Here is a 282105-nt window from a genome sequence, read left to right on the forward strand (position 1 = left end):
TGCGGAAATTTGGGCCAAAACGTGATCAAGTATTTGGGTTGATTGTGGGTGATTTGTTGTTTTGCCTCTACTTCACGCATTCATGCTAATCGTCATCATTTTGAGCCACAATTTCTGTGATGGAACAACCAAAAGCTCCCCCACAAATCATCGCTAGATGGCGCGCTGGTGTGATCGCGGAAAAGCAAACGCTTTGATCTCCATGTTTGTTTATTTTCATTGATCAAAATACGATTTTATGTGCGGATATGTAGGTGCAAAAACACCAAAAGAGTAAAAATAGACTGAGCTTGATTGATGGTAGATTTATGTCTTCTATGGGTGTCTTTTTCAGGTTTTTGGCTTACTGTTATTCCGCGATCAGTCATATGATCATCTGTGTCTTGTCAGGCTCCTCTTTTTTGCCCCTGGACCACTCTTGCTCGCCCTTGATGGCGCTCAGAGACGAGCTTTGTCAGAGACTGAGGAAGTTCTAGCCTCGCGATAGCAAACAATCCAAAGTTGATGACAATTTATTGGAGGGAAAATTTTTTGATCGCCAGATTGCGTGATGAATCGGTACAAAAAGCGGAAAAGCGCTGAATATCATAGGTACATAAAATTTATTGTATGAATACAAGATTCCACTTTGTTGAAGGTACAATATTATATATCATATACAACTATTTATTCACTTAAGTTGTGTAATTTCCTCCAAAACAATTTTCTTTAATAACAATCTTACATGATATTAGCTTGAAATTTGAGTTATTTTCAGTGTATTATTTGGTCTCGATCCCCTCCGTGATCCGCATACATTTCACCTCTTCGCTTGAGCTACAACACCAAAAGGTCAATTCAACATTATACATCTACGGTACATAAGTTTGCTATACTTTTTTTTTTACTAACAACGTGCAGCAGTCTAACAAGAATATCAGGAAACATTACCCATGCAATTATTATGATAACAGCGTTAACAGAGGGTTCTCTCTCTCTCTTTCACCTCGTCCTTGCGAGTCGTCAGCCCCACTGTTAAGACTATCACATCAATAATACAAATTCAATTACATTAAAAATTTCATCTACGATGCAACTCAGAGATGATCGCTCGCGCTACGCTCATTGCGAACTCCTCACAGATGGTAACCTAGGCCATGATGGCCTTGTTGCGGGTCTTGAGGGAGTTCTCCTGGAAGTCACTGAAGCCGGATTCATCGCTGAATTCCGAATCAGAGTCGATCGCATCTAGGGACTTCATGTCCGGTGGGAATGAGACACTGCGCCGATACGCGGAGGAGTTCTTCTCACCCACAGGCTCGAGGATCACCACGTCCTCCTCCTGAGACGCATTCTTCGAACTTTCATCCGTGTTGGCCGTGACTGTGCTCGCAGTCTCGCAGCCACTCGAGATGCTGCCCTCATCGCTGTCCAGCTGCATCAGTCCCACGGGCAGTCGCAGCATCGCTGGCGGAGATTCCAGTGATCTCTGCGGAGATGCCTTGTCGCCGCGATGCGGCTCATCGGGCTCCCCAGCGGCCACAGGCGTGAGCTTGTGACTCTGACTGGAGCATCTCGTGCTCACTGACTCCTTCCTCAACATTGCCAGAATGTCGTTTTGACTGAAGAAGCTCGTCTCATCCTCCGAGTCTGAATACTTGTCCAGCGCATCCAGACTCCTGTTCATCGGCACTGGCGAAATGGACGCCTTCACTTCCTCCGCGTCCAGGAGATCCGACAGGCTGAGTGTCTTTGGCGGTGGGCGCAATTTCATCTCAAACAGTGACATCAGTTCTCCAATCAATGGCTCACTGCCCAGCAGATTGTCAAAGTCCTCGTCGCTGCCCACATTGGGTGACTTAAAGCTATTTTTGGTATCTAATCCCACCTTCGCCTCATCCACCATCTTCCCATTCAGCTCCTCCTCCGTGCAGTCGTTGTTGTTCTCCTCCAGAATGGGCGCCTTGATGCTCATGCCGCGGCGCCCAGTGCGTCGGATTGAGTGTCCGCGGCGACACCGCCTCCTGCCCAGCGTCATCGCCGGATACAGCGAGTCCTCGCGACAGCACGGTCTCGCCTCCACCGCGGCAGTCTGATTGTCGTTCTCCTCCTCGTCAATGTCCTCCTCGATGGCCATCAACTTCGGCGCAGACTTGGATCTCTCCAGCGGCGGCCGGTAGTTATTTCCGCCCACACTCAGCATCATCTTCCGCCGCGGAATCGTGGGATTGTCGTACACAGAATTGGCCAAACTGAGACGGGCATTTTGGCGTGCAATCTTGTCCTGCCGAAACTCCTTCAGGGCCTTGAATAGGTTATTCTGCAATTGGACAAAAGAGAGGCGCGGCATTAGCTAGGGTGACCTCAATTGCGGGAAATGGAGTGAAATCCCGGGCGGCTTGCTTGATATTCGCAGAATTGCACTAAAATGCGAAGCACGAAAGGAAATAATGAAGCTCTGGGGGAAGGGAAGTGATACTTCTTTGCTCAACACTATGGAAATATTTTTTGATTTACCAATTGTGCAATATTCGCGTATTTCCCTTTATGTTTAATTTTAATTGGTTCACTCTTCTCTCTTTCGCACAGAAAGAGAGACCTTTAAGTGTGTAATTACAATATGAATTATGTATGAAGATTGAGCGATCAAAAATTATAAGATAGCATTTCGTAGTGAGTAATTAAAAGATTCTAAAATTGATAATTCATTCAAAAAAAAAGTTGATCAATTTTTGTCACTGATTCGCATAGAGACAATTGAAAAACATAATGTTGTGTTTGTTGATCTTGAATTCAAACGGATCTTAGATTTCTCTGGGGTCATCAGAATTCATGTTTATTCCAAACTATTTGAAAATTCCAAATACTCGCTGAAATCAATGAGGCATTTAGCAATAAACATGCTTACATTAGCAAAATAATTGCGCTTACGATTAGTAACAGTGACAACGCGCAATTCCTTTCGAGACAAACATTGTAGACCTTTCTGACACTCATTATGAAATTTCCTGATAAAAACTGTCTACTTTGGATTAATATTTCATAACAAATCCTGTACACACGTTCAATTATGTTGTGTCTTTTGCTAAATATGTTAAATTCGCCAATCAATCTTCAGGCGCCGTGTGAACTCTCGCCAGAGACTCTATTAATGAGTAAAAAGGAGACGAAAGATCCATTCATTGTATTCAACTGTGATGCGAAAGCCGAGGTGTTAATCGCATTAGAATTGCGAATTCTCACGCTTATCATCATTTCGTGAGTTGAGAATCAAATGTCGGCCAATTAGGCTGAAGCTCACCTGTAGTGTGACAGAAATATCTCTGGCGATGGATTCTTTGGAGCACAGCACGGCATGGCAGCGGAGTTCGTGCTTCAGCTTCCTGCCCTCGTGACGATAGATCCAGCAGAAGACTTTCGGGAAGTTCTCAGGTGCGCAGCAGTGCGTGATCCTGTGACTCCAGTACTCCGTCAGTCCGTGCTGCTTCGTGGTGGCCTTCAGGCCCGAGGAGGACACCTTGATCCTCATCACCACCTCCGGCTTGTAGTGCTGCACGTAGTTTCGCCACAGCGTCGACATGGGCTTCTCCACGCAACCTTCTCCTGCAAGAGACACAAGGAAAGGCGGAGCGCGCATAAGTAAAATGCCCTCAGACAATTGAGACTTGAGAGAGAAGTATGCGCGGGCCAAAAAAATAAATAAACATCAGAATGGAAGAAATGCTAACAATGAGCATTTTTTACTTGGCGCGTAGAAAAATTCCCACATTGTTTACAATTTGCAAGAGTCCATTGAGTTTGGAGTATTTGTCGAAATAATTTGCATTTTCCACAATTAATATCCCCCATTTTTTGTCACAAATTCACTTTGTCTTGACTAATTGCATCCTATTAGTGAGTGTGCTTTTTTGTGTGACCCACGCTCATGATGATCATGTCCATATGTGCTCGACTTGCCACTTTTCATTTCAATGTGACACCGCAGAAGTTATGCAATTGCTTCACAATTTGCTCACACTCTCCTCCACATCATTCTTGCTACGATATTTGCTCTCAGAATGACACCATAACTATAAATACCGAAAAATGTAATCAGCAAGACTTCAATTGTTCTTATCTCACGGGAACCTTTTCCTGCGGCAAAAAAAAATCATTCTCATCTTCTCATCTTGTTGATATTGGGTGTTAAATCACCCTGATTAGCACACAGCATCACTCGATATGTTTACCTTTGCTTAATTGCATTTGCCAACATGAGAAATTCCTTTTTTGTTTATACACAAATTTACTACTTTTTAAGCACACTTCGTTCTGTAACACAAATCTCCCCTTTTATCACTCATACATGCTTTTGACACGTTTGCGGGAGAATAATTAAAATTTTCAAGAAAATTGAAATGCCTTTACGAGCACATTTTACGATAATTTCGCGATATAAATTATATATCAACAAGGTTGACTTAACCGATCTTATTAGTAAGCTTTAATTAAAAGCGTGATTGCAGAGTAAAATCAGGTAAATGATTAACTTTATTTGTGTCTTAAACATCCGCTGCATGAAATAAACATCAAGACATTCCAAGCTTTTATTCGCCGAGAAATTTGCAGATGTATTTAAGCATGTTTGTGAAGTGACGACAATGTTTATCATAGGAGTAATAATGTTCCATCTTAAAGTCTCGGTGAAAAGAAGCTTTTAAAGCTGAAGCTATTGAGAAAACCTGATTGCGGAAACATTGTGCGATGTTTGATGATATTTTACGACTGGAAAACGACTCAAAATTTGATTAACTTCAAATAGGAAACAACTAAACACCACACATTTATGATCAAGTTCAACAAACCCGTACTCAATGTGTTGTAAAAAACTTGTCGCAATTCTTCATTATCTGTTCAAATTGTAACCGCGCACAAGGTTTACAGTTTTTACAAAAATTTTCAGCGAAATATTACTTATTTACAGCATTTTCGTGCTCCTCCGCTAACTGATATTAACAAAGACAAATTGCCTTTAATATCACCATGTCTGAACTTCACAAGCATATAACTGTACGGAGAGTGTGAAACATTACAGGACAAATCCGGTGAAATTCAGATTATTCCACCCCTATTGTTATAATATCACTATAAATTGCTTATATCAATTTTGCATATGACTGAGAGGAAATTGCGATGCGCGTATTTACTAATTTGAACTCGCTTTTTTGCGCCCCTCCAAATCCTCAAGTTCAAAAAGTATTTACACTCATGATTCCAAGTCAAACATCCCGCTAAGGCAAGAACATATTTTATCACTTTCCCATTGTTTTATCGCTCACGATAAGACAATGTGATTTATTAATTCAGTGTTTGCAATTTTTCTGAATTCACCATTTGAAGTGATTACATTTCGTGTGGTACGATACTTTTTTTTTCTTCATACGACATGCGCCTATTCACGAGCGCTTTATATACCCACACGGCCCAAAGGTGTATCATGACCGAGGCATGTGACAAAGACTGTAATGGTTAAACATTTGCCCAGAAAATTCAATGATCTTGAGAGGCAATGCGAGAGTGAATTCATGTGTTTGAATAATAGAATTTCATACACGACGTTCAAGGTAATCATTATGCGGAATTCACACAATTTCAGCAATGATCACAAAAAGCTTCCTCGCACATTGTATAATACTATTTATGGATCAAATTGGATTTAAGTGGATTTTCGGGACATCATATTGTGTGGCCAATATATACTACAAAATGTAGTGCATCTCATGTGAAAATGTGTATTGCGCAAAGGCGCGAATGACGATCGTGCGAAGGAAAATATTGATTCGACTTTGGTCATTTTGCGATTATGTGCTGAAATGTTTCATCTTCCAAAATCATGCCCCAAGGCATGAAAGGCACGAGGGTGTGAAGAAGCCACGAAAATGCCAAAGATCGCTGTGAAGAAAGTCGAACGCAATTCCACACACCACGCGCTTGTAGGAAGAAGCGATATACCACCAGAGATCTAATGAATCGGCCAATAAATATTATTGATTGATTGGGAGGCATTTGAGTATGATTGGCGCTAAACGCACCGCATGAATTGTATAACGCTCAGGCATCAAATATACTTTAATGCCTTATTAAATTGCATAACTCCTCTTTAAACCACCGAGACGATTGTTACCTGCCTTTTTTCTCGCTCGCGATTATGATCATCCGCGCAGTGTTCAAGTGTCATCATCAGATTTCACGTAACACTCGCTCTCCCGTCAATGCGCCAAGCGAAAAGTCTGATGTGCGCTTACATAAAAAAGAGATGGTGGACTTTTTATGCTCCCCTATGCATGTGTGTAATTATTGGTGGACGTCAATATGCAGTTTCTGCATGATTAATTGGCACATTAAGATTCACTCCTTCTGCCATTAATGTGTGTGCTTAAGTATGGAGAAAAGTCTCCGTTTCGCCTCATTCACCTCCTCATTACACACTCGGCGCACGTCCCAATCGTGGCGGGAAACATTACAATGGGATATAGCATTACGTAGCGGAGAGTTAGCAATTGTGGCAATAAGCAATCTCGCATTGCCAATTGACAAACCCTCAAAATATGTGGAGTAAAAATAATATACACTCCAGCAACACATAAAACATAAGGTTGATGGCGAGGAAAAATGCATGTGAAGCAGCATTTGAAGCATTACAATGGACTCTTTCTCTCTATACTTCACATTAAATATTATTTATTAATCCATAATTGCAAGTTTCACGATGTCTTGTGACCCAAAACAATCACAGTATAAAATTGGACGGAAAAATTGCAAATTCTGATGCATTTCAATTGGCACACACACGTGAATGGGATTTTCATAATGTTTATGCCGTGGCACTGCAATTTGTTGGTAGAATTCTACTTCATGGAACTCACTTCAGTGCACAACCATGGGAGGAATATATAGTAATTTGCTGCAAGCTTGAATTTAATTGCTGCATTAAATGCACGAAAAACGAAAGCATAGATTTTGACATTATGTCCACATAGTTAAAGATCATCATCATCATTTTTCTCCTCCCCCTGGGAAATCGAGCACTTTGCCGTGCTCCAGAGCCTTCCTCCCGTTTTGCATTCTTTTCCATTCCACAACTGCCACGGACGCTGGAGAAGTTTGCAAGAAGTCAATCAAGGTGCCAAGATGTGAATTGCACTGACCTCGATTCTGGTGCTATGTCTCGACACTGACTGATGGAGGTGACAAAAGAAGAAAACCTCTTGCACAATTGCCGATTCTCGAGCTCCAGCGCGCTCAGAAATCGTGAATGAATATTCTGTGCGATCGCTTCTAAGAACTTCGCAATCGTGATCTATTCTAGCGATGATGTCACCCAATAAAAATGACAATTTATGCATTTAACATGCACAACCATTAAGAAAAAAAACCCAGAAGAGTTCAGACATTAATTAAGAAAAGGTGTCTTATTTTTTTTTCAACTCGCCAGTGTGAAATTTGTTGCTAATTGTTTAATCAATTTAGCGTATTATAAACATTTGCGTACAATGACTTTTTTCTTCAAATTACATGCCATTAGAAAATTCTTAGGAAAATGTGAAGTCAGTTGACGAATGTCACACGAATGCACGCAATTAAATATCAGACGCTTCGAGATGACAACAAACAGCATTTCCATGCGAAAACATGAGACTTCTGTAAAAATCTAATGTACAAAAAAATGGTTAAGAGATTGCTCTTAAAAGCAGAACCGCACACTTCATGGATGAGGAGGTGGAATAGTGCGAAACAGAAGGAAAACAACAAGTCTCCTCTTCATTTTGTCGCAAACACACCATCATCATATAACGATCGCGATCTCTGACGCACACAAAAGAGGCTAATAAGTGATGTTTGCCTCACAATTTAGAGCTAATTTAATTACGAGAGTTAATTCCATGCCATTTTCCATGATATTTGCATTCGCGAGACACACAAATTCACAGTGGACGAGGTATTTCACATGGAAAATTAACGCAATTTTGCATATTCAGAGCTCGTCTCACCGCTCTAACCTGATGGACGATTTGGTGAGGCTTTCCGTGACACCATAAGGAATTGGCTAATTAGTAGGAGGAGACACGTGAAGTGAAAATTTATCGACTGCGACTGATTGGAAAGGAGAAAATCTCCCGTGAAGCTCTACTGTGGCTTCCGAAGCATCAATATTTTTTTATATATGTTGCCGCCCACATTGAAAATGAGACAATTTGCTCACAGACGAGATCATTTGCAATGCAAGCATTGCGCAAAAATTCCAACAATTGACACCTGTTGCACTCAGAGGGGAGGCAATCGATTGTTGTGAAATATTTTCTTATATCTCTCTTAAGTAGACACTCGAGAGACCTTAGCAAGTGAGCTATTTTCTCTAATCGTCTCACAAGAGTGCATTGTGGAGGATTGCATGGAAACTGTGCAGCAATTAGCGGCGAACAAATGATTCCTCCAAACACGTATCATATTGTCATCGATCCAAATATGGTTGCACTTCGCGAGTGCGCAAAATAGATCAATTTTCAGTCATTTAACAAATTTATGCAAAGCATAAAAACACACCGCGTCTTCTGTCTCTCGCATTGATCGTCTCTGGGAAATTTTTTCACAACATATTCATACACATTTATGGCACAGAATTGCAAGTGAAAGTTTCACAGTACATACAGTGATATTGGGAGGGAAACATACCATGTTTTACTACGAGTTGTACACAGTAGTGCTGTCGGTTCATTCAACTCTTGCCTCTTTCTCTCGCGTCATTCCGGCAAGAAACTGAGAGAGAGACAGGGACAGAATGCACCGAACAGCATTAGTAAATTTATCATCGCAATATTTGCCAACGGCTCACCTCTCATTTTACGCACACTGACACATTCAATATGCGTAAACAGTGCTGCATATTTCCAAATGGTAGATCGCGTAAAAATGCACACTTTGTATCAGCGATGCGGTATAAATGGAAGTTATGTATGCAACGACTTCTGTGCAATAAAAGGCAAAGAAAAAGGTAAACCCCACACATTGAGAATAGGGGAGAGTGAGACTATTTTAAGCAGCATTAATAAAATCCCACCATTTTTACTCCATTAAGACAGTAAAACTCATCCACATCAAAATTAATGGCAATCAATTAAATCGCTCTCTCACAGATCATTCACAGGTAGAGTTGATAACGACTTGACTTGAGCACTGGCTTCGCTATTAATCTCCAACTCTTCGCTGTTTAATTGAAACGAGAAAGAAACGCACTGGAGTTGAAGAATTTACAAATATAATTTGAGAAATTTCTAAGTATCGCCGCAGAGCTACCGAACGTCAAGTACAACATTGAATTTTATGAGATATTAAAAAATCCCTCTCGTGAAGAATTTCAAACATCACTGCCTTGATTTATGGCATGTTGAAAAGCAAATGATTTTCACTTTATTAACCCTCCAACATTACCATAAGCGACTCCATGTGAGTGAATAATATCGGAGCTCGAATCGGTAAAAAGTTCAAAGAACTTCGCAAGAAGTCCATTCAGAAAAACACAAGCACTGTAATTCGGAAATGGAGTAAATAATTCAGGAATAGAGGTGAAAATGAGAAACAGTTGGGATTTTAGTAAACTCTCGAGGTGTGTCGATAAATGTGAATGTATGAATTAGGTAAATCAGTTTTTTTTTGTTATCATTCTTGCTTAAGCAGCAACATCAATTCAATAGTTTTATTCGATTTCAAATGCTTTCCCACGTGCAGTGCATTATAAAATACCCAAAAACGGCCTCATAAGAGCATCGCGCGTTTCTCAATCAAAAATGCTTTCACATTGTGTATAAGCAACTTTGGGTCATTAAATATATCGAGCCGTTTAGTAATCGCCAAGTCACACTAAAGTGTCACTTTTTGTACCTAATATCCTGCACAGTGACCAGTTTTGTCCAACTTTGGCATTCACCTGCAACACGTAAAGCATTCGCCCAACTATTGCGCGAATATTCCTATTTACTAGGCGCGTATGTAAGCAATATTTCGCATATGCAGCGCGTGCGGTTCTCCGTGGCCGACTTGGCAATTGCGGCAATAAAATAAATTAATATAAAGTTTTATTGAGTGCGCATAATGAAGTGAAAGAAAGGGAGGATGTATTGCATATAAATTGAAGATTGTCGCGAAATCACTTGACATATATATTTGTGAAATATCAATTTTGTGTCCTCAACTGTGGCAATTGCCGATGTTTTATTAAACTGCTCCTCTTACTTAACGTCTCGTCGCAGTACTGGACACTTTTCTGGGCAGTTTGAAGTATACGATGTAAAATTATGCAAAGAAAAAAACACAGAAGTTATTTACTTAAACGTGAAGGTTGACCAGTTGCAGGTTGCAGCAATGCACTTTTTTCACCTCCACCGCATATATCATTCCACGGATGGAGACCAAATAGTTCGTGAGCAAAAGTGGGCCTTCTCATGGGAGATTGCTTGCCACGTGATGATGCCTGAATGTTATCTCTCTCTCTCTCTCACATAGTCTCCGAAACACTCAAAGTAAGATCACGAACTCTAATGACCCGAAACATTCATTTCTTTGCCATTATTGATCTCAATCTCACATGCTAGAGGTTCAATTACCGAATTAATTAGATTCTCCTGTGTCTATTTTGCTTTCAAAATACACATGGCTGGGTGGAAATTCTTTCACCCACACGAGAGTTGGCGCGGAATCATCTCTAAATGGTAAAAGAGAGATCAATCGATAGAGATTCTTTCATCCAAATGTTTGCTTGTTTGCGTTTTTTGCCGCATCAAAACATGGATGGAAGCAAATTCCGAAAGCTGCTGCCTCTTTTGATCTACCAACTTAAATTAGCAAGATATCAATCATTTTTTTTGTATTTCGACATTTCTCGGCGCCCAATGGTGAAGGCAAGAGTTCTTCGCGAGATGCTACAGAGGCATTTAAACGCCGCAATTCCATCACCAAAGCAATGAATGGAAATTGGTAGAACGAAGGAACGACAAAACTTGTAGAATCTCTCACTCTTGCCACCCATCATACAGTTGATACTGGTCCAAAACAACGAGAGAACATTTCGCGTGGGATTTATGACGATTATATAAGACAGTGAGAAAGGAAGATGTTTGTTTTATCCGCTCTTTCAGTCTTTAAGCAAAACAATCCTCCACTCTTTATCTCCAGTTCAAAGTCATTAAAAAGAATTTACAGCATCTCACACATCATAATTGTGACTTTTACTTCCCATCGCGAGAAAGACAAAAAGATTACCTCAATGATGAGGAAACTGGCTGATTAGCCAGAGAAAAAAGCAAACAAAACCAAGAGCATTTATCCAATTTTAAACTCCAGTGAAAACTATACTGAAGACATGTGTTATGCAATAATAGTTTCAGAAGAAAAAGGTTCCGTTGTCAATGGAATTTCCCCTTTTGGGGAATGACCAAGAAGTCTTAGAAAAATTACAAATTGCAATCACGCAGTGTGGAGACTGCTGGATTTTCCAATTTACTGAACACGGGCACAGCAAAAGTCCGCAGCGGAGAAAATGAGAGAAAACCCACCGTTGAAATGGTGGTGCAATTGCAAATATTAGCTATTCGCATTTATACAAATCAATTTGATTGGAGTCACCCAACCAGAGGTCACACACATTGAATCCCACTTTACAACTCCATTTCTTCGCATATTTATTACATGCAGCGCTTTATCTCAACTCCTCCATGTGGGCGACACCACCTTAGAGAGAAAGAGAATTTGCATCAATTCACTTCCCTCCTCGCCATCGATTCGATTAATCTCGCTCTTTGAGCAGGTCTCGCCTCAGGTGCGATAGAAATGAGGAAGGTGCCAATGATTGCAAATAGGAGATCCACCCAGAAAGGCACAAAGAGAGGAACGCTCTTTCCGGAATTGATTGGCACTGAGGAAGTACAAGCTCATGGAGAGACGCCACTTCTTTCCCATCATCGCACCAGCACGAGTGACGAAGAGAGAAAACAATTTTCATATCGATAATTGACATTAATCGACAGTCGCCGAAGAATGTGTGTTCGTCTGATTGGCAGGCAGACAATGGAACAATAGGGGCCATACACTTTGCACTAATCCGCGCACATTAATTGAGATTCAGTGGTGATATTGAGAAATGTGTGCACATTCCAAACGTCAAATGAAATGATTGGCTTTCTCGTTCAGATTGAAATTTATTTCTCTCATTTAAATAATTTTCAATTAAGAAAAACTCTCAAGTGTTTCCCATATTCCATTGTTAGAGACAAAAGCAAGGACTGCACGTGAGTGCCAAGGATTTGATTTACGACACGCAAAAGATAGTGCGACTTTTCGTGAAATTTCAACAAATTTCATCTCGCAAGCCCAACCTTCATAGTCAACATAGCACCGATTAAGAGACTCTCCATCTTCATCATAGCATGTTAATGCATTGTGTTATCAAAAGACAAGAGACTGAGCAACACATTCACCGCCCAAAAGAGGCGAATGAACGACAATTCCCTCCATTCTCTGTGCATTCACTAAAACGCGTGTGTGTGATGAAAGACATAAAAATAAAAATTCCTTCACCGCGAGCATGAAGTGACAAAAAAAACGGATCACACGCGAATTGTGCAAAGCGAGAGGTGGACGCTGTGACCGGAAAACCCCAAGCATGCGGGATGCAAAGAAAGTATAAACTGAGAGGAAGAGGTGAGAAAAAAAGTCTCATACGAGAGATCTCGTTATATTCGCACGTTTGCGAATGAAAGTGAAATGGCAGATCAATTCATGGATGCATAATTGCTGCGAGATGTGAATTATCGCCGCTAATTCACGGACTGCACTTCTGGTGACGTCTGTCTTACGCCATGTGAGCTAATCGCGATCGCGAGATGAAGAATAGAAAGTGCAGTTTGACATTCACCGATCGGCAGACTCTATATAAGTGTTGCAAAGCCCGTTAATTGCGAGATGAGAATTCCCATCGCGATCGCGGTGATTGTTCATCGCGGTGCGTGCGCAAGGGAGCGCAAAAAGTCGATCATATACGCAAAGTGATTGGGAAATGTGCCGTGTGCTTACCTTTCGCCCAGCCGGTGAGCACGTTGCCGAGGTAGGAGACTTTGTACTCGGGATCTGGCGTGCTGATGTTCACGCTGTCCGTGCGCCGCCGCAGCAACTTGCCCAGACCCTTCGTGAGCGATCGCAGCGCCCTGGCGCTGATGTCACGGTCCGCATGACCCGCGATGCTGCTGTACGTGTCCTCCTCGAAGCCCCCAACGTCGACACACTTGTGGAAGCGCTCGGTGTTGGTGGTCCTGGACACGGGCTGTGATCGCTTCAGCGACGATCGCTTCTTCGTCGTCGCCGTGGCTGTGTTGTATGTGTTGCCCAGGAGGCGAGCGGCAATCGAAGTGCCGTTCTTTTGCTTTGGTCTATCCTTGACGCAGGATTGTGTGCCCTTCTTCGCGTGACTCTTGAAGATGGGCAGTCTCTCTAGTGGAGACTTGATTTTCCTCTTCTCCCCATCATCCTTGGCTGTGATCTCTTTCAGCAATTGTGGGAGGCTTCTGTGATGTATCACATCAGTTGTCGTCTTCTTCTCACCACTGCCATATGTCCGCACAAAGTCCACCTCGTCGCGATCTTCGTGATTTGCATTCGACGTCATCGTACCACTTCCGATAGTCTGTGCTTGATTCTCCTCAAAGAGCAACATCGGAATGCTTGAGTGCTTTCAAAACTCTCTCCACAATGCGCCCAATTGTCTCCGTCAATTGTTCCGATCCTACTATTCAGATAGCCCAATTTTCTCCTTGGTCATCTACCAACAGTGCCAAGTGAATATGTTGTGAAATATTTGTGATACTTGCAGATGCCTTCACGTCCGTGGCCTAACTGCTGCCACTGCTTTGTATGCCGTCTCTCTGGTGGATCGAAGCGGGAATTTGCCCGTTCAGGTCTTCAGCTATGAGCATCTGATGAATAAATGTGTGCTGCCGAGCTAACTGTGTAACACGCCCCGTGTTGATTAGCACTCCGCATAGGACGGAAAACGCGTACTCTTCTCTCGAGGCACACCGGCAAATTGGGTCACTGTCGCGTAATTGTGTTTTATCGGTGAGACGACAAATGCATATACTATCCACGCTGGATTGTCGATTATGATGGTATTTTAATGGGTGGTACCGTTTTTTGGCGCGCGACTTGTACACTCTGCGATGAAAATTAATACACTATTCTCTCCCCTCCGCTCACTTGGCTGTTCTAGTAAGTCACAGAAGAGAAAATCTACTTGTTTTTTCGGCCTCTTTTCCCCAGCAGAGATTCACTTTTTCCCCATCACACAATCCAACAAGTCTCTTTATATTGCCGTACGAACCAATTCACCACACTTCAGATAATCAGTCTACTTCGTGTCGCTAATTGACACTGTAAAAAATCAAAACCACACTCTCAATTTGCCGCTGAGGTGTAATGTTATTCTGTGAAAAGGGCACTTAGACTGGCTGAAGGTGCCTATTTTAATTTTATAGTCCAGAGGAGAAGACAACATCCCACTTAACGGTGAGTTGGTGAGATGGAAAACTCGATGGCGAGCTGCCTTTTATTGTACCAGGAAGCTCCACGCCTTGCTCAACACTCTTAATTGCGCGATCCCGCGGGATTCTTCACTCAGCTTGACTGCACTTGATTCAACATCCACAGGTGAATTCCTCACCGCACTTCAGCATGTTCACCTATTTAACACTTTTCTTCGATGGATCTTTTGGTGCCACTTTGTGATTTCTCGATCCCAATTCTGCGCAGATTTTTATCGATCTGAAAGTTGGAAAAGAGAAAAGAAGTTTTAGTGTCAGAGATCATTTTGGAAAATTGCTGAATTGCTGGGCTACTTGTGCAAATAAATCACGTTTCTTGACAGTATGGCTAAAGGAGTTCATGAAATTCCATTGCAGATCTTTTTTTTTTACTCTCTGTGTGTGTATTTGATGATGTCTGGCTGAGGTTTTTTTCTCAATTACACAGTCTCAACACGTTGGATACTCGTGATTTCAATTGTTTCAATAAATTGCCATCACTCCTATAGAATAATTATACTTTATTGTTCCTCCTCTCTTGATTAATACCCGCGCGCGCGCTTCAACACACTGGATAATCCCAGGTTGCCTTCTAAGATTCTCCACGAGATTCTCAAACTGAAAACTCGAATCAAAACACCCGGATTGGCCCGCAGTGTATTGTGCTTTTTACGTTACACGCTGGTGTGAGGGTTTCTTCAGGTGATTCACCATTCAAGGGAGTGTTGACAAACCTTTCTAATCACGTTCGAACACTCAACACAGAGCGCACTGGCTATATTGTATCAGGAAGTTAACATTTGGCCACGAGAGGATGAGTGGAAAACAAGAAAACGTTAACCTTGTTTCCCTTCGTATTTCTTATATGTACATTATCGCAAGCCTCTCGAGGCAGAGACACTTTCACGACTGCTCGGCCGGACTCAACTTTAGCAACTCCATAAGCTTCGCAGACAAAAAAAAGCTGCACGATGGGAGGGAAAGAGTGTTTAAAATGCAAAGTGAAGAATGTGAATCAATTTCCGGTGGTGGTGAGAAGGCAAAGTCGCTCATTTCCCTCGCCATGTCTCGAGGCAGTCGCCAATTTAGCACTTTGTTTGAATTTATCTAAGAAGACCCGCGCGTGTGGCAGCAGCGCGAGAGTGAAGAATGGCTCCATAAATTGGCGTAGAAGACTCACTGAATGAATATATATTTTCGCTCTCTTCAACTACAGCTTGCGCACCAGCAACCTTTCCTTCCTGCATTCCATTCGTGCGCAACTTTGAGTCGATGGTGTGTGATTTTTTACTGAGCTTCTTTTCTAAACACCGTGTGTGTGTAGCCAACAATGGGCCAGTGCTTTTTACATGTCTTGTAACTCCCCAGAGAGAGAGAAAGATAAACAACATTGGAGAATGTCTTACAATTTTTGCCTGCGCTCAGAGACAAGCTACAATTGCAAAATATTGCTCGCGAACAACACATTTGAATGGCTCTCAAATTCCATCTCCACCCCATTAGAAGAACACTAATCCGGAATGCCATTATCTCCTACGCGCGCGCTCCTTCTAAAATCCAGTGCGTGTTCTGCGTCTGTCCAGCAACATATTTTCTAAATACACCCAAGCGACGCCCCTTCGTGCCCGTCTAATGGCATCCACAGTGCGCGAGATTAGCGGCCCTGACCCCACTCTGACCCTGTGCAAATTGAAAGCAAAATTGAGTCCAATTGACGAGTCACTGTTGCAGCGCAAAGTCACCGAAAAAAATCACACAACAAATGGCATTCTCGGGCCGAGGAAGTGGAATAAAAAGCACCCAGATAAGCACCTCCATGTGGTGATTAGCAGGAAAAGGTGAGAAAGAGAGGCGCGCACAGAAAGAACACCTTTTTTAGCACCTATCGCGATGACACCGATGTCAAAGTCACATTATTTACCGCTCAATTTGCATGCTCCTTTGCATTTCATTCCGCTAACACTGTACTACGAGCCAAGGGGAGATAATTGCACCAATCTCGGGCTCGTGTGTACAGTTCAATTAGAAATTCATCAAGAGTCCACCAGCACAAGGAGGCGAGTCTCTGATCTCGCACAATAGAATTGACATCTTCTTGATAATTTCCCCTCGACAATGGGATATATCGCCAGTATTTCATTACCGCATACACCGGATATTTAAATTAATTGAACATTTTGCACACAGCATACAAAGCGGGCGTTTTGATACCATGTTCGCGGGATCTTGAAGCAATTTCATTTACAAGATTTTCGGGATTCACCCTTGATAGGCCGAATTTTTAATAACCCTCAAGCAAGCATGAAGGTCAGGTTCGAACAGTAAAGACAATTGATCCGGATTACAGTGACTAATTCAGTGAAGAGGTTAGATAATCATTGAACACAAGCTTCAAAGTAATTTGGCGTGAAACGAATATCATAGAGGGACTAATAAATCGCACAAAGTCATAACATATCAACACGTCAGAAGTGAGGAATTTTTTCAAACTCTTCTTTTCCACGCAAAAATCCAAAAATCTTTTCATACTTCTTCTCACTTTTCTTCCTATAATTGCAGCAAATTGCCCAATTACAGATATCATTATGCTGTATAATGATTGAAACTGAATTTAGGGAAAAAATAGTCTGGCTTTCAACACTCAAAATTGCAGAATCATTTTTCTTTCTAATTTTTTTTTATTTCATTCCTCTTCGTTTGCATTCCTAATTAGCTTAACCCTCCGCGTTGACCCCCCATAGTTGTAGCACTGAACCCGGAGTCTCTGCCAAATGTCAGTGATTTGTTGCGCAAAAGAAAACAAACTGCCATTGCTGAAGATGTTCTCTCACGTGCCGGACAAGAAGACGCCCAAAGTGGACAAAAGAGGCTTTTGAGTCAGTGTCCGCGAATGTTAATTTGACTTTGAGGATCATTTGCTAAAGAGAATGAGCATTTCATACCTGCTAAAAGGCCCATTCTCCATGGGATAGCAATTTGTCAGCAAATTGGAGTAATAAATAGATATTCAAGGTTGGGAAATCAAGTGAAATTGAAACTAATATCTTAACGAAGACAAAAAAAAACAGAAAAACCGTCAATATTTTGCGAATGGCCTTCATCTGGGCATGAAATTGTTTGCCTCACACGCCCGTCTTCACTAGCACTCAAAACACCGCGAAAATTTTCTTGGTGAGCAATTCAACCAGAGTGGTTAATGGACCCTTTTTTGCTACACATTCCTCCCCTGTCGCCATGATAATTGAATCATGTTCACACTGTTCACACCACAATGTTGGACTATAATTTCTACTGATGCTATACGTAGACATTTGGTGCCGTAAACACTTTTATCGCCACAGAAGTTCTCGAGACATTAGTGTACAGCAGTGGAAGTGATAAATTGCTGTTTGCACATTTTTATGACAGACAGATTAAAATTTGCACAATTAAATTGTACACAAACACACCTGCGAAAGATCGTCTCCCTCATGCCGAATGCAATTGCATGGAAATTGCAAGACACTTTGTGTTTGGGGCGCAAGATCTCGCAAGAACAAGAGACCACGCGAGAAGCTTCTCTTTGACCTTTTTCCAAAGCACACACACGCCAATCTCAATTGCAGTTTTTCCTACCCAACAACCATTTGACGGTGTATTTTTGCAATAAAATAAATGCTCTGGCAATTCAAGCAAATGGAATGCGATTCAGCTGCCTCTTGAGGTGGTTCTGCCGCCTCTGGCCCCGCGACCAGACCATATAGTCAGACCGATCGTGAGAAATTGTATCGCGCGCGGCGAATATTGAAACTTATGGCCAAAGAATGAACCATCGTGTGAGAGAATTTTCTGCAGGAGTGCTCAAATTCCACACGAGATCGATCAAATTTTCACACAAATCTCCCTTGGGTGCATGTTTTCAGGTATTGGATCATGTACAGAGCCAAGATTGCGCTATATTTAATGCGCTAACACAGCACTCTATCGCTGATTCACCCGCGACTTCGCGGTGAATTTTGACCGGAACTACACTCATATTCACACATCCTTTGCACAATATAATTAATTTCGTGTCGCTATCGAGGCAGTATGAATCTCATTTTACCATCATATTTCGGATATTATGTTTTTCACCCAGTAATTGTGCTCTTCTGCCGGCAAAAGCCATGTAAAAAGAGGTAAATAATGTATATGATGAGCGCGTATACAAAAAAATCCTTGAAGACAGACTCTTTGGAAGTTTTTCGCGGTGGGAAATTGTATTTGCTTTTTGTGCAATTGACTTATGGAATAATAATCAGAAAATAGACTGGGTAGAAAGAAGGTGCGGGACTCTCTATTGTAATCATCATCCCACTAGCCATTGTTTGACTACAATATTCTTTGCGCTCAAGAACTTCTTAAGACTCTCTGGAGGAAAAAAAAGCCCATCGTCGCGAGACTGGCAAAAATCGATGACTCGCTTTTACGTTTCTCCCAGCAAAACACTCAATTTCGCCACAATCGAGCAAAGAAGCCAAGACATGATGGTTATTCAGTGGTCATGTGACAGCCAGCGAATTAAGCATTCTTTTGCCTCTCACTCATTAGACAAACACCCAACAGAAATTGAGATGATGTCAAAGGAAAGAAACTTCTTCTAAAACAGCCAGTCTGACCGGTCACAGCCGAATCATTATGGATTCTCGTGTACACTTTTTTCTGCGCGTTTCAGCTGGAGGAAAAAAGTCACATGAGAAAAAGTAAAGTGTATAATTTTGAATAAAGTATAAAAGATGGTGCAAAAAAAAAACATTTTTCTCCCTCTCGACAGAAGATGCGCAAGCAAGAAAAATCCTCCCGTGAATATTGAGATCTTCTTGTGAGTTTGTCGTTGAATTGCGCACAATTGTGAGCTCGCATTCCACCCGCACATAGTCTCATTTCATCGCCAATATTTGCAGTAAATATCAAGTCGTGCAGAAAGCCACTCGGCAGGAACACGCGCTCAATTAATAAAATTTTCAACTTCATGGAATAAAATCTTCAAATAAATATCAAGACACATGGCAAAGACACTGCGAAGCGACTGCATCGCATAAGATTCGCTCCATGAGGATTCAAATTTGCATGAAATTTTCCCGGTCAGTGTGATCAAAGCATCGCTCCGATCGATTGCATCGAAGAGAGAGTGAAGTTGCAACAATCTTATCGTCAAAAGAACCCAAAAAGAAAGCTAGAAGCAAATAGTGGCTGTCTGAAATCTATTCAAGGATTAAGAAGTGTCAATTTATGTGTGTTTTCAGTGATAAACTTCTCAGAAAAGGTCTCGATAACATCTGTCTTTCGCCTAATCACCACATTTGTACCAGCATTTTGACATAAAAAAGCAAATTTGGCGCCAAATTTGCATTGAATATATGAGGATAATATGCAAATTTCATGAAAAATTTCACATTTCTCGCTCCTACGCGCTCTTTACAGATTCATAGTATGATTTTCAAGGGTGTGTCTAATAATAAAATTGTGTGTTCTCCATGTGGCCTTCTCGCACTCATTTTCCAACCATCTCAGCATGTACTCGGGCCGCGATGTGAGGTGGAGTTGTACTCCTAAGGAGCCTATGCATATGCATTTGAGAGCCGTGCGGCAGGAGTGAGAAAAATTCCCCACTTATAATCTAATATCATTCTTCACAGTCAAGACAGACAATTATTCCAATGGCCATCGGTGAGTTCAAGTGTGAATAAATCGAGAGTGGTGGCTTTCCACTCGGCGCAGAGTGTAGAATTTATCACATCGCGAACCACCCAGTGCGCCAAGAGGCCTCGCGGGGGAAATTGAATTTCACCTGATGCACCAAGCACACTCTGGGGATGACGGAGAGTCAATGAAAAATGATTATTTGTATGTGATTAACTTTTATAACTCTATTGATTCCACTTTGGGTGGTGGAGACATAAATTTTGCTGCAGCATTTCTGCACAATCTCTTTTCTTGTGCAGGCGGCAAATCAACAAAATGCCCATAAAAAACACGCGAATGATGGCTCACGGGATAAATTCACCACGCACTGCGCTATTCCTTCTCTCTTCACTGGAGTTTTTACGTCACTGGTGTGGATATCTTAAATGCTAACCAGTGGGGACAAAGAAGAAAAACACTAAATCCGCTATGTCGCCAGTTCCACGCGCGATAAGCAACATTTTTTTCGCAGCATGACAAGAAAGATGGATCAATCGCCACAACATTGGCCAGTTTGTACTACAATTTCTTCACGGAGGCAAAACGTACACAGGAAGACATAGCGAGGCACGTTTTAACTCTCGATAATATTTTCTGTTATGAGATTCCCAAGAATCTCATTTTCTATATTGTGATCTTTCCAAACTAACCCATTCACCGTTATCGATCGCATTTGACACTGAATCCCTATAGCGCTAAACAGTGTAATTTCCTATAGTAATTACTACTTAATGCGATGTAGTGACTTGCTAGCCTCATGGGGTCATACGGAAAAGTCCATTTCACTCTCGGTCGCAGTAATCAATCTTTAGAGATTATTTATAGAAAGAAAAGTTTCCTTTTGCGCATCATTTTCCACAATTGATCGCCAAATTACGCAACACATTGCGCAAAAGCACGAAGATGCGCTCAAGGGAAATTCGCAAAATGATAAGAAATGTTTTTTTTTCCACTGTCCAACTGCTCATCAAACATCAAACATCAGTATTAGTCGTCAATTACAATGAAAACTAGCCGGTCGACATGTGAGGCACATGAGAAACATTCCGTAACTTCCCCAAAGTAGTCAATTATTTATCTATTTATTGATTACATTTGATGAATGCTCATTTTTTTTCTATGCCTCAAGTTCACTCGTGGTGGATATTTTTATTTACTTTCCCACCGTACAGGTATAATTAGCAGATCGCGATTTGACTAATGTTGATCACATGTAATTAATAAAGCCTTTTGTGTGCCTCATGGTTGCTGTGCACAGAGACGGAGATTTTAATTGTCTCCCATTAGTTTTCCTTTGATTTTTTTGCGGTCGCCTTCCACCCGTGAAGATCAAAAGAAAGTTCGTGATACCTATTTTTGGAGTGTGTATTTGAATATTTTCGAGTGAGACTGATTATGGAGAAAATACCCACCAAATGACTCTTTGCCAGAGAGCCTTTAAAACCCTGCCGTGGAGCACTTTAAAATTCGCTTTCTATGGTATTTTTCTTTTTCACTGATCCAATTAACAATATCTCTGTGCAAAGAGACTATTAAAATACCATTTTCTCTGCACGCCCGATGGAAGAATACATATAAAATGAAATATCAGAGCGAGAGTCGGAAAACACGTCAGCGTCAGAGAAGCCCAATAATTCGAGATCGTACTAAACATTTTTGGTATTTGCCGGCTATTCAATTAGTAGAAATTTGAGAAATGACGAGAAGATACCGAAAACATACTGCATAAATTAGCGATGACTTGAAAATTTATTTTCCACCGAAATATTATATTAATATTCAATAGCTCATATCTTTCTGCCACACACAGTATTTTATAAATTTAATTAAACCTGATAAAGTGCGGGAGAAAAACATGCGAAGCTTTTTTCTTCCATCACACATCTGACATTGTATTTAAAGCGCATGGATATTGTTAAAAAAGACTGTGATTTATGTAAGAATGGGGAAAAAGTGTGAAAAATCGGCATTTTTTTTATGTCTTCAGAGCAAAAAGTCTCGAATAGGAGTTTTTGTTTGGTACTTCTCTCTGCAGCTGCTTTGAGATTGTTATCTAACAAATTTTTGCAAAATATTTCGGAAAAAAAATTTACAGAGATTTCAATTGAAACTTCCGGGAGAACATGGCTCAAAAAGTTGACGATAAAATCTTAATTTTGTCATGAGGAAGAGATTCTCGCTGGGTGAAATGCATTGAGTAAGAAATTATCATATTTATCAGCTTCTTTCACAGCATTTTTCACCACAACCATCGTCATGTTTTCTCAAGAAATACAATAGAACATCTAAAACGATGTTCTGTTTACAAATAAATTTATGAAAATCTTATTGCCAATATCAATAGAAGAGTTTCTGGAATTGAGAAATTCATGGAAAGATCATTTTTATTTACTTGATGCTTATCTTAAGCTTTACTTTACAGTTTCACATATACTGAAAAATGATGGATGTGAATAAAATTTCATGCAGATGATTTTAGTATATTGTTGAAAGCTCATTAAATTTTAAAGAACTTAAACTGTTACCTTAAGAAATGGTTTGTTTATGCAATATTCTGGATTTTCTTTAATTACACACAATCTGTAGAATACATTTATATCATTCTTTTGAACTCTGCAGTGAGTTTACTTTATCCAGATAAAGAGAAGATACACAAAAAAGTCTTGCTATTGTGAAAATCTTTATAATCTTTGTGCAAATTAATAAATATTTTACATCAATAGACTAGTTCTCGTGAGATTCTGTGTAAAACCAAATTGAGGTCCCGCTCGCGACAAGGTGACTTTAAGTCTGTAAAGGAATCGTGACTGTTTGAGTATGAAAAACGAGCATTGATCTTAGGAAAATTATCTCTTCATTAGCCACAAGACTTTCATAAATTCTCAGGCAAACAATTTGTGGACAGAAAATTTTTCGCATATTTCAACAAAACAAATTTATAGTGCAAAAAATTTGGCTATCGCAGCGGGAAAATCTCTTTCCCAGAATTCAAATTTTCAATCAGATTATTTAGAATAAATATTCGCAACAATGGAGAGCCTCTTTTGCAATATGATTTAGAGTGAGCGGTTATAAATTCGCGAGATGTATGATTTCCTCTATTGTGCAAACGATATCATTACCATATGAGTGAATTGACTTTAAGTATAAGACGGAGAGTGAAAAAATAAGTCACCACGAGAGATACAAAGTTGAGATGAACTTTGAGAAGAGAGAGAGAGAGAAAGAGCTCCAAATTGCCTTTTCTCTCTCGCTGCACTCGCAGAAATTCAGCATAGAAAAGTCTGCGAAAACATTGAATGAAATTGAAATTTTTCCCACGCATACTTGAGGTGTGTTCGCGTATTATCTATGACTGTGCAATTATCTGCACCGTCACAGGTGATCTTGTCGTATCACGAGGACATTTGCATAGGCATTATTCACCCCAGACATGATGCGGATACAATGTGTCTCAAGAGCTCTTATCACGGTCACAGTCAAGACAGGAAGTCAAGTGCGGGTTTCACTGTCAGGGAATTTTCCTTTAATTAACTCTCTCTTGTGTTATACCCTTCAGAATGTGCACTTCAACTGGGACACACCGCCGAACTCGCCGCGGGAGCCGAAAGGAGAAGATCAAGAGAACAAGAAACTTTCATCGCGAGCCACCAGTCATGTTTGCATAATAATAATCCCCAACTTTTGTGTGTATCTTTTGAGAGATATTCGCGAGAGTCAAGTGTGTCGTCGACAAATGTAAACCTTGGCACCGAATTAACTGGTAGAGTCGCAAAAAGTGAATAAATTGTCTTCAATGCACCTTCTTTCGTAGCCACCGCCACAATTTGTCACACTTTCTCACCGCTGAAGCATTATTTCAATAGTTTCTTCTTCTTCTTCTACTCCACCATCAACTTTACCACCAATTTTCGTTAGGCCATGAAGAAGGAATTAGTGTCTCCTCGCTATCGCTCAAATCATCATTAAATTCTAATGCACCTTCTTCACTGGGCGATGCTTTGGAGAATGCCATTGCGGTTGAAAATGGGAAAAAAGAGGTGTTGGTGCATAGCTCAAGGAATTCCTCATCATAGCAACAGACCGACAACAAAAAAATGCACTTCAACAGACGCTCATTCGTGCATTGAGAAGTCACAGAGGTAAGAAAGAATTATTTAATCGATGGAATCCTTTCTTCCCAACACTTCTCTCTCTCTCTCTCTCTGAAATACTTACACACAATAAAAATGGAGAATACTGTTGTAGACTTTCCTCGATGGTAGTAATCCCTTATTCTTCATTCCCATTCACTTCTTATGGAAAGAGTTCAAATTTTGTGGCTTCACAAGCAAGTGGAATTGATTTTCTTGCTCCCCTCGATTTCTGTAAGTCTTTTTCTTCCCTCCTAATGTCTAATTAACACTGTAATTTTCCAGCATGAAAAGCCAGAAATGTTTCAGCACACCTGACAGAACACTCAAATATTGTCCAAGAGTATGCACAACACACAATAATTTCAACAAGGGAAATTCGAGTCGAATTCCGAGCTGCGAAACGAACCGCTCAACGCGACTGAATCAACTTGACTGACTCTCTTGGAGTGGCGGCCGAGCTCTACACACCGCAAAAGTATCGCTGGTTGGAAAGGTAGCTGGTTGGAACCGATTCTCGCCATATGTGAGTGTTTGTGCCTTGTGACGCGGCACGAACGCAGCAGTGCACATCGACATCCGTCTGGAAGATACGTCCAAATTCTTGGGTGGTTCTCTCGCCTCATCCATTCTCACACACTCTCTATGCCCAGTAAATCATCTCAGAAATGCATTCACTGACAATCGCGCCCTACCTCTGCGCCAATCGATCAATATTCCCGAGAATTTAACAAGTGACTCAAAAGCTCTGATTCACATTCTTCTAAAAGAGATCTCCAGCGGAGATTTTTTCGGCTCTCATGGCGAATGCAAGAGTTTTCATCTTGAGTGGGGTTTTTATCCGGAAATTGGAGGAATTCCAAGAAGACACACGGTTAATTGCTACTCCATTAGACGTGCTTGGAGATATATACTATTTATAAGCCCTCCATAACAGAGACTCTACGAAAATCTCTTTGAAACATGCTCGAGTGCGCGGTTCTGTAAAACCCAGGGATATTCCTTGTGGGAAATACAAGCAATTCGATGAAATAGATTCACGCTCAAAGATTATATCATTATAAAACTACTAAAAAAAATTACACAACTCTTATGGTGGTGATAAAAAATAATAGAACTGTGAAGGAGTTTTGTCATGACAAAGAACAAGTCTATTTATACTATACAGATGATACAAATATAGCGAATATTTACGTTAAACTCTATATAGGAACACATAAAGTTTAACTTCAACTGTGCTGGAAATTATCAAATTTACTGATTAAGGCCAAATATCGTGGATTGTAAACTAACTATGTTGTATAACCTTTCCAGTCAGAAACAGAAGAATAAACAACAATAGCTTTTTTTTCTTTTTCCTAGAATATTAGGGCCAATATTACGAGAACCAGACAATTCTAGCTACACAACTCCTGCCCGGTTCTACCAGTCGTGATAGGTGGAGAGTAATAAAAAATAACCATTCGTATACAATTAGAGGGAGTCAAATTGAATTACTCATCTCTTTATTCATCTCCAGCATCACATCATTTGATTACGAGATACACCAACACAGAGCATCGCTCGCGAATCATATGACAGAGGAGAGGTGATAGGAAAGGTCACACCATTCGAATGACCCAACACACACAATTCCCATTAGAATCGTTAAGTCTATTTGTGCAGTGATGAGAAATTGATTGAATATCTGTCGTCGGATAAGAGTCACGTGGATGTCTCTGGGCGCGACTGCATGTCTTAATTTACTATCGGCAGATAGAACATGAAATCACTCTCTCACATGCAATTGATTAATTGTCTCCAAAGGTGTCTCCAGAGTCATTTCGCCTATGCCTTCGGTGCGACCATTTATCATCACCTGTCGCGAGTGCATGTGGGAGGGGCGAGAGATGCATTGGAATCCTTGGGCATAACCAACAGAGACGCAGAGAGCAATTTCACACTGATCGTAAATTGGCCGTAGCGGAAAAAAATTTCAATAAGCAATTAAAATAAATTGAGTAATGAGCAACGGCAGAGAGACACAATTTTTCGTCCTCCTCTTAATTGTATCTTCATCATCTCCATGCGACTGCAATTTTACTGCCATAATTCAGGCATTGCCACACCAAAGAGAGTGAAGATGAGGAAAAGTCACATGGTCAATTATACTGAGGAAACTTTTACCATATAAATTGCCTATACAATTCTGTCTCTCTGTTTTTTTTTGCTGCTCAATCTCTCTATGCGTTGGGTGGAGATGAATATTAATTATTTGTCACCTATGGCGAGTGGAAGGAAGGACGAGTTCTCGCGAAGAGACATAATACCACACATTTCCCAGAGAGTCACAATAGACGTAAAACCAACTGGGGAGAAATAACCCATAAAATTCCAATTACTATTGATTTCTCTCCACCCAATTTACCTGTATTTCATTGTAGGTGGAGAAGGCTAAGCGTGTTGTGTTGTGATAGAGAAAATGTCGCTACGAGAAAATTATATTCTGAAACAACAAGAACAACAAACTATAGCGAATGCAATCAACCTTTCTTCTCCCACAATTTTCTTCTCACTCTCGCGGGATTCTAGCACAAGGACAAATATTAATTTTCACACGATGATAGACAGTTCAAATTACAGAAAATAAACCACTTGACATGGGAAAGGAGTGTCGGCAGAAGGAGCTTCCTACACGCTGTCTTGTTGTATTCGACTTGGTAGAAAAGTGAGGCAAAAAGTGTCTGTGAAATTCCTACGCAACGAACTTCTTTCTTCAACAAAATTCCTCCGGAGCCGAGAGGGTCTTTTTTGCTTCCTCTCTCATCCATGTGACGCGGACGCCCCCTCGAAAAACATCAACTTCCTGTCTCTTCGTCACTTTGTTTACAAGACTCCCTGAAATCCAGAGACAAAGAACTCTCACACACACAGCTGAAGATTGGTCTTGTCCATTTCATAGGGGCCAACAATCTCTGATTGGGTTGAAGAACATCACCTGCGATTTCCTGGGCACTTATTTTGAGACTCTCTCGTTGAATATTTGATGGCAAGACGATATTGAACTACAATTCCAATTTATTTGAAGGTGAAATCCTTTTCTAACACAATCCTTCAAGGGTGTTCTTTTTCTTGGTAAAACGAGAGGCAGGAAGTGAAATTTAATATGAATTGTTTCAATTGTTTTTAGCTCTCTTCGCTATTCTTCGATGGATTTCATAAGATGGAGATAAATGAGTAGAAATTCTTGTGCTCAAGAGATCTTGACTTCATTTTATAGAGTCTTTTCTAATGCTTTAACTAATTCTCTGGCAAAAGACAATTTAAATGTCTCTCTAAAATGGTCAAGAATTCACCGAATGCAGGCCGCATAAGAATTTCTGTGCACTCGCTTTCTCGATCAATTTGATCGAATGGTGTGATATTTGAAAATGGGTTTTCAATGCACCGCGCAGCAACTCTATTGCATTGATGTCAAAGAGGTTAAATTCCTCCGTGACTGTATTTGCATATGGATTTGTTTAGGCCATTAGTACTGCCTTGATAAGATTAATTAGTGATCAAGTTGAGGAAATATTTTCCCAACTCGCGCGAACGTGCACCGCAAAACCTCCAATTCCATTTCATATGAAGCGAAATTCACCCAATCTCAAATGGAGTCAAGTGGAAGTGTGCAATGAAGCATGTGAAATATTATTGAGAGATAGAGGAGATTTTTTGCTGCAACTAAACCCCAGTCATTTACACAGATTTGTGGTACGATTGTGCAGTTCTTGCAGTGTTGAGCGCGATGAAATGGTCAAATCTAATCTCGCGGGACTTTTTCCCATTTAATAAGGTGAATTCTTGCGATTTCCTAATCTCTCTACGGTGGCTATTTTATTGCTCAATCTGCAGATTAATTGCCTAGCACTTTTCGTCCTTTTTCCCTCTCAATATTCACTCTTTCTCTCTCTCTCTCTTTCTTCGGGGCAATTTATCTCAGTTGCGATGTGTCTGCGCCCCAATCGAGTTTATTTGTTGTGATCACAACTCCTTGTCACACGAATGGCTCAATCTATTTTTGCCTCATTTCTCAGAATAAAACGTGCGATAATATCTCTGTCCCATTATTTGCTACAGGTGCTCTCTTCCCATTGTGTCTCCTGTAAATATTTTAATGGTGAAGTAATCACATAAAAACTGATATTTCAATATCAATTCTCAGGAGAGTGCGTGCGTAGAAATTGATCTCTCTTGTGTGTCTTCCCATTAAAAATTTTCCCCAAACTCAGTATTTCCCGGAACAGTGAAAAAGTTCCAATCAATTGCGTTATCACACGTGCCCTGACTTTACGACACAACATTCAACAATACCGCAGGGAAAATGAGTAAACGTATTCTTGCCATACAACTTCCAGAAATAATGTTGAGAAAGAAACAAATAAGTAACTATTTCCAGATGTTTTCTTCCGAACAAAACACGGAAAGATTTCACCGGTTCATGCTGAGGGAAAAAAAATCCCCATTCAAGAGAAAATGAAATTGCCAAAAATTTCCATAACATTGTGATCAAGTTACTGGATTTATATTTATTGCTCAAAAACAAATAATTCACTATTTTTTCCCATATGCACGATTCACTTGCGATAAACCCTGCCTTAAGGCAAATTCAACTTTCAGCGACGCACTGTGTTTCAGGTTTCACTAATAATTTAGCAACTTATTAAAGTCTAATTGATGTGGAGAAGGAAAATAGTTGAATCATTAGAGGAACATTTTTTTCTATACACACAAATACCAACACAACTTCTGAGCAATTAATCGCGCCGTACTTTATTTTTGTTGCAATTAAACTGAGCTTCAGTGCTGAAATTTTCATGTGACTCTCTGACCTCTCATTGAGCTCATTAAGCGAACTCTTTCCTGTCTCATTCTGCGCCTCTGCACTTTGTCCCATAAATTTACGTGAAGGTCTTGAGATAATCCTCTCGTGGTGTGATTTGATTTGAGAAATTCAAACGCAAATTGTGGGTAATTTGCATCATTTCCCTGAGAATCAATAATCAAAATCGTGAAGAAGAAGAAAGTCATATTTTCCCGATATACAGAGAAAATTCCACGAGAGTAGCAAATCAGATTCACACTTCTGCTAATGCATAATCTTGATTATTTGCATAATTAAGTGCAAGTTTGGGAAAAAAGCACAATTGTTTGATACTTTTCCATGGGAAAATTGAAGGTGAATTTCGCAAATTTCCCTCTTCGCATTTGCATCAATGCAATATGAAAGATTGACATCTTTATCACATATCAATAGAATTTATATTCTATCTAACATTGTGCCTTTTCCAGTGAAGTCTTCCTCCCTTGACTGCAATCTTCCGCTTTGCATTTGCAGTTGAACACTCTTCTTCCGTGCTAAAGTAATAATTTAATGAACTTATTGATGTTTTTAGTTCGCACCAACAAGTCCATATTTGCTCTAATCTCCGTCTTTCTTTCCTCCGTTGCACAATTCTACTGCGATTTTGGTGAATTTACCTTCCACGTAATGCTGTTTTTATGCACCATAACAAGCCACAGCAACACAGCCGTTGCCCACTTATTCGGTGTGTATTTAAGGAAAAAAACATACCTATGAATTAAGTTGCGTATTAAAGCGTTATGTATAGTCTTTAAGACTGCAGTGCAGTGTCTTATCTCACAGAAATTCCCTGTGGAAAGTTTTCCTTAATTATATATGTCTCGAAACAATGGATCTTCACCAGAATGTTCTAACAAAACAAGTGCTAAAGGTGACTTACAAGCGACCTAATTGATAGGCATGTAAAAAAAATCACAGTGAGAATGATTTCTTAATGGATTTCTCAAAATATCAACAATTTTATGATACGTGAGAATAATATTGAAATTATTCAAAATCAATGTGGAATAATTTGAATAAATGAATACGATTTTCTAATCTATAAAACCTAGAATTGCTAGAAATAATGAAATACACACATAAAATTTTAACTTTCTATTTTTGCATACAATTTCTGCACGTTTATCTAATTAAAAGACGAAAAATGAAGAAAAAATTAATCTCCATATTTTGCACGGAGTTTTGATAAGTCGAAAGCTTTTTCATTCAATTTATTCTAATCTATTTTTCTGAGTGTTCCACGCGCCGTTTTGGATACAAATAATACTGGTAAACGTATTCATTTGCGCATTTTAATGGTCACTATTTTCTTTGGCGCGTAAGGAAGCTTATGAGCAATTATAAGTTGTTTATTTTGCATTATATCTCTTCTCTGGAAATATAGATAAACCAAATTAGACTATTAAAGCCGAAAATATTAGTATTTGGCTACAACCAGATGAATGTGGACTTTTCGGGTTCTGATTTCTTTCTTTTATATCTCTTTGCGTCTTCGAGACTTATTGATATCTCCGCGCTAGAGTCGTAAAGTGTCCCGCACTCGATTATATTACGCAAAAATCCACCTCGTGCTGATGGAAGAATGCAGAAAATGTCCCGTAAATCACGCGTTTCATCACCTGAAAGTGCTCCGTGGCACTTTAATATACCTCATTCTATTGGCTCACCGTTTGCAATTAAAGTGATTTACTATCGGGGATCAATTGACCGCTTATCTTGAGTGTTTTCGATCGCGTCCTCAAGATTTCACCTTTCGCGTGTCTTCAGCGAACGGTTTGTGATCTCATGCGGAGAAATGTGTGTGTGCGCGCATATTTATGGGCATTTTCGCAGATGGGGGCGCTTCTTTTGGGCTCGAGGCTTCGCGAAATGCCTCACAGAGAGATTTTTCGCCTGCAAAATGTCAATGAAGGGGAATCATTGAAGCGCCTTCGCGTGGACTTTGATCGACTTTTGTGTGCGAATAACGCGCTAATTTCAGCCATAGAGTGAGAGTAGAATTCCTTCAAAAATTCTTGTTTGATCAATTGATCAAATAAAGTTGAGTGATAAAAGTACAATTAACTGTTTGATCTTGAGTCTCGACTTTGTGATGCTCTTCTGCAGCCGCCTTTCTGCACTCGCGCGCAGTGACGCGCTTTTGGGGCCAATCCGGAGCGCCTTTATCAGACGCCAAGTGATCGCGAGGGGAATTTCGCGCTGAGGAATTTCACCTGAGAGAGAAATTGAGCAATGCGCCACCTTCAAATCTGCTGCTACTCTCTTTCTTACCGTGCTCGGTTGGGTCCGCCGAAGCCATATCGCGTGAGATGAAAAGACCCCAAGAAATGCCACTGAAACACTCACAATCGCACAGGAGACACTGTCAAAGTACGGTCAGTCACACAAGGAGTCACTGTGCACGGGAATTGCTCGATTTTCCACACATTTCCATGGGTTTTCCTGGCAATTAAGACAACAGATAATGGGCACAACTGGACTCTTGAAACAAACGAAAAACACCGTAGCAGCGCCACTCTGCGATGGTAAATGCAGTGATTCAAGTGACGACACAAATTCCTTTGCTGCCACATCGCGTCATCTCGCTCTCGCCACCGCACAGGCCGCTTGCCCTCTCAGCTCCATGCCTCGATCGAGGTGTGATGATTCCAGTTTCACCTGCTCGCCTCCTCTCCAACTGCCTCAACAGACAATGCATCCGAGACACTTTTGCGCTCAGTTTGCGCCTCCGCTAGAAAACTCAGCGACTTTTGCAAATGCTCGAAATTTAACTCGTATTTTGCTTAATGAAAATACCGAAAATACTCCTTAATATGCACCTAGCAACCCTTCAGCGACTACAATATCACCAAATAAGACTACCAAGAAATACTCTTCCAGGTTTCATTCATGAAAATTTATTCTGTAAGTTTTAGCAACTTAAATTGTGGATGGGTACAGCATCTGGAAGACAAAGAGATTGCAGTGAGTAAAGGATCTTGCGCTGCTAAGCATTCAGCAGGACTTACAATGCGGATGCGGTGTCCCATCGCGTGTCCGGGAAGGTTTCGGCGGAACTTGGCACGCACGCATCCCGTGTTGCCGTGCAATCGTGTCACTTTGCCCCAAACGGCGCGCATCTTGGTCTTCTCCTTGGGCCTTTGCGGCAGACTCTTGCGCGTCTTGGCCTTGTACACATACACGCAGCGCTTCCCGATGTAGAAGCGACCGTCCTCCTTCCGCCGGCAGCCTTCAATCTGCAAAGAAGCGAAATTTGCACTCAATCTGGAGTCAAGTGGAAGTCAAATGAGGATTCTCACCTTCAGGATGACCTGATTCTCGTGCTGATTCCTGAGACCACGCTTGTAGCCGGTGAAGACAGCCTTGGCGTAGAGGCGAGCCGGGCGACGAGGCCGGGCAGTGTGTGCCTTCTCCTTCTTCTCAGGCTTCGCGGCGGCCGGAGCCTTGGCGGCTTTGGGCTTCGCTGTCTTCTCAACGTCTGCCATAGTCACTCACAATCTACACAGGCAAGAGACACGGTTAATCAGTTATTCATACAATAAACACGCTTTCCGGGCGTCTTCTGGCGATTCAAGTCATCTGTCAGAAACTATTTTGGAGGTTATGGAGAAACAACCCGAATTCACAGGCACTTTCTGGCCAATAATCCTCATAACTCAATGAAATCACTCTCTTAGAATCATTCTGAGCTTTATCGCGGATAATCCTTAGCGCACATTGGCCGGGAATTGTAAATATTCAACAATCCGTGGAGGTTTGTTTGACCACCAAGGAAACTCCGACTCCACATCAATCCCCATTCATCCGCTATTTCCATACATATTCTCACTATCCTCAATCATCCATCGACGCATCGTTAATTACACTTTCTGATAGACGACATATTTTCACCAGAAGACGCCCAGATTGGGAGATTATTAAATATTTTTGTGAGAAACCACGGAAGCAAAACATACCGAAAGTTAACACGATTGGAAAGGGTCGACACTAGCGCCAGTGGCGATACTTTGCAAAACAGATAATTCAATGCCTCGTAAAATTTTGTCGGTCTCCTGAAAAGCGTACGACAAATCCGCAGAATTTGAGAAATTCTTCACAATCATTCCTCATATTTATGCTTCCAAGTGCAGGAATAATATTCTAGGAACGAAATGTAATGTTTTTGAGTGATTTTGAGAAGATTTAATGAATAAGAATTTGTGACCGACACAAAGAAAATTTTGTGTAATATTCCGAAGTCGGTTGTTCAATCGGAACATTCTGGCGAATTTCCACGACGAGTTGTTCATAGGGTTCTCCATAGCTCTTTAATTTTATAATTCCTTAGTGTTAGCAATAAAATGGCTAAAACTTACGACTATTTATTTAAATTATTGTTAATCGGTGACTCAGGTGTTGGCAAAACGTGCATCCTGTTCCGTTTCTCAGAGGATGCCTTCAATACAACGTTTATATCGACAATTGGTGAGTCGTCATCGCCTCGCCATTGCCCACTTTTTTCTCGGGTCAATTTCCGCGTTTGGGGCCTCTCGTGTGGACTGTGAGTGGGGCTGGCGCCCTCGGGGGGTGTCAGTCTGGCGATTGGCTGCGGTTGGGAGCACCACGGGTGGACGGAGGGTGGAAAAAGTCGGGCTGTAAATCGCTTGAATGGCCGCAATGGCGAGACGGAGACATACTCTGGAGCACACACGGCAATTTGGGCTGTTTCTCTTGCAGGAATCGACTTCAAGATCCGCACCATTGAGCTCGATGGCAAGAAGATAAAACTACAGATATGGTGAGTGGGGTGGGGAGTCCGTGGGCGAATTCCGGGTGACGCAGAGTGGCGGGTCTCTAATGAGTCATCATATCATCATCGCCTTGCAGGGACACGGCCGGCCAGGAGCGCTTCCGGACGATAACAACCGCCTACTATCGCGGCGCTATGGGCATAATGCTGGTGTACGACATCACACAGGAGAAGTCGTTCGAGAACATCAAGAACTGGATCAGAAACATCGAGGAGAACGCCTCGGCGGACGTGGAGAAGATGCTCCTGGGCAACAAGTGCGAACTGAACGAGAAGCGCCAGGTGACGAAGGATCGAGGGGAGCAATTGGCTGTTGAGTACGGGATTAAGTTCATGGAGACGTCGGCGAAGGCGAAGATCAACGTGGAGGAGGCGTTTTTCACACTTGCCAGGGACATTAAGGCAAAGACGGAGAAGCGACTGGTGAGCGAAGATTCACAGATATGATTTTGGATGGCTTCTAATCACGCGCGCGTGTGTTTTTTTTTCCTGGGGGGCTTTCAGGAGGCGAACAATCCCGTCAAGGGGGGCCATAAACTCAAGGAGGCGGAAACTGTGAGAAAACCCCACAACTGGCTCTCGAGATGTAGTCTCCTCTGACCTGGATACACTCCCCCGCAGTCCTCATCTCTCTCTCCGACTCCCTGCTCTCTCCTCCTCACCCGGTGCGTCCAGTGATGCCTCTCTTTCACAAGTTCTCAGTTTCTAAATTGCAAGATCACGCACACAGGCAGACCTCAGTGGCCAAAGGCGGGCGGAATCCGCGCGGAAGTGACTGGAGCGCGGCGGTCAGGCATCCGCCTTGATGGCCACTCCGACTTCGGCTCCGCGCCGAGCATCTTAGTCCCATGCGAGAGAGGGAGAGAGAGCGCTCGGGAGAGGGAGATTAAGTTGATATACCATGAATTTACAAGGGAATAGCGAGAGAAATGATAAAAGACGATCACATTTATAATTTATTTTTAGAGAAGAGAAACATGAGAAATAGCTACTTATCGAATCTTTTTCCTGGACTCAGCTTCTTTGCCACTATATTTTGTTATTCCCCTCCACCCATCCAAACAATGGGCTTTTGCCGGACTCTTTTGAGGGACTCACAAGAAACAAAAAAAAACCAACATCAGCAGATAAAGCGAATCTTGAACTCTCGCGCGGAGCGACGCTCCACAGCGCGAGTTTTACCCGGAAAACATACACAAAGATTGAAACTACGATAATTTTTTATTTGTATATTTCTAATTGATAATTATTTTTACTATTTGTGTAATTTGTAGAGGCATAAATTTAACATTATTCACAGAAAAAAACATGAGTGTGGCTGCTTTTCTCTGTCGATTGCTTCTGCGTTGGCACTGTTGCGTAATCACTCCACGCTCCTGGCCTTCTGCACAGTCAGGACTCTGCCCTCGAGGAAGTGCACTTGGTTGTTTGTGGCCGCGATCAGGCCGTCCTGCGTGCTGAAGTCCACGAAGCCGTAGCCCTTGGACAGGCCGGTGTTCTTGTCGAACACCACAGAGGCCGAGGCCACGTGTCCGAACTTGGAGAAGTACATCTTCACGTCCCTCCCGGACGCCGTCCACGAGAGATTCCCCACGAACACCCTGTACAGGCTCCGGATCAGCGAGATGTTCGACATGTCTCAGGCGAGCGTGATCTCTAGCAGATGAACACTGTGACCGCCCATGAACTTCTTCAGATTCTTGTCGAATCCCGCCGTGATTCCGCTCAAGCTCACGTTGGCGCACTTGAGCTTCCACTTCTTGAGCGTCGCCTCGATGCTCCAATCTGCGCTTCTCTCCTGGTATGTGAAGAGGAATTTGGCACCTGGATTCTGCTCCAGCAAGAAAGCAACGGTCACGAGGATGTCCTCGAACACAGACGGATCGTAGAAGATATCCGAGCCGATGATCAAATCGATGGGCCCCAAATCGAAGATGCTATTCAGCAGCAGCCCCCACGAGAGTCCCTTCACCGCGATATCCTTTCCCGGAGTGAGATTGTTCAGCTGGCAGCAACGCTGTATGTGAGCCAGAGTCTTGGGCAGTGTTGTGCGATCGGACAGCGTGACTTGAGCCCCACACTTGGCCGCCAAGATGCCCGGAAGCGAGGTGCCTGATCCCAACTCGAGGATCCTCTTCTTGGTCAGAGATGCCCTTCGTTTCCACAGGAACAGACTCAGAATGGGAGCGGAAGGCCAGGTGTATGAAGAGTACGAGGCCTGAAGGAGCTGAAAAGGGGGGAAAATTAGCGGAGAAAGTGTGACGAAATGCCGGGAAAACTCACCTCTGGAATGAGGATTTCAACGCTGTCGCAGACTTCGTCGGTGTCACTGTCGTCTGGATCCTGGCCAAAGATGAATTTTCTGAAGCTTTCCGCAGACGTTGAGCCGCTTTCCACCATTGACAGCGTCATTTTTCCGCCACACGCCAGACACGTCCGAGGAAACTTCCGCAGGGAAAGAACTTGCGCATGGCAACCCCATTCTGGTACCACAAAAAATGGCTGGGATTGTCAATATTTTTCTGTAAAACGGGGGTGATTTGGAAAATCAGGAAATTTGCCCAGAACAAGCCCTAAAATGCCGGTAAGTGTGACTAGATAAGATCTCTGACATCTCCGCCTTGAGATTCAGTGCAAAACGGCGATGTTTGATGAGTATTTTGGGATATGCGAGATGTTTTCACCGAAGGTGTAGGTGGAACGTCAAGCTTCCCCGAAAAGCATGAATAATTCATGAAATTTCACCTTTTCATGGAAATTGATCAGTAAAACAGGTGAAGAAAGTGCCACAGAGGCTTTTCTGACACGTCTGGTTGAAATGTTGCAGGAGGAGCAGCAGCCGGGTGAGATTGAGAATGTGAGGGTGGTGATCCGAGTGCGCCCCATGGACAAGCTGGAAATGGACGCGGGGGCCAACAATATTGTGAAGGTGGACAAACTCAATCGATCCATCACGGTGACGAAGCCCAGCAGCAATTCCGGGGAGCCTCCGAAGGTTTACTACTTCGACAATGTCTACGGAGAAGAGTCAACACAGGTGAGTTTTCATCAATTACACCCTCTGATGGCAATCTGGAACGACTTCCGCATTACTCACTTTTTTCCCTCCTGTGCCTGTCCCAGAGACTCCACAGTAATCCAATTACATCCTCCGCTAATAGTCGCGGCATTAGGCAAATGAATCTGTCGCTGACACGCACTTTCTGGGATGATTTCACTGGGAATCGCAATGCCGAGATTGCTGGTCACATTACGCTAATTATGCTTTGCCATGTAGACTCACAATTTAGCGTATTTACCGGGAGTCCGGAGGAGAGGGGCTGAATTGTGACCAAGTATGCGTTTGTAGGACACGATCTCGCCAATTTAATTACAGCTGCAAAGCCCATTTGAGCTGCTGTTTTCCTAGAAATCACAGCTTTCGTATTCATTACAGAATTGGAATAACTCTTTTTTTTAAATTGGATATTCTCGGGATAATTTAGATGGTAAATTCTAGGCGTTTAAATCACCTATTAAAGCATTAAATTATCGCGTGAATTTTCTCCACAAGAAGCCTCAATCTTTAGAATACATTTACACAGTTTTGCTTTCGCTGCTTTTCTGCTGAATTTCTGGCCATTCCAGAGTTTACCTTGGGGTTTTAGCAGTAGAAAATCCCAATTACAATAAGCCTGAGATTGCCATCAGGTTGATAAGGCGGTTTTTCACGAACCTTCCACGAGAGACCATATAATTAATGTTGTAACACGTTTGTGTGCTTTCATTTTATTCAATTCTCATTTATTACACGGGATTCATACTACAAAATAATTACTTTAAAGAGTTCTAACATGAAAATTACATTTACTCTGGTCGGACACGTAGTTATTTCGTTAGATTTTCATCTTCATCACTTAAGCTGCTAACATGGTAATTTGATAAGTAGTAAATTCTTCATTACAATCTACGATTGATTCTTCTCTGCAGAGTAAAAAATACATAATAATAATTAAAATGGGGTCGATTCGATGGATAGAACAAAAAAAAGAGTTTATAAAATAATGATATAATTGAGATTTCTTCTTCTCCACCTTGAAAGATTAAATTCTTTCACCTTTTCGTATTCTTCTGATCAAAATTGATTGATTTGTACATTTAATCGTCTCGAAAGAATGCAAAATATTCAACTTACAATCTACTATTTGGTATTTTTTCTTGCGAAAAAAGTGTCTTATTTATGAAATAATCCTTGATTTATTTTCACAACAGGAGCCAAAATTGAAGGTGTCTTTATTTGGGCAAATTCCAGAAATAACTCTTCATTAAATTCAACTTTTGGAACACATTTTTATTCACACCTTCATTAAGAAAAAAAAATTGCCTCCTATCGCGGAATCAAGGGAAATTTGTGTGATAAATGGACGGAATTCCTGGACGTTTTTATCTTTGTTAATTCGATATAACAATTTTGCCTTACAATTTAACTTGTGCTCTCTACTTATATTGCTCATCTATATAAGATAAAATGCTTTAAAATCGTCAAAAGAATGTCTGTGATAGAAGATAAAAGGGAATGATATTCGCATATTTTGTCAAGATTCCGCAAGAAATATTCTCAGGAATGCTTCTACGGGGAAGATTCGAGGATGGGCGGTGATTATCGGGTGGATTTCTACTCCAAATACCCGCGAACGCCTTGTCGCATCGTTGCCAGGAGGTCCACGAGGAAGACCACTGCTGCAACCACGGCGACTGATCCAGCGGCGCAGAGTAGATCCATTCGCTGGGTGTTGGGGTGCCAATAGTTGCGATTCTTCGTCTCTGACCAGTCGCGCAGGAGGGCAGCGCCGCAGGCCACGAAGAGGATGGCTCCGATGAAGTTCAGGAGAGCCGCTGTCTTCCAGGTCATCCTGAGCGGGGGACAGCGGAAAAAGACACATGAATTCATGCAAATTTGCAAATTGTAGCCAAAATTGTGGGGTTTCCTTCACCACGGCGGCGATAAGTTGAAAATTATTCTCATTTCCTCTTATTACCGCAATTTTTTTTCACCATCAAATTATTATTCATGCTATAGTGATATTTTGAAGGTGTTTCCGCGAATTCACAAGACACAGTATTTCGCGGAAAATTCCAAGTAATGCAGATGATGTCTTATGAATTGGACTTCTGTTGAATTGTAGTCTTTGGATTTCATTTCAATGTTCTGCGCAGTACAGAGTATACTCTAAACAGAAACTATAATCCCATACTTTGTTGAGAGATAAGCAACTATATTGAAAACTATCATTTTCACGTCAGAGCGGATAAATAGTGGAATTTGTATCGTGAGAAAATTGAGTTGGAAAACCACATGAGACGATTGTAATTAAGTTGGAGATGGAAATAGACAACTTACGTGTCCTGGAAGACCTTCCCAAGCAGATAAGCTCCGCTGATGATGATGTACGCCCCGAAGGTGGCATAGCAGAGGGCGATGGTGCGCTGGGTGACGAATGTCCGGTAGTGGGTGTTGTTGGCGGGATCATCGAGCAATCCGATGCAGACGATTGCAAGTGCCTGAGATGGAGAGACAAGGCTCAATTGCGCGACCCCGTCAATTAGTCAGACATGATGTGGTTGAAACTGAGTGATTATAAACTGGGTGGAAGCCCATAAAGTGCCTGAGAAAATGACTTGGAATGTGTTTTTCTTTTTCCACTCTTAATTCTTGTAAGTTTGAGGATTTTCGTCTATTGACCTTCGTGCGTAACATGGCATGATTGTTGTGTTGTCTTGCTTGTTTGTGCTCTTGCAAAAGAACATGAACTTGTCCCTCGTGCTTGTGATACAACGCTAGAGGTCTCCATTCTTATCTGAACCACACTTATTCTTTGTTTTCCCACTCATTCACTCAACTTCTGACCAGTGTTAATTGAATTAACAGCAATTTCCACCCCACTGTATAAGTGTTATTACCTCTTCGAAAACCACAAGCTTTCGTAGTCTTTTTGTGCGGATATTTTAGCACTCTCCGTGTATAACTCCATTGAAGAAAATAAGTCACTTGAGCTGAGGTAATTTTTCATCTCGTCTCAGCCAAACAATTTTCTCAATTCAAGGCCAAAAATGCTGCTTATTTTATCTATGTTTTTTTTTCTCTCTTCCATTGTGATGAAACATTGACGGTTGTGAATCTTATAGAATTACATAAAATGTTTAACATTTTTTTCCCTCTATCGTGATTTTTTATTATTGCTATTTGCGCAATTAAATGCATCGCGGGATAGTTTTATATCTTGTAGGTGAAGAATAAGTGTTGTTATCAACTCATGTCACGGAGAGATCGTTTGTCTTTAGCCAAAAATTCTTCAATTGAGTCATAACAGCTAAAGTGCTTATTCAAATTGTTGCTAAATGTTTTTTGGGTGGTTCCATGTGAATTTAAGTGGAAATTAAGGTGAATTTCTCAGAAGTTGTTTTGCCATTTTTATTGCCTATTTTGGAGTATTTATCTTGCATCTTGTTAATGGATTGTATACACTTAGAATTACGCAGAGTGAAGGTTTTTTTCGGGAGGTTATTTTGCTCTCTTTCTTGATATCAAAAATCCTCGTGATTGTTCAGTTTTTTCCGTGAACAATCCTTATTGTGGAACACATCCAGGCTAAATGTTGGGAACTGTTGTGTTTGCTGAGAGAAGAAAGGTGTGTCCGTAACTAATATTTCATAATTTTTCCCGTGAATTTTCTTCGCTGTGTGAGTTCGAGACACACTTGATTATTTATTGAACTCTTGATTGATTCATTATGGCTTTCTTCATATCCTTCGCTTCTTCCTCTCTCCAACGATAGACGGGAAATTGATTGAAGGCTTCCCACAGTTTATGTATCTCATGCTGACCATTAGTCTTTGTTTCAAGTGAAAATTGGCGGGTTGGCGATGAGTGAGGGGGTGGAATGAATGTAAATGGTGGCACGCAATTCCATATTGTATTCCCTAATGAGCATTGACACTGAGGGTGAGCGAAGACAGACCATCGTTTTTGGGAATGAATTTTTATTTGTTCTGATGGGGTGGTGAGAAAATTCGGCAGGCATTTTGTGCTAAATGGCTAATTGATTGGTTCGCGACACACCCAGTCGGTTAATTCCAGTCGATCTGCTTGCTCTGTTCCACTTCACTTGTGGCCCAATTCGTGTGTTTGTGTTTGGGTCACTCGCGCGGACGGTGGTTGAGAGTGCAAGTTATGGTGGCGTGGCGTGCCAACGACAATGGAGTTGTGATTAATCCCTTGAGGGAGAAGGAGGTCTTTGTATGAGAAAATGCCTCCCATGTTGCGACTTGTGAAGAGTATGGACACAAGGAAAATCGATGAAAATTGATTTTTTCACCTGGGTTCGATGGTTATGGGCGGGAAAAGTGGGTTAAATGCTATAAAATTCCCTCCCCTTTTCATCCGTGAACTTTCCGTCTCTGTTTATGTTTTCATTCAATGCTAGAAGTGTGCAATCAAATGCACTTTATAATGTGCAATTCACACAATGCAGAAATGATAAAGAGGTGGGTGATATTTAGAATGTCAGTGAAAGTTTTACACTCATTGTAGCTTTTTTGCTCTGCTTTTTTTCCTTTGCACAGCATAAAAGACAAACGTGACTCATTTATCTGCAATTTGTTGATGCAAGAAGTGCATTAGTTTTTCTTGTCTTTCATCTTGATATGAAAGAGTTTTTAGGAAAGAGATTTGTAGGGAATTTCTTTTTTCCTCACCCATTGTTTTCGGTCATTGCGAAGAGTGAATAAAGCTATCGTGAATTCTTTGGGAAATTGTGAGTTAAGAGAATTGATGCTTCACACCATAATATATTATTTGTAGCGCTGAAAAGTGTGTGTGGCGATGGAGTGTTTAAAGAGCCTTAAATGAAAACACCGCCAAGTCAGTACAGTCAATAGGGAAGATGCACATTTTTATTGCATAAATTAGCATTAAACAGTAGTTAATGTATTCTCATATTCGAATGAGTGGAAGTTTTCGCAATTGTTTATGAATGATTCACATGATAAGATGTATTGAGAGCAATTTGTTACAATTTTACATGGACAGAGTATGACTTACCAATTCGACGAGCTTGAAGAGTGTCGGCCAGTATTTGTTGGCACCGCTCACGTAATTATTCTTGTAGGCTGAATCAACTCCTGTTCCTGTTTCGCCGGAATTTGCCATTTTCAGATGTGAAATTTCTGTATTTTTCGGGCGGGACAAAGAGATTTTCATGTAGAATAAGTGCAGAATAGGTAAAAAAAATGGGGAAGAGAAAAACACACGTCAATTAGTATATAGAGAAACAGATACAAACATAGTGGTTTTAATTGTATAATAAAATAAAATGCAAATATAAGGAATTATTGAGTTATTGAGAGAGTCTCATGAGAGAGCAGAAAATCATTGTCATGGGAATGTTACAAATAGAGTTTCTATTTTTTCCATCAATTTTTTCAAGTGTGTGAGGAATCTTGTTATCTTTTTCTTCACCAATATTTCAAACAACACCATTCATTAGTTATTTTGTTTGGTATATTATACGAAAAATGGGAAAAAATTACGTGAAGAATGAGATAAAAGTCTTATGTTAGACACGTGAAGAAGTAGGATGAATGTTTTTCTTCTGTGCTTCTGTGTGGCAAATTTCAATCGTCATTTAATCCTATTGAGAGAGGATTTTTCAAGCACTACTAAATGCTGTCCTTTCATTCTCTTTTTGCCATTCGATGTGGTTAGTCGGAGGAGGAGGAGAAGAATAAGACCATCATGCCAATTTGATTAATCAATTGAAGCACACTCAATTTAAATTGACTTTGAAATTTGGTTATATACCTATATTCATTGTTGGACTTGAGAAATTATTGTTTTGCAAGAGATTCAGAGTGTTCTCAACTATTATATGCCTTGGTGGAGGGCAAGTGTTTGATTTGAATTTGCGTTTTTCGCTACGCTAGAAGATTTTCTTCAGTGCTTGTGCGACTGATTTTCTCACTGGGCGGAGAGAGGGAAGAAAAAAAAACATGGAAAAATAAGAAAAAAAAATCATCAGAAAGAATTGTAGTATCGTCTTGTCATGGGAGTATTGGAATATGTGCAAATGTGGTGATGTTTTATTTTTTTTTCGAGAAATATTGTGTCTCAAAGCTAAAAATATGCACAAACAATTCTCTATTTCATCCAGATACATGACGTGTATTTTACCGAATATGTCTCTATCTTATGTTTATTTCTGCAATTACAGTGAGGAGCGTAATTTATGTGGCTACATAAGATTGGCCGTGAACTGAGTCAAAATTAGAGAATTCAATTGTACTTTGAAGGTTATTGTAAGAAAAAGCGTAGGTCACTTTTAATCTGGAGCTTCTTTTGACAGCTTTAAAGTTATTTTAGTTACTTGAATAACCTAAAGTATTGTGAGCAAATTTCAGTTTACAAAACTTGTGTGGTTTTTGTGGGAAAAGTGTTTTCAAAGTTTCTGATCAATTGATGAAATATGTTTCCTTAGCAATCAAAGAATTGAATGTGCAGCATTCAGATTGCAACACACTTTAGCTTCTCACTGTAACGAGTTTCTCTGCACTTTATGTTAGAGCTGCATATTTTCTTATGTGTAGTTTTGCCACTGTTGATTCACTTGAAAATATGCCAGCATAATTTCATGTGTTTGTGCTCGTTTGCTTCGATATATATATATTGGTCACATCACGAGCTGAGAGTGTTTTAAATAACCGCAAGTACGAATGATATTGCAAAAGGGAGAGACGAAGAAGAAGAAGACGATTTTTATTCACTCAATCTCTCTCACTTCTGTTTACTGCAAGTCCACTGGTGAACGCATGAATGTAACAAGTGGCGAATTGGGTGGAGAAGGTGGTGTAAAAATGGCTTGTTTATTGTTTAGTAAGATGGGCTGTTTAAAGAGTTTTTAGTGTACAAAATGCTTAACACTTTGTTTTGCTCTCGCGTGGTCTCATCTGAATACATAACGTTTGTGCATGTTTTGTGAGGCCGTGAAGGAGAAAATGACAATTGAAGAGAGAATCACACCCGTTTACCCAAGCAACGCCCATCCAATGTGTCACAGAGGAGAGGCAAAAGTGTGTGCGCTCACGAAGTCATCGACTGTTGGAATTCTGGTGGGATGGATTGAATGGGAGACCCTCAGAGACTGAGAGATTGGGAATCAATGGGGATTATAATGCATTTTGCAAGAGATGAGAATCCATTTAGGGTTTCGACACACAAAAACATAATATTCGCTTCTTTCGTGGCAGAAAAGAGGCGCGCGCACACACTTATCAATATATAAAAAACTTGCTTTCTGTCGCTGAGAAAGTTCACGATGTGGCGAAGAATCTTTGGAGTCTTTTGAGAATGAACCGAACAGTGCGAAAGAGCGAAGAATCCAATGTGAGAATGGATGGAGAAGAGGAGAACGTGGCGGGAAAAGAGAAGTTGAAACACGCCTGAGATTTTTTGGGACTGAGATTATCACGGACTTCACAATAAAACTACCTGCTTTGGACCTGACTTGCTAACTCTCTTGTGTATTCCACTTAATGATTTTTGGCGTTCCAATGCTTTTTTTAAATGTTCTCAAATGTGATGCGTTGTTTTGGTTTTTCTTCTTATAGGTTCGCAACCCAAGTGGAAAGTTTTGGACTTTTGTCCACCCTCACTGGACAACAAGGCGCACTCTTCGTCTTTGTCCCTGCCTTTTGCGCGGTGTTTTGCATGAAATAGTGACGAATGGGTGGTGAAAAATGTGTGGTGAATGTTTGATATTAGGGCGGGAAAGGGTTTTGCATAGAATATTCACTGATGGAAACACACCGAAAAGTCACAAAAGAGAGCTTGGGCGACTCCTCCTCGTGTTAAAGAGACAAACAACTGTGTGGCAACTGTTGGACACGGTATCCAAGAGGGAACTGGCGGGTTTCGCTGTTTGGCGCTATTTAATGTTTCGATGGCTCAACTTCTCGTATATGGCTTTATGTGTTTGTTGGGCTTGTAGTTTGTGAGAATGAACACACTGAGAGAGGTAATCGCTATGCTGTGTGTTGAGCGCGGTGTTCGCGTTGAGCGTGAGTGCGAGGGAGATGGGTTGGCGCTCAACATAAAATATGTGTAGAATTGAGGTGTAGGAAAAAAGAGTGCTTCACTTTACACGTAGTGTAGAGAATATGATCGGAAGAGAGTGTGGACAAGAAGGTGAGAGGGAATGAGTGAGAAAATGCCCAACCAGAGTCCAACATGCAAGAGGTTTTGGGTGTTTTATGCTCCGCAACCGGGCGTGTTTGTGTGTGTGAGTGAGTTTGTTTTGCTGGTGTTTTAAATGGGTATGATTTCATGTGGCAAACTTATGCTGCATCGAAAAGACAGGTTTTTCACAATTCTGCTTGTGATCCCAAGTTGGGCTTTGGCTTCGTTCGTTGGTCTTGGCAATTTCACCTCTATCAAGTCACACATCTCTTTCTCACTATATATAAGAAACTTTCCTCGGAGATTATTATTATTCCTCTTTTTTATACCAGAGAGTCAACCGAGCCCACGAGAATCCAATGTGAATGTGTGGTTGATTTTGGCGTGTCTCACTGTAGTTGGCCATCTACTGCAACGGGAGATGCCATCGTATAAATCGTGACGTAGTTGTTTAGCTTTAGTTGCTTGGCGACTTGGACTTTCTTCTGGTTGACCTCTTCAAGTGACATGCAATGCGTGGTGCGCGCAGAATTCCATGTGGTCACAGAGAGAGAGAAGAGGAGAAATTGCGCGGGAAACCGTTTGCTGCAACTGCACTTTTAATCATCTTTTTACTATCGTTTTTTTAGGCGTGTAATTATTTGTCGCAATCGTAGAATTATGGTGACAGAGAATAGCCATTGAGGAGGATTGTCTCACGTGGGTGATTTATAGAAAGGAAGTTCTATGTAGATAAATTTACCGTTTACAGTGACTTTTATGTGGACGTGTTACACTATGTCCAATTGGTGAGAAAAGCATTTGGACAGAAACGTGAGGGTGGAGTTAGTGGAAGTATTAAAAAGCATCAGAGCTGAATGTTATGTTGCACGGTCAATTTTCTAGATATTCTTTAGCTGAAATGTATTTAAAATCTTTTTGGTCATCATAAGAAGGTGTTTTAGAAACAAATTCTTGGAAGATCTGTTCGATGACGAATTAAATCTTCCAACTAATTGGATATCAACTCTGGCAATGGTCGTTTTGAATGAATGAATTCGTCAACATTGAACAACAGAATACACATTAAACTGTGAAATATATAAATGATTATTGTATTCAATATTTTATGATTTCACACTTTTTGAGCGAAAAAATCCTCTAAAGAATTTATAAACAGTCTTGAATATGACATGAAGAAGAAGAAAAAAAAACACAACAAGACTTGGATTGATTTGAGTTGGTGTCGCGCTATAAAATGGTTTTTATTTACACACAAGAAACAACTGAAGTTACAGAATTAGGGGGAGAAATATTATAAATTCACAATGAAAGGCACTCAGAGCGTGGTAATCATGAAATTGTCCTAACGTCATCAATGAGCATGTGTTTATTTTCCTTTTTGCGCGCTGGGAAATGTAGTGCGTTGATGTGTAGTGTAAAGATAAGAATTCAAGCGCTTCACGGTTGGATGGGAAATTTTTAGTCTTTTCTAGGGTGTGTTTTTTTTTCTCTTGTCACGCTCTTGTGAGAACCGAAAAAGTTTGTTTCTCTGCAGTGTGTGTGTGTGCTATGGAGGCTAGAAAATTATAATCTATTTGGTGGATGACAATTCTGCGCTGAGCTCCCCAAAATATGGGTCAATTTTGTTTTGGTTTTGCAGGCAATGCCTCGGTGTTTTTTCGCTTTGAACGAGGGGGGAAACTACAAACGCACACGGCACAAAGAGGTGGAGAAAAGAAAGAAAACTACCGACTAAATTACCCATTGTATGTACATAATTTTGCTCACGTGAAGCGTGATTTGCTGCCATGGGTGGAGTTTTTGTTACAATAATATATGGGTGGAGGGCATATTTTTGGGGCTCCTTAGAGGGAACTTGGTGGGACTGAAGACAGCCGGAGAGAGACAAAATTGATGGGATGTTGTATGGAATTGTGGGAGGAAATTGTTAATTAAATGTTCTGTCATTCCATCACTTCATCTTGCTGTACAAGATAATGGATTATGGAGCCTATGATGGTGTCATCTTGGAAATCATCTCAATAGAGACGGTCAAGAAAATTCTTGTGGAGAAATTTATATGGCTCTCAGAGTTCACAATGTCAGGTCATTTGGAGTCTCTCGCGCGATCACCAGTGTGGGATCTTGCGTGATTCACAGCAATTTGCTGAAGAAGTGTATAAAATGCATGATATGATTGGAGTTGAGAATTCCGTAAACTTGCCAGAGTGCTTTTAAAGACTTCCTCTGTGGAAGTTTTTTACTTGGGGAAATTTGTCAAGGATGAGGACAAGTTGTGTAAATGAGAATTTTTTGATATTGTAATAATTTGATGGAAAATCCGCCACTGATCGCCGGATGGATTTTGTGGCGCGATCATGGCAATAAAATGTGGGCATCAAATTGTGCGTGGAGAAGTGTCTAATTCAATAATTTACTCCAATTGATTGTATCAATTAAAAAAGACAAATGTCTCACCAAACACAACAATTAGTTATCTTCGAGTTTGTGCGTCAGGAAAATCCCCAAAAAATGCCTAGTTGTTTCAGTTTCTTCTACAAACGTGGCTTGCTGATCAGCATTGTAATGTTTCGCATATTCTTCTTGCAGATTGATCTGTATGTGGACACAGCTCGGCCCATTGTGGACAAGGTTCTTGAGGGCTACAATGGTACGATCCTGGCCTATGGACAGACGGGAACGGGCAAGACCTACACGATGTCTGGCAATCCGTCTTCGCCACAGACAAAGGGCATCATCCCCAATACCTTTGCCCACATCTTTGGGCACATTGCGAAGGCGAGGGAGAATCAGAAGTTCCTCGTGCGCGTGAGCTATATGGAGATCTACAACGAGGAGGTGCGTGATTTGCTGGGCAAGCAGCTGAATAAGAGTCTGGAGGTGAAGGAACGCTCGGACATTGGGGTCTTTGTGAAAGATCTGAGTGGCTATGTTGTCCACAATGCGGACGATTTGGAGAATATAATGAAATTGGGCAACAAGAATCGCGCTGTTGGTGCCACGAAGATGAACACGGAATCGTCACGATCGCACGCAATTTTCTCCATCACAGTGGAATCCAGTGAGACTGATGACAATGGCGAGCAACACGTGAAAATGGGCAAATTACAGTTGGTTGATTTAGCTGTGAGTACGACAAATATAATAAGAAATATATTGTCAACTTATTTACACAAGTCTGGGGCGGCGGCGGCAAAGGGGGGAGGAATGCCTTTTTGTCTGCATGAGTGTTACCGAGTGTTAAAGAGTGCCTCTTTGAGCGCGGTTCAGAGGAGATGAGCATGGGAGGGAGAAAATACAAGTGAAATAGTCATCAAACAGAAGGAGGAAGACAGAGAATTTATTGTTGTCGTTTTTGCGCTATATTACATGGTAGCCTTGTGCATGAAAATGATTTTTGCGCAATTTGTGATGGAATGCTAATCATATGGCTTTTTTGTTTTTTTCCCACACCGTCTTTTGCAGGGCTCAGAGCGTCAAAACAAGACGCAAGCCACTGGGGTGCGTCTCAAGGAGGCTACCAAGATCAACCTGTCCCTGTCGGTTCTGGGAAATGTGATAAGTGCCCTGGTGGATGGCAAGAGTACACACATTCCGTACAGAAATTCCAAGTTGACACGACTACTGCAAGACTCCCTGGGAGGCAATTCCAAGACGGTGATGTGCGCCAGCATCAGTCCGGCGGACAGTAACTATGTAGAGACAATATCAACCTTGAGATATGCCGGACGGGCGAAGAACATACAGAATCGCACGCATGTCAATGACGAGCCCAAAGATGCCCTCCTCAGGCACTTTCAGGAGGAGATTGCGGAGCTCAAGAGGCAACTGGAGGAGGGTGTGTTTGAGATTAACTCATCGGAGGATGGCGATGAGGAGGGTGAGGAGAATGATGTGCCCGAGGATGATGATGAGGAGAATCTCAAGAGGAAGAAGAAGTCCAAGGGAAGTCGAAAGTTGCAGGATGACGAGAAGGAGAAGGAGAAGAGTGACGCTGAGAAGGAATTGCTGGAGAAGAAGGCGCTGGAGAGTGAGCAGGAATTGAACAAGGCCAAGTCTGAGCAGGATCAGTTGAGGGCGAAGCTGCAATCGCTGGAGAACAAGATTCTGGTCGGTGGGGAGAATCTGCTGGAGAAGGCGAACGAGCAGGAGAAGCTGCTGGAGCAGTATCTCGATGAGCTGGAGATGCGCACGAAGAGCGAGCAGGAGCTGAAGGAGTCGCTGCAGAAGAAGGAGGCTGAGAGGATTGACATTGAGGAGAGGTACTCGTCGCTACAGGAGGAGTGTGTGGGCAAGACAAAGAAGCTGCAGCGTGTTATGCAGATGCTGATGAGTGTGAAGTCTGAGCTGGCGGATCAGCAGCAGGAGCAGCAGCGCGAAAAGGAGGGCATCTACGAGAGCATCAGGAGTTTGTCCAGGGAGTTGGCTCTGTGCGAACTCGTGCTGAATTCCTACATCCCCAAGGAGTATCAGACGATGATTGAGCGCTTCACGCACTGGAATGAAGACATTGGGGAGTGGCAGCTGAAGTGCGTGGCCTACACGGGGAACAACATGCGGAAGAATCTGCCCGAGCCCAGAAACTCCAACAAAGAGGTGAGTCGAATTACATTTTTTTTGTGTTTTGTTAGAACAAGGTCTACTTATGACAAATTGTATCAATCTCTTTTTCTCTCTTCTCCGCAACTTGCACAGCCGGACTTTGTGGACCTCTCGCATGTGTACCTCAGCTACAATACCGACAATGTGTCAGATCCCATACGCAGCAAGACGAGTCGACCTCGCACTTCCGGCGTGCCCAGACCAACGACCACCAGACGCTACGTGTAGATGCTCACGCAACGCCTTCAGTCACTTTGGGAGAATCCCTGATTAGAGTTCTCTGTTTACTTGCTGCTCTCATTCAATGTTTCACACTGCTTCTACGTGCATTTTGGTATCACCCAACACTGTTGTGTGTTAATTCTCTCAGTCTCTTTGTGGTCTGAATGATGCATTTTCTGTCGAGCTTCTCAGTAGCTAAAAGCACCTCACATTAATGTTTCTATTGACTGTTCCTGTTTTGCCACACGAACGATCCCTTTTTTTGTTTACGGAGTTACAGTGAAGATATTTCTATTTGTGAGTGATTTAGGAGAAATTTATCCATCAAAATGATACGATTGACATGTTTCTCTGTAGTATTTTCGGTTGTGATTGTCACTTTTCCATTTAGAAATTTATTATTATGATGATTGAAGAGCAATTTGACTTTGCAAAGTAATCATTCTACAAAGAAATTGTACTTAAAATAATGTGTATTTCCTAGAGATCACTCTGTGTGAATTGATAGATTTTATTAGGAAGTAGAAAAAAGAAAGAAAGAAGAACTGCTTGAGTTTATATCACTCACTCTTGGTAGACGTTTATAAGTGAATTATGAATATTGTCCTTATTGATATGATTAATGCTAGTCCTCAATATTTCTAATAACTATATTATATTTAATATTTATTAATACCCTCCCCTTCTCAATGACCTGTGCAAAAAAAGTAAACCAAATCTTACAATTACTAGTTACGAATTTAATACCTTATCCAAATACTAGAATTTTTTTTTAGAAACAAGAGTCAGAAAAAGAGTATTGAACAAAGTAATGTGAATTTGTAGTCAAAAAGAATGAAATGTGCAATTGAAAAAAAAAATACCCCGCTTGTATAGCTAAAATATGTATAATAATCAAATATCCACAGCTTAACTAAAAGAAAACAAGAAGAAACACAAAGATAAAATGTCGACAAAGTATGAGAAAAGTGCAGAAATTTCTGTAGTCAGTGAAGGAAAGACATTAAAATTAAATTTACTATAAAATATATATTTTAAAAATGCATTACATCACTACAAAATATTGACATCTCTCTCTCTCTCGCTTTTATACAGGATTGTTTTTTAAATGCTCTTGTTGCTTGAGTATGAAATATGATATTGCGGGGTGTACAGCACAGAATTTTAACGTCTATCGCAGAAACGAATATTGACAGGAGTCTTTGGTGCAAGAAGAAACTCAAATGTGGCGTCAAATTCACTGCAATATTCCACTTGAAAGGATCGAATGATCTGCACGGGCGAGAAGAATACATTAGTTATACATAGAGAGGGCTATAAACAGGGGTAAATGGTACCTTTGCAATGAGTAGCGTGAGCTCCATGTCGACAAATCGTTTTCCCGGACACGATCGCCGTCCGATGCCGAACGGCAGCACGAGATTGGGTGAATGGCGGAGATTGAAGCGCGAGCTGTCCTTGCCCGCCGTGATCCATCGCTCGGGCAGGAAGTGGTTGGCGTACTTGAAGTTGTCCTCGGAGTGGCAGGCGATCATGGTGTGGCAGAGGACGAAGGTGCCGGCGGGCAGATTGTAGCCGGACAGGCTCACGCTCGTGTCCTCGATGACGCGCGCGATGGCGAAGGTGGTGGGCGACAGTCGGTAGGACTCCTGGATGCAGGCCTTGGTGTACATCGCCTCGGCGAGGTGGTCCATGGAGAGCGTGGACGGGCAGTTGCGGAACTCGTCGGCAATCTGGAGTTGACTGGTGGAGTTCTGCGAGAGGTGCTGGAGCAGGAAGGCAAGCGTGTGCGCCAGAGTCTCCACTCCGGCCGTCATGAGGTCAATGATTCCGGACTTCTTGTCCTTCACATCGAGCTCTGGCGTGGACAGGATGCTGTAGAAGATGTTCCTCACATCGAGATCGTTGTATTCGCGCTTCTCATCGTCCAGCGCCTTGTCCACGATTGAGGAAATTGTTCTGCAAATATTTTACACAACAAATTGAGAGACAATTCTCTGACTCATCTTCTTTTGCTTCTACTCACTCGTAAATGGTGTCTTCGCTCTTGATGAAGTCTCTCCAGGTCTTCGTGGGCAGATATTTCCACAAGCCCGTGCCGAAGAAGGAGTCTCGCTGGGTGATGAAGAGTGTCTTGACGGCACTGGCGAGACTCCTCATCTGGTCAGAGGGATTCTCAGCCAGGAAGCCCATGCGGCGGCCCAGAAGGAGCGCGCAGAGCGCCTCCAGGCCCAAAGCGTTCACCAATTCCTGGAAGTTCACCACAACGTTGTCGCTGTTGCGCTTGATCTTGATCAGCTCGATAAAGTCGTCGCAAATCTCATTGAGAATCGGCAGGAAGCCGATAAGGATTCGCGGTGAGGTGAGATTTGGCGTGAGACCAGAACGCAATTTGTGCCACGTTTCTCCTTGTCTGGAAAAAAGAGGAAAGAACGAATCTTCCTCATTAAATTGCACGCACGAAGTGTCCTCAATTAAAGTTACTCATTGACGATTCCGCAGGAGGAGTAGCGATCCTTCCGCGCTCTTCGGTGGTAGACAAAGATCTCCGAAGGTGGCCGGAAGGGATATTTGCTGGGGTATTTGAGGACCTTCTCGATGTCTTGCTTGGAGAAGAGATGAACTACTGGGATCCCGTCTCCCACTTCCAGCACTATTCTGCCATATCGGCGATTGAGGTCCTTGTAGACGCTGTGCAGCTGATTGAGTTTGTAGTGCCAGAAATAGATCCATTTTGTCCCGACAATGGGAAATCTCGTGGGTCCTGGAAAATTGAGTGCATTTGAGAGCGTTGAGTCGGTGATTAATTCTCCCAATTTTTACTCACCTGGAATGTTGTAAATATCCTTATCGCTCGTCACGTGAGACGTTTCGAATTGCTTGCATTTGATGATAGCATGCAGAAGGTGGTTGCGGAAGAACAAACAGAGTACAAAAGCTGCTACAATGTAGATGAGGATCAGGGTTACAGACATATCTGTGACTGGGAGCTGCAAGAGACAAAGATTTCCATCATTTTCCATCCTTCTGTGCACGGCACTTTATCATTTATCTAATCAACTGTGTGACTTTCAACTCTGCAATGTGTCTCGGCTAAAGTGCTTTTGCTGCGGAATTCAAATGATCACTGAATGATTACCGGATGGTTGTAACAAATTTATCAGTGACGGAATGCCGGACTTCAGTTATGGTGTTTGTCTTGTGAGAAAGTGTACAAACGCTGAGAGGCTCTCTCAACGTGTTGGAGAATTAATATTGAATAAGAAGAGAGAGAAAAAAAACGTAAATTAATCAGCAGAGCCACACGATCGCGCGGTGATTGATGATTATCGAAGGTCATGGTTTCCTCGTCACTCTTCCTCTCCGGCTGAGACACTCTGGAATTGCCGGACTGCACTTGAGACAATTTCTGTACACGCTTTGATTCATGTCAGGAGATCACTTTGTCGTGATTTTTTGCTTTCTGGTGCAAAAGATTGTCGCATATGAGAATTAATTGGTGACTTAGCACGTGTTTTTGCAGCAGTGACTTGGCTGGAAAAGTGGGCGAATTTCACTGGTGTGTTTGAAGAAAGCCGATTGTGTAATTAGTCTTGTGGCTGATAGTGGCTATCAGGGCGAGAGATGACCGGGCAAAATGTAGGCGGACGATGAAGAAAGTCGAGAAAGTGGAGGCGATAAGTGGTGATAAAAGTGCTGAGAAGCCTCTCGAGAGGCGCTCCAAGAATTTTTCATGTTATTTGCTTACTGGGATTCGGTGTTTGGAGAAAAATTCAGAAAGACCAGCAGAAGACATAAAAAGTTGATTCACCTCGTAAGGCAGCCAAAAGAGAGTGTTGCTTGTACGCTTCTTTTGCCAATCGGCCGATCGGGTGATTCTTTTTCTAAGCAAATAATCGCCACTCTCCTCACGCCCGGAACTCTTTGCCAACACGTACACACAATTCACGCTGGGCGGCGACGAAGGGACTCACTTTTCACGATGATTGCGCACTTTTTCGCGGCACACGAGGGAAGGATGCTGCCAGAGACCTCTCTGGCCACTGTGGGAGAGCGAGATGCGGCGCAGTCCGTTATGGGAGGCACAAGTTTCCGGGATCGGTGGACGCGCGCGTGGTTGGGTGGCCAGAGGGAGGGAGTCGCGGGAGTGCGGAGGAGCGAGAGAAGTTCTGGACGAGCAGACACTCCGGCTCTAAATGACACTCTTCCCGGTGTGCTGGAAGACTTGTAGTCCACAGCGATAGAGGCACAAGACAGGCATGAGAGTGAGATTTGTATTCTCACATGGAGCGGCATCATCGGTTGGAAAAATAACGTTAAAATGTACACGACCAATCGGACAAGTTGACCAAATACACGACGAGAGGCGCACACCGAAAAAAGCAAAGGGGGAAAAACGGACAAGCCGTGTGCGGATGATTTTTCGAAGAGTTCCAAACTAGTTCTATTGGGCATGCTTTGGTCCAAAGACACGCAGAGCGGTCGTAAGTGCGATTTTTAATTGCTGATTATGCCGATTGGCTCTCGCAATAAACCACATTCTATTCGCACACATGATGATCTTGAATACCTCTCTTTATGCTAATGCCATCGCATCGGAGCCAAAAGTAAAGGTGTTTCGCGAAAATTCGGCATTCATTCAGCCAAATGGTCATGCTGGGAGGTTTTTTCTGCGTGCCCGCGCCTCACCATCCTCAAGACAAACTGGAAGATGCGCGAGCAAACAGGCCAGGAGAGCCATTGTGGGCAGCGAGTGGCTAAAAATAGGAGTAACGGAAAGTGAGGTGATTAATCACATCATCCAATAGATCCTAGAGAGACAAATTTCGCCAGGTTTCACACATCGGCCAAGTTGAAAAATTACCTTGCGATTTCTACCGCGAAACCGCAAGAGATCACAGGTGAATTCGCGAGCCTCATTAAATATTAATTTGTTTTCGCTCAAGGTATTTACATTTAGGAATCTTGTTTGTGTTTTTATCGTCACCCTGACGATGGGGGAATCTCGATCGCGATTGATCCAAGGCGCTGATCTGGAGGATCACTCTGATTGCGCCCGCCCAAAAGCGATCATCACCAGAGATTATGGTGATTGCAGGAGGAATGCGATCGCCCACCGGAGAGATAATCAAGTTTTATAGAACCTGATCACAAATGGTCAGTGTTAGAATGTTTTTTTCAGTGTGAAATGTTTTGGAGATTTTTCTTAATTGGAATTGAAGACAAAGGCGAGAGTTGTGTAAAAATTGGTGGAAACAGTCCAAAAGGGGAACGATCACACGTATCATGGTCAGGCGTTTAATTAAATTCAGAGGGGACCGGAATATACAATGTTGCCAATGAGGATTCCCCTATATAATCCTTTTGTTGTCTTTTTTATTATATCATCGCGAAGGTCAAATGGGACTTTATTATCTCCCTTATGTTTTGCATAATTTTTTTTCTTCTTCCTCTCTCGAGTAGAAATCATATGTATCTGCCACGGGCAAACCAGAATGCAGACGTGGAATTTCAGTTTGAACTTAAGACATCGCCTCAATCGTAGCCTGATGGTATTATTATGGCAATCTGTTCCTGTTAATGGGCTGAAATTTATTGTTTTTAAAGACCTTTTTTAATGGGGAAACAAGTTATTGTAATTTTCCAATTACATAAATGAAGAATTTGGTCAAATGACCAAAGGAATCCATTCCGAGAAAAAAGGAAATTTAATCAAGATTCGATAGATTAATAAATATATTGGCGCAGTGAAAAGTTGACTAGTTCTTGTGATGTCATTCATTCTTTAAAAGCTGTAAACAAAACGTAGAAAATCTGGTTATCATTGTGACTCTTTATTAACTCTGAATGTTTTGTTCTTGAATTGATAAGAAATTATTTATGTCCCTTGGACAATTGTGTGCATTACGCATTGTTGGCAAAGATCACAGTGAAAACAAACCATAACAACTGATTTCCACAACTTTCCATTGCCAAATATTTAACGAATCAACTTTGTCACATACTCCAATTGAGCATGGAATTGATTCAACTATGTTTTTGGGTGGCAAAGATGCACAGTGAGTCATTGAGATCTTTTATTACACCCTCACTGCGCGTCATATTGAAAGAGCTTGACATTGAAAGTCTCGCTGTAATCAGTGTGATAATGCCCAAGGAAAAGTGTGGAAATATCTCATTGCGATAAGTCAGCACTATCGCGTTCTGCACTGGGTTCACTTCTGTTTTGATGCACAGCTCAGATGTGTGCGAGGGTGTACAATGCCCGAGTATATAGAGTGATTCAAGTGTCTGAGAATTTATTCTAGTTTCTGCAGCCTTTATCGCTCTGTCCGCCACTCTGGGTGTCTTTCATATGGGCTCAGATGACATCATGAGGATGCGCGCGGGCTTCATCGTCCATACCTGTCCCATGGAGTGTGCGCAGCGCCGAAAAAAGGCGTTATTTATCGAGTCAATGGACCAATATATCACGCAGAATTGAGGCACACACACACACAGACACTGTGTTTTGACGTGGGACTAGTGTGTGTGCGCGCGATGAGGAAGAAATGAGAGGAAAAAGAAATGTATATTATTGCAACCGTGAACTTGATTGAGAGCTTTCGTGCGCGCAGATTTTCTTCGTCTCTCCGCGCGTCCGCGTGTTTTTCAATTCATTGTCGAGCGAGATTAGTCGGTTGAACTTGAACTAGAAAATTCTTATCACAGAGACCACAAGTGGTGCGAAGAGACGTATAAATAAGTACATGGCTGTGCGGCGTATATTATATTCACTTTTTGCCGCTCACCCTCGGCGCTCTTCCCAGATTTAGTCGCGCAATATTGGGGTATTTTTAGAGGACTTTCGGTGACAGCCACTATCGGAAGGCCTCGACCATGTCTCTCTGATAGAAGACCCTCCTCACGAGGGTCGAGGAAAAAACGGTGCTGAATTTTTCCATTATCTCTATGTGTAACGAAATTTTGTCGAATGTGCGCCTCTGGGTGACGAGAAAAGTGGGATAATCGCAGTGCTGTGGTCACTCTGGAGAGAAGGAGAGAGAGAGAGAGAGAGAGCTGATAAGGCAGTTGCAGTGGTGCAGCGAAAGTGTCAACAGATGGAAACTTTATCATCAATATTATGTGCGGCTTTGGCGAGCGAGCGGACAAAAGACACACACTGGCCACAAGAGACTTGTATACGCAATTATTGCTGAATTTTTCACACTGATCTCATGCACTTTTTCCATGTGCGCAGACACACAAAAAAAGCCTCCAACGCACACGAGTCAGTGAAAAGGAAGATCACAAGTCTCGTTATCACAAGACGCGGTTTTTTTTAATGATGTCTGCACATTTTTTTTATTACATCCTCTTGTGATCACGTTCACAGTTGAGATGGCACAAAATCGTTGAGTAATTAATTTTTATATGCGAAATATTTCACGTATTATGAAGCACACACAAATTACAAGCCGATGAGTTATTACTTTACATGATCGCGCACGCGCGTTTCTGCGCAGATCGCAGCGCGAGGATCTACGTACATTGGAGGAAGTCGCTGGAGTCATGGATGGCGGCGCTGCGGCCGGACGCGCTGGCGGGGGATGACTGCACCGGCAGGATCAGTCGCGAGCACTTGTGGTCCCGGCGGAGCGCAGTGCGAATGGTGCGATCGCCGGCAGCATCGCGTTCACACTGAGCTGGCGAGATTGCACGATCGCCACTCTTGGGCTGCACTGGATGACACGCGGGAGTGCGTCGGGATTGGCAATCACTGCAGCGAGACGGGCGCGATCGCGAGTGCAAAAAGGCACACACATACGGTCTAGTTATCGGGCGAGGAGTGCTGATAAACACGGTGTGGCTGCGGTGCAAAACAGTGCAGAGTGGATAACTGTTGGATGCACTAGCGACGCGTCGCATGAGACATGCCACTGATCGCGCGGAAAAGCAAAACAACCACCGCGAACGCCGGATAAACAACAAATAAAGCTGTTGTATGTTTCTGGAGCACAGCTCGCGATTCTTTTTCTTCTCGTCAAAATATATATCTCGGCTGATTCTCTGCGCCTCTCCTTCCCATCGTTCTCTCTCCATACGCCCGAGACGCACACACAGCAGATGCAATTGCACGCCACGGTGCCATGAGTGTAATTGTTTGGCCTCCACTGGGGCACTCGCCATCTCCATCGGTCGCTTCCCATTGCTGGCGCGGCCCACCCCGCCGATCGGGGCGGTGTGCGGCGGGAGGCGGAGGAGCGTGCTTGCTGGTGTTTTGCTGAATTTGCGCTGGTGGGACGAAAAAGTGTGCTCTTATTGGGTCAAGGTCGGGAAGATTGATCATCTGACTGCCACAGTGACTGATTCCGCCGAGAGATCACTGCACACACTGAGCGAAAGGGAGAAAAACTGCCGCGAATCCCGAGAGTGAAAACGCGCCTCTCTCGCAATTTTCCACGCTCAACTTTCTCCCCCCGCAGCATGCAAGATCGCCACGATCACTCCACCACGGCGAACCACATAGAATTCTTGCCAGTATTGTTAGAATAAGCACAAGTGCTCTGAATTGCTATCATCACAAGGTCTGGACAATGCGCCCGCCGAGAGTGCGTAAATGAAACAATTTTACAAGAGATAATTTCTAATGGAATCTCTTTCACCACACTTCCTGTTACATTAAAACGAACGACACAGTGTCGTGCGGGTAATGAAATGCACAAGAAATTGTGCGTTTGTCCACATGAGGAAGTTCACATAAAGTCACATCAGTGACTCGTTAGATTGGCAAAATGTGCTCCACGCTTGATGATCTCCTCTTCCCGTGTGCTCTCTAACGAGCAACAATCTCGGCTAATGAAGAGCTCTTGTTCTACCTGCTGATGAATTTGATGTAGCTTAAGAAGCATTAGTTATCTGAGGCACTTTCAGAATGATCTCTAATTAGTTTTTCTTGTTTTGAGGCTTGTCAAAAGATATTCGCCGTCATTCTTTACTGAATTCTATTTATTATTTATTTAAAAATCATTTGCATTCGGTAATTTCTTATCAAATATATAGAGTTATTATAAAGTTATCGAATTGCGTCATTATACCAGGAAAATCTTCTCTCATCTCCGTTAAAGTAAAGTCTGTCAAATTAGCTCATTAGAAAATTTGCATGATGTCGGATATTGACCGAACGGGTGTCATCATCTGTGCCGTCGACGGGAAAATTATCCTGAAGAATTGTTAAAATTCCATGTTTATGTAATTACCTCGAGAACCCCACTCGGCGGACGGCAGTGTGGGTGGGAGTGAGCCACCCACATTGTTTTCCTTGGTAAACAGAGAAACTCGACGTGGTCGGATTGATGGGATTAGGCGGTGGCACAGAAGAGGGATTATCGGATGGACCGTGGTGGAATGCCACAATAATATTTACATCTCAAATACAGTGGATAAGTTGTTTTTGAAGAATTGCTGGAACTGCAAACTTCAAAGATTCACCTGGCTGAGGCTCTTCTTCATCCCACATCGGTTGTGGGGCATTTTCTCTATTTCCCACCAAATCACCCTAATGGTAAATGTGAGGGGGAGGGGAGGCTGTTTTTCATCCAGTATTTGGAGAAGAATGTTTGCAGAAAAGAATTATATGAATATTTATGCTGGAAAGTTGCGGAGATGTTTCTCACCTTGCGCAATAGTCCTGGCCACTCTGTCCAGGACTATATAAAAGGACTCCGATTTCCTCTCAAGTGCAGTTCAGATTCTCAGTTGTGCTCAACGGTATCGCGAGGATAACAGTCCTTGAAATTCAAATAAATCAGTGAAATTCTGAAATATATTTTGTGAGTGTTTTTGCACATTTTCGACGCATTTCCATTCAATCAAGATGTCACAGAAGAGGTAATTGAGTCTAGTGCTTTCTGGTGATCATTTCATCGTTGAAATTGGTCATTAAATTTCATTACAAGCAATAGAATTAATTAAAATTGTGGTATTTCTTGGTCGATTAGCTCACTTTTGCCGCCAAATCTCTGCTTCATGCTCGCCATGGTGGTTGTCCTGGGAAGTGTGTCTTCAGTTTTCGCTCAAGTGACTTTTAGTCGCGACTGGAATGCTGGAAAGCGGGCTTTCGAACCAGTTCCCAGCGACTGTGGTGCTGTTATGCGGACAATAGTGTCACTCTGTGGCGCTATTTCGGTTTGTAACTGTTCCCAAAATGCTCTGTGTGATGATTTCTTATGTCGCTCTCCTTACAGAAGAATGCCCATCAATTGTCCCTGTGCGAGATGAAGTCCATCTTCCACAGCCTCCACGATGACGACACTTCGGGAAATCTGATGTTGCACAAGTAAATTCACGGTAGATTCATGGTGAGAGGCGAGGAGTTTAGACAAAGAGACACACACGCACTGGAGGAAGGCGGTAAATTTATTTAATGGCTAGGAGGCAGCAAGATTTCGGCAAGAACCCAATGCAAACGTCAATGGACTATGAGAAAAAATCCCCTTAGATGTTGTCCTCAGTCTGTAAATTTAATAAAATAACTTGAGTAGATGAATGAGGGCAGGTTTGAGAAAGTGTGGGAGAAATTTTGTGCAACGATTGATTTCCGTGACACAATGATATTGATGACTTGTTGATTTTCGGGTGACTTCATTCATTCTCATCAATGCGTGACACGCACAAAGAACAAGGTGAATTCTCTCGTCTTCATTCACAAACCTTCACAACTGTGAATAATCCCATGCGAGAGTCTCGAGCACTGCATTAAGGGACTGAAAATGACGGCAGACGAGCTGGAAGATGTTTATTTGTTCAACTAACGAATTCCTGAATTTGTAATTATGACTCCAGCAGACTCGCAAGGCCACAAAGATCGATGGTTTTTCGCTCGAGGGTGATTCACTGAGCATCCGAGAGACTGGGGCGTGGTGGAAGACGCACGATCCCTGAGAAAGATAGGCAAGAAGGAGAGAAAAAGTGGTGCCAGGATGTCTAGCGTGGCCCTTTGAAATGCATCCTCTCTTTTCACACACACAATTGGGAGTTATTTTGGCTCATTCAGAACTCTGTGGTCACTTTTTAGACGTCCGTCGAAGGTGTGAAACGAATCTCTTCTTCTTTTTTTCTCTCAAGCCTTGACCGCACACACTCCTTGTTGCCTGGACGACCAATTTAAAGCCAATTCACAGAGTCCTCTAAATTACCATCCAATGAGCCGTTTCCTCGGTGGAAGTTGAAGATTAGATCGTCCGTCTTGGACCAGCAGGTGCCGTCTTTTTGATAAATGAAAAATGTCTTCATATTGTTGGATCCTTATAAATGGATATAAATATTTTACTTTGAAAAATTCCAGTAATTTATTTTGTATTGAACTGTGCAAAGCCGATCTGAACATTTCTGGGGTATTTGGAATAATGTCAAGTTTGTGATTTTTTTTGGTAATGACTTATAACTTGAAAATTGACTTCGAGTCTTTTAAAAGCACTTTTCAACTCAACACAGCAATTTTCGCCAATATGACCTTGCGCTAAATGCTAAAAGTTTAAAGCAGTTGCAATAAATTTTGATGATCTATTTTGACTGTTTCCAAGTCAATATCATAACTCATTGATTTGGCATTCAAACAAATTTCCATAAATAATCGCTTCATATTCTCATGGTTTCGGTAAAGTTTTAAATGCATTAAGTAAAGAGGATCTTTCTTGAGCAAACAATCTTTCAGAGACTGTTGCAATTCACGGCCTCGTGTGATTTTATGCGTCTTCCTCAACTGGTTCTGGAGCCCTTGTTAGATGATGAATCTCCGTTTAGTCGGATTATTTCAATAAATTTGGCTTAATTTTGATTCCTTAAGTTCTTCTGGCGATGCTCAGTGGGCAAATCCGTGGCGCGCAGCTGAATCAGTGAGAAAATTTATGAGGCGAAGCCCGCAGATTGACAAAAGAAGTCTATTTATTTTATTGAATTGTCAATGGGAGGAAAATGGGCATGGGAAGTAAATTGAGTGGAAATCAATTGATGAAATGTTCTCACCTCACTTCGTGGGAGACTTTTGGGTTGATGCGGCTCGGAAGAAGGGCATGAGAAATGCGAGAATAATATATTAATTTTTAATTAGAGTTTCACAATCCATTGGTTCACATTTCTCAGCATTTTATTGGTTCTCCGATCATCATTTCCCATTGTTAATGTCCATTCAGTCGCGGATGCTCCAGCGCGAGGTGGTGATGCTGAAAAGGAGGAGCATCGATGGGAGCACCTTAAAAAGCGATCAATTATGCATCGCTCGTGAGTAATTCCTTCCTATTGAAGCCGGCAATAAGCTCAATCTTTCTTTTCTTCCTCATCCACTGCCATCTCAGCCTCTCTTCTTCTGTTTTTTTTTCAGGCGGCAGATGAGCAGGGAAAATTTATCTGGCGCGGGATTTTCTCATGAAGAGAATCCAGTGTCAGTCATTTCTCACCCACGAGTGAGAAATTGCAGGAAATAATTAAATAATTAGAGAATTTGATGTGCAGCTATAAAATGTGAATTTATCACAATTCCTCTTCTGTACTTTGTTTTTTTGCATTAAAAAATCATCATGTAAGCCCGCTAATTTAGCCCATTGAGACACACTCGCGTCAGAAGAAAAGGCGGGAAATGCCTGGCAATTGAGGCTATGTTATTGTTTCGCGGAAAGGGAGGAGAATTTGCATTTAAATCGAAAAAAAGTCTCAATTTTATATCCTCCGGCGGAGGTGAGAGGGAAATTCGTTGGCAATTGGAGATGCGAGTGAGTCGACAAAAGTGTCGAGTTGCGGGCGGACCAAGAAAAGTTGTCCAATACCTCAGTAACATTGGTGTGTCCCTAATGGCAAAGAGATTTGATTTTTTAATCCCCAACAAGCGGATTTGGTCGCATCTCCGGCTCAGTTACCGTCGAGGAAGTTGACGGATCATCACAAAGGGATCTTCCTGTGTGTCATACCTGAGCTGTAAGGCTTCTAAACAACTCTCAGAGAAAGGAGTCAAAAGGAGGAATGTTTCTCTTTCGGGTGTCTCCTTTCTCACCTCTTCAATAGGCGCAAAAGTTGACAATTATCCTAAAGAGAGGAAATAAATATGCTTAGGCAAGAGACACCGTGCAACAGGTGGTCCTTGGCACATGAGACAAACCCTATAGGAAAATCTCATTATCCCTCCTCGCCTTTCTCTCTCTCACACTTGAACATTCCGTGAAAAATTGTGCATTCCGTGTGCTCACCAGGGAAAAATGTCTCATTTTCTTTTTGGGGACACACATTATTGCCTCGCCTCGCGTGTGTGTATAAATTAGCTTCAATTTATAAAGATTTCTAGCTTGACTACAAAAATGTGCAAATCCCAAAATTTTTTACCCCCACCCGCACGTGTACTTTCCATGTGGTTTTCCCACATGAGACCCCACACGAGGCGTGGCGGGGTGTGAGATGAGAAAATATGAGATGCTGACACATTCATATTAATTTTTCTCCACCACTTTAAATGGTAATTTCCCGCCGTGGCGACAAAAGATGCGATACAAATGAATTGAAGCGGCTCAAGAGATTATCACAGCATCAATTTATTTATCTCACCAGCTTCCCAATGGCACCCAATCGCGCCTCCTTTGAGGCATGCGAAGTTGCTGCAGTCAAAGACTTCACCTGATGCTCAGGAAGTTCCGTTGAATTTGCTAGCAGATTAACTCATTCCCAATGCGAATAAGTCAATTTTATTTCCTAAGAAAAGCATTTTCAGCCATTTCTATTGAAGGAGTATTTAACTGTCCGACTTCGATGAGGCCCTAAACTTTCCTAAAGACAACAAAACTGGACGATCGTGTAAATTTTCTAAACAAGTTTGTTGGTGCTATATAATTGAATAGGGAGAAAGATTGAGCAATAAAGTGAGTCTGAAATGATGACAATCGCCCAAATGGATTTCTCTGTATCTTTCCAGGCAACATTTTATTGATTAATAGTCAATCTTTCTCACCACGATCCACCATAAATACCATGCTCATTTTTAACAATGTTCTAAGAGCAGCTTAATTACCTGAGATGATCACTTGACGGGGAATTTCACTGTCACGCAATTGACATGGCACTGTATTTGGAAGATGGAGCGAAAGACTTCATTATAATCAAGAACTCGAGCTTATAATGTGGTTGATTTCTTGATGGAATGTTTCTCATTTAAGGGATTGGTTTTTATTCTTCGGCACGGAAACCGTCATAAATGTTTGAGGCTGAGAGAAGACTCGCCAGGAGGAAGGATTCAAAGCGAGCGTCATAAAGTGGTTTGAGAATATGAGGTTCATCTTGGATTCTGTGCCTTTTATTCGATACAAACGAGACTCGATGTGTGGCTTCAGTTGAAATTGCTTGCATAAAAATTATATGGAGGTTTAATTTTATTAGTCACATTCCTCATTTTCTCACTCAATAGTTTCAAATATTTGAATATTGTTTGACCATCGCGAGGCGATATTATTTAATATTGCTCTCTTACTATAAAATTCTCAGGCGGACAAACAAGATTCATCTTTTATTTCACTCCTTTTTTAATATTCTATTTTGTAAAATTTTATTCACATTAGCCAGCAGAGAGGGAAATAGTCTGAAAGAGGCGCATATAAAAATTACAACTGCTATTCTCGTCAAGTTTTATTCCTTTATGACACACTATCATCGATGATAAACTATAAATTCGAATGTATTTTTCTTAACATCGTCAAGATCGAAAACATGGCGAGGTGGTTGTTCCCTTTGGCGTCTTTGGGAGCCTTTTTGTGGTTGAAATAGAATCACTGTTCTTACTGAAAATCCTTGATTTTATCATTACTATAAAGAATATTAAAAAAGCGAGGAGTTTGAATCTAAGATTGATATTTGAAGATATAAATCTTGAATCAGTTTACCTAAATCACTAAGCTGGTATACGAAACAAGGCGTGAGTTTAAGCATCTCGAGATGCTATATAGTGAGAAATTAATATTATTTGAGTCATCAGACGTAATTCCGCGTCGTCCAATCGAAGAAGAGGGGCAAGACAAAGAGGCCAAATAGAAGGTTTTTCAATTATAATTTTACAATAGAGTAGGAAGATTGAGTGTTTTATTGCATCATTCAAAATAATAATCACAGACTTATATTGGCCTGTCTGCTCTCCCTCACGATTTAGGCTGAGCGGGAGAAAAGTGTCAAAAATCTTCGAGAGTCCGTCCCGGAGGAAATCTTTCATTCTGCGCCCCGATGGCACAATCAAATTTGTCCTTTTGTGTATCTAAACAGCTGCAATTTGTCTGAAAAATCTCTTCTCACCATTGTGGACTTGTGTGTAAAATCACTGCGCGCCGGGGAGATTCGTGAAAGGAGGGCAATTTAATTTTTTTTGCTGTCTTCATCCCTCACAATTGTCCAGGGATATTATTGAAAAATTCACTGCCTCCCAATTGAGCAGTCAATTGCAATTGATATTGTCCCCTGTCGTCTTTTCCCGTGACTGTTGATTTTCACAGGGACGGTCTTTGCCAAAAGAGACACTCATTTGGCATCAATTTTGCAAGCAATTAACTTTTTTATCCTCGACAATGCAATATGAGAGTCTTTTTGTGCTTTTGCGCGCGTAACGTGTTCCCATATCATATTGGGATCATTCATCTTCCGATCAATTGTGCGGAAAATTTTATGGACCATTCATAAATGTATAACACATTGGAAAATATTGGCCAATTTCCTCCTGCGTCATTTGCCGATGATGTTTTTGCCAGAAATGGAATCGAAATAGGAGTCGTCAGGCAAATATATCCCTGAGTATAGTATGTGAAATTTCTCAATGAACCAATTTCAGAGACGTTTTCCAATTAATGTGAATGAATCATGTTAATTCTGAGAGTGTGAGCAGGGAAATAAATTAGCTAATTTGATGCCCTAAATGGAGAGTCAGCGATCAATCATCCTGGCATCCAGTGTAGCACTACTTTGTGTCCTCACTGCTGCGGCAGCAAAAGGATCTCCTCTTTATCCTCACCACATCATATCTCCTTACGACTGTAGCAAATGCTGAGCCCATTATTGGGTCTCTGTGAAAATGTGATGAGCAGAAAAAATGTTGAATATACACAAACAGCCGACAAAACTAAATAATCAAATTATACTATTTGAAGAGTGACTTCGAAAGGGAATTTACCGATTTTTGGCGTGAATGAAATGAGGATAGTGTGGGTATAAAAAAGTTGAATTTCACATCCGGTTTCCCTCTACAAAAACAGCTCCTCTCGCCCGAAACACCGAGAAAGGTTGAGCGTCAGCAGCCGAAGAAAGATCATCAGGAGCACAAAAGGACAGCATTATTTGAGGTGAATTGAAAATGCTGTTGGCAATTCATGGCCAAATATCCCAAAGTCACTCATAGGCCAAAATCGAGACGGGGAGGATTTAAATCTTCATTCACTGACTCATACAGAGGATCCATTTCATCATTTCAGGGGACAACGCAATGGGACACCCATTGACTCACATTTATGAAGGATTGTGGAATCATGAACTAATGTCAATAGGCATGAATTCGTGTTTCCTCTTACAAATTTCTCTCCTAATCTGTCGAATTTATCACTAATTCTTCGCATGAATGAAGGTTTTTTTTCAGCTATGCCTTTTTTAGCCCTCAATAGCATTAGCTGACTTCCACAGAGGGAAAACTTTTTGAATTCTTTTTGATATAACGCCGATTTTTAGATGAGGAATTAAACTGATAAGGCATCAAAACAATTGCTGACTTTTTTACAAAATAACAACCCCTCTTAAGATCCTCCAGATACAGATCTAGGAACAAAGAGAGTGATCCTAATTCCCTCTTTCTTCAGCCCTGTCTCTCTAAATGCTACTTTCGTCATTGATCTCGGCACAAAAGGTGAAAGAGAAAATGTGTCACAATCTTCAATGTGAGACTTCTGCTGAGATTTTTGAAGACCACATCGGAAGGGATTTCGCAAATGTGCTCAATGGAGCAGAAAATATAAGCTGGCAAAAGGGAGAGGAAGAGATCACCTCGAAGTCCGCACAGACTTTCTCCTTGACTCCAATTTAATTTCCTCCGCTTATTTTAATTGGAGTGTTAATTGAATTACTCGACCCAGAAAGGAGCTTTTATGTGGCAAATTTCGGTGGAAAAAATAAATAACTATATACACGTGAATGCTTGATGGAATTGCATGGCAAACAACAATAAAATTGATGGATTAATTTGCCAGATGCTCAGGGTGTGAAAAAAGTGAGGATAAAAGGTGTGAATTTGCAGTTACAACTTGCCAAATAATAATAATAAGCCATAATGGCAATGATGGGGAGAGGAGAAGGCAAAATCGACCATTTCACGGATAGATGATCAGGCACAATGTCGGCAAGACTGAATGATCTCACATGAGGAGCACTCTTGATGCGTGGAATCTCTGATGCGCTGCCCAGAAAGTCAACTGCTAAAGGGAATCTCTTGCGAACACGCACCGCCACTCGAGTCTGTGCATATGAAAGTGTGAGAAATTACCTGCGATATATTCTCCTCAACATTACATCTCGTGGAAAATATCATAATGTTAATCCGATTAAATCTTCCGAGTCTCTGCCAGGCTTCCCTCTCTCGTCTGCCGTTGACTCCATTGTTGCTATTAAAAAGCTGTTTTGATACCGCCACCGAGCCAATCAATTTGATCTGCTTCACATAAAGTTGCCCGTGAAGAAAAACACACCGTCAAATGATCACTTTACATCTCTATAAGGTGATCTCGCGGAGATTCCCGCGAACTCCGCCTAAGTATGCAATTCAGCATCGCCCGAAGGAGGATTCCGCATACAAATTAGCTAATCCCTTCTTCTCGATTTCAGTGGCAAAATTCCACCCCACAATACAATTTCACTAATCCGCATTTTATCAGAAATTGGGATCATTGACTCTGCGGCTTCCCTCTCTGACTCATCTTTCATCCCATCCCGAAATCACTACTATTGTGACTCCTTTTTTTCCGTCCGCGACACACGAGATTTTTAATAACGATCTGTCACTGAAGTTAATACGGTTTGAGATTTGGATCAACCGCATGTCGCAGTCAATTATACCCGAAATGGAATTTAACATTTAATATTTTCATAATAGTCACTCATCTTGTTATGCTTCTTTCTCAAGGTGCTACTCTTGCTGGTCAGCTCTTCACCAGCGGTAGAAATATCTCGTGATAAGTTTGAAAAGATCATTTAATTCTGATGGATTATCTTAGCAAAATGTCTTGTATAAATAGTGAGGAAGATTATCGAGCACAGTCAGTCTTTGGCTCTACCTTAAATCGTTTCATAAACTCTTGATTTTTCAACACTAAAAGAGATTCAATCTATACAAACTATACATATGTACTTGCTTGTGTGTCTCGTTCAGAGAGAATTAAAGTCAAGAAGCTTGAACCAGGAATAACTGATTAGTTTCATTTGATTGTTTGAGTTTTTTTTCAAGTTTCTGTGCCTTCGTTTCCTGGATTTTACGTTTATCTGTATGAAATTACTTAATATGTTCTCGCATTGGATTTTTCTGCAATATTTTCCACTCAAAATGTTCTCACGGACATATTTTACCCGTAATTTGGCAAGAGTTGACGAAACACGCTCGGGTTTGAGTGCTGTGATGAGGTCGTTCATGGCTCTACCATTTCATTCGCTTGCTGGCGGTGCAAATAGAATTGCGCTGTGCCCAATGGAGTAGCGGACAATGATGAGGGTTGTTGGCATGACGAAAGAGAGGCGAAAACCTCTCCATGTAATCCCACCCTTATCTATTACATAAGGATTTGTTATAATTAAAATGGGGTTAAGTTAGGATTTTGTTATGGTAATGACATCATTATACAATTTCCCTTTTCGCAACACTTCATGAGCGTTAAGGATGTTGCCGAGTGTGGGGCCTACATATGGAGCTCCGGCGCCAGTACATAGATGAAATTACTTGAAAATTACATGCGATATTAAAACATGTGTCTCCTCACCTTAAATACTCACCCGGAATTTCCTTCCTGTGTCACATGGAATTCTCCTGGATGACTCGCTCCTTCTGCCAACGGATGAGGCAGAAACACTCCTCGGGTGGGTTTTTTGGGGGATGAGATAAAAGCTCTCTCTCACTCACTCTTGCTCTCGGAACATCCTTCGCCCATTTATTATTGTGACATGCGGCTGTGGAGGAAGGGATGGAAAAAATGTGGAAAATAATTTTAGTGGTTCATTGTAAAAGCTTCTCCTCGTCTTCAAAGCTCTCTCGCTCTCGCTGAGTGTGTGTGAGAATGGCACCCTTTAGCCATATTTTGGAGTGATATCATATATCATTTGTCGGTATACCCGCTGGGTTGTGTATTTCAACTAAATGGAGACACCACTCAATAGGAAATGTTCTGAAAGGGATAAAAAGTCATAAAAATGCTCATCTCGGAAATGGGTTGACATTTTCCACTTCCCATTGTGCGGCATCGATTGCATGGCGACTTGAATGCATCGCATCCTTTTTTATTCAATTCCTGGCCCAACAATTAGAGTATTCAACCCTATTTTATGCAAATTTAATAATTGCAACATCGATCAACTTCTCATCTTCCTTTGACACATCATTCGAATGCTCTATATTGAGCCACACGGTGAGGACATTGCGAGGGACGGACAAAAAGAGGAGAGTCATTATGTTGTATGAAATTAATTCATATTGCAACACCTTTTGCGCCAAAATCTGTGTCTGTGTGCGAGTGCTCGAATGATGACAATAAATGGCTCTTTCAGGACTTTCTCACTCACACTCACTGCCAACCCGAGAAGTTTGTCCTGAGGGGAGGACAAATTGAGGCTGATTTACATTGGGAGACGACGTACAGCATTAATCGAATTTTAATTGCCATTTAGTCAATTTTGGTCGTGGCCGGGGAAATGCAAAACCACATGAAATGGTGTGTTTAAAAGGGATCTCCGCAGTTCCTCCTCGCCCAACTGCCTCATGGTCAGAATTCACGGCGTTTCCCATCACCTCGCCACACTCAAAACTTCCCGCGCGCACAAGGGAGGATTTTAGTAAATAGAGACAATATATCCATCCATCCTCGGCCATGACACATTTTTCCCACCCACTCAGACCATATTAAATGTACATAATGGCGAAGTGAGGCATTTGCATAGAGAGAAATTTCATTTTGCCAAAGCAAAAATCAACCCTCTATCATTCATGAGAGCGGCATTTTGTGTTGGGTACAAAAAAAAGGCAAAACAAATTCATGTTTTTCGCAATCCTGACACTTTGACACAATCTGCATGAAAAATTGCCAATACTCTGGCTTCCCGGAAATGTTTCCCTTCGCCATCGCAACACCAGAATCTCTATCCAGTTTGCGGAGGCGACTGAGAGGTGAATATCAAATGAGAAACTTGCCTCAAAGTCACACCACTTTCCCATGATCTTGCGCCAGATAGGAAGATGTTGATGATGGCACTCGATAGAGTCCTGCCGGGATAGTGAATTGCATTCGAGTTGAGATATGCAAAACTGAATAAGGATAGTCTGTCTGCAAAGCAGTAGTGAAGAGATTAAAATACTGGGCATGCCTTATCTGTCTCGATTTCATATCATTTATGCTCTTTGTAAGTCAATAATTCAGAGTATTAGAAGTTATTTACTGTCTAGAAGTTGGAAAGTTCTATTTTTCTCTAGAACCACTTCAAAATCTCACGTAAGTTTGCACTTCCTTACTAAGTGTCATTAAAAGTTTGAGTAAGTGGATAAATTAGACCCCGCCCATTTGCATGCCCCGCCTTCTTATACTTCTCTTCTCTTCAAAAAGAGTAGGAATGAAAAATAATACAAAATGTTGGAGTTCTTACAAGCTTTGTTTGCATATTTCACAAAATACCATTCTATCTGCGAGAGATTAACCATGTGGACCATATCATTAATCAATTTGGAGAGTGCTTTTAATTTTCTTCCTCATCTCAGTGGGGTGTGTGCGAATGATCACATTTTGCTTGTTAACAAGTCTCGCCGTGAACGACGAGTCTATTTATCTCAATTTCCACGAAGAAAATCAAATTATAGTGCCATCAAATCAGCAAATAGCAATTCTCTTCCATTTATCGATGGCTGCTGCAAGATCAGGCGGAGGGTCGCTTCGCACTCGTGCATCGCAAGGCCCAGAATTCGATTCATCATTGTGTGTAACATTTCTGTGCATTTTGAGGAAATGCGCACACAAAAAGCATTATTTGTTCAACAGGAGAGAAGCGATTTGGGGTGAGAAGCAGCGCATAATCGAATTTATGCCAATGCCGTTTGATATTAATAAATGCCAAAATGTCCGAGTCATGCTGAAGCGAGGGTGCCGGAGAATCAACTAAATGGTCTCACTCACTGGAAATTGATCCAATTAGTCGGACCATCGACGATCGCGCGAGTGCGCGTGAGAAAGAAGTCAGCAGCATCAGAGAGTTTTTGGTGAGTCGCAATTTGAGGGTATCTTTTCAAATAATATTTTTATTAATTGATTTTCATTTATCTCATTTCAATTATAATAATTCTCGCCGTTTTATTGTTAGTTTAGAGATCATTACATTACAACATATATATACATATACAATTTAATTTATTAATCATTCCTCATTTTATGCCTTCAATCATTTCTCTCTCTCACACATCTGTCCGTTTTCTTCGGGATTGCGTAGCCATAAATTTGCCATTAAACAATTTATTGGGTACTTTTTTCTCTTTTCCTTCTTTTTTTTATGCTTTTATCGAGATTTTTCTGAGACATTTTTACGCTCTGACATGATCACAATTTCCATTTTTTTCACTTCATTTTCTTTAAATATAAATAACTGCTGGGCTTGTCTTTGCAATATATCTTGTGAATTAGGGTATTTTTCACTCTCACTGTTTGCATGAATATATAAAGGAAGAAAATACTTATCGTGGAATGATAAATCAGAGTGGGAATGTTTCTTATGCATTACTGGATTTTTTTTCTTTTGTTAAATAAATTCGATTAAATTTTCCATTATCGCCTAAACACTAACGTACTTTAATATTTTTTTTTGTTCTTTTCTCTTCTTCACCTCCTCAAAATGCTGCATTCTATTGAAAGCATTCCTCATCCTCGATAAATCCAATTTATTTACACTACATTGTATATAGTAAATGTCTTTTATTCACCTAAGGTCTGTCTTTAATTAATCCTCATTTAATTTAGTGTTAAGTAAAATCTCAATATTTTCTTTTTTTTTTACAAATTTCCAAGTTGCCTCTAATCTATGAAGAATCTTCCTTTTTTTGCACAAAATATTACAATTCACCACGAAAGTCGAAGAGCAGGATGGGCTAAAGAGTTCAGTGGGATGTGAGCGAAGCCTCCTATTGCCTCATGTCGTCGTCCATGCGACACCTCTTGCGGCCGCTCTCGCCCAAGTCCAGACTCTCGGAATCACTATCGATGGGTTCACTGCAGTCGCCGTCACCGTCGCCCAGTTCCTCCTGTTTTCGCTTGGCCGTGGCCATTTCGGCTGCATGCTTCTTGCGCCACTTTGTCCGTCTGTTCTGAAACCACACCTGAAAGGCAAGAGGAGGAAGGACTGCGTGAGATGGGCATAAAAAGTTGTGTGTTAATTGAATCACATTTTATGGCGTTCAACGAGATGGCAAAAGTGGAATTTTGTGAAATTAAAATACACCAACAGGGAGAGAATCAGCAAAATATGACTGTTTCCCACTCTGATACAGAGTTGAATGGCAATTATCACGAAGCTATCTAGAAGAGATGCTGATTACTCTTTGTAATTGCCCAGAATTTTACACTCTCCCAAGTATTTTACATTGAATTTATACATGAATCGCTATTAAATGCGCAATTATCGTAGAGAAACGATGAGCGAAGATGATGTAGAGTTGAATTTAATTCCCTCAATCTTCAATTTACGCTGTTATCAACTCTGCGACGGGGTGGCAATTTAGAGAAAACCACCGGGGAGCAACTTTTTGGTCCCCACTGGGTGAGAGATGTGGTGTAAAATGAGAATCACACACGAGTTTGCCTTAAAAGTCACCCAAAATATTGCCCAGGGAGCGGAATGAGGGCCGGAGAGGAGGTTACTGTGGCAGATTTCAGTCGCAGCTGCGGCCCAAGATAATGTTCAGAAAACCACCCTTAATGATGTACGTACAGTCTGTTGAAAATTTACGAATTTCATATTTTGCAGTTATGAAATTGACATTCAGCTCTCAGTGAGAGAAGCACCCATCACTTCTGAAGGAGACGCAGAAGAGCAACAACCCCCGCTAGATGGAATAATTGATTGTATGTACACAATCTGAGACATTTGAGAGCATTTGGACGATTTGTTGCCCTCTCAGTCTTTGTGCGAGGGCATTTTTCAACCCCTTTCGAATGTCCTGTTTATACATTATTAATGAAGAACATTAATAACGTTTATTTGAGATTAAATAAGGCAAAACAGCCACAGAGTTTTATCGAGGATTTCCTGCTCGCGCCGCCCCACGACTATTCCAGGGCGAGAGAGGTTATTAAAATGAGGGAAAAAGGATTTATAAATGCTCATTTAATCATATTTCATTGATGTGTCTCTTGTAAAGTATTTTCAATTTATCTAGACTCTTTGCCGAATGGATTATCTCTTGAATGTACATTTTTTTCCTTCGAGTCCTTGGAGAAAGTTTCGGTTTGATGCTATCATCGTAAAAATCATCAACTTTCAACGAAATAAACCACCCCCGAAGGGGTAAAACATAAACTTTAAAGGGTTTGTGCTGTTTTTATTTACTCCTCTTTTCTTTCTTGAATTTTTTTCCACCCGTTTTATGTCCTCCTTCGTGCGAGATGAGCTGGATTTTAATTAAAAAAGTACCATTGTGCATGTTTTACCGGTATCTCATCTCAATGGTGGACACACGACCCACGGATTCATGCCCAGAAAGGGGTTCATGATGTCTCTGTGCGGTTGAATGGGGCTCAAGTCGAGCGCTGGAACAGTGATATTTAATTTTTTTACGCCACTTTTATGCCTCACCTCCGTCCAAATTATTATTCTTTCTCCTCCAAAGCCACCCCCGAATCACCCCTTCTTGTGCAATTTGCAGCAAGAAGCACCGCTTTTTTAATCTCTTTATGCTAATGCAGCCCACACCTTTTCTCCCCATACAGCCGCAATCCGAGAGGGTGAGGAGAAAAATCATAGAGAAAAATTCTGTTATAATTGTTGAAAATTAAAATAAATTGCAGATGGTGGAATTACATCTTTCCGTGCTGTATCAGTTGACAATCTCGGGTATAACATTGTACAATTTCATTTGGAAAATCACACTTCGGAAGTTCGTCTTCACCCTCCAATTAATTTTCATTTGTGCCCCCGCGAGGGAGGGATGGCGAGGAGATTAAAATTAATATTGTACTCACGCAAGAGGATTTTAATTATGCGACACACAATTATCCCTCAAATGGCACGAAAAAGGACAATCTTTTGCTAGCAGTTGAATTATTTTCACTGCCTCCGGCATCGTTTTCTACAACATAATTATGTTTCTTCGCTCCTGATTGCCAGTCTTGGTGAGATTTTCATGTTTTTGCTGGTGTAATTGAATTAGAATTTAATACAAAGGAATCATTAATCCTTTGGAAAGCGATGCTCTACGCACAGGGATGAGTTGGGCCACTGATGTAGACGACATTCTAATCGTGATGTTTAAACTTAAACATGCATATTCGTTTTCATTTCATTATCAAATATATGGCAACACGCTCGTTAACTCCCTATCTTTGATCTCAATTTGAGAGTCACTCCCGAGTGTGACAGCATTTGATTCGGTCAATTTAATCTTCTGGGTTAATTTGATTCTGGCGAAGGCAAGTGGTGACGATTTAAAATTCTCTCCCTGATGAACCAAATCCCAGTAGCCACCCCAGCAACACACACATTAGACGAATGACTTTGCCGCCACAGCGCAAGAGCCCCTCGAAACTGATGACTCTCGATGGGGTGTCGTGCGCACACCCCTCAATCAGATAGTGATTTAAAATTCCTCACTTTGGCAAATGTGTTTTGCCAGATCGACCAGCGTTATCGCGCTCTTTGAAAGTCATGTTGGCGCTCTTCAGCCGGATGCAATTGTCTCAACATGCCGAGGAAGGATTTACAAATTACGCAGCACTTTGCACACTCCCGAAAATCTTCTTACCACACACAGATATGTGTGGCTCTTCTTCTGGTCCTGTGTGGGGTTCGGATGTGGCCTGAGATAATTTGAGTTTGTATGCTGGAGGGCGAATGGAGCATTGGCAGTTGGAAAATGTGAATGATTTGTATTTCTTCGCGCGATTTTTGCGGTTTCGTGTGGGAAAAAGGCATGAATCAAGTCCTGAATACTGAAACAATTCATTCGATATTTTGGGAAATCCATCTCTCATCCCACCCTCTGCCACCCGCTCGTGCCTACATCCCAATGGCCATGGTGGTAAACAACCATTCGTGCAGGAGAAATATTTCATTGGACATCGCAGCGCTACACCAGCGAACGATGCGGGATAAATCATTTGGCAGCAAATCATCGTTTGGGCGAGCCGAGGAAGCAAAAAAGGGGCCACCAGGAAGATAATACATAATTTCCACGATATCAGCTATCAATATTCCGATCGCATATCAAATTTGATTTAAAATCGCCATGAAACCATAAAACACATCGAAAAAATGTGCAAAACTATACACACAAGGCACGTCGTAAAATAAAATGAAGCGCTCTGGGAGGGTGAGATCATGGCATTTCTATCTCCCCCTTTTCGGCTCCTATGCTGAGGTCCCCAATTGAATGGATTACGAAGCAAAGATTGAAACATTTTTGCTGACGGGGCCTCTGATGAGCAAGACAACAGTGTGGCAAAAATATCATTGCGGATGTGACGTGCTCGGGGTTGATTGAAAGGAATGCACAAATTAAATTCCTGCACAATAGGAAGAAAGTGCTCACATTGATTGATCATCACTTTGCTACTTTTACTGCTTCACCGCTATTTGTGTTGCATATAAGTGGACTTATAAACCAAAGCCAAACAAATAATCGTTTATACAGAAAGATTGCTTTTAACTTGAACTAGGAAAAATTCTAATGAAATTTCATGGTATAGGTACTAAAATCATTCGGAGGTTTTTGAGAATTGCAAAATGAAGCTCTAAATATTTATCAAATTGTAAATTAACAATGAAACCAATAATTTTTTTACCGAGATAAAATGCACATTAATTTAATAGGCAATAAAACAATTTTTAATTGCAAAAGTTATGCGACAATTCCCATAAATAACTGTTATATGAGACAGAATAAAAATAATAATTTCCGCTTCATTGCTCCAATAGCATTCAAGCGTTGTTAATAAAAATAAAGAATTGATTTCACATGAAGGTTTACGCGGAAAAATGAATGGAACTCTATTTGATGTTCAACCCCTTTTTTCCCATATTACATTGCAACATTTTTCCACCCTCGAATCACTCTTAATGCAATTAAGTGCGCGATTCTCTCCGAAGATGATCGCGTTTTCCGCATCTTGTCTGAGTGTTTTTATAGAAAATAATTTCATTATGGATGATTTCAGTGAGCTGAGAGATGGGATGACCATCATTAATCTATATTATATTTCACCATATCAGACGCTTAATGGCGTATAATTGTGAGTGTGAGGGAATTATGAGATTTAAGTTGAAGTGTTGGGTAAAAACGTTCAGTGATTTTGTACATTTCAGCACAAAAGTGACCCAACAAAGACGCTGGAATGCCAGCGAAGACGCTGAGGGAGACACAAGTCTGAGACTCTTTCCATTCTTCTGCCTCTCTCGCGGTGTGTATTAACAATAAATGATGACTTTTATTTACCAGGGGTTCCGCGCCCGAGCATTCAAGTGATATATGATGGAAGCACGCATGTCCCAACACAAAAGCTCACCGAATTTCACACAGATTTGATGTGAGAGTAAATCACCTTTAATGAATTGGGGTTTAATTGAAATTTTATGATGAAGAGCCATGGCGGAGAAGAAAAGCTCTGCGGTTGGTTTTCAACCCGAAAAAAAGTCAACAATAAATGTCACTCTGCCTGGCGGAGCGAAAGAGACCAAAATAATGGAGTTGAATGGCGTCAGGGAGAATCATCGTGGTGCCCCTCATATATCCCCCAGCAGAGCGCAAAAGGGGGTGTTAACGCGCATTGTGCAGCTTTTCTCTCCCCCGGGAAGAGCCTTTTTCCCGCCACTCTCGCGAGCCATCCCTGCACACGGCTTCCCGATGGGGGGATTCTCTGTCGAAGGACTGTGCAAAGGGGGAGAGAATGAAAGACGATTCGGTGGCAAGGCAACCCTGGAAGAGTGCCCGAGAAAAAGGGGTGGCGAAAGATTTACCGACACTGTTACGTCCGACCACAATGTGGTTGTGTCATTTTTCAATTGCAACGCATTTTCCATGGGCACGAGGAAAGCTATTGTGTATGTGTGTGAGCAAAGGGAAAATTGCACTTGGCATGGAAATGGGCAAAAAGCAAGGGTCGAAGGATTTTTTAATAAACATGTTTGGTTGAGGAAAAAGCACCATTATATGTATGTGAAAAGGGAATCTCTGTATCGAGATAAATAACGCATCTCAATTTGCATTTTGTGGCATTTTTCCACACATTTCATCCCCGCACAAAAGCCATTTTTTCCCCCGTGGGGTGGAAATAAAACTCTGGGTCGTATTGCGAAAAACTGCAAGATTTATGTAAATTAAATCACAGATATCCACGTAAATGCTGCATTTTTGCGTCAAATTCGATATTCAATTTTTTACTACCCTTATCGAGATAACGTCGCGAATTTTAATTGGAAGCCAGATACTGGACAATGAAACATTTCCATTGCACAGCGCTATTTGCCTGGGAAATATTTTTCCAACAGTCCGTAAGGGGCAAAGCTCTATTAGAACGAAACTTTTTTCATCATAATATTTTACTCGGAATTTTTCGGCCATTATGCAATCCTTGAAGTGCAATATTGCACGACATAAGAGGCTTAAGAGGAAATGTTGCATGTCCATTAATTGTGTAGAGTGCGAAAATCAATTAAACGAGTGCAATCGTCTCAATTGGCTCTAAGAGCCCATCAATAAACACATAATAAGCCTCTGGAAGTCATGATTTCCGCTCACACCACGCATTTAACTCAATTGATGCTCACCCCTTGGGTGCTGGTGAATCTAAATCCTATAAATTAACTTCTCCACCATGCATTTCCGCCTTCGGAGACACACGGAGCGGAACAATGGCACCAAGAGGGTTTTACAGGCGTCGAAATACGTCTTTTGTGCAAAACTCCTCACCCACAACCCCCGTGGCTTTTCATCCGAATCACCCTCAATGGATTTCCCGGTGCACTGCTAAACGCTGCTAAATTAAGCGTTTCACTTACATGAGTAAACTAAGAGTCAACAGACCACCCTCTCTATTTTCCACCCTATCGCAAAAACGCCGAAAGGGGAGGCGATAAATCGCCTTCAAATAAGATCAAGTCCAGAGTCTTAATTTACAAAACACAGCCACCCAATTGGATATGTTTTACACTCAGTGTCAAACCCCCAAAAACGACACTCTCTGGCCGGGGAGGAAATTAATTATCAGATGCAATAATCATAAAAGGATTTTGGTCAATGAAGAGATGTGTTTGTCGATGAACCTAAAAGATTAGTGTGTGGAAGCCACTAATGAAATGCTTGAGAAACCCTAATCCCGAAAGCAAATACCAATGTGTTTTGCTGAATAATTCCTCCAAGTTATGCCAATGACCATCTCGAATTACCGCACATTCTTGAGATTATTGGATTGTGTTTTTATCCCAATTCCAAAGTAAAGTGTTCAAGACATTGAATTTGGACTTAATGGAATTTTCATCTTTTGAGGAAATTGGAGATGATTCAGCAAATCGCTTGTTCAAGGATATGTTTTTTGGAAATGAAATTCATGCGGAAGGACATACAATTGAGGAAGTATTTCAATTCTTTAGTGTTTGTTTAATTTCAATTTCAATTATTGATCGCATTGGATATAATTAAATGAAATGCAACAAATGTACCAACAATTTACTCATTCGGTCACAACACCAATCGATGGTCCCAAAATGTCCAGAAACAAAGTGAGAAATTAGAGTGTGTACTGTGTTTTCCCGGGGCTGAACGCCTCAGGGATGTGAGTGTGGGGTGGAAATAATTGCGTGCAAACATTTAGAGATTAATAAATCAGAGGCCAAATCATTTCATTACATTGATTAAATGGCGCGAAGTGGAAAACATGGGGATTTCGCTATTGTGCTGATCGCAAATCCTTACCAATTGCGCCAACCATTGACACTCACGAGGGGCCCTCGGTGTCCCAGTAAATTTTCCTCCTGCTGAAGCGCGCCTCCTCGTCAGGAATATTGCCTCAATGGCGTGGATTTTGGGTGGCGCTCGACGCCTGTTTATTGCGACATATGCGTCTATAATCTTTCGTAATACCGTAATTGATACCCTTCGAGGCGCTCAGAGCCCAACGCCACGGAAATTTATATACAACAGTGGCTCATTGCATTTAATCATTTAGTCCCGTACAAGCAATCCGGGGCGGGCGGGGCGCTGCGCCGGGATGCTTTGCATGTGCAGCCAAGGGTGCCGACTCTCCTGGGGATGGTGTGAGGATATGGATGGATGTCGGAATGGGCTGTCAATAGCACGTGGTCAATGCCGACAGCATTTGATGGCAGTCAATCATTTTGATTGTATTTATGACGACACCGGACGACCAAGGCGTCACAGCGGGCGGACTGCTGGGTGGGCTTTTTGCGCCTCGCATTTAATCGATTTTGGAAACTATTTCTGGCACTTTGGTTGAATTTACTGCCAGAGACATCAATGACTTCTCCTGCACTTTCTGCCCCATGATTAACAATAAATTTTGATTGATTTATTGAGCACCGTTTGATGGAATAGCGCGCTCCTTTTTTTGCTCTCATCCCTGAGATGGTCATCGCATAAATCATCACCACAACTCCTCAACCACTCCTCATGGATCAATTTTTGCTGTGTCTGTATGTGTGTGTGTGTTTGTGTGAAATCCATTAAAAATCGCACCGTTTAGTCATTTACATATCAAAATACTCATATTTCTCCGCGATATAAAGAGCGACTAATTAACTGCGCGCCTCTCAAACGCAATCACACACGACGTGGGGTTTTATTGCTACATTCACCCCTTCGAGAGATAATTGAAAGTGCGCCTTGCTCTCAGTTTATCATATCATTTGTTACGCATTTTAGCCAATAAAAGGGGTGAATTATCTATTTTAGCCTCATTCTGAGCTGAAAATCCCATAGAAAGGCAACTTTTTGGAATAGATTTCTGTCGACAGGGTTGAAATGGACAAAGGGATTCTGCAAATTGTTCCATATGTGACTTCCAGATTTAAGGGATCAAACATTGCGGAATATTTCTAGGTGATTCACTTGAATCAACTGTATTTTATCCACGAAAGAATTTAGCAGTGCAACAATCCATCGCCCAAAGGGAAAAGAATACACCGACTGAACATGTGTGACCTGGGAAGGGATTTTCCGCAGTATTCCCCGAAAAATTGGGGTGGATTTTTTGTTTCTGTGTACCCTTGGAGCATTTCACCACTTCATTTTATATTCCCTGCCCTTCAGACTCGCCATGACCCATTATTTGTGGCATTTTCTGTGTCTTATTTATTGCACAGAATGATAAATTGGCGGACAAAAAAATTTCACGAACTTTCTTGCCACTTATTGCCTGGGAATCTAGCTTACCTTCACTTGAGATTCTGTCATTCCCAGGGCGTAGGCCAATTTGGCTCTCTCCGGACCAGCCAAATATTTGGTCTGCTCGAAGGTCTTCTCCAGGGCGAATATTTGTTGACCACTAAATGTAGGCCTCGTGTGTTTCTTCTTGCCATCTTTGTCGTGCTGCTGGTGTGACTGGGAGAGACTTCCTGCCACTGCAAAGAGAGAGAGTGAAGGGAGAAGGAGATTTAGCACAGCGCGAGCAAATAAACAATTTCGCCTGGTAACATTGTCGTTGGGTGAAACATTATGAAATTGCAGGAAAACACAGAATACAATAGCAATAGTCATAAAATATCCGGATATGCCCAAGTACAGAGAGGGGAGAGATTGCTGTAATTCCATCGATGAAGTAAACACGAGGTGGAAAACCCAAAACATCATCTCCACTCAATCCACATGGTATTTGTGCGTCAACCCCACATCTGCGCTCGCACGCTTTTTTCCGCCCTCAATGCCGCACTGTTGGTGGGCGGAAGAGGCACCCTCTGATGCTGATGCTTGGCATTTTTCCACTCCTCCCACGACAAGAGCTTTTCCCTCCATTTCCTCTGGGGGCGAGAGGGTGTATAACACGAAGAAAATTGCACAAGAGCCCCTCCGACGACCAAGAGGGAGGCTGAAGAGAGTGCGTGAACAAAAAAGACACCATGTATCTCTCCACCCCATGGCTTTTTGCTTCCCTCACGCCAAGTATGCTCAACTCACAATCCCCGACCATTTCCCCAGATGTGTAAGTCTCGGGGAAGGATAAAAAAATAATAAGGATTTTTTATCCTCAATTGAAACATAGGATTTAGAGATTTGAATTTAGCCTCTTTATGTATAAAATATTCTGACTCTCTGGATGGAATTTTTATATCGACCATGTGGAGTGGGGCGTTTTGTGTTTGCACAAAATTAATTTGAAAAAATGAGCACAACTTTTCGTCAAGTGTAAGCACAGCGGCGAGAGCTGAAAGACACATAGATTTAAGAACTTTCTATTCATTCCAATCCTCGCAAGATGTTTGCTTTTTGATTAAAGCAAATAATGCCGCTCCATTTGGCAACAACTAATTTACACTAGTTTATATTCTTTATCTAGAAATCGCTGCGAATCACTCAACTCTGATTGCGAGACAAAGAAATTCACATGAAAAAGACTAATAAAAAGCTCTATTTTAAATGCTGGCGATGAAGACCAAAAGGTGATGACTAACATCATCAACACAGTGTTTTTTTTTGCCTCCACCTCCAACCATCATCTCTCCTTTTAGAGCTTCTGACAGCAAACCCCTGAATATGCTGTGAATGATTTCTCCTCAGGAGATTGTTGACATTTTCATTTGAAGACTGGTGAAGCATGACTGGCTGTTTGTGCTCGCACCAATTGATCAATTGACTCCACAGATATTCTCACGGACTTGCAAAGTGCTCAAGAAGCCTCCTGGCCACAGACCACAAGGCGTTGTTGAACAAATAACACTCGCCTGATGGCATCATTAGGGCCAGACAAGTGAATATCGCGCGTTTTGGCTGCCCATTTGGCATCCACACGAGGGAGCCGTGAAAGACAACAAATACGCGCTCAGCAGCCATTTTGGTCATCATCTTTTGTGTCTTTTCTCACTCTCATCTACAAATACCCGCGAAGATCTTCATACTATCCGACTCAGTCTCACGATCAGGAGTGGGAGAAGAAAGAGCGATGGGAGCTTGAGTGATGATTGGAAATGAATTCCTCTGCCATTCATCACTTTTTCAGCTATTCCTACTTTTGACTGATGAATATTAATTGTGTGCTTCTGCCGAAATTTACAATTAGAGATGATTTTAATGAGTTCCCCAATTGTGGGAACATTCTTCCATGAAGATGCGCTGGTTGGAGCAAAACACACTCGATAAGGAGCGTCAATTGCACGGGATTTCTCCATATATTTGGAGCATCATAAGTCCACCAATCGACAAAATGGGTGAACAGTGCGCGGGAAGAGAGAGCGATGAGTGGTGAGATGTCGGAAAGCGGAAGTGGGTGGTGCGACGCCGGCGTGGAAAAAGCCCCATAAGACATCCACATACAGACAGAGAGAAGATAAGTGAGTGTCGAGATGCCTCGAGAATGAGGTGCTTCTGCAACTGCAAAATTCCTTTGATATTGATTTGCGGGAAAACTTCCGCAAAAGCTTCCCTTTTGCCGCATTTTTCATTGCGCGCGGGGGCGGTGAAAAAGCTCCCCCCAACAGATCGATGAATTTTGCTGCGAAGAGGGAAAATCACGCGAGATAAATCACAACGCGAGGGGGTGTTTGGGGAAAAATTCGCTTGTCGGAATGAGAGATTACATAAAATGAATATAAATTAGACATAGAAGATAATTGTGTATATGGGATCTCCTATCTAATTACATCATCAGCATATTCTCAGTATGAACCTCTTAAATGAATACAATTACAATTGGAGCAATTAAAATGTGGTTTCTCCCAGCCAGAAGCCCTCCTCACATCTCCTCCGAGACACCCTTGAGGCGTGCGCTACATAGCATCCCTCCGCACCCATCCTCCGCGTCGCAAATGTAAAACCATTATTTTCTGAATCCCAGACTTCTCTGCATAATTTCCACCATCATCATTTTCCATGTTGTCAGCCTCTCTGTCTCCCTCATGCTGACTGCCCGGAGACTACAACGCCGGAGCGAAAGAGATACACTCTCGCCTCCGTTACTGACGATGATGGGGAGACTATGAAAGCTCTTTTCTCCATACACCGAGAGCCGGGGGTGGTTTTGGTGAAGTGGTAAATCCCCCATAGAAAGCCAGAATACATATGTACTTGACGTCGTACGAGCCATTTCCATGCTATTCGCCTCTTTATATTCCATGTCTCCACTTATGTTTTATCATCCGCTCCCTATTATGTACAACACATGTACGTGAATTCCTGCTGATTCTTCAACCCAGCACCACCATCTCTCACCCTGTCAGCTTCTGGGCTGTGCTCCAGGAAAAATTCCCATAAGCTCTTCAGCTGTGGATCGTGAGTTAGGACATCTCTATTTAATTGAGCAAAGTAATCGAAAAAGAAAAGAATTTTAGATGTCAACTGATAAGATGTCAAATCGCACAATAATGAAACAATCCTTTCATCTGACACAATGTTGGAGCATCACGATCATCATAAATCCCCATTCCATTGCAATCTCCCTTGACCCGCGCACACCAGCATTTCAAGAGGGCAGTTTATGGAAAAATCCTCGCTTGAATATAAATTTGACTCTATCAAATATTTTATTGCTTGTACAGCATCGAAAATGTTGCTCCCTGGAGGCCAATGGGGAGGCTACTGAACGTGAGCAAACACTTCTTTAATGGTAGTCGGTAATTAAGGAATTAGTAGCGTGCCATTAAGGGTGGAATCCATAAAAATGGTCGTTAAACGGGCAAAATGACCAATTGAAACAAGATAAATATGCAACAAGGGATCCCCTAAGACCCACCTTCGCCCGATATGAATCACCCCCTGGCCGAGGAAATCAATTCACCAAACTATCATGTCTCGGAATTGCTTTATAAAAGTATGCGATGGGAATAGAAAGAGATCTTGGCGTCGATAGCATCGACGCCATTAGATGATCACAATTGCCCTTCTGTGGCGCGCACAGGGATGAAGTTGCGAGCAAAGAGGGTGACTGACCAATTAGAGTGTATACTCTCCAGAAGGAGAAGAAAGAGTCTCTCTTCCTTTCGCATTCTCTTGGGAACAATGAAATTGAGTGAAAAGCAAGAAGTCTCCCTGCGCAACTTTGGATACCCTTCATTTGCCACCGCATCATATCGTAAAAGGGTTGACAAGCAATTCTCCGCTTATGCCATTTCACCGGCATTCACTCTCAACTTGTGAAATGGGGTGAGCCAATTTTGATATTAATTGCCACAATGGGAGGGGAGAGACAGAGGAGGGGGATTGGTTAATGCTTTATTGCTGCAATGATAGCCCCTGACTTGAATGTGCACTCAGACGAATGGCGATATCCGTAGTTCTGGAAATAAACTTGAAATATGACTGACCGTAAAAGTGGTTTAAAGTGTCATTTGGTTCTCCACTTTTGAAATTCCATCATTTCAGTATTTTATCAATTGCATTTGAGAATGCGGAGTTCATTGCAAATTCAAAATTTCTCTGAAAAACCACAATTAAATTAAAATTTCTGGCGAATCACAAATTTGTATGATTGAAAACAATCTTCAAACATTATATTCCTCCGGAAAAACCAACTTTCCCTCCGGTAAATTACCCAACATTGCTTTCTGAAGTATTATGCGATAGATTAGAAGTCACTCAGGGAGTTTTGTCTAGGCACGAAGGGTGGATTTGAAATACAATTTCAGACGGAGGGTTTTAATTAAATTAAGATAGCCCTCCCATACTGATCCTCCGACATGCTAAGCACCTCCCCGTCCAGCAATCATCCACCAGGTCTGTCGGAATGATAGAATTTGCCAAAACGTGAGACCACCTTAAATATTAATTTGCCTGTATTCGAAACAATATCCCCAAGCCAACATTAACCTTTAGTCGCCCAGGCAAAGTGCCGGGGATTCGAGTAGACAGGCAGAGAGAGTGAGGATATTTTGACCAATCCGATGAAATACGATTTTAGGAGCATATTGTGTGAGATTGGCATCTGAATGTCTCGGGGACACAACTAATTTTTGATACTCTATCAACATTAATTGAACGTAGCCAAATATCAATGCCATGTTGGTATTCTCATTGGGCACACATGTCAAAGAAATCAAGTGAAATCAATAAATTCCCTCTCACACGCTCTTTCACTGTTTATTGAACAAACAACAAATCAAATACAATATCAAACGATAAAGTGAAATAATGAGATGACCGGAGAAACACTTGAAATAATATTGGGTGTACTGATCGCTGTTTGTTTATCCGCCTCTTCTTTCGTCTCTTTCCGCTCTTTCTCTCTCGCTCTATTCGTTCTAGTGAATAAGCAATTTTTAAATAAGGTTCAATTAAAGGATCTCTCAATTCTTCATCACTTGAAATCTCCTTCAGCAAAAACACACATGCCCATTTCTCCCCTTGCATCGCACATCCAAACGGAGAATGATTTCGAGAATCGCATTGAAATCAATAATAAAACACCTCACTGGGCAATAAAATAAATATATGGAGGGGCAAATTAAAATGATGTATAGAGAATGAAATTCATTTCCTCAACACTTCACCACGATGCCATAAAATGATTTCAATTGCTCCCATGTTGGTCATTTTTATTTGATATTCGCCCCAGTTATTGTTTCGCCATTTCACTCTGGGCGTCTGCAAATATTCCACCATCTAGTGAAATATGTTATTTCTCTCTCTCTCTCCCTCCGTGAGATGCGTGTGGTATCGAAAAATGTGTACAGGAGCATAAAAGAGTCCCTTCAGCGTGGCCAAAAGCCCAATAACTCCATTCATTCTTCCCCCACCAGGCGTCTCCATCTCGCACAGTGGGGACGCCCGGTACTTCATGCACTAAACTTCCAATTATGCCACAAAAAAGGCACAATATGGCCCGGCGAGGGTGCTTCTCCCGGGGGAAAAGGAGACAAATGCCTAAAAGGTGATCCCCCAAGTGAGCAGAATAATAGCGATATAGTGAGAAACTTGGTGAAATTTTGATAACGTCATATAATGATCATTAGTTGTTTTTGGCGTCATTATCGACATATGACGTCGCATTAACAATACTGAGCACGTGATATGGTACATAGACACTGAATTGCCTCAATCTGCCGGAGCATCATTTAGAGCGAACGAGATGGGAGTGCGGGAGCCTTTAATTACTCCCCATGTTCGCTTTTGGATACACGAGAGAGAGAAAGTGTAAGCATATCAAATTGTCTGGCGTCGCCTCTACTTTCTCAAAACTTCAAAATAATTCTCTGACTGGCCCATCCCCGACTCTGTCCGCACTGATATTTGCCACGGAAGAGGGAAAAAAATCACGATATGGCGTTTATTTGGGATTTTCTCACGATTCACAATCTCTCCGTGTTGCTCTCGATCAATCAGCATGATCCTCATGGCATTAAAATCGTACTAAAGCAGTAAATTAATTTTGTTTCTGCTCGACACAAATTCCACTATAAAGTCATTAAATTGTGCCTCTCAATAGACACCCATTTTCGTTGGCTGCATTCAGGGGATATTCATTGAATGAATTGGACCCATTAAATCGTTTATACAGTGATTCTTGGTCAAATAAACCCCATTCTAGAGACTTTACATTTATATGAAATCAAGCAAAAAGCAGATTGATATTGCAAATAAAATAATTGACTTCTCGAACCCATTTTATTATCCTATTTCAGTTGAGTTCAAGACACATTTTGGGTTTTTCTTTTAAGATTTTAAAGGAATATTTTCGAAAAGAATCAATAAAACCAAAGAAAAGAATATGTATCTGTTGTTCTAATATAATTTTGCGACCGCAGTAAAATCACTGCAATTCCATCCTCAAATGATTGTCCTGCGGAAGGACAGTTGAGGTCCGGAAGGAGTGCGTGTGGTGAATATTAGGGTGGACCAATTGGGGAGAATTGAATAGAGACATGTTCCGGGGGAGACACAACGAGAATATGTACCATGATGGATCTAAATTGCAACTATACTCTGATAATAATGGATAATTGTGCAATTTGTATCACTCCGAACGTGATTTCATGCTACACTCCATGATGGATCATTGTGCAGATGGACACAGTAAATTTTGGCCTCCAGTGAATCTCAAATTGTGACCAATTGTTCACCTCTCCAGTGGGAACGTGGAGTGGTGACTCTGCGTGATAATTTTTGACCCACCCATATATATTTCGGAGTTGGGGTGGATTTTGCAACGAGATTAATTTGGGATTAGAAGTGGGCGTGGGGATAAATCACAGAGTCATCTCCCACCACGACTGGCGGCTAAATAATCAAATATGACACAGTATTTATCAGAAATGTATCGCTGCGATATAGCATGGAATATTGTGGACCATGTTCATAATATTTCCAACCATCTGTCAGCATTTATCGTGGAAATTAATTAAAATTGTATTGAATTGGTTGGTGTTTTGCGTCCGCGCACGACAAACATTGGGGACAAAACCCCGAAAAATATCTGAAACATTTGTTCAACACCTTCTATTAATAGTTGGGGATGTGTATATTGAGCGATAAATGCGCGATCACACACGATTGCCGATAATGATTGAGGCGTTATTAGTTAAATTAATGGCACGATTATCGCAATATGTACACATTAATATGCTCAATAATGTTGTCACGCTGATAAAAATGTCACCCACCCTCGACTTTCCTCCCACCAACGATTTAATTGCTCCCCTAATTTCCCAGTATAAACTCTGCGCCTCCCACCAAATTTCCCACCTTTTCTTCCCGCCTTTGCCAAGTCAAGGAAAGAAAGCGCACAGAAGAGAGACAATTATTCACGATCCCAGAAGTCAAAGCAGGAGAAGACGTGCCTTAAGTGGAATTGCGCGCAATAATGAGTATTATAATGGCACGTCAATTTTGGGGCAATAATTGCCTCCTTGAAAAGAGTGGGGTGACACCATATGGTGTGTATATGTTTTTGGGGCCTGTAATTAAGGTGTAATCGTCAAGTACCGGAGGAATAGATATAAATTTATTATTTTCTCACACAATTGCGGCGGTAAATTTTATACATCTAATTTAATTACACCCTCATTTAACACAATGAATTTTCTTTCATTTAATTTATTATCATGCGACTGAAAATGTCAAGTGTTTTACCATAAACAGCGCGCACCATCCAACATTTATTAACTCTCACACTTTTCCATCGCGAGCCAGTGTTTGCAATGAGAAATTGGGTCAATTTTGCACTTCCGGGCGGAGCTTTTTATCTTGCAATTTACACTCTTAAGAGAGAATTTTTTGGTAAAAAAAGACATCTCATTAGGCTATCCAAAAAACTTCGTAATTGATGAAAATGTCGTATAAAGTGCTTTTTGAGGCTAAAAAACATCTTAGGAAGCTTTAACAACTCTTAATGCAATTGACAAAGATGAGATTTATTGTCGGCAAGATTAAACCGAGAAATCATCTTCACACTTAATTGAATAGATTTTTAAATGTATTTTTTATAATAATTTTTAGAGGTCGCCTAATGAGAATGTTTATATTACGTATTATTATTAACAGTTATCAGAATTTAGGTGAGAGCAGGGCTACATTGGATGAAGTGTTTTAGCCCCGAATTCATCCAAAGCAGCCTGAATTATGTGAGTAGTTTAAGAGTACTTACTGGAACCAGCCAATCGATCCCGCCAAGCCATGGGATTCGCCACGAGTCCCTGAAGCCCGGGCCAATAGAGATGAGGTCTGTCCACCAGGGAGCCCGAGTGTGCCTTCAAAGGACCTTGCTGACTCTGCTGTAGATACTGAGCCATTCCAGCAGCGGCTGCAGCTATTGAGAATCTTGGCATGGCTCCTGAAATCAAAACCGTCACCCGTTAAGCATGAGAATGATATCAAGTTGCAGTGCATCTTGGCGTAGCAGCAAAAGGACGGGTTAATCTAATGTTCAGTTGGGGAGAGACAGAAGCGAAAGCCGTATATATGAAGTCAGGATCTACCTAGAAGGTCAGTGTTCGAGTAGCACTTACCGCCTGTCAAAGCACTGAGCCCTGCGCTAGTGACTGGCGGTGGTCGGGAGAGAATGTTGTCGATGCCGTGCGGATTGGCGGTCCCGGTTTGGTTGGACTGTGAGGGCGTTTGAGTGACTGCCGTGCCGCCGGGCGACTTCATTTCGGTCATAGAGTGCAGGGCTGCCAGGGGTGGGCCTAGGAAGCTCAGGGGCAGTTTGTGATCCAGCATGTCTGACACGTTCTTCTGCCCTGCCGACGGGTAGTCTAAACTTCGCCTCCCTGTGAGATTCTCCGGACTCCGCGATCCGATGCTATCGTTCTGCGGGCTGTGGTAGCCGGTGATGTCGTCACTCTTCTGGCTGAGGTACGACCTGGAGCTCTCGACGGGACTGTCCGTGTCCAGGCGCTTGCCCGCGCCGTCCGGGCTCTCGGGCGGTAGGTTGGGATGCAGGGGACTGTTGTCGCGACTTGTGGCGTAGTGCGGGGTGTCTTCGTCCCTGGATGAGGCACAATTTGTGTAGCCGACGTCTTGACTGTCGATATCTTTGGGCTGTGCACGGTCGTAGCAGTAGTCACTCAAATTGCCATCGCGATCGGCACCATCTGTTGCACTCACGACACCACCACTGACACAATTCCCACTCGCGCCCACAAACAGATTCACTGGACTATTGTTATTGTTGTTGCGAAACGCACTCGGATGGTGGTGATGATGATTCAATTGGCCCGACTGACAGTCAAACGGCACGGCACCGTTGCCGCCGCCCGTGGAGTCTCGCGTGTACCCAAAGCCACCGCCGAAGGAAAATCCATGGGAGCCCAGGAATGCGGGCGAGCGGAAGGCAGCCAGATTCAGCTGGGGCGAGGCGGCGAACGGAAACGGACTGAGATTGCCACCGAGGTGTGGAGCGACCAGTGCACCCAATTTGGGGCTATCAGAGCCCGTCGCTGACAGATACGGACTACCCAGATTGATGCTGAAGCTGCACTCAGGCTGGAGACTCCCCCGTTACATCACAGCCTCCACATTTCAGAATTCAAGTCCTTTTTCTCAGTTCCTAAATGCCCAAAATCTCAAGTAGCACTGAAACGCGTCGGGATCACTCCACTTCACATAGACTTAATCATTGAGCAGACTCTCAAGATCGACTTCAAGTCTCTGACGAGAGCTATTCGGATTTACAACTGACCCACTAGGCCTAACGTTAAGGAATGGAGTCCAACTGTCCAGAGACTCCTCTTGCCAGCGAGCTCTCGCCACAAGATTTCCAGCCACGCTCGCCGTCTCGCTCGGCTTCTGTACCCTTCTGAGTGGTTTCCATGGGAGACACGCGCGCCAGAAGAGGACCAACATCTGCGCCGTTCACCAACACAACGCCGGCCAGAGAGACACGCCTCCCGGAGAGGGCAATTGTATGAAGTATATTTGGTTTTGGGGTGGAGCGTTCGAGTTCATTACTTCCATCTCATTCTTATTTTTGTTATTTCCCGACGATTTTTTTGCTAAAGGATAATAAAATCGTATTTTCCATTTATTAATAATCTTCGAGAGCGAGAGAGAGAGAGAGAAAGAGAGCGTTCAGAGCCCCCATGGCTACAGCATAAATGGGGTTTAACTGGCTCTATGGCCGAGGTTTATTGTACTTTTATTTATTTTATAACATTTTATATTCTTCCTCTTCACCGTTTTTCACGATGCTGTTGTTGTCAGACTCTTTAGCATTTTATAAGTAGTTTTATTCATATGTGTAATAATTTTAAATTATTCGATTTAACATCTTTCTTCGTCTCCTTCATGCTCCCATTTATGTGTGTGCACATCGCACGGAAATTGAGCTTTAGAGGAGCTTTATGGACTCTTTCTTCATGGCCATAGGAGGTTTTTATTCCAGGAATGTGAGCACAGCGCAATATATAAAGTCCGTATATATAGTGTTTTATGAGAACGGAAAAAGACACCGGAATATTGAATTAGAGCGCATGGGAGAAAGGATAATTGAGTGAATTTGTCACATTAAAGTATGATACGACAAAGGAGAATCAGGGCAATAAATTACCGGTGATTCACATGGAAAATGCTTCTCAACGCAATATAATCTGCCCTATCAATTAGCCATTTCCCCCTCGGGGCTCTTTTTTGCCCCTGGACCTTGCCATCTTCCATGGCAAAGCCATCCAGAGAGGGATGATAATAATAATAAACACGATGGTATTTATATTTACACAAAAGAAATTTAATGGCTGAACTATTTCCATCCGTGTGCGCGTTTCACCATTCCGGTCGACTCTCATTTGCTATCGCACGGAGCATGTATGTATAACCCAATTCAGGACATCCGGTCGTCCTTTTTCATTGAGTTCGCAACAATCCCATTTAGATGGAGAGGAAACTTATGACACTCACCATATAAATTGTATACACCCATGGAGACTATTGTAAAATGAAAACGGATTTGTCAAAAGGCAAAATTAATGAGATTTCTCATACTCTCCCAACGTCCAAAGAAGCCATCGTGCTGGAGGAAGAGCGAGAAATGGTTTTAGTTGTGAAAAAGAGGATGAGTATTTTTTTTTTGCCTTGAACCTTTGAGAATGCCATGAAAGAAACATAAAATACGCAAATACCTTGATCCTTTTGTCCTAATACGTTTTTACACCTCTCACGGTGAAATACACCCGGACTTGACTATGCAAAAAACCACTGACAGCGAATTTGAGGACTTCGCAGACTGCTCGAATCTATTAACAGTTTCTACTGTGTTCTGTCACGATCGGCAAACAATATTTCCCTCGGCAGATGCGCCAGCGAGTTAAGGGCAATGAAAGGAGAGTGAACTGAGAAGGCTCTGGCAGAAAGGACTTTACCGTCCTCATCTCTTAAAGTTAATTATTGTCCTAGTAAATCCTTCAACTCTAGGCACTCTCTCAGTTCAGTGTGCTGGTGTATTTAGGAGAAAACGCCGTGCATGAGTGTGGGTGGCGTTTGCGTGGAATTTCCATGTCCCTCTTGCTCACTGGCGGTGCGAAAAAGGAGGGAAAACGTACAATTTGCAAGTTCTCTCGCACTCACTCGGCCCCGAATACATTATAAGATGCATTTCCATGCTCTCGCGTGAGTTGCTGTTTATGTTTAGAAGAGCATCGAACATAGATATCCCCACCATTTCACTGAATGTTTCGAGTAAATTTAAGAGTGATAATCTCGATTTGATTGGGTCAAAAAGGCGTTGCCTTCCACCCAATTGGTCAGATTAATGAAAACTTTCCTTTCCCACGGCTTTTTCCGCGCCAGCACCCACAATCGTGACTCGGAATTGGCTTCTTTCGCATTGTCGAAGGATTACAGTAATTGAATTTGCCATGCACACGGACGACTTTTCTGCAATATATTGAACAAGAAAAAAATATGGGCATGTCGCTTTAATGTCGCCAATTATGACTGCAAATTGCATGATGATCAATCATACCCCAACCAACAGTGACAGACGCCAGTATTTTATTAATATAGACAGGGAGAAATATATTAAATGATGAGGTCAATTCACATTTTTCAATTAACTAAATGCATGTTTCACAGATATCACATTGAATTACATTACATTCGCTACGCACTGTTTTTCCTCCGCAATTTTTCCCTCCCATCTCACCCTCGACGCATCCCTTTTGCTCCTCATCACACAGCGTATGAGATTATGAATTGTCTCCCTCCCAATCCCGATTCCATCATGCCTCTACCAGAGACGAAACTATCATATTCATCAACTTATCAACCCCAGCATGCTTTCGCCCCCTTTCCACCCATCATGAAAGCTCGAGGCCCTCAATTTTGCCATGCGAAATCAATAAAACGTACGACAGAGTACTGATTCAACCAGAAAAGATTCACAGAAGAGACACTCATTGAATTGGAGAAACAAATAAACAACATTGTCCTCGAGTTATTGACTTGCGCTGCTTTCCTTTCACATGATTTGCAATTGAATCTGTGGCATTTAAAAACAACTTTTTGTCTGTTTTTATTTCTTTGACTGTATTTCTGTTTTCACAGCGAATGTCCTTCGTCTGGAATATTGTTTTTATTCCTCTGATAATCTACTAAGTAAATATGTGTTGTAAAATCGATTGAACAAAACCGCAATGCATCACATCAAATACATATCAGGAGAAGATTAACAGGAATCCGTTTGAGCAATAAACAACTCATAAAATTTATCTGATTTAAAATTGTGACGTACGAGTGAAACTTTCTAGTTATCCAATATCAAGTAATTTCAAGACGCTTTTTAAGGTCAAATTTTATTCTTCAAATCTCCTTCAAGCGTCCCAATGGGTGGTATTTTATTGGCGCTTTTGCAACAGTATGTTCTAATAAGTCAAAATTTTTTACTACTTTTACTAACTTTGATTAGCTTTTCGTAATTTTCCTTCTCTCTTCCAATATTTTTCTCTGAGTGCAGTAACATATTTGTCCCGGCAAAATTTTATTTATCGGTAAAAGAGAGAGATATGAGAATGGAGTCGGTGGCAAATCTTATTAATCAAAAGCCACCAGACAAGAAATCATGTACAATATTGGAAAGGAATGTTTGGACGATAAAATACAACCCCTTTTATTTTCCCCATAAGTGGAATTGTTGCTGCCCTGGAAAGGACGAGTGTGTGTGTGTGTGTGAGAAATCCTTTCTCTGTACAGATTGAGGGAACAAGTACGAAAAGCCATAAACCATGGCAAAGTCTACCTTGTTGATATTTGTCATAAAGTTGAAAAAAATAAAGGTATCAATTTTTACTGCCCTCACATATGCGCCTGTGTTGGGGGATTTTTTTCTTCGTTCAGTTCTTTAGTAAATTTTCTGCCATGCCATGAGATATTTCCTATGTATGCAAATATCTCACCATGTGAAGCTCAAAACCGCTTCACTATCTGCGGTGAATCGTAAAAATGTAATTCATCCGCCCAAAAGCTGTGTAGTACTTCTTTCAATTTCACCCCACTTTCTTGCGTTCCGTGTGCGTCAAAAGTGCAATAAAATCTCGAGAAGAAGAATATTGAATTAGAATTTATCAATAAGGCGCTCTCTTCTTTTATTCTCTATTTAATTTGCGTAATCCACCGATCATAATCGTATTTCTTCGACCACTTTTTATGTCGCAAAATCAAACATGTATGATTTTATGGTTACACGGAATGTTGCGTATATGCTGTGTGATTGATATTGCTTCAAATTGAACCATTTCCCCCTTTTTTTTTCTTACCACTCTCGCGCGCGAGTATCTGTTTACAGTGGAACTCTGGACTTGAGGATGAATAGGAACAAGGGTAAATTCATTTAAAACTTTTTAATTGAATTGAAATTGCACTATTTAGGAGAAAAATCCTGAAAATTGAGTGATAAATTTTAATTAATTTCAATAGCCTAGCATTAGGAGGAATTGAATCACTTTACAGCCCTCGTCAGTTGAATACTCAAAAATTGGCAGAAAAACGTAATTCAATTTTCAACCCCGAGCTCTTTTGTGCTCTCTCAATATCGAAACTTTTCTTCTCGAGCCTATAAATTGAGACTTATTGGCCACTCAAAGGAATGAGAAATCTCGATGAAGTTTTTCACAAAAACACTCATTGAACAATCGAATGTGTTTCAACCCTCTTTTTGCCACTCTTAGTTTCACGTATTTTTCTAATTAAATATCCCCCAATTGGCACTTTTTTCCCACCCAACTCAAAATGCGAGAAAAGAAGCTCACAATTTTCCAGACAATTTGTGTGAAAGCTTCTGTGCAACAGAGATTTTATTTGTCATAGAAAAAAGTGTTGCAAAAGAAAGTGGAATAATAAGGAAAATATGGAGATAATCCCTTCTCCAAACGAAAAACATATTCCGAATGGGCAATCGAGAATGCGAAAATTTAAAATTCAATTCAAACTTTTTGGCAGATATTTGCTAACCAGAATAAGAAGTGTCGAGAGAAGAAACACCACAAGGAAGAATTCTTCACGTAGACGGAAAAAAACAATGTAAATATACAATTTATCAATTGTATGGGAAAGTAGACGAAAAGGGGATTGACGATATGTGAAATATTTTCTCCGCCATATGACGGTCGATGAATAAATACGAATAAAAATCGAGATGGAAACCACGATGTAGCCACCCCAGATTTTGATAAGGGTTGCTGCTTTCCCACCACGCTGCGCGCTGCTGTATATGAAATGACAAGCCCCAGATATATTCCAGACGTGCCTTTTGTTCTTTACGTGGTCTGCGGCACACCTCGAAAGTGAGGGAGGGACTTGAAAAATTCACTGGACATTGAGGGGTTATTTTTATGAAATGATGATAGGTGCTTCTGCTCAAATATAAACACCCATTTTCGTCAACATCATTGGATGTCGGAAAGAAAGGGAGAAAAAAAAATCAATGAAAGCTTCACTGGATTTTCTGTGATAAAAACTTTTGAACAATTACCAAAATTTCAGGCAACTTTCAAAGTCTATTGCACACGTTTTCGCATGAGGAAGTGAAAAAAAAGAGCAAAATGATGAGACTGGCAGGTATTTTGGTGTATTTCTCCCTTCACCAATTGGGATATTTCAGGTCATAAGTCCATGGTGGAAATTGATTCTGTATTCTGGCAGAATACAAAATTGCACATAAATTTTCGAGATTTTTAGCATAAACAGATGAAGAAGAAATCACAATATTCTGCCACTCAAGAAACCCTTTCGCCTTATTGAATTTCCGAAATAAGATTTCTGCCAAACAATGCACACACACACAACATCCCCAATTCTTTTGCAGTCTTCCCACCAATGGTCTCAGGTGTGGTGCCATAGTTGTGCTTCCCCCAACCCCTCAATTCAAATAGAACTATTTTGTTTATACATTCAATTTCATTCTTTCTTCTCTCTGGTCAAAACTTTATTCACTGAATGCGATTCAATGCTTCTCACCATGGATTTGTCATATCTGTGGAAATGGTGTTTTTCTCATTTGATTGGCGGATTTTTCACAATTTCTTGCTGGATTGGGAGAAAAAGTTGAGAAAGCAATATTTTGATTGTACGACAACTGTTTCAATCCGCGATATTATTTGAGGATATTCTAATAAGGCGACATCGTAAATCACTGAACATTTCATTAAGAAATTTCAATTGAACTCATGAACTTTTCCTCGCTTTTTGCTCTCCCCGAGATCTCGCTCCCCGCCAACCCTCCCGCCCATCTGAGCCTCGAGGGCGGACAAGAAGAGGGAGAAAAGAAAGGAAATCAATTGGCATACACTCGAATATTAGTGGATGAATGCCATTTGAGCAACCATCCCCTTGTCGTTTGCGAGAAATTTTCGCCACCCACCAGCTCAACGTCCACCCCTCCAGCAAGGGTGGCAGAAAAAATGGAGGCAAATTTTTTCCCGCGCCCCGAATCGTCTGAATTGAAAATCGAAAGGTGTATTATATTGTGAGACTTACTAAAGAAGAAGTTTAAACAATAAAAATGGAATGCTGCATATTTTTATGACATTCTTAAATGTTTTCCATTTGAATTTTGAATTTGGAAATCTCACCCACACCCTCGCCGCCGAGGGTGTATGATTGATCCATTCGGTCGGTGGGCGGCTGTATTGGTGGGGTGATTCGATATGGAAATTTTTCACTCCATGGAGTGATATCGCATAGCTGGCGAGAAAAGAAGGTGTCCCAGTGCTCCTTCTGTGCTGCTCAAGTGCGATTAAATTTAAATTTGAATGTCTGATTTAGCGCTGAGCCATTTTTTCCCGCCCCGCCACCCTTCAGCCCATCGCGCGGCGTCAAAACACCCCAAAAACCATCACCTATACCCAATATATTTTGGACGTTCGATAGTGATTTTCTCCCGATATGCAATGCCAATATAAATGGTGGAGTGCCATCAACATATGCTGAATATCAATCGATTCGCTCACTCAGATTGTACGCTTCCGGAGAAACACACACACGTGGATGTGGCCCAAATTCTGCTGCAGTTGCACATATTTTTCAATAGAGATTGATTGTAGGCCATTTTTGTACAATTTCTACTCCCCAAAGATTACCTGAAATACATAAAATGTGCTCTGTTGGCATTTGACATTAATTGATATTCCAGCAAATATATGGCGGAAATTCGCAGTATATCATTCACATCTGATAACTCATTTCGTGACAAAAGAAAGAGGAGGATCGAGAGTCTAAAAGACTGTTGCGACTTCCAGAAAAAATTATACAATTGTATTTATCAGAAATTTGCTCTGCATTAGATTCCATGAGATTTCAAAATGCCCTCAAATTAGCAAATTAATTGCAATATTTATATTTCCTCGGACAAAATTGGCTCTCAGCTCTTGAGAAGAGTCGCGAAAGGGCGAAAAAAAACAGGGTCGAGAAAATTTTGCTCGGGTAAAAAGTGCGCGAGAAAGAGGCTTTCATTAATGTAGTTGCCATGAGCGTTTTTTAATAAAAATGTCTTTCACGGCGTGCGCGAGAAAAAATCAAATTGCACGTTACACACTTGCAAGTGACACAGCTCTTAATCATCATCATCTGAAGTCGCGAGAATTTTTTTGCCACCCTCCAAAAGAAATCCTATATAGCAACGAGACTTGCTCATAAATTATGAGAAATTGCCCTCCAACTTTTCCTCCCGTCCCTTTTCCTCACACCCACGCGCGCGCTGTTCCCACGTCAATTGAACATCTCGAACACAATCGACAATTGGATAGTGAAATGCTGCCAAAAATCTAATCAATCTCCGCGTCTGATTTTAAATACATTCCATCATGCCCGCCTCCTCGCGTCCCGCCGCAATATCCTGTCGCTCGCGAGTGATGTTTCACTTTCATAGGAAAAATCCATGCATATTTCATACACAAATGATACAACATGTACACGCAGATGCGGTGAAATAATTTCCACACATTATTTGCTGTTTTCCTCGGTAATCATTTTCCACTTACACAACACCGCGATTGGTGCCTGCAGGTTTGTTATTGGAGTCAAAGAGGGAGTGTGTTGCGCACATTTTGACACCACAAAATTAGTTGATGCACATAAATATCGGAGTTATTGGATTTTATACTCTGGCCCTCGCCAGGGTCGAAACCTGATGGATAAATGTGATGTAAAATATGTCAAAAGAATTCACTATATTTCTAATACTTGAGAACAAAGCAATTTAATTTGATAGCGCGAATGTTGTGAAGTCAGTTCTGCTGAACTTACACGAGTCGTTTCTCTGCATTGTCAGGATTCTGCACATAATCACACTCCGTCCCTGGAAAACATTGGGGATTTTAGTGAAATTAGACATTAATATCAATTTAGCCAATGGGTGAAAATGTCCCATTAATTCATAACTGCAAATGGGAAATACGGACAGAATGTTTGCAATGGATTTGGGATTTGAGTGCGAAACAAGTATTGCATAAACTTCCAACTAAATTATAATACCATTCTTCGGCATATTCTCTCCCTTTGTGTCCTCTCTCTCTTCTGCCATTTTACCCTCAAGAGACATTGCCACACTTTCAGCCCATTTCGCTCCCCAGAAACCACCCACTCAACAAAATCCCAAGGATGTGTAGCGCAGAGACGAGGAATTGAGCCAAAAAGGAATGACGCTCTTAACCGCATTTTGTGCAAAATTTTCCGAATAAATTTAGATTATGGTAAAGTTTTCTATTAGGTTGTTACTGCATCTCGAATGAATAAATCTCAAAAGTGGTTTTCTAATTTAATTTTCAGAGTTCCTCAGAGATGAACAAAACATCAACTCTGCATATTGCTTTCCAAATGGAAAGTCACCCCCAAAACACACTTGAGTGGATGCTTTCTGCAGACTACACTTTGGCGCACAAACTTGTCCTCGCAATGCAACTTTGCGACGCTCTTACACAAGATCATTTTTCACTATTCACTTAACTTTTATATTTTCACCAATCTATAAATTATTTAGAGAGAATGGAGCAAACTTCTCTCTCCTCCGCATCCTCAGCGATCATCGACACACTTTTCTCTCAACTGGCTTTTCCAATAGTGGAGAAATTCACTTAGTTCCATTATCTAATTAAGCCATTCTACATAATAGCATTAAGAATACGAACCTCTGTATTTTGCCACTTTGTTATTATAGTTCCTCTGCGGTTTTGCCATTTCGCCACCATGAGAGAATCTATATCGTGTTTTTGTCCTCTTCCTCTAATTTGAAAACGACTAAGGAGTGGAAATTGCATTTCAACTGAGATCTTTGACTTTGCCCCGAAATATGCTAATGGATATTGTGGAAATTTGCCATAATTGCAAATTGCAAAATCTCTCTGTTCAGCCACAAAAAAAATGATGTCAAATGAACATTTCTACATTTTCTACCCACTGAATTTTCCATTTTAATTCAATGTGTGATTGTTTAAGCACTGTTTTTCCACCATAATCGCAAGAATTGATTCTCAGACAGCGTTTTTCTGTTTAATTTCAAGAGCAACAATTTTTTCCACGAGAACAAGAGATCAATAAATGTAAATTTCTCTACTCTCTCTCTTTTTACACATTTTTCAATGTCTGTATATTTTGCCCAGGATGAGAGGCAGAAAAAGCTGAAACAGAGCACTTAACGCGAATTGGAGTGAGACATTGCAAGAAATCAGAAATCCAATACTTCCACTTCATTTGATTTACAATTCTTTCAATAATTTTTCAGTTCTCTATATGTAAAATGTTCAGCATGAATACACATCAGGATTATTGAAAAATGCCACGCAGTGTCAATGGACTGGAAATTGTGCATTATTTATAAATATCTCTATATCGCAAAAAAGTCTCTCACAGACTTTCTCTCTCTCTCTCTCTCTCTTTGCGAACGAGACAATTCAAATAATACCCTCGAATCCACGAAAAACATTCCCCTTCCCTTTCAGCAGAAACCCACTCTTTATGCCCGAGTCGAGAGCCATTTATTTTGAAACACTTGATCTCCAGTTGGAAAATGTAATCAAATTATGCGTGTAATCATTTTATTTACAACAAACAATCCTTCTCACTGCACTTTGCCTGGATGGGAAAGGATTTGTGTACTGAGATTTGTATTTACATGGCCTTAGATTTCGCACTCTCATTCATTCCTATTCTCCAGACACGTGGCCTCACAATTGAGACACGCGACCATCTGTGGGCGTTTTATGGTGTAAGCACGACATTTACATAAGTGCAAACATTTCGGACTATCAAAAGAGAATTAATATTGCAGCTAAGCTTATGTTTTTTCTCCCCCTTCATCGTGTGCCCACATTGAACAGCAACCAGAAGAAAAATGGGGGAACACGGGAACAATTTTCTAATCAATAATTCAATCTTATATATTCTATGAAAATTCATCGTGCATCTTTGCCTCGAACAATCTCTAAATCACAAACGTACACCTGATAATATTGAACATTAACAGTGTTAAAAGTCATCATTTACTCATTACTTGGTCGTATTTTACTATTCACAAGACCCAACATCCCCAAAACAGCACGTGCTACATGAATTTAATTCACTACACAGTTTGTTCCCTCAACTCTCCCCGAAACTAATGATAAATATCCCCAATAAATCTCCTAAATCTCCCACGTGTAATTAAACTTTTTCACTATTCCGTCTTTTGAGCGTCCCGCAAAAATTCACTGTAAAAATTCCAGTCGAGAGATAACAGGAAAACACACAAAAAACGATTATTTGCATGGAATTATCGAGGGAAAAATGTGTGGCATCACCCTGTTGGCCCTTATCATCAAATATATGATGTCGACATATGTTCCTCTCCTCTTTATATGGGTAGCTTGTATGCACCGTGTGCCTCTCCGGCAAGATGATGGTACATATTTATGGAAACGTATCCACTTAATAAAATCATGAAAATGGCGAAAAAATTGATCGATAACACGATTTTTCAATGTTTTATGGATGAGACACAGACAGAAAGTTAGACAAGAGATTTTGCCGCTCCCCCCACATTCATCCATATTCACACTTACTTGCCACATCCCTTAGGACAGCCTCTCCACAACATCCCGCGCAGTCTTCAGCTCCTTTATCAATATCGGCAGCTGGCCACCGTGAATGGTCACGCAGTGCTCCGTCTTCTGCGGCAATCCATTTACTATTTCATTTCTGACGCCCAGACTCAGGTTCACACAATCTGGATGTGTCTCTGAGGGTGCACAGCTAACATCCTCCAGTTCATTGACACTGAGCGTCTGACCGCTGAGGAAGTCCTGCAGTCTGTCAGAGAACTCGCCCAGAGTTCTGCAAATGCCGGCTGAGTGCTCCTTCGGGAGGCCCAGTTGCTGCAGTTCCGCCTCGAACACCGCTGGCGGAGTGTTGTGGCGCACAGCACTGGTCAGGATGTACCTGAGACACGCAAATGCTGATCTGGCCGCCTTCAGGTCCAGCTTATTGGCACTCATCGTGTCCAGGAGCTTCTCCTCCTGCAACACAACATGCAAAATCGTTGATATTCTGATTCTGTGCATGTAGCAAACTCTCTCACCGGAATCTCTTCGCCGAGGGTGCTTTTAGCCACCATCTGCGCCAACACGCGGAGCTTCACTGAGCTCAGCACGGACAGCGTCGAGTGGATCTCCGCCAGGATCCAGTCAGGACAATCACCATCGCCGCAGAAGCGAAATTTCTGCATTGGAAAAGGAGGAAAAGCGGAAAATTAAGAGGGTATCCCGTATTTTAATTACCATCCCGCCTTTTCTCAACACCCCTTAGCGCTTTCATGGCGTGCTGAAGAGCCAGAGAAACTTTTCCCATTTCACCCATCTTGACTTGATACCTCGAGGCTGTATTGTGACCGGATTTTTTTTCCACCTGGTTAAGTAGAGAATTTTTGACCAAGAAGAACCCTTTATCCCCCGGCGACTAACCGCCACCCACGAGTCCTCTGTCGTCAGTGAATGCCAAGATATTTAAAATTGATGGGGTGTGAGAGTAGGTGGTGTTGTACGTGTGAATTCGTGCGTAAAATTTGGAAATTAGTTGCAAAAGTTAATATTTGCTCACTCGGTTTCATTTCAACCCCCTTCCAATGTTCACCAATCAACACTTGTACTTATACATCATCGGTAAGTGAGACACACTTCATGGCAATCCCATTAGCTAAATGTATCGAGAGGAAATTAGAGATGCCGCCAAATAAATTATACATTATATGTACACATGGCAGAATCGCGGATGGAAGTCTTCTTGGGAGACCCGTGAGTAAACTTCCTCAATGAGAGCACGTGATTCCCGATGCGGAGAAGTCAACGTCTCTATCAGCTGCTCAAATCAATTTGTGGACACTTTTAATCCCAATGCAAAGCTCGCCTCCGGGGACTTTTTCCCCATCATCCTTGCCCATTGAAATGCAGAGGCAGCAGCACTTGGCTATAGATGTTAAATGAGCGGGGCTATCTTTGACAAAATATTTGAAATTAATAACTTAGAAGGAAATGAGATCATTAAAAGCTTTCGCCCAAGTGTCCCGCTCTCTCTCGTCCTCTCTCGAGTTCCGCTGCCGAGATGTGCGCTCGAGTGACTTCTGATTGGAATGATCTGCGATGGAGTTATAAAAGGCACACGTCTCCCTGTTGCGCCTTCAGTGTGACTCGGAATCCCGTCGCAGGACAAAGTGCTCTTCTCGGTGATGCTCAGACAGTGAAGTATTCCCAAGTGGAGGCAAATCATCTTGAGAGTGTCTGTGAAAATCTTGCGCGATGGCCATGAGTGTGCTTCCTCTGGCTCTCCTCACCATCCTCTGTGGATTATGTGTCAATGCGGAGTACCACGGGGACGTGGGTGTGGGCATCTCTCCCTGGACGTACAGCAATATCCAGAGAATTCAGAGTCTCGAGGAGAGAATCAATCAATATCGTCGCTTCATCATACATCTGTTTGGGAAGTTGCCCGGATCGTGTGATTTGTTGCGCATCTTCGACGACTACTCCACGCCACGCTATCTAGGTGAGTTCCCGCACCATCTCTCCCCGCCGTCGCCCAGCAACCACGCTCTGCTCCTCGCCACAGATCAATCCCCGGACATACAGCATCTCATGGACAAACTCCAACCCGCCAGTGCGGAGAATCACCCCGGAAACCCAACGCCAGACCCCAAGAAGACCCTGCTCGACGTGCTGGAGATCTACCTGGACTTCACAGCCTACGTCCTGGACCCCGTGTCCGCGGAGGGCATCGAGCGGAATCTCCGGAGGAGTTGCGAGAGTGACGCGCCGCTGGTCAGCGACAAGCGCAGTGACGAAAAGGTTGTGGGCAAGAAGATCAAGTTCCACTCTTGGGGCGGCAAAAGGCACCTCCCGAATCTCGACAGTGGCTACAGGATCATCACAAGAACACCCTTTCACTCCTGGGGCGGCAAGAGAGCCTCACCCATGGATCTGCTCTACAACGACTTGTATTAAATCATCCTCTCCATGTCAGTTCTCCATGATTAGGTGTAGAGTTGAAGCGTCTCTCAAATAAATATGCATGTGAATAAATTCTAGGAGCAAACTCACCATGATTTACTTTATTATCCGGGAAATTCGTGGTTTTTCTTGCTGTATTTTCTGGAGCTCACCAAGAAATGTAAACATTGAGGAAGGAATGAAGTTGGCAAGAAACAAGCATTTGAACTGTTATACCAACAGAATCACCCAAAAGAAATAATTAATTTTCCTATTCCTAGTCATTGAAATATGTTTAATAAAAGTGTGTGGAATAAAGTACGCAAGAGCGATGAGAAAATACTCATTTAATTAATATTTTCATGAGAATTATCCTTGAGAAATTGTCTTAAGTCGATCTATCCACCACCAGAGGAGCTGCCATCGCGGTATAACACTTTGACCCGGTTGTGAATTTCATACCAAAACGAAATGGAAAAATACCGGTATTATTGGAAACCATTTCAATTTGTACAAAGAGATCTCTAGAAATAATTGAAACCCAATTGAAGTAGTGATTTTCGCTCCTAGCTTCCCAGCTGTACAGCCACAAATTGGTGATTTCACGACCGATAAAGCCCGGGAACCCCTGACGAAAAGCCATACGCGAGGGTGGCCTTCTGATGAGCTGACAGTCGGGTTGTCAGTGTGTGAAAATCATCATGGAGTCGCTAGTGAACTACAGTAGCGAAGACGAGGCAGAAATGGAGAATAACACAAGAAAGAGGGTAAATAGTTGCATTTCTCTACTATAAGTTGATTATCTAAATTGTGCGTGAGCGACTTGTGGTGGTGTTTTCGAGCTCACCACGTGATTTCGCCGTGAAAATTGACGCGTAAAATTCACTTCTTCTCGATGGTGTTTATCGATTTTTGCCATTTAGCTAAATTTAGCCTCATTTCATGGAGAGAAATTGTGTCTCTCGATGAAATGAGTCTCTGTGTGTGGCTATTTTTGGGTGCCCATTGCGAGAAACTGTGGAAATGTGGGAGAACTGAAGTTGTTTTGTCAAGAAAGAGCTTCTTTTGTCTCCGTCGCATGATTCCCGGACTTCCGGAAATGGGGAGGCACAAAGTCGATGAGAATGTCCGATAAAAGCCCTCAAATTGAAATGCCATTCCAATAATCTACTTCAGATTGAGTTAAGATAATAACAAGATTTGCTGTTTACATTTCCTGAATAGTCGCCCATTCCTTTAGGATGAATCATCAAAGAACCGCGACGGACGAGATGCTCGCAGATCCGAGGATGCCTGGCCAGGGTCAGGGAGTCAGAGTGAGGTCAAGAAGGCGCGCAAGGATGACACAAATTATGAAAGTGTCCAGATGGACATGAGTGAGGTAAATGCTAGAGATCAATTTAATATCAGAGATTTGCTAAAAGGTCTATATTTTCTATCCATTTGGAGACTTCTTGAGACACTTGTCGTCTCACATCTCTGCCCTCAAAAATCTTGGGAAAACGACTAGGAATCACACTCATGTCTGCCTGTGGAAATTGCAATGACTGGTAAATATTGCTGACATGAAGAGGGAAGAAAAACGATGTTCTAGTCATTTTCTCAAGATGAACTTCTCGAAAAATCTTCAAATTATGTTTTCTCCCACACTTTGATTATTTCGAATGGATTTTGCCATTCAATTGTTCAAAAGTTTCACGACAATTCGCCCCCTAAAATTGTCCCCCGAACATTTTATTAGTTAAGCAAAAAACAAAAATATCAACTTTATGAAGAATATTAACACAATCCACTGTGTTTAAAAAATGTGAAATCTTCCTCACAACCATTGAAGAACTGAAACGATTGAAAGGGTGTCTCAATGAGACGAATGTGCTTGGCCACACATTGAGCCACTTGTTTGGTTGATTATCCTCCCGTCCACAAATGCTGGTCAGCTCAAGTCTGCCTCCTAGTCCCCGTCTCACACACTCAAAGTCCTTTCGGTGGTTTTACCGAAGGACGGGGTCATCCACGTGAGTATGTTTTCCACCAAAAATAGGTACACTCTTTACCATTTCACCCGTTCTCTTTTGTATCGAAATGTTAACAGAAGAAAAAATGTAAATTGTGACGAATGTGCATTGAGAAAACAAGCAGATTTTCCTGTTTTCACTCACTAATTGGCAAAGTTGACTTGAACTGTCGCGAAAGTGTCTTTCTCTCCCTCATGGAAACATGCTCAAGAGTTTTTGGGGCATTAATTGACGGTGTGCTGGGGAAAATGTACTTTCTGTGACATAATTATACCTTTGCGCTAGAAGTTAAATTGGTAAAGTGAGGTGAGAGACCAGAAAATAGCAATTAAAATGGCTTTTATCGTCATACAATTTCTGGCAACGTGTCAAATACACAACAAAATCGATAATATATCCACCTGAAAGTGTTCTGTTTTGGTGTGAACGCAAAAGCCGCGCCACTCTTGACGCTCTGCAGGCAATTTAATAATGCTGTTCAAATCAATAAAATTACAAATACATGTTTGATGGGTAGAGAGAAAGAAAAAAAACACTCGAGAGACGGAAAATCAATTCACTCTGCCAAATCATCGCAAGAGCGCATTAAAAAAGCCTTTCTCAAGTCCAAAAAAGAGAGAAAAATGGAATTTGTAGTGTGAATCTTTTCTCCGAAATGTGTCAAGGGTGAAACCTTAATGTTCGTTCAATGAAAGGAAAATTTTCGCCTCAATTATTGAGGGGATAATTTTTCCCAGTTTTCTTTACTTTAAAATTCAGTTTTAAATGGAGAGTTTTGTTGAGAAAGTTCACACGCTTTTCGTTGATAATATTCTTGGTGATGAAGTCAGAAGAAATGGTAATTTTGACTATCATTTGATTCCATTTGGTTTATCATCATATTCTTGTTTTTTTCTGTTCTAGTGTAAAAATTTGTCGAGACAGTATTTTTGTGCAACTAACAATTTCTATTTACTCTATAATTATATTCCATTGAACTTGATAATGAGAGAGAAAAAATCTGCACTTTTTGGCTGTAAACGCGAAATGCTAATTTTTGTTCTAAATTATATACATTTCTTTAACAACGTATATTTGTTAAACCACCTCAACTTGGATACTATGAAAGTGATAGTGACTAACGTGAAAATGTCTTTCCCCTCTTTTTGTGGTATTCTCTCCCTTTACAGGACTCCGATGATGCGTCATCGAAGGATGGCAAAGATGCTGCGAGTCCAAAGCCTAAGAGTCGCTCACATGCTGAACGTCGTCGAAGTCACAGTGCAGAGAATGAGGTTTTATTTTTTTCACTTTACCATATCTTTTGCTTGAGAAACGCTGAGGAGATTTGCTCAAAGTGTGTGAATGCAATTTGTTTGTTTTTCTAATGTTTCTCTCGGTGGTTCTGCTTAGCGTGAAACTTCACGGTACAAATCATCAAAGGAGCATCGCCACTCGTCCAGAGATCATAGGGAGAAGGAGAGAGACAGAGAGCGCGACAGGGACAGAGATCGTGATCGTCCGAGGCACAGAGACAGGCACAGGTGAGAAAGTGTTGTGAATGAAGATTTCTTAGGATTCCTTCTTAATACAATGGTCTTTTTCACAGTGAGCGCAAAAAGAAAGACTCTCGACGTGAGCGTGAGCGCGAAAAGCACCGTCGTCGGTCATCGTCTCGTGAACGCCGGCGGAGATCCAGCTCGAGGGAGAGTCGTCGTGAGCGGCGTCGCTCGAGAAGTCACTCTCGTTCGCACGGACGATCACGCAAGTCGCCAGAGATGAAGAGCAGTCCGTCGGCGTCTGTAGTGTCGTCAGCGACAGTGGTGGTGGCGGCTGTGGCGGCCCCTGTGGCGCCGGTGAATCCTCCGCCTGTGGCCGCGCCTAAACCCTCCTCGCCGACACTCATTCCCACAGTGTCTCTGCCGATGAACAGCGAACAGGCGAAGCCGGAGAGGTACGACTGGCGGACGCAGCAGCGAGTGCAGCAGCTGGAGAAGATGGGCATCGATTTTAAGAAGTCAGAGACGGCGGCAATTGAATTGCCCAGCTACTACAATCCTGGTGTGGTGAATCCGTCGCGCTATGCCGAGCAGATGCAGAAGCGGAAGCTACTGTGGAGTCACAAGAAGGCGGACAATGTGGAACAGGCGGCGGCCAAGTGGGAGACGGCGAAGTTTTCTCAGGATCAGGATGGGAAGGTGGCGTCGAAGTTCATGAGATTGATGGGTATTAAGGATCCGCCGAAAGCGGGCGGTGGCGGCGGCGGCGGTGGTTCGGGCTCTGGCGTGGATCTGGTGAAGAAGCAGGAGGAGCTGTTCTCCTCAATGGAGCAGCAGTATGAGGTGGCGAGACAGGTGACGCACACAATGCGCGGTGTCGGCCTGGGCTTCTCATCGCAATCGCGCCCCTTCTGAAAGGGGGGAGCAAATGAGAGATTGCGTCTGCATGCAATATTCCTCAGCGCCCCTGTGTAAACAAATTTGCCAAATTATCTGGTTGTACCATGTATACTCCATATCTGTGTTGTCCAGATGCGAGATTCGGAGAGAACCAATCTTTTGAGAAACAATCTATCACCGAAAAGGAATCAGATCTTGATGAGAGAATATATAGTATTTGAGAGACAAAGTGCGTGGCGTTTTAGTAAAATTTATTTCTACCTATTTTGGCGGATGAGTTTTGCTTGTTCCATGTTAAAAAATATCTCTAATCTTTTCGCGCGCTCTCTTCTGACCTTCTTGCAGTAGAGTGGACACGCGAGTTACTCTGTGGCGAGCCACTTGAAGCGCTGGCGCTTGGCGGAGTCGCGTGGGAGGGCGAGAACCCACTTGCGGAGGCCCGTGAGAAGGACGCAGCTGATGACAAGGAGGGCGCCGAGGAGGGAATAGACGTTGGGCACCTCGTGGAAGAAGATCACCTGCCAGAAGAAGGCGAACACGATGTCGGCGCTCCGGGCGATGGCCACGGGGCCCGCCTGCTCCATCTGCAGCGAGAGTGTGAGCAGAATCTGGCCCAGGAAGCTGAAGAGGGCCAGCGCGACCACGAGAAGGCGATCAGTGCCGCACGGCGGGAGGCACAGCGAGCCGATCGTCCACGAGACGATGGCGGTGTAGGCGAGTCCGAAGGCGCCGAAATTGGTCATGATCACGGAGAAGTGGAGCCCCTTGAGGGCGCGCAAGAGGACGTAGGCGTTAGCACCGAAGAGCGTGGACGAGAGGGCGGCCACGGGCCCCCACAGGTCGTAGCTGGCGTCCGGGAGGGAGTCGTCCGTGAGGCTGGGCACCGTGTCGCCGAAGATGGCGGGCGGACGCGTGATGAGGACAACGCCGATGAGGGTGAGTAGCACGGTGATGATGTTGAAGGGGCCACAGGGCTCCTTGAGGAAGAGCCGGGCGAAGATGGCCACGAAGACGGGCGTGGAGAAGATGATCACAGATGCGTCGGCGAGCGGCATGTGGCGGAATGCGTAGAAGCTGAGCATGAGTCCTGTGGTGCCGACGAAGCACCGACAGAGGAGAATTATTCGCTTCCCCTCGGGAAAGATGGGCGTCTGTCGCTGGATCAGTATGGGAATGGTGGGCAGGAGAACTCCGACGAAACTGTGGAGAAAAGATGTGAAGTTACTCTCCGCGTGGCTGGCTGGGAATATAACTGTCTCTCACCGAAATGACGCCAGTTCCATGGGATTTATCTCCACCAGTCCCTTCACAATCACCGAACAGAGAGAGAAGAAGAGAGAAGACAGCGTGGCGAGGAGAATGCCCAGGTATGGACAGGAGCACCGGAAGATGGACATGAGACGCCTCCGAGAGTGTCTCAGAGAGCCTCCGTCGACAAGTTGCTGCAACTCCAAGTGTTCAGGCATCTTTGGCGACTCTATAAGCAAAATCTACCACACAAACTGTCCTCAAGGTCCACACTGAGATACCGTGAGATGACCAACAATCCTCTGTGGAGACATGATTAGCTCGTCACGGAAAAACTCCGCCCGATTTCTCACTGAGTGTTTGATTACTTAGGATTTTTGGGAGTCGTCGAGTGTAAATGTCACTTTTCTTCAGCCGGGAGGGGTGAAGATGATCAGCAGAGCCTCAAGACAGACTTTTCCGGAACTACTGGGCTGAGATGTGCGCATGCGGAGGGTCGAGTGAAATCCCTGAGATTTCAGTTGGCACTTTTGGCGGGAAATTGAAATTCAAGTGGATTTTTTTTAACGTACAAACACCCTCTCAATTCCTGAGCGATCGCTCTGATATCACAGAATTCTTCTTATTCCTCGAAGCTTTATCTCGAATCTGCAAGTTATCTCAGTGGATGCTGCAAAAATTTATCTTAAAAGAAATGCTCCACATTGAAAGGCAAATTTCTGCAGAAATTCGGGGGCAATTTTCCTAAATCATAGAGAAACGGTGGTTTTTACGGAATCTCTTGTCGCGCGCATTTTCCGCAATTCCATACTCACCGTGAATGCGCGAATCTAAAGGGTAAATTGCCGACTAGTCGATAATTATCGAATTATAATTGGAGGACAGAGAAGAAAAGCACAGACACAAGGAGATGTTACAAAAGGCATGATTTTGAATATTTATTTCTCTCCTTCATTCTTTTCTCATTTTATTTATTGCTGAAATGTGTGACTCGAATCAAGTTGCGCATCGTCATTTAAAAATTTTATTACCTATTTTGTTGTTTTCCTATAATAATAATTGGTAATTCATTCCTTTATGATTAATTTTTAATAATTACTTTTCATCTTTTTTTTTTCTTCTTTCATCATCGAAGGACGTCTTTTATAAATGTGGCGAGATAATAAAGATAAGAAATTGTGTAGTGTTTTGAGTGGTTGGGTTTTCTTGTCTTAATCTTTGATAATTTTTTCTCAAGTTCTTCTCCATTTTTTTCTCTCTCTCTCACTATATGCTAATTAATAAGGAGTATAGAGGATGGGAAGATTCCTTTTTTTTACAGAACTTAAAATTATGTACTATATAATTTCCTCTCAACAATTCCTTGATTACGCTCTATAATCTTGTTCCATAATTTTCTTGGTTGGATTTAGGGATTGTTTAATCTCATGTGAGTGCATTTTACTTAGGGATATAAAAATTATTTGATTCCTTTACGTGGTAACTATGCTATTTGATAATGTTAAAAAATCATTTTTTCTATATAATAATTATCTCGTTTTCTTGTTTTTCTTTTGTCTTTAGGATGCGATCGAGCATTGATTTCCTTTATATTCACTTGCCCTAAGTATTTTTTTTAGTTAGAATAGTATTCACTTTTTTATTATCGTATTTTTCATCTCATATTTTTTTTTTACTTTTCGTCCTATAAAACAATAAATTAACTAATATATTGTAGGTGATTTCATTGCAAATCGTATTGCTTCTTTGATTATAAATGTCGAATTATGTGCAATTAACTATATTTAATTACTTTCATTAGCCATATTTTTTGTGGAGTCATCATTTTATCCTCTCTTTTTTTTATGTCAATTTGTTAAGTAGCACTTTTGGTGAAAGAAGAATAACATTGCAATGATAATTCATTTTCTTCTCATTTTTTTTTCTGGGTAAATATCGTTCTTGTTTTGTTCTTCTTTTCAAAAAATTGTTCTTATTTTATTATAAGAAAAAGAAAGGAAAAATCTCTCTGCGCTACGATACGAACATTTTCACCGCAATTTCTTAACGTCTTCTCACCTGCTTTCATGCAATTCTATTTTATTTCATCAGCTCTCTATCGAATTGTTTTGTCCATTGTTTATCTAAGAATGATTATACAGAGATTCCCACAATTGTCCCAATGATTATCTGTTTAGATAAACAGTTGCGCAATCATGAGTGTCACCATAGGGTTAAAATGATCGAGACGACAAAATGTGTGAATTGATCTTTTCTCCTCGTACGAAGTATAGTTAAACACAATTAATTGCATAAATTGATTAACAATACAAGTTTTAATACTAAAAAACTAATAGAGATCAGAGTAAAAATAATTTTCATTGATTTACCTAAGAATTAATAATATCTACGATTCGTCATTACTTAAGTATTAATGCTTTTCAATTTTTTTTTCTTTCACTTTTTGATATTAGATTACAATACAATTTAAATATTTCTTTATGTATAATTTATATAAGGTATTTTTTTTTAATGAATATCTTGAATGGCAGTTGTTGCACTTTGGTAATTTTCATTATCTATTTTTCCTCCCTCTTAAATTAAGTCAATAAATTTTTAACTATAACAAGTGTTTTGTGAGGTTCTTCAGTGATTTATGTAAACATAATGAATTTATATCTGCTTTAAGTACATTGTTTTTTTTTGTTAGTGTTGGGTTATTTGAGAAATGCAGCTGATTGGCTCTAATAATTCTTTTTTTATCCTACTGAAAATATCTACATTTTATTATCCTCACAAATCGTGAGTTATTATGTTTTTTTCTTGTCTAAAGAACACTTTCACTTCTAGAGCTATTCTCTGACTTCTAAGTGATCCCTAAATATTTTTTCCTTACATGTTATATTTTTCTACAATTTTTTTCCTAGAAGTGGATTAAAATGTAGGTAAATAATGTATATTTTATTGGACACTGGCTTGATTATTGAGAAATTAGGGTTCCTGGAAGAACAATTTCTAATGTTTTCTGGTAGACTTTATCAGAGTTGATAATCCTAGACGAGATGATTTTCGATAAATTTTATATATGGGGAAAATCTTCTATACTCGCGTATTTACATGAAACCTCTTGTTATATTATTTCCCAAAATAAAATACACAAGAAGTTAGTCAAATGAGTGGTTTTTTTTATCGTTTTGTCTTCTGTAAAAGGATGCGATGGAAAACCGTTAATGTTTTTGCCTTACCTAGCAAATGAACACCTTGGAATTTCATGGCAGTTAATTGGTTTAAATGAAACATTCATGGTAATATTTCAAGTTTTTTTTTATGGGAAAATGATTGTTTTTCCGTTCCAATGGCGGCAGTTGAATTGTGTGATGTTGAAGAAAGAAGGAAAATCCACGAGTCAATCAATTGCATTTCTCAAGATGCTGCCTATAGGTTGTTAGTTTGGTATTTCATCTATTTATCCGTTTAGATTTCGAATGTCAATTCAGAGTGTGACGAGCTCTTCTGGACGGCGGTGACTGCGCGGCTCCTCTCTCCTGAACACTGTACAAATAAGGGGATTTCATGTATCACCAAAGGTGAGAAGATGATCGTCAATTCTTCCCGTCCTCGGGCTGATTCCTCGCTCTCCTCATGTCTTAGGGATTTCGGATTATGTATATAGTAGTTCGGTAAATACAATAGGTAGATATATAAGAAATCGAATGTGGTGCCTATACACACAGCGCGCAATGGAAGAATGCTGAAGGTGCGCGTCGCAACGGCGACGGCTACTCCCAGTATCACGCATCCTGGATCTCACCCTTAATGCCGGGCACTCGATGGTGTTGGTTGTGACCGAGTCGCGTGGAGAGGTCCTGCATGATGTCGCGAAATATCAGAGTGTCTATATTTTCGCCCAGCATGTACAGAAGGAACCAATCGCCCATCTTCGAGCGTCTCACAATTGTTTCAATGGCATCCCGACGAACTAACCTGAAATCACGTGAGAGAAAGCGAACGTTAAGAGGCATTCTAGTCGCACATTCACTCTCCATTTACCTAAACCGTAGTCGTAGCAAATAAACACGCATTCGGGGTGAGAAGATAATCACCACGCGGTACATTACCGTGAGGGTGGTGAGAATAGTGAGAATGATGAACCAGAACCAGAGAAAAATGTATATTTTCTCATTGACCACATTCAAGGGCAATATGCAAATTGCATCGTGTTTTTCCACCTTTCAGAGAGAGAGAGATAAATAAACACATTGAAATATTTATAACTGCAATATTCTATAGTGCATAAAGACGAAAATATCAGACACACAATTGCATATGAAAGTATGAGGGAAAATTAAGAAGTGAGTCAGGGTCGTTAGTGCAGAGTGAATGAGTACAGAAAGTGGGTAGAAAGTATTTTAATTGTTCCTTGAATGTGCAAGAGTGTTGGCGAATTTATTGCTCACCTCACCGCCACTGCCGTACTTGTAAAATGTACATTTGGTCATTCGGGGGAAAATGTAGATCATCGGATCAACGCGATCCTCCTGATCCTCTTGCATGTGAGCGATCACCTCTAAGCCGAATTTCAGGAATTCTCCATCGAAGAATTTGTTCATTAGAAACATTTGTCCTGTGGTGAGAGCAAAAGAGATGTTATTGAATCAGAGTTGTCGATTTTCTACACTTGAGAAGAGAGATTAGAGTATATTCTTTTTCATCAGCATCTTCTCTATACTATAGCTTCATCTCTTCTCTGTTCTCAACTCTGATCACAATTTAAACAATTTTGCGTAATAGACTTAAGAAAAGGCCAAAAATGCTTATTTATCGCTGACGGCAGATAGAAAATTTACGGCGTTAGAAAATATAGTAAAAAAAATTTAGTGCACCGAAACTGGGGCCGAAGAAATTGGCATCTTGATAGTCTCACCTATGACATTAATTAGAGCTAACAGTTCGCAGAGGAAGTATCGATACGCCCACCAGTTGTGATAACGCAAGTTGTCCCACAGGTAGTCGATTAGGAGCTTCTTCTTCTGCTTCTTCTCAATTTCTGAGCAGATCCCAATATCTAGGTCCATCATTAGAGCGTGTATCTTGCCACCCTCCCACGATTTCCATAGCCATCGTGGTGTGTAAAACAGGATAGCCTGAAAAACATAAAGCACATTTCCACACTCAGTGTCGTGTTTGTAAATAAATTGCGCGATATGGGAATGTCTACTAATTTATTCACTAATTTGTTTTCCATTTTGACCGCAGAAAAATACATATGTGCATGTGTGTATATATGCGGAAAATTCAAACGCTCGTAAATTTTCTCCACTTTTCGAGAAAACACAAGAATCAATGGTGGTGGCGGAGTGAAAATTCATTGACCTCATCTGATTGTCTTCACGGAGGAGCACTTTTGCTGATTTCCTCCGAGACTTTGCCCGAAAAGTTTACAAAAAGCTCTATTTGTTGTCTGTCATATTTGCCGCCCACAGAAATTGCGGTGAAAGCGCCTTATAGGCTGTCTCGCTCTCTACTTTGCACACATAACGAAATTTTTAAGTAATTCGGCACTGTATGTGTTTTTTTTCCCACTCAACCTTGGCTTAACACATAACAATTACCAACAATTGTTAATAATTTTATGTTCATAATGTGAATTATTAATCCAGTTTTGTGGATAATTATTTAAATTTTATGGAGATTTTACACGCTTTCAAGTATATACAAAAGTTATTTCTTTTGTACTTCTTTTTCACCCATAGATCATGCACGGTGGCTTTGGAGGATTTTCCACCACACTAGAAATATCAACATTTCCCCCATTTACAGCTCCTGGGCGCAGAGGAATAAGTACTACATTGAATTTATGGCTGAGATAATGTGCATATTTAGTTTCATAAGCAATTGAATCATCTGTTGTGGCGAAAATGATATAAACAGAGGAGAAATATGTGTTAGGAATTTTTTTTTGAACTTTGGAAATGGAAAGTAAAACGCGATTTATCATCTGAAATCTGCATAGCATCTCTATTGTGTCAACACAACATTGTATTAATATGTATTTTCTCACGGAAAATTTATATCATCTTCGCTGAAAGCTAATATTTTCTTATAAAATGTTTTCTTATTCATTTTGAGTGATTTAATGAGACTCGTGAAATATAGACGACAAGGCTGTTTTTGTAGATCTCCGTTAAATAGCCTATCAGTTTCCCTTGACAAATGTTGATGGAAACCAAACGTGCTTTCATCCGAGAAACCACTGAAATTGTAGATATTTTTCTTTTGAATAAATTCAATTAAGACAAAATAGCGTTGGACGTTGCGCGTGAAAATATAATTTTGATGAAGTCTTCCTGTCGTCTTTTTGATAAATTATACAAGAACATTTATTACTGAGCCCGAAACATAATCCAAGAATGAAGGATTTGCTGAGAACTCTTCGCCTCACTGAGGGATCACATGAAATGTGGTATTCTTTACACTAAACAAATTTCTGGTTGAAAATAGATATAATAAAAACCGTGAGATATTTCAAAAATCCCACAGAGAAATTTTCTGCAGGAAATAATTGTACGAAGGCGAGTTGGAGAAGGTTTCTCAGATTGCTCAATTGATCATGCTTTTTGGTGTGATAAATAAATTAGGTTGCTCAAACACGTGTTGGAGGCATTCATTTTGTGAAATTGTACGTAATGTGTGTGATATATTCATAAGTTGTGTTTGCATTTTTCTGCATTCTCCGGGAGTTGTGGGTAAAAAGTGTCGAATGTTGGGTGCAATTTATTTCCCTATCTTCATCTCTGGGGAACTTTATTACAAACAATCGTGGCGGCTATTTTTGGCTCCAACTGCAAATTTCAATATTTCCTCTCCTATAGCGAGACAGGTGTATGAGGAAGCCTGCGAGAGTGCCATCAGCACACAGTCGCGCAAGTTCTCATGTGGCTGTGCCGGGGTTCAATTGAGAAATACGGAAAAATCTCTTTTATTGTGGAAAATAAAAGATATACACGGAGTGTTGAAATGTGGGTGAGCGCCAAGATGTGAAACTCTGGCTTCGCGAAGGGGCGGCAATGGAAGTTTCACTATGTGTGAAGGAGTGAGAATTTGGTGGAAAAAAGCTAAACAAAAACACTTGCTGAGCTAATTTTGGTTTATTTTTAAATTATTTTTATATTTCAATTAGACCAAATGATTCCAGGCGCGCACTCGGAGGCGGTGCGAACTGGCTCGCCTGAGGAATGATTGAAAGCAGTGGTGGTTAAATTACACGGAATCTTTCTAATTAGTTCGCCACGTAATTAAATAATATTTTCCTTTTCCAATTATTACAAGCTGTATTTCACACGAGTAATATTGAAATTAACACTTTTGAATTTCCTTCCATAACTGAGTTTCCTTGATAATCTTGAAATCTTTGATCAAATAAAAATTTATACCACATATTTCCATCACATGCTTAATTGTTAATTACTATGCATCTTATTTACATGTAATTAAAAACATGACGTGTACATAAAATATAAACGTGAAATGAGTTTTAACAGCAGTGATTGAAAGAGTGAATTTACGATTAGTCATAAAGAAGTTTCTTCGGCTGAATCCAGAAATGAGACTGTTACAGAGCGATGTCTTCGACTCATGGAGGAACATGAAAGAGGAGGAAAAAGTCAGGAGGAGTGAGCTGATAAATCACCGTCACCATCCAAAGTTATAATTGAATTCTTAGATTGTTGAGGTCGGTGTGCATTTCTGCAGAGTCACTGAATGGCGGGGAAAAGCTGAGAAAGTGCATAAATTTGCACTGGTTGTGAATTTCTCTCAATGGCTCAGTTGTGGACAGACTGAGGAGGGTCTAAAAATAGTGGCTAAATTTAATAATTTTATGGAGTGCAGCGGTTGCATGGATAGCCGCTGATGCGCTTTTGCGGGAAGAGCCGAGAGAGACTCCAATATTTCTTTGAAAACATTGCGCAAACCGCTTACAACCGCACAATCACATTGCAGATTGAACCAGATGCTGCAAGAGAGAGGCAGGATTTTTTTCCTGGCGAGAGGAAAGCCCTCAATGGAACGAAGGGGAGCATTTGAATATAGTGGAAAACAGTTATGCGCATGTTGAGATGATAGTGAAAATAAATGACGACATTCTGGTAGTGGAAAACGCTATTGAATCTGGGACTGATGAATCTCATAAACAATAAATAAATGATCCGAGTTTTTCAATTCAATACACTGTCCATGTACACCAACGCAGTGCGTTTGTGGGAGTTTCAGTCAGGAAAATTGAAAATTCCAACTATATCAATTGCTTGATGGGACATTATTTATCCCCCAGTATTTGACAGAAAAAAATATATAAATTAACTTTCCCTATAGGTTTTTATGAAAAAAGCCAATTTTCCCAGTATAGTTGGACGTTTGGGATGTTTGATCTAATTTCCACGAAATCCCACACAGTCAATGGAATTTTCTCTCATGTGATTCGTCATTCTCCTTTCTCCTCCAAACTTTACACATGAATAGTAAAATAATCGACACCAAATGGTCATCATAAAAGAACGTAAAAGTATACAATATTCCAAACAAAATAATACAGAAGAAATATTGGGAAAACACAAACAAAAGTGTATTACAAGTTCTTGTACAAACTTTCACCCAATGATGCCTTTTTTTTCATCATCTTGTGATTGATTTCGTGTGAAATTTACATTGGAAAAAAGGCAGCACAGAGATGTGAAAAACTTTCACATTTGAGTCAGAACATCTGAGATAGTCGATCGACGATCGTCAGATTTCAAAACTGCTCTGCACATTGCGAGAGTTGTGTGCGGTTCTCCCAATTCTAAAAATAATAAGAATATCATTTTATGCTTCACAATTTACTCGCGTGACTTCCCCATCGAGAATTTCTCCACGAGCTCTCTTCATCGTCATTTCCAGAAAAGCCACTACAATGGCCTCAACTTGGCACATTTCTGCCCCACTTAGATTTTTTTCTCTCTCTCTCTCTCTCCCTCAGCCATGTGCAATTTGAGAGGCCATATCGCGTGAAAATTGAGAATTCCGAGGCGCCGAGTGTCTTCAGACCACTAAACTTTTTATCCGCCAGATCATCGAGATGATTAACGCAGTTGCCTACTCAATGGAGATCACATAAAACGTCCGCCTCGATAGTCCTCACATTGGGGCTCAATCATCGAGGATGATGATCTTGTTAAACAACGTGATGCCGCCACTGTTAATTTGCTGACACACCAAATGGTCCGGAACGATTTATTAATATCATTCCTCTCCCGTGTGGATCATCTCTTTATCGTACAGGGACTATCGTAAATTATGCACAATTTGGGCGTGGGTGTTGATTGGACAAGCTTTTCATCTCCAACATTCGACAAAAATCCACCTCCATATCGCACGAACGTATGATTGCTCAAAAAAAAGGAGCACTTCAAACGCGGGGTCAATCATCGGAGGTGTTTGAAAAGAAAACAATTCAATTGGATTTTAAAGGAAACGCACATGTAATGCGCATTTAGTAATACATTTTAAGCCGTAACTTCTTGTGACTTCAATTACTTCCTATTTGAAGCAAATATTTTAAAATAAGTTTCATTTGTTCATTGGAGAAACAAAGTATTCTTCTTTCACTGCAAATTCAACTGTGAATATAAAATTTTACGAGAAGTACAATGTTGAAGTGCATTTTCATAACAAATAGACTTGTGAAAACTACATTTCACATTTAATAATGTCACAGCTGATTTCAGCAATAAAGCGCAAGTTTATTATTGGAATATACATTGCAAGGAATATTAATTATTTCATTCATTAGATAAAGGTGATAAAGTGTATAGAGTTATCGAAAAATTACACCAATTGCCTGAAATCAGACAATGTATTAATAATATAATTTAACATAATTTTCTGGTCTTCATTGTAATTTGATTTCATATCGCCCAATACATTTAAACACATATGCATTATGTATTCCCAATGTATATAGTGTCGGTGAAAAAAACAGGATATTTCCATAATCTCTTGCGAGAGTGTTCTATGCGAAAATCTGTGCAATGGCAATACAATATGTGCATAATGCAGGTTGTCGGGGTCATTTTTCACCCGGAAAACTCTATTGTTGTAACATGAAGAATGAATGGCCGCAGAAACTGTGAGCATAAATTACATCAATTTCCCCAGAAAATAATGATGATGAGATTGCCCAGAAAGATCACAAAATATGCATGAGCGAATCACAATTGATCACTCCCAGTGTCCATTACACATCTCTCATTTGCTGGTGGCTCATGTTTGTGTCCGGGGGTGAGTGATTTCTGTCCTTGGAACCGTTTCTGCCGAGTTAGGCGAAAAGATGCTGCTCCTCACGGGAAAACCCAGGGGAGAGTGTGTCTGCATAGATTTATTTATTGGTGGAAATTTCAGTTTGCATGGCGAGATGGGGAAAGCTCCATCTCTTGTGACCGTGATGGGAAAAAATTGATGGATGCGGACTGTCTTTGGAGCTTCTGCGAGCTTCTTCTGTGTGTGTGTGTGTGCGCGCGTGGAGGGCGACAAAATGTGGGGTGGATGATGTAAGAATTTTCGCGTGCAAGTCACCCTGCTAAATCAATCTCAACACCCTCTTTTTGCTGCCCATGTCGCGGGTGTTAAGTGGAAGCGTAGGTGTGGTGGAGAGTCAAGAAAAGTGCATTCACTGGGCAAAAGAGTGTGAAACAGTCTTGTGAGATTGTGTGAGAGGAGAGAACGGATATCTCGTCATAGTCTTATATTCATAAAGAATACCAAACAGAAAACATTCTGGCCATTTGCCAAATTTCCCGTTTGTCTTTTCAGAATTAGTCGGATATCTCGAAAGTATTGTGAGATGGTGTGTGCGCAAATCTTTTCCACTTTCTCAATCGCTCCCCTTCTCTCTTCTCCATGGCTTTTACAGATATCACGAAGGGGGTGATAACTAATTCAATACACGACACATAACATTTGGCACTCAGTGCACAATTTTCACGACACTCCTCGCTTTGTACTGTTTTGTAATCGCTATGAAAATTTAAATTTTGGAGATTTTGGAGGATCAAGTGTTGTCTGTCTGGTAGACAAAATCATTTTCTTGCGAAAATGGCATTCAATGGAATACAAAATGTAAATTTTCACAAATTGTTGCCTAAGTGTAACTGTAAACATGACGGTTAGTAAATATGTAAATCGGAATTCATATTCTGAGTAATTTTTCCTCCACGAGCGTGCAAATGCTAAAATACAGTCAATTTTCTTAAAGACTTCGAGCCTGAGAAATCCAGTTATCATCCTTCGGCTCTAGAATGTATGATGCAGGCAATTTTATTTTCTTCTCAAGTGTATACTAATCGATGATTGAAAGAGGACAATTGGCCATTCTTCTCTTCAATGTTTTTCCCTTGACACACCTCCATTGAGAAAAGGCAAAATCTCGCTTTCCTCTCTATACTGCAAGTAAAACTTTGATTTCTTTTTCACGCCACGAAGAGTGTTGGAAAATTTGCAATATTGCTGAATCTGCGGCAAATCCCTGCTGGAATAAAATCACTCAGTGAGCGAGTATCGTGAGGCCACCATATGTGTTCTCATGGGTTGGAAAGTGAAAATGTTTTCTATTGCCAACCCAATATTGAGCACCTCAAGTTTTTGTGCTCGTTATGATGATGGGAAATTTATTGAAGTGCATCAATTAACCCTGTTTTGGCGGAAGTTTTCACTTTTCTCCACTGTAATATATAATGGGCAAATGGGTGTGGGCCTTACGAAATGCATTTTTGAATGTTTTCCAGTCACAAACAGGAACATGGGCATAATTTTCACAGGCGGTTCAGTCATCAGGCACTCACACTTTTTCAGTCCTATATGGGGGCCATTGTCTCCTGCTGGAAAATGATTTGCATATAAACGGTCAGGTGGAATTCACGGAACTTTTCCCATTTTCGACTATACCTCCTTATCTTGGTGAGATTTAACGAATTTCTTTCTGGAAATACTTTGCAAGGTACTTGCGAGGCACAATGAATGACTTGGCAGGAAAAAAACGTCACTTATGGTCTGGGTTCCGTCCTCCTCTTTGTCCTCTTCCGCAAGACTCAACTCACTTCCATGAGCATTCCAGGTAACTTCCAAGTGGTACATATTCTTATGCTGATTGCAATTGAAATGTATGGCGGCAATGGAGCGGAGAGTATAAAATTCCTGTCTCAATTCACTCCATGGCTATTTTTAAGTTCTCTGCATAGAGAGAAAATGAGGAAACCTTTCATTCTCCTACTTTCCTTTACGATTTTTGCACTTTGCCGCACGAGAAGAATGCTAAGGCGTGAATTACACATGTGTTCAATTTGTCTCGAAATTTTTCATCTGGCTCGCCCTCCAAGAGATGTGTTGGAGTCTATTATTAAAATAATTTATGCGTCTGTATTTTTTCGGCATTTTTCAAATATAAACTCAGCCATTAAACACCAATCAATGTGCCAACAGGCTTTGTCCATTGCCTTTTGCATGTTTCTCTCAATTGATATTATTTTCTTTTTGGAGCGATTTTTCACTTGGGTTGAAGTGGCATTTTTTGTTCAGTCTCGAAGGACGGAAAAACAAACCACCGAAATTCTAAGAGTGTGACTTGGACAAAAACCAAAAGCACCGATTTTTCACACTGATTTGCCCGCCAACTGACGGGAAAAACCACTTCTCAATGTTCCAAACTGAAATTTAGGCATGAATTTTTTCCAGGTAATGTGGAAAATAATTTTAAGCAACCCCTTGAAATGTACTTTTGGATATATGCAATTAGTAATTTCCTGACTCAGACTCACAAACGTTAAAGTCTAAGTAATTTCATTGAGACTAAAATGTATCTTGCAATATAGCTTATTCAATAGCTTTCCTTGGCATTTAACTTAGTGTACAATCGATGAGTAATTGTGGTTCTAGGAAATTCATGATGAAACATTTCGAAAACTTCCCGAAATTTTCCCCAAAATCATCATTTCGTGCGACCCAGAAGATTTCTGTGGGAGGAATTTTCCTTGGACGATTGAGGAAAAGCACGTGGTCGGTGCGGAATTAAAAATTATGGATAAAAATTCATAATAGTAGCAGTGTATGATTGACGTGTATATGATTAATTCTGTGCGGGGTCATCTGTTTCTCTAAAAGCCGCCTTGTGCTACAGATGAGCCACAGACGCAATGCTATATAGTGAGACTCTCTGGGTGTGGGGGGAATTTTTTCGGGTGGAAAGGCAATCTTGGCACTGATTCACGCTAAAAGTCACGATTCTGGGGCCAAGAAGCCAAGAGACTGTCTGACACTGAGGATTATAAATATGGGAAAGGGGGAGGACAGAGATAGTGTGCAATTTTGCCATGTCACTGGGCATTTGGTGAGGGTTTACCTGAAAAAACAAACAGAAGCAGACCCACTGGTAGTATTTGTGGTCCTTGCGATCGTTGGTCTTGTTCTCTGAATTCCCAATGCCTGGATACGCCGTCTCGCTTCCCACCTTCTTGCGGAAGTAACTCCTGAGGCTGTATGTGGAATGGATCCAGCAGTACGTGTTGAGGACATCCTCAGGGATGTCTTTCGTGTGGATGCAGTCGATGGGGTTTCCCACATATTGGCGCGTGGTGACGATGAGGGAGAATGCCATGAGCAACATCACGGTGATGGAGTAGTGGAGCCGAAATACAGGTGAATCGATGTTGATATGGCTGACTTTGATAAGGTTCTTGAGTCCACGGAAGATATCTAACATGTTTCTATGTCTTTCTAGGGTGTTACACGATTCTTGAGGTGTCTCCCTCCTCCCTGATCAATTGGACGTGAGACGACAATTTTCACCATAAATTGTCACATCCTCCATGAGGTTGACAATGGTTCGGAACACTCTCAGCGGGTGGCGGACTGTCCGCACGGTGTTCACAAGGCACTTTATTAATATTCATTGCCCAGGGATAAAAAAAACGGGGATGTTCAAAGCGGCACTTCAGATTCCTGTCGCCTCATTCTTGTCACAGCGACCATTCATGAGTTGTGGTCCTTTTAGCATGGTACTTTGGGCACTTTAGTGTCTACTCACTGAGCGTTCAGTCAACAACAAATATGATAAGGCACTCAATGTCTCTCATTGTGTCTGTCTATCAAATTTCCATGGTTCTGTATAAAAGTGCAAGGCAACTTTTTGGCGTCTTCGCGGTGATATGTTCAGAATTCCCGGGTCACTACTCAGCCGCTGGCGATGGTAATTGTCTATGGCAGTCGAGGAAATTGGAATACATGCTGAATTTCCGGGGGCATCTCGCGCAAAAAGTGCGTACCTTTCCGCCACACTTTTCCCCAAGACTCGCACTCTCACTTGTGTTGATTAAATTGCAACATATATATTGTAAATTTAGACATTCCCGGCAATTTTGTACAGTGTTTATGTATTCCACAGCGTCGTTGCTTCACATATTGTTTGCCGGATGATTATGATTCCCCAGCACCTCGTCTTCCTTACACGTGAAAGAGGCACGCACACTCAATCTGGCCACGCAGAAAAATGCTCGGTGTAAGAGTGTGTTATATTAAACACGGGAAAATTAGTGTAAGGTTAATAGGTTGAGCACTCATCGCCTCCTCAAGGTATTAGCACTTTTTCACACATTTTCGATTATAATTTAGATGAGAATGGAGGAGGGGCGGGTTCGCCAAATCTCGCTGGAGCTCTCTTGGCACATCAAAAAATATACATATTTTTGCTCTGCACAAGATTTCCTGGCAAAGCGGCAGGAGAACTTTCTGGCTGACACTTTAATTTTTAATTCACATCACAATCACGCTTTTTTGCAGGGGCGAAATATTGTGGCGATAAGTGCAGCTGAAAGAGCTCTCTCCCGTGCTCTCCACCCCAGTGGGTTGGCGAGGAATGCTCTCGGACTCCGGCAGAAAGCTTAGCAAGACCTTGCGAATGGGGTGTGTGCTGATGGGCTGAGGAGGAAATTTAGTGGACGTGGTTTTTTCTGGTGCGGTCTTTGGTAAAAACTCTCAAAATATGCAATGAATTTGTGAGTTAGTCGTGTATGATGACGGTAATTTGGTCAACCATGGGGATCAGTGTAATGGGCTTCCCGTTGGCCTAATGAAGTGTGAGAGGTCACTGAAGAGGCGCCTGTCTCTGTGCCCTCCGACAGGCTCCTCCTTGGGCAAGGTACTGGGTGGACTGTAGCGTGAACTATACACTGATTGGTGTGGCTGAGCAGAAAAAGCGCCTCACGCTGGGTACCGCATAACGATGTAAGCACCGCGACGCCAAATTTAACACTGACCGAATGGCATCAGACGCTGCGACTGACTATGAGATTCTCTTTGGGTTTTGTTGGGTGAATCCACGGCACGCCGCTGTGTGTTATATTATGTACAAATTTTCCAACTCTATGACGGAAGAGGAGAGTGAGTGAGACGGCAGGAAGGCTCTTCGGTCAATGATGTCGTAGAGCATGGTGTGTGAGCCTCATGTGATTTTCCCTCATTCTCTCGGCTCACTTACACCAAGCCAGCCATTTTCCGCGATTAGCCAGACCCTTCCGCTTCCCCACGAGCCACCGACTCACCGTCTCGCGGGCTGGGGAGCTCCGTGATCTCACAATGCGGAAGATCTTCCGCACAGCCGAGACACACGAGATCGCTGAGATACTTGATTCCCACGCGATCCTCGTGCCTCAATGGCTAATATTGGCATTTTTGCGTGGTTAACAACTCAATAAAAAATCAACCGCAAAACATAATAAACCAATAACAACATTTTGGGGTGGTTGGGAAAAGAAATTTTCCGCATGATGCTTTGGTGAATTGATATCTATTCCGAGAAGACAATGGATATAATTTATTGTGTGCAAATATTGAGTTGATTTTGGAATGTGATTGAAACCGGAATTATCATAAAATGCCAAAATTATAGTCAATTTTTGTTCACTGATAAATTTTACACTGAAAATTTGTTTAATATATTTTATTTAACACCAAATGCAGTGTAAAATCACACAAACACCAGGCGTCTCCATCCGACTCAATGGAGGCGCCTGGTTGTTTCAATCTTTCCAGTTGATTTCACACTCATTGTATGAATAAATGTATAAATTTTTCAATTAAACGCAACAATGAATTTTGAATACTCGTGTGTTTTGGGTAAATACTTAGATATATATTCTTATAAGGAGAATTTAATATAAATTAACACTTTGCGCTTCATTAGAATAAATTTCTCAGAATAATAATCCCAATTTATTCTCTTTTAGCTCATAAAATCCTTTGTCTTCCTACAGAATTTGAAATAATTTATAACATGATGCATTGCATACGAAAAAAAACAACTCGTAATTTAAAGAATTTGCTATCAAAGAGAGAATGTGTTTTGAAACTCAACAACTTCCACATTTGTTTAAAGTTTAAATAAATTGATCCGTCTGCTTCGTCAAACATTGCAGGCTTCTCTTTTGGGAATTTCACTCAACCTCGCTTGTGGGTGATATTTCTCCGCCATATTGGGGGATCATTCATGGAAATAGCCATAAAAGTGAGGAGAGAAAAGAATGATGGTAACAAAAACCGGAGAATGGACGCATCGTGAAATAAATTTTTTTCTTTCAATGGGTGTTCTTTTTCTTGTCCAAATAAATTGTACACTTTGTTTGTTATGATTCAACATTGGCTTCTGCTGCCAGTCAAATAATTCTCGGAATATTGACAGTTTGGGCAGCGTGAAGTGTGAAAAAAGGCGATCTCGTGTTTCGATATTCGTAAAATATGATTATGATTGGTTATTTGAGCATTGCAGGGAAAATTTCTCACAATGCAATTTTGCCCAGATTATCGAATGATGTGCGCCACCCTTTAGCGATTTGCATGAGGGCTGCGCGGATTGTCATCGTGAGATGGGGGATGTTCGTGAAAATTCAGTGGAAAATCCATCTTCAATATTTCTGGTATTCATTCGCCTTGCATCCCAATGAAATATTCTCTCTGTTTATTTTATGAGGATAGTTGGTGCTGCTTTTTCCTTTGACCCGAATAGACATTCCGTCTCACTCGGAGTGTGAGAAACATACAAAATTTGTGTATACATATCAATAATTTTTATAGTGGGGACATTTGTCATATTTTCCCACCACCCAGACACTCATTCGCAAAGCCTCTTTTCCTCGGCTTCATCCCGATGCCCAGAAAGATGGAGAGCTGTGTTATGATTTGTGACGATCGCTACATGACTATTAATTCACGCCGGAGGCGTCAAGAGAATATTTTTAATTGATTTCAGAGGAAGAGTGTTCTTGGGCGCAAAGTGCCACGTTTATGAGGGGCTCTGTGAATATGGAGGTTTGTGCCAAAACACGCCTCCAACATCATGAGCTTTGATCATTGACGACACGTGACAATATTTCCAACAGAAATCACGACCCGACACTGAAACAGGTGCAAAATGTAGTGTGAAACAATATTTGAAATGAGGTGTATAATAAACATTATTTTAATGATAAGTGAATTTGAATTCATCTAATATTCAATGGAATTTTTCAAAGAAAGAATGACTGATAAAACCAAAAATATTTATAATGCAGAGACGATTTTGCAAATATAAATGAGATGGAAAAATATTCATACATAATCTGATTTCTATGTCATGAAATTTAAGACGATCGATAGTTTGCTCAATGTGCAACATATTGCAGTCATAATTGAGCACTTGAATTTTATATTTTCCAAGTGAGAATACTTTTAAGAATTGCAATGTCAAAATTATCCAATTTCCCCACAGAAATTCTTCTGCTCGTCCTCGCGTCGTTCCATCTCATGCAATATTCAAGGAAAATCGTGACTCACCTGGAAGAAAAGCGTGAAAGCGACCCACTGATAGTATTTTGTGTGCTTTATTGTCACATTGGCGCGCGACTGTGAGTTGTCGACACCCGGAAATGGCACCTCTGATCCCTGTTTCTTGTTGAAGGCATCAGCCACTGTATATGTTGAGTGTATCCAGCAGTATGTGTTCAAAACATCCTCCGGGATGTCCCTGGAAAATCACAGAAAAAAAACATCACATTAGACTCGCCACAAATCGTTACATTTCCGTTGGCGCGGCATTTGAACGGCGGCAAAGTTGCGCGCAGAGCGAGGAAAAGCTCACGCAGCGACGGAAAAAGTGCTTAAGCACGGGCATTCACCTTGTATGAACGCAGTCTATTGGATTTCCCACGTACTGCCTCGTTGTAACGGCTATGGAGAAGGTTACTAACAAAATTACAGTGGCGTTGGTGTGAAGTCGGAAAACTGCAGAGTCCACTTTCACATGATTCACCTTAATTATCGTTGATTCAGGTTGGTGGATATTGTTGTTTTTTGGCCACAGTGCACACACCATTGCCGCGTGAAGAATGGGTCCAGACAATGCAAGAAAATAGTGGAAGAGATGGGAAACATGTTAGCATTTTTGGCACAGAGTATCCATTTGGTTTTTGCATCTCTCTTCGCTCACACATCAACAGACAGAAATAAGAGGAATCTTCCCTTAATTCTGTGAATAATTACATAAATTAAGGATATAAATCAAAAAGTGCAACGAAAAAAAAACCCTCTTTCCGCTCTTGCAGCACATCTTTTTTCCATTCACCACGTCTCCGTGGAGGTGATTTGCAGGAAGCGAAAGAGAGTTTGCGAGTAACAATTCAAAATCACTCAAAAATGGCGAGTTAAATCAAATTGCATTCCATCAATCATACCATAAAAGTATTCTCATATGTATTTTACCTCCTGTTCTTACGCTCATTCGGTAAAAAATAGAAATACGTGAGGTGGATAAAACTGAAGTGAACCATTTGTGAATATAGGTAGAATTTGAGAATAACATCGCGAGTGTTTAAATTGTGAATTGAGCTAAAGTGAAATTTCTGCAATTAGCGAAATTGACCAACATTAGCCGAGTGTAGAAGAAATTTCTCAAAACAATTCATATAATAATACTGCGCCTACCGAATATTCAAATGAAAAAAAAAGAACGAATTAGACAAATGAGTAGCTTAACTAATAATATTTTATCTCTATACAAATTTTCAATGTACTTTTAAAAATCAACTGGTAGGTTTAGTGTTAAGAGATAAGTGTGTTTGCTCTATTTTGCTGTGGGTGTAAGTCTGAAGTGTCTTAAATACTCGATATTTTGAGACAAAATGCCATGAATTTCTCTGTCGTATTATCCCATTATTTGTACTTTAAGCGAGTGTACAGATATAAAAGAGAAAAAATGCGATTAGTGAAGAAAATCTGAATCGAAAATCCACTCACCGAAGATCTACTCACTTGCATGAAGGCATAGACACCGCGGAGAAATTCCATATTGGATGACACACTCGGGGATCTCCTTTGACCCCCACGACCCCGCTTGAGGTATGATGGAATGCTTTCTGTGAGATGTGATTTTAATTTCTGCGAAATTGGTCTGCAACGAGATGAAGAGAGAACACACACCCAGAGGGCGAATGAATTGCATTTTCTCCATGAAAAATTCGTAATACAAAAGTTATATATAGGTGCATGAGAAGAAGTAGAGTCGCATATTTGATTAATGCACTTTTCAGTGCTGGGACATTTTGGATAAAGGTGTCAGTTTACTGCACATGCTTGAATAAGTGCAAAATTAATGTTATTATTCTTGTCAGTCAACTGGAAGCTCGCTTTTTATTTGAATGGACAACTGCTGGTGATTGGATTGTATTATTTCGACTATTGTCGCGTGATATAGCGTGATTATAAATACTGAAATAGATGACTAATTAGCCAGAATGATAGTGTCTTTTGGCCATTCTTCCCTACCCTGTCATTGCTTAGTTTCAGCCTTAAGAGTGTTTGGCGTGTTGTATTGTGAAGCTCTTCTTCTGTGTTTATACATAACATCCTTAAAGCATTCTATTGAGCGAAAACTCCACGCTATTGTCCACAGTCTCAGCAGTAAATGATTTGCAAAAAGAGTTTATTTCCCCTCCGGAGATTGGGAGAAAGGAAGTGCGAAATAGTGGTGGAAAATATTTCTGAAAGAATTCTTGTGCACTGTTCTGGAGAGTGACTCTTAGTAGAATGTAGCAAATGAACCAGAATTATGCTGCCAAAGGATTGATAAAGGAATCTGCTCGCAATAAAAGCACGTCTTACCTTAATGAAAGTACATTTGCGAGATAGACTTTGACGGAATTATTGAAACTTCATTAGTGTGATTTATTGAATCACCAAATATAATTTATTTTAACACCAATGCAGTCATGCAGAATTGTCGATCATTTTGGCGAATTAAATTACTGCAATTCTGTCTGATGTTGTACAAACAGAGTGTGATGGAACCACATAAGCCCTATTACAAATATTGTCCACCCGGCGCCTCCATCTCGATGGAGTGTGTCAATTGAAATATCATAATTAATAAATTAGAGGGCAAATATTTGATGACTTTTTTTGTGTGTGTGTGTGTGACGAAAAGCGCAAATTCATGTATATTTTCCAGATAAATTGCACAAAATGTCGAAAACGAGCAGAATAAATCATGATTAGCGCAGAATTTTTTGCACACATTCAAATACTTTCACCCGGCGCCTCCATCTCGTGCCACTGAAAATTCCCTGCAGCACGAAATATCACAATTCTCTCAGCAAATTAATAGTTTACAGCCTCTTTAGCTGGGGGATTTTATGACTCTATATTTCAGTGAATGTTAATTTTTAAAAACATTCCGTTTTCACTACCCATGGGTCTTGAGCGAAATTTTATAAGAGTTTCTGTGTTTGCTCGAGCGATATTCTTTCATTATTTGCGCGCTCTCCTTCTCTGGTCGAAAACACTCAAAACGGGTGCACCACGGGTGCTGATGCAAATAAAATAGGAACAAAATTCCCATAAAAAATCTCCTGATGTCACTCGTGCCTTTTTGGAATAGTTCTCCCTTCTCAAACCGCTATATTTTCGGTATAGTGTGCTTTATAGACCCACCCAAAAGACACGGAATGGTGATTCGAGACAGAGAAATTTATTGTCATTCTTGTATCTTGGTCACTGTGCCTCATTTTATTTTCAAAAAGAAAGAGAAAGAAAAAACGGAAAGGCCCCAGAATATGTATGACCAAATGACAGCGAAATATTACATTTCAAGCTCTAAATGGTCAAATGACTTAAAATTTAAATCGCAAATTTTATTGGCCGGAGTTTGAGGGCTCGTCACGATGTGTGCTGAATTAGTGGCATATTGGGGGGTGTGGAAGATGATGACATTTATTCTTCAACGTCATCAATTTGGCGGCACAATTGCACGCATTCAAGAGGCGGACGGAAATTGTGAACAACACTCGCGACATTTATTTGGATGGAGCTCACGAATTTCGCAGCAGATGATAGTTTTTTTTACCCTCGAACGCCTTCTCGTTCTCGACGTGAGGATGGTTTGAGAAATTACGCCCTGAGGTGAAAAGGAAACTGCAAAGGGTGCTTCATTGAAGATTGGACAGTTCTTCGCGACTTTATACATAATTATGATTTTGAAAAAAATATATTTAAACTAGAGTTTTTACGCAATTTAAATTAATTGAACTGTTAGTGGCCAAAAAGACAGCAATATCTCTGCTTGTACTCCATTTCAGCGAGTGAGTAGCCTCTTTGACGAGGCTCATTGAAGAGCTTTAAGAGGAATTTCTGGTGACACTTGTGTGGCTCCTTCAGTCGCCACTTTCTGAATCTGAAGATGATTCCTTTTAAATTCATATCACTGGCTCCGAAGTGAGATTGTGGCCCAAATGGTGTGATGTCTGGAGGTCTGAATGTTCTCCCCACTAATCCTTTATGTGTGGAATCCCCTGTGGCCATATAAGAGACATCGCACGGTGTGATTTTGACAAAAATTAGGCTTTTTATGTGTTTGATTTACTTTGGAAAGCGCCATGGCTTGGGCGGTCTCCAGGCTTTTTTTTGGAGTCGCATGCAAAAAGCTGCCACCCCGTTCATAATATCGGGCGGAATGTGTGTGAGTGAAAAAGAAGAGGGCAGAGAAAAAGAGTTGACTTTATTGCCCTCAGCAGCCCCCAACCCTCCAATGCCAGTGTGAAAGATTGAAGACGAAGATTATGTCAGTTGTGTCATTGTGGACGGGCAACCATCCCTCGTCGTCCGCACAGTGTATATAAAGTTTTGATATACACCCAGTGTGTTGTCTGCAGGAAAAGCCCCGAAACCGGAACAATTTTCCATGGGAAGTGTCTAAATTTCTATAGGGAAATATGCCAAGTGCTTTATACTCGACACAAGTTCAATTTGCATCTAGAATTTTATCACTCGTATCACTATACGGAGAAAAATGGATGCATTACCAAGTGGTCATAAAGTCAGGCAACATAAAAGATATATAGCAATAAATATTGTGAGAAAATTACACACGGACCAGATATATGGGGCTACCTCGGAATAAATTTGAGGCCTCTATGGAGGGAAGCTCGCTTGTCTCCGACATTTGCCGTGTGAGTAATTAGAGTCTCAATGTTAAGATCAAGTTTTTAATAACTTCTCACCCTTGAAAATTCGATGGGGCTCGCAGGTGCCTTGCGTGACTCAAATAATTTGCAAGAAATACTTTATAGTGGTTTCCCGGACACTTTTTGCACCCCACTTGCACCTCTATATAGCGATAGAATATGCTTGGGGGGAAATTATCTGAAATAGACACAATAAAATAGTCACTTTTTGCCACAATTCACCCTTTTTGCATCAGCACCCCGTCCCCCAGACCCAACATCATCAGTCCGGCCAGACACTCCGGGCTGTGCTCTCGTTTTTGCCTCCTTGCTGTCCAGCGTGATTTGGGGGACATTGAAAGTGTCTTGACGTGGTGCTGTTCTTTCTCCCTTTAGCCTTTTTGGGGTCAAAATACCAGTTGGGGGTGGGTTAGAAATATATGGTGAGACAAAAAGACTTTATTGTGTTGCGATGGTCGACCTATAAACTAAACTGGTCGGAACAAAGTAAGTGACGACGCCAATTCATAAAATTTTGCCACAATCCCATCCCTATCCACCCCTTTTTTAGTTCGCCCCCCTCCAGCCCTGAGAGCAAGCATACATTCAGCGCAAAAATGGGGAGGACATACCCTCGTACATTCGACTCTCGGACACAGGGTGGTCGAATGCAAACACTGATGAGAAATGGCAAATGATTTTCCCAGTGCTGCGGCTTAACGAAGATCTATTGAGACTATTTTGCACTTGGATTGGATTTAGACTAAATGGTTGTTTAGAGCATTTGCCCAAGAATAACAATAATATCGCACACTTCATAAATTTCTCCGCCAAATTGCCAGACAAAACACATTGAATTGCACACGGAAAATGTGTTTATTATTCTTGGAATTGGTATGGCGAATTGACTTAATTCTGGAGTTTGTTAATTGCACACGAGAAACTGGAGAAGCGCAAATAGTCATGGATATATATTGCAAGATACTTTTAGCAATGTTTGTAGAACTCCAAATATTCTCCAAATAGCTCTAAGTCTAACTTTGGTGTCAAAGGCACAAATTTAGCCTATTTGCACGCTGGCAAAAAATACTCCACGCGAATTTCGTGCTGAAAAGTTTAGACAAGAGAAACATCCATCGATTAGCATTGCTCTCCTGACACAGTGAACTCTTGAGGTGGAACTATGGAACAACAAGAGTGGTGAGAAAGTTGGATGGAGTTTTTCAGTTGGAATGCCAGACAGTGCCTTAAGTCGTTTCTCCTACTTCGAAAGCCACACAATTAAGCGCTCAAACTTTTTAATCCCTTCGCAAACATCGAGGAGGATGTATCACTAATTGGGGTTTTAGTTATTGTCACTTAACGAGATGAGCATCAACACCACGATCATCCCGCAAGATGACAACCGGACACCCTGTGCATTTGCAAGTGGTGAAGAGCTCTGCCTTGGCGCACGACAATACGCTTCGTGGGGGGAGGCATCCTTAAGGATGTGAGAGAGTATTGCTCTTGGATGCAGTTCAGAGGGTGGTTTGGCCATCGCGTGCATGGCAAGAGTGCTGGAGTGGAAAATGCAAATGTGCCTTTTTTCTCATTTCTATTTTCTGCCTTTGTTTGACTCTGCGTGTATCTTTTCCGGTGGCTCTCTGTGTAGCCATTCACTTTTGTGGAAAGCGGGCGGTTGAGCGCCGGAGAACCGGGGGTGGATAGCACCATGGCGTATCTGTTGTCTCCGACACTGAAGACGGAAATGCAAAATAATGTTTAATTATATCTTCATACCATAGCTCTCCTTCGCACTTCATCTCGACGCGGGTATGGCAAAAAAGGGATGAAATGGAGAAGAAAAATTATTCCATCCTATGGCTCATCTAGCGACGAACGGCGATATTAGATTAAGATAATAGCGACTAAGTGAAGTGGCGGAAATATGCAGACGACGCTTATAGCGGCAACATAGCAATTGGATTTATATTTAGTTAGGGGGCTTATAATTTAATGGGGAAACTACACCAATATTTTCACCAGATTGCTCCAAAACCTCCCTCCTGGCACTTACACTTACTGCCCTGACGTAGTCAATACAGCGCGCTTCACATCAAGTGTTGTAATGGAATTCTTGCACTAAACGCGAACTTTTACCCCATTTTTTCGGTCTTGAATGAGAGTTTTGTTAGCAAACCTCAGTTTCAATCCATTATAGGCTTAATTGTCCACCAGTATTCTATTTGCAATGTATTTTATTGAAAGTGAAAGAAGAAAATGTAAATTTTACACCAATTGGCCTAATGAATTCCACGAAGAGCCCCTGCAATTCTGGGAAATTTAGTGTAAACATTTCCGGGACACTGTGAGCTGAACACGCTGTGCTTGTGAAATGGCTAAAATCAGAAGTGGGATACACTACAAAACTTTCAGCACAACTTAAAATAATATTAACGATTGTATAACGCAAAATGGGATTTCAAGGGGTGGAACTCCAGCTAAAGTGTGGCTGCAAAAGGGACAGAAACACAGAGTTTTAATGATAATACGCTAGAACGTGGCGAGTGTGGATGTGAGAAGAGGGCACAATCTCAATGAATCTTGCACCTTATTCCCGGGCACAGTGCACAAGGCCTGGATTATTTCGCGTGGCGCTAAGAAGAAATTAATGCAACAAATTACGTGTGAGAATCTGCATTGTGTGCGGTCGCTGCCGCCTTCTGACTCCTAAATATTCGCCCGTGGTGTCACATTAAACAGTGCACAAGGAATATTCTCACCTTTCGCGCTGCGCCTCCTTCACAATGATCCCGTTGCCAAGATGAGGGCAGTGGTGTGGGGGTGGATTGTGGCGGAATAAGACGTGGCACAGGCTCGGGATTGGCAAGAACTCGTGGGCGAGTGTATAAAAGTCTCCATATTGCTGTGATTTCTCACCCTCTATGTTTAACGATGTTCTGTTCACTTTGCCCACTGATGGCCTTTTAATGGGATTTCAAATGGTTTTTTGCCCTCAATATCGATGCTCGGATATTTTGTGTATGTATCCAACCAAACTTACAATTTATACGTATTTGCGGGGCGGAGGGGGAGCAGAGGAGACAAGCTATTTCAACTCTATGCGATAGTTTTATTATATAATCTGCCAAAAATACGATTATTTTGGCATACTCATGTGCCTCCAATAGAATGTAAACATATCGACATGTCCTGACTTACATTATTGCAAAATATTGAGTGGAATTCATTCATACCATCCACAATGCTCTCGCTCCTTCTCACTCCTATCTAGACCCCAATTGGCCATGTAAATTACAGCAACGCGCAAATAATAGCAATGACCTGAGTTTCGACTCTTCACACCCGCAATAGCGCCATTATTTCCTGCATCAGCCTGTCCGTTTGAGAGGCGTTTCAGACAATCACTTCGCATGTGAAAATCACCCGAGTTTGCTCGATAGGGGTGATTGAGCAACTCCTGGAACACCTCACTGCTCATATTTTTGCCCCTTTTCACACCTAACATTCCCCCGCAGTCCACGTAATTCCTGCTTATTGAACTTGTTTCTTTCATTTTCCACCTTGGCTCTGTCCCTTAACTTGTGTGATTTATCGTGTGCAATTTTTCAATAAAATGCTCCCATGTCGCGAGAAATGCCTGCATCAAGTGCACACGGTTCACAGCTAATTTTCTCACTCGGAGAGCCGTACCTTGTGTTTTGTTCTCACGTGCAAATTGAAAAGTGGGCATAAGTGCTGTCCGGACAATGTTTTACGGCTCTTTTGGGAGCAATACGGGGAGACTTCACAACTGCGAAGTGCTCAAAAATTAACGCCAAACGCTTGTGTTGGATGCTAAATGCACAATTTATGTATGCTTCCTCGAAATTTTTTGAGCTTGAGATTTCAAATGTGGACTCAAGGACCACTCTAACAATTACGAATGTCACTATTAATCAAATTTTCACCTTCACAGAGCAAAGTGATCTGATTGTGTTTCCTAATTTGATAGACACGGGGATTGTTTCGGTTCAATTAAGCATATTAGTGCAGCACTCTTTGGGATTTTCACCTGAGATGGAATCCAGTAAAGTATAAGAGAGTGGCTCGGTCAACCTCTTTTCAGTTCCCAATGAAAAGTGCACTTTCGGTTTTTATAGTGCAAGGTGATTTAAATTTCAGTATCGTCTGTTAGTGTGTCTGTAAACCAATAGCATTACGAAAGACTTGAATAATAAATTTTTATCTGTCTCTCTATCCATTGTTTCCTCCGGCAAGCTGTATGGCAGAAACATAAACAAGAGCACTAGAATAGAGAACACTGAACTTGAGTTTTAATTCTGGCGCTGAAATCTCAAACTTTATACCGTATTTTCAGCACAATCATGCAGAGATGGGGGGTCAAGTCAAGAGCCTCCCCTCGGCCGCTGGACAGTCAAGTGTGCATAATGCTGTAAAAGTTATTTGACTATTTCAAATTTAGCATTTTCATCTAAAAGACTGGTACTTGCGGCCCGGATTTGGTGGATTTTGGAAGATAAATGTTTCAAATTTCGTATGAATAATCGAGTGAATTTGCATGGTGTAGGGGGCAAGAGTGGCCTCAAAAACTGCGTCTTTCATCCTAATGTATTCATAGGGTCGTATGTGCAAGACCACAGGAGACCGGAGAGGGTTTGGCGTATTTGAATTTATTGTATTGATGTGCACACAACCCCCTAAAGCCGAGAGGTAGCGAGGCACTTTTTGGTGCATTTGTGTCGACAAATCGAATCGAATAAACAACATCACGCAAAGGGAGCTCATCCTCGAAATGATGTCACTTTTCTCCCATGTTCCTCTCTTTTGCTGCCTCTCCAACAGCTCTCTTCCTGCAACTGAGGTGAAAAACTGCAATCGATAGTCTCTTTTATCTCTTCCGGTTTATCGATTTATCCTTATAGTCACCAGTTTGAAAATGTACCATGTTTGCTGTGTGCATTAGAAATAATACCATAATTGTGTAGGAAGTATTTCAAAATTTAAGGGAAATTCACTTAATCTCTCACTTCTTGCTTTCGCTCAAATACACCAAAACCACTTCAGTTTCAAACTTGATATATTAAATTCATAAAGCAACTTATGCAAGGCATTTTACCCAATAAATACTATATTATTAAACTGAAACGCAAAGGCGGGAAGGGAAGTTATATAATTTCAACTTTATAAGCTATATTCAAAATTGCACACTTTCTGTCAAAGCGCACAGCAAAACAAATCGCCTTGGTTTAGGATTTTTTTCCGTGATCTCACCGGACGGTTGTTTTGCTGGTGGCTCTCCATGTGTCTGTACTTTGCAATACTCCCTCGGGGAGACACGGGGCCACAGGGCGGAATGTGGCCGAGGGAAGAACGCCACAGAGTGAAGTAGTGGAGAGCACTTGTAGTCGATGGGGTCGCCGGGTGGGCAAGAGTGTCCGAGTGGACAAAAAATAGTCATGTGGACAATTATTGTGGCAATTATTCGGTCATTTGGGACCAAGTATACCACTGCAGATGGAGTCTATGGTGGTGGGGTCGCAGACAGGGGGCTAGAATTTGTGCCCTTTTTGTCCACCAACTACCCTTGGTCTGCACGCTTTTTCAGCCCTCGAACCCCAGCAAATGTCACGTGTGTGTGCACCGAGAGACCCGGAGGAAGTCCTCGATGGCATGTGGTCGCAAGGGTGGTCTTCCGTTGGATGGATTGTGGGGAAATGTATAGTGTTTACCTTTGCCTGTTGTGCTGATTGATTGAGCCGTGCTTGAATTCACTGTGGCGGCCGGATGTGGCCTTGCCCATAAGCGCGAATCGCCTGCCAGGATGGTGGTGTCCGCCAGAGGAAGTGCTGACGTCGTCCCGGTACCGATGATGGTGATGGTGGTGATGGTGTCCCGAGATGTCTTCCTTGAAATCGACAAAATCCACGGAGCCTGGATCGAGGGGGTAGATTCGTGGTGATGTTGCACTCTCCAATACCGCACTCACCAATGAAGTGCTCTGCAAGGACTTCAAGCTGCCACGGCGCGGTTCTGCAGATTCTTTAAACATTTATGCGGAAAAGTTCGTTTTGTTCTCCTCTGTTTTTCTTTTTTCTCTTCGTATTATCTCTATATTCGTATTTATTGTTATTATTCCTTCTCCTATTCCTCTTGTTTTTCGTCCAACTTCATTGTATATATATTATGCACCACCAATGCGAGGTGAGAGAGAGAGGATCACACACACTCATGATATTTTATTTAGAATGAAAGACACGAACAAAAACACTAAAGAAACAGACACAACACAAAATTTCGTACGACAGTGAAGAAGAATTACACAACAGAGGGTAAGACAATAGGATAGAAGAGAAAGAGCATCCAACAGTATTGCAAAAGAGCAAAATTATTTCTCACATGTATGTTTCATCTTTTTTTTTTATAGGAATTAAAATACATACTTAAACCATAGTGGAAATACACATAACAACGGAAAATTGAAAAGTTTATTATGTGGTTGAGGAGATTGCGAAAGAAAACCACAGTCCTAAAATTCACAGAAGAATATTTGAGAGAGAAACACAACATTGAGATTTGCCTCGATCCAATTTTAACATTTTATGAAATTCAAAAATTCTCTTCAAATCTCGCTCACATGAGATTACTTTCTCAAGGATTGCACGGACTCTTTTAGTTCGGGAGAAGAATCACATGTAATCAAAATTTGTGAGGGTGAGAAATTATTTGATTAAGATTCTATTTTTCGCATTTTTATGTCTATAACTATTATATTTTGAGCACTAAACTTTGTCTCATAACTTCATATCAAAGTCATGATTCTATTTTTTCCCATAATCCCGAGAAATGTATTTCAGGTCACTTTCTTTCCCTTACAAAAATAGTCACTAAATTAAATGAGACACTTGACGTGTTCTTTAATGCTCAGCTTCGAGTTTGAAAATATCAAATTCACTGCCGAATGCTTCAATTTATCTTGGTCAATCAATCAAGAGCGACGTGATCGGAGATGTATTGATTAATTCTGTGGAGTTTTCAGATCCAACAAAAATTCAGCAACTCGCACAGAGAAGCCACGAAGAAGGGATATAACTTTACAATAAATGGAAGGTTCTTCTGACTAACCACACAACTTCTATGCAAACATCGACCAATGCACTGGCATTGGCACTGTTGGGTTATTTCCTCGGGCGGGGTGGATGTCGCCACGTTGGGTGTGGGGAGGGTATTTTAGCTGGCGAGGGTCGCGAAAAGTGATTCCCGACGCGAAATTTCACCCATCTATGTGACACTTTTTTCTGCCATACAGCAAACGTCTATTTCATGTGCACATATACGAGGTTTTATGTATTTACAAAATTGGGCACAGAATGCACATTTAGTGTAGTGGCTGAAAGTGTTTGATGGTGTCCTCTGGCATTTATAAGAAAGGACTACAATATATATTTTTTCCTTTTTAATTTGCTCCATGCTATCTTTTTGCCCTCGACTCATCCCCTTTTCTCCTCCTCAAGCTTCCGCATACCCTTGAAAGATGAGGCGAAATTGCCATCGACCACCCGTAAATTTCTGGGTGTCTTTTTTTTTCATCTACTCTAACCTCCACTTTAGCTCACTGGGAAAGTCATTCTTCTTTCACTACCATTGGCGCTTTCCTTGTGGAGCGTCACACGAGGAAGTGGCACAGAGGAGCGAGACATGAGAATTCTGCACGATGCGATTGTGTCTCCTCGCACGATTCTGAGCCTTCAGTGGGAAAATTCGAGAAATTTCCCACCATATATGCTCACTTCCTCATTGGATTGCATCGAGTGCACCACTCTGATGACGGTATCTCGATGGTGAGTGATGGAAGTGTTTGCACTTTGTCCAGAAAGCAGCCAATACGAAAATGTATAGGCATTGGCAGCAGAGTTTTATTTGAGGAAAATTTCACAGCGATTCTATCGGTGTGTTTCCTCCTTTTTCAGCTTTGATGGTGTATTAGAGAGCAATGGAGTGCATGAATTTGGGTTCTTCGCATTCTATAATAGGCCTTTTGGTGTGTTAAATATTTCGAAATCCAACAATGTTGCACAATGGGGACTTTTGTCTTGTGCTCTCTTTGCACCCACCCCACTGGACAGCCCTCTTGAGCTGGGGCGCCTCACTAAAGCGCGGTGGAACACCATACATATTGGTGTTATACAACCAGCAATTTATATGGACTCCAATGTGGCCTCTGCCGATGCTCTGCCTTCGCCCATGCCTTCTCAGTGAACTACGAGTAATGGTGGGAAGGAGAGGTACTCGTTATTTACCAACCACCTAAAATGAGAGTACTTTCATTGGGAAAATTTTCGACATACAACTTATACGCCACTATTGCCATTCGGAGCCTCACCCTTGCAGCGGTGGCAAGTCTAAATCGCTCTATACGGCATAAGTCAACTCGAAAGGGGTTAATAGCACTCCCATGACCGTGGCTCTCAAATTTGCATCATGTCCCCGATGAGGTGAAAATCCATACGTAATTTTTGCGCCATGCACTCAGACGTAATCCTCATATCGCTGGCCAACTGCATATCGACGGGTGAATAGGAAACTATCAAAAGTACAAATCGTCATTTATCAAGGGTGAAAGTTGAAAATTTTGCGTTAAAATCTCTGCGAAATTTGTTAAATTTGCCTCAAAACACCTTTTAATCGTCCAATAAAGTGCTAATATTGCTAAAAAAAAATTATAATATTTAACAATATCTAAGATCATTTTAGGACGATCTGGAAAAATTAAAAATTTATTTGCTTATCATAGAGACGTTTTTTATGCATTTTACTGCAGTTTTCATAGTTTTCGATTCACCCGTTGATATGGCAATGCGAGGAATTTTCGGACAGCACACTTTTTGCACCCGAATAACATACGCGATTTACACATTTGAGATTTATGAGTTATGCATGAGCATGCTCCGAAAGTGTATAAAAATAATAAGTGCATAATAACTGGGAAAATCGATTTACCAGTAAACCATTGAAGAAATTTTGTGCTCACAATTGACCCACTATCCCATATCAAGCTGGAGTTGAAAGTTAAAGTCCCTCAACAATTTGTGCTGAATTACTTAAGGGTTTCATCTGCAGTCATAACTGAAACAATTTTACTACTTTTAGCTCCCCATTTAGATTGCCTTTCGGGCATAAAATCGCCTGTTGAAGATTTAGATTCGATCTTGAAGGGGTTGGTGGTTTGTGAGGACTAGGAAACTATTTATAGAAACATTCAACCGTAAAATTATATCCTGATTACAGGCCTATATGACTCGATATAGTGAAAAGTTAGCAGAGACTTAATTCCGCAGTCATTCATCATCCTCATCTGTCCGAATAGGAAATTTGCTGTCACATCGCGATAAAAGACTGCCGTATCTCCCCATCTGGATGGCAAATCTCAAATGGTATTTCGGCATATGATGGGTGAATTTGAGTGTATTGTCAGCCCTCTGTTTAGGCCACAAAGCCCTTCGCATGTGGGGGGGTTTTATTGCAAAAATTTCAATTAGCCACCCAGGAGATTAGTGTCGTGATTTTGGCCAATTTACGACCGAGGACAGCAAATTGGGCGACATGAGGAGACCGAATTGAAGTGCAGGCTTATCCATTGAATATGAGTGAATAATGGGTGAGTGGCAAATGTGATTAAGCAGGAAGTCCACGTGAGAATTTCTCGAATAAAAAAATTTCAACTGCAAAGGTATAGATTTTCAATTAATATCGCCGGGGTGTTTTTGCTCCACCGAATTCCGCCGATGTACTGCACATTTTTCAGCGCTTCGTCCGAATTTCAATAAACCATGACTGGGCAATTTTTCCCCGGCTGGGAAGGAAGCTTCCTCAGGGTGGAAAAGTCAAGGTGGTGTGTTGGAGGGTTATGAATGCGAGAATTATTGGGTGAAAGTGTAAATGAAGAATAGTTTCCGGATATTGTGAAAAGAATCCATTTGTAGTGGCGCCTCTGATGGATATTCTAGAGCGAGGAGAATATCCTAAATTGAATACATCAACCTTCTGCCGCGGAGTTTATGGCACAGGAGTGGTGTTGCTGATTGTGTTGCTGCACAATGTAATTATTGATTATTCCAGGGGAATCCAATAAAATTTGAATTTTCTTTAAATGAGTGAATAAACAACGTCTCCCACCGCCTGACAGTCACACGAAAAGCCCCTGTGCCGGAGTTTCCACCCGTGGAAGTGTGTTTTGAGCACAAAAAGGCGTCCCCCATTCGGTGAGAGTGTAAATTTTGCCAGGTGGTGTTTTGGAGTTGCGAGGCAAGAATGCTAAATTGAGTGGATGAAAGCAATTAATTTGCAACATTGTTGGACACAATTGTCAAGCTATCAGCGTCCACCAAGGCGCCCGCGAAATGGGGGGCGGAGTTGGGCGCAAAGTTGAGAAAAGTGACACAAATTCTGCAAAATGTACATTTGTAGTTCACGACGAGTTGTCGCTTCGGCCTGCTTTTTCACTGCACAGCGCAATTTGACGGTCGCAGTCAATCAGGGCGAATTGGCGTAACATTGAAAACCATGTGGCCCGCGGGTTGGTTCAAAGTAAATCAAAGTAAATTTTCTCAGAGCTCACCTTGGGACCACCAGTGAAAATAGGTTCCCACCAAAGTTTTTCTGCACTCGCCTCCGGCCGAACGGCAAAGCGGCGAAGATACATCAAGTCACAGGCGTACAATTAATTTACTCAGTTCTCCCCAGTGGAATCCATCAACAATCACATAATAAGGTCGATTAAATGAGCAAATGTTGGATGTGTGCAGATGAAAATTCCGGCAACATGCTCTACTCAAGCCAAACTATTCCTCTGCGTGCGCGCGAATCACATGGAAAAGTTGTTCTCTCTCGCTCTCTGTGTAAATGTTATTCAACAAAATACTCCACCATACAACCAGGCAGTTAGAAAAACAAATCAACGATGAAACTTTTCGAAACCATTCGAAGATTTCAGGAGTAGCAGAATTGTAGTTTATGTATAATTTATACACAATCTACATGGCAAAGTACATGGATGGCGTATGTGATAGCGAAACACATGGGAAAAGGTGGGAAAATTGAAATTCCCGCGTTTCACCTCACTCTGTTGTGTATTATGCCTCCTCTTCGACTCCCCTGAGCTCCTAAGACCGGCTATAGGAGTGGAAGGGTGCGAGGGAGTAACTGCCTTGTTTGGGTGGCGAACGTGGTGGAATATCAGAAGTTGCGACACGTGAAAAAGATTCGCTTCCTCCCACCAGCAGTTGGGGTACTTGATGCTGTCGGAAATGAAAATTGTAATTGATTCTCAAAGTTTTTGCGCCATTGTCTGCAGGAATCGCAGCACTGAGAAGAACTCTTCATGACTAATTGAGATACTGAACAATGACTGGAATTTTATCATCGTGCACATGGGCGACTTGCAGCCCAGCAACGCCAGAGGAATAATCATGCGAGGCTTACACAAACTGCTCTGCAGATAATCTCCTTTGGAAATTAATTACAGTATAACAGCCAATTATGGTCAAAATTTTGCCCCCATTGAATTCAACATGAAAATTTGATTTCACTGAAATTGTTTCGCCCCAAAGTTAAATCCGCGCATTTGAACACATTTCGCAACATAAAAATGCTCAAATAATGGTCATAATGCGGCAATTTCAGAATTTTTCAGCGAAATGGAAACAATCAGTCGAAAAGAAGTCTGCAAATCTCCGTCGGAGATTCCAAGGAAAAAGATTTGTGCGCTAGTTTTTCCACTCACTTTTCCGCCTGCACAGGATCCATGACGTAGATTCCTACTCATGCAAAGCTAATAAATTGTTAGCTCACGTTTGCTAGAGTAAATTTTCGACAGATTCCTATAAAAATATATTTCTCATGGCAGTGTAACCCTGAAGATTCGGGGCTCTATCAATTAGGCAGAATGCCTCCTTTGGCTCAATCGTGCGCTCTCCCCGAATTTTTGTCGATGCTGCAGCAGGACTGCTTTGGGGCTCTCCCACCCCACATTCGATATTTATTTAAGCTGGCCCAACATAATGCATTCTAGCGGCATACGATGGTATTGATTTACAATCATGCGGATAAGTTTGTGGGTGACACAGCAAGAGACTTTCCATCTCATGCTCAGTCTCCCGTCTCCTCATTTGTATCATGCAGCCCTTTTATCCTGCAGTATTCTTCATTTAATACTAAGCCACACTGGTTGCCTTTCACATGTATTAATGCCGTGGAGGGCTTTATGTGGATGATGCACAAGAGTTTGGTGTGACGCGCTCTCATCTATTTACAGTCACGGCGGGGGTTCCTGGGGTCTGAGGGCGAGCCTGAGAAGGAGGCCAAGATGCCTCCTCCAGAGAGACGCCAAGTGTGTGTCTTTTTCGTACAAGGGGGCCGCCGTGGGTGGATAAAGTGCTCTGATGACGCGCAATGATAATGCTGATGATCACATTGTGAGCAAAAGAAGAACAACAATTAGTCTATTGTGTTTTCCAATCCCATGGGCGGGGGTTGGAAATTGTCAATGTGCAGAAAGTTTAGTTTGTGATCATCAACATCTCAAGCGGCACATCTATCTCCCATTAATTGCTGCAAATGTGTTGCCACACATTCTTCCGTGGCCAAACTCCATCAATATTTGCTAAAAATATGAAAGCCATTTCAACGGGTTAATTGCCTTTTTGCTACTTGGCGGGACAAGTCTTTTAGCTTTTAGCAATTTGGCGCTGCCAGTGGGAAAAGTGTTAGTGAACATAAGCGCAGAAGATATAGTTAAGATGCTGAAGGGACAAGAATCATCCAGAAAGATTGGAAAGTTGTGTGTTAGTGGGAATATCATAAAATTTCATGTGCAAAATATGCGACAATAGAGTGGCGGGTGGAGTGGGTAAGTAGTTGGAGTGGAGGAGAAAAGTTTTTCGGCCAAGATGTGCTTGTTAGATTGCGCTATGCATAGTGAAGCATCCCCTTTTTAGGGTGTGTATGCTCAGTCGCTAAATCAATTTGTCCAACTCAATTGCTCTTACTCGTCTTCGTTGTTTGGATGCATTCAAGAGGATGACAATATTCGCGACTGGGTAGCACTTGTGGTGAATTGATTTTCGCTTTACAATAAGTATTGTTGCACAATCTCTTAATCACTTACAACTCTTTCTTTTATCTCAACACATTGCGGCAAATTGCCGCTGCATTCAGTACCGAGCGATGTAACTGAGTACTCTGGTCGATTCTTTGCCACCCTTGTGCTCGTGGTCTCACTTTGCAGCACTCTGAGCATTTCTCACTCCGTCATCAATCGGGCTGGTGTATCCGTTCACAAGACAAGCCTTGCCATGGTGGATTCTAGAGAAATGAGGGGCTGAAGGATTGGGCTGCCTTCGAGAATTTCGAAGCGGCACTTATTGTTTAAGTTGTTCACCTCACACCCCCCAAAGTCTCCTCGCATGGAAGACTCACCATCCCCTGCATCCCCCCAATAAATACATGACACTGCGGAGGGCGTCCTAAGGAGCTTGGGGGCACGAAGATCTGAGGGTGGGGATTAGGAGAGGGATCCTTTGAAATGTACAGAAAAGATTTAGGGGTAGAGTGTGTTAAATGGCTTCAATGTATGTATGAGATGGCCTTTGGGTGTGGGACGGGACTTACATTTATGGGGCTAGTTTCCGCAGACATACCACAAGATACACATCACTTGGTGAAACGATGCACTGTATTCTCACTCTATGTTTACTCTGCAGACACACAACCAATTAAACCTACAATTTCCCCATTGTCACACTCCTTCTCGTGCTGTTTCAAGTGATTTGGGCTTTAGGTTCTTTCGGCACAGACACATTTCATTTCTCGCCTCTTGTCTTTCTCTCTCTCTATTATATCAAATCAATCTTACATAAGAGAGATTTTCCATTGCGACATTTCTCGGTCATTCCAAAAGTTCGCACTGTTGTGGAGATAAATGCTTCACCTCTATTGAAAATCTCAAATGTAGCGGAAAATATGCTGGTCTCTTAAATTAAGAGAGCAATTTTCCTAGCTGAGCTCTATTTCTGATTAAAAGCCCATTGAAAAATGTTTTGTACAGAAGCTTTCAGTTTAACGTCAATTTGAGCTGTTACCAATCGTGTTATTTTTCGCAGACAGGTGATTAGCCTGTTGCGCATTTCATTTTTGGCATATTCAACTAGTTATTTTTAACGCACGCTTTGATTTTATTGGAAAATGTAAAAATATAAATAAAAAAAATTTTAATTTCTTTTTCATACCTAAAAATCATAGAATCGATCGCAATGAATAATAAATATTCTGGGTTATTGGCTTTGCAAGAATAAGAATGTAGAAATTAGCCAAGGATAAATGATTGATTCGACCCTCAAACCTTGAGCGCATCGATAATAATTTATTGGTTTCAATATACATACACAGATATGTATTTCTTCAACTGCTCCTAAATTAGTAACTTTGATTACCATAATGCAGTATCACAAATAATATTCGGGACATAAAGTTCATTGAAACACTTTGAACATTAATTGGCTAATTAATATGTATTGAGTTCCCATTTGTGTTATTTGATCGATTTCTCACTGCGAAACTATACAATTTCCTAAGTATAAATCCCAATCGATATGGCTTCAAATATGACACGAGGTTTTCCAATGACTCAATATATTTGTGTTAAGAATGAACTTACGGAATCAGTGATGAAGAAGATCGAAGGATTCATATTAGATAATGGATTGTACATCAGGATAATTATTGAGGATTGGGATTTCACACACACACACAGCACACACACACGCTCCCTTATGGAGTGGCTGGTGGAGGAAGAAAGCTCACTGAGTGACGTGACATTCTCAGGTTAATGTGGTGTGAGCCAAAATCATGAAGATGTAGACAACGTGGTGGAGACACTAAAGCCGCAGCCGAAATCCCATATGATAAATTGTCTCCGACTCCCAGGCAAATATTGCCAAAAATTAATTAAAATGATTGTCGATTGGGTGGGTTGGAAGTCTGTCTGAAAAGTGTTTTCACACAGTTTTCTTGCTTGTCATATTTCCTCCGTGCCGTGGTTACGAACAAATGAATGAAGCAATCAATGGCGGTTGAACCATTTCCCCAACCGGCACGGTTGGATTTTATACGAAAGTAGAACACTATTGTGTTTCATTTGCAATATTATCAGTGTTATTAATATTAAGGATGCCTGGGGAAATTCACAAGTTTTCTCCGTGCATTGCCATTCGGATGTTGGAAGCTCCACTTCCCTCCTGTTCCTCAGCCTAGTCAGGGAGCGTGTGTGCCACCAAGGCAAGGCTCACAGTGTCTGCTGTGAGAGCTCAATAGTGTTATGCAGCTTCTTGGGCTGGAGCTTTTGGTGCATTGTACATGAAATTTATTGGAGAAATATGTATTTCACGACGGATAAGGGGTGGGCATGTGGGGTGCACTGATGGTGAGGAGCAGAGAAATTGGAGAGAAGCTCAAATCGTGATGGTAGATTATTTGTTTCCAGTCAGTTGATTTTTCCCTTTTGCCGGTGCTCCTCACTCTCTGGCACTCTGGCAAGGAGGAAGCGCGGCATGTATTTGTTCTTGGCGACTGTCACACACTGTGGGGGGTTTTGCCTCCAAAAAGGGAGCCCAGAGACTTGGCGGAAAAAAGCGAGACAGTCTGTTCCAGGGCCTATGCCGTAAAGAGAATCGCTGTAGCACACTCAAGTGGGAGGAACTTGACTGAGCAGTTAGTCTGGAGCATGGTCAAGGTTGGGAACTCTGCAGACCGCTCGAAATTGATATTGATCAATGGCGAGTGGATAGTTTTTCACTGTGAAAAGTGTCTTTTAGATCTCCTCTCAAGATTGGCCACTTTTCTTGCCATTTTGTCTGTATGTCATGCTAAGAGTATTTTTAATCCAACGATTGTAGTATTGCTTCTCAGATGATCATCTCTCAAAGAGTCCCAGTGCATGGCCAAAAAATCACTTGATTTGTTTCATGGTGATTTATTCCGTATTTTAGTGTCGCCTCGTCTCATTCCTCCGCCTCGTTTTTTAATAATGGCAGCCAGGGATTTAACGTGGAATTATCGGAGAGAGTTATGGGAGCGCATTGTGAAATCATGACGACGTCTTTCTCCGTGACGTCGATCCGCGATGCCTCGTCGCAAGAATTGCTGCTTTATGGTGAACATGTGTGCATCCGGAGATCACGAGAATCAGAGTGAAATGTGTGTCAACTCTGTTGGGTTGACAAAAGGAATAAAATTTTCATAATTGTTCCAAACACTCCCATTAGACAAACACTCAAAGTGTTTGCCACTTTTTTTCCTTCCCGAAGTGCCATTCTTCATCCATTCTTGATTCTCACACTTCCCTCGCACTCCTCCTCCTCCTCCTCTTCCTCTTCCTCGTCCTGGCTGAGGGCACTTTGGCGTGTGTTTGGCCTTCCTCTCGCTCCCGGAACGCCACCACTATGAATGAAATGATTGGAGGTGAATGTGAAAGACAGGTGAAACACGGTGTGTTTGAATTCATTTATCTCTTCACACACATCACGAATACAGAAAGAGGTTTTTAAGAGATGAGTGGCGCAGATCCCGTGCGATTGGGGAGGGATGCAAATGGGCGAAAGATATGGGCAAAAATTGAAGGCGATGTTTATTGAACTTTTATCAGAATTTACGGCCAAAGCGTCGCCAATTAATTATTCCCAGTGTTCATTCACGTGCGCGACGCCCATTTGGTTCAATAAACTCATCGATTTCACAATTGTATTTATTTGCACAGTGGCAAACTCACGGGTTTGGATTTTTGTGGGTTGGATGGAAAAGTGCTTCGCACTTATTCATGTACCATTTTCACGTGTGAATATTTGTCTTAGGAACACATGTTTTGCATTGTATGGGTGAAAATAAAGAAGGATTTAAATGTGAACTGTAGCTCGGACTTGTTCCTTTCACCCAGATCACTATTGAGGGGCTCATCATTTGGCGATGAGTGTGTAGAGAATGTTTATCAGGTTGCAGACTTCAAATTACACTCAATCCTTCAACTTTGATTACAATTCTCAAACTCTGAACAAATATTTGTAATGGGAAAATGTAATGTTGCAATTCCAGTTTTCCATCCCAAAACACAGTGTAATTTTGTATACATTTAATCACTTTGTGCTCATTTTTGCAACAGCAACAGAAAATTACTTTGCAAAATTTATATGAAAAAGTCTCAAACTTACATAAACTTTGAATTACATCGGACAAATTGCCTTAATCCACGAACGACCTTGATAATGAAGCTGCTTGACAAGAAGTCAACCTTTTTTTCGCTCATCGGGAGGTTATAATTTATTTAGCTCAAGTTCCACCAGTACATAATTTCCCGTGATGACTTCCCCCTTTGTTCGGCCTGTGGAAAATCCTTCAACAACCTCGCAAACAGTGCGACAGTGGAAGAATTTTCATGCAAACTGAAGAACTTAATTATGCATTCAGTGACATTTTTACAAACACATTACGTCTTCTGCTTTTTTTATAATGTGGCAGCAGTAATATTTAGTGTATCATTTGGTGAAGCATTTTTCTCACTCAATTTCTCGCAACATTCATTAGAGACCTTTTTCACACTCGCCTAATCACTTGATGTGTTTGATTAAGCACGAGCATAAGAGTCGGTGGACGGGGAAAAAGACAAATAGCAGAAAGATTTTCTTCACTGTCTCTCATGTTCTTCTCCTTAACTCTACGGAATAAGATATTCATGTTAGATGGTCACAGTAAATTATCTTGTTTTCCTCTCCTTGTTCCTCAATCTCTCTCTCCCGCTTCAGCGCGGTGGCTTTTTCGGCAAAGCAGGAAAAATCTTTCTTGTTCGCGAATGACTTTTCTAAAGCGATGCCAGCTGTCTGCACAGAGAGACAAATGTCGCTAGTTTTACTATTTTCTTCTAAATGTGTATTTTTGCCATACGAGAGCGGCATCGCTTCTTCGCTTTGGTGGAAAATATGGAGGCTGAATGCGAACGCTTAGGAGATACATATTGGGCTGTGTGCAGAGATTTTGATTATGTTCAATTTGAATAATTGTGCGATTGAGGCAATTTGGGTCATAACAATTTTGCATACTGGTGAGTGGGTGGCCTCTCAAGTCGAGGCAGGACGCGATGGTGGGGCGCAGTGTTTAGCTCTTGGATGGGATTTTTCCTTAATCTCACCATCTCACATATGTTTCTCTCGTGTGGATGGTGTTTCCTATCGTGCGCCATAGTTGAAAGTATTAAAATTTTGTGTACAATTTCAAATATATGGGCCTGGAGTACATTAATTCAGCGCACAACTTTTGCTTCGTGTGAAAAGTTGAGGAGAGCGCCTGTGGTTCTCATGGGCTGAGGGGGGCTGGGGCTGCAGAGAAGGCTCCTCCTCACATAACGTAAGGGTATATGATGAGGACAATAAAGAAACACGATTTGTTCGATGCCAAAGTGTCTGTTTATTGGCATTGACGCTGACATCATACAACTTCTCCACATGACTTCTCTTTTTCTTGGCTCTTGGGTGGGGTTAGGGGGGCTTTCCGGGGTGACACCTAAATAATTCAAAGGTGTGGTATCATGAGATTTTCGGATCACAGTCAGACCTCAGCTTTCCATTGCGACTTTGGCTCCAGAATGCTGAAGTGTTTCTATTATTGCATGTTTAAGGACAAAATTCATGATCTCTTTAAGTTTCAAAATCAATTTCTCTGTTTGAACAGAGATCTATTGAAAAAATAGAATTTCCACCTTAAAGCTCAATATAATTCCTATATTCTTTCTGTGGAAAGCCAACCTTAGTGTCAGGATCTGAGATAAGATCTGACGCTGTCATGACCGGGAGAGAGAGAGAGATAGAGTAACATCAACACATTCGCAAGCCGATCGCCTCAGACTCACAAGAGCATAATCCCTCAGATCACAGCAAATCCATGATAACTTGCTTCACATCACACTCGGGAGATTCCCTCCGAGAGATTCTCCTGCATCATTTTCAGTGATGATGATGTGTCCTCGTGTAACACAATTTTCTTCCCATCACCATTCTTCCGGGCGACACTCATGCGCCAGTATTATTAAATCACGCTGATTTATTTTTTCCACCTCATTTTCCATTGCACCAATTATTTTTTATATCATTCACCACTATTGAAGCTGAGATAGAGTTTTCGCATGCGAGACACTATGGGCTGGGCTGGGGAAAGTGTGGAATTTTGGAACTGAGCACGGCCATCCGGTTTCCCTGAGCACGGATGATGATGTTGGGAGATAGTGGAAGCGGCAGGGTGTAATTTAATTGATAGTCTGTGGGTGGGAGAGGAGCACGAGAGAGAGAAGGGATTCACCTCTGCAGAAGAAGAAATCACTTAATACTTCCTTTTCCTCGCTTCATCGTCCATCCCAATTGAGTCTCCGCTGCCTTTGCAGACAGGAATGTTCGGAGGAAGTGCACATTCTGCCTCAACCAATTTTCGGAAGACTCACGAAATTTTTTAATTAACCAGAAGTGGGAGGGCAAGTCTTCCACCCCTCGGGGTGGACTGTGAGGCCAGATAGATTGAGGTGACGTGTGAATGTGGGAAAGAATTATTGCGGCACAATTGGGCAGAATTTTGCCACTAGTCAGGAATATGAATTGAAAACGTGATAAAAATTTTCACTGGTAACTGAGGAAAAAGTGCACGGGGGAATTTCGGCGAGAGGGTTTGCCTTGAACACCAGGGAAAAAAAAACTTCACACTGATATTTTAATGCCTTCGCAATGTTTCTCTCTCTATTATCCTGTGTGTTTATATGCCCAACGGAAGTGCCTCCGAGGAGGCCCAATTGCATTCTAAATCGCGATGCACACCAATGTATATTTGGCTTGCCAAGTCGATGAGAAGGTGTTGGAAAATAAAAGTAAAAAGGGGGAAGAAGTGTAACGACAAGTGTAAATAATGATCGAAATAAAAGGTGGAAAAAGAATTACACACGGAAATACAAGCACGACACCAATAGAAAGAATCTGACTGCAACGGATTAGGACTACCGCAGGAGGGATGCATCCATCTCATTGCGCGGCGATTTGTGTGTCACTAACAGTGAGAATATCACGGATGCATCCACACACCACTCACTCGCGACAATTTCGTGCGACGTCCATCATCTGACTAACCACCAAACTAGAGTAGGAGCACTCACGACGCCGTCGACGTTGCTCGACGGCCTGTAAATATTTAAAAATTCAACTGCTCGTGGATTATTATATTTGTGTGTGCGGCGGTCGTCTCGAGCACGACGCCAGCGTCTCTCAATACCACGGCGGCATGAGCGGCGGCACAGTGTTGGAAATGCGCGCGTCTTTCGCATTTCATCATTTCGCGTGGTTGTTTGGGATACTGTGAGGCAAACACTGTACGGTAGCGGCTTCGGATGTGTCTCACTTTGCACCGCGCTTCCGTGTGGATGGGACGCCTCCGTGCTGGGCTCCTTCTTTTTCTGCCATACCCGAATCACGGCGCCCCTCCGCGCCCCCGCCCCACCGTATATAATCCCAATACGTATCCACGAGAGCAGCGCTCCGGCTCTTGCGAGAGACAGAGACCGAGAGAAACTTGCCAACCACGTCGACGTCAACGAGGGCCAAGTCTCTGACTGTGAATCTCGTTCTCCTCCATGTGATGTCGTTGTGCCTTCTTCGTCTTCGCCACCCTCCGCCACTCCATGGGGCCAAGCATCTCCTTCGCATGCATGAGAGCTGGGGTGTATGTTTGTGTGCTCACATGCATCCTCGGGTGGATGTCGAAGTGGGGCGACCGGCAGCATTGGGTGGCATTGAATGCACCCAGAGAAACTCCATATCGAACAAATTCTGCTAAGGATGATCCCATGTCACGCCAATTCAGCACACTTTACACTTGCTCGCTCATCGATTAGTTGGATACCTGCGGATTCAGGGTTAATAGTTCCACAGAAGGGCTAAGCTTCAGACAGATAGAATTTCACCAGTGGAAAATGGAAAAAAAACCGACGATTTAATTTTAGTAATCTGATACATTTTATCGTTCTTTGCTTATACCAAATGTTTTCTCCTGAATACTGTGGTACTAAAACTTCGGACCAATCCTTGCCAAATCTGCTTAGTTATTAAGGAATGTGCTCCGGCATTGATTTTCCTAAACAACCACGCGAATTGTGCTTCGAGCTCTTGACCCAGCTCTAGCTGAGAATGTTGAAACAGCACTATGCTCCTAATTTCTTTTTGTATCGTCAAATCAATTCGAGAAATATTGGAAAAACATTAATTTTTTGCCACAAAAATTGCGAATCAAGTCTTCTAGATTTTTCTCGAAACTCAGCAAGTGAAGTAAACGGCTCAAAATGTCCGAAAAAGTATTTTTGAAGACGGTTAAGAGGGAAGCCATATTAAGATAAAATTGATCCTTGAGCTCACATCTCAAATCTTCTCTCCAAAACTCGCGGCATAGAATAGTTGCTCTGTGTGTAAAAGGGGTGAAACTGTGTTACTCGCCATGGAGGACAGTATGAGTGAGATGGCACATTTTTTGGGGGCTCACACAGGACATTCATATGGTACAGTGGCCATTCTATCCGCAGATACTCGAGCCTTTCTCATTGCCATGAGCTCCATGCGAAAGCTCTCACTCTCTCGCATGTATGATGGCCGATGTGGGGTGGGGGCAGGGTGGGCCTTTTTCGGGGGGTGGGGGATGTACGGAAATTGGGCGAGAGAGTGCACAATTCACATCTCTCACCCATTGATTTCTTCTCTCTTTTTGTTCTAGCCGAGTGGGTACATGTGCTCCCAAGGAAATGTTGATTTTTACCATTTCTGGCCCAAGTGCAAGAAAAGCACATTCAATGAAAATGTCGAGCCATACGTGACGTCAGACAGTGCGCCTAGCGATGTTCCTTCTTGGCCCGACACTGCACCCGAGGGGCGGCATGGGGGTACATAAGGTGGAAGTGGGGATGGGGCGGCCGGGGGGGTGGGTTGGAGGACAATCAGCCAGACATGGAAGAAATGGAGCGTTTGCCCAACGTCACCCGGAGACTATCGTCAATGCAATAATTAAGCACCCTCGAGGCCTCGCCCTGGCCACCTATCGCACCCTGCCTAAGACCCCGTATTGAATTTGAACGTCTCTTTCACAATCCCACCAATCTATTTAGATGAGGAATCTCTGAACTCTCGTCCCAGAAAAGCGTTAAGAATCTATTCAGGCGGTTGCCCTTTCTTCATCACTTGGGCATCTCTCCGGAGCATTGTGGGATATGTCAATGGATAATACCACTGCAAGGGAGTCACTCGACAATGTGTCCCACAATGTATGCTTATCCACGGCCACCCACATTCACCCAGGAGCAGGCTATGTACAACTTTGAAGCATCTACTGCGATAATTTTTGCAAGAATTGGCTGCCTCTCTGGATGACTCCAATGGGGCTGGCCAGAACATGGATCGGCGTGGTGTGGACTGGGTTTGGAGTGCGGGCGTACACAATGTTGAAGTCCGAAAAGGGAAAATGGTTTGTACAACTAAATTATACGGCTTATCGTTCAAGCACACATCCCACCCATGCTTCTTGCTGATGCCACCATGTGTGGCGGGGGATTGGGCCCCAACCTCTTCCCGGACTGCCGACATGGGGTGTAGGGAATTAAACGGATGAAGTTTGGATGCATCCCAAATACAATGGCACAAACAAATTACGAGGGTGGAAAGGCACTTTTCGATCCCCGACAACTTGGGAGGCCGATGGAACGGGATATCGCTGACTATCTCCTAAGAACGCTTTCTAATACAGGCTGCCGAGGGTGGCGGCGGAGGGTGAGGCACTTCGGGATAGACATTCATACACACACACACACACACACACACATCACTTTTCGTCCGGAGTCATCCGCACAATTTGCACAGTGATTCACAGCTGAGCATTTTGGGGTAAGGAAAAGGATACCCGCCCCAGTGCTGATATAACTCCTACTTCGCCTATCATAACAATATTGGATACAATTAGTGTGTTTAATTTTCGTCATTTTGCCAAAATTCACTGGCTATACATATCACTCCTTTAGGCAGTCTCTGAGACTGGCTGCACGGGTGGGGAGGCTCTCGTGGCGTCAGGCGGACAGGACGCGGTGAGGGACGACGAGGGGCGATGAGGTTGGCGATGGTGTTGCCAACCACCCCGGAAAAAGACTGACGCGCGGCTGCCACAGTTGAAAGTGTGGCGGAAAAAGCGCCCTATCGCAGCACATTACAATACAAAATGTATTATATAATTTCGTACTCGCCAAACCCTTACAAGTGTGGCCCATGTGCCATCGCACCGAAAATTCTCGCCCATCTCACGCCAGGAGCGGCCCCCAACTCCCGGCCCCGGCACGGAGTGAATGCGACAGAAGTGGAGATTTCTCTGCACTTTAGCACTGCACACCCCTTTCGGCAATCACTCTCTCGCATTGGCGGTAATTCCGACCCAGGGAGAGCCGCCATGAGCTATAGTGTATGGATTTCGCCGAGTGTGCGGCAGTGGACGGGGGCTCCCAAAAATTTAATTAGAAGTGGTTTCGCGCTAGTCATTTGGCATTGCATTGATGTTGAAATTTGCATGCACGAGGACACTTTTGAACTTCGGCTCAAAGACTTTTCTTCCACCAAACTCGTATTCTCTGCACGGCACACATGGCAAGTGGACTGCAAGATGTCAGCGACAAGCGCTACCGAGCTTCGAGTGATCGGGATTCAGATTACTTCATTTGGGAAAATCCAACGCTTCACATTTTTCCAATATCTCTTCACTTCTCTCAGAAAAATTGCACTTGATTACTCACTTGGCGCTGCACAAGTTTGCTTATTCTGGATTTGTCCAACATCACATCACTTTTGATGTCAATTCTGCGTTACTGTTTTCCCAAGTTTCCTGATTCTGGCGATTCTGTATCAAATATTTCGTTTACTTTACTAAGACATTGGTGTAATAATAAGTGATTTCTATTGCTAACGAATTCCAATTGATTGCGATATCTGTGATTCGTCGTTGAGGAAGTGTTTTAATGAAATCCCTAATAAGAATCACAGTGGAAAAGTAGGCTTTCCTCGTGATGCAATGCGAGCAATTTTCATGTCTTGACGACCTTTTCCGTCCTCTCGTCAAGGATACAGGCCACCAAGTTTTCGCCCACATGCGCCAAATTATAATTCTTCTTTTTTCGTCACTTCAACCACCCCACACCTGTCCCCAATGGAGCCCTTGTTTGCAGGTGTTTTCACCCCAAAACATTGACGATAAAAAATCTTCGCCCACTATTGTCTTTTTGCCGGAGCAAGAACGACTTGTTGAAAAGTTCTTAATGACCACCATAGTTTTCGCCATGCACCTCGCCTTCCCATCTTCCTAGGGAGCCAAGGCGGGTGTTGAGACAATTTTGTATTTGCATATTGAAATGATATTTATGGAGGTCAACCCGAAAATTGCACAATGCACTGGGGGCTATTGAAAGTTTTCCCCGCGTTCACCCAAATCCTCCATCTTCCGCTGCAGAGGTGGTTAAAGTGTATTTTGTGGTAGGAAACAAACACAAATTAATCTCAATTTATTCCACTTTTCCCTTCTTGGGCGTTGATAAACTTTTTCCGCGCCACTCACGCGCGTGCTTTCGTTCTTTATGCAATTTTCATTTGGCAAGAAAATTCACACGTCGAACAAGTCGGTCACAGCTGATGAGAAAAGAAGACTTTCCACCACTGATTTGTGGTATTTTGTTGCGTGATCTTGGCTTTATTGTAGACAAAACAGACCTAATTGTTTGATCGATCGATGAGACTCTTCCGTCTGTTTGATCTTCAATCGCTGACGCTGAAACTGATCTGGGGCTGTAAATAATGTGAAACATACAGCTTTTTCGGTTGCCCACAATTGTGTGGTTTTCTCTGAAGTCAAAGCATTTATTATAAATATATTGTCTAAATAAATCAATTAATACTAAAGGAATAGGATATGGCTATAACTGTGCTTTTTATTAAATGACCTACACATGTGATGATGATGTGTTTACTCAACGTACTTCCTAATGCTGAGATTTTAAATAGATTTCCATTAAAACACTGAGAAATGAATTAAATAACTTTTCAATTATGCGAGAAGCATCTGTGAAAATTCGTGAAAAGCAATCAGAACGTCTCAGCTGTAGAAATGCATGCAAGGTGGGGTTAATTGGAAAGACAACACTTCTCGTTTCATGCAAAGCTGCTGAGGAATATCAAGAAGACAGCATGATAGTTTGACTTCCCAATTGCTCGCCTAATTGGCCCTAAATTCACACAATATGCTTCCTAAAGATGTATTTACGTCCAATTGCTCCGGAGGACCGTTTAAATGGTCTTATGATCGTAATTAAAGTGGCATTTCGAGGGAGCGGAATTGGACACGGGGAAAGGAGGACTCCTTGGATGGTCATAACACTAAAATGCGCAATCAAGAGCATTGATCTAGAAATTTCAATTTGGCAAGTCAAAGCGATGGAGCCAATTGCATATAGGCAATATTAACCAATTTTCTAAATGGAGTACAATAATCTGATTTTAGCCTAATTGCACATGCAAGTCACCGAGTTGTCAATTGGACAATTCATCGCGAGGTGATGATATAAAATCAATTTTTGCACGCTGTGCTGTTATTGAGCGAAAGAATCACTGTGATTGGATGATCGGGTGAGTGGGTGGCAATTTAGACTGCCGAGGATATTGTATCATTTGGCTGTGAAATGAGTCAACAAATAATTGTGGGCTAATTATCCTCACCACGGAAGAGTGCTAAACAGGCTGTGGAGTCATTTAGTCTGTGGGTTTTCAGTGAGGGGTGAGGGCTTATTGTTAAATTTGCCATGCCTCAGCCGCTGAGAAAGAGGGGATTGTGTCACATGGATATAAAATTATCCCTTGGAGAATAATGGATTTCCTGATCTACTTGAAATTCCAGCAGTTCGCGCTGTGCACCGCATTATTGGCGAAATAGTAGGGAAAATTTATTCAACCTCCTGTGCAGATTGCATCTGTCGCACAGTTTGCTGCGTGTGTCCTTCCTGAGTCCTGTACACTTTTTTATTGACGCCCATTTATTAAAGGCTCCCAGATGAGAGGAAAAATATTGTTTCTTGTACATATTTGGGGTGGTCTGCATCGGCCCAGTGACCATCGCCACCCTCTATTGAAGTGATACCGGGGAATAATGGGTGGGTGGGCACCAGAGGGCATGTCATGCGGAAGTACATTGCGCAATGATAGTAGTTTCGGTGGTTTGCGAACACAATAGCTGAAATTGAAACAGGATGGAGAATGGATGCTCATTCTAGCTAGGTTATTACTCCACTGCAATCGACTTTATTTCTCCGCAGGTCTTCCAGCAATTCCCTAATCAGTTTACACAATCGAAAAACTAAACTTTGCGTACACTGAGGAAACTTACTTTACAAGTTTCTCGTTGCGATACAGAAATGTATTTCCTGGCATTCAATTCCACCATTCGGGTAAGATTTTGGCCACGCTGCCTTAATGGTTTTAAATGCTCTTATTTCATCCATCAAAAGTCATCAAAGAGAGAGAGAGAGAGAGAGAGAAACTTTGCAATAAGAAATAGTTCCTGAAGTTTCCTCATATCCGTTGAGCTAGGTTTGATCCTGTGCAATTCCCGCTGTCAAGGGTAACCCTGCAATTTTCCAATGGCATGCCCCCTAGTGGTGAAAAAAAGGAGAGTGAGCAATAATTTTTTTTGTTGAAGCTGCATTTTGATTCGCAATAACCGTCCCCAAAATGTTCCAATATAATATGTAAAGAGGCACTTTATGCCCTCCGCGTGCCATTAATAATTCCATCTACTCACTCACTCTCATTGTTGGGCATAGTGGTGGATTGTATAGCGATATTTGTTCTCTTTTTCCCCCATGCCCAATGGTGTTGTGTGTCAGTTTTCCGGTGGGGCTCTGGGGAGTGGGCTGTGGGCAGCCCGTTCCGGGGTGGACACATAAAGATAGGTCAGTCCACATAAAATAAAATAATGTGTATGTTTCCATCAACTCAAACACTTATCACACTCATGTGGGAAACTCACATGGGAGTGTATATGGGTGGAAAAATATAGTGTGCGGAGTTCGCGCAAAAACTGAGCATAAATTGCGAATGTTTATTAAATAAATGTACCGAGTAAGTAGTTTTTCGCCAAGGCGCTGCTCAAGACAAACCCAACTCTCACGACTTCATACTTTTAATGTGGATGGCATAATCTGGAAAAAATGTTTTAAAAGGCGAGAGCGCAGAGAGAAAGAGTGAGAGGAAATTTTTCCCATTGGTCAGTGCTTGCGTGCAGAATTTCCACCCTTGTGCACCGTGTGTTGAATTTTGCAAGAGAGGGCAAAAACACTTGGTCATCACTGGAATTTTCTTCTCATGTCCACCATCAGTGCTGCAGAAGGGGCGCCGAGCGATGCTGCATGAGGACGAGGGAAGAAATTTGCCACGAAACTTCATAATCTTCCCATTTGAGTTGCGACCTATGGAGTGGCACTGCCTATAATGCTGCAAATCTGAAATATGATTACCAGCTTAGCCAAGATTGCTTTGATTTCCAAGGTTATCGTTTTACTTATATTTGAACAATTTGAGCGGCGGTAAAAATACGCACGTATCTAATTTTCCATCGCATCGCCACTCCATGCACAGACACTCAAATATCTCCCCATCACTTTCCCGGCAAGGACTCTGCAGCAGTCTCATTTTTGGGGAAAAGGATGGGCACAGTTGAATGATGCAACTAAGCTGCACAAAAAAAGGAAAAGTGCCATCAAGAGCGCGATGATGATGAATATGCCAAATGATAATTTGTCAGATAAACTAGCGAGAGAGAGAAGAAAAGGAGCAACTTCAAGCTGAGGAAATTGATTTTTTGGCAAGCAGTGAAAAATAATTAACTCGTCACATGACTACCCGAGTAGTCACTATATTCGAGAGTGTAATCCCATTGCCATAATCTCATCGTCATTCGCTGGGCGATGCTGCAGCAAAATAAATAGTTGTTTGAGTGTGGTGGCCTTTTATGTGGTGATCAACCGTATATGCTCCTCTGCTGTGCTATGGAAAGATGTGAGCGCATTAAAATATAATATTTATCGTGTAATTAAAGTGCGTTTAATATACAAAATTGCCGTCAACAATATTGAATCTGTGGCCACTGTATGAATATTTTATTATGGGTCACAGACCAACAATTTACTCCGGCTTTCCGGTGAAATAATCAACTATCCATAGAGCTAATCAACCACTAATTAACACATATATTCATCCATTCACTGACGTTCGGAGAAAATATCTAAATTCAGGTGTGTTCACAGGGAATAACACAAGTGCATATTTCAAAAGGTTAATGTTTTTAATTTTGGCAAATGTTATGCTCAGACGTAGAACATTAAAAAACATATTACCGCGTGTACATAACATTGCGTGTTTTTGCATAATTGATTATATTAACCAAATTTCATGAAACATGTATTTTTCGGAAGCCGCTTAATAATGCAAAATATTGGAAATTTTAATTTTACTTCCCCTTGGGATGTACTTTTTTTTTAAATTCACTGCTTCACTATGCAATTTCGCTAATTATTTTTTCACACACACATAAAGTATGGAAAGCAGCCATGATATGAGTTAATTTGGTCTCTGACTCTTTCAATTTACAGGACGATTGATTAAAACTGCCGCGTTATATCTGCGAATCCAGTATATCTAAGTTATGAGTGAGTATTTTGTCATACTTTGCCGCAAATTTAGAATGTCTTTCATACGGACATGTTTAGCGGATTAACCAAATTTTCAGCTCTAAGTGCAGCATTCTGTAGAAGTTCGCGCATTCTGCGAAATGGCTTTTGTTTGAAATTTATGGATAAACGGGGCGGCGGCAGATATTATTATTATTGTTATTGTTATATAAACGGAGGAGAATCACCCATGAGGCAAGGCAGAGTGTGTAATATGTCGAAAATAGTGGCAGCCACAGAGATTCCAACCCAAATACAGGGACAATATGAAAATGGGCAAGTGAACTGACCATACCGACTATATTGTTCTGGCCCATTCTCATGCCTATGCGCTTCTGGTGTTGTGTAAATGCTATTTAACTATGCATGGTTACTATCAGTGTGATATAATCTAAATGCGAAAATTCACACACACTGCTACACGTCTCCCGTTTTCATTTTCCATCCATTTCTGTGCGCATTTCGCTCACTGCCGATTTGCAAATGACCTCAAGCCATGCCTCAATTTTGTGTGTTTGTTGCATCACAGTTAAAAAGCCATACACAGTCAATTAGGTATAGTGAACCGTTTGATCGAATCCAATTAAACTGGATGCATATTTTCCATATAGCCATGCTCCACTCATCCTCAGCATCGTGTCGAAGTTAGATTAAAACATCCCCGAATGTCCCACTTGTTGGGAAACTTTTCACATCACGCCTCTGCTTTCCACGCCGTGGCGGCTTTTTTGCTCCAGCAGCCTCACGGCGGCCGGTCGCTGAGCTCCATCCACCTTTGATGTTAAGTTGTTGAAATTATCAGCCAAACACGGGATGTCGGTGAGCTGAGGAGTCGCCAGGGAGAGGATGCCTGCAAAGTGGGTGTGAAAGAAGAGTGGCAAACTTGACGGCTTCATAACACAGCCGCACTAGAGTCGTTGCGCGAGTTCTAGGCGAACTAGAGTGCTAGATTGCAACACTGAAAGCTTGTGACGAAACTTGAAACCCACCTCGATCATGACTTGAAACTGGAAATCTGCTCATTCTTCTGTTAATAGTTTCTAAACTATCTCGCCAAACTAGCCACGAAGGCCCGAACTTCGTCATCAACTGAGGCACCTTCGCGCGCCTCTGCTCTCTATGCAACATCACAGGAGGATCCGATTTGGAAGTGGCAAATGGTGTGAATCCCCTCGACAGATCTGCCACCCCGAAAAGCTATTCGCTGGCAAATTATAAATTAATGGAGCTGCTTCCGGCTACGGCATGGCTTTTCGCGCGCGTGAATTGCACAACTTCATTTCAGGGCAGAGTGTAAGTTTTATCTGGACGATGGGACGCTCGGGTGGCTCATCTTTTTGCCAGGGCACTTGTGGCGAGAGTGGGGCGCTGGATAAATATTGTTGTAGACACTCGGCACATCGCGCCCCAAAAAGGGCATTCCATATGCAAGTGAGTTAGGGGCTCAGTGATAAAAATTATTAATTTTTCTCGCGATGATATTGCGATACATATATTTTAGTCGATAAATAAATAAACTATCAACGCTGAGTATCTCACTCAGCCGGGCGATGGTTTTTTTTGTTCACTACCCGCGCAATGGCCCGCGGATGAAATTGTAATGCGGTGAGTTCCATCAATTGGGGGCTTTCAGGCGAATGAGATTGGGTGGGAAAAAATAGCGGTCGAGCTATTTAAAAATCAAGAGCAATATTTTTATCGAAGGGGAGATAAATACAAATGAGTTTGGACGGCAATCAAATCCTATTGTTGTACAATGTGATGACACTTTTACATCGACACATATCACAGGCGCTAATCTTATGCCACTTCTTTCTCCACTTTCCAATGCTGTGCTCTGCAGTGGCTTCAAGTCGTTCAAAAATAAACGATTTGGTTTATCGGATAATTTGTATTGTTCCCAGAGTGCCATTCACTGTCAATGAATTTTCAGAATTGATATAATAGCATTTATTTATCGATACCATCTACATGTGCACATAAAGATCCATGGAAAATGATAAAAACAATTTAGAAATAATATGACACAATACATATATTTATGCACACTGTAATCGCGATTTTATATACGGTATCGAGTGGTGGACTTGGTCAAATAATGGAGTAATTTAATTATTCATAGCATTTAATAAAATCTACTTATCCTGGCAAATATAAATAAATATTGATTTTTAATGCGATACTTAGTGAAATGATGAAATAATATAATTTTTCAAACCCTCAGCGTATTTTAATTGTTATTTGCCCCCTCATTCTCGGATTAATTATCCCTCTCAAGGGACAATTTGCGGTATTGTTGAGATGAAAATCAATGGACCTTTGTTCCGTTGACGTGCCACTTTAACGAGTGTGAATGAATAAAAATAACCATGAGATTAGCAAATTACATCAAATGTGGCTCTCGCCATTGAACGTTCGTCTTCTGAGACCTCATTGACCGCCACACTTCACTAAATGGTAAATTAATGACCTGTCATTACCTTATGGCCAGTGTCCAAATCTCGCAGAGCGTCATTATTGTACTTTCCTCCCGATAGCATGTTTCCCTCGCCCACCGCCCCCATCCACGGCATCCCCAGGAATTTCCCCGTGCGCCACAGTGAGAAATTGTGCACCACTGCATGGATATCGCTCAATGGAAGGTTGGCTGCTCTTGAAATCACAGGGAGATAATGACATCAATCTAATGTGTGTGTGCGAGTGCCTATTTTCGGTGTTTAAGCGGAAAACCTGCCAAAGTATGTAATTTTCTGGCTCCTCTACACCGCCTTCGACGCGGCATTGCACAAAGAATTGGTTGGGGGAAAAACTCAGCGGATGAAAATGAGCAAGGAAAAAAAAGTAGGTGACAAGGAGATAAAGAAAGAAAATGTTGAGAAGACAATTCCTCAAGCGAAATTTTGTCAAGCGCGATTGTGATGAAGTCTATTTCGGTGACACGCGGCGTTACCAATTAAATGAATTTCAAATGATTCTATTTTTATGGGCGAGATGAGAAAAAATAGCCTCCTTGGCTCACGGTTGGCCTGATGGTGCGCGAAACGCAAGCTGCACATGACGGAAGTTCCACTCACATGAAACAATTTGTGGCTTTCCCCAGAAATATTAGCCAGGAATTGTGGGTGGAGATGAAATTTTAAGCCTGAGATATCCCGTGGGGAATATTTAAATTATAAATGGCTTAATTATACTCACTACTCAATGGCTCTCTCCCCTCTGCAGCTGCATTGGCCTTCCTCACTCCCTGGATCATGCTGCGTGTTTATTTGTGTTGTGCTGTTTAATTGCTGAACTTGGAGTGGGACAAGATGCTGAGATGATGGGGGTCTTGAAATTCACAGAGAGAATTCACGTGATAAGTCTAAGAGGAAATCTCCTGAGAGAGACTCTTGAAATGTTGGAAATCCCCTCTCATGCAAGCCCTGATAAAATTTAACAACTTGCACTTGAGCTTTCCGACCAAAATGTATCTCAATTGAACTGTCATGATTTATTCTTGACTTTAAAGCCACAACGATAGAGCCTTATCCCCCAGTTAAATCCTCCCAATATCCCTGCAGGTGTTATGCCATTTGCCAGGCGCCCGTGTTCAATTATATGGAGATGCCTATGGATGACTGTAAGAGCCCATCATAAAGACCCTCAATGACATTTTGCAGAATGAGGCAGAAAGTACATTTCTCGAGTGAATTTATTTCGCGAAATTGACGATATGCATATTATTCCCATTTGCAGTATTTTAAATATCCTGTCTCCCGGAAATTTCCTTGGATATTACCTTGAGAAGTGGAGCCGCATCGCCACGGATTTGTGGGGAAATCCTCTGAGATTTTTTTCTCTACCCCACGAGGACGAATATTGAATTTTTTCTCCACTCTCCCTCTTGGCCAAAAAATGTTCTTGATATTCTCCCACTGGAACTCTTGCCGTGTGCGCTCTCATGAGAGTTTTCAAGTGAAATAGATCCTTCAGTCTCACATATTTAATTCTTAATTCGAACAACCAGCTAAAGGATTTATTGCTCTTGCAGACATTTAGTCAAGTTTTCCCATCAATAGTTGAGAGCGAAGTGTGAGAGTTCATAACATTCTCAGGCATGTCGGAGGGGCAATGAGGAATCGCGCTTGAATTTTTTATTTAATAATTTCTCCATGGGGTGTTGCTCGAGATGAGAATCTGGCATCGTCTCACCACCTCACGCCCAGCGCGCCCGCTGAGGTGGCGCAGTATCTGAACCAGGTAGATATACTGTGGCGTTAAGTGTAATTAAGATCTGTAGCCTCTAACTGTCGCGTTTATCATTTTAAATTTAGCGATGATTGGCGTTTCGGTCGTGAGCGGCACGACGCTGATGATGATGCTTCAGCTGCCAATAATGGGACATGGAACATGTGTTCGTGGCCGCATCTCGCGGATTCCTCGCGAGGAACCTGGCGTGGAGGATGGCTGGGTAATGACGCGGTGACAGATGTCACCAGACTCCATCAATTGCTATGCCCATGATTTTGATGAATGATCCGAACGCGCGGCCTCAGACTCTTGATCGCATCTCACCGTGTCGCTTCCTATAAATATACACTTTGGCCATTGCCCACATACGGGCCAACCGCAAATCCCAAATGATCTGCGCTGGAGTGAGAATTATAAATAAAGTGCAACACCACATCAAGTGTACCTCACATAGTGTATATACTTCTCGGAAAACCAACAACGCTTAAATACGCACTCGAACCGCTTCAGCGGGCCTGAAGAGATCAGGCAAAGAGCAGTGGCAGACGAAATGTGTGCAAAAGCGTTGAATTTTCCCATCTCATTCCGACGATGGATGAGCCAGATGAGACTCTGGAGGTGAGGGGCTGCTCAGTAGCTCCACTGCTGAGGTAATTCAATAATTTCTGCATGAAGAAGACAGGAACAAGGAGTCACTCTCAACCACTTACGTTTCACTTGTTTCACGCCACTTTCACATGGTTTCAGTTCAAATGGATTAAAATCATGCCACACAATCCTTCACACATAGGAATGAATGGATTTACGAATTGTGGTGTGGTTTTCAAAGATAGCCTGACTTAGGCGTCATTGCATCCTTACAGATTTCGTATGTCGGTTCGTAAAACCTATACGAATTTAGGTTGAAACTTCAAGTTTTTGGCCCATTAGGCGGTGAGTTTTCTTTATAAAATCACTGATGATTCTGAGCCACAAATGTAAAACATATGTATGAATTTAGAAACCATACTAGAGAACATAAAGCAGATTACGTAATTCGATTACCTACTGAGCATAAGAGCTTAATTTAAAGCACGCGTGTTAGCACGAAATCGAGTGAACAGCATTAGAACTACACTAACTGGACTCGGGGAATTTTAATTGAGTCTCTCACTATGGAATGTGGAGAAAGAGTTGCTGAAAGTTGAATTATCAACCCCAGAATGGGAGAGCGGCATCTTGAAATCTCATTGAATTTCCCCAATGCCATTTGCAATTATCCCGATGTTTCTATGCGGAATTTTCACGCTATTCGCGTGCGTCCCCGTCGTCACAGGATCGTTGTCGTCTGTTTTATATTCCAGAATTTTACTCATGATATTGCCGCGAGTGGAGCTCGCCTCGTGGTGTTGCCCCACAGCGCGAAGGGGAGTTGATAAACAAAAATTTTTAGTGTTTCACCAATGCTGAATTATACACTGGCGAAGTGGAGTATTTAAATGAGGAGGAGGCTGGAGGTGAAAGAGAGAGAGACATTAATGAGCTCGAAAAAAAGCGTATACATACATTTTAATATGATGTGAAAAAGGGGCATAAAAGTGTATTTTTAACACACTCACCCGCGCTCGCGTATGCGGAAAAGAGCGGATTTTATACCAAATTCGTGTCGCTCCGGCCGATGTGTGTACACAAAAGGACGATGATGGTTCTGTGCAGATCTCATTTGTTTAATTAGACAATTGACGGACGTCTCTGGGCGGATATTCGCTGCGTATGATTCCCAATATTTACATTTGCCCAGATCGAGAAATCCGCAGCGGCTGAGATTTCACCATTCTTGTGTAATTAAGCAAAATTTTCTACTATTTACTGTTACCCACCGATCAATCATAATGATTTATGTGCGGCACGAGGTTTAGGTGAAGACACTTGAAATATTTTGGAATATTGAGGTATCTCTCCACACCATTTCGGGGGCCCTGCTGAAGATGCTCATCGCGGAGAAGAGGAGCTGAGAGACTTCATTGTGTGCATCTGCTGAACCGAACACACTTTTCCGAGGGGAATTGAATGAGACAGTACCACTTTTCGAGCACAAGAAACTATTAAATGTGATTTAGAGTTGTAGTCATTTGGAATAGCAGATAAAGAATAATTAATTTTGACTAAGAGCCCGCCAAATGTGACTTCTCTTAAATATTTCATCTCACACGTTTTTTTCATATGCGCGACTTCTCATCTCGGCCAACGTAATTCAATGGATTCTCACTTCACGGTGATGGCAATAATGAGATGTTTAGATGTTTGAGAAGAAATCCCTCATTTTATTGATACTCCGCACTTTGTTGTGTGTGTTTTTATGTCCACAACTTGTTCCATTAATAATTCTGAAAAATCTCTGCGGCAGACTGAGTCATTTCAAGAAATATGCTGCATTTTTTTCACGTGAAGAGCGAAATTATGCAATTTGTTTGCATCAGCAATTCTCTCACTGATCTGTTGTACGTGAAAATTTCATGTGTTCCACTTTCATCAGTTTCTGTGTCTCACGTGTTATTTTTCATTGGGTGGAGAAAGAGGACTTTTTATTCATATTCGCTTTCCCACCAAGGATAATATTATTTATTAAAATAAACTCGTGAAGTTGGTCGCTGGAATATTGAAGATGGTTTTGCCTTTTAGTTGGTCAAAACTGTAGCACGAACTAGTCATTTTTTTTTCTAGAATATCTGCAGGGCATCATTTTATAAATTCATAGTCATATCTTCAATTTTTTTTTCAAAACAAATTAATTTATTACCAGAATTATTTCGTGCTTCTATGGGGATTTTCTAGATGCAAGAATCTCTGAAATGTTCTCGGATTTTCATCAATTTATGACTAATGTTTAATGTGAAAATTCAAAGAATTTCCCACATTTTTCTCTCTCTCACACTCACACGAGAATGATTCATTGAGAATTTTTATCTCATCTCCCTGGCACGGTCACAAAGACAAGGCGCAAGGCGAGAAACTGAATCAACTTTAATAAGGAACACATTAATCATGTCTTAAAGTGAAATAATTGAAGAAAATGAAAAGTCATATGATGTATAATTAGGAAATATCTTAATTGCTATCACTTGATAGTATTTTGTATCAGATAATGTGTTGATGCTTCTCATTTTCACTTTTTGTATGAATCTTCACGACAGCACTTAAGCATTTCGCCAGTCGCAATCAAATTACTGAATTTGAGCTAGAGGAAGTCTCACTCTATGAGCCGTGATTTCCGTTTAATTTCCTCCGCTGCAACAGAGACAGCGAAGGCTGGAGGATTTGAACCCCATTCTTTGGCTTGAGAAAGTCATTCATGTAAATGTTTTTACACTCCAACATTGTCCGGAAGAAAGTGAAGGAGGAAATCTCTCACTTTGTCCCTAAAATAGAGATACTTCGTTAGTTTTGTCGCGTTGACAACTCCTCAAGTTCAAAGAGAGTCGCGCTGAGATGGGCGGCGAAAGGTTCTTGACTTCTCTCTCCCCCACCCCGAGCATAATCCATTCACTGTGTGACGTGCTCATGCCAAAAAGACTTCGCTATGCAATTAAAAAACAAATATTTTGTTAGAATATCCATTTCCGAAATTAATATTTGGCATGTTGTGTGTATGCTCAAAAGTGTTTGCCCAACTTTCCCCGGGGAGACAGCGAGGGTGCATCTTGCAGTGCTGTCGGGAGGAAATGCAGCGGAAGGAGCGGAAGGATGGCTCAGAAAGATGAGAGGAAATGCGAGAGAGACTTCAAAAGCTCAATTGTTGCCAGAAGAGATAAATACGGAATGATTCTTTTGGTGAACGGAGCCGATTCACCAGCTACATTGAGGGTGTCAACCAACCATAAGTGGGTGGAGAGAAAGCTTCCACGGCACCCGGGAAAATGTGAAAGATGCACGCCATTTGTATAATTATGAGATTTTCAGCCACACGAGACAATTCATTTATATCTCCTCTCTGTCGACTTTTCTCTCCCTCCTCAGAACAGCATTCTCTTGCGAAACACCGAAGAATGCCACAAAGAATTTGTATTTGTACACTTCTTTAGTTTCTCTCGAACCCCAACTCGGTGAAAATTCTCATCAGTGTGGGAGAATAAAAAATATGTTGAAAGATTTTCTCTCGTGAGAAGGCTGCGAATGAATAAATAAGACAAACATCAAAATAGAGTTTAGGGATTTTTCAGCTCAATAGTCATTTCCTTTCGACATTGATTCAACCGCAAAACTCAGCTTTATGTTCTCCGAGGAAGTGCGAAGGAGGAAAGCGCGGAAAACTTCTCAATACCAAATGATTTACATGTTTTCTGTGCGCATTTCAGGCCAATCTTCAGTGTTTTTTCTTCTTTCAATTATGTCAATATTAAAAGACATTTAATCCCATCATAACCCAGAGAAGTGCATAATAATTTAGTAATGTGTCCTCAGAGTGTATTAACACGTGACTACTCTCGAAATTGTTTATGCAAATTTTGAATCTTAATTGAAGAATAATCATATAACTGACTTAATTTCGTTGCTCTTTAAGATGAGAACCACTTGCAAAGCAAACAATGTTAGTTGTGAAACATTGAATCTCCAAATATTTGCGTAAAATGAGAGAGAAGACTGCCAGCGACATCTACAGTGAAAAATACAAGGTGAAATTGGCGGGAGAAAAAGTGTCTCGACTCAGTGACTTCATGCTTTTCTCACTTCCAAATTGAATTGCGCTACAACCAGTTGCGTGCGATTAAATGAATGCTCAGGGAGAAAAGGGAGAAAAGTATATAGAGGAATGAGTTTGCAGGACAAAAATTGTATTTTCATCTCGTTGATAGTCCCCGTCCAGTAGCGGGCTCACTAGTTACAAAACTTTACATCTAAAGTGTATATAAAAATATATATTGCTGTCGGGAAGCCTCGTAAAACACGTGTTATAATCTTTCCCTCTCGGTGTCACTCCGACGATAGCATGAACTATGCATGTGATAATTGCATCTTATTGCTGCCATGTGGGATTATTGGGCAAAATTCATAGCAGAGAGACAAAATGAGGTACACAGGAGACACTGCGCCAACAGTAAAATCCACTCCGTTGATAACTTATTTTGAGACAACGCTATTAAAACTAAATATCGGTTCCATTTCGACTATAATCTCATGCAGTTATGTGCATCTGCATTTCATGAACATGCTCACCAGAGGAACCCATCGCCTAATGTGTGCCTTAATTTAATTTACCAATAATCACAGAGGCGTAAAATATAATGGACATTCTCTACTCCGAACACGTCACATGTGGAAAGTGCAATTTCCCTTGGAAATTTGCCCCACATTCACGATGCCATGGGGCGAGTGCATGCAGTGCCGGAGGTCAGACAAGGGCACATGGACGATAGATCTGCAAGATTCAGATTCTCAGAAATTTACACAGTCGATTTGAGAAAGGCATAAGAAACGAAGGGAAGAGAAGAAGATGCTCTCGTCGTTCGCGGAAAAGTCATCGCGCGCGTCATGTTCCAGATGTGGTGGCAAATGCAGATGGAAAGTTTATAAATTATAAAAGTTCTTCAAAAAATGATCTAACTTAATTAATCCGTCTTCTTCTCGCTCTCAATCCACCATCGTGCTGTCGGTGTGTGTGTCTCTCAATTTCAGAAATGACGCCCGCGGGAGGATCAATTCTTCTCTCGCTTGGACGAATCTATGCTCTTCGTGAGCTCGGTGAGAACGTCTTTGAAGATGATGGGATCCAAATTGCGGCCCAGCATGTAGATAATCCACCAGTCGCCGATATCAACCTTGTTGGAAATGGACTTGGCCACCTCTCTCGGCACCATGCGATTGCGTGCATTGAGGATTCTGGCACGAACTGCTGGCATCGTTATAATCATGACCCTGGAGGCACAAGAGGAGAGCCACCGAAAGATTAGTTTTCTCCCTCCCGAACAATGTATGTGACATGATGCAGGGAATTACACTCACCGATAAATTATTAATCCGACAAGAAGAATGGCCAGGATAATGTACCAGAACCATATGAATATGTACGTCTTCTCGTTGACAATGTTCAGCGGCAGGATGCAGAGGGAGTCGTGCTTCTGAATGGAGCCCGACGATCCGTACTTGTGGAAGATGCACTTTGTCACACGCGGAAAAACATACACCATGGGATCAAATCGGTTCTCCTGCGGTGTCTCGGACAGCCTCATCACCCGCAGGCCATAGGACATGAATTCACCGTCAAAGAACTTATTCATGAGCCACAGTTGAATGACAATGTTGACGAAGCAGAGGAGTTCACAGCCCCAGTAGCGAATGGCGTACAGTTTATGGCGCTGGCGGGGAATAAAAGACACTCGTGAATTATTCAGAAATATTGTTTTTCACCCCCACGTGTCATACCTTCAGATGCTGCAGCATGTAGTCGATGAGCACCTTCTTCTTGGCCGTCTTCTCCTCCTCGCGGCAGATGCCCAAATTCAGTCCCATCACGATGGTCCTCAGGAGACCACCCTCGAACGAGTCCCAGAGAAACTTCGGGGTGTAGCATGCGATTGCCTGGGAAGAGAAGCACGAGGAAACAATTACCCAAGAATCTCTCTCTCTCTCTCGCTCTCCATCTTGCCGTGCATGCAATAGAGGCCCTTGAGAGGCATTACAGTTGGCATTGGCAAAGTGGATAGATTCAATTCCCAGCGTTTTGCTGAAGACACTTTCATAGGTGTTAATTTATTTAACCGAATTCTTTTGAAAGTGTCGACTGGATGTCTACGACCGACCTTAATTAGTCAATTAACCGACTGGCAGCACGTAAATAATGTAATTGTGGTTTCTGCAAATAATTGTTATGTATTCGTACATAAATGTTTAATGGAAACAAATTACTTAAATCGTCTCAATATAATCTCACGCCAATTGTGCAATGTGCATGTGTGTATTGATCAGATCGATTAGATGTGTATTTTGAGCAGGTGTGATTTTTCCGCCACGGAAGAATTTCCGCTTCAAAGTGCTTTGTTTTTATTGCATCTCGACGTGCTTCTTGAAATTCGATGAATTTCATTTACAATAACCATTTTGGTACAGTGAAAATTCATACATATTCTTTTTCTCAATTGAAATGGACACAACTATCTGGAACAAGTTGCCATAAATATTGCATTAGGCATATTCCCTGGCACTTTGGTGATGTCAGAACGGACCTCGGGTTGGGTAAATTGAAATAAATTGCCCACCGTACGATAGCAATTGCCCGATGCGGCATCTTGGCCAAGGCACGGAATCGTGGCCGGCCAAAGATTGGGCAGAGAGAGCGGGAAGAAGGAAAAGATGGCAAGTGAAGCAACAGCATATTAATGTATCTCCACGTTCAATATGCGATGGACATGGATTTTTCTCCACCACACTTACTTGGCCTCCGCCACTACTTCGTCATGTCACTACTATTTTCATACTTGGGCTCCCACTCAAGTCAGTGGGAGCATATGTGGCGAGAAAAGTAAATTAAATTGATGTTAATTTTTTCGAGCATCTTTTTCAATTGAGCCGTGTGGCAATCAGGGATGGACTCGGGGTGTGTTCTCCGCGCTCACACAGAGCGGATGATGCAACTCACCTGGAAGAAGAGCACGAAGCAGACCCACTGGTAGTACGTGTAGTACTTCTTGGCACTCTCGTCGTCGAAGTCATTGCTGATTCCTGGATGTGCCACATCGAGCCCCACCTAGAATGTTGGCATTTAGAGCGGCTGCCACTGGGCGACAGTGCGCTGGACGCTTACCTGCCTCCGAAAGGCATCTGGCATGGTGAAAGTGCTGGAGATCCAGCAGAAGGTATTTACAACGTGGGTCGGGATCCCGGTGACGATGCAACTGATGGGCTGACCCACGTACTGGGTGGCAGTTATGATGAGACTACATGTGAGCAGGAGCACTGTGGTGAAGACATTATGCAGGCGAAAGACGGCGTTGTCCGTCTGGATCTCCTGGAGCTTGAAGTAGTCCTTGAGTCCTCCCAGGAGCTTATACATTGTGGCTTACACTGATCTCAGTCTATCGCGGAATGAATCACTACTACGCGGATCTCATGCACACAGTCACTTGGCAATTGGGCATACTTAATTGCAACAGTCTCTGGCTAAGCGCCCCATTTTGCACTTGAACACATCACAAAGATCAACACCCGCGGAGGCTTCCTGGTCCTGGGATGGAGCCCCCACTCCTCAGGGGGATGTCCTGGATTTTCCCGCGCTTTTTCCGTCCTCTCTCCGCAGCGAAAGGGATGCCCTTGCGCCGCTGCAGCAATTTGTAAACGCTGCCCGAGTGAATTTCGTCGCTGTTTCTCTCTGCAAACTGAATTACGTGATACACAACTGTGCTGGAGCTCCAATCTGATTGATACTACTACACTACGAGGACACCGCCGAGTACAGAGCAACCTCTCCACTCCAGCGGGCCCCCTCCAGATGTATTTTATAATGGCTATCTACACGATTGATGTGTATATAAGCGTGTAAACTTACTGGGAATGGAGTTGAGTGAGCTGAGACCCCTCTTTGTGGTTGCTTCGCGTGTTATTATTTTGCCTTTGCTTGTGTCTCCTCACCGATGGTCGGACTTTGCCAGACTCTGGCACTGTATTTGGCTGCTTTCAATCTCTCTCTCCCTCCCATTCTCGCAGCCCAATCGCCTGGGGAGGGCAACTCGTCAATTGTCTCAGCAATTGCCCATCCACATGGGATGTTGGCGACACGACAGCACCCACTATTGTGTGCAATTTCGCCGGGATGACACCCGAAAAGAGTTCAGCTCCAGCGAGCACACCGGCCGCTGCGCTATTCGTGTCAGAAATTGCTGTGACACAGGCGAAAGAGCAGGAATTCTGCTTGAGGAACTCACTGAAAATGCGCTGTCTTCGGCGCGTAAGAAGGTTGCCAGTCCCTGGATTGTGCGTGCTGGCACTCTTTCGCAGCCACTCGCATTCGTTCCCTTGGAAACATCACTCAACAGGGTGCCAGAGTGAGAGGGAGCGACCAGGACCCTGGCCCTTCCATCATCTTCTGCATGGGGAGAAATTCGACTCTGACCTACTCTGAGGCGGGAAATGCAGCGTTTCGCATGCGGAGATATTTATGAACCGTCATGTCTCGAGGCAGGGTCCGTTTTCGGTCGAAAGCTGCTGTCGCATTCCTCGAGAACCGTGCCTAAAAATTCCACAGCGCGCCAGAGATTTTTTCAAAGCGACACTTTATCAGCTTCCTATAATGGATTTATAAGTACTAATCAGTGGCAAGCTCTCAAGTGCTATTAGCTGTTATCAGGCAGGAAGAGGATATGTGTGCGTCAGAGAGCCCGAGAACTGAGGCGTCATTGAGACTCCAGAAGCTTCTGCTTAGTCTACATCCTCTTCGAAAATAACACCGGAACATTATGTGAAGGGTAACCCTTCTAATCGTGAATTGATGTCTTCCGCACTCGAGAGACACCCTTCCAGCTGTAACACAATCCCTTGTGCTCGCTTCCCCGTTGTTTTGATTTTTTGTCCTGATTCCCATGAAATATTGAGTTTGTTCATGCGCCCAAGCTCTCACCGAGTCTCCGTGCTCGAATGTATTATAGAATTTTGCCCCGAGTGTAATTGCTCTTAACGACTCAATCGCTCACGATTAAAAAGGCTTTTTCATAAATTAATTACGTAGAAGTGTGACCTTATTATTGCTTGCTATCGCAAAATTCACCCATTAATCTCTGTCTCAAATTGCTTCAATTTTAAATAAAACTCTTGATAGACTCGCGGCACTTGCATAATTTTATTTTCCACAATTACGCAACGCTCCTCTTATCACTTGGTGGTTATAAGTAAAAATAGCACATAGTTGTGAAAAATACAAGAACCAACAGTTAAACACTAATTTGAGGCACTCGAGTTTCCATAAAAATTCCTCTCTCAATAATAATTCTCACTCGGAATGACACTTTTTCGCAGTCATGTTGCTTTGCCTCAAAATTGGGTCGTTGTGTTTTGTATTCAATTTATCTCAATTGAGACTGAAAGCGTGTGTCACTCTAATACAACATACTTGTACTTACGCGACAGCTAAACATATTAAAAGTGAGAAAATTCAGAGTGTAAATGAGAAACACTGCAATTGAAATCTCAATTTGTTCGGGCTTCAGAGCCAGGTTTTTATTACTAAACTCAGTACTATATGTACGTGAATTATATAGGCCTATAAAAGTCAATACGTGCGATTAATTTAAGCGCCTTGACTGCGAATTTATTAGCTTTTGTTTTTGGCGATCGTAAACAATTACTATGAATAATGGAATCATTCACTGATTGTTGAGGGAAGCTTCTCTCATTTAGCAACAAAACATCAGTAGGACAGACATGTGACAACATTCTAGGCTAAAAGACTTTGAAGAATGCTGTGGGAGTTTGCTATGCAAAAAAGACTGATGCTAAACTTTTATGAAAACAATAAATTACACCTTCTGTCTGACTAATAAATAAATAAACACTAATCGTGCTAATCATGCTATTTGCTCACTTGCATGTGGAACATGTAGACAAAGCTTGTGAGATTAAGATTTGCAGAAACAAATCCCTGAACTGTGCGACGAGACGAGATCGAGTCTTAATATAGGGCTATCTGTCTCAGTGTATGATTAAATTGACCTTTTTACTTGACCCAAATTTAGCATTTTGGTGTGGATATAAAAACTTGGCGCAATGCTTCTTGAGATTACAGTTTTCCCGTTCCTCTTGGTTACATTGAGATATGGTTGATTTATGAACAATTGTTTCCACTTCACGATTGTCAATTTAGCTTGACTTGCAGTCACATTAAACTTTCATTCTATTCTTTTTCATTTCGCTACTCGCTTTTTCTTACATGCTTTGTGTCTAAAATGTTAAGCGTGAGTTGAACAAATTTGCGGCGAATTTTGTCACATAGTTTTAGTGATGATGAAAATAAAAAAAGCTGGTTAGTGTGCGGACGCCACGGTTGGAATTCATTGACCCCGTAAGAAAATGATGATTACGCACACGAAACTCAATTTTAATGCCACAAATTCATTTGATGGTGTTGAGCCGCATCACAACTCAATCAAAAAACAGTGTGTCTCTTCGCTCTGTGAATAATTTTCCAATGCCCAGAATGGTAACATGTGCGATAAACGGGCTCATGGTAGTTTCTTTTAAATGCCTCGCCTTTTCGTGAGGGCCAGAAAAAGGCATTGGCAACTGGTTCTTCGTGGGGCCTTTAAAAGACATTTTCTCTCTCTCCTCGAGCGCTTGTGGATAAAACAAACAAATCCAATGAGGCAAAGCGGGCAAAGCCGTGGGCTTGGAGTACAGTTGGGAGAATTCAGCATCTCTGAAATGTCGATAATTGCACTGCTGCTGCTGCCTTTTCTTAGACCTTTGTACCTTCTGGCCAATTGCTGGGTAGACAGAGGTGATCGGCGGGGTGTTGCTGCGGGTGATCTTCTCTGTTTGTGTTTTCAGACGAGTTTTATTCTCCTAAACGCGTCGTTCATCACATTTTACAGTTCTCCGACCATCTCTTCTTTACCATTTTCGTACATGAACCATCCCATATGTAAGAAATTGGCCTTAACGCTCAAACCATCTTCGGTTCAATTTCTTGTACGGCGCGCGTCTGTGTTGGTCATGCAGCAGAAAAAGGCAAAATGTTGCCTATATACCGAGCTATGTAGCCAGAGAAATTCCTTCGCCTGATGTTTCTGCCGAAGACACCGTGCATCGATATGTATGCTCGGCGCAGGGCTTGAGAACCTTTCCGCAGATTCTGAGAGGACTTCAGGCGAGGGGAGAAGCGATCCAGAGAGCAAACGCACGAGTGCATTTTATTGATGAATTCCACGAATTTCGACAGTGTCTGTCTTTGTCAGGCACCCTAATAAGTTCGAACTACGCATTGCGTTTTAAAGAAAGGATAAGCCAAGAGGGTTGTCATTACATAAATAAAGTGACAAACTACTAATGTAGGAATAATTATTAATGAATAATTAAAGAGAATCAATTTTAAATCAGTCTTTTTAAAATTACAAATCTTATACTTGTTTGAAATTTCAAACATTTCATCATAATTATTGATTTAAACATCAATTTCATGTTTGTGAATGAAAATCCTTCAAACACAAGTTCAAACACTTAAAGTATTTTGTTTCTTAACATGACCTACCTCTGGCAACAAAGGGATGAATGTACTTTGTCCCAGATGTAATACAATGAGGGGAAAATTCGACGTTTGTGTATAAAAGACGGAAATTGCATCATCCAAATGTGGTAGGAAAAAATCACACATTTCAAACGATTGAAGTCATGAATTCATGGATATACAATTTGACGGGGCGTTTCAGATGGGATGACCAAAAAATTGCCCTCAAGCACGCTCAGAAATGTCTCACGAGTGACGCAAAATGATGCAATTCTCTTGCAATTTCCATGCGTGAAATGTGACATGGGGAAAATCTCGTGAAATAACAACAATCCAGCAGACGCTTTCTCCCGTCAATGGGAAAAAACATTGTGTCACAGCAGCAAAAAGTCGTCTGCACAATAACTATGTTTACAAATTACTCTATTACTGTGCATATGAACATATCATGCAAATTGGGATTTATGTTAACACAATAAGTTCAGTGAGACACGAAATAGAGCTATTTGTGGCATGTTTACTGTATTCATTCACGGTATAAATTTCAATTGAATCTCTTCCCACTTTTAAATGACATCCTATTGGACGCTGTAAAAATAGATTGGTCGAGATGAAAAATTTCAAAATGCAAATTGTCATTGATTGCATTTCAGCTATTTCCTCTCATTCACTGTGAGAGCCATGACTTGACAATAATTTTCTACCATGAATTTATCGCTCCAATTTGATTGTAAAATACCATCAATTGGCAATTAACAGAGCAGTTTTAATCAGCCTCCACGCGCAATTGTACACCTCATTGGTGCCTATTTGCCATATGTCACATGACTCCCATAATTCGTGTGTCATGCATTCTGCGTTAATTCAATTACAGGATGGGAAATAAATTGGCGGGTTGTCGGCTGTTGACCAGGCCAATTGACTTCTTTTGCATCTTGCCACAATTGGGAGATGGACGCAAGCAGTGGAGCCGAGTGGGTGGCTTGATTGTGAGAATTTGGCACTTTTTATTGAACAGCGCATCAACATTTTGGTGTCTTGTGATCCTCCATCGCGTCTCATTGTGCCTTCCATTGATCAATTCTGAACAGTCATTGGGGAGTCTGAAGAACAGAGTTGATCTTAGAGTTGATCTTCACCGCAAGTTGGCATTTTTCTCACATCTCTCAGCGATTTTGACACAAAAGCATCATCGTGTGTTTCTCATGCTGATCACGACGAGGGAGAAATGCTTTACCTTGGAAATGAAAAGAATTTCTCGGAAACCTACAAGGTCTCTGAGAATTTCATTATGACTAACCCCTTTTGACTTGTCTCTCCTTTCTCTTTCCCATCCTTCCCCAATACAAAGGCACTCCTGATCATTAAACATTCTGATTGAATTTATTGGTCGTCACAGAGGGTAATAATTGATATTCATTGCATCATATGCGCACTTTGCACGGCGGCCAAAAGTTGATGAGATGCAGAGGCGCTTCATGACCAAATTTGCATTCTCAATCACTGGGCGATGGTGTGTTGGTAAGAACAGCCATCTTGTTACATAAAAGACACCCAGAGAACGAGAATACCAAAAAGAAGTAAGCAGAGTTCTAGGGTCGTCGCACTTCTTTGACCTCTACGTCTTGATCTCATATGTGTTGCCTGTGTCTGCACTTCTGTCCACCGCTCTCGCGAGGTGAGTCCAACACGGGAGTTCTTGCACACAGGCAAACATCACTCTGCGGTGATGCATATATTTGGCTAGAAAAATATATAATACTTAAGCTAATTTTGTGGATTTTTCAGCAATATCCACTGTGTCGATGTTTTCATTTTCCGCCTGCTGAATCATTATGGAATTCTCAGGATTGTCTTCACTGTGTCGACGCAATTCAACAATCTCTTCCTCCTCATCCACTTCCTCAGCCACAGCCTCGCCACTGAGTTCCGTCACGAGGGACGAAAGCAGCTCCCGGAACACCGGAGGATCCAGATTCTTCGCGATGTAGTAGAGAAACAACCAATCCGAGAAGGTGAGACTCTTCCTAATCACCACCATGTCGTGCGGATGCAATCGTCCCGGGCACGCCATTGAGAAGACGAAGCCATTGAATTTTGTGGACCTGTCGAAGATACGAATAAATTATTGAGAACTTCTATCGGCCAGTGACTAATCTCATGAGTGACACCTTGAGTGGAGGATCAGCGTTAAGAAACGCCAGGTGAATGAGAAGAGCGATACAACCATCAGAATGATAAACCAAAACCAGAGGAAGGTGTATATCTTCTCATTCATGACATTAAGTGCCATGACGCAGAGGGCATCGTGCTTCTGGATGGATCCTGAGGCGCCGTACTTGTAGAAGTGGCACTTGGTCACCTTCGGAAAGACCACATCCAGGGGATCCATGGGGCCCTGCAATCACCATTAAATGGGCATTTCATTAGCTCTTTCAGTAGCCACAAACAGCGAGGGGAGACCAACTAGCCAACGTGAGAGGAAGCCAGCTTAAGTAAAGCGTAATAGCTTAGGCACTGATTAATGACTCAAAAATTGTAAAAAATGATTCAAAAACCAGTGCTTTCGCGTGCAAAAAATCGCATATCTCATAACGTAATAAACTTGAATTTGCAAGGTCAACTAAATCAATCATTTCCGTTTATAGATGATAAAGAATTTCGCGAAACTCGCCATTCAATTCGCGGTTGTGCTTTTAATTTTCTCAGAAAACACTATTGAGTGTTAGTATTGCTAATCATATTTTACGAGCGTCATGATTCACAATGCACTGTACAATTGAAAAAAAAATTGCATCAGACGTTTATCGTCTAAATACTCCTCAATTTCAATGCAATTTTCTTTTTCGATAACACCACCGTGGGAAAGTCTATGTTACAATTTTCAACACGTGCACATTATGTATCAATGATTTCGGAATGTAGGAAAATCTTGTATATAGATGGGAAAATGTGCTTTACCTCAAAATTACCTTGGATGAAATCAATCCCGAGTGTCAGGAATTGACCATTGAGGAAGACATTGACGTAATGGATCTGCAGAATGAGGTTTGCGAAGCAGAGGAATTCGCAGAAGATCAGTCTTGGTGCCCACCAGCGATTAACTCGGAGATGTCGCAGAAAGTCCATCTTAATTATCGCCACTCTCTCGGCGATGGTTTTCCTGCACCTGAGCGTCTGATTGGGGGTGATTTGGACGTCATTCTGGCACTTGATGTGCCAAGAGAGACTGGTCATTTGCAAGCCATACACCAGCACCTTAATCCTCCCTTTCTCCCAACTCCTCCACAGCAAGTGCGGCATGTAAAACATGAGAGCCTGGCCGAAGAGGACGAACGGCACCCACTGATAGTAGGCATGGAACTTCTTTTCGTCATCATCGTACACAGGACCAATGCCGGGGTGTGGAATGTTGCCACGCTCGAGCATTGACTCGTTGAGATGTCTCACCTGCGAGATGAGATCTTGTCAACAAGGTGTAAATCACAGGGGAGATAGGCCTCTCCCCAGACTCGCATTGCCCGATAATTACTCACAATTGTAAAGGTCGTGGTGAAGAAGCAGAAGGTGTTGATCACATGCTCAGGTATGGTCGGGGCTCCCCCTGTCATGCATCTTATGTGCTCTCCAATGTATTGTCTAATGGGGGAACAAGCAGAATTCAATTAACCGGACACTCTGGCATTGGCCGAGCGAAAGCCACCCGGGAGATGTTTTCACCAATTAACAGCACACCAATTCTCTCACATTTCTCACATTTTTCTCACCTCGATGTCACCAGCACAGTGCAGACGAGTAGGATGATAAAAGTCGCCCGATAGTGAAATTTGAATGCCAAATTGTCGATTGAATAGACTTTGGACTTGAATTTGAGCTGAGTGGCGATCCCTTCGAACGACTTCAGCATTTTCCCTCCAAATCACTTGCGATCCTATTGACACCACTGTTGCCACTATACTTATTCACAAAATGTAGCCATTCAATTGTCACACATTGATTGCGTTTGCACCTTTATCAGGTGCCTTCTCACAATTTTCCAGTGATAAAGAATGGCTCACATCACCTTGTATGGATTGTGAGACATTTTACCAACACTCAATTTTTTGTCCAAATATCGAGCCCTATTGGCGACAACGATTGGCGCTGAAATAAGCAGACAATGCCTTTGATATCTCGTTAGCGAAATGGCCATAACTAAAATATTAGCACCGAAGCGGCTGTAATATCAGCAAAGAAGTCAAAATATACCCCATACTAAAGGCGAGTCAAGAGAAATGTTCTGGATCCAAAGCAATCCGTCAAACATGATAAGCTTATAGATATTGCGACATTCCCGGGTGATTCGGAACTTCTTCTGAGACCCAGAAATATGTGTGTTGTGTAACTCAACCCTAAAAAGAGCCTTGTGTGCACAAAACATCATTACAAAGCCTTATCTTATCGGGAATGTCTTCATTTTTTCACTCGCTAGTGGATCTTTTCAGCAAGATAACAATGTCTCACGACACTGAATCTCTTCGGTTGGCTCAGATGGCAAGAATAGAAGTTAAACAATTAAAATGGTATCTATATCGTCACTGTGGCGTCACGGCGTGATACCGAAGACGTTGTTATCAAGTGGAAAATCATCCACATTTCTCATCCTGCATTTCGGTTTCACTCAGCCCCAAAACACACAGCGAGCGTGTGTAATTTATTGTGCGGCTGATACTGCGCCTTATCAGTTTGTACAAGGTAATAATATTCCGTGTTAGCGCCTTCGTGATTGCATTTGATTCACATTTTTGGTGTGATTGTCGTGTTAATTTGGCCCGACCGATGGGAGGGTGGAATGTGTGATTTTTCAATCAGCGACATGTTAATTTTCTCTCTATTTTCGACTATCCAATGCCGATAGTGTCGAAAGCTTTCCAATTTTACTGATTACCTGTGCTTCTGTCTCACTTTACACCTCGCCCAGGAATTTTTGATCATCTTCTCTTTTTCTGATAGTTGCGTTAATTGGCAAGCAAAACAATTGCGTGGAAAAAAGGGAAAATATGACTGACAAATGCCAATTTGTCTAATTGGGCAATATTATACACCCAAAGATGTTGCAAGATAGTGGCGATGAGGGAGAAAAAGAAGAGAAATGTCGACAATGGTTGGAGAGGATCTTCTGCAGATCTTTGCCAAGAAAAAAAAGCCTCTCCCAAATTCAAATCACGTCCATTTTTCATTATATAGAATATTTTGGCATTAGTCATGCAGAAAGAGTTTCTTGGTGAATGTCGGCGAAGATTTTTATAAAATATACAACATTCGGAGTGACGTGGAAAAAGGCACTCTCTTCGGTGGACGATTGAAGGCACAAGAGAGCAAAGAAGTGAAGAAAAAACGCGACCAAAAGCTTTTTTGGCATCCAAAAACGATCAAAAGATTTAAATAATGTTCCCATAAATTTAGATTCGCAAAAATACCAGAAAGAGAGCAAAGAATAACACTACGAGAGGAGAATGAAAACGACCCGAGAGAGAGGAGAGACTTTTCTTGGTCTGGGTGGATTTTTAGTGACTCGGCATGGATGTGGTATTATTTTTGCAAGAGCGGCAACTCGTGTTTCATATACACATATTGATTTACGGGCAAGTTTGACGTGGAATTTGCAGAGTTTTGCTCATGAGACAACCACTCTTGGACATGTTTGAGAAAGACAGTGTGAAAGGAAGAGATGGAGCGAAGGAGAGGTAAAAATTCCACAATTATTACTGGATCTACCTTTGTGCACAACTTTTGTGCGAGAAAGCAGTTGTGTAATCCTTCGGGTTTCTCGCTTTTTCCCTCTTGGAAATTGTCTTGAGTGTGATCTTGGAAACTCTGATCTGAGAGTCATGAAGATATTTTCTGGGTCAATCAAGTAGGTAATTCTTTGAGAGGTGAAGTAATCACAGCAGCAAATCAGGCACTATGCAAATGGCTTTTGCACTCATCCTGATTTTCTTCACACGCTCGAGCGAAACTGTGAAGGCGTAAGATAAAAGTGTATGCAAGAAATCGGCACGGGGAGATCAATTAATCGATTGGCTGTGATCGTATACTTGGCGAATGAAGCGGACGCCGTGTGGCCGGTGGCATTGCATAATCACTCTCGGCATTTCAGAACAAATCCTCTGTGATAAACGCTAATATGCAATTCTGTATGCTAGAAAACGTGACAACATGACGACCGCGTTACAGACTGTTGGCGTCCAAGGTTGAATTCATTGCATAAATCTCCGGTGGACAATTGATCAAGCTGGATGGAGAGCACATAGCATTCATTTGTCAAGGCGTCACACATTAATTAAATCCTCCAAATCCCATGCTGCATTAATTCCATCAAGTCAGCTCTCTTGTGGCTCGGGAAGGAACTCTGGTCGAGAAAATTTAATTATCTTGTCAGCAAATTGGTGTTGAATTTGATGCCTCGCGCTTTATTCAAATCGCATGCATAATTTTTTCTCCGCTCACCCTAGAAGCAATATTTTCTCATTGGATTCAATTCCAGCGTCTATCCACTCCCGCACTCAGCTTGACTGGAATTATTAATTGACCACTTATTCATCCCCACCTCGACAGTGACCTTTTCAACGTGTTTCGGTTTAATAGGATGTTTCGCCATTCAGTTGGGAGCTTTATTGAGAAAGGGCTTTTCATGTGCGATGTGTTTATGAGAGGAAAAGCAATCAACACGCTGATGAATTGCAACGCTTGCACAGCAATGAAAACACTCTAAAGACTCTAATATGCGCCTGTGCATTTAGCGGTTGTTTTTTAATGGCAAACATACGCGATGCTCCAGCATTGCATGAAAATTTAGGGAATAATGGGAATAATTGAAATCAAGAGGTTTGCAAAATGTTCACCTAGAAAAAAATCCAGTCAATCGCAATTTTCTTATAACATCTGGACAACATTTGGATCAAGTTTCTTTTGCAAGATTCTTTTTTTCATATTTGTCTAATCCATAAAGACTAGTTTAAATAAAAAACATCCATGCATTGAAGGTTAAGCAACATTAGTTCTCATGAGACTTAATGCCCAATTATGGAATTCTGAGAAAAGCCATAAGAATGTGCTTAATCACGCTGCAAGTCATCAAATTGACGAACGTTAGATATTCTCAGGCTGCAGACTTCCTGGCAAAGATTCCACTCATTCTCGGGATGTTTCGGAAATCTGGAAAGCCTGACTTTTCTTCCTTCTGCGCAGCGTAGCCAGTAATTTTGCATACACACGATAGGGATGATGGAGATTCTTCGCATTTCCGCTCAATGGAGGCGAGAGAGCCGAGATAAAAAGGCCAGCGCGACTTGAGACACGACCGCGACTCAGTGCAGACCCAATTCCGGCCAAAGTGACTAAGAATCGCGCACTTTGGCGTCTCCTCTTGGTGTCCAGCGATGAATTCCGAGGAATGTCGCCGTGATTCATGGGCGAGCAGTGGTGTAACCGTTGAGAATAATGCGCGCTGCTCTCGGGGGCCATTCTTCTCCGCCTCACGCTGCACCGCTGAGGTTCACGCAAAGGTGAGTCCGCTCCGGGTGAACAAGCCATCCAAAGGCGGCTCGCTTTCGGATATGTGCCCAAGCAAATCCCTCTCACCATTATTGACATGCTGTGTCTCTCTGGGCGACTCGGCCATGGGAGCGACGAGGAGGGCCGCCGCACAAGAGACCACAGCGCGCGAGTGTGTTGGCAGTGTGTTCAGCTGTGTGTGCCCACATTGACGGGATGATGTACACGGAGTCAGTGTGCTGTGCAGCAACAAAGTGGGGTATCGCTCCGATTGTACACGGAAAGTCTGTCCAGTGTTGGTTCGTGTACCACAGCGATCGCATCGGATTGCACGCCGTCGGGAGTACTGTGTTGCTTTCACACTTGTTTCCCGTGGAATTCCTCCTATGTTCTTTGTTATTAAATAAGTTTCGCGTGTGCTTGGATGTGTGCCGTTTAGCCTCTTCAAAGTGATTAGCAAGAAAGTGAGTTTTCACCCTTCGCTGGGCTCCCGTTTCCCCGCAGCTCGAAGCGACGGCATTGCGGCCGCGAAGAGGGAAAACTTGGGGCCACCCTTGCAATCCGGCCTCAGAAAGATTGTTTTTTCCTCCGCTCGAGCGAGAGGGAGATGGGACTCCAGGGCTGCTGCCACACACAGTTCTTGCATTTGGGATTGAGAGCCAACACCAAACGAATCTCTCTCTCTCTCTTTCTCTTGTAGTTGTTCATTTTGACTCGAGCGTTGGAAAAGTGTTGAGCCGCCGCCGTCATGTTTGATGTGTTTGGCTCCGTGAAGGGGCTCCTGAAGCTCGACAGTGTCTGCATTGACAACAATGTCTTCCGTATGCACTACAAAGGGACTGTTATCATCCTCATTGCCTTCTCCCTTCTCGTCACGTCGCGCCAGTACATCGGCGACCCCATTGACTGCATCGTGGACGAGATCCCGCTCAATGTGATGGACACGTACTGCTGGATCTACTCCACGTTCACGATACCCAACCGGCTGACGGGGGTGGCCGGCAAGGACATGGTGCAGCCGGGCGTGGCGAGTCACGTGGACGGCGAGGACGACGTGAAGTACCACAAGTACTACCAGTGGGTGTGCTTTGTGCTGTTCTTCCAGGCCATCCTCTTCTACATTCCGCGCTACCTGTGGAAGACCTGGGAGGGTGGTCGCATCAAGATGCTCGTGATGGACCTCAATGCGCCCATCGTCAATTTCGACTGCAAGGAGGATCGCAAGAAGATCCTCGTGGACTACTTCGCCGACAATATCAATCGACACAACTTCTACGCGTATCGCTTCTTCATCTGCGAGTTCCTCAATCTGGCCAACGTGTTCGGCCAGATCTTCTTCATGGACTTCTTCCTGGACGGCGAATTCTCCACCTACGGCAGCGACGTGGTGCGCTTCACGGAGATGGAGCCCGAGGAGCGGCGCGACCCAATGGCGAGAGTGTTCCCCAAAGTCACCAAGTGCACCTTCCACAAGTACGGTCCATCGGGGAGTGTACAGAAGTTCGACGGACTCTGCGTGCTGCCGCTGAACATTGTGAATGAGAAAATCTACGTGTTCCTCTGGTTCTGGTTCATCGGTCTCACTGTCCTCACTGCCCTCTCCGTGGCCTTCCGCATCGCCGTGATCTTCGTACCTAAGATTAGGCTGTACCTGCTCAGGGCGCGCTCCAAGCTGTCGGCACACCAGGATGTGGAGAACATATCAAAGAAGTGCCAAATCGGTGACTGGTTTGTGCTCTACCAGCTCGGCAAAAATATCGATCCACTCATCTACAAGGAAGTCATCTCCGACCTAGCACTTAAACTGGACGGTAAGGAAGTAGTTTAGCGCCTAGGGGAAATTTACTAGGATTTTTTTTTGTAATTGTCAAGTAAAACTTTTTGTTTCATCGCGAAAGAAAAAGCAAACTCTCAAAAGCATATGTGACAGCAATAGACGGTAGGAAGACGATATATCGTGTTTATCCTGAATTATACAGGCTGGCAAGAGTGCTGGGGATTTTTTTTTTTGAGTTTAGCGACGTTAGAATTTCAGATGCATTTTAGACGTGCGTTCCTGGGTATACATTGAGTGCCTGCTTATTTACTTCGAAACTCCACCACTACACTCAATAGAAAAATTCCATGAATGATGCTAATGTGCAGGGTGATTCATATATGGTGAAGCGTTCACTGGCAGAGTGCATTTTCCCCACTATTTACTATACCTTTGCTCACTTGCGCCATCGTAAAATCGTTCACACGCTCTTTGCGCGTCAACACACCCAAACGCAATAGAACACACGCATGCACCCCAAACACAAACACACGCACTCTACAACACACTAACACAGCCACCGACAAATTGGTCTCCCTCGAAATGGCTTTTCATTTCTTCAGTGACGATGACGATGATGGTTCTATGCGATGTTGCCACACAAACTCGCGATGCTTCTTGACACAATGAACCAGCAACAATTTATGCCCAGGGACGGCGGAGTTTCAAATATCGTTCATTTTACTGAAAAAAAATTATACGTAAAGAAAAACGCACACAAACTGCAACTGAAGAGACAAACTTTAGGGAATAGAATTTATGAATTACGGAATTGAAAAGCAACTAAAAACCACTGGGCAGCTCCTGAGTTTTATGCCCCAGACTAACCCCATAATGTCAATTTGCCATGTTGTTTTCTCTATTTTCCGAAACATCCATATTCAATTAAACTATATACGGATCGCGCAGTAAATTATTGTATTTCTTTCTTTTTATTGTAAGAAGCATGTTCATTGAGAAAATTCACACGTTTTTCTCTTCTCAGAATCTCTATTCGACGAGAGGCATAAGAGAGAACTAAAGCTTGCAAGAGAGGGAATTGATTTTGATTTGTAGGGAGGATCTTTCTAAAATAAATAAAATTAATTTTAATTTTATTAAATTATATAATATCTAAAAAGCAAGGAAGAAAAAAAAGACCACGAGAGTAACTAAATTATTATTTAAATTATTTTTATGTGTGACAGATTCTGGTGAGAAATGCTGCGACACGCTGTATTTTTGGTTTTTTTTCTTCAAAAATTCAATTTAGGTCTTATATTTACTGAGAAAAAAAAGAATTGTGTTCTTCAAACTGAAAGTAGAGCCAATGTTGCAGCATTTCTCGCACAAATCTGTTTATTTCACTGAGCGAAAAGACTCATTCTCACTGGAAATTGTGCATTCTCAATATTTTTCTTTGGGGAACCTCTTAATTCTTCTGTATACGCCTAGGATATTAGTGAGAATTGACCGTTACATTCCATTTTTCCCACGCGCAAGACAATAAATGGAAATTTATCGTAGAATTTCGTACAAGTGGTATACATGAATTTAGGTAGGAAACGACGATACAGAATGGAAGATTCACACACAATAGGAGAGTTTTGGTTGGCAGTTGAAGAATAGAGAGAAACAGACAAAAAGTACAAAAATTGAAAAAAATGTTTATGCAAACACAATTCGGAAAAAAAGAAACAATCAAGAGACTTCATTTGAATGCGACTTTTTTCCCTATAAAGGTGAACCTTTTTTTATTTTTGCTTCATTCGAGAAGTTCATAGACCGAAATAAAATTGTGATTTTTGAGTGATGATGAAATCTGTGCCTTCTGCCCTCCGAAACGTGCACATTGTGAAGATCACCATTGAGAATAATTAACAGGCGTTTTTTCTGGAGACATTATTGAAAAGGATAAATAAAAAAACAGACGTGAAAACCCATTTTCGAATACTAGCTTATAAGATTTCTAATATCTTTGCGTTTGTGTATTTTTATTTTCGAGAAAAATGATATCAACACAAAACAAGTCATTTTGCACATTTTGTCTTTATCTAAAATACTTTCTCACTGTTTTAAGTGCAAAAGTCAACACCTTTCTACGGATGTTGAGTCACCTTTTATAACTTCCTTCCATTTATTACCTTTAATACAAGAAAAAATGAGAAAATTATATAATGAAGAGAAATCAATATAGATAAATATTTTTGCCATAATTAAACATACATTATACATAGTTTGTATAGATTTTATTTACACTTTACTGTATGACGTGGAGAATGAAGAAAAAAAAATGAAAGTCTAATTTTGCGAAAAAAAACGGGGCAAATTCTGAAAGATAAAAGTACATTTATTCCTACTTAGAGAGATTTTTGTTGTCTTTGTTGTTGTTCGTCTTGATAACAGGAGAGACAAGAGATAATCTTCGAAATTTATCACATTCTACGTTTGACACTGTTCCAAAAGTGAAAAGACACATTTTTTACTGGTACAAAAACACATTTTCTCTCGGGAAGCATTGAAAGTTTGCTGTATTCTTGGAGGTGGTAAAATTAAATGCAACCACTGAGAACAAACGCACTCTCTCATGAACTTAAATGAAGCGAAATTGAGTCAATTAGCACAAGAGAGAGGGAGAGAGATCGAGAAAATGGCAAAAGAATGAGAAAAGAATACTCAAAGTGCAATTAATCACATATCTTTCAATGACCCACATTTTGGGGACAGATATTGAGGCATATTTTCTTCTTCCATACTTGGATAGAGTGTCAAAACGGACTGAATGAAATGGAATTTTTCTCAAATTGAAAAAAAAATTATATGAAACTGTAAAAGACGATGAGCTACTGAAAAAGTGTTTAAGACGATATAGTGAAAAGATGAAATGAAGTAAAGAGTTGTGATCGTAGAAATATCTTTTTTTTTAATATTTGTTAAGACATTAAACTAGTGTATTTTCTAAGGATAAACTATTTTTCTATATACACACATCTTTTTTATTGTATAAGTGTGAAGAAGCGACGGAGCGAAAATTGTGTATTTTATTAGCCAGGAGAACACTAAACCCATAAAGATTGTAATAGTGAGTAAAAATTCTTGTTTTAAAGCCCAAGAATTTGTGGTGTCAGATTGGATTGTCCATTTAAACATATTTCTACTGTCTTTCATTCTTTTCCCCCCTTTTACATGGCTAATTAATTAATAAATCGACGAAGGAAGGAAGCGAGAGAGTAACATTTTTTATGATAATCATTGAATATTCTTACACATTTTTACATTTAGTGAGATGAATGAAATAAAAGACCTCGAAATTGAATTGAAAGATCTCCTTTATTTGTATGATTGCCCTTCTGCGCCTCACTAATGTGGCCAAAGATGCCACATCGTTGTCCAACAGGAAGACTCAATTGAGTCACAAGTGTCGTCATTCTATGTGGTTTTATTGAGAATTCAAATGACACGCGATAAACGACCATTCAATGATAATGCTGTGGAAGATACGCGCTCGAGGAAGACAATTTTAGGCGCTCGCAGACACACGACGAAAGGTTTCATCAGAAACTGTCTCGGTGAAAAGAGAATTGTGATGCAAATTTCCGCGAACGAATCACTAATAAAATTTAAATGCCTCTTGGACGATCAGCTGATGGGTTTTGAGTCATCTATTCATCTGAATTTTCATGATCAACACTTTCATTCTCCAGCAACGATCAAAAACAACAGCAGAGTTTGTTTATGTCGCTATCAATTTACGCTCAAGGGCTGATAACGTTTGCGCAACTTTGCAAAAAAAACGTCATTTGCTCTTGGCTCGTAAAGTTCATTTATTGTTTCAGTTAATTTAAACACATTTCTAATGTATATTTGGTCATTAAACAATGCCATATTTTCTTCTTGAGTAATTGCTATTTCACATGAAGAATAGTTCCTATAGAAACGTGGATCATTGTCCCAGAAATTTCCTAAGAAAGACATCTCACAAGACTCTGATGTCTTTCCAGAGGCAGGCGAGCCTCTCGTAAAATAGATGAAAGAAAAAAAGCATCGCCCACGAAGGTAATAAATTCAAAATCGTGCTGGATAATTGAAACAAACACCCATCTTTTTGAGAGTCTCAATCGAGAAGAACCGAGAGAGAATCTCTTTCTCAAGACAATTCCCTCATCGAGAGACACGAATTTTCATTTCATTTTCAGCCTCGCGAGTGAAATAAACGGTGGCCTATTAATTAAAAGTGCTCAATTAATGGTAATTTGAGACAATTAGACTCCGCAGCTTCTTGTGGCCTGCAAGTCGTTAGCACTCTGAGACATGGAGGCCAAGAAAGCGCTCGATTACTATCTTAACTCGAAATCACGCACTTCAGAGGCGAAGCCGTGAGACATGAGAGCAACGAGACCAACGAGACATTTGATAGTAGGCATTTTCAGAAGGTAGGTGTTGTCCCGCTGTCATTATGTATGCAGAAATCCGCTGGACTCGCGTTGGCTTCGCGAAGACTTCCAACCAGCGCCGTGACTCGGCTAGAAATTAATTATGTAAAATCCTAACTGCTCAGCATTCACGGGCTTTTGTCAGTTAGCGCGAGTGAGGAGAGAATTTGTGGTAAGAGCGATTGGGTGACACTGTAAATTTCGAGACATTTATACATCGCGGCGTCTCTTGTTTATCTAATCACTCTCGAAAGCTATTGAGAAAAGAAGCGTGGAATTACGTAAAAGTGAGCCTTCTATTGATACAACATGACACAGAATTTACTTTGAACATCCACACAAACCATGTTCGACTTGCCAAACTTCTCACAATTGGTGTCTCTCTGGATCTTTCAGAGAAATACCATAAATAATCTCCGGCCTCTTCGACCATGAATTTTTATCAGAAGCATGGAACAAATATTTGTAATGTCTCAAAAGAGTAATCCCTTGTGCATGATATGATCAGCAGAGAAGTCTCCGTGGTTCTTCAGAGGATGCAGAAATGCATGATTTATTGATTTCTAGTTCCGTACGCAACACTAAGAAGAAAAATGTGGAACTATGAAATGTAAATGAATTTAATTTGCATACAGTGAGTAAATACATAAAAGATGCTTATCTCTGATGCTTATTTAAATGTACAGTGTACAGATTTATCCAATTTATCCTGTGAAATTACACCGTCAATCTAAACTATTTTTACGAGCGGTTTTGAATAAGATCTGAATATTAATCCTTTTATGAAGGACATAAAAGTCATGCGGAGACAAAGAGACACAATAATAATGAAATCACCTTTTCTAGCAGTAAACTTCTCTAAAGTGTTTTACAATCTATAAAAGCCAATTCTCAAACACTCAAGCATGACACTCCAAATATGCGTTTATGATTTTCTGGACAGAGAAAAAACAGCACACACTGGAGAATATCCTATTCATTGAGCTCAATCTGCGGCTGTAGCACGAAATGCGATGATCTTTGGCAGCTTTCAGGGCAACAACAAAAAATGCTGCAACATTTTTATAAAGATTATCATCATCCGCGATGATTAGCGCAATTCACAGCGAAGGCATTGGAGTGTCTAAATTCAATTACCACATGATTATGAGTGTGTTCTATTTGCACATGACGCAACAGCAAAAATATATATATGTGAAAATAATTGAAACTGATACTGAAAATCACATGCTTTCAATTGCTTCCTTAATTATTTCCCCCCGATATTCACCCCCGTGACCTCTAACACTGGCTTTTTGCGTGTGGCAAAATTAATTTTTGCAGTTCCCACTTTACAGTCTGGCTGGCGAGGGCTCTTAATTGTCTGGAATAGATTGAGTAGCGAGATCAATCCACAACTTTCCGCATTGATCTGAGAAATTCTACACCGCGAAGCCTTGCAATGCAGAGAAAGCCAAAATGCCTTTCAGATGGGGTTTTAGTGCAAAAACCACATTCACGGCTTAGGAGAAAAGTGATGCAATTGTTGCAAAACTTATGATTTACCGCAAGATAATGCTTCTTTTGTCGGTTTTCTTCTAATGCAGGAAAATTACGAAATGCTTTATCGCATTCTATATTCTGTGTAGTAATTTTTACGTCAAAGAATTTTGAAAAGATAGTTTTTTCTTTAATAGCGGAGATATAAAACTTGTTATCTCTCTATCTCTCACATCTTTATAGAATTTACTATCAATTTAATGGAATTTTCACAGTTTTTTCTCTCTCTCAACATTTATGTTCTTGTATCACCACCAATTAACATTGCTGGCAGACTGACGAGCACCAATTTCGGCCTCAAAGTGCACCTTTGATGCCCATAAAACACACATTAAACTGATGGACCGTCGATTTCTCAATCTGCCGGCTTAATGAAGCCACGAATTCACCAAAAAGAGGAACACCTTGAGTGCTCGCGAGTGGAGAAAATTAGCACGGGACTTCATTCAGAGGCTCATTTACCATGCTAATTGGGCACAGTGACAAAACTTAGTCTAGTAGAACGAGATTTTCTTGCAATTTACCAAATGAGTTCGTAGACCAATTTCCATCCATAAATACACAGCTTTTATGGGTGGCCGATTTTTGGATGGCAAAAAAGAGAACATCTTTTTGTCGTGGGCTATTTATGGATCAATTAGCATCACCATAAATGCTTCATACTTGAGAATTTTTTACCCAAACATCATGCCGAATTGCATACATTTATTTTGTAATACTTATCGCAATTTGCATTGTTGATTGTTTGCCAGAGCTTTTAGCTTCTTATGTTAGTTCCTCTTTTTTTCACTTTCAAAGACCCCAATTGACAGTGCTTTTGTAGGTCGATTTGCGCGCTCTTTGCACAGCGCGCGGACACCTAGTTCGGGCCATGGTGTGTCATTATGGAGTCACGAGAGAGTTTCCCAAGCATTTTTGCAAATACTTTTCGCACCGGGTAATTTATCGTATTTGCCGGATTGATTTATTGGTTGATCTGTGTCTCCAGCAACGATTCTCTTCTGGCTGTTCGTTTTGTGGATCCTCATCTCGACCCGCAACAGTGAGAGGCCCGGATAGGTGCGAAGAGTGTGAAGGGAAGTGAGGCAGAAGAGATGCTGAGTGAGATGTCCGGAGTGTGAGTGAGGCTCAAAATGGAATTCCTCATTGCGTAATCCCGGTAGCTAGAAGGCCCAAGCCGATGAGGCCTCTCAAGCCAACTCCGGCCACTGCCTCAGCATCCCACGTCAAAGGGTGGAAGAGGCACACTCGCATCCTCTCTGTAATTTCCCAACATTTCGCAATTCGGTGAGTCATTTTTCTCTGGTCAAATTGGCAACCAGCAAGCCCAGCTCCACGTCATCCATCTCTTTGTCTTAATTTTCTCAAATCACCTCCGCCAGTGTGTTCGCTACCACTCTCTGCGGCCCCAACACACTCACCTTTGAGTACACCGGCCAGGCCATTGTGTACGCGCCTCACTCGGGCCCTCGCCATCGTCTCTTCATCTCTTTGTTTTATTGCTTGCTCTTCGATTTTTATGAAGCCGAACAAAAATGTCGACGCGGGAACCAGTTCTGTGGCTGCCGCGGACTTGCCTTCCTCCCCGGCTCGCCGTCCGTCGGGCCGCAGAGCTCGAGGAATTCTTCGCGTCTCCACACGATTACATAGTTGCACCAGAAACTCTCCTTCTCGTTTAATTCTCCGCGATTGCGCTTCGGATCCGCAGCGCGGCAGGTTCATCAGTCACAATTCTGATGCTGCGTTCTTAGACTTTGTACTAAGAAATACTTGGTGATATAAATCTGTTTGCAATGATTCTAAAGCATTTTCTGCACAATCATAATTCCTATAATTTCGTATGAATCACTAAATTATGCTTGTTTCTGAGTTTTATTCTAAATGCTATGAATACATTTGGGGAATTTTGTCTCTCTGCAGATAATGCTTGTCTTTGACGAATGCAAAATTTGCGAATTTTTATCTGCATTTTGCAGAATTCGGTAAATCCCAGCCAACCATTGTTGTGTTCATAAATAGAAAAGTATGATAGGATGTAGATTAACTTCGTCATTAAGTCACAAGTCTCAAACTGACCATTATCACAACGACTTTTGCATACTCTGAACTTTTCTTAATTAACGTAAACATCTGATGGCATTGCCAACTGGTGGATTCCTTGAAAATCCCACCATCGCAAAACAGGTGATCTGGGGGCGAGGATCTATCGATTGAGATTTGTGAACCCTTGAGCATTGTTCTCGACGAGGTGCGATCTGTGTCTGAGATCTCACAGAGCGAGCACACAATGGCCCACACAGCAACAATCTCTCGCTGTTTCTACGTGCACAACCTGAAATTCCTCTCCTGTGAAGTCAAAGAGGAGAGACCATTTAGTGGCTCTTCATTCCACCACTTTATCTCTCCCTCGCTCCACGCCAAAGCGGAGCAGCACAACACCTCCAGCGGATTTGGGCTGGGAGAGGCAAAAAGAAAATGTCCCTTGCACTCTCCTCCATTCCCATCTTCGTTGTCCCAATCTCGTTGTGTCCATTATAAATCTCTCGCAGAGGCACCACCCGTGTTACACGATACCTTTCTTGGCTCCCGAAGCATCTCTTCGAATTTTACGCTGCAATTTATTCTTTCGTCTTTTACCCCATTCTCCAACCGCAAAGCCCAGCACAAAGTCACAAGCGCGCTGCTCACTTGTCGTGTCGCTTTTTGTGGAAAAGCACCCAGAATTCCAATGAGAAAGTTTCGGCAATTGCTTAATCGATCGAGTTGAGTTCTGCGTCGTGCAGCATCGACTCTGGCGGAAACCTGTTTGGGCATGAGTGCAAGAAGAAAAACGGCTCAGCGCGAATCAGCTGCAAGTGTCACCAATTCTCGCCATACATGGACTAATGACTGCACACAAATAATATTTCGCCATATGGAGAGACACAAAGTGGTGATCCTTGAACTAAAATAATGCCTCAAACACTCGAAGAAAGAGTGATTAAAGACAAATTGCATTCTCATGAAATATTATGTCTCTAAGCACACTACGACCACTCATAAATCACTCACTTTTATCTCCATTATTCTCTCCCCCCACACTCTCTCCCATCATCATTGTCGCAGCCCATGTGTAAACCCGCGTGTTTAGATGTCCTAATTTAGCCATTTATTGTATCGAAAAATAGAGATGTTGAAGTTTACGATAAGAATGAGATTTGCTGTGACTTTCAAACTACATCCGAATTTGAAATTTACCTGCCTTCGTCACGTACTTCACGCCCTTGAAGGGCTTATACTTCTCACCGTACATATCCAAGCGGTTCACTTTGAGCCCAGACACCGCCAATTGGGAAATGGTGAACTGCACATTGATGAAGGGATTTGTGTCTATAGATGAACAGCCAGCTTGAACAGCAATCTGCGGGCGAAGCCCAAAATTCAGTGGCACTGAGACACTCTTCAGAAGTCACTCAACAACTCACCGCTCCGCGAATATTTGGCAATTTGGTGATATCGATCCGCCCGACGTCCCAATGGAGGATCTTCGTGACTGGATCGAAGGTGTATTTGCCCTGATTCGCCACGAGAATGCAATTGAGCACGGCTTTTGGCATGCAAATCTCCAGCTTCACGTTCTCCAGAGTGCGTCCGAGGGTGGTTTTCGGCCCCACCGTGAGGTCTAGCTTGCCCTGCTCGCCGTTGCGCAGGATGAGATTGTGACGAATGTAGATGGGAATGGCCACAACGGTCTGCGTGCCGATGTGGTAGGACATGAGGCGGAAGTTGCCGTCTGGTGGGATGAAGGAGAGAATCCTCTCGGACTCCCAGCGCTTGAATCGCACGCACGGATGGAAGGACACGTCGTCAAACAGGCGCGGATTCATGAAGGAGAGTGTTAAGTCGGGCATTCCGCTCAACTTGATGCAGCAGTCAATCTGAAAGTGCAGCAATTCATAAAATTCTTATAGACATTCTGGAATTCATTCGTCTAACTCAATCAATTGCAACAGCATTTATCCTTGAATTGATTCAATATTTTTTTCCAAACATTGTACAGTCGATTGTTTCCCACGCGAAGACAAGAAAAAACATTAAATGCGATCGAGTAGAATTTCTTCAACGATTTGTATGAAACATGAATACCTCCTCTTCGACGTTAGAAGAAAGCCCTGAGGTAAAATGCACTACAAAGAAGACTATGATCTTCTTTCCCTTCTTTCCAAGGATAATACTGAGGTTCTTTCTTGGCCTATGTTAATCACTATCATTAGAATTTGACTGAATATTGGCGAAAATACATAAAACCAGTATTTGAATCGAGCCAAGAGTGCCGAAAAAGAGTAAATAAATCTGGTCAAGATGAACAAGATCAAAGAGATTATCAAGAACGAATTGAAGAGTCTTGAAAAGTGTTTTTTTGCCTATGAAATATATCTAATAAATTTTCAATTGATCTTATCAAACACTGCAAATAAAACACTCTTCGGCAGATATCGCTAAGTACATTCTTCAAAGCATATTTGCCTTGTCAATATCTAATTGTCTGAGAAAATTATCCAAATTCAGCAGAAATCTGAATCCTCTTCTGATAACTGACAAACAAGCCAACAATTTCGCTATCTCTCTGTCGTGTCGACTATTGAATTACTTCACACGAACTTCTTGAGCGTCTGATACTCACATATCCTTGGATTTCCGCAAACACGGTCGATCCGGACTTATCAATGATTGCGTCGACTTCTTCCACGACATCGAAGTACGCCTCGTTGTTGTTGTACTTCACGCCAGTCCGTCTCCAGGGAATGGCGGAGAGCTGCCCGGACGGCAGAGTGCCACTCACGTTGGACTTGCCCGTCACGGTGTTGGCGATTGTCCGGAGGATGTTCGGTGGCTTGATCAGCTCCTTGAGAATGTTGCTCTCCGTCGCGAGTGGATAGCCATTGTCCAGCATCTCGTCCAGCAGCTCGTACACCACCACGTAGTTCTCCTTGATGGTGGTCTCTGTGCACTCGGAGAAGTAGTCATCGAAGATGTCCACGACGCGGTGCAGGAACTCAATCACGAAGAGCGGCGGAAACTCCTGCTTGCACACGGCCAGCAGGTAAACGCCGCCGCGCTGGATGCAGGTGAGATAGTGGTGTGGTGTGGCGATTATGGGGGGAATGTCGTTGGGCTTGGCGCGCAGAATGTCCAGGAAGTAGTCGCAAACGGAGCGAGGAACAACACTCTTCCAGTGCTTCTCCAGGAAAACATCCCTGCAAATATGTCACAGCATTGGAGGCGTTTCCAGAGACCATAGCGCGGGATCTCCTAGCTACTCACCCGCTGGAGTTGATGATGAAGAGACTGTGGATCATTTCACTGGTGAAAATGGGCTGTTCGTCCCGGGAAAATGCAAATAAATGAAGTGCGAAAAGTGCCTCACACGTCACAACAACCTTTCACTCGCCGCAGTTGGCTGCCATGGACTCAGCTGTTTTCCATAGCATGTGTCAAAACTTTTCGTGGTGATAAGCAAAACAGCGCATTTTCCTCAAATTTTCCTTCAACAAGAGTATTTTCCACGTGAGTAGCTCAATTGGCACGTGAGACGTCGGTAGGAAGCAGTATTTGTAGCAGAAATCTTTCAGGCGATGGGGAATAAGGCGGTGAAGCAGCATTTCGAGACTGCCCAGAAGACAGGAGTCCTCAAGATCTCTCAAATGAGGCTCCAGGAGTTCCCGTCGCCCCTGAAGCAGTTCCCCAACGTCCTCAAGACTTTCGACATCTCCGAGAACCGATTCACCTCCCTCCCGCCGGAACTGGGGAAGTTCACCTTGATTAAGAGCCTCAACGTGAGTGGGAATCGAATAGAAGCCCTTCCGGAAGTTCTGGGGCTGCTAGTCAAAATGGAGACACTCAATGCGTGCAACAACATGCTGAAGCACATCTCGCCGGCCCTCAACAAGCTCAGGAACCTCAAGCAGGTGAATCTGAGCAACAATCAACTCACGGAATTCCCCACGATGTTCTGTGGCCTCGAGAACCTCGATGTGCTGGATGTTTCCCGGAACAAAATCACTGCAGTGCCGGCGGAGGTGAAGGAGTTCCACGGGGTGGAGCTGAACTTGAACCAGAACCAAGTGGCGAGCTTGTCGGAAGAGCTGGCGACTTGCAAGCGTCTGAAAACGCTGCGCCTGGAGGAGAATTGCCTCCCGATCGGGGCGATCTCTTCGAGAATCCTGAAGGATTCCGTGATCTGCACTCTGGCCGTGGATGGGAACCTCTTCAGCTCGAAGCAATTCACAGAGCTGGACGGATACGATGCGTATATGGAGCGATACACGGCGGTGAAGAAGAAAATGTTCTAGAAAGAATTGGCAACTTCTGACACATTCTCGAGGATTTTCCTACTTTTTACACCCCGTGACTCATCGAGATGTCTATTTTTTGATAATCACCCTCACTTTTTGCTCCCTCAAGAGATGTTATAATTATTTATTAAATGTCTATTGCAATTAAATGGCATTCACAGACACAAATGCCCTCTGTAATTTGCCCTACTGTGTGTGTGTCCTCGGGAGCCTGGTCAGGAGCCGAGGAGAGTGTCTTCTACAGGGAGGAGTACGTGTGGGACTTGTGCCTCAGCCCCATGAAGCCGTGCTGATAGCCACTCATTTGCGCGCCAACGTTTGAGTTGCAGAAGTTCGCCGGCAAGTAGGCACAATGGGCGTTTGAATCCTGATACGTTGGATTCCCGTACGATGGATTGATCGCCTTCCCGGAGAACATCCCGAAGCCCGAGAAGCCGAGCGACGCGGGGAAGGGATTGATGTCCACGGGCGACTGGTGGGCGGACGGAGTCTTCTCGCTGGGCAGGAGCGGAATTGCGGGCTTGTGGGGCAGAATTGGGATGCTCGAGGCTGCAGATGAGCGACAACTCGACGCGCTGCGCTCATTCCGACGGAACTTTGCTCGCCGATTTTGGAACCACACCTGCAAATTGCCGCGGAAAATTAATCACCGCGCTAAAATTGATGATTCGCCAAAGCAAACGGAAGTGATCTTCCGCTTTGGTGAGATTTCCTCAAAGTATCTTTGTGATGTGTCGCAGAATTTTGGCATTAAAGTTAATAAAGCGAGAAATTTTAGCCTCGTCTTAATGATTATTGAGGATATTAAGTGAGAATTGCCAAATTGTTTGCCGTAAAAGCAGCGCAATTTGAGGAATTCCTGGTCATAGAAGTAGAGGGAAAATACTCACTTGAACTCTCGCCTCGCTCAGACCCACTTTTGTGGCCAATTCCTCCCTCACGAAGGCGTCTGGATAGTGGGTTCTCTCGAAGATCTTCTCCAGCGCCGTGAGCTGATTGCTGGTGAATGTGGTTCTGTTTCGTCTGGGCTTCTTTCCGCCGGCGCCCGTGGACGATTCCGGCAGCTGTGTGTAGCCAACGCTGTCCTCAGCTGAGGGTGGATGGGAAAAAGGGCACGATTGAGTGCAAGAGAGCATCTTGAGCTAATTACCACATTAGCACATGCTTCAGTTAATCGAGAGCGAGACTTGATGGCCCGTCATCATGTCAGATTGAGCGCTTGATTGCAGAAATTGCTTGCAAATGCTGCTGAATGACGCATTGATTGCATTCGCCATTTCCCACCGTCGCATTTTCCCTCCTTTGAGGAGATGCTTGCGTGGCAAACATCCTGTGCATCCCGAGCGGCAATTCCAATTACGATAATGTTTTCCTCCCCCAATTCTCGAGTGTCTCGTGCGGTGGTCGTAAATCTCAGAGAGATTGATGGCTCGCGACAAGTGCTCAAAGGATTCTCTCTCTCTCTGCTCAATGATAAAAATTCAAATAAACCCCGCGTCTTTGCTCCCTCATCGTGGCGAGAGAACGGGGAAAAGAGGATCGCTCGACGGCCAGAATGGGTGAAAATTTCTTTCACAGCTCGCGGCATTGTAAAAATTGAGACAGCTTATGACACTTTCGAGAGTGATCCATAAATCTTGCACTTGTGCCTCATGTCACGACATATCTCGTCAAATTCGTTGTGAATTGCGAAAGGTTCCAACGCGAGTAAACAATCCAATAAAACAAGGAATATAAAATTGCAACTCTTCCTGTTTTCAAACAGTCCATTTATGGGACGAATATTTTTCCTCGGAGAGTTTATTTCATAAAAAACACTACTTTTGACTTCAATCAAACCTTTCTCTGTCTTCTCTGTCTGTAATTTTCCCCCGGAAAACCTCAAAGAGTGCAGCAATATACACTGAAGATCGGGGAAATACTTTCCACTAATTAAAATATCAGACTCCACGGATCGTTTGAAACGTTTAAACAGTCATTTGTCTTAATTTATCCAGGCATTCCAGAATCATTTCTCAATGCGGTGAAGCTGAGGAAATCTCTGAGGATTGAGTGAAGAGAAAAAAACGTGAAATATTGTTCCACAGCAAGTTGACACGCTTGTCCTCTTGGATTGTGAACACATGTGATGAACATTTGAGTGGAAATCCGAGGACTTTTGGATGCCACAGACAAATTATCACGTGAAAATGGAGTTGTTCCCTTGCAAAATTTCCCCACTCAATGAGCCACATCAAAGATATGCACTTCAGCATCACACTTTTGCCACAAGACAGCCAATAAGTCATAAAAATATGTGACACTGTGTAAATTTATATTTTGACAATTTTAATTGAGCGCACAGAAAAGCGCAACATTTTCTGCACTCTCTCTGGAGGCTCATTTTGCCCATTCATCTCTTCTCCTTGTGGCCTAAAGAGGATAATTTACGAGTTTGTGGCGCACTTTAGCACTCGAAAAGGAGTGTTGATGTGAAAAGGCATTAAAATGTGTTCACAAGAGAGAGAAAAATCTTTTATGAGAGAGCACGATAGTAAAAAGAATTTTTCCACTTTCTTCTGCCACCGAAACATCCACTTTTACGAGTTCATCAATTAGCCGCGGGGGAATTATATCCCATTAGGAGCAATTAATACCGATTGTCACTGTAAACTTTTCATGATTTTTCCCGGAAACTCTCAGGCAATGTGGGTGAAGACATACCTGTCTGCAATAAATCCTTTCTCTTCCAACAATCCTTGTATGAATTGTATATTGCAGATCGATCTCACGGAGAGAAAGAAACCTTGAGGACTCTTTGGGTGAAATGTGATCCTCGAATTAGAGAGAGTGGCCGACTCTATTTCAGAGGGCAAATCCTGCACAGAAGTCACACATATGGAATGTCTGGGGCTCTTGGCTTATGACTTTGCAAAGCAGCGGAACATCTCAAGTGGAAGCCGAGCGTATCGTGACAAGTTGACTTGCATCCCAAAAATCTCACAGACACGGTATCAAGTGCCATCTTCGCTCTTTCATCTCCGATTTGTGTAAAATTAATAAACACACGCAGCATGTGCGCGTGATTCTCACCTGCTGGCCGCGGGTCGGCATTTGTACAATTGGCCAACTGGAGGAGATTGTTCACGGAGAACCTCTTCACGTTCTCCGATCCCTTCTGCGGGAAAATGTACCCCTGATCACCATTCACACTCGTCACTTGATCACCCGCGAAGGCTCTGTCGTGTGGCGCAAAGCTGGGCGGCTGGCAAGGAACTGCGGCTGTCGGTGTGTAGATCCCAGTCATGGGATACTCGGCGTCTGAGCCCGGATAATTCAGCATTCCTGCACACCTTCTCAGATCCAAGCTCAATTGACACGGCACACGATCACTTATCGCGCGAAATTAATTGAATTATCCCGTGTTGCGAGTGCGCTTTCACCGAAATGATAATTGTAATTAAATTATGAGATGATCACCAATTCATTTGAGGATCCTTAATTTAACAACTTGTCGCGAGTGAGCCCGAGATACAAGAGAGTTGTAATTTAATTATCTCACATCGTCTAATTGAAATAAATTGTCGTATACGCAACAGCTCGATTGTCAAATGCCGACTGAAATTATTTGAAAAAGTTGTGATTTCCTCGGGGATCACATCTCCTCGCAGCAGCGATCACTCCCTTTTCGCTCCGTCACATCGCTCTCTCCGTCTGAGTGGGAGGAGATGAATGGCTCTCTTTCGCATCTCAGAAAAGTCTGGCTTGTCTTCTCGTCTCACACACCGGAAAATGATTGGACGAGGCGGGGCTTCGAGGAAAATTCAAGATCACGACGCATCGTGAATGCGATCCTTCACACTTTCTCTCATCTGCACAGTAATCAGCGCGACTCACGTGATTGCAAATCGAAGATGATCGTTATTAGTGAGTCGAATCATCTCCCATTTAATTCCATGCCAGGCAAATTGATCAATATCGCCCAGACTTGCGATTGAGGCGGGACATTTTCGTGAAAATCTGTCTCTTCTTTTATTCACCCACCAAATTGTGGTTGACAGAATCAGACACACATATTTACGATCGCGATAATGCGAATACGTGTAAAACACACCATTTCATGTCCCACATGAGCAAATATTTATAATTTTTGCCCAATCTTCTAATTCCTCGCGGTCATTTTTAGTTTTTAGACGTGATTCATGGGCAAAATGATTGGGCAAAATTAAAAATTCAATAAATTGATACAATTATAATTGCTTATGACGGCGCGCGGATGGAGACATTCTTTGGGGAAACCAGGAAGCACATCCCTCTTTCTCTCTCTGCCTTCGTGAGCCAATTATCCGAATTCACTGCACTCATCAATTCGAGCTCTGCTCTCTGTGCATCCTGGAAGCCAGAGAGAGAGAACGTGGATGGGTATTTTAATTGAAACCGTCATGTTTGTGGTGACAAAAATGGGAAAATAAATAATTTCCGTCACACAGCAAACACCTTCCTGCACTTTCGAGGAGTGTCTCATAATTTACACGATCGTTGACAAAAATTTTCCGTATTCCTCCCAGAGAATCGGCAATAAATTATGCAATTACCAAAGGATTTCCAGCCCACAGATGCATAGATGGACCTGTCCTCGAGCCTCTCCGGCCGCAAAACAACTTTATTGACAACAGATTGAGGCTTTCCTGGCGCCATGACTGAGGCTCACTCGCTTCACGGCTCATTGAAAACTTTCCTCTCTCCTCAAATTATGAATTATTGCTATTCTCTTCGGAGGAGTCGCACAATTGCTCAGTCCCAATTAATTCAGAATAATTCTTCAAGTAGCCAAATTTTTGAAAAATTCTATAGAAGCTAATTAGCCGACGGGATTTCATTATTGAGTTTCATGACGGCAAATTCTGAAACTTCTTTTAAGTATTTCATCAAAATTATTGAGCAGATTTCCTTATAAATTTGCACTCAGTTAAAGCGATATTCATCTCTCATGTCATTTTAGGGTGTATTCTATGTATACAGAGAGTAATCAACAAGAGAAGAAGGTAATCAGCGGCATTCTCGCATTTGATATCAAAAATTGGGTGTGTTATTCAAATAATATAGTTAAGCAAAATACAAGACCCTTAAAGTTGTTCCAGAATCTAAAGATTTTTAAAGGATGGAAGTGAGATCGTTTAATCAAGAAAAAAAGAAATGATAATTGGTCAGTGATAATTTATTGTACTGCAAAAGATGTGGCAAATTTTTGTCTCTACTGATAAGGGCAATAACACATATTATATTCTGCTCACTTACATCACAAGCTGTGGAAAAATCGTGGGAATAATAAGCAATACAGGAACGAAATGAAGTTCCTTTTGCTTCTGAAGACGAGCTCCAAAAATTGCCATTAACGATTCCCAATTATCGCGCCCTTTTTTCTCCGAAGTGATAAAGTGATGTTTTTCTGGATAAAAAGACGAACATAATGCAGTTAAAAATATTTTCGTCTATTTCGGTTTTCTCGCTGCATCACCATTTTCGCGGGAGCGGAGACACAAGGATTGTCAGATCGAATTAACGCCATCGTAACTTTTCCTGCCAGCACGCGCCTCGAGATTTTCTCCCTCTCGCGATCGTTGGCAGAGAATCGAGCCGCTGGATTTCCATTGATTGGCCCGAATGGTTGGAGTGCTAGAACGTCTCGTCAGCGTGGATTCTACCCGGGTGGAGCAGTTGAGAAGAATCTCAGCTGCTGAGCTTTCAGAGGCTGTGAGTTTCAAGCATATAGTTGAGAATTGTCTCTCGTCAGCGTGTATCTTAATGTATACACATAAAACTGTAAAGTAATCTCACGAGATGAGAGATTTTCCGTTTAATAAACAAACAAGAAAAGGGGACTAAAAATATCGAATGGGTATAGAAACAATAGCCTTTGCGTGTGAACCAATTATCTTATATGCAGATTTGTCGATTTCTAATGATGACTTCGCGTGGACAATTCTCAAATGCAGGAAATTTCACTGTGATTCATTGAATGAGATTCACACTCACAAGCGCAACACTTTCCTTATCCAGCACCATTCCGCCTTGTATGAAACTCGATTCTCTTCTATTGTGTAAAAAATGCTTTTTGATCTGCTGTGTGGGCAACATAAAACTGGCGATCGCGGTCTGCTTGCTTGTGTGTGCGCGACTCGCGACTTAATAGAAGAAATCCAGTGTGCGCCTCCATCAGTGGCCCCAAAGAACTCAACACAGCAGCGCGAGTCAGCCATTGAGCCACTGTCCAGTTGGTGTGTTTGCACTGAAGTCACCCAGTGTCAATTTGCTGTCGAAAAGTCCTGTGTGTCGCAGTGCAATTACGTGTAATTTCGAGTATTGTGTATTAAAAAAAATCCATCTGAATTCCTTGATTATACCACTGAAATATTCATAAATTATCTCCCAATCGCTGGAGTGCCAGTGAAGTATTCGTGAATTAATTGTGACGATGAATGCACGAAATGGGGGGAAATTGAATTAATAATTCAGGAACTCTGGTCTCACACCATTTCACGCTGAAAGTACGTGAAGTACGCAAGTTGGATTCATTACTCGAATTAGAGAGTATTTCCATGCCTCACTAAAGCCTCCTTTCGTCCATCTGACTCCCACACAGTTGACTCAGAAGCTCGAGGGAATTTCTGAATAGTCAGAGCTGCAGAGGGACTTTTTGGCTATCTTCTTGGACGACTCATAATATTTCTGCTTCGTAAGTATTCGCAATTTGCTTCAGTTAATTGCCTGTCCGACCCACGAATTAACACTATTAACATTGACAATGAATTTCCGGTCCAAAGAAACTATTTTGGCTGGTTTCTCCACACCTCGCAAATCACTCTTCTTCCTTCTTCTGCAGCTCTCGCGACAATGGCTGGGCGGGACACGAGAATTGAGTTGTCGGCTTTGAATCCCGGCGTGTGTCTCACGGACATCCAAGTGATGCTCACGAAGGCATTCGAACAGCGAGACATCTCGCAATTCCGACAAGCTCTGGCCCTGGGAGCTGATCCACTCGTCCGCGACTCAAGGGGAAACTTCTCCCTGTTTGAGTTGATTTGCAAAGCACCCGGAACAGCGGCTTTTCTCGAGGCCTGCATCAAATCGGGCATCGCAGACACGCCTAATCCCATCTCTGGAAAGCGAGCCATCAATTTCCTCGCAGAATCTCTGGATCCGGCGAATTTGGAAATGTTTCTGGGGTATTTTCCCAACACAGATGTCAACACAACCGATGAAGATGACTCACCAATTCATGTCATTGTGAAGAGCTTGACTGAGGAGAATTTCTCAAAGTGCTACGATTGTGTGAAGATTTTGGTAAAGCACGGCGCGAATGTGAATATTCCAGACGCCCGGGAATTCACTCCTATTCTCACGCTGGCCAGGAGCAGAGTCCTTGGGCAGGAGGAGATCATTAAGTACTTGCTGAAGCACTGTAAAGTGGAATTGGATGAGTTTCGGGATGGAGAAGCTCGATTGCTGATCCAGACAAAATTTCCTCACATCAATCTTTCCACCAAAACCGAAGTGGAGAAGAATTTCGACTACTTCGCCAAGCATCTGATGGATCTCCACTTCAACGATGCTGCAGACAGGAAAGGTCAAGAGGAGAGATTTCTCTCAGAGCTCAAACAATTTCTTGGCGCGAAGAGTGACGAGGAGATAAGGAAGTTTCTCACAGACACGAATAGCAATGGAACTCTCCTCGGCATGGCCATTAGAGTGGGCTCCAAGGAGACAGTGAAGGAGATTCTGAAGAACGGTGCAGATCCCAATGGAAGCAAGGGATCGCGACGTCCAATTGCCATTGCGTGCATTCATGGCCAGTGGGCGATTCTGGAGGTGCTCTTGGAGAGCGAAGGCATCGATGCAAACTTCCCAGACGATCCTCCACTGTGTCTGATCGTTAAGAAACTGGGCGAGCCGTCCAACACTTCCAATTGTGACTACCAGAAGTGCTTCGACGTGCTGGTGGAGCACCCAAAGATTGACGTCAACCAGAGAGACAAGTGCGGCAGCACTGCCCTCCACTATGCCGTGCGCTACAAGGAGGAGAAGGCGATCAGAGCTCTCCTGGACAAGAACACATACTTGGGCACGCGCAATGTCTTCCAAGATCTCCCCATAACTGAGATGAATCCCAACCTGCTGGAGGAATACTTCGACAGTCGAATTACAACGAATGGCAGACGAGCGGGCGATGAGGATCTCGAGATCTACTTCGACTACTCCTGCCTCGTGCCGCCGGACGTCTGCGAGACTGCCGAGAAGTTCTCAGAGGAGATGAATCCCATCTACGAAATGACCAAGAGCAGGGAGTTGAGATCTTTGGTCAAGCATCCGCTAATCAGTAGCTTCCTCTTCCTCAAGTGGCATCGCCTCGGAGCGATTTTCTACGGAAATCTGATCCTCTACTCCATCTCCACGCTGACCATCATCCTCTACATCCTCCTGTGCTACGGCCGAGATGTGTCCGACGAAATGCGCTTCTTCATGCTCACCATCAGCAGTCTGGGCGTACTGTTCATCATCGGCCGCGAAGCGTCACAATTCATCACAGCTCCCGTGCAGTACTTCCGCCAGGTGGAGAACTACCTGGAGATGGCGATCATAGGGATATCAATAGTCGTCCTCACCGGATACAGTGTTACTGAGCACACCAGGAGAGTCATAGCGGCAATCCTCATACTCTTGTCCGCCGTGGAGTTTTCCCTGCTCGTCGGATCCCTGCCGCATCTCTCAATCTCCACCCACATGGTCATGCTGAAGACCGTCTCCGTCACCTTTATCCGGAGTCTCATGCTCTACTCCATCCTGCTCATAGCCTTCGCCTTCTGCTTCTACACACTCCTGGGCGGCGTCAGCGACTCTCCGGGCGACAATAAAGTGGAGGATGAGTTCAACAAGTTCATGGATCCCGGAACGGCTATCATCAAGACAATCGTGATGATGACCGGCGAATTCGAAGCGGCCAACATTGAGTTCAAATCCAACACGCTCAGTTACATCTTCTTCCTGCTCTTTGTGTTCTTCATGAGCGTCGTGCTCTTCAATCTCCTCAACGGTCTCGCCGTCAGTGACACGCAGGCCATCAAGGCGGAAGCCGAACTCACGGGATTCATCTCGCGAGCTGAGGTTCTCACGCGATACGAGAAGCTCGTGTTTGGCCACAATCCCGGCACGTGGTTCAGAATGATCTCCGATCTGTGTTACTTCCGCAAAATCGCCAAGAAGTTCATCAGCATCTTCCCCTTCTACCTCCCCGAGAACATCCTCGTGCTGAATCCCAATCGCAGCAACAGAATCTACAATCACTCGAGCACCAGCAAACGGCTGCGGAGTGAGAGTGTGAGTCTGGAGAATGACTCCTTGCTCAACACCTCCACATCCTGTTGCTTCGGTTGCGACAAGTGCACAAGTCTCGATGGCAAGATCGTGAGATTCACCAAGCAAGTGCTCGAGCGCAAACACTGGACGGATCAGTCGAAGCAGGACAAGCTGAGACTCGAGAATATCGAGCGACAACTTGGAGAAATTAACCAGAAAATCGAGATTCTTCTCCAAAATCAAGTCTAATTTCAACAAAAAGTGACAAACATACCGTGCGACGTTCGATGCCTCTCACTTCGGGCTCTTGCCCATGGAATCCTTGGCGCAGAGGAAGTTCAATTGGTCGCTGTAGAAGGAGTTGAAGTTGATTCTGTGCAGGAGATTGATCAACTTGTCGGCCGCATTGTCATTCGCCACGTCATTTATGTGCTTTATCAGACCAATCAGGAGTCCCGTGAACTCCAGATCGAACCTCTTCACGTTCTCAGAGAAAGTCTCCGAAGGCTCCATTGCCGATTCGGCCTGAAAGAGAGGCAGAAAGAGAGGCAATAAGTTGGGAATTCCCATGTGAGTGTGGCTGAAACACAGAACAGTTTTAGCGTGTGTTGATGTCGAAGAAGAGTGTGCAACTGGAGCACATCAGGTGCATATCAGTGCCTTGAGTCGCATGAGTGGCTTGTGTGTGATGTAATCGAGAGCAATACCTGATTCGGCTGACTGGCTGACATGTCATACTCCGAGTCTGACTGATCATTCCACCCACAACTCTTCAACATTGACGTGAGTTCAGCATCAATGAAATACCGCTGGGCTTTCTGATTATGTACAGAGGACAATCAACACGCCAAGCGGTTTCCCCACAAGTTAATAGAGACATTCGGTATATTTTTTTTGATCGGTTTTTGTGGAGGAGCAAAAGGAACAAAGTGAGACATCCAAGCCATACAGATGGAAAAGCAGCATAGAAGAGAATATACGGGAGACAAATTCAGTGATACAAAATACACCAGAAAGAAAAAAACAAAGCCTCAACTCGAGGACTTAATTGCACACCAATCAATCAATTAACACTCACCTGAATGAAGTCACAGAAGTGCGTGCAAATCTTCAGCAATCTCGTGATGCTCTTCAGCAAATCCGTGTGGATTAGCATACAATTCTTGAGGCACATGTCCAAGAAGTTCTGATGGACTCTCAACACGTCGTCCACATTCTCCACCGTGGCCATATTTTGATTCAGCACGTGCCAATTGGGCTCAATCACCTCAACCATCATGTAGTAGCTGATGTTCTGGATGGCATTCATCATTCGCTGGCGCAGCGTGAAGGCCGATCTGTACAGCTCTGCCGCTTCCGGGGCGAATTTCTTCGCATTATTATTGGACTTCCACACTCTGCAAACGAGGAAGTTTTGTATTATTCCACGCGCATATTCTAATGCATCGATGTTAAGTTAAATGTTACTAATAAAGATGTCATTTTTACTACTTCTCATCCTGTTCTCTCTCCCTCTACAATTCACATCATATCGTCACTAGTTTATGAACAGAAACAACTGGAAATGTTGCAGTTTGAGTGTCAAGAAATAATAATGTGATTCAAGATGTTAGACAATAAATATGCATTCATTCACTTTATCAATGACTGCTGGGAAAGTGTAATTTGTATATTAATGATCTGCTCTTTTGCATTTAGAATTCATGTGAAACTTGAAACAAAAAGATAACTATCGATTTGATAATTATTTCTCACTTTCAGTGGAGAAAAAGAACGTTAATTGCCAATTAAGCAACACTGTGTCAATTGTAATTGGTTTATCCAGCAATTCGCTCCGGATCTTCACAGACATTTTCCCTGAGACACACAATAAGACTGTTTGTACTCACTTGCAAAGCTGCCTCTCGACGTGCTTGCAGTAGAACAGTTGGCGAAAGAGCATTTGGTACTTGCAGATGATCAGAGGATTGAGAATCAGCGACACTGGCCACTTCACGCTGTACTGAAAGGCGAAGCACTCCAGACCCGTGAGATCGCGAATGTCCAGCGACTCCTCGTCGTCCAGGTAGTCATTGTTCGTGAGCCTGGACATCTGCGTGAAGAGATCCACCGTCAGCAGTGTCATGGTGAGGTCCTCCTTGTACGGATCATTCCTGGCCGCAGAGAGTCGCAGCGTGAGTCCCAGGAGATTCTCCAGCTTCACCGGCTGCACGGCGTGGATCTTCTTCGAGAGCTCCTGCTCGCACGCGTCCATGAACTGCATAATGAAGTCGCCCTGCTGCAGCAGGAAGTAGCGCTTCATGGACTGCAGGTGGCCCATGAGGTCGTTCTCCTTCATCAGCACGTCCAGCAGCGTGCGTGAGGCGAAGTTGTAGGCGTCTTTGATGAGCAGCACGTGATTCTGGTTGGAATGGGAGTAGACGAGGGCTTCGGAGCGCGGCGGGGTGATGTTCTGGCCACACTGCCGGATGACGTTCAGGTACTTTCCCGTGCGCAGGATGATGTCAGAGAGATTCTCGAGGAAGCGTGGAATGCGATCGTGGTGCACCATGTATCGCGCCGCCCAGTAGTTGAGCGTGTAGTCATCCTCGATGCCCTTGGGGCACACCTCAGTGTCCTCGATGAGGAACTCATTGTGCGGATCCGCCACGGCGCCCTTGTAGATCCACGCCTGCAGGGCTTCCATGTATGGCACAGCGGCCTTCTGCATGAGATCAATGAGCGTCTTGCGCGCATTGGCGTTGCCCGTGCGATTGGCGATCCTGTCGTCCAGCAGAGTGAGCACCTCGCCGCCCCGGATGTTGGCCTGCGTGATTGTGTTCAGGGCATCGGCGATCACTTCCATGGACACCATTATTGGCTTCGTGTAGTAGAGCACCTTGTGGAGCGTGAGATTTTCCTTCTGCAGCAGCGCCTCTAGCTCCACCACGGATATGTAGTAGTCATGACAGAACTCCCTGATGGCTTCCGCCAGCGCCTGGAGCACAGGGCCGCTCTCCATGTCGTCCGTTCGCTGGATGAAGCTCTGGATCTGCGAATAGTGCAGCGCCAGTGGCAGGATGTCCTTCACGAGGTCTCTCAGAATCTCACTGATCTGATCGGACACCTTGAAGCCCACCAGAGTGTCTCCCTGGAACTCGGGCACGATGTACGTCCCGCGGATGCCGATCAGGCAGAACAGCAGCTCGCTCAGGATGATGCTCTCCTGCGAGCTGATGGGAATTGCAGCAGCGTTGAGGTATGTCGCCCCACCAACTGGCTCTCCGTTTGTGAAGTTCCACTGTGCGTAGGGGCGCCGCCGAACGCCCGTGCTGCGCCTCAGGCCGTCCGGAGAGGGCATGACAGAGGCTCCGGTGGTGGACCTCCTACTGACGTGCGCCTGTATTCGCTCCCTCACCTCGCTCACGTCCTCCGTGTCGGTAATCTTGGCGGAGCTGAGCTGTGGAGAGACGCTAGTCTGACGCTTGGACATATTTTCACTCAATTTTCACGCTACACCGCACAGAAAACGCCAGAAAATGCAGAAGTGTTTACAAAAATTTTCAAACCACTCATCAGCGCCTCTGAAGGGAATGTAGTGAAACGCCAATGAGATATTTTTGGCGGAAAAAGTATCGCGAAATGATTGATCATTAGCTGACAGGGTAAATAAGAATTGATCAGTTGCAAATTATATTCATAATTCTATTGATTTTACATGTAGTAATTATATTCAATTATCAATGTAATTATAAGAAAATTATTCATAAGCAAATATGGGCAGTGTTGGCTTCACACCGCTAGAGGGTCGCTTTAGCCAATACACGAACACTCACAGCATTTGAGAATTGATTTCAAAATTTCCCATTAGGTGGCCATTTTCAAAATCATTCCTAGAAGGATTTCTTAACGAATTTGTTTATTCAATTCTCTGATTGAAAGAAACATTAAGAAATCCAATAAATTTTTTAATAAGAACATCTTGGCAGCAATTTGAGGTTTATAGTGGATAATTTAATGTTTGAGTAGCCGAAATTTGGAACGACGCCAATTGGCTGAAATTTCATCTTTAAAGTGCTTTTTAGATCTTCATTTATGCATCTTAAGTCCCCGTGTGAAATTAAATCTATACAGAAACATCTACAGCGACTTATTCATAATCCATCTCACATCGTATTCTCAAGAGAATATTGGAAAAGCGCGGCTTTCATATTTCAATCTCAGTATTTCTTGAGAATCTCCGCTGAGGGCTAATTTCTTGGAACATCCCTCAGCGCGATTAGCTCTCTCTCTCTCCCACAGATTTTCCGCTCTCCGGTGACCACCAACAAGTGTCTCTCCTGAGAGTGTGCTGAGCATGAGAGGTGAGAGCATCGGCATCACTTGTACTTGAAAATGCAATTATGTGGAGAGAAAGGAAGATTCAGTGTGTTCCGCTCTATCTCGGCGTCACAGAGTGACTAGGCGAATTCGGTGGGTGGGATGATAAAGTGGCAGAAGACATATCTACTCAGGCAGCATCTTCGCTGAGTGTGTACAGTTTCTCTCTCGCAGACGAAACTTGTGCCATGTACATAAAAGTGGAGCCAGAAAATTGTGGCAGAGAGTCATATAATGCGAAACGCAAGCTCCAAGCGCTCCAGTGCTTCACAGTTCGTCCGACTGCTCGGTCGCGAGTGCCTGCGAGTGGTGGAGCTGCCCCAGCTTGAGTCCTTCTCATCCTCAGCCTGGCGCCTCGGGATGAATCCTGATGAAAAGTGCCCCCACGGTGCTCCACAGTGATAAAGTGTCTGCCCAAATTGAGATACATTTTTTATGGACCAAATATGGCACTCGAGGACGAGCGGCCTGGATGAGGAGGAGAGCCCTTGAAATATTTTGCACGTGCTCCCCATCCATCGCTCACAGGCGCGCTCCCTCCCGTCAGTCTGGTGGGTTCTTCGTGGATTTTTCTGACCACCGAGAGCCAGTCTCTCGGCCCTCGTCATCGCCCCGGGCTGGCGAAATTGATCTGTGAGGTCGCAAGGACACCGAAGGGATTTTTCCGCGCGCTCCTCTCACCTGGCGAAAGTGGTAACAGAGTGTGTGACCTCTAGGGAGCCAGAGTGACCCTGTCGCAAATCCACCCCCGGCCACATGTCAGTGTGATATGGCAAATATTGCCTCTCTGCACTGCGTGAAATGCGATTAGGCGGACGGAATTGGATCGTGAGTGATTTCATTGGGAATTGTACTCTCCTATTCAGGAGCATCACCGCGCGATGATGAAGGGAAATTTCATGCAGAGCAACGCGCACAAATTACATAACAGTGCCACCACCAACACACAGGCACCCTAACTATTTATTGGCCTCCACCACATCGTGTTATATGTTGATTTTTGCGGGCGGTGGACGTCAAAGGTCCGAATGGGGGTGGATTCTGCACCCCCGCCCCTGATAAAAATACCCAATTTGTCGTACTCGAATGTTGTGCAGCGTGAAATGAAACACAGGGAATATTTATTAATAACGAATTCGCTTTCGCTTCTCTCTCTCTCTGTGATTCCATGAGGGACGCTTCGTGAGTATCAATAGACAAATCAGTGGCACATATTGGCTGTCTATTTGCAGTGAACAAGATATTCGATGGGATATCGCTGTGCTGGCGAGATTTGAGGCGTGAGAGGGTGAATTGATGCATTTCATCGTGGCTTTCATTTTAATCACAGATTGATGAGTGGCGAATAAAATCGGCTCAATCAATTTCTAATGTTGTGATATTTATTTGGAAGCTCTGAATATTTTCATTTCATTCGATAATCTCTTCTCTAATCTCCCAAATTCATTTTATTCTCAAGGATTTTATATTTCAAAAATTGTTTATCTCAAATCTACAACGCGCATTGCGTTATTGAAAAATAATGACAAGGGGATGCAGAGCTAGGAATAAAATTTAGAGTTGTTTTGTGCTTCTGCAAAAGATCCGAAACCTATAAATCTTCATTCGGTAATAGGAAAGGCGACGCGCAGACCTTGTTTATGTTATTCTTTCATTTGAAAACCAACATTTCATGTAAATTTTTACTCCGAAATTTGTGAAAAGCGAAAAACTGAGAGCAAAAAGCCACCCCACACCCTCTGAAAAACACCCTCCATGAATCTCACCTCCCCAATTCTCCTTTTGTCCTCAATAAAACACCAGATGGAAGGGTTTATCACTAGCAAATCTATGGGTTCCTCTCCATCTTGCCCAGTGGAAGGGATACACATACAGCACCCCAAAACCCTTGATGGCCCAACGGGGCGAAATTTATCTTGTACACCACAAATATTATTCCAACACACGAGAGACCGCAAAAAGCGAGAAAAGAAGCAAATTTCCTCCCCAAGAGCTGCTGCCCGGGCGGTGGAAGGGGAGAGCAAATCAAATGAGAAACCCTTCCGTCGAATGGCTGCTGTGAAAGGAAGGCACACAATTTGAAAGAAGTACAATTTCCAATTTATTATTCATTTGTGAATGCACGTCATCTTCCAATATGTGGCGCTCAATTGTTGAGCATTCACGCAGCTCCTCGTCGAAAAGCTTTCTCTCTCTCTCTCTTTCTCTGTCACTGCGTGAACAATTCAATGGAGCGCCCATGTCGTAATATATATGGGCAAAAAGGATTCTTTTGAAGAATCCAGAGGATTTTTGATTGCCAAAGAGCTTCCTCGAGTTTCGCGCGAAATTCGTGCGGATGTTGAAAGACGGGTCAAGGCGACACTCTTCACAGCTTTCGTCGAAATATCCATTACATAAATTCAGCATTTATTCTGTTCTGTGAATTTGGCGGTGAAAGAGTTCCGAGAAATTTAGCAAATTATCGCTGATAATTATTCACTTCACATTCGTGGGGATATTGAAATTGACGCAAAAGCTTTTGTACCACAATTTTAACTGAGTTTGAAAGGGTGAAAGAATTTAATGGCGTTGCATTCATGGATATTTTATTTAATTTTATATGAAGAGGGAAAACTGTCGTCAATGTTATATAATATTTAACCACGTTGAATATACAATATAAATTGGAGAGAAGCTAAATATTCAGTTTCGCCGGACATTTGTCATTCCACCTGAAATAATAAAAAGAAGGAAAAAACCTACGGAACTCTGTAAAAATAATGACATAAGAAAGTTATAATTAATTTGACTTCACGACGGGGAAACTCTTCGAAACTTTCTCACCCAAAATCTTTTCTATATTTACCTAAAAACTTTTCAAACCCAGGAGAATATGAAGAGTGTGATTAGTGTGATACACAGGAGCATATGCGTGCACATAATTGATACACAGGTGTTGGGCAAAATAGTAGAGATTGTTTTTTGTAAAAACTTGCGTAATCCCCATTGAAATTTCCACCTCGCAAAATTACCCTACTAATTACCCTTAATACCTGTTCCTGAGAAGTGATACGAATTGGTGGCAAAAGTTTCCATCCGCAATTTCGAGCACGAATCAAATCCCCGTGATTTACCGATTCGTCCTCTTCTCCGCAAAACTGTGTGCCTATCGAATCACAAATTCGCAGGTGATAAATGTAAATACAATTTTGAGAATTTCCATTTTTTCACGCTGTACAGCATTCCGGCATTCCTGGTCGAGCGAGAGTGATGTCGAGGCGGAGATAAAGAATCACAAATTGCGACTACTTTTCACGTCATCCCTCCCGGTGGTATCTTTAGCTGCTGTGTGTTCCTTTTTTGCGCCCTGCTTGGGAAAAAAAGCACCCCCGAGGGGCCGAGAGAGATGGAAAGCAAACATAAGTTGAGGGTGGAGAGTTTTCGCATTGCCGGCGGCAATATACTGAGAATGGACACATTTTTGGGGAATGGAAATTCAATGAGGGATTGTTCCACCCTCAGCCAAAGTCCATCTCACCCCCTCGCAGTGCCAGGAACTACAGCAACAAGAGCAACAATAACACATTGTAGGACAAAAGTCAGTGGTGGATGTTTAATTAAGTGTCCGAAATCCTCTTATTCAAATGTATGGGGGTCAGCAGAAGGCATTTTGGCGACAATGAGGGTGGTTTAGTTATGTAAATTTGTACGCAAACATCACTAATAGTTTCTCTTGAATGACTTTGCCAAGATCTCGACGCGTGAAGAGTGTGCTTGTCTAATCGTGAGAACCGCTCTTAATGGTGGAATTGAAATGGACAGATGGTGTTGAAGGAGCAGAGCAATTAATCTAATTGCGCGAAGACTTTGTCAACACACGAGTATCGCAATGGAGCCCCCGAGAGTTCCGCCCCCATTGTTGGGCGCTTCATCTTCATCATCGCCCCAGAGACGGACGCGTCTGCAGAGGAGCGAGCGGCTGCCAGGAGCCACTCCGAGCGAATCCGGCACAGCCACCACATACTCCACATGGGAGACACTCGTGCGTGATAGTTTTGGACAAATCACCTGGCCCATCCGCCTGACTTCGTGGGAGTTGGTGAATGATCCCGCAGAAATTGTTCCCACAAGGTAAGATGCTCGATGTGTCATCTTTTGTCTTACACCATTTATTAGACACGACACTATCACGGAAGACATTGAGGTGGATCCCTCGCATTTGATGAGGGTACACAATAGAGCGTCACACCAGAGATACATTTGTCAAGTGGTGTGGAAAATGTTTGAGAAGATTTTCCCGCAATTCTCAAATTCAATGCTCGATATTGTGCAGAATCACGTTCCTATTATTTTTCCCTGACGGGAAATTCAATTTGTAAGAAGCTGCACTTAAATCGGAAAAGCTTTTCAATCCATAAATATGGGAACTTTTCTATGGCTCGCCGCAAACTTTAATGATGTGGACAACAATGAATTCTTCGACATGAGTTTTCTTGTTCAAAAATAATACCTCCTTATTGTTATCTCAGAAATGTATCAGATTCCTTTTCACTCATTATTCTGATAATAAACTTGGAAACTTAAAAGCTCAAGGGGTGATAGTATCGGATATTGTTACTTGTCGAATTTGGGATGAGCGTTTAATATGACCCAATTTTATTTCATAACTAATTAAGCAATTGAAGGAAGAATAAAATGAAAAGAACATAGAGAAAGAAAATTTTTCTGATGTCTTAACCAGTATTTAACCATCTTATTCTAAGTAAGAAGGACATTGAAATAGGGTAGAAATCTTATCAAGATTCTCTTGTGGCAAAAATAAATGTTGTTGCTGGTTTAAACCATAAATAACTTCTGCTCAAATCGCAAACACCTCGCAAGAACTTTTACCTTCCGTTCGCGATGACTTACGTCACACTGAACTACAAAGAAAAGCCAAAGAAAGATACAGAAAGAAGCCGGTGATGTGTGTGTGCTTTTGCCGCCATCCTCTTCTAATAATCGCAATATCAAATACAACTTTTGAGGTGGATTTCAATGAGAACACGTGTTTGTATCAGTTTACTCTCACACCAATCTCACCTCCCCGGCCACGTACGACCTTTTTCCCTTTGTGTTGTCACCCCCATATTTTCTCCATTCGAAATATGTACGGCGGAATCTTACCTTTTCAATAGAACACGCGCCCACCCCCCGTCGCCTTTGAGCAAGGCGATGTGGTTGGCTTAAAGAGATGCAAGAATTCTCGAAATGTAATGCCCAAACTGGCGGCTTACACCCAGGAAAGAGAGTTGAATGTCATTAAATGACAAGTCTCCAGCAGCCACAAGCTGCTTCGTGGAAAATGAGGCTTATGGTGGTGATGCCTTCGGGGGATGATGCCGCCGAAACATGGGTGGGAGCGCATAGAAATACTTTACAGAATATTTCGTTTATGGGAAATTTATGGAAACGAGTACAAGGCGTTTGAATATCGACGAAAATGCCGCTGAGAAAATTATATCTTCCTCGCTTGGATGCTGTGTGATGTGACCGGGGCATTTTCATTTTACACTCCACTCCCCTGCGTTAGATTCATACCGGATAGCAGAAACCACTCACCCTGCGTCGCATGTTTTTTGCCCAAACAGAATGTGTTTATTTTCTTAATTCAACGAGGAAATTGTGTGCTTTCCATGGCTCCGGGACGGGATTGGAACAGCCAGAGCCTCGAGATTCTAATTGTGCAGAAGATATGATAGCCGTACTTCTTGCGCCAGATGCCTCTGCTCAAGGGTTGGATTTGAATATGGCAAAAAATGCTTAAGAATGCTAAATATTTATTATGTATTTATTCAGACAATTCTCTCTCGGGGGAAATTTGATAGACATGGCTGAATTGCTCTCCTTCCCAATATTGCTTCTTGAGAGCAGATTCTCAGCTTTGATATTTAGCCATCAGAAGCGACTAATAGCATATTTAATGCGATGATCTGCTTCCTTGCAAAGAAAAGTTGCTACTCTCGTTGCTTCTCTGGCAATATACTTAACAATACTAAATAATAATGTGCAAAGTTTCTTTACTTGTTTAACAATATATAAATCATTTCAATCCGTGCTGAAACTCATTAAAATCAACATTAATAAATGTAGGAAAATTCAGATTCAACTGGAATTCAAGAGGCATGAAATTGGGAACAAAAATTATGGAGTGATAATTTTATTATACAAATTTTGAATTTGTCATAAAGGGTAGTTTCAGTGTTGATGCCGAAGTGTGGCACAATTGCACACGAACGCTGCGGTCGCACTATGTTTTCATCACTACCCTCGTAGCTGAGCATATTTTTCACCCTCGACCCCATTAGTGGGCCGCCCGAAAATGTTGCCTCGCATCCATCTTCTTGGGGACATCAAAAGGAGCGCGTGTGGGGATTTGGGGGTTGAGCACACTTCATGAGATGATATTCCATTGTGTGCACGTGATTGTCATTCTGTGCATTAGAAATGTGTGGCGAAGGACGCCATGAGTTTCTCAGCCACCTGTGTCTCTCCCCAGTAGAGGATTTCAAATGGATTGAGGGGCTAAATAACGACCGAGCGACTGTCATTCAATTCACTATGCCAATTGTATGATTTATTTACCCAAGCACTTCCAGTGGCATGTGCACTTTTACCTGTCGCAATGTCATCCTTCAGATCGTTTATAGGTTGAGGACGAGTGCCTGGATTAATGCTTTTTTCTTGCACATCACCAATTGCGTTCTGTCCCGGGGTGAGATTAATAGTCTGCTCCCAAAATAGATGGTATCGCAAACTTCAACGACAAATGGAAGTGGGGTGTTGATTACCACTGCATTTAGGCATCTGTCGCTGAGAGCGCCCGAGAGGAAATTGAGAAAATCATATACATATGCATTACACGTGGCATCTCATCAGCCACTTAGTTGCGGCTTCCCTGTATGGTCTACCATCCTGTCGGATTTCAGGATGAAAGCTCAACTACCGCGCTTTGATGAGCCATCAATAATTAATGCGCCTATTTACACAACCATTATCTATCAGAGACCCATGATATAGTTCAATTCTCAACGTGATGCTGTGTGAATGAAATGTGGGTTGGGGCTTCGAAAGGGGCGCACACAAAGTGGCTACAATGACTACAATATGAAGTGCTCCAGCCACGGGCCAGTAATTCAATCTTATTAGTGTTGCACGTGAGCTACAAGCAAATTCCGCCATTTGGATAATAAAATGACCAAAATCCAATAATGTGTGTCACCCTTCGGGAGTGGTTTAGCGCTGAGGGTCACCCCCAGCTGTGTCGGGGTGCTTTTCATCGCAAACAGATAAGGAATTATTTCATGTTTTCAGCCCATGTCCACCACCCACGCCGCCGCGCGCTCTCTCCCTTCCCCAGCCACCCCACTCAGTCGCTGGCTGAGGTTTTGTGGAGCTTAATTCCCACCCACTGCAGATTCATAAATAAAATCCATCCCTCCGTTGTGCGTCCGTGGGGGAAAAATCAAAAGTATTGAATAGCCCTGGTGGGGCACACGTTTTTGCGTGTGTCCACACCCGAGAAAATCCATTTAACCATTTTAATGGCACCTCTTAAAGATACACAATTAAAGTCAGTTTTTGCAAAGCGGAAAAAGTACCCACCTCAGCCATTCGATGAGGGATTTATTGTGCCTTCACCCTCCAATGTGTTTCACGCTGGCTGCCGAGGAGCTTAGGAGCGTGTCGCGGAGCGCAAGAAGCTGCATGGTGTGGGGATTACAGGAAGATTGTGGGAGACGAGAGAGTGCCCTTGATGCTGGGTCCTCGCCAAGCAATATCGTAGAATAAATAAGCAATAAAAGAAGTCCTCCGTGAAGAAATTTGCATTTCAGGGTCGTTTATTGAAAAATTCCCAGCTAATCATATTTTGTGATACACTGTATCAAATTTTTCATGGTGATAAAAAGGACTATCTTGCAGAACATTGAGGTATTGGGGTGGATGTTTCTTGTCGTGTATTCGGTGTTCACATGACGAGACGGTGCGGAGCATTAAGGAATGTCAAAGGAACTAGAATGGAGACTACAACATAATACAATGTATACAATGTTCTGTGAAACATGTCCAAAAGTTACCCATAGCGTATTTCCACAGCAGAAGAGCGCTGGATTACTTTAAGCTAACAATTTTAGTTAGTTATGATGTCCTTAGTGTCATGCTCTTAGTTATTTGGTGGTTTAATCCCGAACTTCTTATGCAACAAATTTGGCCAACAAATTGTAAACGGCAGAAGTTGAAGCGTAACATAAATTACGCCGCGTCTCTCTATTTCCTGTGGGCATCACAAAATATTTGATATCGCAAGAAAGTGCTGCAGGGCGTAATGGATACTTACTGCGGAAGAACGGAAAGAAGAGAATGATCCGCAGCGGGAGTATGCAAAGCATTAAAACATCCATAGATTGCTGCATTACTCCACTGACAATTTCGGTTGGCGATAGAGCCATGAAATTGCAGTTATTCCCCGGACACATGAGTCCTGAATGAGACACAAAGAAATCGATGGCAGTTGGGAAAGCTGTTGAGCGTGGAGAAACCCATAATGTCGCGTTATGTAAGACATTCTCGCGTCATATACACAAAAAAAGCTCTCCGACGGGAAACGGATAATGTGCATCGCGTCGAGAGCTTTCGTGTTCGTCACATGGAAAGGAGAAACAAGTGGCTGTCTCTGTCGCTTCCATGTCGCTTTGCGGAAGTGCCCTAGTGCCTCGTGGGAGCCATATATACTGCTTTCGGGCATTGTCAGGAGAACAAGAGAGAGAGAGGAAAGCACATGCTGAAGTCCTGGCAAAGCTCTCTCCCACATTCGCTCCCTCTCTCACACACATCCTCTCGCTTTTTTCGCCGATGGACCATGACAGAGCCTGAGAGAGTTGAGACACGGAGGACACATGTGGCAGCCGCCCCATGGGACTGTCGCGTTTGCATGTGACTCGTCTTCCGGCTCTAAAGTTTTATTTGTGCGGATGTGGAAGTAGAAGTTGAAGTTTTGTTGTGGAATGTGAAGTTTGTTTGTTCTGTAAGTTTTCGCAGTTTGCTGGAAGTTAAACCTGCGAAATGCATATTCATTGCGTACGGCTTCTTGTTTTCAATCAAAAGAAGCAGTGAAGTGAATGTAGCAATTTCAGCAAATAGTGCATTGCGTCACTTTTTCCGCTCATTTTCATTTTTCTATTTCCACAAACTGATTGTGTGTGCTCTGCTGTGTGTCATAGGATTATATCGTGGAAAGAAAATGCGTTGATTCTCACTCCATTCCACTCTATAATTTCCTCTTGTTCACACTATACGTGGCACCGATAATGGCGACGATGGCGTGATTTAATTGAATTGCAATGCACTCCTCCGCGTGGATGCATCACGGAATTTATCCAATTTCCACGATTGTGTGGCGATTCAATTATTGACACGGTAAAGGACGCTGGACTCACTCCTCCGCAACCGCAGTGAAGTTTTTCCCACCATTTGCGACTTGATTTGAGCGATGGGAGCAACAGGCAAGGCGAATGTGGATGTGAATGCGGAGAACATGGACCAATATCGATTTCAGATATTTGTTCAAGTGGAAGACCCACATAATGAATCCCTCTGCCTTCAACCATCAATCTATCCATTCACACGTCGAGAATGGAGCCCGGCTATATGCCTATGTCTCTCTCTCTACTCTATCGATTGCCAACATGTTCTCATATATCCGAGAAATTTTTTTCCTTCTTTCGGATGAAATAATAGCGAAGAGGAGTTGAGCATACGAACAAATCCCTCGCATAAACATTCAATTCCTCACCATTTCTTTCAGTCACATCCTGCGCCAACCTAATCTTCGCTCAAACACTACATTTTGAATTAGAGTTCTGCGTGGGCGTAGAATTTGCCGGCTGTTTACTGCAAAGTGAAATTTCTTTGCATGGCAATTTCACCTCAAATACTTTTGAATATCAAAAGCATATGAAAGAAATGGTTACGCTTATTTGCTTCACTGCCGCCGCTGAAAATTCTGATGGCTCATACAACGCGTCTCTTAAGGATATGAAAATGGAAAAGAAACAGAGAAGATTCCCCGTCTGAGAAATATATTATGCAACTCGCGCATTATTTGACAGGAAGAATAGCAAAAGCACTACCAGAGACACCGGGACTAAGTCACCACCCACTCACTCTGGAGCACAACTCGTGCAACTTATTATTCCGAACACGTTTTTGGCAGTCAGCGAAAAATTCACGCCGAAAAGAATGTGTTGATTCGACGGGCAGAGGATTTAACTCCCAATATGAGAATATGCTTTCGGGATAGCAACAGTGCTGTGCACAAGTATCATGCTTAGCACTGCTGAATGAGGATGTTTCATGGTGGTGCAGCTTTTAATGCACGGGAGATCATTTAATTTAATAAAGCAGCGGATAAACTGGGTTAGTGTACTTTGCGAGACAGAGAGATGAACTTTTAGTAGTCGGCTCGTGAATAATTTATCCAAAATGCTTCCCTTTTTGTCACGTCTCTCGTATCCACGCTATTATCCTGTGCTCTAGGGCGAAATCATGGGAGTTCATCTCTCGCACTTTCATCATACGAGGAAGTGACGAAGCCCTTCCGCTCGCAAGCATCATTCCCTAGCCGTATTCTCGCTTCCGATTCTACAGCCCCAGAGGCGAAGCTTTCCGGCGGAAGGAGAGAGCATAAAGCACCACTATTTGTACATTTCCATTCGCTTCGCCGTCAATTGCGTGACACGTCTTATTAAACGTCGGAAAAGTGGCTCTACCATGTTTTCCAAACGGATATTTCTTGCCGTCCAAATAAGGCTCAAATATCTGTATCAACTTCTCAATGTGCGCTTTTCTCTCCTCGCTGAGGATTACAGGAAATATTGGGTATTTTTGAAAAGTTTCACTTCCTCTGTGTAGTTTTGATGAGTTGCGTTGTGAGATTAGCTTTCGCTTCGCAGTTCCTGTGCTACAGCATTGATAAAACCATATTGTGCCCATATTTACTCCTCACGCAGCCCTGCATAGAATGGATTTGAGATCAATTTCTCCGTCAGTGAGATATTTGTATGTTCCTTCAAAGGCCATTACATGGGGAGCTTGTTAAGTTTTGCCAAGAGGAGTGGAGGAAAATTAATGAATTGTAGGCGGCTTGCCATCTAATTTTTCACCCTCCTTATCTTTCATCTGTACTAAAACCCTCTCTTGTAACGACACCGGGAGGTTTGTCGAAATTAATTCGTGCGGGTGAAACGGGGGTAAAACCTTGGCAGAGGGCTTGATACCCATGGCGTTACCACATCGAATAAGTTCCATCGAACTTTTATGCTTGGCACTCACTCCTCTTCGCCCATCTGTAATTAATTATTCTCGGCCGCTTTTTAACACACTCTGGGCCACTGTTTCATTAGTAACCTTTTCGTGATGAGTTGATCTTTCGAGGAACTTTTTTCCGCCGAACACACCTCCACATCGGCGGCTCAAAGTTGCCACCGTCATCCCTCGTGCTGTCGCTAATTCATCCGTCCTCTTTGCGCGGAGACGCCGAGGAGATCAAAGGCGCATGATGTTACAATGAAAATCCCCGTTAGGGTTGCGATTGTTGATTGAACATGTCAAGGAGCGCAATGAACGAGGAGAGAAGGTCGAGAATGCCTGGTGGCGAGAGACGTCCCACAACACGAAAGGAGCTCAAGTTCTTTGGCACAGCGAGTTTCGATGACGTCGCCGTGACATCTGAGAGGACTTCTTGTCGCTCCGATTCACAATTTGCCAGAACATCGAGTTTTACGTTACCGGAACACGTGCAAACTCTGCCGAAGCAATTCTCGCGTCGGCACGCCATTGTCTCATCATCCAGTCGCTTGCCATCGAGTCTGGCCACACGGTCAGAGTCGCCACCCAATTTGGCTGTTCGGATGCGCCTCAGCAGAACCCCAGAAGGCAGCCCAAAGGAGTTGAGAGAGCGCGAGGAGAGATCAAAGAGGATTCTGCGGTCGCGCTTCAAATTGCGCAGCACAGCAATTGAAGATGGCAACCTAATATCACGCACGAGTAGCAAAAGGTAAGAAATAATGTGGCAGACAAGCTTGCAGCGAAATGGAATTTCTTCCCTGATGGGAAATGATTTCAAAAAGTTCTCTTCATCTCCTGTTGCGTGTGTGTTCTGGCGGATAACAAGTGGTTGTCACAGAAACTTTGCCAGCTCTTATAAACGGTCGCACGAGTCTCTGCTATAAGTTAAATACCTTATCTATCTCCAGGGCAGAAGGAAAGAGTAATAAAGACAGAGTTAAGGTGGGAGACGCTTGTTTAAAATTATGAGAGACAATGTTCAGATTTTGTTAACTAATTTTACTTTGCATACTAAGATGCAATCTGTTTAGGGGCAATAATAAACTTTCTATAAATCGTCCAAGGGCCATTTTTGGGTAATTCACAAAATCAGCATTGATTTCACCTTCGGCAGAGTTAATAGACATTTCGGAGAAAAGCTAAATACTGGACAAACACTCTGAAATATCAGATGAAAAACAATCCCCCTTGAGAGCTCCACTCGAGTCTCGAGGGTTCTTCGAATGAAAACGATGCATATGCTTGAAGTTTTCAAGGAGACTTCGTGGAAAGACCCTCCGAGAAAAATACTTTGACATGCTCTTGTCCTTGATTATCATTTTTTTTCTCTTGCCGCTTCCACGTGAATCCATAGTGAAAAACACAAGAGAGAGTAAAGAAATGGAAGCATCAACTTACGTCTGTCTGATGTTTTATTAAGAGACAAAAATGAAATAGTCATTCGCTTCAATAGCACACAAAATAAAATACATATTTTCCTGAAATCTGTCTCTCTCACTCACCATTTGCTAAAACATCCCCAGGGTGATTGGAGTTGAGACGCACAAAGTATCGTGCTGAAAGAGGATTTTTCCTCCGCTTCGACCACTGACTGTGTTGGTTAAGGAGCATTTCACAGATATTGAACTGAATTGAACGGAAGTAGGCATATATGTTACATTTCCTCGAAGTGCGGTCGTCCTAAATTTCCGGACTGGTTACGATGCGGACAAGTCAATAGGAAATGTGTATAACATTAGTATAAATATTTATGTGAGCAATTCAAGAATTACACATTAAAGCAGAATCCAATAATTACATAGAGTTTATTAAATTAAGAGCAAGAAATCGAGGCTTCTGTGCATTGCACGTCTGAATTAAAATAAAATCATGTTATCCTTATAAATCGGTTCGCCTTATGCGAAAGTTCACCTCCTCATTTCATAAAGAGTGAAAAAGAATTGGTTGAAGGGAAAGCAAAGTTTCCACGAGAGTATCATTTACCAGCAGCGCCGAGAGTGGAGATTTGCCTTTTTAGTCCATTTATTCGCATTGTTCATGTTTATAAGCATCAAACTTCCTCAGGCCATTCATAAGCTATGCTATGAATAATGTAATCAATGTTGCTTCATATTTTCACGTTAGTCCATCCGCGTGTGCGGTGAAAAGTCCGTGAAATCCAACCGTGGAAAAATATACTTACTCTCCCCAAAACAGTGTATTTACATTTATATGATTTTTGCGGCAACCAAAGTCTGGATGATGCAAAAAGCTTCTCGACAGTCGCTAATTCGCGTGATAAATGATTTATAATGTTTTTGGGGCGCCTGTAAACATTCATAAAGACATGTCTTGAGAAATTTACACACTTCTGGGGGTTGAGATGAAGCTACAGATTTTGAAAGTCATACTTGCCCCAAAAGCTCACCCATGGCGCAAACCCACAATTGGGGCGAAAGCTCAGGCACAACGTGAATCGTGCGTAAGAGGGGAAATCTTCCATGCGGCTGTTGGGTGCGCGCGCACTCTCTCACGCGCTTTTTTGGACATCAAAGAAAGCTCCTTTTGCAGGTGGGAGAACGACAGACGTTTGGGCAGTCGAGATGGAATGTGCGAGTGAGATTTTAGTGATTTCATTCTCTCTCATAGAACAAACCTCGTGTGCGTCTCGCGAGAACGCATGAGGGGTTTCTGGTGGAGCTTTCGAGTGGGGAGCATTGACAATTCCATGTGGTCGCCTCTATTGGTGTGCGTGCCTCAATGAGAGGAAAAGTTGTGTGAAAATCTCAATAAATCGTCGTTTTACCAGCAGTTTTTCACTAGAGCTTGAAGACATAACACGAGCGCTTCTCCTTAGCTTTGGAATATCTTCTTATCACGAATTGACTCTATACCATGAATTTCTGTGCTATATATTTCACGAGTGAATTTGAGTAGCTGAAATGAAATTGATTAAAATTCCTCAGGCAAATGTCCTTCCTCACTTGCACTTCCGCCGCACAATATAAGATTGCCATTGCAGAGACAGTGAATAGTGGTGAATTTGTGTCATGTTTAATGTGTGTGCCACGACAAAATCCATTTTATTGCACATTAAATGCGAACTGTGGAAAAATTAGCATTTTATTAACCGACTTTAGAATGCAGTTGTGACAGAAATGCAAGAGGGTCAATGGACAATTCTCTCATGCAATCCGCACTGCTTTCCAACTCACTAATCATTGGGTGAACGAGTGTGAAAAGCTCTCGCCACAGTGTGTTATAATAGAATTTTTCACAGCGGAGGATTATCACGGGGTGCGTCACCTGAAAAATGGTCCAAAAGTGGTGCAATGAGGTTTCTGGGTCGTAAACACATCGCCGATTCGCAGATATACGCTTTGAACTCCATCCAATTGTCCTAATTTCGGGGACGCCAAAAAGGATTGCCTTCAAAAAACAAAAAACTAAAAATTGGACACACCGAGACTCTCCTTGAGCCACATTTGCACGACCACACCGTGGGAAATTCTTAATTAAATGCTATTAACTTTTTCGGCAATCCCAAATCGTGCACACAGCGATAAGGCGTGCTCCCTACCTGTGATTAGATAGAGCACTCGATAAGGGTGTGTGAAAAATTGCTCAAGTCGAGGGAGATTGCAATTAGTAGTTTAATTTAGTCACCCCGCCAGACCACGCCAGATGCTCACGAGCCATGCTGTGCTTCAATCTCAAAATTGCCACAATCTTCCGTGCATATCGCGATGAGTCTGTGCGAGATCGGAGTCAGAGTCTGTGTACCCCACCGCCCAGAACGCCTCCTCACCGTGACATTGGGGCGCTGCGTGTGCTTCAGCGGAGGGCATCGAGCGTGATGTAAGCCAAGGAATCAATGCCATTCACTCGATATCATGTCATTTCCACACAGATCCTTCCACCCACACGTGCTGCGCTCTCCTTAAACATTTCCCGCAGCCAAAGTTGCACATTTCATCTAATTGCACACCATGCCTCGGGCGCCCACCCTCAGACTCACCGATGATCCTCACAGGATTTCCTCAGAGTTTTCTCACGCTGGGTGGTGAAAAGCACTCGCGTGATCCTACATAATCTCCATGCAATATTGAAAGTGCACACCCAACAGTGTGTACAATGGCTCACAGGGCAAATATTAAATTGATTTCCCTTGTTGTAGCATTATGGCTCTTTGCTGTTGACAATTTGGATTCCTGCGGTGATGTTTCCGCAGTTTCCACTCTGACTTTGATAAGCCCAGTCATACAGTGTTAAATTGAAATTACTCTCCAGAATATTTGCTCTGGTAAAAGGAGAAAATAACTTGCAGCGCAAATAAGAAAAAGCGGAAATTTTTGTGGTGAAACTAAAGCTAAAGAGAAAGGATTCAATTTTATATCCTAAAAGCTTTCGTACATTTGCTCGACGTTTCTTCGGATCCAGAAAATACATTTTCCAGCGAAAGCCGTTATGTCATGCATTTTATTTTCGACAGATGTAGCTTCTTGAGCGAATAAGAGGTTAAAATGGAACTATTTGCCAAGAACATGCGCTTGGTAAATTAATATAATTTCTTCTTTTCCTTGAGTGTCAGATAAACACTACTAAATGAGTAAATGAGTTCATTAAATCACACATGCACATGTAGTATTTCACTACTTTACTCTTGAAATTGTATTGTAGTCATTGTAGCACATGAAATCTTGGAAAGTTTGACAATTGAAACATTTTAACTTCCCATAATTATGTGTAAAAAAAATTACTTATCTTCAGCATTGAAAAGTTTCTCTGCTTTTGGGAAAATATGCATAATTGCCAGAAAACAAACAGATGAAATTTAACTTTGGCAAGATGAAGCATTTCAACCGAGATGGAAATTGATGTTGAGAATACAGTTCATTTGAAAATCCATATAAGTCCTGTTTTATTTCGTTGCTACAGAAATGTGTTTAAATGAGAGATATGAGGATATTTGCAGATATCCATAAAATTAGGGGAGAATTCCCTTATGGGATGATCATACAGATGGAAAGCCTCGTTGGATCCCATGAGCGTACGAATCCCAAAAATTCATGCTCAACAATTTCCCTAAAAACTTTACGATGGCACATCAAAAATGGGGACACTGTAGAGATTATGAAATGTGGGAAATTTATTCTTCCGTGGGAAAGTGCCTACTGAACGGGTGTGTAGGGAGAACCACCCTAGATTGAGCAGATTAGAGGGAGAAGCAATTAACGTGAGCGGTGTTTATCCAATTAACCGATTATTTGATCAGCACAATCACAATGTCGTTGAATAGTCAATAAACAGATTGCCTACTCGTTTTCCCATTTTCATCAAAAGCAAGTGGATTTCCCACGATCAAACACACAATTTCTGAACGCCTGAAAGCTATATCTCGACGCCGCAATCTCTGCTGATAATGTTAGGAAAATGACTCTTTTTCCACTCCCCGAAAAAAAAAGTTTTCTTTCGCATCGTATCTCGGTGGAAAAACGTGATGGTTTTTCAACCAGAAAGGGCAACTCACGCGGTGACAAGAAAAAGAGAGAGAGCTTTTGATGCCACGAACTCTGCGAGATTTTCCCCACGTTTTTTTCCCCGAGATCTTCACCCCAGAGTGAATTTATTGGCAATCAAAATGAATCTGTGTATGAACAGAAATAGCTTCATCCCACTTGTGAGCGGCATAAATTGAAATCTTAAAGACTGGAAAGATTATTTACATATAATATTTTTAATCAAAATTCCATTTTGTCTTCCTGCGAGGGAGAAAAAGGGCGAGAACTTTTCCCTGATGAAGCAATTTGAGCAGATGATTGAGCAATTCATTACAAAGTGAGAGTTTGGAACTAACAAATTTTAAAATTGTTAGTCTCCTTTGTGATTTTCATCACGTCACGTGCGGGAGAAAATCAAGTATGCAAACATATACTGTGGAGCAAAAAAAACACGATTTAATTACATTCAATAAAAAAAGGTAGCAGTATGAGTTATGTTTTCTACTTACTTTCAACTGTGCTGCATTCAGCGCCCCCATGAGTTTTCCCAGAATTTATTTCACTCACTTAATACATAGGCCAGTGAAAAATCAGCGTTGTGGGTTGGAATAAATTTAGTATTCATTGTTATTCCCACGTTGGAGACTAAACTAACACAATTCTCTGTTAATTTGCAGTTCGTCAGCAACAGAATTAATTTCTCGTCGTGGTGTTTTCGCCAGGCGTAATTATGGATCTGTTGATAAGGTAAGGCCACCTTCAAGCTGGGGAAAATTGATAAATTCTCGGTGGGAAGCACTTTCACTTGGTGTGCAAATTTTGGGAAATTATAGCACTTAATTATAACTCAATCATGTAAGGGTGAAGATTTTCGTACCAGAACCGTGTCGATGGAGACAAAACACCATCATTTCCCTTCGGCGGAGGGAAATTAATTTGATTTGTTTGTGACATTGTTTTGGAAATTTCTCATTTGTCACTGCGCCAGTGGCACTAAGCACAATTCAATTTAAGGCGATGAGAAAGCTCCCTGGCCAGAAGCTCACTCCCTTTTTTGCCTATCAATAGGAAGACGACGGAGAAGGTTGCTTCCTGGCAAAATACACACCCTGAGGAAGTGAATTTGCAGATGAAATTGCGGGTGGATGAGAGGGAAACCAATTTCTAAAATACTTTTCGCTACGGTCACTGGAAAAGATCGTTATCAAGTTCGAATTGAAACTCATGCATCAAATTTATGTTGTTTTTATTAAAATTTGACTGTTTGTCTGTATTGATAAAGTACTTTTTACAGCTTGTGTGTAACAATAAATGTTAGAATAACAATTGCGCGAATGTTTGAAGCGACTCATAGAAGAATGTGGGATGAATATTTGCTTTTGGGTTTTGTATTCTTCAACAACAAATTGAGCTTTCAGGAACAATTCCGCGAGAATTTTTTTTTCAAAATTGAAACACTCTGAAAACCTTCAGATCAGTATTGATATATCCTCTTGAAGTATTGCTGTGCACTTTGCCGCAAGAATGTAACACCAAGCCTCTCAGTCTCCTCAAGAATTTTACCAGGAAGGGAGAAGGAATGAATACAATTTCCTTGCACAAAAACTCAACAAGAATTCCTTGAGTGGTGAATAAAAGGATTTGAGGTAGATAATCCAAATAGATTGCCTTCTTTGGCAATTTACACAGGGATTCACTGAGACGTGCTCTGTGAATGGGGTGTGGGGCGGCATTGGGAGCATCCTCCCATCAGGAGAGCACCTTTAAATAACCGTTCAACTTTTCGTGATGAAAATAGACACTCAGCCATTCACCACCGTTAGATTTGCGTAAATATTGTCACACTCCCTTGTGAATGGCTGCCAAATACAAGGATAATTGGATCATTGATCCTCTGGCTCCCTGTTGAGTGCCACTTTTGGGCGCCTCTTTTCGGCAGGAGGAAGTTGAAGGATTTTGTCGTAATCACTATGGTGTTTCCCCAATTTGTCCTCTGTCCAAATGACGTCAGCGTGGTGAGGAAAATAATACCGCATGTATGGAATTATGCGGCGGGGATTATCATGTAGGTGGACAGATTGACGATGGGGACATGAGTGTCGGTGTTGTTGCGCAAATATGCTTTTTAATCAAGGCACTCCTCGATGGCGGCAAAACGACGTCCATCCACGGGGAAAGGTCAGGAGATCATTCTCTTGACGCTTTTATTGACCATTTGGTACATCAAGTGCCTTGGAAGATGAGTGTGTAATGAATGCTCTTGAGTGTCTAGGACAATTCCACGGGGATACGGTCCACCCAACCCGTTCCTGACCTGCTATGACCCTCCAGCTGAGCCACTCAATCTTCTCAGATGCAGCGGAGAAATGCGATGAACACAGAGTCTATGCGGTGGTTTATTGTTACAAGGCACCTCGGCAGTGCCATCAAGCGCTGTATCACCATCAGCTCGGATTAAATGCTTAATCAGAAATATTTCTGACCTGTCAGAAACAGCGCAATTTACTGTCTTACGATTCTTCTTTGTCACATCAACTGGACTCTGATGACTGCGAGTTTGATGGTGTGAGACTGAGGGTTTGGCTGGTCATTATACTGAATGTCTGTGCGGTGAAAACAATGCTCTACGTTGTATTTAATGCTGCTGGAATATAGCCTCACTAAAATACCTATAAAACCTCACTACTTTCTATGTTAAACCGCCATGAAGATAAAAGGGAATTATTAAAAAGAATTCTTTTACAAAGGATTATGAGTATGCACTGCAATGAGCTCACATAATCCCTAGTAATCTTAGATTAGCTACGTTTTTGTCGGCGGTATATAATTTGGCTGACACTTGGACAATGGAAAACTCTAACATTGTAATAACATTATTTGTTAGTTTGTAAATTGAAACACAAACATAGCTAATGTTAGTGGAGTAACTGGGTCATGATTTGGTCCTACAAAGTTGAGGGTAGAGTGTATGGAGCAATTTCCCAGGGAACTGTGGGATGTTTCTTGTGTGAAATGCACCCACAGAACATCATTAATTTTGTATTAAAATTTCCACATAGGAAGAGTATGTAAATTTAAAATATCACCTTGCTTGAGGAGCTTTTGGGGTGTTCTAAAGTTGTTTGAAAATTTTCCCTAAAGTGCAAAATTCATATTTTATTGTTGTGGAAAATGAATTTTGGCCTTCTTCGCTTTCCTTCACAAACTCCCTGGGTGCGATTGATGTTTTCTCCCTCCTCGCTCTCGCATTCTTTTGAAGGGGGTTTTTCCATGAAAAATCCTATGGGAAGGAAAACACTTTTACTTTCACCCCTCCAAAGTGCCGGTGAGTGTGAGAAAAGGCATTTCAAAAGAACACGATGAAGAATGAGGAAAAATGGTGCGATAGAAAAGACACGGCGTGCATTTGGCATTTCGTCGAATTCCACCCCCAACTTCTTTGGGGGGAGTGTCTATGATTTTTCTGACGCAAAAGTGCTGAACATTCCCCCCGTCGAGTGTGACGCTGTTGAGTCTCTTTCAGAGAAATTCAATTGAAAATGGGATAAATGGTAAATCAACAATTGAGATGGCTCCACAAGATCCTCCCAGTGTAGAATTGATGCCCCTGGAAGATATCAAGCTCTCAATTTATTCACTCTGATATGGATTTGATGGGAAAACGCCTACGTCTGATCCCACAGAAGTGACCAATTGACGAGCAATTTGACAGCTTTTCCGCATGGTTTCAAAGTGCCCAGAACTTTCATCATATTTTACAGTTCTCAGCAAATATGTTTCAATTAAAACTTGTTTATTAAGTTGGAATTTTATGTGCTTTCCCATGCCATTTCAGTTACCACAGTGTGAACTGGAGGGGCTTGACCAGAATTGCAGACGTTTCAGATTGGAGAATGGCGAAAGCATGGCAGAGAAAGATGAAGTAAGTGTAATTAATCAGAAAACGTTTGAATACACACCAACTTGTCCGTAGCACTGGCCATAATTCAATAGAATTTCTCACAGTTTATCGAACATTTTATATATTTTCCCCCTCTCATTTGTACGCTTCGTCTGATTAATCTTTTTATAGGGATTTCAGAGAAAGGATTTTCTTTTGTGTGGGGGTACGCAATTAAAAATTCACAAATTGACATTAAAATTTTTAATGGCGTAAGTAAAACTTTAAAATAATAGATTATGTGTTTATATAATGAAACACTCCGCATCAATTGTATAAAGTTTGTCCAATTTGCGAAATCGCATTTGGTAAACAAAGTTCAAAATTGTGATTGGAAATGTAGCAAAATTGTCTGATCCGGAATAATTAATTTTCATTAAATGACCTTTTCTCATTAGTGATAATTGCATTTGCCAAAATGCTGTTGAGATTAAATTTTATTTCAATAGCAACTTCCTGATTTGCCACCTGATTTATCCCAAAGGTCAAATTTAGGTAGGGAAGCAATAAATTCACTTCAGGATGGAATTCTGCGAATTGCTACTAGCAAATTGGCTTAGGAGTAATTTTACTGAGACTGGGCGAAGTTGTTGGAATTAATTCAAGTATTTCTTCCGTATATATCAATTTATGATGTGCCTCACCCATGATTTCCGGCACATTCTGCAGAAGTAATAAATATTAAAGAGAGTGAAAAAGGAAGCTTCTTTTGAGTTGAAAATTAATTGCTAGGCAAAAGGGAAAATATTTAATGGAGAGTTTTTTTGTTTCCTCTTTGCAACCTCACTTCCATGGGGGCAAAAAGGTCTTTGGCAGTCCGAGTACGCCCATCTTGGAGAATCCTGAGCACCAGACTCGATGGTATTTCAAGTATTTCCTCGGAAGATGTGAGTTGATTGAGTGGTTGAGTCTCTATTCAATTCGGCCAAGCATGGATTAATTGCCTTTCCACAATACCTTTCGACAGTGCACCAGAACTACGTTGGAATTGATTCGGACAAGACGCCGTACTTCCTGTCGGTGGTGTCACAGGACTCAGGGAGCAAATACATGCCTTTGTATAGAGTTATATTGTTCAGGAAACAGGTAAGACTATGAAACCCTTACTGCTCTACACAGTTTTTGACTTTCTCTCCTCATTTTTTTCCGTCCTTTCGCCATCATCAACCGCCATTGAGACGGAAATCCATTTCTCTGTTCTTTTTATGTTCCATCACCGTGATTACATGGCTTTTTCGTCTCCTGCTACCATAACCATTTGCCACATATCTTGGATTTTTCTGCCTCCGCCATCCTTGCCGTATTTATTCTTATTCTTTTATTCATGCACCCTGAGTGAGGAGTCGCAAAAAATTGTTATGTTATTTAATAGAAAAATGTTTCATATTTCTCCCTGTCTGGACTTGCCGCTCTCATCTGAGACACTTGTCTCTACTGCTCGATACTTCTCGCTCGGAGACAATTTTATAGCAAATAAAGCGTTCTTCTACTGCTTAGTACATAGTGACTGCAAATTACCTGTATTTGGCTAACAAAGGACGGAAAAATATTACAGCATTCCCCGTCTATTTTGTTTGAAGTACAGCACCACGTTAAAAGCTTATTTATCTCTCCCTGAGTTGTTCTTTCTCATTGTCTCCCCATCCTCAAATTCCACTTTGGGCTGCTTTCTTTTATGCTTTCATATACTTGTTCATATTATTCAGTTAAAATGTTTTTCTAATTTCCATATAAATTAATTAATTTGCCTCTATAAATAGAGGGGAAGACTGTGGACGCAGCCAGAGATGTGACAGTCATTCTCTTTCAGGGTGCCCAAAAGCTCGCGCTGCCATTTAATCCGCAGCAGAAGTTGACGGTGAAGCAGATTCTGGCACACTTCCCGTCCATGGACACCAACAAGACACCCAAGGAGCTCTTCTCCGCCGACATCCAGAAGGATCTGCTGCTGCTGGAGGAGCAAGAGGGCTCGGTGAATTTCAAATTCGGCGTTGTGTACATGAAGAGTGGTCAGAAGGCCGATGACGAAATGCTGAGCAATGGTGAGTCGTAAAGGTCTCGGGCGGGAAAGTCACCTCCTGCCAGTGTGAAATTTTCTAATTCAATCTGGCCCACCTCTGGCACGAGTTGCCATTATATTTTTCACATTTAGAGTGTGCCACGTTATACAATAAATCCCACCCACATCTCAGCTTCGATGGGGTCTCTTGCAGCGGCCCGAAAAAGCTCCCTCGTCCCCGTGTCGATTCTTTGGCGTGTCTCCGTGTGCGCGTCGCCACTTGCCGTGGCCAAAAATAAATCGCCCTCGGGTGGGCTCCTAAAAAAAAGTGAGAAACAATTATATTTTGCAGAGTGCGGCAGTGAGGATTTTGATGAGTTTCTGGGCGTGCTGGGTGAGAAGATCCGCTTGAAGGGGTGGCAGCAGTACAAAGGCGGACTGGATGTGAAGAACGACATGACGGGCAGATACTCCATTTACACCATCTACGAAGGTCACGAAATTATGTTTCACGTCTCAACACTGCTCCCCTTCTCACGCGACAGGCAGCAGGTTGAGCGCAAGAGACACATTGGAAATGATATCATCAACATCATCTTCGTGGATGGAGACGAGGCGGATTTCTCACCGAATTGCATCAAAAGCCAATTTACACGTATCCTTTTCCTCACAGGATCTCCCAACTCCCCACCTGACATGTTACGGGAGATGGTGCTCTTTCATGCGTAACAGATTTGCCACTGTGTTAGATCGGAGATAAATCCCCAAGAATGGGGAGCGTCTTCGACTCTGGTCATGACAGTGCTGGCATAAACGATGATATCTCAGACGAAATGTAAGTCCCGAGGGCATATTTTCGGAGGGATTAATCTCCTGAGTGACTTTAAAAGACCTTGTCGGGATCAATAATTCACATTCAGGAGCAGTGAAGTATCTGAAAGCTCGTCGATATCATCTGTTGCTGTGCAAAGAGTTATGCATAAGACATAAGACAAATTTTGTGAAACACAAGTGTAGATATAAATTCACGCAATCTTTTTCCATTTTGACACTGATCCATGAGAGAGAAATCAGTTGTTTTACACTGGAATTGATTTATTTTCAATTACAAATCTATAAACCCTTTATCGTCACAACTCTGATAATAACATGATTGGATGATATTGTATTATTTTCCTTAACATATGAAAATGAACAGATATTTTTGCCGTCGTCACGAAACGTGGCAAAAAGTACAGATTGTCTATGTACTGTGATGAGACGGTTCCACCATTTGGGCCGACACTCCCTGATCCACCTGAGTTTCAGAATCCCACGACATTTCGTGAATTTTTGCTGGTGAAATTAATTAATGGGGAGAAGGCAACATTCCAGACACCCACATTTTTCCAGAAGCGCCAACGAACGCTGGAGATGCTCATTCGGGATTTGTACGAGGAATACCAGCACGACTCGAAAATGGTAATGCCCTGTACTGTTGCTTTCTCAGCTATTTCCTCATAAACTTTTTCCACCTGCCCGCATTGGCTCTCGTCTCGCGTGCGACAGCAGACGATGCTCAATCGACGTGCATTCTCTGAGGTGCTGTACGACGCCCCGCGGGCGTCGAAGCTGAAGGAGGACGCGCGTCAGGTGGAGTTCGTGAGGATTGGACAGGCCCTAAAGCTGGAGGCGATTGTACGCGGCGATGCTCCCACGAGCCTGGCAACGGCAGGACCCGGATCGGTGTTCAAGAGGCCACCATGGGAGCCCCATTGTTTCTATGCGGCCTTCAACCACCGTGGTAACATCGTGGGAGATTCTTGGGGCTGTGACGCTTTATTTTTGGCGACTGACGAGGGCACATTTCTGATTAAAGGTTCATGCATAGCCGAGTAACACCCCCGCTCGCTTATTAATTCATTTCCTTCCGCTCTCTCGCCAACAGAGGACCAAAGCCATCAGATTGTTTTCGATCGCACCTTCACCATTCGACAATTAAGTGTGTGTGAGGATTATGGCATTGTTTTGATTCGAGGCGGGGCGGCCACGCACAAGGATGGCCACCGGATCTACGTCTTTCAGCTCACGGACTTCATGGAGGAGAGCATCAAGTGCAGAACTCGCATGGACGTGAAAGCTCACAGAATCGAGAAGACAAGAGGTTGGTGAGAATTTATGTTCGCAGAGCACTCTAAAATCAATAACCTTTTTATATCCATAAAAGCCAAACGACGGCTTTATCTAAGAGAGCACACACAACCCTTTCCCCACAACGATTAGACGTGCAGACATTCCCAAACTTCACCTCTGATTAAAATAATTAGCATTTGAACAATTTCTTAATTCCCCCAAAATGGTCTTTTAGTCGTAAAAACTTTGAACCGCGTAATGAGTGCTAATTTCCCGAATACATTGCACCAGACTGGTGTCTCCCATTTAGAACGCAATTTCATAAATATGAGGTAATTTTGTGAATTTTGCGGCTTTGGGAGTTTAATATAAGTCATAGAGAAGTTGTCAGAACCCCACGAGAGCTTGTTGTGTGGGAAATTCTCAAAGTTTTCTCTCTCTCCAGCGCAGAACGAAAGCACTCTCAAAGCTTATGAGATTTGCATGAACTTCTTGCATTTTATGCACAATTGCACATTACAACAGCTATGCGGAGAAATGTTGAACATAAATAGACACGGAGCATAGCGAGGCGTTGTTTAATTGGATCTGCAATTACTCAGTGAAAACATGTGATATTTAGGAGGTCTTACGTTGGGGTTATTTGACTTGGCATTTCAATCGATTCAGGGATTTATTTGCCCTTCGCCCACAAATTGTACTGACAAGATTTTCTGTTGGAAATATTAATGAAATAATTTCCAGGAAATAACGAGCTCTTTTTTAGAGCTTTCAGATACTTTGGCAGAAAAGACGCGCGCTGGGGAGAATTTGAAGAGGGTGGGAATTTGTATACAATGTTGCCTTTATTGGCGTGGTAAGTCTCTGAGGTGGAAAATCGTGATGAGCAAGGGTGATGGTGAGTGGGCATGAGCTTATCAAAATTGCCTCAGGAAGAGCATAAATGTATGTGTGGTGTGACCTCAGAGTGAGACTTGCCATCTGAAATGTTAGCCTTGGCATCAACACCATAAACTCAAATCCTCTTAATCCCGCAGGAACTCATTTGTATAGTATCTCCTGTGGCAGCGATGGCCACCTGAAGATGGCCGTTGCCATAGGGCGGAAGCTACTCATGTACCAGTGGAGAGATACGGCGGCCAAGCACACATGGTGCAATAATGGAAATTACACTGCAGATGGTTTCCTATTCCTGCGGGTAATTGCAATTGATTTTGAGTTATCGTAAACACAGTGTGAACACCCCTGTTTTATGCTTTTCAGGAAATAAATCTTCATGAAACACCATCAATTCTGACAATAATCGAGGGATATGCCAACTCGAAGTTGGACCCAAATCATGGTAACATCATTTGCTGCGGTTTCAAGCACAATTTCGATGTGGTGTGCGAAAGCACAGGACAATCCTTTCGTCTGCACGAGATTGAAATATCAAAGAGGTCGCAGACGCAACTTGTGGCCGCACTAGACTTGTATGATGGCCATGAAACTGAACTCTTGCTCTGCTATAACCGTAAGTACTACACATGTAGACAAGTTGAATGCAATTAAAACAACACTTTTGCCCATATTTCAGACACATGTCACTTTCAAAAGTTGGACGACGACAGCCCGAACACGGAGTTTGACTTCCACTGGAATTCCTCACCAACGTCTGTTATTTGTGCTTTTCCTTACGTTATCGCCTTCACGAATGACTCAATGGAAATCCGATTGCTGGTGAATGGCAATCTGGTACACATGGTCTCAATGGCGGAATTGCAGCTGATAACAAGCAAAAAGGACATTTTCTTCGCCACTACCGCCCCTGAGTTTATACCAAAGGACAATCGCATTAAGGGCTTGGAGAATGAGTCGGAGAGTCCAAAGGATCAATTGAAACAATCCCCGAGAATCGCAGATATCTCTTCAGAGCGCATCCTTGAAATCAAGAATCAAATTGAGAGGATCGAGGAGTCGCAGAGAGTGGACATCGAGGACAATGTACCAATCAATGAAAAAGATGACCTCAATCGTCTCCTTGTCTGTCCTGGTGAGGATCTTCCCTCCATTCATCGGGCAAGATCACTGCAAGGCAAGGAACGAACCAAAGAACTTGACGAATCTGGAAAGAGACACATTTCAAAGAGCAATTCTTGCGGAGAGACTGCAACTGTGGCTGAATTTGCTCCGCACAAAGCTCTTGTGGAGCCTTCAGTGCCCCCAAATTCGCCTAAGAGTATCACAACAGACTCACCCGGATCTCCAAATAGCAGAAAATTGTCCAAGAGTCTTCGTGGTGAGAATGATGGTGTGGAGAAGCCCAAACCTCTGCGGATCTACAGAATTCCAATCGCCAATCTCACAGGAACTCACCATGCGCAGTCATACCATCCGCAGAAGACGTCGAAGGTGCAGAAAATCCCAGAAGATCACACTGCCGAGAGTGAAGAAGTAACAGCCACAGATGAAAGTGTCTCTTAATAATCCTAAGTGAGTCCAAGACGAAGTTTGATATTAAACAAGATTGCCTAGCAATTTAGCATTTGCAGAAAAAATATTATAGTTTTAAAACTTCTGGACAGTTTGGCAAAATTAAATCAAATTTAAGTTTTCAGAAAAAAACAATATATTGAATATTAGGAGCACGTGGTAAAACTCTTCGGAAGTGTAAGAAATTTGTCTCAATTTCAAAACTTGTGCAATAATCACTCAGCAAAAACACAGAACCGTTGTCAGGTGCACAAAGAGTGGAATTGTACATGTGGGGATCAGCATGTGGTGTTAAGGTGTAATATTTCTTCTCTGTACTGCAAAATGGTGCTTTCTGCATAACTTTTGGCACTTTGTGCGGTCTGTATGAGAAAGAAACGAGGGAAAAATATATTTGAACAACTGCTGGCAGTTACATAAAATGTTTCATTGTAAATGTTATAAAATTTATTAGGCTACGAAAGATATAAAAAACGATAAATCACGTAGTGGGTTAGATGTTTCTGTGTGTGTGCGTGTTTGTGCAAAGTATAGCATAAGAGAGATGTTTGAGGAAAGTCTCAATAAGTAAATATGGTTTAAACTTGGAAAAACAAGAAGTTTCAGTGAGAGGCTCAGTGTTTGCAAATGGAGCAAAAAGTAAACAATAATAAATTGTTAGTGTTTAGAAATATTCAAGAATATACATATAGTATATAAGAAGAATTTGAAATGAAATCAATTTATATAGTGTAATGAGTGTGGAGCTGAAAAATCGGGTGGAGACCAAAATGAGAATCGTTACAGCGTGTATAATGGGAAATTTTAATTGAAACGTTATTCAATGGAGTAAATGAAAATTGATATATATTTCCACATGAAGTAATATACAGAAAATAACAAAATACTTGCATATACAGCATAATTTCTATTTGAGTATACAATACATATTGGAAAGAAAACACAGTTAGGCAGAGTTAAATGTCATAATGCTGTAAGTTACAAACTAATGTGTGAACCAAAGGTTTTGAATTGAATATCAAAAAGAGTGTTAATACACCACATTAGAGACAATTACATAAATACTTGAGTCAACTTTTTTCCAGCTTTACACAATTTTCAATCATCTATTTATCACCTGTTCGGTTACATTATTTCTTTCCCTATAATCACTTCCAATTGATATGGGTACAAAAACTTGAGAGTCATATCTCGCATCTCAGTGTTTCTTTTTTATTGTATAAATTAAAGTGAAAGACAAGTTGTCTTACTGTTTACTTTTTTATGCAAATTCTACTGGTTTTCTCAATCATTTGCCTATATCAAGATTAGACGTTAAAAACAAAGGTGTTATACATTTTCTGTGTAATAAGATAAGATTATTGTGAGTATATTTAATGTTAAATCAAGTCATGATTCAATTTCATCGCATTTCCTCTTGTTCTTCTTATTTTTCGTCTTACTAAGCTCTTTTTTGCTTCCTTTCTCGCTCATAAAACGTGACACATAAAATTTGTCATAAAAGTGAGTTTTGCATACGACGTGAAGAAGACACTATGCATGATTTGCAATGAAATCACAGAATATTTTTTTCAATCTAGGATCATCCACCTTTTTTGCTATATTGTCACAAAAAAGAGACAACAAACATTGTTACGTGAGTTTTAGAAATATACATATTTTAAGTGAAAAAGACACTAGAGTCACATTCTTTTCTTATCAACAATGGTTAGATGGGTTCACAACTTTTATAAAATTTAAGAGATATTATGCATAATTATTCCTACATACGATATAGCGTCTGATATTATTTCCACACAGTCAATAATTGTCGTACAGGATTCTCGCACTTTTGACAACAGGGTTAAAGAGAAAAAAAACAACTACAAGTCACACATCCAGAGTCACATCTCCTTGGACTAATCAGACTAGATTTCGAGAGGACGGAATCCTCCGTGGCTCAAGAGTGATACATATTTTTGGCATAATTCTACAGCATCGCGCCTTAAGTACAGAAAATACACTTTGAGTGTGGTATAAAAAGATACAGCAAATCGATCCTATCGCTAAGAGATTAAGTGATCATCAGAGGCAGACTGAAATCATATTGTGAGATCCTCCCAATCCTCCTGTACTCGCTCCGACAGCTCGATGTGGAAATGCAGCTTCACGCCCCGGAGACGCTCGTAGCACTGTGGGGTCAGTGGATTGTTCCGCAGGTCCACCAACTCCAGTGACTCCGACTGGATGGCCTTCTCGTCGGACTCCACCTCGATGATGGAGTTGTTGTTGGCGTACAGTTGCCGCAACTTGGGCATCTTGAACACAACTTGGGGCAGCGTGGTGAATGAATTGTGGGAAATGTCTAGTCGCTCCAGGGCCAGGTCCGCCAGCTCGTCAGGGAGTTTCGACATCTGATTGTGGGACAAGTTCAAATCTGCCAAGGAAGTAAGTGTTAGTGGATTGGTGTCTAAAATAACCCCCACTTGATCTGTCTCGTGATGCAACTCACCTGTGATTAAACTGAACTTCACAGCGAATTTCGGTGGAATTTTCTTGATGACGTTACAACTAAGATCACAAGTTTTGAGTTCGGTGTTCCTCATTAGATGGTAAACTGCGTCCGGGACTTGCATCAGCTGGCACTCGGACAGGTCTGCAATAAGGCAAATGAAAGGCGAATTAATTTATGAGGTGACGAGGAAAATATCCCATCAACATTCCGGGACCAAATGCAGATATATAATTCTCTGACAGATTTATAATCATTCCCCTCAGTCACCCAGAGTGAGATAAATCAGAAAGTTTCGAGAGGTCTAATAGAGTTTTTTCATGGGCCACAGGGGAGAGGTTTTTTACCAGTCCCGAGGCGGAAGGTGAGATTGAATGAGGTGTAAAATTTGCGTAATTTGCCAAAAGATGCACGAGAGATTGAGAATTTCGCAATAAATTCTCGAATATGGTGAGTTTTGAATGTAATCATGAATAACTGGCGAAGATGAGAAAGAGAGAGAGAGGCCTCACGCACAATACCGACTTGTACATGTGTTTTCCCGCGAATCATTGAATTACATCATGTGGCACAAAAAAAGTATGTACAAGAGAGCATAAATCGTGTGAAACCGTCGAGCGCGATTTATTTCGGTCGCGTGTGGTATCTACTTTCTATCACTTCCTACATTCGCTCTTGCTTTCCTTATCATTCTCGCGAGCACGACAGCCGCAGAAAAAGATGGTTTTAATTGGAGAAGTAAAGCGATATTTGTTTGCTTATACGCACGAGTTCATGGGAAATTGATTAAAGGTCACTCAATTGATTCCCCCATGGGGCTTTATTAATTATTTCACGATGGTTTTTCTGATCTGTTAAGTGGGAAAAGTGGCCTCTCTTTCACCTAATTTCTGCGTCTCTTGGGCCTCATCGCATCTGTGAATGACTTTCGTGACTTGCGATGCCATTGCCGAGATGCCAGGAAACTCTCACTCCAGATTGTTGGTGGAAAAGAGCTCGAGAGAGAAAAATGCAAACCATCCAACTGATCACTCTCTCCCAATTAACCTCACAATTATCCACTTGTATTAAAATTAAAACAATTTATCGATGAATTGCGAAATCACTTCCGTGAGCCTCTTTTAGATGTCTAATTGCACATTTCCACCGCCCCGGAGTTATGATTAATCTTCTGTCGCACGTCACAGGAAAAAGACACACCAATTGGATGGCTTTTTCACCGAGAGCAAAGAGAAAGAAAAGACATTCGTCAAGAAATAAAGGCCACACGGTGTCTAAAATACACTGTAAGTCGCAAAATGCTAAAGCTATAAATAAACCCGCACCAGAGGAGTTTTTCGGTGTGTGTATATGTGGAGTCTTTGAAACGCAATTTCGGGCAAAGTCGGACGATTCGGCGCGTAAAAAAGCGTCCAAAAGCACGTGCCTTTTACAACGCTTTATCTATAAGAGAACTGCGTTGAGGAAAGTTTCCAATACTATTGCGGAAAATAACAACAAATTTATGCGCGCTTTTTCACTCAATTACCAATTCAATCAGCGGATTTTCCCTTCTGCTGCACATGTAATGAGATTCAGCGGATAAAAGGAGCCCGAAGGTGCTTTATGCCTCTCTGAATCATCCACTGCAATCATGCTGAAAGAGAAGCTTTTATTTCCGGCACGATGTTTTGTCTGACGGAGAGAGAAAAAAACGCACTTTTCTTCTCACACTTCGCATTGCCCTCTTTTACTGGGATGTTTACGCTACGATATTAGTCGTGTTTTAATAAAAGCGCAAAATACTATAATTTCTCCTAATCGTCTGTGGCGTAACAACTTTTTGAGCTGTGTAGAAACTGAAAGTAACTTCTTTTTCTTCTCTCTCGCCGCACTCTCCAGTTGAAATGGCCTCACTCTCTTCAAGTCGGTGAAATGTAAATTAACCGCGAAAATTTTCCTCTCCACGCAACCACACATTGTTCCCTTTTTGGCTTTTTTAATAGGTCTCGCTGTCTTTTTTATTCCTCATGCGTCTTGAGAAGAGAAAGAAATCAACGTCATGGTCACAAAGTAGTTTAATTATTTCATCTCAGTCGCAAGTACACAAAAATAGATGAACACATCAGGGAAATTTTCGCGATGCTGAGTGAGAATTTCCACGAAATCTCCCCGTCACCTCACGTTCTTTGTCTATACACCGTCAGTTCATTCCATTAGTGTTAAAAATGGACACATTTTGCTCCACTTTGTTCCGCGGCGCGCGCTTTTGTCTCAATTGGCTCAAAAGATGCGAATGAACCACGAAAAATGCGTATAATTTCGCGTGAGAAATTTACGTAGAGAATTTTCCTTTCAGACGGAAAACACGCCACATTTTCCCAATACTTCATGCAATACACAAACCCATGAGAACAAAGGTATCACTCTGGATTGCGCGTCAATTTATTTTACTAGTCGCTCTCGTTTTCTAATCAAACACCTCCAATAAATGATTCATTTCTCTATCGCGTGTCTCTCTTTTATCACACATTGTTTTGTTTTTGCCTCTCCAACGATAACGTGGTCGATATATAAATTAGCTGGAAAGGGTGATTGTTCATTCACGAAATATCTTCACGTGAATTCCCGCGGATTAGGTTGATTTCGCTTTCGGAGAGAAATTTATGGGTCGGAAAGGAATTTGGGGCTTTTCCGATGTATATAAAATTTATTGTAGATAAATTTGAGGAGCGCAAGAAGTTTCAACACGAAAATAAAATCCAACTCGAGAATTTATTTGCAAGATAGGAGAAAGTAAAGCAAAAGATTTACCAATTGAGGTAAATCAGAGGTAATTCGTATGCATTCCTAATTGAATTAAGTGAATTAGGCTTAAAGAGAATTCAAAACTGGTATGAAAAAATTTATATGTTTGTTGGGAAATGAAAGCAAGGACAATTTTTTTATAGAGCGCCACTTGTATTCATCCATAAATATTTAATTAAGCGACAAAGAAATGGCGAAATATTTTTATAAATAAATATGTGCGACTTCTTGAACTTGTAAGAATATAATCGGATTTTGTCCTTCTCAATATTTATACGCAAAAATTTCCTATTGCCTCCTAAATATTTTTTCCGTCTAAATAAACAGACATTGCAAATAACACAGCAAGTTTAGGTTGGACTGCGTAGTTGATACGTGCTTACGGTTCATCAGACACGCACAAACAACTCAAAATATTGGAGATTTAACACTCAATTTCAAGACGATGTTAACAGAGGTGTTGTTATGAAACCAAGCAAGAAAATAAGCACTCGATACACCTATAATCGCACCCTAAATTCATTCAGGAAACAATTTGAAGGTATCAAGAATAGCTCATTTTCTTTTATTGTTTCATTGCAAAATTGATACGTTATTGCAAAAAAAAAACAAAATCGAATTATCATTGAGACGTGCAATATTGCACAGCAATAACCTTTTCCTCTGTGCACAAGCCAATTTCATTATCAAGATTCAATTCAAGACGGCAAATCGTTTTCAGTCAGTCTGGTTCATTTTCCGTGTGCAAATGTGAATTATTGCCGAATGGAATGCACATAAAAACGAGTGAAATTTGTTAGATTAGAAGCGATTTCGTGAGGTAGACGAGTAGCAGCAGCGACAAGACAATGAGCGGCAATAAATAATAATTACACATTATGCTGGCACAAGACATTGGTCGGGGCGCCACACAAGGTGAAACTTGAATAAAAGGGAGCCGGAGGAGTGCACAAAAGATCACTCAATTAAGTTGATCAGCCAACTTTCTCGTCGCACAGCAAAGAAATGGGAGTGCTTGACAGGCGGAAAATTATTTAGAAGTCAATTCAATTTCTGGGACAATCATTCGAATGGAGAAAATTTCCTTAAACACTTTTTTTGCCAGGCGGAATATCGCGCCATCTCATCAAATAGAAAATCGCTCAATTGAGAGGCAAAAGCTACACGAAGCATAAAATCGCCGAGAGATACACTGTTTGGGCGAACAGTTGGGTTGTTGTGTATAAATTACAAAATGCCTCTTGATAATTAATTCAGGTGAACACTGAGAAGAGGCTAATGAATTTATATACGTTTTTTTTTCTTCTCGTGATGCAACTGTTGAGTCATTTCGAAAGAAGAAATACCTCAAATCATATAAAAATGTGTAACAAACACTAAAAGTTATGTATTTACCATTGCCTTTGGATTTGGGCGCATTTCGCTCTCAGCTGAAAGCGCGCTTATTTCTGAGATTGTCTGCACGCGACATGGGATTAGAGCTTAATTTCTTAAATGCTGAGATCTTGAGGAAGATTTCTTGTGCAATTAATTTCGCATTGTGAGCAGTGCAGGAAGAACTGAGTGCATAACTGCATCTCGAGTCTCGACGCTGAATCGGTTGTTCTCCTCCGAAAATGGAAGAAATTATCTCGTCTAGTTTGACCTCCAGACGCCCATACTTGGTGGTTCGGTAAGGTCGAACGCATTTATACCTTATACGCTCTCTCTCTGTGCAATTATCTCGCTCTGGGCAAGTGTGATGGGCATGAGGAAGGCTCGAAGTGACTCACCCAGATTTGTGCCATTCTCTTTGGCGTCGTCGCACCTCCTGACCACCCTGATCACCCCATTTCCGGCCAAGCGGGCGCAGATGAGGGTACCCCCCAGGTGGGCGATGCTGGGCGGAATAGGAGGTCCATTTCCATTTGGATCGAAGCCGTCTCCGCCGTTGTTGTCATTGGTCGTGGTGTTTGTGATGTCGTTGCCGAATTGCGACGGTGGTCTCATGTTTCCAAAATCAATTCACTATATATTGCACTTGAGAACAAATAAAAAACAGTAAAAACACTCCAACTGTGCTCAGTCTAAGTCCAAAAATCCATCAGAATGCGTTCACTTTTGTGACTAAATCTTCCTTGATCGTGACTCGCGATGCTCATACGAGAATCCTCACAGGACACAAAGAAAAATCACTTCACACGCTCTAGAGTTCGCTCTGCACTGCGTAGTATCTACTGCAACTTCCGCTTTTCAAATGTTTTTGTACAGCACAGAACAGCTGATTTTATACCGCGCCACACACACGGTGCGCTCTACACTGTGTTGGAGACAGACACAGGGACAGTGTCCCCCCTTTGGGGCCCGCCAGCTGTTCCGCGGCATCGCATGTGAGCTGGTGTCTGTGGGAATAGGTAGCACGCGATTGAAGATTCGCGGGGGTGGGAGGCGAATTTCGACAGAACAAAGCGTAAGCGTGCCACCAATACTCCAAACTCTTGGCACAAAGGCTTGAGACTCGGCAAAGTGCGCGACCAGTGGCGACAGATTGGCTCAAGTGACGCTGTGGATGATCGCTGTACTTAAAATCAGATAGAGACAAGATCAACGGACGAGTGTTTTCGCGTTGTCTCAGCTCAAGATAAAGGTCTTGTTTTGAGGAAGAAGCCAAACAACTACCGCCTGTTCCTTATAACAAAGTCAAGATCAATAAATTAATCACAGGTTCCTAAAACTTTGGTATAATCTGTTTGTGATAAATTGAAATCATAAAATTCTTCGGTTTTTATCGTTTTTCTTTAGTGTGTAAACAACTTTGATATTGATAAAATTATTCAATGAGAATTTTCATCTAAAAAAATCTTCGTAAATTTCCAGGAAAACTTTCTGTATTTCATATAAATAGAAACCACACAGTCCGATGAATCACTATACTGTTGCGTGCAACAAAGCGAGCTACAGATCGCAGTATATTTATTTACCGACCATGCGGAATTGGTTGTTTGGTGAAAATTTTCCAGATCTCATGAGTTTGTGAATTCGGATCATCCTTTTCAGGCTCAAGATCACTCAAAACAAATTCTCTCCAGACATTTTAGCCACAATTCTGGAGGGAAAAGATCATCTCTGACAGCCTGAAAGTCATGCGTGAAATCAGTGCCGTGAAAGTCAGAAAGAAAGGAAGTGAAGATTGTGTTCTTTCTCATTTTGAGATGAACCGCGCAGTTCAAGAAACCTCTTTCCCCCAGACCATTTGGCAAATGTTCCATTAATACTATTATTGTTTATACCATCCTGAGTCGCAATTTCTCTCGACTGACTCTTATTTATAGACACCACGGACGATCGGCTTAAGTGTAGTTGTGTGTTCTTAATTTTGCGATTATTGCCTTTGAATGACGACTTTTCTTCAGACTTTTCCATCGAACAAAGTGTATATTCTGAACTTTGTTTTGGGAGAAAAAGAGTCTTTAAATTTCAGGGAAAACATGTGCTTTGTCTCTTCGCGCTCTCTTTCCGGTCATCTCAGTGGGAAGAAGCTCTCCTGGCGATCGATCAGCAGAAAGAGGTTGCGGAAGTGAAAGATTGAGTCCATGGATGAGAAGAAAAGAATGTGTGTGTGTGTGGAAATTTTTCATTTATAATTGATATTTCTCTCAATTAACACCAAAAAAGAGACTGAATTGACAATTAGTATTACTCGAAGTTACATGGAGTTTTGTGTTATTTCTTCTCTTACTTTTATATCCATATTTCTCCGAAATATTTCTTTGTGGGTTATCTTTGAGAAATAAAACTCCACTAGAGCAAGGAACGCGAAAGTTGCAAGAGTTTTTTTTTGGCTAAGAAAATTGTGCAAGTCTGCTTTTCGCATATTACATGTGCATGACTTTCCCCTAAATATTTTGAAGATTAGATTGTGGATTGAGATGTGCGCGCAGTGTATTTCAGTCACTCTAGTCCGAAGCGAAAGATTTAATGCATAAATTCACTGGCCCGCGATTCCCTGGGCGTGCTGCAGAGCCGAGCAGAGGTGCAGCATGATCACACTGAGAGCCTGAACGCGCTCCTCGGATTGTCCCAAGAGGAAGGCAATTCGCGCCATTTCCGCTTCGGTGTCTTTATCGCGGGCAGCTGCCTTCCGGGCGTCCGCAGATGCCTTAGGCGACAGGTTGGCGTCTGAGCTCTTGGTCGCCTTGGCAGTTTTCAGCTCCGCCAAAGCCATAGACAAGTCAGCGTGCGTGGTGGTCTCAGAGTCGAGCGCCAGGCGCAATTTGGCCAACACTTCGTTGATTTTCTCCACGCGCTTCGCGGGCTCGAGCTCAGAGTACAGCTGGTGGCTACTATTCTTGGCCAGCGTCATAATCTCATCCAGAGATGTGCCACTGAAGGGCTCCACAATTCCGTCAATCATTAGCGACATTTGTTGGCCGGCAACATCCGCCAAGCTTGCCATCTCCAGACGCTGAACTGCCAGAGCGAGAAGATTTGTTGTCTGAGGCACGAGACTCTGCTTTCTGGGGGTGTATTGGGGACTTGGCGGGAGACTTCGACTGCCCTGTCCCAGAGAGGACACAATCGCCGGAATGGCGAGATTGTTGGCAGAATTGACACGCTTAAGGCCCTGAGTCAGGAGATCACTGAAGCTCTGACGATGTCCCTCGTTTTTCAGTCTATTGATCTGCAAAAGCAACATTCTAGTGTCGCAGTAAAATCGTACCTCATTTCATCTCACCTCTTCGACATCCTCCCCTTCTGTGACCTCCTCACAAGGCTGAGTAACTCGGAACTCGGGCTGAACTGTTTGCTGTGGCGAAGCTGTTGGCATCTGTGCATCCGTTGGACCACAAACAGTGGAGTTTTGACACTTGGTTATGCACTTCTTGTGGCAACACATGGAGCAGTCCTTGCATTGAGCCGCATCCTTGAGCCAAATCTGAAAGAGAAACTCATCTCACTATTCTGAAACACTTGCCAAAACCCTTGGACAAACCTTCTTTCCGCAGAAATCACACTGCGTGGCTCGATTGAAGTGTGTTCGAATGAAATTGTGTTGTTTCTGACTCTCATTGCGATCATCCTCGAGTTTATCAGTAGATCCACTTCGGTTTCCACTGTACTTTGCTCTTCTCGTGGCATCTGGAGACTGAATCGTCGCTGCAGTTAATCCTCCGAAATCACTCCAGGCAAAGGAAATGAGGACATCACCATAGCAGAGACGAGATTCAAAGCCAGATTGAGTAGACAAAGGATGATTTATCCTACAAGACACAGGAATAACAATAATCGGGTTATTTTGGGGAAGAATTTGTGGAAACTCACAGATTAGGAGCCTCCGGGGCTAAAAGATTGAATCTCTTGATGTAATGTCCCAGAGTTGATTCGCTGCATTCACTGAGGATACTCGGGATGGATATATTGTGATACCCTAAGAAAACTGTCTCGTCCTTGCTTTTTCCAAAGACATTCAAATTTATGGTCGTTAAATTCTCCTTCAAGCTGAACGTGCACACCTGCTCCATTCGCATGAAGGAGTTGAGAGGACAATCAACTGTTGTTTGCTGAGGAAAGGTTTCCGGAATTGCATCATTGGACAATCTTTTTGGGGATTTGGGTTCATTTTCCACACTGACGCTCCTTGATTTGCTACGCAGAAGAGGTTTTCCCGAGGAACTGCTCTTTCTTGGAGTGGTTGTGGGCGTAGTTGAGACACTGGAGTCGCTGGAGTTTCGCTCCAGGGAGTTCATTCTGGTGATCTTCGTTCCAATCTGAACTGAATCACTTGCTTTGCTGAAGCTGATATTCCCATCGTCAATGCTCTCTATCAGCTCAAAGTCTTCAGCCACTGCGTCATTTTTAATAACCCCGCGAGTTGTCCTTTCAATTCTCAGGACAAACATTGGTCTGTGTATGCTCTTCATGATCTTGGTCACGTGCGTGAGTTGAGTCACTTTCCGTCCTTCAATAGCTATCAATATGTCGTTCTTCTTCAGATTGGCTTTCGCCGCTGGAGTGTTTGGGATGATAGACTCAATCATGACTGCATTCTCAGTCTGTTTGAAAACGATTCCAACTTGCTGGTTCTTCGCTTTGTGAATCTCCAAATCAAGAGAGAAGATTATGGCATTTTCATCCTGCTGTCTCGCTTCTACCCAAGGAATTGATGCTAGAGTGATAGTGCAGAAAACAGCCGTGATCTGAGAGGAAACATTGAGACGAGACAATTCACAGACATTCACGCTGAGTGTGCCTTCGGGGATCAAATCAGTCAAGTCCAGTTCGTCATCCACTTTCTGAAAGAATGGCTTGTATCTGTAAGTAAAATGTTCCTACTTTAGAGCTCACATTGAAATTGAAAGAAAAATTCATGAACGAAATAAAGCTAAATTCCCAATTCCCGAAGAATTGGAAGAATTTCATAGTCAAGAACACGTGTCAATTTTCCCATGGCGTGGAGTGCGCAGAAAATCGAATGGGTCTTTAGATGCACGTTAAATATGCATGACTAGGAAAATCGTCGGCTGAAGGTATTTCCCAGTGGAGTAACCCAAGTTGAGAGATGGTTCTTACCTCAATTTGTAGCTGGGGAGTGTATGCTTTGAGCGAATTGCTTTCCTTATTTGATTGGAGATGAAACTCGTCACGTTTGACTGCATTTGCCTGCCCTGGAATTGAGATTCAATGCCCAGATCCACTTGAGGCTCACCCACGAAACTCAGGGACCAGTGAGTGTAGGGTTTTCTGGTGAATTGCAGACGCGCCAGACCCGACACGTGCTTCACACGAACAGAGAGAAATCCCTTCTTGCCCAGCACCATGTCGGCATCAATGGAGAGTCTAAAGTTGCCACGATAGGAGAGATCCAGCATCACGTCCAGGTTCTCGATGTAGCCCTCAGTGTCGTGCAGCTCCACATTGTTGACGCGAAGGCTTTTGATGTCCGGAAATTGTCCGCCCAGCTCCAATTCCCTAATTGTGAGCTTGTCAAAGAGTCTCCCAGTGGTGGATTTGGTAAGGAGTTCATCTAATTCCAGGGACAACTTCCGATAGAACCACTTTCGGACTCTGTTCGAGTGGCGCAATTCGTAAAAGAGGAACTGCAGCACTAAATTGATGGCCACTATTGGATTTTTGCTCTCAGACTCTGAAGATTTAATGCTTGAAAGGACACTCTGAAAAAGAGAGGGAAAAGTGAGTGCTGGCGGTGTGGGTGGGAAAGTTCGATGCCTTACGTCTGGAAGCTCAAATTTTTGCGTGACGGATGTCTTTTCTTCAGTCTCATCGGGCGTCTCAATGAACCGCACAAACACATAGTACTGGCCCAGGAGCATGAGGACGGCGCCAATAACGCATGATATGAAGCAGAATAGCAGAATATCGACGACGTCCATTGTCTATATCCCCAGGGAAAGCGCAGCCACTATGAAATACCCCTCCTCAAACGGATCCACCGCTCGTATACCTTCGCACCAGCAAAACAGCGTGCGAAAAATTGATTCGTTGCAGTATCAGCCTTGTATCCGCCTTACGCTTCGCGCTATCTAATCACAGATCTTTTCACATCTTTTTCAAAATTGCGAGATACGCGGTGACGCTTAGGATAGAAGCAATATATCACTCTCTGCACCCGGGCCGGTGTCTGACAGATGTGCACAGGTGAAACTGACTGAGTTGGAGAGAAGAACGAGAGAGAGACTGTGACAATTTCGCGGAAAAATCGATATCAGAAGTCATGCGCTCTCCAAGCTAGACAATTCCTCGAAAATGCACAGTGCCTTTACCGACCATTGACGAGAAGTCAAAGGGTAAACAAACATGTGTTTCTTTCCTAATTGCCGCCTCGTGTCTGAACACCAAACAGGAGGGCTCAAATGCACCTTACACCGCAAATTAGTCACTTAATGAGGGCAGCAAACAATTAGAATGGGTCCAAAGAGTCAAACACGAAATACGTTCGACTCTCCAGAGCCGGTAAAATACAAACAATTCAGTATATATTTTTCATATACTTTATTTTCTTTAAAAAACGGGCTTCGAAAGCGATGACATGATAATAAATTTTCATTTTCATACTTTATCTAAGAATTTTTCATTTTCTTGTTTTTTTTCATCTTTCTTTCAATAATGCGATTTAACAAATACCGGTATACAGTGCATTCTATTACGTTTCTCTTTTTTTTCATTTTCAATAATAAATAATTCAGTTTCTGTCACTTTTTTTTTACATATAAGATTTTTAGATTTAGCTATAATATATGCAATGTATGTATATTTATATATTCTTCTTCTGTAATTGGAAAACTAACACTTTCCAATATAGTGGTATAGTTTACTTTATATTTCGCTTTCATTTCATTCTTGTTAAATATTTGAAGAATTCAACCAGTAATAAACTTTGATATACATTTCTTTGTATGTCAATGTTTAATAGCAACAAAGGAAAATATGAATAATTTTTTCATAGATGGTTTTTCAATGGTTATAATCCAGTACTAAAGTCAAAAATAGTTTCTTTTCGTACAACATTTCATGTTTATATTCTTTCAATCAAAGGTGTACACCTTTATTTTATATTATTTCACTATGTCTTTCTGGGTAATCAACAATGCTTAGTTTGTTAAGGTTGAATTTTTCAAAAATGTGATTCTCTTCATTTGTATCTTCACCGTAAATATATATCTGACAATAGGGAAAATTAATAAGATTTTTTATCCATTTTTCATCTTTTTTTTTATATCATAATGTAAATTTGATTAATTGTTTAATATAAATATTATTAAAAAGTATTTAATGTAATGCATGAATCTGTATTTCTTTGTATTACGTGTTGCATCTCGGTTCTTATAATGTATGTAAATTTCTTTTTTTCTTCTTTTCTCTTTTATCTGGTATATTTAATTATCTATGTAAGATTTTCATCATTTCAATTTTTTCATCTTATAAAAAGTCTAATACAATATTTGAAATTCTTCATCATCAATGCTATGTTATAGTAGTTTTTTTCTTCTTTTCTTATGGTTTCGGAATCCTTTCTCACTATTTTCTGAAATATTCGATGAAAATATGACGCGCCAGTTTTTACATGATGAGTCAATGAATAAAAATTGCAATTTACAGTATATTTATGGATTAATTTATTAAGGAATTATTTTCTTTATTATTTTTATCAGTTGGACACTCTGGATTTCTTGCAATTCATCTTCATCCGTCAGATTAGAATATGATAAACAAGGAAAATGAGAATATAAAAGTATCCTGAATCTTTCAAGACATTAAATATTTAATAGGATTTTGACAGAACTAAAAATATGAGAAATTAGATTGTTAAAAATTCGGCTGCAAATGTTGCCAGATATTTTTTTTTCGAATTTCCCTCTGCAAAACGTGACTTTTCAAAAATATTCTTCATGCTCAAAGACATGGAGATGAGACTTAAAAATTTATTTTCAAAATTGTTAAATTTGATTTACTTCTTTCAAATATTTCTTTAATCATACACTGAATTATGTATTTACATTGATTTTCAAAGATGTTGAAAACTAAAGTGATTACTAAGTATTATGTGAAACACGATATCTGTTCGGCTTTTCACTTAAACATTGTGTTTGGTCTACTACACTATTTTCTTATTATTTTAAAACAAATATTACTCTTTGAAATTGTATCAACAATTATTCGCCAGTTTGAATAAGTGATTAAGAAAAACATATTTTCAGGATTCTTTTGCATCTGTGATAATTGTTAGTTGATCTGGTCCAAAATTGTCTGTTTTTCCATGTGTTTTCGCTAGAAATGTTTATGGTACCTTTTTTTTGAGTTTAAGGGGTTTAAGGTGAAGATTTACAAAATTGTTACTTGTGTGTTTTACCTCAAATAAACTATCGCCTTCATTTGCACATAGGATTATAAAATTATTTTACATCTCTTCACTAACATTTTTTGCAAAATACTTAAGACAAAGTACGAAAAATTATGAATTTACATAAATTACGAGTAGTCAACATTTAGTTTGGTAATTATAAATATGGGTATGTCTTTGCAAGTTTCTTTTTCTATTAAGGTTCAACGTGAAAAATCCAGGGATAAACTCTCTCTAACCATTCACATCATATGCTATCGTTAACAATTTTCACAAAATCCCACATGGTATGGAAAAAGTATTGTGAAAACACCAATTTAATGTTTTTTTATCCTCTTTTTTTGTCACTTTGTATGGGAACAACATAAAAGCAGCCAACGAATTCAATATAAATGTCTATCATGGTTTCATTTAGGGAGATATTACATTTACAATATGTATCGATATTTATCTAATAATATGCATTTTACGAGTACATCTATAATGTCAATAGATTCTCATTCGTCCCACTCCTAATTATCCTTATTATTTATATAAAAAAAAGAAATTGCCTTCCTTCTCTGAACTCTTCTAAGCGGCGTAGTAAAAATGCGAATGATCTTTTCTCATTGGATCTCCTCTATAAGTAATTGTCAAGTTCTGTATCCTCCTCATCATTTCCATCATCTTCTTATGTTGTCCTTTAGAAATACTATATTACAGTACAGTTTTAACATTTACGCGCAATGATGAATCTATTAGTTAATGGTATTTTATATTTAATCAAAGGGCTTCTCTCAATGTTGCATTACGTCTTGTTACTCTTATGAAGTTCTCTTCTCGATAAGTTGTATTTGAAGGTATTCATCTGCATGTTATTTTCTTTTGAATATTCTTGTTTTATCTATAGTGTAAAATGGAATGTTGCAATGAGTAACATTGAATGAAAACTTCCTCTGTCACAATCTTATCTGAAATGTATTCAATTAATGAATCTGTTTAAGTTAATTTTTCTTTATCATATATAACGCGAATGCATTTCATTTTTTTAAAATTTGTTTATAGACTTTAAATTACTCTTTTTCATCATTTTAATAATATATATTTTTATATCACAGAAAACTGTATTTTATGTACACTTTCGCTAAATGTGAAGTCATTTTTATCATTTTTTTCCACCTCCATCGTCAATTATAATAAATTTATAATGTTTGCTTTCCTCTTTTTATGTTTCTTGTGTTTTTTTTTTGATAATACGTGACATAATCACTATTAAGACAAGTTTATGTGTTTGTTTTTGGTTGGTGGAATACTCGAGAATTTCTCTATTCGATTTTGTTTTTCCATTACTGTAAGCATTTGAGAAATAATTACTATTATTTCTGTTGGTTTATTTAATATACTTAGAAGCAGTGAATATTGGAATTTACTTTGAGAATATAACCAAACATATAATGGTTGCGCAATGAAGAATCATCTTTTGAGAATTTATTCAATATGTGGCAGTGGGATAAGATATATTTACGATAACAGCTGTTTGGTGAAATGATGGAAAATATTACTCCGAAGCGATATTGAAATATCTTGTCATATCTTAAGACATTACTAAAGAGAAAAAATTGTGAATCGAAGAAATAAACTCTTTTTTTCTCCAAGGGCAAAAATACCACGAATTTTAACTGTTCGAACAACTTCTGGCAGTTTCGAAATGGCAATTTATGCATTTTAGTTTACCTCTTTTGTCTCAAATTGCAGATGAAATGTGTTTTCTGTTCTCATATTTATTTTTTTGCTCGGAAACTAAGGGACGGATCTTTGCCAGGTGTCGAGAAAAGGGTATAAAAGATTTGGGGTCAAATTGAGGCAAAGTGTAATTCACGATTTTGCGCACGAAAAATTCCTAAGTCGATAGTTTTCGTCTTAAAGTAACAGACGCTAATTCACTGTGACATTTTCCGGAAGATTATCCCGTCAAGAGTGTCTCTTCGTAGACAATAAGTGCTCGAAATTTCCCCCTGAACCAACCAACGCCCGCAAAGCATCCAATCTTGTGTATTTGTTTCGTGTGGTTCAATCGAAAACCTTCACTATTTTCCATTGAGTGGATATTATTTAGGTGGACAACTGGTTATATCGTTAAATGAGAGGAATGCGCGGCTCGAATTAGAAATGTTGCGAGAATTTTGAAAATTGCATGGAAAATTATCATTTTTACAAATATTTAGTTTATAATATGCAGCTTACACACTTGATATTAAACTCTTCACACTTCCATCTACAATGTTTCATTTTCCACTATTCACTGGTTTACTTTGTAATGGTGAAACTAATTTTAAATCTTTATGTCCAATGATTTTACCTAGCAGAGATCAAATGAATTGCCTATCGATATGTATTTACATACGATTCCCTATTTTTACATTAGTAATTCTGGTAAGTATTTATCATGTTTGTTCTTTCGCCTCCCATTATAGCTCCACTATTCAAGTTAACAAGTTATTGAGAGATAGTAGAGATGTTACAGAGATGCGATAAAAGAAGGATTTACAATAGTTCTGGGAAAGTAACAGGTGATGAGATGCGTCAATTGCATACGAAGTTCCTCACAAATTTCGATGCACTACCGATAAAGACGCCAATTAAGAGGACACGAGATGGTCTGACGATGAATGTTCCTACCATATCTTTTAGTTAAACGGCGTGTCTTTTGTGTCAACTTTTTTTCACCGAGTTCTGTCTTTCTTTTGGTTTTCTTGCAAAAAGTGTGTGTGTTGTCTTGTTGTCCTTAACAGTTAATGATGATCTTAACACGGAATCACGGCGACGATACGCACCGCTAGACCCATATTTGTTCCCTACTGTTGCTGTGCCTTATCAGCCTTTGCTAGCACCAGTCCTCTTCGTCGGAGTCGGAGTGGCGCGAATGGAGGCCACCTTTTGGCTTGTAGCCATTGAGGACGGGTGATGGAAGTACTCTGCCAGTTCTGCCCATCGCTAAGGCTTGTTCGAACGACAGCGGAGCGTGATATTCCAATCTGCGGATGCAAAATCACATTGAGGCATCGCTTTTGGTTGCTCCTTCGCGCCAATACCCACCTTTCTCTCTCCCTCTCGAGCTCCAACTCGTACCGCTCACGCTCCTTGTCTCGATACTCGTACCTTAAATCGTAATCACGCGGGCGATCTCTCAGTCGATCGCGTTCGCGACTTGCGTAGTAAAAATCACGCTGATCGCGGAGAAAATCCCTAGAATGTGGCAGCGAATGAACACTATGAGGTGTCGAGTGGTGAGTCTGTTGAAAATTGTGAAAATACTTCTACATAAGAGAGAAACGCGAATCAGTCAATCAGTGTACATGGAGAGGCGTAGAGGACATTGTGCACTTACATGTGTAGGGCTAGCATTTAATTTGGGGAAATTTATATTAGTTGGCTTTAGTTGCAAAGTCGATGGTTTACACGGTGTAGGAGGCAACCGACGACGTCCAGGCACCAAAACTGGATAACTAAGTTGAACATGGTGTGTTCCTCCTGAAAGAATCCAAGCAATTCACTCAATTACAATGGCATTTCGCACTTGGACAATGCGAGGACGCCTAAGATGATGGATTATATGGTTTGCTCTCTATAGAAACTCAATCATGCCGTGCAAAACAATCATCAACATCGACCTGTGAGGTTACCATGCTCTTGTCCACGAGTGTGCCGTTTTCAGGTGATAGTGAGTGTGTTATGTGTTTGGCATTCACAACAGATGGGATATCTTGTCTAATGTAGCCCGAACTAAACTAGCGTCAACATTCTTCAGAACCACTCAAGATCTCTATCCCTTTTGCTCTATCAGCAAGAGAGTCTGGCTAGAAAATCACACTATTTATGTATAATGTTCCTAATGAATGAGCATTTAACCGTGTCTAGCATTCTGATTGTATATACCATAACTAAAGAACAGAAACAAAAACCATGATATCTGTTTTAGCAGAGCATATGAATATCTAAGAAACAGGAAGATAAGTTAAAAGAGTGGAGGAGTGTAGAGTGTTTTGCTGTCTGTATCAATTGTCCTCACATGAGAGGATTCATTTCGTATCACATGTTTCGTCTTCAAAGAGTAAGAGATAGAAAGAGAGAGAGAGAGAGAGTAAAATAATAAATTGTTGATAAAATTGTACCCATTTCATCGTCCAAAAGTCTATATCGATCACGCATCTCCTTCAGTCGAGCGGGACTCGGCGAACGTGATCTCTGACATAGACTTGTTGTCCCATACGTGGGATACTGAAGATGGTTCCGGTGACTCCGATGATGGGCAGCATCCCCGCGGGGACCGTATCGGGCTGGCGACGGAGATCGAGCGGGACTCGTCGACGCTGACCATGAACCTACATTTTCAACAGGAAATTGGTCTTGTTTCTGTACACAATTTACTTTGGTCTGCGCAACAAATTTCGCGACCACCCCGCCCGGACAGCACCCATTGCAATTAACGCGCTCATTTACGCTCTGCCACCCCTGAGCCTACGTACATTTCCCCCACTAACTACTAAGCACTTTTTTTCACATTGTTCAAGGCTTTCAGATAGCTGCACAGAATACTCTGAAGACAGATTCATAGAGCTTAGAGACAGAGAGAATTTAGAGGTGTGATTTACAGTTGAGAAAAACTTTCTAAATAATGGATAACATACAGTTGAGGGGACATGATTTTTTTTTTTGGAACAACAAACATGTCTAGGAATTGGACTCATATAGTGACTCTATAAACATGAAATGGGCACGTTGTAGAATTTAGAAATCTCATATATCATTTTCGTCACAAACAATAAACACATCAATTGGGCGCCAATTAGAAAACATATACATTTGTGGTACACAGGGTTTGAATGAATGTTCAATATCAAAAGTGTTGTGATTTGGTGGGGGGAAGAAAACACACAAAAGAAGGACGCTCAATTGCTAACGAGGAAGAAATTATAGACAGGATGGAACACATCAAGATTCTTTGCAGTAAAACTCAAACGAGAACATAAACATCGTGAGAGGAATTTGATGGTATAAGTGAATTATTTTTACTTGATTGAAACATTGTGAGTGATGACAGTAGAAAGAAAAGAAAATCAAGATTGAGTAAGAACTAAAATCCGTCCAAAGATCACATGATTCAGAGCCATTTATACATTTGTCTGTTTTCTTTTGGTTGTTAGTATATAGATAAAAATCCACCGTATGTACAGATAGTAGAAAATAGAGAGAGAGAGAGAGAGAGTTGGAAAAATGCAATGACTTGGTGTACCTCGAGTAAATCGGGATCCAGGGCCGTAGTGCCTTCGACTTCGTTCACCCTTCACGATCTCCACGACATTGGACACTGTGTCCGAGAATCCAATGTCATGGTGAAGATGATGACCTCTTCTTCTTGGACTCGGTGTCCGTATCAACGGTGATCCCCCACTGAAAGAAGAGAGGATTCAATTACCATGACGCTTGCCTTCTTCTCGCCACATCCTCAACTCACCGTAAGCTGGGAGATCTTCTGTGACCGTTGTATGGATGTCCAGGATGAAGATGACCATCACCCGTGAGGGATTCCAAAGACGGTTGCCGCGATGCAACGTCCTGCAGTTCGAGTACCTATACGCGATGCGACGAAAGAGGTAAAGGAGACAATTAGTAAAGCGCAGAGAGTGGCCTTCATGTAAAGCTCTGAGAGAAACTTGAATATGTGTAAAGCTCAGGTCAGTGATCCAGTTGATCGGAAAGTTTCGTTCATTTCGATTTCTAGCAATTATTCATATATTGTCCTATATTTATATCTAAGTCACTAATTGTTGCATCACACAAGTTGGTAAAGTAATTTGCAATGTTGCGATAAATAAAAAATATATATTGTCAAAACTTGTGCCAAGGCCTCAGTGATTGAGGTGGACTCTATATGCTCGAAAGTTATTGCCAAGTAACATACTCTACTTATTTAAAAGAAGATTTATGTATAGTTGTTATATACATTGCATAATCTAAGTATTATGCATATTTTGCTGTCGGAATCTGCATTAAATTTGTTGAAGTTTAAAATTTTCAGAGATTAGATGGAATTAATTTTAGAGAGAACTATAAAAAAGACATGCAAATCATGCAGATCAAAAGTGCTGTTATCATCACTAGTTGGTTAAGAAAAATCCAACGCACTTGATAAATTGCCGATGGTTCTAGGTAAAAAAGATATTGGAAAAATAGAAAAGACAAAAAAAGAATATTAAGAAAATGTGTAAATTTCATGCAGAAATAAATTGAGAGAAAAAAATTTACAAGTCACTTTGAAAAGTTAGAAACTCTGCAGATAAGAGGCGAAAAATCTCTAGTAGATTTCTTCATATGCAACTTTCTGCTTATCTTCGCCATTCTGTACTCACCCAAGTTAACATTTCTTACATTCTTTTTTTTCATTAACATTTAAAATTATCTCTTCTTTGACCTTCTACTCTAAAGAATAAAAAATCTTCAATGATTTGGTTATTATTCTGAATAAAATATTCCTTTTTTAGAATTCAACTCTTACATTGAATAACTTTTTTAATCTACGACCTAGAAAAAGTTAGTTTTTTCTGTGAATTTAAAGAAAAAAAGAGAAATTTACAGAATAAAACAACTGTTGCACTATTAGTAAAAAAAAAAGAACTGAAACTCGAAACTCTTCTAAGATTGTCCTTTCGACGCGATCTTCAATAGAGAAGATCAACAAAAATATCTTTGTTACCTTGCGGTGTAAAAATGAAAATTGTAAAGAAATAAGTCGAAAACTTCACAGTAATTCCTCTAGACATTTGAAGTGTAGAACTACGAATAAAATGTTTGCTATATATCACAATTATTGTCACTCTTGATCATCTTTTTCTGTTAGTTCTGTTTGGTGTTCTGTCGTGATCCGTGTGTTGAGTGTTCTATATATATCATTTCTTTTAGTAGTGTGTACTTTACCGAATGCAACATCACCTTTTTGGATCTGCAAAAGAGACGGAGAGAAAGCAAGAATGTCAAGCGATCTGTGGGTGTCGGCTCAAATGCGCACACGCAACAAAGTGGGTGCTTTGGTGGCGAGGCGTGCTGCGTACTCACCTGAACGATCGCTTCCTCATTGTGCTCCTGCGAGCCAGGGCGGCCAGGCTACTATTGCCCACGTGTTCGCCGGCGTCCCCGTTCGACTGGGCGTGAGGGTGCAACAGGTGCGTTTGTGACGTGACCCCATCGTGGGACGCATCGACGCTCACGGACCCCGTCCGGGAGCCTCCGCTCTTCTCCAGGGCCGCCATGTCCAGCAGGCAATTGAAAAACGACTGTTTCTGCTCGACGCCCCGACGTGTATCAATTTGATCGATTTTTTGTGTGTGAAGAGGCATTATAGGGTTTTTGTCGATTCGTAGTGTCAATTTTTTTGTATTTTTTTTTCAACATATTTAATTGCGTTGCAATTGTGCACCAAAAGATACGGTTCAAATTGTTCCAAATTTACACGATTTTACAGATTTTTTTTTTTGGGTTTTGCGATTTGATTTTGCAGAAGCGAGATATAAGAAAAAATAAAGCATTTTTAATCAAAAAAGTTTGTTACTGTCTCCCAAAAACTATTGATTTGTAAAATTGTTCAGTATCAAAATGCATGCAAAATGGTATAAAAAGATTGTTTTCCATGCCGAAAATCATTAAACTGTTGAGTATTTCTTGTTTTGGACATTTAAAATCTCACAAATTCAACACAAATACTTCTCATTAATGATATTTGGCATGGAGATTTTAAGTAGAATGTAAAAATAACATGCAAAGAATGCAATGATCAATTCAAAAACATGATTTTCAAAAATGCATCGAAATACTGTCAGTCTCAAAATATCAACCTTATATACAAGAATGCGTTCAAAACCTCGAATCTACGATATTTCATCATCGAATCCAAACTCTTACTCTACAACTACTGAGAATATTGTATTCTAGAATCTAACAGATTAAATATAGGACAAATTCTAGAAATTTTGTCTTATCTATTTGGGTTTATTCTAGATCTTATATTTTGATTTCATTGAAAACTCTCTGTTTCACGATATCTTTTCATTTCTAAATAGTTAAACACATTTTTTGGATTGACTCTTTAACTACGATCACTAACTCTGGGACCATTTAATACTATAGCGAATAAATTTAAGTATAGATACATAAATCAAAAAATATATAGTAATTTTTATAATAGCATGACAAAATGGTCGATTGATAGAAGATAAAAAAGTGTGATTAAGAAAATGTTCATTCACTAAAGGTGTCGAAGAATAAACCAAAACGACTTCATGGAATATCAAGCTCCAAACGAAAAGAGAATGACTGTAAACTCTCGACATTAACGATAAATCGCTTGAATGTAGGTACATGGATTAGAGTAATTGTTAGGCGGATTGTTGGCCAATTTAGTGAGATATTCTGTCTTCTCAAAAAGCCCTCCATGTACCTATTATAATGCCATAAATACATTACAACTGGTTGAAACACGAATCAAAGGTAAAAAAAAAGAAATATTGGTATAAATCCAAAGTGAAATGAAATTCAAAGAAAAAAATCAAAGAGATGAGGAATGTTTTGTGTCATGCCGTTCATGTGAATTTATGATCTTGTCTCTTGTAGCAGAAAATGTAAAACTTCTTCTTCTCTTTTGTATGTTTGAGAAAACGGAGGAAAATGAATGTGTGCGAGAAAAATGCATTTGCCATTTCCAACTTCTTTCCAACAGAATGCTTAATTTAAAATTCATCAGCAGAACTTTATCATCTACTTATCACAAACGCAAAGAAATTTCACTTGAAAATATTTTTCTTTCTCTAATAAAAATTATTGTAAAATAGCCTGTTGTGATTACAAATCTCCGGAATATCTGATTTATTTTTTACTTTTTGGCTTCCAATCTTTATGAAATTTTATGTTTTTCTTGAAAATTCTGATGCCAATTATAGAATTTCCCGGAAATTATCATTCATCATTGAGTAAGTTAGTATGAATTGAGTCAATTCAACTGAATGTCAAACAGGTAAAATCAGGCTTGACAAAGCCAAAGATTATTATATGCGAAAAAATTCAACAATGCTTCTCATTCTGGCTACAAAAAAAAATTAAATTGATTGAAAAATTAATTATTCTGTCAACAATTTTAAGTATTTTCATCAAAAATGTTTACAACACAAGAAATATTTGTCATAAAAAGTACGATATAATCGGCTTACTAGAGATCTAGTATGATTTTTTTCTTTTTTGAAATCAATAAATGAATGTTTTCAAAAATTAAATTCATTTTCATGTAATCATTTTGTCAAATGAGAGAGTAAAGAAAAATACTGTAACATGTATCAATAAAATACGATATTAAATGTACAAGAAGATTGGAAAATTCATAATATACCGGCTGTTTCGCCGTGGGGCTACTTTTGCTTGCATCTTTGGCCTGAAAAACAACGGCGTTTTGTACAAACTGTTGTTATTTGTGTCTTCTTGTGTTTGGTTACTTTTTTTCTTGGGAAAACAATCGGGAGATAATCAATGGACTCGGAATGAATCGTCATTATATTGAAATAAATCCATCTCTTGCAAAATGGCAATTCGGGGAGTCTAATTAGTTAATATTCAGGAATATAATGAATAAACCAAATGAAACATAAATCTAACACATCTCAAATTACAGTATAATCAATGCAATTTTTCAATTAACCACGACGGATCCACCGATTAACACAGAAGATACACAGTAACAGAAACTAACTATAACTAATCCCAATATACACTGATTTTTCACGACTTAATGTACCGCCAAAAATGATAATCAAATTAATCTAATCAACCTAAATATATTCATCCTAAACAATATTCCCCAACTTCATCAAAAAAAAGAGTTGTTATACACCAATTACTCTTATCTTATTCGAATATAAACAAGTGAATAAGGAATTTAAATAATATACATAGGTGAAATCATACATGAAGACTTTTATAGTTGGAAGAGATTTAAATTATAAACTAAATGTTCAGTGAAATTCTTGAGACGAATAACATAAGAATATAGAGATGATGATTTTCTCTCTGAAATGATGCATCTTGACCGTCTCTCTTGAGAGATCGAACGGTGTGAATGAATGAGTGGAATGCATGCAGAATTGGTAAATTTTCGACATACCGGAAGTCCTGAATCAATTTGACCGAATCGTGTATTTCTCCACGATTCCAGAATAAGAAGACCTGCGTATATTTTACCCACAGTCAATTTCCCCTGATTCAGCGTGTCATTCTGTGGTATCAGCAAATCTAGGATTTTCTTCGCTTGCAGTGGCCAAATGTGTCGTATCGTCTCTCGAAGTTCCTCATCTGCTTGATCCATTTCCTCGGCTGCAAGCAAACACAGTCATTATTGTGAACTATCCAGCGGAAAAACCACACTTCGCTACGCACCAGATCTCATTTTGATGTTCAAATTCTCTCGTATGAGTGCAAATAGGGTCGTGGTGAAGTTCACTTTACCATCCGCGTCGAGTGGCATGTTCATTCGTATTAATTTTTTGTAGGCGAGGCGATTGGGACATTTGTTGCCAAATCCCAAAGGAGGATCCATGTTTTTCAGCATATCGTACATCTCCGTGTAATGAATTTTTCCTCTGGACAAACAGAAAGAAGAGAAAGCGTTAGTAAAGTTGATCTTGAGACGATTAGATGTAAGTCAAATCTGCGAGCTTGAAAAGGAATTTTTGCTAAAAGCTGTAAAGATTTGTGGTATTATAAATGAATATTACGTTGCGTTCGGATCATATTCCGCCCAAATGCGCACAAATTCATCCAGATGGTGAGCACCGAGAATACTTGAGTCTCTTGTCAGGTAGTCGAAATTGTCCATGATGACGGCAACGAACAAATTCAACATCTGCACAGAAGAATACTCGTTAGATTTGTTGAGGATTCTAAGATGGAAAGAAGAATTATACTCACCAAGAACGAACAGAAAAAGATGAAGGACACGAAGTATGCATAAGCCAGAGATGACCCACATGTTTCGTGGGGTTCTTTACCAGCTCGCTCATCACATGGTCTTCCCTTAAGACAGGCTAACATTATGTTCGGCCACGCCTCGCCTGTGGCACATCTGTTGGGAAAAAAGTGGGAGAAAAAGGGAAATGTTAAAGTAAAACCTTCCACTAGAACCGCAATTTGCTATATTCAAAATACGTGATATCTAAATATTCTCTCTATATGAATTATTTCCTAGTATTTAGGGACACTATCACATGTAAATCTAACACAATAAATACCGTTCTGGTTCAAATGCTTCTCTGAATCTTCATATTTTCCTCAAAAACAATTTTTTTTCTCATCAAGTGTGCGCCAATTTGTCCAGAAGGTTCTTTCAAAGTCACATTTGACCTCTGATCATCTCATACATCTTGCACTAAGTCAAACATGATGTGAAGGACAAGACAAATGGACTAAATATGTTGTAAATCAACCTTAACTACTCTGTCAATTCTAGTAGTTATGAGTCAACTCAAAAGGAAACAAAGACATTTCTAAAGTTCTTCAAAAATACAAATATACCACAAGTCCTTCTCAGTATGAGAGAAAGGTTAGTACTCTAAATATACATATCCTTGCTGAATCAAGAAAAGTTTAAGTCTTTTTACACACGATCATGTACCATTCAATTAGGAATTTCCATCTAATTGTTGCAATTTTCTATGGACTACCTGCTAAAAAAAGGAATTTCAATGGGACATCATTTTAGGAAATAAACCTCTCAATCCTGATGATATTTTTCTTTTTGGATATAAACTTTTGGTTTCTGATAAAGTGCTTTTTTTTTATTATTCAGAACAATACTAGACGCACGATGAAAATTAGGATTATGATCGTTCCTCTAGTAAAGACAAAATATTAGTGATATTCTCGTATGCTTAAAAGTAAGTAAAAAGGAATAAAATCACTCTCAATCTGTCCTAGAATGCAGTTGTAACAACTTCACTCTTAACTTCTTTCTCATATGATATTGCTTAAGAGACTCTCTTCTAAAGAACACTATTATAGGCATATAAAGGTTGAAATCATAAGGAGAAAAGTGTCTGACAAAATCGATTATATATATATATGAATATTTGTAAAAAGTGAATGAAAAATTTAACAAGAGAGAAGAGTATAAAAAGAGAAGAAGAAAACTCTCAAAAATGTATCTTCACAAAAGGTGACACAGGGTGGAATGTTATCACCCAGAAGAAAGTATCTTTCCCACCGTCAGACACATTTTACCTACCTGAATAGCAACATTAATCCTTGCACGAATGAACGGAAGTTGTTGTGTCTTGTTATGGCAGTTTCCGGGTCTAGTGCAATATTTCCAAACACCTAATTGTATTACAAAGAAATTAGGAATATTTAAATCAGCTGTGACAAAGACAAAGTGGCCGTTATTATTTCATTTCTTTTTTCAAAATAATATCAGTGTTGGCACTGTTATCAATTAATGACTTTGTATGAAAATTACTTCGGTCACAATCGTCTGCTGTTGCTTCGTTTAATATTCATGGAGGTTTCTCATTACCCTTTCTTCTACACTCAACCTGCTGCTCTCAATTGAATCATGTAATTTAATTCAATATTGGCACTGTAGATGAATTCACCCTTGCACCTTTCCGAACCACGCTTCATTATATTCTTTACTGACACTTTGCCAAAATGATACAACCATGTTTGTAAAAGTGGCAAAATAACAATATAAATTAATTAATTCCTTTAGAATTAAGTACAGCATATTCATTCCAAATTTTACAATATGGATTTGGAGGGAAGTTTTCTAAATTGTTTCTATATTTCCACACGGAATGCTTTGTGTGTGAGTGATAGGTTTAAAATATGACTCTCTGCGCTATATTTAAATCACTTGCGATGATATGTATGTTTCAAACACTCGTTAGGAAATTTCATCAGCAGAAGAATGGTACATAACATTTTCATATTTTATATACAGCATGCAATTTGTTATTCCTCATCCTTATTTCTCGCATCACTCAGTGAAAAGAAACGTAATTCAACAATCAATTTGATAAATTTTATCATCAAAAGTTGCGATTTTCTGCCTATTTTCATTGTTTCCTAATTGTGGTGTTTTCTTTTTTTATGCAGGATATTGAACTGCATCACGGAATTTGGGCAAAACATTTCCAATTCATCTAGTTTCTTCTCTATTCACTCCAAAAAAATAAGGGTTACGAGAATTTTACATCTAACGAAATACTTCCTAATTGATTCAACTACATTTTACACTACGGTACCAAATCTCTATATGTCAAAATCAATCTCCAAGATAAAACACAACATGAATTGCTAATTCTCTTTAGCTATTTCTTGGACAAACTCAAAGAAAAAACAACTCAAATCATAGATCGAATCGAGATGATGCCTCGTTCAAGGTATATACATTAAACTAACCGACATAGCAAGTCAAATACATAGTAATGGATTCTCAAGTTGCGCTCTTGCTCAAGTACGAGATATTTTAATACAATTCTCAAACAACCATCGACGAATGGGTTTACCGAAAAAGCAGCAGAAGAGCTCCGAAGAACGTTTGAAAATTATTATGGCGATTCAGTGCTGTATCCGGATCAAACTTCATATTGCCAAATACCTTGATAATATTTCAGTGAGAACGACAAATAAAATATGATTATTCAATGTTTATCTAAATGCAACGAGAAGGAGAAGAAAATGCTTGAGAAAATGTTGGTTAACACTCATGCTGATCTATGTATATATTGTATGAATAATTTATCATTTAACAAAACTGCGATTATTTATCTCGCAGAAAAATTCCGTTGAAATTTAACTATTTCTATATATATAAAAAATTTTCTCTATATATGGAATAAAAGTTAATAAATATCAAATTGCCATAGAATTGTTATGGGTAGTAAATGATGATATTTCTGTACTTGAACCTCCATTTGGAAATACCCATACTAATTGTACAAAATTCGAGATATTTTCTTTTTTGGATTTCGCTCTCCTTGAATGTGACCAATTAAACTTGAACCAATTGAAAATAGAACCACAACACCCCAATGAAAATAATCACAAATTATTACCTGCATCCCAATAATGGCATAAATAAAGAATAGCATCGCGATGAGCAAGCAAACGTACGGCAAAGCTTTAAAGGATTGTACGAATGTCCACAGAAGTATTCGTATCGTGTACCCTTGTCTCAAAAGTTTTATCAATCGTGCAGCACGGAAAAGTCGTAAAAATCCAACGTTAAATGAACTTGTCTGTAAAGAGAAATTTGCCAATTATTGTGTGAAAAGCCAGAGGACTGCACTGAAACTCACTCCTAACTCCATTACGAGGGCGTCAATTATACTCCCAATCACAGTTATAAGATCGAAAATATTCCATGGATCCTTGAAAAAATTCTGCAAAAATGTATAATCTGCATTAGAAAGAAGTTCTCTTTTGATATTGAGAAATATAATAAGGATTTGCTGTTGAGTAAATGATGTTTGCATCATGAAACTATCAAATTGCTAAATTCAATTTCTCCAACTCGAATCAAATTAATTAATTGACTTATGTAAATAAGGGGCAAGAAAATCAATTTTATCGCGTGTTAAGAAATTTGATTTCCGCTTTCATTATTTTTTCCACTTTTTGCCTTTTCACTTCTCTTTCTCAATACTCCTTTTCTAGCTCTAAAATTATCCTTTATGAAGAGACAATTCCTATATTTGAGTTACATTATCTGCAGCGCGCGTCAGAGTTATTTCTTTTCTTCTTTGTTGCATCGCCAACAACACGGAAGTGCATTTCACTTTACAAGTGAAAAACATTTCACATGACATGAGCAATTGAACAAATCACGAAATTTCAAATTAGAAGAAAGGAGAGCACGCAATATGCAAGAAAGGTTGACAGAGTGTGAATGGAATTATTATTGAGAGAACTAGGAGAAAAAATGCACAAAATGTCTTGCAAAGATTTTCTAAAGAAGTTACATGTGAAACTTTTGATTTCAATATTCAAGAGATGGCAAATTCAGGATTTCTCCAGGGATGAGGAATCCGAGAAAACAGAAGAGAGAGAGTGGAAAAGTTCCCAGGGATAAAGTGAATAAGTAAGCAGGATGTCCAATAATATTATCTTTTCCCTTCGTATTTATCCTGGCTTGATTTATGCTCACCTTCACTCCAAATCCAATGATTTTGAGGACTGTCTCAACACTGAACATTCCCGTGAAGCCCATGTTGAGATACTTCAGCGACTTTTCGTACATCTTGCTTTGCTGATGATACTGCAAAGGCGGAGAAAAGAAGTTTCTCAATTACATTCAATTCATCGCGGATTTTTCGATTGGTTTTGCATACCTTCATCATGAGCAAGAGTGTGTTGAAGACGATGAGCATCATGATGAAATACTCAAACGGTGTTGATACAACAATCCGCCAAACTTTGTATTTGAAGCTATTCCTTTTATTTGGCATATATCGCTCGAGTGGACGAGCTCCTATCGTAAAATCGATGCACGATTTCTGGAAAGAAATGCAAGAAAAATCTCATTGTGTATTCAGTTTGATAAAGTGCATGAAATTCATCCAGTTGATGTTGTGCAATAAATATGAACACTTAATGATGCGCTTCCTCACCTGATTCTTATCTATTTCGCCGTCCTGCAGCTCAGCTTCGCCTTGCTCCTGGAATGTGATGATAATCAAGGCCACGAAAATGTTAACGAAGAAGAATGGAAAAACTACGAAGTACACGATATAAAAAATGGACATTTCAATGCGGAAATTTTGTATTGGACCCTTATCCTCGTAGGTGGCGGCCATGGAATTCTGAAGCACCCTGCAAGACGACACGGATTGAGAGCGGGAAATAAGATTTTTCATATTGTCCCCAATGTAAAGCGATACTCACTGGGGCCATCCTTCACCAGTTTGGACAGCAAAGAGCGTTAGCATTGCTGTCGCCACGTTATCATAGTGAAAGCTCTGTGTTGACCATATCCGAGGCTCTGCCCGTGGCAATTGCTCGTCGCCGTCGAACACAAAGTATGACCCCCTAGAAAGGTTGGAGTGGAAGAAAGGGGAGAGACATTAATTGGCTGTGCAAGGACAAATGGGTGAGTTCAGTGATAAAATACTTACTGACACTCTTCGGCAGTGTGTTTACTTTCATCCGTACAAAAGAAGAACTTTCCATTGAACAATTGTACAGCAATTACAGCGAAAATGAATTGAAACAATATGTACACAATTAGAATATTTATAACGTTCTTGAGTGAGTTAACGACGCAATCGAAAACAGCTTTCAGCTTCGGAACACGTTTGATTGTTTTCAATGGACGGAGTACTCGAAGTACTCTCAATGATTTGATCGTTGATAAATTTTGACCAGCACTGCTTCCACTGCAAGAGGGAAAGAGCAAAAGGCATTTGTCATGCGAAACCGCAGAGGTGTTCACAGACACCAAATGAAACTCACATCATATCAAAACCAAAGCTGACTGCAGCGCATATGACAACGACAGCGTCCATAATATTCCAGAATTCTCTTAAGTAGCTGCCCGGATGCAGTATTATACCTAAATCTACGATTTTCAGTAACATCTCTATCGTGAAAACGCCAGTGAAGGCGTAATCGAAGTAATTTAGAACTTCATTTCGCGTTGACTTCTCCTCCACCGGATCTTCCGCCGCCAGAGCGATTGATGACAATGAGATAACGACCATGATGAAGAAATCAAAGTAATGCAAGTTTACCACCCAATGTGCCGCCCGTCGAATACTGCAAAAAGGGAGTGCAAAGAGAGAAGCTCACACAAAGTGTACATTAAGTAAATTAATTAGCAGACACTCACGGATTTGTTGGCGAAAGAATAAACATCGAAGAATATGGTAGCATTGGTTTAGGTCCATCCGGTATTTCTTCCTCCTCCTCTTTCTTCTCCTCCTCCTTCTTCTTGCTCTTATTGCGCGTGGGTGACGATGGTCCCATGTCCATTCGCGGCGGTGAACCATCGGACACCTGAAGTGCCTCCATTTCCTTTTCCAACTCCTGCAATTGCTTCTCCTTGTCTTCCTCCACTTGCTCCTCTTCGGCCGCCGTTAATTCTTGGGCATTGGCCAAATTGTCGACGGCGATAGCCAAGAACACATTCAGCAGAGTGTAATTACCAAATAGCACCAGAACGATAAAATATCTGCAAGAAAAGAGCATTAGCGGCATCCATTCATCCGCAAGCGGCCAAGATAAGCTTGCGCCGGGAGAAGTGTGAGTGATCCTTACAGTGAATAAATCATTCCCTTTTTGTGTCCACCCTGCGACTCAATACCTTGATACATGACCTCATTCCAGTCTTCGCCGGTTAGTATTTGAAAGACTGTGAGGAGTGCAATGGGGAATGTGTTGAAGTTTGTCGCTGGTGTGCCATCTGGAAAGTTGAATTGGCCACCAAAGAGTTGCATGCCGAGCAATGCGAATATGAGGATGAACAAGAAGAGCAGGAACAGCAGCGAGATGATGGATCTCATTGAGTTCAGGAGCGATATCACAAGGTTGCGCAGCGAGGACCAGTATTTGGTCACTTTGAAGATGCGCAGCAGACGCAGGGCTCGCAGGACTGACAGCCCAAACGAGCCGCCCTTGACCTCGGACCAGATCACCTCAAATATCGAACCGCTGATCACGACACAGTCGAAGCGATTAAACGATGATTCAAAGTAGATCCGAGGACCAAGGGCGTACACCTTGATCCACATCTCCATCATGAAGAGTGCCAGGAAGGCAAACTCAGCGTAATCTACAAAGAATGTTCCATGTAGGTTGCGCGGTCCTTATTGAGGTTGCTGAGTGCGAAGAGGATCATTTTGACGAATGTCATTCACTGTTCCCGTGCACAATCGAATGTATCCATTGGTATTTCTTACCGCTCGGCAGTACTTTGAGGACTCATTCGTTCAAGGAATCGATGTAAAATTCCGGGAAAAAAATGAATAAAACCATAATCCGAATGCCAAGGACATTTTTCAGCGCTTTTTCTGCGCCTAATTGCTTGTTTTCACAGTCTTGCAGACATCGCAAAATGAGTAATTCAATTCAAGGTGTTAAAAACAATAGAGAAGAGCGTCAGGAAGAATGAGTCGCTCACTGTGCTGCTAAGCGGTAAAAAGTAGAATGGTTAAATTTAATGGAGCAAGGAGACAATAGAAGAAATCCTCAAAATAGAGCAATTCCGTATTCAGCAACCCAATAATTTCTTCCACAGAATTGATCTTATAAGCTTTCTATCGTTGAATTAGAGGATAATCCATGGCGCTTGCTCTGCATAACATTACACCCTTTCTCACAGCGGCTCATCTCCTCTAATTCAACGAGGGATTTGCATCAAAAGACAATCACATAAAAGAGAGATTTTTACACAACATTCATGCTAATGAAAATGAATAATTTCAACTCACAGAGAAACGATGTTAACCACTTTGGTTGTCCATAGTGTTCTACGGCAACACAAACCGTGTTGAGGAATACAAGGACAATAACGAACCAATAGAACCACTGCGTCTTCACGGTGTGTCGAATCCAGAATCGGAATCTCTTCTCAGCTCGCCAGAATCCCTTGCAGCGACCTTGCGATTTCACTTTTGATTTTAAATATCCTGCAAAAAGGAGTACGAGAAATGTTAATTGCATGTGACAGTAGTGTGGCGGCAAATAGCGGAATAATTAACGATTTACTGCACAGCGGCATTTGCATGAGTCGTGTGCAAAGAAAATCAACATCATTTCGCATTTGCGACGCGGTGAAAAACTCATTCAAATACATTTCAGTATAGGGTTATTACATGCTACAAGAAATCCTCTAAAGAAATAATGTTAATTATGTAAGTTTTCTCCTCGTTTTCACCAAATTACTTCATAGCGTCATAAGGAATGTTATTCTACGAATTGCATTAAGTAATACTTTTTTTTATAGTTATATAGAGTGAATAAAAAAAATATATATTTGGCTAAATCTTATACAGTTTAGAGAGGAATGATAAATTACATTTCTCCGTAACATAAGTATACAAAAGTAAGTAACTTGAGAACTAGTACGAAAAAAAGTATTGAAATGTGGTTGAGAAGCAAGAATTCTAGTAATTCGCTACTAAGATGATCAAATAGAAAGATGAAAAACTATCTAAGGTTAGTTGTATAAACAAAGAAAATATATTAATGTGAATATTAAATTGAATACAAACTAGTGTAAGAAGCGGTTATTATAGAATAAATTCTACGACTCTTAGTGAGTTCATCAACAGAGCATATTTTCTAATTTCTCTTCTTCCATGAATTATATGATTAAGTTCTCGCCGTTCTCAAAAATACATTCCACCTAAGAGTGGTTACGATTGTTACAGGGATGTGAGTGTGTGTTCGTGGAGAACTTTTTCCTCCACACATTCGCATTGAGTAAATTATAATTGCTAATTGGTCAGTGCAATAGCAGAGTAATACATTTTCAATGGGGGAAAAACTGGGGTAATAAAATATGGTGTCAACTTTAGGAATTATGTTTACTTTCACACGATTATCGCGACAATATCTAGCAACAAAAATCGAAATTCATATTCCCGAATATTTCTGATTTATATCGCTATTAATTGAGCACACAATTAACGGGCAATTTGAGCTGCTTTAGCCAACCATAAATTTATTGGTAATTCATCTATGGATTGAGAAACGCTATATAATTCTTTTGCGGGTGTTTACATTTAGGTTTATTAACACGCTTTACTTGCAGATTCATGAGAAAAATAGTGGAATATCTAGGATTTTTCAGAAAATTGTCAGCTGATATCAAATTAGGTGAGCTATAAATTCAGTCTCTAAGCTTCATCCCATTCAGCACTTGACATGACATCTTGAAAAAAAGAATAGTATATGGTAATTTTTGGCGATAATGTGAAGTGATATAAAGTCTGTCGCGATTACTGTTGAATTTTCTGCAAAAAGGAGATTGTGTCTCACTATTTTCATCACGATACTGCATTGCTCGTCTTGTACTGTCTCTGGCCAGTTTTATTTTTAGCGATAACAAAATATGGGGAATTTGCAGTAAAAACCATTAAAGTTTCAAAACAATACGAGATCTCTCTTTACGCATATTTCCCGCCATTTTTGGGGCACCTTTTCTCTGTGTGTTCCGTTTACCTTTTTTTCGTTTAACGACTGCAAAAAGAAATGACATGAGAAGCTTTTCATCACAGCAAGAGTCTATTCCTAACTCTTTTGCACTTCATTGCTGTTATTTTTTACATTCTCTTTTTTTTCCTTCTTTCAACTACATTCAACTAAAAGAAGCATTTGCCTAACGAAATTTTGACTAAGAGAAATGAGAGAAATCAACTAAAGAGAGAGAGAGAAAGTTTTTGAAGTGAAAATTTTGGAAAGAGTTTTTTTTTGCAACACTCTGGACGGTTATGTGTATAGAGTTTTATTTATAGGAACAAAAAGGAAGAAAGTATAGGAAATATTTGTATGTAACATTATTAACACTTCCACCAATCATGAATGATTGAATTGGATTGGAGTTATTGATAACGAACCAATTCTTGAACGCTAGGTATTCAAATACGACTAACCACAACACATACCGTCTTCTGCGCAGTCTTCGTCAGCTTCCTCTTCTTCAGTATCTGTTGATTTGGATTTTCCCAAGTTTTTGAGTTTCTTCCGTTTCGCTGCAGCGCGCCTCCGAGCTGCGACACGAGGATTGTTGGCATGGAAGAGAGAAGGGGAAGGCATTGCCTTTCAGTGTTGGCATTCACATCGGCGGGCTTTCGGCAGGGAAAAAAGTGTGTGAGAGAGCAGAGCTTTCTTCCCTGCCAGAAGCATATCAGCCGCACTGTTTCGTGCGCATGTGGCCAGAAGCACACTTTCTATCGCTATGGTAACAATTTTACCTTCCATTATGTGCATTTTCTCCTCCTCGGTTGTCCTTTCCTCAGCTAAGATTACCTCTTCTGTTGGGAGAGAGAGATTGAATTATACGTTAATGACAATTTCACATTTTGCCCCATCGCACATCTACTACAGATTGATATATTTGCAACAACTTCTCCTTTGTCTCTTCAGAGCATATAATAAAATTAGTTGGAAGGAGAAGAGTTGGTTAGCATAAAAGCTCAGGGTACTCTACCGGCTTTACAGATCCACTCAACGTAGCCGTTAAGTTCTCTTTCAAGCTGTTGCTGGCGTCGAAGCTTAAGGAATTCTTGACGGTTCTCAACTTTTTCTCGTTCTTTCGCAAATTCACTACAAGGAAGAGACAGAGAAACAGTGGCAATAGTATTAGCAAGACGCTTAGCATATATACGAAGAGGCATTACGTTGCTTTACTACACTCTCCAAATCACTGTATAAATCTTTGATTTCGAGATTTTACCGGCCCTTAACTCTTGACTACACAAACGGTGTTCAATAAACAGCACTAGCAAAGATAAATAGAGTGTCTCGTCTATGGTAGGATGCTACTGGAGGAGAGAGCTCTGCTGGGGCCTCGCATGTCTCTCAACAGGATGAAGAGTGAGTAAAGAAAAATAACCTGCCATTGTTATCCAATCCAAATAAGCCACCATGGAATCCTCAAATATTTGTTTACTTCGACATCTGTAAAACTGAGCTCGTCGCTCCACTCGGGCGCGCTCATTGGAAAATTCACTTAAAAATGTTGACGAAGAATCAATGCAATTTGGCCCAATTGTCTCCCTCTCCCGCCCAAATCGGATTTAGTGGCGAGATAGCACTTGAGCGTGAGAGATAGAGCTTGCAAGTTATGAGGCAACTTACCCACTGAGAACACCAAGAACCAAGTTGAGCATAAAGAATGATCCCAATACTATAAGAGGCACGAAATAGATCCAATTGAATGTTGAACCTAATGCATCGTTGGTCTGGAAAATCAAGCAAAACGTCATTAGATGAGGAACACGTGCCCCTTCAGCACATTGAGAAGTGTCGATAGAAGCAACAGTCATCCAACATTTCAATCATCATCCCCCTGGGGAGTCAGGGAGTCAGAGTGAAAGTTTGCAATTGGTTTCGACACACAAGAGTGGAAGTGCATAAGTTCAGGAATGTAGATAAGCAATACACTTAATTGATATTGTTGAATTATGAGATTGTTTGAAAAAGGAATCACAATTCCCACACACGGAGAACTGCTATTATATACACAGCAATTCGGGCTGCACACAGTAAATTTTGAAACTCAAATGTCACTGAAATTAAGGAAATAAATTTGCTCGGGATTGTCACAAGTATAGCTTTCAAATAGTGCAAAATTACAACAAGTAAATTGCAACATCTAATTAATTTGGAATGTCATCAGTCTGTTTTCTCTGTTCAAATATCATCATAATGAAAAGGGAGAAGAAATGGCGTTGGAGAGGATTTGATCAATTTGCTACAGGAATTCCATTGAGGAAGGACAAAATCGGTAAAAGTCAAGAGGTGAGAAGGTTGAAAAGGAACTTGTTGAAGAAATTAAGGGTCGAGCGTCTGTCTTTTGTCCACTGTCCAAACATAAGAACATCCAAGAGCCAAATACACGTGAAAAGAAATATAATATTAATTGGCCGAATAGCAGAAATGCTTTTTTTCCAAACAAAATCCAATTACCCAATACAGTATTGCGGTCCAGCCTTCCATAGTTATGCACTGAAATACTGTCAACATGGCAAAACCAATGTTATCGAAGCTGGTGATGCCGAAGTTCGGTCCTTCCCACTGTTCTATACAGGTGCTCTGATTGTAGTTGCATACGTAGGCGCCCGCCGGGGCAGCCGTTGCGTTGTCTGAGTTACAAGGTGTAGCCATTTCACCTTCTTTAATTATTATTTCTGTTGGCATTGAGAAAAGAGCATCAAATCAGCCGCTCATCATCGAGTTAAGGCAGTAAATATAGATTTTGGAACACAAAATGACCGCTCAACATTTTATAGGCAACACAAATATATGAGAAAAATCATTACTTACTTATATCCTCTAAACTATAACAACTTTTGTGCAGAGTACCAGAATAGAACTCCAATCCGATGATTGCAAATATGACAATCGCAAACAACACCAAGAGTCCGATCTGAAGCAACGGCGCCATTGCTTTTATTATAGATTTTAAAACTACTTGTAAACCTGTAAAGTGAAAAAATAAATATGGCAATTAAGTGTTGATCTTGCAAAATACTCCCAAAACACATTTAGAAAAGATTTACTGACAGATAGAGAAAACATTTGTAGTCAAACTTCTATGAGAACCAAAAACCTAAAAAACCATCTAGCTTGAAAGGTAAATAAGTAGAATTATAGGTAAAATAATTAAGAATATAGAGAGGAAAGATATCGTAGATAAGAGTTAGGGAAGAGACAGTGCTATGGCTAAAAAAAGATTAATAGAATCTTCTACTCACTAGGAATTCCAGACACTAATTTTAAGGGCCGTAGAACACGTATGGCCCTTAATGTTCTGAGATCTACTTCGGGCCCCTTTTGTGGGAACATTGTGATGAACCTACGTGAAATGACAAGAAAGAAAAAATACTCATTGCCAATCTAGTAAACAAGCTTCCCATTAGCAACAAATATGAAATCATTTATTGTCTCTCTATGGTATTTAATCTAAGAATGATTTAAGATTAAGAACACACCGAATGATTCTAGAAATCATAGGGATAACATTGTATGTTTTTCTCATCTGAAAAAGAAGAGCAAATGTGTGAAAGGAAATAAATTATTACTATAGGCCTAGCGCTGTTCATCACCAAAAATAACTTTCACCCTCACTATTGATCACAAATTACGGCTTCACGATGTATTTTGGTAATCTAAACTTAGAAATTCCGTACTAAATGGATAACATGATATATTTTTCACCTAATTATATTTGGCTATTATCATAACATGTCTACGTTGAGTACAGTAATTTTTTTTTCTCTCTCGATTTATCTATAGACCGGATAATAACGAGCTTATGAATAAAGTATTTCACTCTAAATTTACTACACACTAGAAATCAAACAGTACTAAGGATTTCTAACGCTTGTCCAGCGGCAGTGATGCCTCTTTGGGCAAGACAGGAAGAAATTACAAACAATTTGTCTCAAGTGGCTTGTCTTGCATGCCAAGGAATCACTGCCACTGGCATTGAAGCGCGACTGTCGCTGTAAATATCTATGGGAGCAGCATGTTGAATCTTCATAAATGTGTTCCAAAACTCATTGAGACACTACATGTCTCACCTGCTTGACAAAATTCTTTCACACTAAATATAGGCATTCAAAGACTCTGAGGTGGAGTACATAATGTACCTATATATGTGGTTTAGTCATGACGCTAGAAACGGAAATACAAATTAGCACAACACAATTAAGAGACGCTCTATCGTATTTTCCTATTTGAGATATCTCGTTAGCTCGCTCATTACAGTGTTACAAAGAGAAGTAACAAAAAAAGTTAACGTGTAGTTGCCTCGGACCGCTTACTTGGTATCCTAGAGACTAGTTTAAGTGGCCGCAAGACACGAAAGGACCGTAACATACGCAAATCAACGTCCACATTTGCCTCAGCGAAGATCGTCATAGAACTGTTATCGCGTTGTAGAATTTGATTAGATTTCTGATGACATGGTATGTGCATCCGCTCCCGCATTACAGTCACAATAGTATACCCACAATATTGCTTATTTATTTATACAGAAATGTGTCATTCGGCATGAGTAATGTGTGTGTATGTGTATTGTGTTTCAAATGAACCCTCGGGTGTGTTTCAAAATATGTCTCAGCATGTCTGTGAGTCATGAGGGGGTTAAAGGATATTTAAGAGTGGGTCACTTACCCCGTCACTACAACGAAAAAATCCATAATGTTCCATATATTCCTGAGGTAGGAGTGTTTGTGCAGCACAAACCCTAAGGCTATGATCTTGAGCGAAGCTTCCACACAGAATATGCCCAAAAAGTAGGCCTCCGTTTTTTCCTGCAATATGCATTGGTATCAATGAGATCCTGCATCCACTCTAGGCAGTGTGATGCGCCAAGCTCACCAATTTCTGAGCCAATATGGTTTTGTCTCCGTGAGGCAAATGCTCCTCCAGAGCCAGCACTACACAGTTTGCAATGATTGTCAATAACACAGCATACTCGAAGGGCGGCCATTCGATAATAAATCGTGTGTACTTCCTAATGGGGTTATCCTCAGTGAGGATAAACAATGAGGTGGGCCCGCCTCCGGCCGGAGGCTGGCCCGCCTGACTACTTGGGCCGCCCATTCTATCAGCTAAGCGATGGGCCCCCTTGTGCCCCCCGCTGGTGGAGCCTTGTCCCGCTAGCGCCGCTTCCTGAGCCGCTGCCAACCTGAAAGGTGCAGAAGAAAGCGTTAGCAATCATGTCACTGGCACACAATGTGCTGCATATATAGCACGGGACAAAATACAGCTGGATGAGCTCTGCTCAGATTAGATTCGAATAGTTAATTTGCCATCATGTCACAAAAAGACCATCAAATGGGATTTCCTTCAGGCTTGAATATTCTCCACATAGACACAAATTATATCCGCACTATTTGAGGCCATGCCCGATGCGGTCTTTGCATCCAGCCGCACTCTGTGCCGTGTGATCCTGTTAAGGATCACAAGAAAGATGATAAATTGACACAGTTTTCGTCATTACAATTTCACCATTTCACTATCCATTTCAATTGTGATGCCTTAATTGTGTCCCAGAGTGGAAGGAACTTTCACAAGTGCGCCCAAGAGCTTTTCACCGACCCCACCCACTCTCTCTCTCTATTTTCCGGGTTACAGCCACAATTGGACCGTGTTATTCACGAACAGTGTCAAATGCAGCACTCCGCATGAAATGTAGAATGGGCTGGGCGGAAAAAAAGGAGTCGTCTACCAATTGAAAATCAGTGAAATGAGGAGTACCGCACTCAAATTAACCACCATGCTGACACTCTCACACCACTCAAAAACTCCTTTTATGTCCACCAAAATGAGAGAGAAAAATCAAAGAGAGACAATGCCACGACGAAAGGCCACGCAGTACTGAGCAGATTTTTACAGATTTACTAGATCTCCTCTTGGCCGAAGATGTGGCACTAGTTTGGAGGAAATTTGGCAAAGAATTCCCTCCTTCATGCAGACACAGTGTCGGCGAAAAAACAGCAGCCCTACTGTGGAACACACACGCAGACACCCAGTGAATTGTCTACGATACTTTTCTCTTATTGCAAATCAACATTCACTACAAAGACTGCGTCTATTCTCTGCTGTTTTTCTCGCCTCCGCCTCTCACTTGACTAACTACAAAATCACGGACTTTGAAGCCAACAGCATTGGTGCTTCAGCCTGACAAAACCCGGTTGGCAACAAAAAGTGCGAGTTGTTGAGAGTTTAGAATTTATTTTCAAAATTTTACTCGTCCTTTTTTTGTACAGATCCTGTTGTCACATTCTAAGCTAATTTATGGGGGAAATTGGTGTGAAAAGATATTAATCACTATTCTAAGCAAGACATTAGAAAGAATATAGGCTGACTTCACGATTAACAGACACAATAATCGATCGCAAACATTCGCACAGTCAGCCGGGTTGTGCAGTGAGTGAGAAGCCGGATAAATGCT

At 41.5% G+C, this 282105-nt stretch overlaps 26 protein-coding genes across 46 annotated transcripts in view; 9 read left to right on the forward strand and 17 right to left on the reverse strand.

The window, feature by feature from the left end:
- Positions 1 to 583: 583 nt before the first annotated feature.
- On the reverse strand, positions 584 to 31779 carry LOC132264621 (uncharacterized). Of its 3 annotated transcripts, none has more exons than XM_059764879.1 (4): positions 31575 to 31779; positions 13084 to 14823; positions 3281 to 3582; positions 584 to 2299 (listed from the first exon to the last, which is right to left on the reverse strand). In XM_059764879.1, exons 2-4 carry the CDS (start codon positions 13718 to 13720, stop codon positions 1130 to 1132), a joined length of 2109 nt encoding a protein of 702 aa, XP_059620862.1. In that variant the 5' UTR covers positions 13721 to 14823; positions 31575 to 31779; the 3' UTR covers positions 584 to 1129. The 3 variants fall into 3 exon arrangements, with proteins under 3 accessions (XP_059620862.1, XP_059620861.1, XP_059620864.1); XM_059764878.1 differs by lacking the exon at positions 31575 to 31779 and adding an exon at positions 24504 to 24849; XM_059764881.1 differs by lacking the exon at positions 31575 to 31779 and adding an exon at positions 15317 to 15332.
- A 398-nt stretch (positions 31780 to 32177) lies between these two features.
- LOC132264934 (large ribosomal subunit protein eL33) lies at positions 32178 to 101678 on the reverse strand. 2 transcript variants are annotated; one of them, XM_059765283.1, is made up of 4 exons: positions 101668 to 101678; positions 32603 to 32801; positions 32312 to 32539; positions 32178 to 32246 (listed from the first exon to the last, which is right to left on the reverse strand). In XM_059765283.1, exons 2-4 carry the CDS (start codon positions 32786 to 32788, stop codon positions 32223 to 32225), a joined length of 438 nt encoding a protein of 145 aa, XP_059621266.1. In that variant the 5' UTR covers positions 32789 to 32801; positions 101668 to 101678; the 3' UTR covers positions 32178 to 32222. The 2 variants fall into 2 exon arrangements, with proteins under 2 accessions (XP_059621266.1, XP_059621265.1); XM_059765282.1 differs by lacking the exon at positions 101668 to 101678 and adding an exon at positions 33260 to 33356.
- On the forward strand, positions 33579 to 35022 carry LOC132264930 (ras-related protein Rab-8A). Its single transcript, XM_059765275.1, has 4 exons — positions 33579 to 33767; positions 34020 to 34080; positions 34170 to 34515; positions 34597 to 35022. Exons 1-4 carry the CDS (start codon positions 33644 to 33646, stop codon positions 34690 to 34692), a joined length of 627 nt encoding a protein of 208 aa, XP_059621258.1. The 5' UTR covers positions 33579 to 33643; the 3' UTR covers positions 34693 to 35022.
- LOC132264935 (uncharacterized) lies at positions 35211 to 35728 on the reverse strand. The gene has a single exon (XM_059765284.1). It carries the CDS (start codon positions 35726 to 35728, stop codon positions 35456 to 35458), a length of 273 nt encoding a protein of 90 aa, XP_059621267.1. The 3' UTR covers positions 35211 to 35455.
- Positions 35732 to 36504, reverse strand: LOC132264928 (histone-arginine methyltransferase METTL23). Its single transcript, XM_059765273.1, has 2 exons — positions 36376 to 36504; positions 35732 to 36319 (listed from the first exon to the last, which is right to left on the reverse strand). The coding sequence occupies exons 1-2, from the start codon at positions 36502 to 36504 to the stop codon at positions 35732 to 35734; spliced, it is 717 nt and encodes a 238-aa protein (XP_059621256.1).
- LOC132264926 (kinesin-like protein KIF3A) lies at positions 36577 to 51075 on the forward strand. Of its 2 annotated transcripts, XM_059765266.1 has the most exons (5): positions 36577 to 36676; positions 36920 to 37129; positions 47894 to 48430; positions 48770 to 49900; positions 50000 to 51075. In XM_059765266.1, exons 1-5 carry the CDS (start codon positions 36671 to 36673, stop codon positions 50132 to 50134), a joined length of 2019 nt encoding a protein of 672 aa, XP_059621249.1. In that variant the 5' UTR covers positions 36577 to 36670; the 3' UTR covers positions 50135 to 51075. The 2 variants fall into 2 exon arrangements, with proteins under 2 accessions (XP_059621249.1, XP_059621248.1); XM_059765265.1 differs by lacking the exon at positions 36577 to 36676 and having other exon boundaries at positions 36911 to 37129.
- LOC132264933 (uncharacterized) lies at positions 37829 to 45064 on the reverse strand. 4 transcript variants are annotated; one of them, XM_059765279.1, is made up of 5 exons: positions 44933 to 45062; positions 42932 to 43090; positions 42173 to 42297; positions 39473 to 39633; positions 37829 to 38984 (listed from the first exon to the last, which is right to left on the reverse strand). In XM_059765279.1, the coding sequence occupies exons 2-5, from the start codon at positions 42939 to 42941 to the stop codon at positions 38747 to 38749; spliced, it is 534 nt and encodes a 177-aa protein (XP_059621262.1). In that variant the 5' UTR covers positions 42942 to 43090; positions 44933 to 45062; the 3' UTR covers positions 37829 to 38746. The 4 variants fall into 4 exon arrangements, with proteins under 4 accessions (XP_059621262.1, XP_059621263.1, XP_059621261.1 ...); XM_059765280.1 differs by lacking the exon at positions 42932 to 43090 and having other exon boundaries at positions 44933 to 45064; XM_059765278.1 differs by lacking the exon at positions 44933 to 45062 and having other exon boundaries at positions 42932 to 43442.
- Positions 51137 to 58062, reverse strand: LOC132264927 (ecdysone 20-monooxygenase). 5 transcript variants are annotated; one of them, XM_059765269.1, is made up of 6 exons: positions 57658 to 58062; positions 52956 to 53118; positions 52613 to 52892; positions 52155 to 52541; positions 51466 to 52087; positions 51137 to 51400 (listed from the first exon to the last, which is right to left on the reverse strand). In XM_059765269.1, the coding sequence occupies exons 1-6, from the start codon at positions 57679 to 57681 to the stop codon at positions 51293 to 51295; spliced, it is 1584 nt and encodes a 527-aa protein (XP_059621252.1). In that variant the 5' UTR covers positions 57682 to 58062; the 3' UTR covers positions 51137 to 51292. The 5 variants fall into 5 exon arrangements, with proteins under 5 accessions (XP_059621252.1, XP_059621254.1, XP_059621255.1 ...); XM_059765271.1 differs by lacking the exon at positions 57658 to 58062 and adding an exon at positions 54699 to 54872; XM_059765272.1 differs by lacking the exon at positions 57658 to 58062 and adding an exon at positions 54103 to 54496.
- LOC132264658 (adipokinetic hormone/corazonin-related peptide-like) lies at positions 59853 to 60675 on the forward strand. 2 transcript variants are annotated; one of them, XM_059764929.1, is made up of 3 exons: positions 59853 to 59998; positions 60109 to 60295; positions 60355 to 60675. In XM_059764929.1, the coding sequence occupies exons 1-3, from the start codon at positions 59985 to 59987 to the stop codon at positions 60448 to 60450; spliced, it is 297 nt and encodes a 98-aa protein (XP_059620912.1). In that variant the 5' UTR covers positions 59853 to 59984; the 3' UTR covers positions 60451 to 60675. The 2 variants fall into 2 exon arrangements, with proteins under 2 accessions (XP_059620912.1, XP_059620913.1); XM_059764930.1 differs by having other exon boundaries at positions 60358 to 60675.
- On the reverse strand, positions 71677 to 91049 carry LOC132264795 (homeotic protein empty spiracles). Its single transcript, XM_059765118.1, has 5 exons — positions 90900 to 91049; positions 89714 to 90689; positions 89353 to 89538; positions 81000 to 81187; positions 71677 to 72719 (listed from the first exon to the last, which is right to left on the reverse strand). Exons 1-5 carry the CDS (start codon positions 91047 to 91049, stop codon positions 72525 to 72527), a joined length of 1695 nt encoding a protein of 564 aa, XP_059621101.1. The 3' UTR covers positions 71677 to 72524.
- Positions 98778 to 104464, reverse strand: LOC132264931 (COMM domain-containing protein 4). Of its 2 annotated transcripts, XR_009468549.1 has the most exons (5): positions 104252 to 104464; positions 102241 to 102381; positions 101726 to 102178; positions 98937 to 98988; positions 98778 to 98817 (listed from the first exon to the last, which is right to left on the reverse strand). XR_009468549.1 is itself a non-coding variant. In XM_059765276.1 (4 exons), exons 1-3 carry the CDS (start codon positions 104252 to 104254, stop codon positions 101738 to 101740), a joined length of 585 nt encoding a protein of 194 aa, XP_059621259.1. In that variant the 5' UTR covers positions 104255 to 104464; the 3' UTR covers positions 98901 to 98988; positions 101726 to 101737. The 2 variants fall into 2 exon arrangements, 1 of the variants encoding a protein (XP_059621259.1); XM_059765276.1 differs by lacking the exon at positions 98778 to 98817 and having other exon boundaries at positions 98901 to 98988.
- On the forward strand, positions 103382 to 104263 carry LOC132264929 (leucokinins-like). Its single transcript, XM_059765274.1, has 2 exons — positions 103382 to 103700; positions 103764 to 104263. Exons 1-2 carry the CDS (start codon positions 103454 to 103456, stop codon positions 104153 to 104155), a joined length of 639 nt encoding a protein of 212 aa, XP_059621257.1. The 5' UTR covers positions 103382 to 103453; the 3' UTR covers positions 104156 to 104263.
- A 310-nt stretch (positions 104465 to 104774) lies between the features above and the next one.
- Positions 104775 to 108717, forward strand: LOC132264602 (arginine/serine-rich coiled-coil protein 2). 2 transcript variants are annotated; one of them, XM_059764853.1, is made up of 5 exons: positions 104775 to 104907; positions 105381 to 105521; positions 107325 to 107429; positions 107548 to 107678; positions 107744 to 108717. In XM_059764853.1, the coding sequence occupies exons 1-5, from the start codon at positions 104842 to 104844 to the stop codon at positions 108546 to 108548; spliced, it is 1248 nt and encodes a 415-aa protein (XP_059620836.1). In that variant the 5' UTR covers positions 104775 to 104841; the 3' UTR covers positions 108549 to 108717. The 2 variants fall into 2 exon arrangements, with proteins under 2 accessions (XP_059620836.1, XP_059620837.1); XM_059764854.1 differs by having other exon boundaries at positions 104788 to 104907; positions 105365 to 105521.
- A 132-nt stretch (positions 108718 to 108849) lies between these two features.
- LOC132264603 (solute carrier family 35 member G1) lies at positions 108850 to 110387 on the reverse strand. Its single transcript, XM_059764855.1, has 2 exons — positions 109797 to 110387; positions 108850 to 109733 (listed from the first exon to the last, which is right to left on the reverse strand). The coding sequence occupies exons 1-2, from the start codon at positions 109997 to 109999 to the stop codon at positions 108896 to 108898; spliced, it is 1041 nt and encodes a 346-aa protein (XP_059620838.1). The 5' UTR covers positions 110000 to 110387; the 3' UTR covers positions 108850 to 108895.
- Positions 110388 to 110580: 193 nt separating this feature from the next.
- LOC132264757 (innexin shaking-B) lies at positions 110581 to 152400 on the reverse strand. Of its 3 annotated transcripts, XM_059765068.1 has the most exons (9): positions 152339 to 152400; positions 138046 to 138481; positions 129111 to 129264; positions 127994 to 128127; positions 127653 to 127842; positions 114685 to 114904; positions 114218 to 114384; positions 113811 to 113989; positions 110581 to 113744 (listed from the first exon to the last, which is right to left on the reverse strand). In XM_059765068.1, the coding sequence occupies exons 2-9, from the start codon at positions 138363 to 138365 to the stop codon at positions 113552 to 113554; spliced, it is 1557 nt and encodes a 518-aa protein (XP_059621051.1). In that variant the 5' UTR covers positions 138366 to 138481; positions 152339 to 152400; the 3' UTR covers positions 110581 to 113551. The 3 variants fall into 3 exon arrangements, with proteins under 3 accessions (XP_059621051.1, XP_059621053.1, XP_059621052.1); XM_059765069.1 differs by lacking the exon at positions 152339 to 152400 and having other exon boundaries at positions 110589 to 113744; positions 129126 to 129264; positions 138046 to 138596; XM_059765070.1 differs by lacking the exons at positions 127653 to 127842; positions 127994 to 128127; positions 129111 to 129264; positions 138046 to 138481; positions 152339 to 152400 and adding an exon at positions 123190 to 123549 and having other exon boundaries at positions 110588 to 113744.
- Positions 152401 to 170180: 17780 nt separating this feature from the next.
- Positions 170181 to 181760, reverse strand: LOC132264797 (uncharacterized). The gene is made up of 14 exons (XM_059765119.1): positions 181359 to 181760; positions 181128 to 181230; positions 180553 to 181041; positions 179763 to 179989; positions 179360 to 179696; positions 179236 to 179312; positions 178464 to 178694; positions 174302 to 174494; positions 173584 to 173755; positions 173185 to 173438; positions 173020 to 173127; positions 171807 to 171962; positions 171387 to 171739; positions 170181 to 171299 (listed from the first exon to the last, which is right to left on the reverse strand). The coding sequence occupies exons 1-14, from the start codon at positions 181496 to 181498 to the stop codon at positions 171080 to 171082; spliced, it is 3060 nt and encodes a 1019-aa protein (XP_059621102.1). The 5' UTR covers positions 181499 to 181760; the 3' UTR covers positions 170181 to 171079.
- Positions 181761 to 185437: 3677 nt separating this feature from the next.
- On the forward strand, positions 185438 to 190238 carry LOC132263515 (innexin inx2). The gene is made up of 3 exons (XM_059763309.1): positions 185438 to 185591; positions 185828 to 186938; positions 187929 to 190238. The coding sequence occupies exons 2-3, from the start codon at positions 185876 to 185878 to the stop codon at positions 187997 to 187999; spliced, it is 1134 nt and encodes a 377-aa protein (XP_059619292.1). The 5' UTR covers positions 185438 to 185591; positions 185828 to 185875; the 3' UTR covers positions 188000 to 190238.
- Positions 190239 to 196019: 5781 nt separating this feature from the next.
- On the reverse strand, positions 196020 to 198342 carry LOC132264792 (AP-3 complex subunit mu-2). The gene is made up of 4 exons (XM_059765115.1): positions 198199 to 198342; positions 197558 to 198131; positions 196359 to 196811; positions 196020 to 196294 (listed from the first exon to the last, which is right to left on the reverse strand). Exons 1-4 carry the CDS (start codon positions 198231 to 198233, stop codon positions 196109 to 196111), a joined length of 1248 nt encoding a protein of 415 aa, XP_059621098.1. The 5' UTR covers positions 198234 to 198342; the 3' UTR covers positions 196020 to 196108.
- Positions 198336 to 199425, forward strand: LOC132264794 (leucine-rich repeat-containing protein 57). Its single transcript, XM_059765117.1, has 2 exons — positions 198336 to 198441; positions 198507 to 199425. Exon 2 carries the CDS (start codon positions 198510 to 198512, stop codon positions 199224 to 199226), a length of 717 nt encoding a protein of 238 aa, XP_059621100.1. The 5' UTR covers positions 198336 to 198441; positions 198507 to 198509; the 3' UTR covers positions 199227 to 199425.
- Positions 199426 to 199457: 32 nt separating this feature from the next.
- On the reverse strand, positions 199458 to 202819 carry LOC132264793 (paired mesoderm homeobox protein 2-like). Its single transcript, XM_059765116.1, has 3 exons — positions 202302 to 202819; positions 200120 to 200319; positions 199458 to 199851 (listed from the first exon to the last, which is right to left on the reverse strand). The coding sequence occupies exons 1-3, from the start codon at positions 202549 to 202551 to the stop codon at positions 199468 to 199470; spliced, it is 834 nt and encodes a 277-aa protein (XP_059621099.1). The 5' UTR covers positions 202552 to 202819; the 3' UTR covers positions 199458 to 199467.
- A 2817-nt stretch (positions 202820 to 205636) lies between these two features.
- On the forward strand, positions 205637 to 208811 carry LOC132264725 (transient receptor potential cation channel protein painless). Of its 2 annotated transcripts, none has more exons than XM_059765018.1 (3): positions 205637 to 205756; positions 205852 to 205944; positions 206092 to 208811. In XM_059765018.1, exon 3 carries the CDS (start codon positions 206103 to 206105, stop codon positions 208809 to 208811), a length of 2709 nt encoding a protein of 902 aa, XP_059621001.1. In that variant the 5' UTR covers positions 205637 to 205756; positions 205852 to 205944; positions 206092 to 206102. The 2 variants fall into 2 exon arrangements, with proteins under 2 accessions (XP_059621001.1, XP_059621000.1); XM_059765017.1 differs by having other exon boundaries at positions 205686 to 205756; positions 205822 to 205944.
- Positions 208757 to 212152, reverse strand: LOC132264726 (gamma-tubulin complex component 2 homolog). 2 transcript variants are annotated; one of them, XM_059765020.1, is made up of 4 exons: positions 210452 to 212152; positions 209641 to 209959; positions 209270 to 209380; positions 208757 to 209087 (listed from the first exon to the last, which is right to left on the reverse strand). In XM_059765020.1, exons 1-4 carry the CDS (start codon positions 212032 to 212034, stop codon positions 208857 to 208859), a joined length of 2244 nt encoding a protein of 747 aa, XP_059621003.1. In that variant the 5' UTR covers positions 212035 to 212152; the 3' UTR covers positions 208757 to 208856. The 2 variants fall into 2 exon arrangements, with proteins under 2 accessions (XP_059621003.1, XP_059621004.1); XM_059765021.1 differs by lacking the exon at positions 209270 to 209380 and having other exon boundaries at positions 210452 to 212150.
- A 15593-nt stretch (positions 212153 to 227745) lies between these two features.
- Positions 227746 to 241000, forward strand: LOC132265366 (GTPase-activating Rap/Ran-GAP domain-like protein 3). Of its 2 annotated transcripts, XM_059765989.1 has the most exons (14): positions 227746 to 227875; positions 227930 to 228125; positions 230446 to 230515; positions 233604 to 233690; positions 234514 to 234595; positions 234676 to 234794; positions 235519 to 235750; positions 236060 to 236362; positions 236906 to 237168; positions 237259 to 237565; positions 237635 to 237850; positions 238857 to 239017; positions 239083 to 239332; positions 239396 to 241000. In XM_059765989.1, the coding sequence occupies exons 2-14, from the start codon at positions 227965 to 227967 to the stop codon at positions 240280 to 240282; spliced, it is 3138 nt and encodes a 1045-aa protein (XP_059621972.1). In that variant the 5' UTR covers positions 227746 to 227875; positions 227930 to 227964; the 3' UTR covers positions 240283 to 241000. The 2 variants fall into 2 exon arrangements, with proteins under 2 accessions (XP_059621972.1, XP_059621973.1); XM_059765990.1 differs by lacking the exons at positions 227746 to 227875; positions 227930 to 228125; positions 230446 to 230515; ... (2 more) ...; positions 234676 to 234794; positions 235519 to 235750 and having other exon boundaries at positions 235904 to 236362; positions 237256 to 237565.
- A 720-nt stretch (positions 241001 to 241720) lies between these two features.
- LOC132265367 (leucine-rich repeat-containing protein 20) lies at positions 241721 to 247806 on the reverse strand. 2 transcript variants are annotated; one of them, XM_059765992.1, is made up of 3 exons: positions 247342 to 247806; positions 242783 to 242926; positions 241721 to 242707 (listed from the first exon to the last, which is right to left on the reverse strand). In XM_059765992.1, exons 1-3 carry the CDS (start codon positions 247556 to 247558, stop codon positions 242373 to 242375), a joined length of 696 nt encoding a protein of 231 aa, XP_059621975.1. In that variant the 5' UTR covers positions 247559 to 247806; the 3' UTR covers positions 241721 to 242372. The 2 variants fall into 2 exon arrangements, with proteins under 2 accessions (XP_059621975.1, XP_059621976.1); XM_059765993.1 differs by lacking the exon at positions 247342 to 247806 and adding an exon at positions 243666 to 244068.
- A 1369-nt stretch (positions 247807 to 249175) lies between these two features.
- LOC132264568 (PDZ domain-containing protein 8) lies at positions 249176 to 253196 on the reverse strand. The gene is made up of 6 exons (XM_059764815.1): positions 252781 to 253196; positions 252119 to 252720; positions 250871 to 251860; positions 250542 to 250809; positions 250284 to 250484; positions 249176 to 250229 (listed from the first exon to the last, which is right to left on the reverse strand). Exons 1-6 carry the CDS (start codon positions 252937 to 252939, stop codon positions 249537 to 249539), a joined length of 2913 nt encoding a protein of 970 aa, XP_059620798.1. The 5' UTR covers positions 252940 to 253196; the 3' UTR covers positions 249176 to 249536.
- A 343-nt stretch (positions 253197 to 253539) lies between these two features.
- LOC132265364 (voltage-dependent calcium channel type A subunit alpha-1) overlaps positions 253540 to 282105 on the reverse strand; it is a 36389-nt gene continuing 7823 nt past the window's right edge. Inside the window, exons 2-34 of the mRNA XM_059765986.1 lie at positions 280527 to 280836; positions 280320 to 280459; positions 278897 to 278997; positions 278466 to 278621; positions 278109 to 278329; positions 277278 to 277381; positions 276628 to 276743; positions 276392 to 276451; positions 276083 to 276187; positions 273905 to 274102; positions 272733 to 273246; positions 272305 to 272646; positions 271929 to 272231; positions 271592 to 271852; positions 271362 to 271505; positions 271088 to 271289; positions 270809 to 270973; positions 270625 to 270735; positions 269777 to 269860; positions 269534 to 269716; positions 267703 to 267794; positions 266391 to 266544; positions 266198 to 266325; positions 265860 to 266062; positions 265588 to 265796; positions 262500 to 262723; positions 262377 to 262386; positions 260902 to 261017; positions 260680 to 260837; positions 259559 to 259768; positions 258775 to 258917; positions 258483 to 258679; positions 253540 to 258421 (exon numbers count right to left, since the gene is read on the reverse strand). Coding sequence (XP_059621969.1) covers positions 258271 to 258421; positions 258483 to 258679; positions 258775 to 258917; positions 259559 to 259768; positions 260680 to 260837; positions 260902 to 261017; positions 262377 to 262386; positions 262500 to 262723; positions 265588 to 265796; positions 265860 to 266062; positions 266198 to 266325; positions 266391 to 266544; positions 267703 to 267794; positions 269534 to 269716; positions 269777 to 269860; positions 270625 to 270735; positions 270809 to 270973; positions 271088 to 271289; positions 271362 to 271505; positions 271592 to 271852; positions 271929 to 272231; positions 272305 to 272646; positions 272733 to 273246; positions 273905 to 274102; positions 276083 to 276187; positions 276392 to 276451; positions 276628 to 276743; positions 277278 to 277381; positions 278109 to 278329; positions 278466 to 278621; positions 278897 to 278997; positions 280320 to 280459; positions 280527 to 280751 — 5730 coding nt within the window. The 5' untranslated portion in view covers positions 280752 to 280836 and the 3' untranslated portion in view covers positions 253540 to 258270. The remainder of the gene's footprint in view (positions 258422 to 258482; positions 258680 to 258774; positions 258918 to 259558; positions 259769 to 260679; positions 260838 to 260901; positions 261018 to 262376; positions 262387 to 262499; positions 262724 to 265587; positions 265797 to 265859; positions 266063 to 266197; positions 266326 to 266390; positions 266545 to 267702; positions 267795 to 269533; positions 269717 to 269776; positions 269861 to 270624; positions 270736 to 270808; positions 270974 to 271087; positions 271290 to 271361; positions 271506 to 271591; positions 271853 to 271928; positions 272232 to 272304; positions 272647 to 272732; positions 273247 to 273904; positions 274103 to 276082; positions 276188 to 276391; positions 276452 to 276627; positions 276744 to 277277; positions 277382 to 278108; positions 278330 to 278465; positions 278622 to 278896; positions 278998 to 280319; positions 280460 to 280526; positions 280837 to 282105) is intronic.

This window comes from Phlebotomus argentipes, unplaced genomic scaffold (genome assembly GCF_947086385.1).
Source record: "Phlebotomus argentipes unplaced genomic scaffold, Phlebotomus argentipes genome assembly contig_2, whole genome shotgun sequence".
Classification (NCBI taxonomy): Eukaryota; Metazoa; Arthropoda; class Insecta; order Diptera; family Psychodidae; genus Phlebotomus; species Phlebotomus argentipes.

Bases quoted from the DNA above. Each gene is read 5' to 3' on its own strand.
- LOC132264621 (XM_059764879.1), bottom strand. From the start codon at position 13,720: ATGTTGCTCTTTGAGGAGAATCAAGCACAGACTATCGGAAGTGGTACG. The intron at 3,583-13,083 runs GTAAGCACACGG...TGTCTCTTGCAG, and splicing joins GCTCACCGGCTGGGCGAAAG to GAGAAGGTTGCGTGGAGAAG. The intron at 2,300-3,280 runs GTGAGCTTCAGC...GTCCAATTGCAG, and splicing joins ATATTTCTGTCACACTACAG to AATAACCTATTCAAGGCCCT.
- LOC132264934 (XM_059765283.1), bottom strand. From the start codon at position 32,788: ATGGCAGACGTTGAGAAGACAGCGAAGCCCAAAGCCGCCAAGGCTCCG. The intron at 32,540-32,602 runs GTGAGAATCCTC...GCTTCTTTGCAG, and splicing joins AGAATCAGGTCATCCTGAAG to ATTGAAGGCTGCCGGCGGAA. The intron at 32,247-32,311 runs GTAAGTCCTGCT...TTTGTCTTCCAG, and splicing joins TGGGACACCGCATCCGCATT to ATGCTGTACCCATCCACAAT.
- LOC132264930 (XM_059765275.1), top strand. From the start codon at position 33,644: ATGGCTAAAACTTACGACTATTTATTTAAATTATTGTTAATCGGTGAC. The intron at 33,768-34,019 runs GTGAGTCGTCAT...TTTCTCTTGCAG, and splicing joins AACGTTTATATCGACAATTG to GAATCGACTTCAAGATCCGC. The intron at 34,516-34,596 runs GTGAGCGAAGAT...GGGGGCTTTCAG, and splicing joins CAAAGACGGAGAAGCGACTG to GAGGCGAACAATCCCGTCAA.
- LOC132264935 (XM_059765284.1), bottom strand. From the start codon at position 35,728: ATGTCGAACATCTCGCTGATCCGGAGCCTGTACAGGGTGTTCGTGGGG.
- LOC132264928 (XM_059765273.1), bottom strand. From the start codon at position 36,504: ATGACGCTGTCAATGGTGGAAAGCGGCTCAACGTCTGCGGAAAGCTTC. The intron at 36,320-36,375 runs GTGAGTTTTCCC...CCCCCTTTTCAG, and splicing joins TTGAAATCCTCATTCCAGAG to CTCCTTCAGGCCTCGTACTC.
- LOC132264926 (XM_059765265.1), top strand. From the start codon at position 36,911: ATGTTGCAGGAGGAGCAGCAGCCGGGTGAGATTGAGAATGTGAGGGTG. The intron at 37,130-47,893 runs GTGAGTTTTCAT...TTCTTCTTGCAG, and splicing joins ACGGAGAAGAGTCAACACAG to ATTGATCTGTATGTGGACAC. The intron at 48,431-48,769 runs GTGAGTACGACA...CGTCTTTTGCAG, and splicing joins TACAGTTGGTTGATTTAGCT to GGCTCAGAGCGTCAAAACAA.
- LOC132264933 (XM_059765277.1), bottom strand. From the start codon at position 42,331: ATGAAAATCTCTTTGTCCCGCCCGAAAAATACAGAAATTTCACATCTG. The intron at 39,634-42,172 runs GTAAGTCATACT...TCTCCATCTCAG, and splicing joins TCTTCAAGCTCGTCGAATTG to GCACTTGCAATCGTCTGCAT. The intron at 38,985-39,472 runs GTAAGTTGTCTA...TCCCCCGCTCAG, and splicing joins GGGAAGGTCTTCCAGGACAC to GATGACCTGGAAGACAGCGG.
- LOC132264927 (XM_059765267.1), bottom strand. From the start codon at position 53,924: ATGTCTTCTGCTGGTCTTTCTGAATTTTTCTCCAAACACCGAATCCCA. The intron at 53,119-53,876 runs GTAAGCAAATAA...TGTCTCTTGCAG, and splicing joins TCTCCAAACACCGAATCCCA to CTCCCAGTCACAGATATGTC. The intron at 51,401-51,465 runs GTACCATTTACC...TCGCCCGTGCAG, and splicing joins TCACGCTACTCATTGCAAAG to ATCATTCGATCCTTTCAAGT.
- LOC132264658 (XM_059764929.1), top strand. The intron at 60,296-60,354 runs GTTTGTAACTGT...CTCTCCTTACAG, and splicing joins CACTCTGTGGCGCTATTTCG to AAGAATGCCCATCAATTGTC.
- LOC132264795 (XM_059765118.1), bottom strand. From the start codon at position 91,049: ATGTTGGTCCTCTTCTGGCGCGCGTGTCTCCCATGGAAACCACTCAGA. The intron at 89,539-89,713 runs GTAAGTGCTACT...TTTTGATTTCAG, and splicing joins GCTCAGTGCTTTGACAGGCG to GAGCCATGCCAAGATTCTCA. The intron at 72,720-80,999 runs GTAAGCTAGATT...CTTGCCTTTCAG, and splicing joins TGACAGAATCTCAAGTGAAG to GTGTGGTTTCAGAACAGACG.
- LOC132264929 (XM_059765274.1), top strand. From the start codon at position 103,454: ATGGCCATGAGTGTGCTTCCTCTGGCTCTCCTCACCATCCTCTGTGGA. The intron at 103,701-103,763 runs GTGAGTTCCCGC...TCCTCGCCACAG, and splicing joins CTCCACGCCACGCTATCTAG to ATCAATCCCCGGACATACAG.
- LOC132264931 (XM_059765276.1), bottom strand. The intron at 102,179-102,240 runs GTGAGAGAGTTT...GTTGTGTTGCAG, and splicing joins CCCTCGGCGAAGAGATTCCG to GAGGAGAAGCTCCTGGACAC.
- LOC132264602 (XM_059764853.1), top strand. From the start codon at position 104,842: ATGGAGTCGCTAGTGAACTACAGTAGCGAAGACGAGGCAGAAATGGAG. The intron at 104,908-105,380 runs GTAAATAGTTGC...CCATTCCTTTAG, and splicing joins AGAATAACACAAGAAAGAGG to GATGAATCATCAAAGAACCG. The intron at 107,430-107,547 runs GTTTTATTTTTT...GGTTCTGCTTAG, and splicing joins GTCACAGTGCAGAGAATGAG to CGTGAAACTTCACGGTACAA.
- LOC132264603 (XM_059764855.1), bottom strand. From the start codon at position 109,999: ATGCCTGAACACTTGGAGTTGCAGCAACTTGTCGACGGAGGCTCTCTG. The intron at 109,734-109,796 runs GTGAGAGACAGT...TTTTCTCCACAG, and splicing joins ATGGAACTGGCGTCATTTCG to TTTCGTCGGAGTTCTCCTGC.
- LOC132264757 (XM_059765068.1), bottom strand. From the start codon at position 138,365: ATGTTTAAAGAATCTGCAGAACCGCGCCGTGGCAGCTTGAAGTCCTTG. The intron at 129,265-138,045 runs GTAAACACTATA...ATCTCGTTGCAG, and splicing joins AATCAGCACAACAGGCAAAG to ACCAATTTCGCAGAAATTAA. The intron at 113,990-114,217 runs GTGAGCAATAAA...TCTCTCTGAAAG, and splicing joins AGTACGGCAGTGGCGGTGAG to GTGGAAAAACACGATGCAAT.
- LOC132264797 (XM_059765119.1), bottom strand. From the start codon at position 181,498: ATGCTGAAGTCGTTCGAAGGGATCGCCACTCAGCTCAAATTCAAGTCC. The intron at 179,697-179,762 runs GTGTCACTCATG...TATCTTCGACAG, and splicing joins ACGCTGATCCTCCACTCAAG to GTCCACAAAATTCAATGGCT. The intron at 179,313-179,359 runs GCTTAAGTATTA...GCATCACCGCAG, and splicing joins CTGAAAAATCCACAAAATTA to AGTGATGTTTGCCTGTGTGC.
- LOC132263515 (XM_059763309.1), top strand. From the start codon at position 185,876: ATGTTTGATGTGTTTGGCTCCGTGAAGGGGCTCCTGAAGCTCGACAGT. The intron at 186,939-187,928 runs GTAAGGAAGTAG...TTCTCTTCTCAG, and splicing joins CCTAGCACTTAAACTGGACG to AATCTCTATTCGACGAGAGG.
- LOC132264792 (XM_059765115.1), bottom strand. From the start codon at position 198,233: ATGATCCACAGTCTCTTCATCATCAACTCCAGCGG. The intron at 198,132-198,198 runs GTGAGTAGCTAG...ACATATTTGCAG, and splicing joins TTCATCATCAACTCCAGCGG to GGATGTTTTCCTGGAGAAGC. The intron at 196,295-196,358 runs GTGAGTTGTTGA...CTTCGCCCGCAG, and splicing joins TGCCAAATATTCGCGGAGCG to ATTGCTGTTCAAGCTGGCTG.
- LOC132264794 (XM_059765117.1), top strand. From the start codon at position 198,510: ATGGGGAATAAGGCGGTGAAGCAGCATTTCGAGACTGCCCAGAAGACA.
- LOC132264793 (XM_059765116.1), bottom strand. From the start codon at position 202,551: ATGCTGAATTATCCGGGCTCAGACGCCGAGTATCCCATGACTGGGATC. The intron at 200,320-202,301 runs GTGAGAATCACG...ATCCACCCTCAG, and splicing joins TGCCGACCCGCGGCCAGCAG to CTGAGGACAGCGTTGGCTAC. The intron at 199,852-200,119 runs GTGAGTATTTTC...GGCAATTTGCAG, and splicing joins TGAGCGAGGCGAGAGTTCAA to GTGTGGTTCCAAAATCGGCG.
- LOC132264725 (XM_059765018.1), top strand. From the start codon at position 206,103: ATGGCTGGGCGGGACACGAGAATTGAGTTGTCGGCTTTGAATCCCGGC.
- LOC132264726 (XM_059765020.1), bottom strand. From the start codon at position 212,034: ATGTCCAAGCGTCAGACTAGCGTCTCTCCACAGCTCAGCTCCGCCAAG. The intron at 209,381-209,640 runs GTGAGTGTTAAT...GTACATAATCAG, and splicing joins ACTTCTGTGACTTCATTCAG to AAAGCCCAGCGGTATTTCAT. The intron at 209,088-209,269 runs GTATTGCTCTCG...CCTCTCTTTCAG, and splicing joins CAGCCAGTCAGCCGAATCAG to GCCGAATCGGCAATGGAGCC.
- LOC132265366 (XM_059765989.1), top strand. From the start codon at position 227,965: ATGCTGTGCTTCAATCTCAAAATTGCCACAATCTTCCGTGCATATCGC. The intron at 236,363-236,905 runs GTATCCTTTTCC...GAAAATGAACAG, and splicing joins CATCAAAAGCCAATTTACAC to ATATTTTTGCCGTCGTCACG. The intron at 239,333-239,395 runs GTAAGTACTACA...CCCATATTTCAG, and splicing joins ACTCTTGCTCTGCTATAACC to ACACATGTCACTTTCAAAAG.
- LOC132265367 (XM_059765992.1), bottom strand. From the start codon at position 247,558: ATGAGACCACCGTCGCAATTCGGCAACGACATCACAAACACCACGACC. The intron at 242,927-247,341 runs GTGAGTCACTTC...GCCTTATTGCAG, and splicing joins AGAGAATGGCACAAATCTGG to ACCTGTCCGAGTGCCAGCTG. The intron at 242,708-242,782 runs GTGAGTTGCATC...CTTCCTTGGCAG, and splicing joins GAAGTTCAGTTTAATCACAG to ATTTGAACTTGTCCCACAAT.
- LOC132264568 (XM_059764815.1), bottom strand. From the start codon at position 252,939: ATGGACGTCGTCGATATTCTGCTATTCTGCTTCATATCATGCGTTATT. The intron at 250,810-250,870 runs GTGAGTTTCCAC...TGTGTCTTGTAG, and splicing joins GCCCCGGAGGCTCCTAATCT to GATAAATCATCCTTTGTCTA. The intron at 250,485-250,541 runs GTTTGTCCAAGG...TTTCTCTTTCAG, and splicing joins GTGATTTCTGCGGAAAGAAG to ATTTGGCTCAAGGATGCGGC.